Genomic DNA, 202,829 nt, shown 5'->3' on the forward strand with positions numbered 1-202,829 from the left:
TATTTTGTTGGTGTATTCTGTCACTCGACTCGACACGGGCCGAGGTATTTACGAAGGCAAACAATTGTAGAGCCCACACACAAGCACAGTATGTGTGAATACATGGCACACACACATTTACGTAACCTGGTAACGAAGCTCAAAACAAACTCAAAACGGTTTCGGAAAATAAGAATTGATACAAAATTTTGTCGTGTCTGTTTACATTTGCAATTCTCAGCTTGCTTTCGCTTCCCGACATGAGTCATACATGCCGAACGGCCCAGCTCCCCACCCGAATGGCCTGGCTTCGGACCTGAATGTCTCAGCCTCACAGAGGCGAAGCGCCTGGTAGCTGGAACACAAAACTTAGCTGCGCCCCTTTCGTTGTATGAACTGGCACATCTATATACTGTATGGTTAGTGGTGGTACGGATCAACAGATCAACAAAAAAAAAAGGTTTATACTGGAAAAGTATCCGAAGTATTTGCTTGTTTTTTTGGTGTATTTCGATCCACCTCGAAAATTATACAAAAAACCAAATGAAATATATAATAATGAAGAAAAATAGAGTCTAGTTAATGCAGTATTATATGAATGACAATAATATGGATATTTTAATTTATTATTTTTATTAATTTCATTAATATACAACAAATATAGTTTTCAAAACATTTTTTCTTCATGGTGTCCGGCACGTGAGGCGTCGCCATCTGCTGCTGCTGATAGTCAGACACATTGCCTTGCCAATAAAATATTGGGGAGCCCAGGATATGGCTGGGGAAGAGCGGCCCCAGCCGAAGAAGCGCATTTTGTTAACTTTAAACAAAACCAAGCAGCGGTCTGAGCAGTGTAACCGTTCGGAATGCAGTGCACACCTCTGGTCACACCACTGTCCGCTCGAAGAATATATGACATTTGTTTGCTGTCAAACTGTTTTTGGATCAGTTTATTCCATATCTTCGCCCTCTCCCACTTGAATGCCGCCTTCACTTTTGTTCATTTGGATACCTTGGAGTTGTTGTCGCTGTAAGTGCTCTGGCGTCGCAGCAGGTACGGACGCGAGGAGGAAGAAAAACTCTTCATTGGACGCTGGCCGAGATGATGGGAGACGGCGTAGATCATGTACATATATACTTGTATATATGTACGTATATCTGTATCCGCATCTCTGTCTGTTTGTATATACTTCTTTCCCATTGCTTTCACTAGGCGTATACATAAGGACGAGCATATTTTTGAGTCCGTGCCACTCGGTCGAACAGAAATGAGAAATGTTTCTTGTACGTTTCGGAAAAGTTGGAAAATATGTGAGATTTGATATATTTGTGAACATAAAACACTTATTTGCAATACTAGTTAACAAAATAATAGCTTCATTGGCTTATTTAAAATGTAGTGTTCTTAAAATATAGTAATATGTATTAGAGTTGGGTTGCTCATGAGTGAGTGAACAAAAATGAGCTGTTCACTTCACTGAGTGAACTGAACATGTTCACTCAATTTTTGTTCAGTTGTTCACTTGTTCAGTTGTTCACTCAGTTGTTCACTTGTTCAATTGTTCACTCAGTTGTTCACTTGTTCAGTTGCTCACTCAGTTGTTCAGTTGTTCCCTGTTGACTCACTTGTTCAGTTGTTCCCTGTTCAAGATTACTCTGCGATACACAAGACAAAATTACTTTTAGCCATATGACATTAGACTTAGACAATTTTGCTGCGTAGAGAGGGATATCACTAGAGACAAAATGCAACATTATTGTTCGTAGCAGTCTCTAGAAACGTCTAATGGCTTTTAGTAGAACAACTAAGGCACTACTTGACACACAATGATGTTTTCCAGCAGAACACAGACACCAAGCCAGCATAATTGTATCCGCAAAGTAAAATTTTCGATAAATTCTGCCGCAGCGCTTCTCCCAGCTCAACTGGACAGCCAGCTTGACGCATATAGTTCTCTCGCTCTGACTGAAGGCATTTCCCATAAGGCCATCTTTATTTTTTCAGCTAGTCAGTTAGCAAGTCTAATGTCATATGGCTATTTGCAGATGTTACACTTGGCCTTTTGGTCGTCCAAATGCTCAAAATTATCCCAAATCGAACTTAAACTGCGTTTTAGATACAAATTCTGTTCACTTAACGGCTAAATTTTGTATTTTTATTTTTTATTAAATATTCCTACCGTATTGAAATACATGAATAAACTTTTTTTTTGCCTTTTCTTTTTCTTAATAAAATATTCTTACTTTTATGTATTGTTATCCGATATTCTTTAATATTTGGGTGGGGGGGTTTTGCTAAACATACTTATTCATACATATCTACATCTATTTGTATGTATTTCGAATGAACCACAAAAATAAACTGGGGAAAATTAACAAATGTTTGAAAAACAAAGCATTGAACTGAGTGAACCACTGAACAACTGAACAAATGAACAACTGAACAAGTGAACAACTGAGTGAACAACTGAACAAGTGAACAACTGAGTGAGCAAGTGAACAACTGAGTGAACAAATGAGCAACTGAGCAAAGTGAGCGAGTTGTTCACTCACTTAAAAGTGAACACTCTTTACCCAACTCTAACATGTATGTATATGTAAGGTTTATTGTTCGATTTCATTACATTTGCATTCGTTGTACAAAATATTCGTTTCGCTGGAAAAAAGTAAAATTAGATTGTATGTGAGTGGATGAAAGGTAAATACTTACAATATATCTTTACTCAAAAAGCAATAATAGCAAATCATATTATTGCAGTTGGAGCATGATTTGCTGCATTCAATGCATACGTTTTCCTTTCGGCAGTCCTTGCTTTGGCATGTTTCACCGTTGCAGCAAATTGACTTGGTTGCTATCGCGTCTTTTTCTGCTTCTGTAGTGGGAGTTTTTTGTTTGGTTTTTGTGGGCGTCTTTGTTTTCCTTCTATTTTTATCATACTGGGCTCTGAGGTATGCTTCGTAAAATGTAGGGGTTTTCCTTTTTTTTTTTATGTCCAAGTGCTCCTTAATTCTCCAGGGAATAGTTTAATAAGATCGTCTAGCAGTTTCTCTGCTTGTATTTTTGTTAATATTATTAATATAATATAATATAATTAATATAATTATTAATTATGTTTGCATAATATTTCGTTATTGACTTTCTTATATTTTTACGATCTAAGTCTGTAAGTGGCGTATTGTCTTTCCGTTTGTTTAGTATTTTCGTTTGTGAGTTCTTTAAGAGTATGCCCATAGCTGTCACAACAACCGAAGTATGTGCCACTGGGGAAACACTCGCGGTTTTGTTAAATTTATTGGTTTTGCGTCCCAATTTTCGTCCAATTCCGACTCCGATTCAAAATACAGGCGTCTACCCAGTAGCGTTGATGTTCGTGGCTCCGCAGGAGGTGGCGGTGACGATCGTGCCTGCGCCGGTTCCTGTGATGACTGTGGTGACGGAGGTGGCGATGGCGTGGATGGCCGGCATTGTGGTGATGTTGATTGTTTTCTGTTTTTTGCGTCAGAGACGCTACCGAATGCCCGTACCATGCTGGGCTCTGACATTATATACAAAGAGATAAGCAAAGTACTGAAGAGGATCGAAGACATGGACATGGAAAAATATTTGTTGGCAATTATTTGCGATGGCTGCATGGCCAACCACTTAGCCGCATGCCTTGTCAGCCTGAAGTATCCTGTCCTGTGGGACATAACCCACCTGACAAGATTATTCTCTGAAAACAAGATTTCGCCATTCACAGATCGAATTCTTAAACAATTGTACGACTCAACCTTCACGGTTGAAAACTGGAAGGACATATTCAGTAACTTGCCAAGCTTGGACACAGTTCCTATGAAGTTTCAAACGCACTACCCGTCAGAACTGACGAATCTGCAAAAATTGGTGGAAAGATACTTTTCATGTCCTCGTGAAACTGGAATGGCATTGCAATTAAACAAGACTAACTGTAACCATTTAGAGACAACTGGTTCAGTTATAAAAATACTTGCAAGGAATATTATAAATTTCGCATTTCACATGGGAGAACAAACTGAATTTCAAGAGGATGCCCTCCCTTATACAACCCGGCTTGGGGAGCTCTGGCACTGCTTGGAGAGCACTAGCATTGAAGAGAAAGAGCATAACATAACATAACATAACCATAAAATAACATAACATAACCATAATATAACCATAAAATAACATTAGTCGAATTCGAAGTCGAAACGCGAAAGCAATAAAAGTAAAATACATAATGATGCATATATCGATACACAGCCAACACGCTATCGATAGGCTGGACAGCTGTTGGTTATTGTTGCCGTTTCCATATTTCTCTGCGTCAATTTTTTGTTTGTTTGCCTTGCAGCCCTTATACCCCCCTGACAAAGTGGGGTATACAAAAACGCGCGACGTGGACGTGTTGGAGCAGCAGCTCTGCCGCTGGCGGCAGAACGCGGCATTTACGTTAGCGCTCTAAATTGTCTGCTTCTTCATTTTGGCCAGGTGGATTGTTGTTGGCTTAGCTGCTGTTGGTGCTGCTGTTCTCGAGTCAAAGGCAAACAAAAGAGCCACAAACACAGCCTCAGCGACAGCCACAGCCACAGATAGGGGTACAGATACAGATACAGACACAGCCAGAGATACTGATACAGATACAGCAGCAAAGATATTGGTGATCTGGCAGTGCCCGGCCGCTGTTAGTCGCTGGTCCGCTGCTCCGCTGGTATTACCTGCCGCCGACCTCTCACCTCTCACCGATGAGCTTCACCAGCAGCGAGAACAGCAGTAAGATGAACGGACGCTCCATACGCATCAATCGGGTGCCGGCCACCATTTGCGCCATCCTGCTGACCATTGTGCTGGTCTACTTTCTCAACTTCCACCAGGAGGAGCGGCCGGCCATATATGGCAAGCTGCGCAGCGACAATCCCAACCGGGTGAACCTGCGCAAGATGCTGATCGCCGCCATCCAGGCCTCGCAGCGCGGCGGTCTCGAGGTGCTCGATGTGGCCCGCTCCCGGCAGCTGAAAGAGCGCAGCAAGGGCCAGACGGACGAGGGCGTCAACGATCCGTTTACCGATGCCGACGGTCGTTCGCACTGCGTCATGAAGCAGGGCCTCCAGCGCATATTTCCACGTGTCCGCATATTCTCCGAGGAGGACAAGGAGCACTGCAAGGAGTCGCACAGCTACGATCTGGATCCCACCGTACTGCACGAGACCGCCCAGGTGCCGGACGTGCTTGTCAATGCCCAGGATGTCACTGTCTGGGTGGATCCTTTGGATGCCACCAAGGAGTTTACAGGTAAATTAGCTGGAATCTCTTGCCCTTAATTTGCCCTAATAAACGGAATCATCTCTCCGGTCTGCAGAGGAGCTGTACGAGTATGTCACCACCATGGTGTGCGTGGCCGTGGCCGGTCGTCCGGTGATTGGGGTTATCCACAGCCCCTTCAATGGCCAGACGGCATGGGCCTGGGTGGGTAACTCCATGTCCGAGTATCTCGCAGGACTCCATCCGCCGCATACCCAGGAGAATGAGTCGCCCATCATCACCGTTTCGCGCTCGCACACCGCCGGGGCCAAGGATCTGGCCCGCGGCATCTTCGGGGAGCAGGTCAATCTGCTGACGGCCGCCGGGGCCGGGTACAAGGTGCTCCAGGTGGTGGCCAACAATGCCACCGCCTATCTGCACACCTCCAAGATCAAGAAGTGGGATATCTGTGCAGGGGATGCCATACTGCACGCCCTGGGCGGCACCATGACCACTCTCAACGACCAACAGATCCACTACGGGCCGAACGAGTCGCCGGTGAACACGGAGGGGCTGCTGGCCACTCTGGAGAAGCACGACGAGTACATGGACCAGCTGGCCAAGTATCGCACTGCGCACAACGGCCAGCTAACGTAGTAGTTGTAGTTTCTATGGAAGGTGCCCCCTCCCCACACTCGTGGGCTCCCACTCTGCCATGTGCTACTGCTCCATGTGATCCTGCACTACTCAAGGTACTCCTACTTTCATTTCTCAAGGGTCGAAGCCGAAGCCGAAGCCATCGACCATCGATCGATCTGTTCATTGTTTAGGCAGCTCAACAGCACACGAGAATAGTTCTAAGTTCTAAAATAAAAACCAGTTTTTTTTTTCCCCCGTAATTCTCGCCAAATTATTTGTTGTTGTCTGTCTGGTGGGGCTGGGTCGTGAACCCCGACCAAAACCGCTCCACAAAAAGTTGTTTTCAATTGCGAGCACTTTGGGGCGATTTTTCGAATTGGGCGCGCACACGGCTGCCTTCGATTGCGATAGCAGCTGCCTGCAATCGATTGCACTTAAAGTTCGCTCTGGTAGCTTTTTGTTGTTGTTTTTTGTGCGCTATTGCTTGTTCTTTTGCGCATCATCATCTATCGTCTGGTCTGGCCTGGTCTGCAGATTTTGTGTGTGTGCCTGTGTGTGTGTGTGGGTGTTTTTTTTGTGCGGACGCCGGCTGGATAAGTCGATGGAATCTGTGGAGGAGAGAAATGAATAGCAGCGTCACAGGCTGCAAGCGCATCCACAGCATCGAGGTCGAGCAACTACAGGACGCTGCGGAGGTGCAGCACAGTTTTCTGCTGATAAAGGGTCGGCTGCAGCCCAAGTGTGCCGCGGCCAAGCAACTGAAAGCGACCCTCGAGCTGCGCGACGAGTCGCTTGAACAGCTGACTCAGTTATCCAGCGCTGGTGAGTTCAAGCTTCTCTTCGACCTGCACCGCAAAGAAGAGGAGGAGGAGGAGGAGGAGGAGCCTGCAGCGACCCCTAGAGCCTGTCTCCTGCAGCTGCGCTCTTGCAGCGGCTCAAGGCTGATTCGATTCACCTACAAGCCCCGCAGCAGCCCCTTTCGCGTGCAGCCCCTCTACATAGTGGGCCAGGACGAAAAGGAGGAGCAGGAGCAGCAGCAGCAGCAGCAGAAAAAGGAAATTTCACAACACGCATCCCGCTGCTCGCTCATCGATCTCAATCTGCGACTGGTGCAGTGCATTTACGCGCACAAGTTGCACGCGGCGGGCTTTGCCAATCGCACCTTCACCCTCAACGGACCCTGCCGCCTCTTCCGCAGCCAGTTGACCACCGCAGAGACCCTCGCCAAGAGCGAGGACGAGCTGTGGCAGCACTTTGCCGGCGAGATCCTCGCCTGTGAGCAGTGGGGCCAGCAGCTGCACCTCAAGTTCGTCGCGTTCGTGGCCTGCACACGGTACGACGGCGCCGCTGTAGCGGCCAGCGGGGACCTCTCCTACGCCAACATCCGACGTCACCTGCGCGGTCACGCCGCATTGGGTGGCGGTGGATTGGCCCTGTTCGGGAGCGCCCACTTCTATTCGTGGCCGCGAACATTCGCGGAGATCGGCGACTGTGTGCGCAGTGCGGAGCGGGTGGACGTCGCGCGACTGCCGGACGAAAGCAACTACCGACGCACCTACGGTGGCGTCTACGCCAGCACCCTGGGCGCCGTCTGCCACGAGCTGGGCCACTGCTTTGATCTGGGCCACACTCTGGACGGTGTGATGGGCCAGGGCTTCGACTACCTCAACCGCGTACTCACCGTTGACCAGGCCACCGAGCATCTGCCGCAGCGAATAGTCGACCAGTCGTCCTCAGCAGCAGCAGCAGCAGCAGCAGGGACTCACACCCACACCCACACCCACACTCACACCCGCAGCCGCATCACCCAGCTCAAGCTAAGGCAGCCGAGCAGCCAGTTGCTGGACAATTACCACGGCCAGCGGCGCAACGATAGCTTCTACTTTGCCCGCAACTGTGCCGTGATCCTGGCCCACCACCGCTGGCTGAGACCGAACCCTACCGAACCCCCTACCACTGAGGCGGCGGCGGCGGCCATCCACCTGTCCAGGGCCAGCCGCGAAATCGTATCCGCCACGCCGCTGCGGCTCGTCGAGCTGCGCTGCAACCTCAACAGCCTGGTGGCCCATTACGAGGAGTTGAGCGCCGCCGACCAGCAGCGGCAGGAGCACCGCTTCCAGCTACCCGCCGCCCTGTGGCACCTCCTGGCCGAGCAGCAGACGCACTACGTCTTCGTGCTGACCACGTCCGGAGACACCAAGAGATTGGCCTGCGACAACGCCGACGCCCACTAGGTGAGTACTCCCCAGTATCCCAGTATCCCAGTACGAGCATTCAGTGACCACCAGTTGAACGGAGTCTGGTTGGGGCTGCAGAATAGAGCGATGGGCAGGGCAGAAATAGGAAGAAAGGAGAAAATTTGCCAGGAGGGAAGCCAATAATATGGGAACCACACCGCTGGCGGCTGCCATTTAAGGACAGCCAACGCGGGTATCCCTGTGCCCTTCTGGGCGAAGGAGCCATATGGGCACCATATGTAATGTATTTCACAAGGGGAGGCCGCGCGTCAAATTATGAATTAATTTTTAATCCTCTTCTGCTATTAAATGTAATTATAATAAGGACCGCAGAACTGCAGGATAGCAGCGCCCAAACTGCCTTTGCAGCCAGGGTTCTAAATATAAAAAAATATATTCACCGATGCAATTACATGCATAAATCAGTGGGGTGGGTGGGGGGTACAGCCGGAGAGAAAGAGAGAGAGTGCGAAAAGTATCTACGAAGGCTGCAAAGGGCCGCCTGCTGCACGGGCAGAGGAACTTCCGATTGGAAGGCAAAGTCTCTGCCGAGTTATGGGCTACTACCCAGTACCCAGTAGATCTCGAATGATCAATGGCTGCTGCAGAAGCCCTATCCAAACGGATCTTATGCGTAGATTCGTAGACCCACCACATGATGTCCTATAATCTGTATAGTTGCCATGGAAAAGCGTCTCTGCTTGTCCCGATCGAACGACAGCCCACGCAGCCCAGCACATTGAAAGAGTCACAGTGGGGCGGAGGCCCAAAATACCAATGGCTTGAATCTGTTGGGATCCAGCTGCAGTTGTTCTCTAGCTCAGGCCATTGACAGCCCATGGAGAAGGGGCCTTAGAAGCCAACAGACGACACACATCGAAGAACAACTGTCAGAAGAAGTTGCGCGAAATAACTTAAATACTTAAACTTAAATATTTATATTTAATCTGATAATTGGAGGAAGTGCGTGATGGGTTCGGGGATTAAGTGGACATTGCACGTCCGCATGGGAACCACAGCAATGCCACCAGGTGGTGCCATTGCGGGGCAGGACTAATAGACTTTCCTTATGCCCAACTGATCGCATCTCTTGATGCCGGACCAGGCAGGGATTAGGTCGCCCGATCACCGGCAGATCCTGTGCATAGGTCAGACATGTAGCGCGTATCGAGAGCGAGGAGTGAGGCAGGGTTGAGGGGGGTAATTGGGACTTGAGGTGGGAATTTAACCAACAATTGCCTCTCCACAGAATGTCTGAGTCGCAGCGCAAAGTACGCCGCGCCGAGGAGGCCCAGGAGGCACAGGCCATCGACGCCGGAGACGAGGACGTCCGCATGAGGACCCATGCCGGGCATGGGGACGACATGCCGAATGCCGCAGACCGCGGCAGAGCCGCTGGTCACAACGCCGGACATCCGAGACACCCCATTCCGGGACTGGCGGACCCGCTGCCGAGTGCGGAGCATCTCTGGGCCGCCCTGGCCATTCCCGAGCCAGACGAGGCACTGGGCGACTGTGTGCCGCCACCGCCAGCAGAAAAGGAAGCCAGCAGCGAGAACAAGCCGGCACGCAAGGCGCCGCGCTTCCCGATGCTGCTGCCCTGGGACGAGCAGAGCTGGTCGACGGGCTCCAATCCGGACAACGAGGCGGAGGAGCTGACGCCACCCCGGCCCCCCACACCGATGCCGTGGGAGGAGGAGAGCGTGTCGACCGACCCAAATCTGGAGCACAACTGGGCCTTCGTCGAGGACCTGGCGGATCTCGAGGAGCTCGAGGAGCCCGCCGAGCCCACAGGCTCCTTGGCCCTGACACCGGAGTCCCAGCCGCCGACTCCGCCGGCCGCTGCCAGATCCCCCGACGATCACATAATGCAGGATATCGACACACCCAGCGTCACCCCCTGCCCGTCGCCGGAGCCAGAGAGTCCCCTGGACGCGACGGCTTGGGACGAGAGCGAGACGAGCAGCGGGGGAGGCTCCAGCCACGAGCACACGCAGTCCATTTCCATCGGGCCCAGGTCAGTGGTGGCCAAGGCCGGAAGCGCAACCGGAACCGGCAGCTATCCGGACCAAGGGGAGCGGCCGAGCACCTCCGCCGCTGTGCGGCAGTGGCTGCGATACCAGAGCGAGACGAGCAGCTCCGCCTCCACCCCAGAGCGCGCGTTGGCCCTTGCCATCGCCATTCCCATCCCCATCCCGACAGCGTACCCTGCCCTGGACGAGGGTCCGAGCACTTCCGCCGCGGCGCGGGCGTGGCTGCAGCAGCAGCGCGGCACCAGCCCCAGCACACGCTACATTCCGCACGTCACCTACCACATGCCCAGCCTCTCGCCCACCCAGGAGGACCCCATGCAGCCACTGGTCGTCATGGTGGACCCAGAGGAGACGGGCACCCTGTCGCGGCCACTGGCCTCGCCACTGGCGGGATGGGAGGAGGCGCCTGACCATTGGCGGGTGCGCAACGACAACCGCCACCTGCCCCATCGACTGATCCAGCACGTGGAGGGGCAGGAGCGAGAGGGCCGCAACTCGCACAGGAGCTTCCTGTACAGCGCGTCGGGCATCCTGTTCCGGGTGCGCTTCAACAAGCGAAATGAGGTGACCATTACTCTGCGTTCCCCCAAATAGGGAGACGATGTGAGACGGGCACAAGAACATCACCTCACAGGCTCTCCCACCAGGGGAGCATGCAACAGGCATTTTCGGCCACCCCTGCGACGGCAGCAGAGGGACAAAACAATCCAAAAGCAAAAGCAAAAGCGAAACCAAAACCAAAGGTCGAATGAAGCCATCGCCGCAGCGAGAGAAGAGCTCATCCATCGGGGCATAAGAGGTTGGAAGTGTGGATAGTGGAAATGGAAGTTGCGAGTGGAAGTGGAAGTGGACTGTGAGTGAAAGCGGAAGTGAAAGCGGAAGTGCAAGTGGAATTATAACATGAAACACAGGGGGAATATGCCCCCAAAGGAGATTTTCATAGGCAGAAGAACCTTCGGGACAAGGACAATCTCACCCAGCAGGCCTGGCAGCAACACTCGCGTGTGGATGAGGATTGTCAGGTGAGCAGGCCAAGGGCCAGGAGACACCTACACGTACACTACCACTACCACACATTGAGCGTATTTTGTTCGTTGGGCAATCGTCGTTACACCCTCGACACTCCCTCTATACAGATAAAACTCTCGATATGGCGTTGCCCCCTGCCCAGACACAATTCAAAATCCACACAAACATACAAAAACACAGACAACAGACAACAGAAACCAATGAATATTCAAATCAGCAACGCCCTGTCCCTTGCCCGCAGCTAGATCCTGGCACCCATGCGTACCCCTGGTCTGGTTCTATGATCAGGCATTAAGGCATTAGGCAGCCTCCATCTCCATAATTCTCTGTAAAGTGATGTCGCTACTGTTGGCAACTATTGTCAGTAGGATCAGGTACAATGGGCTCCTGTACTCCGTACACCTTAGGGGAGCAAATCGAACCGTAATGCAGGCAAAAAATCTGAAATTTGCCACTTGCAATGCCACTTGTTGAAGCCGCGGGGCATCCCTCAGCCAAATAAGGCTAAGATATCCCTTTGAAGGATCCTTTGCGGCTGCCATTTCAGATATATTACGTAGACATATGTGCTGCGAGGGCTGCCTTGGCTATATTTATTATGACCAGGAAAAGGTCGACTCTGCCCTTTAAAATTTTGTCATATTTTGGCCAAATCACGCTTTAAACATTTCCTTTTGCGGTCGCATTTTATTTCATTTAACGATTTCGTTGGCGAAAAATTAAAAAAAAAATTCGTGTCATAATTTTCTGCGATTTTTGACGTGGATTTTCAGGACAAGAATGCTTCGACCAATTTGGTCCAACTTGCGGTGATGAGGCAGCATGCATTGCCACTGCGAAAGACTGGCAAAACGAATTCAGTCGTGCACGTGCTTCGCTGCAGAGCGAGTCCTGTGGCGGTCATCCTGCAACGGTTGTTGTACCGGAGAAAAGTAGATGCTGTGCGGGATTTTATCATATGACATACCATGAAATGGAGACATCTTTGGGGATCAAAGGGACAAAGATTCATTTCATGTTGAATCCCAAGTTGGCCGTCATGACGAATTTTTCTCGTGAGATACAGCTTCATTTGACATTGGCCCCATAAAAAGGGACAAGCTCTAGGCTCCAAAAAAACTGTGCAAAATATTCACTTCAGCATATGGGACCATCTTTTAAAGAAATTAAAAATCAACATGTTTTTTTAGTGGCAGATACGAAGAGCTTCTATAACTATGTTTCCGAGGGTCCAAGGGTGCAGTTGGTCCCTCATTCAATCCCGAATTTACTGTTTAACTATCGCCCGTGGAACTTCCTTGAACCTGAAATTCGAAGACTTCCATAAATGACGCAGAAAATCTGTCACAACAAGTGGCGAAATTTGGCCTGCATATCTAATCCGATAATTGGAAAAAGTGCTTGGCATTACGTCCCCACATGGGAACCACACCCGCTGCCAATCAAAACAAATGCAATGCCAAGTGCACTTGCAGAGGGGGGCAATTTCGCTCGCACTTGGCATGAGAGTGGGGCACAGCACGGAGAGAAAAAGAGAGCAGCCAGGACCGCTGGTTATATTCTAATGCTAATTCCTGCACTTCGCTTATACCCTTTCCACCTAGGGACCTATTCGATTCGAACTTTAAAATATTTTTATTGGTACTGTTTTTTATTTCGCTATAGAGAACAGAGAAGATAGATAGATAGCGAAGATTCTCGCTCTTCTCACACCAACACCAGCCGTTATATCTCCCTGCTGCAAATCGATTTGATACTTCTGGCTTGAAGTATCCGATCTCACCCAGAATCTGCAATCTGGTAGATATGATATGATCATGCTTTATAATTCTGAGTTTTCTATTTTTCGTTTCTTCAACATTGTGAATTGATGCCACAGATTTTTGCGCTTTGTGGGGCCGCCCCGTAAATTGAATTCCGTGTAATATCACAGGAGTCGGCACACAAAATTTGGTTGCTCTAGTTTTTATTGTCTTGGAATGGACAGACATGCATAGCTATATGGACTCGGCTATTGATGCTGATCAAGAATATATTTGCATAGGATACTTTAGGTGGTCAAACACGCTTCCTTCTGGCTGTTACCCAAACTTCGAGTGCCGGGTATAAAACCCAATGATGGACCGCGACTTATCAAGAATTTACGTGCTATTTACTTTACCATTTAGCGGGTAGACATGGTTATTTTTGAATTGAATTTTCGTTTTAATTTTTGCCCATACTAAATGTAAACATAATCAAGTATTTGAATAAAATGCCAAAATTTGACCAAATTGTTGTGTTTATTGCTTTCTTCTCACCATCCATCTCCTGCTTGATTAATTTTTATTTATAATTTGCTTATGAATTTATTTTAATTTTTTATTTAGTAATTGATTAATTTTAAAATGTATTAAAATTTTTATTTATTTATTAATTCATTTAAATTTTTATATTTTTTGCTTTAATTAATTTTATTTGTTTTAATATTTCTAGCTTTCTGTAAAAACCAAAATATGTCTTTTATTTTTGAAAGTAGAGCTATCTGGATTTTTTTTTTGTTCAATTTGTTACAAGAAAAATAAACTTTTTGATTACAAAGTTCCCTTCAGTTTCTTCCAATGCTTCCCAAGCCGCTTTGCTTTCTATAAATGCTCCAAAACTGTATTCAACGCACTGCTTTAAAACTGCTTTGCTGATGGTAACACACGCACCAAACACACATACACAGCTGGTGACTTTGAGGCAGGTTTTCTGTGCTTGTGCTTGTGCTTCGGGTGCTTTGGGTGCCTTCGGCTGATCGCCGTCGTCAGTTGAGCCCGAGGTTACTCTCTGGGCCGACGGACGCCCGTCTGACTGGTTGTATTGCGCAAGGTGCTGGTGTGAGGAAGGTGAGGCACTTCCAGAAACCGCTCACTTGTTGGGTTGTCACCTATTTTGATACAGTTGCGCGGTTAAGCGCGCGTGACACAGAAATTTGCAACTCGAAGAGCGGCAGAGAGTGTGGCACCTTCTGTAGAAGTAAACAGGCAAGCCTGGGTCATGGCCGCATCTTAAAAAAGGGTTGCGGCGTCTAACTGAGAGCCCACTCTCCCACAGCGTCACTAGAACTGGCACTGCCAGCGTCTTCATATAAGTCTTAGCCTACGCGGCAAACTTGTATTCTATTCGTTCGCACTATCGACGACGCAGCAGAGCAGCGGACACCAGCAGCGCACAGCGCAGCGGGAACCGAACGGCAGCACCGAACGGGGTTCAATAGTGAAAACTGAACTGATTCGTCAGAGCAGAGTTGAAATATTCGTAGTTGGAGGCAGATAGAGCGCAGGGCAGGTGCGCTGCTAGCTGATAAGATAACCAATTGATGTCCAGAAAGCAAACACTGCTTGAGCATTGATTCATTATTTTCATGTTCACTTTCAATTTCCATTTCATTTGCCGTGCAGACGCAGACCCAGACGGAGCAAACTCAACTCAACTCAACCCAAAACCAAGAACTAAAGAAGTCTAGGACCATGAACCCATCATCGGCACGCATACAATTCAAGGCGCTGAAGGGATTTCCGGGCAATGCCGCCGATAAGATCGAAACTCGAGCGTTCCTCGACGCCGCCCTAGAGATAGTGACAGTTATAGGTGATAGTAACAGACGCACTCCACTCAATTACGCGCACAGCATTTAACCAGTTTTTTTTACGATAATTATTTTTCCGTTTCTTTTCGTTACTTCTTTGGTTTTTTGCTGGCAGAAAGCTTTGGCAAACTTTTTACGCCCGTGATTAACGACATGAATGGAAATATAAATGTAAGAGAAACACAAGACCAAGACCCACCCACTTTTGGCTGCAAGTACCATATCCATATCCATATCCATACCATATTTATTTTGTGTATCTTTTATCCAGAAATTAAGCAAAGTCTACGGGGAGAATGTGCTCAAGCATCACTATCTGGAGGATATGATCATCCTCAATATGCAGAGTGAGAACGTGGCCCCCAATGCCCTGCTCTGGCTGAAGCGCGGCCTCCTGCTGATCTGCATCTTCTTCGAGAACATCTACAACGACGCCCAGAAGCAGGAGGCACTCAAGCAGCATCTGCAGAATGCGTACGAGCGCACCCTGAAGCCCTACCACGGCTTTCTCGTGCAGAGTACCATTAGGGTAAGCGGGAGAGGAGGTGGCGGTGGGGGAGAACTCTATGACGCACCATCTAATATTACAATGCTAATCCAATGCTCTCCTTCCAGATCATATACGCCTGGGTGCCCACACGCAGCCAGCTTCTCGGCCAGGGCGAGCATCAGGAGGAGAACCTCGTTGTGATGTCCGACTATTTGCCCACCATGCGGGCCCAGATGAACAAGATCGATGCCCTGCTTAAGGCTCACAATCTAGACGAAGTCCCCCGCTAGGTGCCTGCTTTCGGTGCCCCATTTGGATGGATGGATGGATGCCTGAATTCTTGCTTGCCGCTCAGACGCGCACTCACTCTTCACAGCATATCAGTCAATAGTCAATAGCGTAGTAGATGCATCTAGCTTGTAGCTAAAAGTAGCTTATCTTTATTTTATTTTATTTTATTTTACTTAATTTTATTAGAGAGGGTCGTTGCTGCCAGCAACACAATAAACCTCAGAGCTTTAGTCCACGCGAGCCGCCCTCCGATTCTCATTTCGAAGGGCAGGGCTATGATGCGTCCTGAAATCCGCCAGCTGCTGATTTGTCTCATCCAGTTCGTTCCTTATATTGTTTCCCAGGATCGCAATCACCTCCAGGCCGATCAGAAAGAGCACCGCATACGAGATATAGTGCGGCCAGAGGCGGGCGTTCGTTGCCAAGGATAGCCGGAGGTAGACCATGGACGGGAACAGGACACACGGCGTCACTGTCAACAGCAGCCACATTGAGGCATTCTCTGGGCGCAGATTCACCGCAAAGGCGCCATAAAGGCGCACTGCCTCGGAGCCCACGGCCAGCACATAGGCCAACAGGAGGGCCGCGGTATCGAAGCTCCATAGCTCGTCCATCTGGAAGAGAAGTCCGAACAGTGGGATGCGGTTGCATGATGGATCCTCGCCACAACTTACGTGTACGACTATGTGGAACAAATAGTTGAGGGCCCACAATGCGGACACATAGACATTCGTCTCCAGCAGTATCTGGAGCACCAGACAGGACCGCAGCTCAGTCGCCTGGAACATGTTTCGCCTCTGGAACAAGCAGCAAACTATCTACGATATATTCAGGCTCGGGCCTTGTCAACTGTCAAATGTGCTTTGAGCTCCGTTCTTCGACTTTATGGAGCTTTATAGAGCTGCTACTCCGTCCGAGTGCCGGGTAGAACGTTATTTTCGTGCGTGCACTTTGCGTTTGTTGTCGTTTTGTAGAGTTGCCAGGGCTACCAGGGCTCTGGCCAGAAGCCGCCTGCTGCAGCACTCTGCTGAGTCATCGACAAGAGTATGGCTCAAAGCGGGCGAAGAAACTCCACAAGAAATTAATCTGGTTCCCAAGCCACGTCGGCAAACTGAAAGACAAGGCAGCCAAAGGACGTGGCCAAAATTTCCACATATGCACCTACACGCCCAACAACGACTGCAACGATACTCGTATTACAACAGCCCCGAAGGGACACCTCCACAATAACAACAACAACATCAAAAAACACTTAACTACTAGACTAAGCATTAGCCAGCCAGAAAGCGTCATAATCGTCCGGATCACGCCATTACTGACGCATCGCATGGCCGCTATGCTGCCACGCTTCGACATCGACCACAAACACAACCAGCCCATTTCCGCTGGGCCATTGGCAAACAAATCCACAATGCTACTGATCTCAAACCCATCCTCATCATCAGACCTACATCCAAAATCTCTAATCGAATTTGTACACAGATCCCAGCTGATACAGAACATAAGGTATTGCTCTTAAGCCACATGCAGATAGGTTATACTTAGTCTTATGCTGTAAGTGTAAGTCATTGCTGTCGTAAGTCATAATAAATAAATTATTTGTTCCTAGCCAAACTGTCTCGTATCCATTTTGGGACCCAAAACACTCCTCAATCAAAGAAACACTCCCCAAGGAGCTGTCCATCATTTGTAAACTTGTAATCAGTGGGGAAGCTTAAGAACTTAGGAGTTTCAACAATTTCGGTTTCGGTTTCAATTTCAATTCAGTTTTAGTTTTAAAAGGAATAAAATTCCTCGAGGGCAGAGATTCAATCCATTCTCATGACAGTCGGATATCCGGCGATTAAGGGGAAGAAGATTCTATGAAGATTCCATTCCATTAGTAGGGTACACTTGTGTTAATAGCCGACTCCAACGCGGTCACTGCAGAGAGCGAGAGAGAGAGAGAGAGAGATGGGGAGGAAATAAGTAAGTAGAAGAACCATTCAAACCATCGTTCGTTCGTTAATTTACTTACGGAAATTATGATCATGCTTGTAGACCAAATTGTTGAGAATCTCGGCCAGTGTCTGATGGCAACGTATGTAGGTCATCTCAATCTCCGTCACTTGGTTGAGGGCCAAGTACTGCAGGCCCTTGGCGATGCCTTCGTCATCGTCGTTGGCATCGCTGGACACATCCAGGGCGAGTGGATGGGAGTCGGCCAGGTAGCTGGAGCAACTGGTCCATTCCATGTCCAGAACGAATATCAAATGGAAGAGCTGCTCGAGGGCAATGCGAAAAGCAGCCGTCTCCTCGGTGAGCAGGCAGTGGCTGGACAGCAGCAGCATATACTGCTCATGCAGAGAGCTCAGCTCCCGGATGTTGTGGCACTTGTCGATCTGCGGCTCGAACTGGTGGCCCACGACCTGCATAATGTGCGTGTGCAGACTGTTGATCAGATACATGAGCCAGAAACGCAGAATCTCCAGTCGGCGAACGATCAGGCCGACCATGTCCAGCGGCTCGTACATGTCCCTGCGCGGACGCCGAATGAAGACCATATTCTCCAGCTTCCAGGCGGCCCACTTCACTTTCAGCATCAGGCGCCACACCGAATTGTACGTCTGCAGGTTCGACGGCGTCACGATCCTCTGCACGTGCTCAAACGAATCGAACACCATCTCGATGGCCTCCACAGCCTCGTACACCTTGGTGGAGGTGGAGCGCACCTGCGATATGATCCTGACCGAGGCGCGACCAGCCATCTGCGCATATTGGGGCGCGAGCAGGTCGTACAGCTCCATGTTCATCACCGAGACTTGAGCCCAGCTCAGACCCGCCTCGATATCGCGAAAGAGCTTCGTGTAATATGGACGCAGCAGATGGTCGGCCTCCAGCAGCAGCACGTGGCGCAGGAATCGCACACTCTCGCCCAGCTGCAGGTCAACGTTTATGGTCTTGATCGCAAACTTATTGGCCAGCGACTGGCGGCGCAGCAGTATCTCCCTGAGGGCCTCTGAAAGCACGTCCTTTACCCGCATTCGCGTGGCGCCCTCCAGTCGTTCCAGCACTGCCCCCGCCTGAGCCGGTGGCTGCCGTCGCTGCTGCCCCTGCTGCTTATCTCGTTCCTGCTGCTTCTTCCTGACCGACTGGGTGAGCACTGCCAGCAGATCCGGATTCTCAATGTCCCCGACGCTGCTGAGAAGCTTCTGCTCAAAGGCATGCTGCTCCGACTGCTCTTCCCCTGTGTGTTCCCGACTGCTCCCCATCTGTGTGTCCCCATCTGTGCCTGGGGACTGCTGCGTCGCCCCGCCGTAAACGCGCAGCTGCACGAAGAGTTGGGAGTGGAGCTCGTCGTAGAGGGAGCGGGAACGGATCTCGTTGGTGGTGGCCAGCATGTCGCCCAGCAGATTGACGCTTGCCAGCAGCTCCTGTGTCTCACTGGACGTGAGGGAATGCTCGAGGAGCAGCAGGTAGAAGGGACAGCTTTGCAGTTTCTTAAAAATCTGGCGGTTCTCTTCGCTTTCATCCTCCGCTAGCCGCCGCTGGCGGACAAGCACCCTCGCGTCCCACTCCGCGCCCGCATCCTCGCACTCAGGTATCCTACATAAACACAAGTATGGAGTATGGATATAGGAAATAGTCTCGAAAGAACTTTTGCCTCACCATCGCTCCACAATGAACTGGGCCTGCCGGTCCTCCAGCTTGGCCCGGCGCCACCAGCCATCGAAGATGTTGCAGTAGGTGTTTAGCGAGACCAGCAGCAGGGCGATGGCCAGCTTCTGGTGCGGCACATGCAGCCGCGTCTGCTGGTAGAGCTGCGACAGGAGATGGGCGCACATCAGGTGCGGCGGCCCCGACGGCAGGACGGCCTTGCTGCACATTAGGCGGAGCAGCTGGAGCATCCGAAAGTGCTTGTTCATGTGCCGGATGAAGTGGATGAGCGAGACGGGCTCCTCGCTGAGCACGCGTTCCTCGTAGGCAAGCAGCGCCTCCTTGATCGGGCGCACCAGATCGCGCAGGCCATTGGCAAAGCACTCCAGAGTGCCGATAATGTTCTGCCCGTTGTGGCGCAGTGTCAGCTTGTCTATGGTCTGACGCAGCTGCTTCATATCCTCCATGGCAGGCACCAGGTGCGTGTCCAGCGTTTCTTTCAGGCCCTCCTACATGCAAATAGAAAGAGAGAGGCGATTGAGGAAAAGAGAGGGATCTTCCGATGGAAGAGGGATGCAATGCGATGCGATGCCCTTACCGCTGTCACACTGCAGATGCTGGTATTCTGGCGCACGCTGATGCGTCGCTCCTCATCCACCACAAAGAAGCAACAGCTGACGGGACTGATAAACATGAAGAGGATCTCCCGCAGCAGACAGCGCTCCGTGCTGGTGTTGGGCAGCGGATACTGTACGAGGCCCAAGGACTGCTTGTTGAGGAACTGCACATAGGTGATGGCAAAGTTGGACAGGGGATCGCTGTCAGGGGGCTTGGTGTGGATTGCGATGTCTTGGCGCCACCAATGGGCGTGGATCTGCTGCGGCAGCAGATTCTCGTCGCATACGCACTGGGTGTGCTGCGTGAAATGCTTGGGCAGCTGGAGCGGCGGCAGGGGGACAATATTGCTGCTCCTGATCTCCTTAAGTGGAGATAACAGAGTGATTTCGACAGGTTCATTTATGTGGAAGGATGGCACAGAATTTCCGGTTCTCGCAGACTTTGGCAGGTAGGATTTTTCAACACAGGGCTTAATATTGTCCATGGCGTTCTTATAGACAGTGGCCATATCCTTCGGCTTCAGCGTGGTCTTTGCCTCCTCTGGCGAAACGGAGCCACTAATCTCTTGGTCATCGCTCTCCTCGGACGGTTCCTGAACAGCAAGAGCTACTTCAAGTGGATTTATCATGGGATACAGTGGCTGCATCTTACCTCCTCAGTGTCCGAGCTGTCGACAGGCGTTGGATTCTCCAGAAAATCCTCGCTGAGCAGGCTCACCCAGTCGGTGTCCGCCTCAGAGATGTTGGGTGCGACGGCCTTGGAGGTGGAGGCCGCCTCAACAGCGGCCAGTGCCGAGAGGCGGCACTGATCCATCTGCTGGCGGTTCCGGCGCACATTTTGTATCGGCGCGTTGGTCATGCTAAGCATAAAGTCGAGCAGAGACCACTGTACGTCCGTCTGGGGGTGATCCTGCCAGACGGGATCTTCGACCAGTTTTGTGCTCAGCTCCTTAATGGCTTGCCCAAAGGGTGCCATGTTTTCCTCCTGGAAACGCTTCACCACAGCGTTGAGCGTCTGCGTCACTTCATGACTACTCGTGAGTAGGAAGTTAGTGTGGCGTATATGTTTCCTGGCCATCTGCTCCAGATTTCGCTGCTGCCTTGGAGTGACCTGCCAATGGGAAATAAGCTATTGTTATTGGCCACTTTGGGCAGGCGATGACGACGCTTCAGACTTACGTTGGGGCCTGTCACGCTCTTGATCAGTTTCTGCAGATGATCGGCAATGAGTGCATGGCGCGCATCTGCGGACATATGTGCCGTTGTCATCCTGTCGCACATTTTGTCTCCGAAATCGAAAAAACAGAAAAAAGTGGAAGTTGGAAGAGAAGAGAACCAGCTGGTTCTTTTTTCCCCCTCAAGCCGTTATCGATTGCAGCATGTGCGCACGTTCATTGAATATAATGCTTAATTGCTTGTATTTTTCCTGCACGTATATAATTGATTGTATATTTGCAGTTGGCCAGTTCTGTTTATTAAATAAACATCTATTTCTCTCAGAATTTAGCGGCTCTGTTTGAAAACAGCTGGCTGCAAAGATTCAACTATCGATACCTCTTATAACGATTATTGCAACAGTCAAATAATATTATTCTGTTTTTTCTTATTTTAAATAGAATTTCAGTGCAGTGCAAATGAAAAAGATGGCAAATCTCATGCCTTTAATTAATGCTGAATGCAGATGCTCCACACCTCCTATGTGAAAAGGTTTATTATTTATTTATACTGACCTATGGATAGATTGCTAGATAGATTGGAAGGATCAGTGTGACCATACAGACAGCTACATACTAGAGCTGTCAAACGATTGATAGTTGAGCCATCGATAGTTTTTAATGTTTTGAAAAAAAAACAAACAAAAAACGCGTCGGTTATCACCTCGAGGCTCGAGGGAGTCCATAATTCTATGATTCGCTTTGGTGTCGCCCAGCGCCTCACGCACCTGCATACCAGCAATACAATTAATACCCAAATATACCATGCCACTATCAAAATATACCGTAAATATACTGACGGACACGACAAGACGTTGAACATCCCCGATTTTGATATTCCATTTAATATTACTAGCTAGTTGGCCATCTCAGCCCTAAACAAATAATTTTATTCAATTCCTTAATAAATTTTGTTTAGGATTGGCTAATGACGATTTATCGTAAGCTGGACGGTTGCATGGTGTGTTAGATAAACGTCTTGCAACTGTCAATTAATTCCAAACATACAAGAAGACCGCGCTGGATTTGAATGACTTCATTTTACTTTTATTGAATTTGCATAAAACTGACGCATCTCCTGTGTGTGGGGACAATGGAGGATGCGCTCTTTACAATGCATATGCACTGTATAATTTACATACAAAGGGATTAAACGTATTAATTGTAAACGTTATAATAGGCAATAATCGTACATACATATGTATATAATAGCAATAGTTGTTTTGTGTGTTTAGCATTCCGTATTACTGCTGGCTTTTGTGTAGTTAATTAATTAAGTACCACAGCGTAAAGTAGGATAAACAAAAATCTTACTTTTCTTTCATTCCTTCTGGTTGCTCTTTTGTTGTTGTTGTTTTTGGTGTATGTTTTGCTCGGTGGCGCCACTAGCTGGCCTAAGGGATGGGATCGGGGTATTGGGCTTGGTGTAAACCAGCTACGCGTAATACAGGTGAGAGATATCCATTAACACATTCACATACATTTACATTTAGATTCAATTGGTTTGCAGGTGGCAGGTGGCTCCTGCACCACCCGCCTCCACACTGCTAGCTCAACACACATTTAGTTAACGTTTTTGTTTTGTTTTTGTTTAATGCTACATCTATGGGATCCGTGGACTAAGTTGTGCTATTTAACTGATTAACTAGAGAAAACACTAACCCAGAATAAGTTCGCATCGATATTGGTTTTGGGGTGTGTGTGTGTGTTATGCGCTGAAGGACTGATCGGATTAGGATTAGGATAAGGATTAGGCTTTTCGGAAGGATGGTTGGGGTCATACGCAACGTCTGCCTCTCCTGGGACGCCGATTCCAAACTTCTTGCTCTTGCTACCTCTCTCTCTCTCTCTGTCTTCGTATATCTAACGTATTTACATGGCAACCGCGACAGGCGACGCACCTAGTAGAAGAATAGCAACCGTTCCTGGGCCGAGGCCGAGAGGAGGCGCCACGACCGCTTGATGGCCACATACTGGATGAGGGCGCGTATGCTAATCAGAAAGCCAAAGGCGCAGATCAACCACCACAGCCAGGAGTTCTCGTGGGAGGCCAGATCCGTCGAGTGCTTTACAATCAACGTCCATTTGGCCAGCGACAGGCCGAAGCCGGAGAGGGCGCCATACCGGGCGGCGATTGTGTGACAGAAACAGGTGAGCATCAGGAAGCCGATCCAGTTGAACAGAAAGGCCACAATGAAGGCCGTAATGAACATGATGTCCGTGCCCAGCCAGTTGTCGGTGGTCGAGAGACTGTTCTCCGGATCACTGGCATCGATGGCGATGAACGTCAACGCCGGCTGGGCGGCACGCACTGCAGCCGCACCATCACGCAGCGGATTGGGCGGCAGCAGTGGATTAGGCGGTGGCGACAACTGTTGGTTCGAGGGTAGCGTCAGAAAGGCAGGCGGCAGCTCTCCATTTAGCGACTTCTCCATCTGAACCTCCTCGTATGTGGGCAACTGTCCCACCAACTCGCCGCCCTGCAGCTGCATCTGGGCACCCATCTCATGCCCGCTGACATGCGTGGTCAGCGACAGTGAATGCATCTGAGTCGGCAGCGTGCCGTGTGGTCCCACATTAGCCTCGTATGGCGGCGGTGCACTGAAATCGGCCTTGGGTGGTCCCAGCTGATCATCGTCGGAATTTTGATTGTTGTGCGGCATGACTGGAAGATGCAACAGAAATATGGATGGCTGGGATTAGTATGGTGATTCAATTAGTGATAGCTGCATGCCTTTTAACTCTCCCATTTATAATTTACTTAACAATTAAGAAATAACAACGTTTTTGTTTAGTTAAAAGTTAGGCTCTTTCGTTTCGTTTCGCTTTGTTCTCGCTTTTATTAACGTTAATAGTTTACGCGTGTGGCGGGCGTTAAATCAAGTTAAATTAAAAATAAAAATTAGACATTCAGAAAAATAAATGTTAAATGTTGCATTAATTGCAGTGCCTAGGGCGGTGATTGGAGACCAGCGCCTGGTAGTGGGCCTCCTCCAGCGAGAGGATCCGGCATGGTGCGAACGGAAGTCAGGCTGATCACAACGGCTTGCGGCCATCCACCTCGTCCATGCCATCGTTCTGACAGCCAGGTGGCATCGTTCAGGCAGTACCAGGCCGCATATGTGTGCGGGCACTTGAAGGTGGGAAAGGTGATGTTCGGCCGCGGCGTCGTTATGGCCACATTATCCGGTGGCAGTGTTGGCACGGCTCCAGATTCACCTCCGGGTCCCTCTGTGCTGGGCGGCGCCTCCGGACGGTGCCTGGGCATGGGACGCGAGGAGCAGGCGGCACAAAGCGCCAAGCAGCAGGCGCTGATTAGAGCATAGGCAAGCAGCAAGCCAGGGGCTCTCATCTTTACGGGGGATTCGGAATCGGATTCGCTCTTATATCTAACGCATTTCTGGTTTACTTGGCTGGAGTGTGTGTATTATCCGCCCGTGGTCCCTGCCAAGTAGATATCCATGGCCGCCTTATTCAGGTGAAGCAACGGGCGTCGCCTGGGTATCGGCTGGATGTGTGGCGACCGCGTCCCATTCACAGCATTCAAGCTCAGGTTCGAGTTGGGATCATCGTCAACGCTCAAATATATGATTTGCGATGACTGTGTGACAGGCTGTGCCGCTGGCGGTGGTTTGGAGCGCTTCCGTTTTTCCGCCGACGCCGCGCTAGTTGTGGGCATGGCATCCTTGCTAAGAGTTGCTGGGTGTGTGCCATGTGGTCCGCGAGCGATACCCGTTCAAGCTGCGCACGTGTAAGGATTGACGCAGTTCTGGATTTATGGTCACACTTGTGAGCATAAATCCAGAACTGCGCCCTATATGCCACTCTGTAAGGATTGCTACGACCAACTCCCGTGACCATCCTGGCAACTCTTAGCGAGGATGACATGCCTACAACTAACGCCGCGGCGGCGGAAAAACGGAAGCGCTCCAGGAGACATGCTGCACTTAAAGTTGAAAACGGAAATGCAAAACATATCCCGTAGAGCTGTCAAACGATTGATAGTTGAGCCATCGATAGTTTTGAATGTTTTGAAAAAAAAAATCGATACTATCGTAATAGTATCGGGCTCAAATAATTATTAAAAAACCATTGAAATCTTTTAGAGCTTGTCCATTGTAAAAATTAGATGCCACCTGTCGATTTGTTTACAAATTTGTCTTCGTATTTTAGAGCAGCCAATCCAAACATATCAGAAGCGCAACAACTGTAGCTCGATATTATCATGATAGTCGCAAAACCGTCGATAGTATCGGATAGCTACTCGATGGTTCGACAGCTCTACTACATACCATTGTTTGGATTAGGGCTTGGCTTTGAATTCACGAGAAGATTATGTCCACAAAAGAAGCCGTGCATCCCACTTATGTGATACTTGGCTCTGGTGGCCACACGGCCGAGATGTGCAAGATCACCAAGGCCCTCCTCCTCCAGAGTGACGAGTACCAACCAATTCGATTCATTGTTGCCAACAATGATGAGAACTCGGATCGTCAACTGCATGCCGCTCTGGGGCAATCCGGCACTGATAACTTCCTGCGGGTGCCACGGAGTCGCAGCGTAGGCCAAAGCTGGCTGAGCAGCGTATTCACCATCTTTTACGCCCTGCTTTGGAGCTGCTGGCTCATCTGGCGGGACCGCCCCCAGCTGGTGCTCTGCAACGGTCCTGGCACATGTGTGCCCTACTGCTATGCTGCCTACATGTGGCGCCTACTTGGCCGCCTGCCCGCCAACAGCCGCATCGTGTTCGTGGAAAGCTTCTGCCGGGTGGAGACGCTCTCGATGAGCGGGCGTCTCCTGCTGCCATTTGTGGACATGTTCGTAGTGCATTGGCCGGGCCTGGCAAAGCGCTACGAGGACCGGCCCAACCTGCGCTACTTTGGACGACTCTTTTAACCACTTTTAATGCTTGTGATGATTTATTTAACGTAGGTAGAAAAAAAAAAAAAAAAAAGGATGGGTACAAACAAAATGAGAGGGCTTAACATTCAATGTATGTATACAAATGTAAATATTATATGTGTTTGTCGAATATTTGGAATAATAATAGGTAACAATATATTCTAGCGGCGGCGCTTCTCGGCGCAGAGGCTGCGATGGGCCTCCATTTGGTGGCCGAGCAACTCCTGGCCGCACTTGGGGCACGAAACGGTCTTTTTGAATAGACTGCGCTGACGCATCTGGCGCGGTGTTAGTTCCTCATCGCTGGTAACGTTATGGGCCGAATCGCTGGATGTGCTCAGGTTGAGCGGGGCTATCTCAGCATCGGTGTAGCCAGCGTTGCGCAACAATTGCTTTGAGGAGACTCGTTTTGTACCTGTCGATGGCTTGCCGCGAGGCTTAGGCTGCTTCGGCTTGAAGGAGGGCGGCTCCACTGTGTTGGTGATGAAGCACCCTTCGAAATGATTCGACAATTGCGAGCGTTTAATTCTTCCAAAGCAGATGGGGCAGGCCACAATATCGTTGTTTAAATTGTTCTTGACCCGCGATCCAGTCGGCACGACATCGTTCTGCAGCTGGAACTCTGCCAGCAGGGTATCCACCCCGAACAAGTCGTCTATGACGGACTGGTCGGCCAACTCGGTGGCCGCCACCAGACTGCTATCAAGGTTGTCTGTCTGCTGCTCGTCATCGTATTCATCGTCAATGAGCACGATTTCATCATCGTCAAAGTTCCGCGACTCGTCGGACATCACCTCCTCCTTGATCTTGCGCGTCCTCTCCTGGCTGCTTATGCCACTTGCAAATAAAGTTGAGTTGCTGACCTTTGCGTGTTCATTGCCATCCGCTTCGTCATCGCTGCTCAGGATCAGGACTGTGGGCGTAATATCCTCCGCCACCATCACGTCTTCATCATAGGACTCCCAGGACAGCATAGGACTATCATCCACGTAGCTATGGGGACGCTTTCCAGTGGTATTCTCGGTTTCGGTCTCGCTCTCCTTCTCCTTAGGATTTTTCATAGTTGACTCATTATTAAAGCGCTTCTGCCAAATGTTGCGCACAAAGGCTGAATCGCTGGTCGAGGATCCTCCCGCAGTTGGAGGCGCAGCCGTCTCCCCCGACAGAGTGTTGCCTTCGCCAGTCAAGAAGTTTTCTTTGAAAATTGCGGTATTGTTCTTCTTCTCGTCCCCGCTGTTGTTGAGATCCGCCATGCCCCAGATATTGGACTTGGTCGGCAGCTTGCTGCTGGCGGGCATTGAAAACGGATTGTGACTCTGTCCCGGGTATGAAGTGGGCGGAACTGAGCCGACCAAGTTGGACACGTTTGACTCGATTGCCTGCCTCTTGGCGGGCGGATTGACGATATAGTTGCGTATATCCCCACTGAGAGACGGATCCTTTTTGGCAGTGGGCTTGCGCATTGGTTTCTCAGCTTTAGACTTCACCGGCTTGGATTTTTCTGGCTCGCTAACCTTGTGAAAGGTTCCGCCGCATTCGATTGTGTGCTTCTCCCACCACTGATCATTGGGCCCTGGGGCGCGGTTCGAGGTGCGCTTAACCCAGCCACGGAACGGATGGCGGTTCTGGCAAATGCCCGAGCAGCGCCACACGTGAGTTTTATACATCTCCACCTCATCGTGGAAGGTGTGATAGACAGAGATGTTGGTGCCGGCCACCTGGTTGATGGTGTTCATGAACCGCTTGAAGTTCGGGCCATGGCCGCCGTTGCCCTCGCGTATGTTCATCATGTAGCAATAGGCATGGATCATTTCATGCTGCACAGAACAAGAGACAAGAATGGTTGCAAAAGCTGCTTGTTCGTGGTGAGGCGGGGCGACTCACCAACAGAGTTTCTACGAGGTCCTTGCGCGGACGCAGCTTGAGCAGCGGCTCGCTTAGCCGTATTGTAATCTCCTTGGTGTATCTGTTGCTGCGAAGATAGCAGATCCCAGCGCACGAGAACATGCGCTTGCTCCACTCCAGCACGACGCCGCCCAAGCGCTTCTTGAAGAATTTCTCGTCGAAGCGCACGAACATAGAGAAGATGTTGGGTGTGGGATCCAGAATTTCCCAGTCGGAATGTACCAGATTGCTGGTCTGATTCAGGTAGTCCTCCTCGTGATTCACGGCGCTTGCAAGGCGCTTTGGCGAGCTCTCGACCAACGCATTCTAAAGGTGTTTGAAGTGTTGTTTCTATATTGCAATCAGTTGAATGAGTACGACCAACCCTTACCGTCTGTTTTGATGGATAAACAAACTGAATGCTGCCGTCCAGGTCGTCGGTCGGTTCGGAGCTCTCGCCCTGTTCCTCGGCCTGTAGCTTAAGAGCCAAGATATAGTCGTCATCTTGCGATGCCGCCGATTTGGCTGGCTGCGAGTCCTAAAAACATATGCACAAATGGGAATATTCAGCAAGTTCTGGTAAATTTTAACTTCGTGCCGCAACTTACCAGACGACTCTTGTGTTGTATGCCGTCTTCTCCGTTCAGTTCATAGCTTAGACGGAGGGCTAACAAATAGTCGCTTTCTTCGGACATCGTACACACTTTTGCAGCAGTGTAGCTGCCCAATTATATCTAAATATTACGCAGTTCTTCAAAAATAATTTTGGGGCCTAAGAATTGGCGCTTCACGACGGCAGTGTGCCCGTTTCGCGAAACCAAGAAAACGTGAAAGCGCTTTGTGCAGCTAGTACATAGTATGCACTAAAAATCCATAAATAAAAGAAAAATCAGGAAAATAGCGATTGTCAATGCAAATTGTACAATTTCTCTTGTTCTAATATTCAAACACATAAAGTTATTCAACGGAACGAATAGGAAATGCTTTTTTCTTTGCTCTCTGCACAGCCATTACTGAAATTACCATTGCCATTCCTCAAAATTTGACTTTCATGTGCTATTTTATACTAATGTACATATGTATTCACTTTTAACCGAGAAATTTAATGGCCGAGATCAATGTGGAAAATTACGAGTGATGGTTGATAAATATTTAAGTTAAACTGAGGCCTCGAACTTGCTAATTCACCGATGCCGATGTCAGTGCTAAAACTAACTCAGACTGCTCAACACTGGCCCTTTTATTCAATTTTTTTCCGGTACATAAAATGGCGTCGCGACAAAAGAACGCAGGAGAGAGATAAAGAGAAATAGAAAAAAAACGAACTTGCCAAAAAGGGAAGAACCGATTATGCGAACGGCAGACAGAGTGGCTCACGCCTGCGTCTTTTCTGGGGGATAATATTTTTTAATTCAATGTTTACAGCTACATAGTACATATATAGATATAGCCAGATACTATTTACATATATACATAGTTCTAATTCGGTTAACTCACTGATATTAGTCTTCTTTGACTTCCGCTTTTTTCAAATTTTATCCTGTATTTTTTTTGATCAATTTAATATAAAATACAACTGTTATACATTAAATTGTCTCACAATTAATGTGTCTCAGCTGTTGTTGTGCAAAAAAGGATTATGATTGTGATGTATTGAAGAGATTCAGTTTGATTCCAACGCGTATCAGTCACGGTAAACTGACATTTTCAAGTGCACAAATGTGAGTGCATATGTGTGTGAGAGTGTGCTCAAAATGGAGTACACTTAACATAACCAAACTTTTACCGAATTCGTGCTACAAAAACCTTAAATGTTTGTAAAATCCGAAAAAACTGCTAAACTCTCCAGCGACAAAATCGAATGCAGATAAATTTGTAATTGCTTTCCATTTCGCCGCTGGAGATTTAAAAAGGAAACATCATTTATGAATTATATGGATGTTTTGATATATATATATATATATGTATATATTTCTTTGTGTATGTGCGGTATGTATATATTTATATGGTATATGGCGTGCCTTACCTATAGATTTACCAAAGTCGCCAAATCCCAATGCTCGTTCAGCGGTGTAAAAAAATAAATATAGATGCGAGCAGCATACAAACTTCGATTCAGACTTTAATTTTTTGTAGAGAAACAGAAAATCAAGGGTTTCTGCCTTTTTTTTGGGAGTAAGAACAACTCTGGGCCTTCAATCAGGCAACAACTCGTCCGCGTCCCACTTTCGGCGTTGCGTGCCGTACCATCTGTTTTCTGCCTCCTCCTAGCCACCACACACACACACCGACATCTGCGGTGATCTCCAGCAGCAATGAAGTTTATAGCGAAACGAAAGCGCCAGCAGCCACAGAGGGCCTCAGACGGCTGCCGGAGTGCCAGAGTGCAAGCAGGAGGCGGCCAGAGTGGGCCAGAATGGGTGCCGGCAATGGCCAGCACCCGCCATCTGACCTCCAGGATCGACTCTCAGTGATGGTAACTGGTTCATTACCCGCAGCAAGACGACTTCATTTCATTAGCCGCGTCTTACCTTTTTTGTTTTCTCGGTTGCGGATCTATAGAGGCAGATCAAATCACGGACAGGGTTAAGGCGGCTCCCATCCTGTAAGGCATTAAGTGCTTCAACGCAGGTCCTATTGCCCACAGCCAACCGCCCGGGTACTGGACAATCCTCTACAACATCCGCCAGTGCACCAGGACTACACAGACTCCTTCCATGGGCCAAAATTCACAGCTGCTGGCTGCTGCCGGAACAGGGACAGGCTTAGTCGCAGGGGAGCAGCAGCCTATGGAAAGCCCACAGTCCATTTGTAGTCGCGACACGGACACTGCACAACCACGGGCAGCGCTATCCCAGCCTCAATCTTGTGCGTCCAAAGCTCTACCTGGGACAGCAACATCATGAACTCCTTCCAGCAATCGAGGGGACCGCTGCAGGGGCGCCATGCCGATGAATCCGAAATGTAAGTGCATACATACATGTATGTATGTATGTATGTATGTATGTTTGTATGTATATGTAACATGACAAAGCCAGTCTGGGGAATCGACTGACCCATCAGTAGCATAAACAAATAGTCAAGCTGATAAACAAAAGACCCCAAGACGGAACGGAATGGACCCTCGGCGATGAGCCAGCCACCCACCTTCCATTCATCTGAAGCCCGGCAATTTCGCTGATTTCGCTGAATGGGCGGCAACTGTGGGTGTTTTGGGGGGTGGGTTTTGGGAGGGTGGAGGGGACGACGCACTTGTCTCGGGTCTCGGGTAATGAAATTCGATCCATAAACAGTCCGGCGAGTCAAACAGTCTGCCATTGTTATTATTATTCTTTACCCTACCTCGATATCATCATTTGATTGCAGTTAGTTAGCTTGAAAAAGTTTGCGATCGCAGCCTTGGCCTTAGATAAGTGTTTCCCGATCCCGATCCCGTTCTCGGTTTTGCCTCTGTTCTGTTCTGTTCTGTTCCGTTCTGCTCTGTTCTGTTGTGCTCTGTCCGAATCGAAGAAGGTCTTTCTCTAGCCGAGCCGAGCCGCGAGGCGAGTCTCTTTGTTTGGCTGTTTTCCAGCAGTGTTGGCAAGCCGCGCTCAAAAGAGCTTCGAGCGTTCGAATCTTCGAATCCACTGCTCAGACTCGGACTACAGACAAGGAACAGACAGTGGAGTGCAGTGCCGTGCCGTGCCACTGCAGTCTTCCATTGTTCAAGGATCGAGAGCGGAGTTCTGTTGTTAAAGCAGCCACAGCCAGAGATCTTTGGACAGGTGACAACCCTGGGTGGCAAGCCGAGCAGAGCAGAGCACAAAAGCTACTGGGCAGAAATATATGTAATTGATTTGAGCCTTTTCCCCCTTTACTTGTTGCAGGAGAATGACGCAGCCTCGGCCATGGCTCGTCGTGTAACACATCCAGATTGGCCGCGGGAGAACAGCAGCAGCCAGAACAGACCCATTGTGGTGCAGCGGTGGCAGAGTGGCTCCGGGGCCAGCAGTGGGCAGCGCATACGCATATCCATCGGGGAGGAGAACGCCCTCTACTACTACAACCGCATCAAGCCCCTGACCTTGAACAACTTCTTCAACTTCGAGGAGCTGGACTGCAAAGCTGCCGGTGGCAAGGCGAAACCCCCGTCCAAGACAAGGCCAGACAAGACACCAGGCATCAGTAGGTCCGTGCCACCACCGTGCCCCATCGCTGGTCCCAATAGGCACGCCAATCAGAGGCCACACCCAGGCAATCGCATTCACGGGCCCCATCCACATACTCTGCCATCCAGCAGCGTCTCGCTGCCGCTGATCTTCGGTCTGCTGATAGATGGCTATACATGGGGCGGTGGAGGCGGAGGAGCAGTCAAGATATGGCGGAATAAAGTGCAGTCCAAGTTGGACCAGGACCAGGACCAGGACCAAGAAGCCAACGACCAACGAAGTGAACTGACACTGAAGCCGGTTGGCTTCGAGACGCAGAGTGCTCGGCGCAGGATTGCCATGGCAGCGCGTCAGAATCCAACCATGGACCAAAGCCAGAGCGTGTATTTCATCATAAATATATCGTTGGGTGGCACGGAGAACGGCCCAAGCAACCGACTAGAGAAGGGACAGGAAAACGGTCCAGTCTGGCGCGGAAATTACCACCACCACCAGCAGCAGCAGCAGCAGCAGCAGGGAATAAACAGAGACGCCAGACATCCCACACATCCCACGTACTGTGGCAGCCAGCAGCAGCGGGGTCGTGCCAAGCCCTGGGACATGAGTTCGCCATTGGGAAGGCCCAACGCCAACGGACAGGTGCCCATCTATCAGGTGGAGCGAGAGCGCCACTACCATCACCATCCGCAGGATCAAGCGAACCAGCACTTTGCCAGTCGGTACCATGGCCGTGGCCCACCCAACAGTGGCTTCGAGCCACGTCCATACAACTACAACACGAGCACTGGCGATCAGTGGCGGCCCATCCACCGCCAGCAGCATCCGCATCCACCATCTGAACACGTCCAGCATCAGCCCATGCAGCACCCACAGTTCGGACAGTTCGGACAGGAGACTCAGCAGCTGGAGACCCTGATGGAGGAGATGGATGAGGCGCATGTGAATCCGGACGAGAGGCAGCAGGCAAAGCTGATGGAGCTGCTCGAGTTGATCAGGCAGAAGGAGCAAATGCTACTGCAGCTGCAGCAGCGGGCTGTCTTCGATCCGGTCGTCAGTGGCTGCTGCAGCAACTGGAACTGGCTGGAGAACAGCAGACAGATCGAGATGATTACCAGCCTCGAATACTTTCCGGTGGGGGCCTCGCGGGAGCTGCTGCTCGGGGCCACCCTGTACGCCCTGTTTGACGAGCATTTCTACAATCTGCCCGAGGGCTGGTGCTACAGGGGCACGCTGGAGCCGCCCGTGCAAATGACAATGCCCTACCATCCAGTGTACAACACGTATCACCATCAGCCGCCTTGGCAGAGCTGGCAGTGGCACTGGCACTGGCACCAATGGCCACCGCAGCAGCAGCAGCAGCAGCAGCAGCAGCAGCAACACAATGGGTGGCAGCAGCAGCGTCAGCAGCAGTGGTATTGGCAGCACTTTTATTGGCAGCAAGAGCGACAAAATCAATGGCAGCAGCAGCAGCAGCAGCTGCAGGAGCAGCAACACCACCAGGGACACCAGCAATACCAGGAACACCAGATGCAGGATCAGGGACAGTGGCGTAGGCAGTGCATCCAGAGATCGAGGTCGAGATGGAACCACCACCCACCGCCGTATACAAATAACCAAACTTCAGATGCTATAATGACGTTCGATGCGTTCCCGCACGGGCAGAAAGATTTAATAATGCGATGCAGGCAAGAAGAAGCCACCGCCAGCGCCAACTGGAAGCCGCCAGCGCAGGTGAACTTTCAACAATAAAATGAATTGGTGGTTCACTTTTGTTTATTAAGCTGCTCTTTTCGATTCTCGATTCAGTACAAGACCCTAGCAGAGACACTCGCAAGTATGGAAGAACCTTTCAGTGAACCGACAGAGGAAATTCTGAATCTGAGCAGACAAAATTTTCCACCGTTGCCAAAACCGCAGAATCGTTGATAGATATAACAGACCGAATTCTATTACACATGATCTACGCGAGATACAATAAATAATTCAATATTATTCGAGTTTCAAATTAGTGCCGCCAAAAAGGGTAGTGCCAGTGCTGTAAAAGGAGCTGGACTTGTCGTTTGTGCACACTTCTCACTGTTCAGTGACGATAGCCCCACTGATATTAAATACTTTCCGCTATATTTTGATATCGAAATTGATTCGAGGGTATTTTTACGGTATATCGGTACGTTTAAGCGGGAGAGCAATGCTAGCCATTACTTCTAGTGCCAATGTCAATTTTAGTATTTAAACGAATATCAAAATGTCATGTCGGTCAGTATATTTACGGTATATTTTGATATTGACAAGCTTAATTTCGCTATATTTCTGAGGGTCAGGCGGTATATTTGATCGACAAATCCGCGGTCACACTGGTTGGGCCTCAAGCGATTCAATAAATTTTTGGATCCCAATTTCGGCGCTTAAACGTTTCCAGAAGGCCAAATAATGGAGGCTCTGGTCAACTATAGCAGCGAAGATGATCAAGACGAAGCTGGCTATCAAATACGGGTAAATATGTCAATATACAATTACTGGAAGAAGCTGAAAAAATGCACTAAAATCGAACGCCAGGGCTCATTTTGTGTACACATTTTACCAGAGGCGTGCGTTGTACATCCATTTGTACCAGGTGCATGGTGTGTGTGTGTGTGTGTGTGTGTGAAAAACCGATATCCAAAATGAACTAAAAAAGAAAAAAGAAGAAAACCAGAAATAGTACATATAACTAGAAGAACTTCCGTACTATAAATATTTGTTCCATTCCCAAGAGTCCCCACATCCGCATCCAAACCCACATTCAAACCCAAAACCGAAACTCCAACCGTACTGTCCACCTCTCTACTTATGTAGTTGTATCCTAGTGCTTTAGTAAAATAATACGAATTTGCTGTGTTTCTGAATAGTTGAAAAATTCCCCTAGGCACCACCACCACAACCAACGAGATCAGCTGCTTTGGCAGTGGCAGTCACCGCTGCCACCGTTGCTTCTGCAAAAGCCGCTGCAACCGCCGTAAAGCATCAGCATAAGGCCAAAAAGAACAACAACGAAGGCAGCAGCAGCAGCAGCAACAACAACAGCAAGAAGCAGCAACGCCAGCGCCAGCGCCGACGCTCTAGCAGCAGCAGTAGTAGTAGCAGCAGCAGCAGCGGTAGCGGCAGCAGCAGCAGTGGCAGCAGTAGCAGCGGCAGCAGCAGCGGTAGCAGCAGCGGTAGCAGCAGCAGTAGCAGCAGCAGCGCCAGTGAAAAGTCCAAGAGACGGAAAAGTACACCGCAACTGGCGCCGCAGCCAGCGTCCACGGTGGCCCCCGGCGGGAAGCAACCTCACAGGAGCATCACTCGCACGCGCACTCGCACTCGCAGCTCGTAGTCGCAGTCGCCAGTCGAACAACAGCAGAACCATTGATAAGGTAATAATGACGTTTCCATAAATCGATTTCTAGACAAATGTTCATTATTGAAATATGTGTGTGTAGCTGCATAAGTGCATGGGGGTGGCAACGGATGGCCAATGCTCGGAAAATAGATTTCCATATGTCCTCCGCCTGTATAGCCATCGATCTGAACGATCTACCGCATTCTCACATTCGCTCCCAATCCTCTGAGGGTGTCCGCCCTGCCGCTGGCACTGTCTTGAACGTTTCCAAATGAATAGCCCAGCAAGCAAGGCATTCTTCGGTGGACCGAAGGCTTTGGATAGACCCTTGCATAAATATTTGGATATCGATGCGGTTCCCATGGCACCTACATGACATAGTTTTCCGATACAATACAGCCAGCCAGTCGTTGAGCAGCGATATTTCGCATGGCTATGCCAGATGTCAGTTGTCGAACCCGATTAGGCATTAGAATTAGGGTACACCCCTCTGTGCTCTGTGCTCGCTCTCTGCAAGGGGGGGGGCATTGGCATCCGTATACGATAGGGTCGTCCGTCTGTATTTGGTGCACCGTACAGTGGACACCGTGGCGGACCGAGTGGTGTGTGTGGCTGGACAGCTTAGATAAGTCTACTACAACTTTTAATGCCACTTAATATTTAAATGACTAAAATCTACCATTTTATTATTATCATTATTGTTGTTATTGTGTAAACGAAACCGAAACAAAACCGAAACCAAACCGAAACCAAACCCAAAAAACACAGACAGAAACAGAAGCAAAAACAAAAACATAAACAAGAAAAGAAAAGAAAAATTATCTCAAAACTTGACCTACGACGTCTGACCCAGACGATTGATTGGTTCGATTGATTGATCGATCGATTGCATCGATGACGCGACGATGACAGCTCCGTTCAGTTTCATAGATATTAGAGTTGTGGTGTGGCCTGTGGCCTTTGGCCGGTGTCCTGTGTCCTGTGGCCTGTGTCCTGTGGCTGCGGGGTGTGTGACGCGTCCGAGGTTTCCAAGAGTTTCCAATCAATCGAACTCCTGGATCGCACCCAACACAAAACCCACACGCACACACCCGCATCCGCATCCGCACGCGAACACAGACGCACACGAACACGAACAAACATACCCTCATATCCACCCCCACCACCACCACCACCACCACCACCCACCCACTGAACCGAACCGAATGAGGTGTCGGAAAAGAGATTGAGAGAAAGATAGAGAGAGAGAGAGAGATCGACCGGCACGAATGTGAGTATAACCCAAAACCAAAGTGATCAAAAAGCAAATAGAATAATTAATTCTCTTAGCCAGTCAGTCGCCAATCGCCAATCGCCAATCGCCAGAGAAGCCCTGAGTCAGAGCATTCTGTCCTGGTGCGAGCCCAGAGGCCCAGAGGACGCACCGCCAATTGATCCGATCCGATCCCCCTAGCTTAGATTTAATTTCCCGCCTTTGGATCGTTCATTTAATGTGTGTACCATTTCATTGGTGGGTTGCCTCCTCTTCTTGTTGCAGGAGCCCCAACAGCGCCAGCGCCAGGAGCGGGCAAAGGAAAAAGAGAAGGAGAAAGAAAAGGAGAAAGAGAAAGAAAAGGAGAAAGAGAAAGAAAAGGAGCGCGACCGAGATCGCAACAGGGAGAAGGAAAAGCGCGACCTCGACCGCAGCCGCGACAAGGAACGTGACAGGGACAGGGATCACAGCAAGGTGAGTGCTTCCCCTTGCCGTCTTAATCGCAGATATTCTCATGATTGTATGTATGTTACGTTTCCATTCTAGAGCCACCATCGCACCAAAGAGATTAAGCAGAGCCACAGGGATAAGGATAAGGACAAGGATCGGGAGCGAGAACGTGAGCGTGAGCGAGATCGGGACAAGGACAAGGACAAGGACCGCGATCGCCATGGTAATCGCGATCGCGAACGTGAAAGAGGAGACCACCGCCGTGAAAATATCAGCGGACGGCATCAGCACCACAGCAAGGATCAGCGCCACAGCGAGAACTCACGCTCACACATCTCATCCACATCCGCGTCTGCCAACGCAGCCGCGCACAAATCTCAGCGTCGCTCCTATGACGAGCGCAGTCGACGGCGCCGCGGCTCGCGTTCCAGATCCCGCACGCCGACAGGCACATCGCCCACTCGCCGCCGCCATCATCAGCCATCAGGAACTGCTGGGACAGGCAAAGGGAAAGGCATAAGGCACTCAGCATCATCGTCACGCAAGTACCGGGCACGCGACTCGAGGAGCCGCTCCGGGTCGCCGCTGGAGCATGAGAAGAAGCCAAGCGGCGAGAAGCTGCTGTCCCGTGCTGGCAATCAAGGGGCAGCGAGTGCAGGCAGTGCCTCTGGAACTGGACTGATGCTCCCCAAGCCGCTTTCCGGGCCGCCCTCAGCAGCCGCTTTGGCAGCTATGAAAGCTATGGCCGCCATTCAGGGCGGAACAGGAGGCGGGGGACTGCTGCCCACGCCCAACTACTCAACAAATACTATACCCTCACTGATGTCCCTGGCCGTGCCGCCAGTGACCAACGCCCCCATCAGGCCATTGGGTATGCCCCCAATATTGACCATGCCGCCCATCCAGGCGATGTCGCCCGCGAAGCCCATCCAGCTGCCCAGCTACTACAATCCGGGCATCATCAATGCCAATCGGTACGCGGAGCAGCAGCAGAAGCGCAAGTTGCTGTGGGGCTCCAAGAAGAGCGATCCTCCGGCCAACAAGTGGGGCAACGCGCACTTCTCCCAGGACTCGGACGGAAAGGTGGCTTCCAAGTTTATGCGTCTGATGGGCATCAAGAATGCCGCCGGCGGTGCCGGCATAAGCAGTGCAGATGACGGAGCGGACGGGCGGGAACACATCGACCCGGGAGATGCCAGCAATGGCAGCTCTGTGGGAGCAGCTGGCGAGGATGCTGGTACTGGCGAAGCGACAGTAGCGGCGGCGGCGGCCGCTGCTGCAGGGGGCCCAGGAGCAGGGGTGCCCGCCGATGTGGAACAGCGCCAGCGCATGTTTTCCAACATGGAGCAGCAGTACGAGATGGCGCGTGCGGCCACACACACTATGCGAGGCGTCGGCCTGGGCTTTGGCTCCCAGCCGCGCACCTTCTAGAGAATCCTGAAGTAGGATCGGAGCAAGATACAGGAGGAGGAGTACGAGGAGGAGCACAACTTGGCTGTAAATACGATGCCACACTCATTAGTCACTTGAAGCTGTTTACTTTCACTTTTTTTTTGTGTTGAGACAAACTTTACATATAAATAAACGTTGCCACAGAAGAATGTTCCAAAACCAAATGTGTATTCAATTGTTTTATGATTTTGTTTGTTTTAAACGAAATATGCAGCCCGCCACAAGGATTTCGTAGCAGCCAGAATCTGAACTGATGTTTGTCGGCAGACTATCGCAGCATCGCCAACTATCGATAGCAGCGCCCATTCATCGCAATGAAACAATAACAAAATCAGCTGCAAAACGTTTGCCACGCAAAAAAATAGGAAATAATAAATTGATTGTTGAAAGCACGTCCGTCCAGGAAGAACTTTGGCCAGAGAGAGTTAGCTAAGTTCGCACAAGGTAGAGGAGCAATCAGACAGCAGACATGTCCTGGCTGAACAACAGCCTCAACTCCATCAAGGGCCAGCTGACGAATCTGGCCCAGGAAGTGCTGGCCGACACGGCCGGGCCAGGCGACGAGGACTACCGCGGCGCGGAGACCGATACAAAGACGGCCCTGGACCTGCTGGCGGAGTCCCAACAGCAAAAGGAACAGCTGGACCAGCTCTGCGGGGATAAGGATCGCGAGGTAGGGCCTGGAAGTGCGATGGGCACTTGTGCGACTTCCTGCCACTTCTCATGCTCACGTTTCTCACTCTCTCTCTCTCGTTTGTCCCTGCTCAGATTGCTGCCCTTCGAAAGCAAATCACAAAACTAAATAACCAACAAATTGGCGACGGAGTCACCACGCCATCATCATCATTAGCAGCTGGAGCAGGAGCCGGAGCCGGAGCGGTAGGAGCTGCCACAACAGCCGCAGAGCCTCTGGTGAGTGCCAATGATGTTGGATTGAAGAGGGCAGGCGATTGGGCGAGTGGGCATTCGAGACAAAATACCTGCAGCTGTTCCCCATTTGTCCGTTTCCATGAAACATTGCACTCTAGTGTTTGCTCAACTTTATCGCCTCTGCGATAAGCCTCCGCCTCGCTATCCTTTGAGAGCCGCACGCACACGAGTATTCCTGAATTAATATTTAAATTGTGATAAAGTTTGGCAGGAGCAGCCTGTCCCATGTCCCATGTCCACTGTCGACTGCCAGAGCGGAGTGCTCTTTTATCACCTTGCTTACCTGATTCCACACAAAGTAGAGCCGATAAGCAGCGCTCTCTCCCTCTGTTTGTGTGCTCCCCTCCTCTTCCACATCATCAATCCTGACCGGGTGGGTGCCATCTTTTCCGTGGAAAACGAAATTATGAAATTTCTATTTGATTTCACATAGTTTTTTATTTGCTCGCCTCTGTCATAAATCCATACGAGGCCAAACGAGTCATAGATTTCCCTTTTCTCTCCCGGTTTTCGTCCATATGTTGGGCCCCAGCCACACGCTTCGCCGCTGCCATCGCTGCTCCCTATCTAAGCATATCCCTATCGACTGGCCCGTCCTCCCACTGCCTGCCGCCTGCTTGTTTAATTTACCGAATTATTTCTGATTATAAAAGTCTCTGACAACGACACCAAGTTCTGATGTCGCGTTTGGGGTCCCTCTTGTCGCAGCTGTACCTGACTAGGGTTGACACACTGCCCAAGGCTGCACGGGAACTGCAGACTAAAGCGCTAATACATTTGTTTGTTAGCTCATAATTAGGTTCATAAACCAAACTGTGGTTGCAGAATAGATACATATGTAGCCTTGGGGTGGTTAGATATTTGTTCTGCTGTTAGGAGCTGCCTTTTGTCGCAGCTGTATCTGGCCAGGGTTGACACAACCATACTGTAGCCAGAAAACTGCAGACTAAGTGCTCATAAATATATTATTGTTATTATTATTTTGAAACATAAGAGAACGAAATTAGTTTGGGCATTTGAAGGACACATTTTTGTAAAGCAGATATATCTTGTGCAGGATATTCATCGAGCGACGCACATAAAGTTATCATCCTGATTAATTTATTTGGGTAGCATTTGTGTTCTCGTAGGAAGAAACGATCTTTTTTTATTGAATATGCATGTAAATTCCCTCACCTAGTATTAACTTTTATCTTAATGGTAAATTAGCCAAGAAAGATTATTAACGAGAAGGAACGTACTCAGCTGTATATATACAGCTGTGATCATTGAAATAGTAGTGCCGCGTCTCACTACTTTCAGGACTGTTTTTGAGACACTTCCAGCATTCCAAGTTTAACATGTAATACCTTTTTGAATAGACAGGAATGTAAACAATAAAAAACGAGAAGGAACGTGTGAGTCGCTTCTGTGGACGCGACTCTACTTATACCCGTACTCAGTCAGTATATACATTTTTGAGCTTATAATTTGTTTTTTTTTTTATACCCGTACTCAAAAAAGAGTTAAGGGGTATATTAGATTTGTGGTAAAAGTGGATGTGTGCAACGCAGAGAAGGAAAAGTTTCCGACCCCATAAAGTATATATATTCTTGATCAGCATCAATAGCCGAGTCGATATAGCCATGTCCGTCTGTCCGTCCGTCCGTCCGTCTGTCCGTCTGTCCGTCTGTCCGTCTGTCCGTCTTGATGAGCGCCTGGATCTCAGAGACTATCAAAGCTAGAGCAACCAAATTTTGTTTCCAGACTCATGTGATATCACACTGCTACAAGTGTATTTCAAAATTTCGCCCCGCCCCCTTCCGCCCCCACAAAGAACGAAAATCTGTGGCAGGCACAGTTTTAAAGATACGATAAAACTAAAAACGCAGTATCGTAGAGAATGACCATATCTACCAGACTGCCGAATCTGAATCAGATCGGATTATAATTATAGCCAGAATGAAGAAATTAATTTTCGTTGCTTCCCCTGCCCCCCTCCCGCAAACGACAACGCAAGTCATTTTCCTTCTCGCTCGCACACTCTGCCGCGTTCAGTGCGCGAGCAACCCCTAGCGGGGGAGATGTAGAATATGAATGGTACATCTAGAATCTACATGTTAGATGTAAAATATACATTGTATATGTAGAATAAGCAGATGTAGCAAAAAAATGTAAAATGTACAATTTTTTTTTTTCTAAAATACAAAAAATCTAAGCTCAATAATGTTATACTGACTACGAAGGTGTATAGAAATATCGTGTCCCCAGAAACGACTCACACGTTCCTTCTCGTTTAGGTTCTACATGTGTCTTGAGGTTTTATATCTAGTTTTCAATCCATTTTATTATCATTACGGCCTTACACCGACCTGGCATGGGTCAATAAGGTCCAGAGAACGGTTCAATATGTTTTGAGTCAATACTCCTCTGACCACTTTCTAAAACTTTGCTCTGGTTGACGGATTTGAAGTTGCTACAATTTATTTGACATTCTCCCATAATTATACCCGTACTCAAAAAAAATGTATTATGGTAAAAGTGGATGTGTGTAACGCAGGAGGAAACGTCGACCCCATAAAGTATATATATTCTTGATCAGCATCAATAGCCGAGTCGATATAGCCATGTCTGTCTGTCCGTCTGTCTGTCTGTCTGTCTGTCTGTCTGTCTGCCGTCTTGTTGAGCCCCTGATCTCAAAGACTGTAAGGTTAGGGCAACCAAATTTGGTTTCCGCACTCAGTGATATCACACTGCTCAAGTGTATTCAAAAGCCCCGCCCCCTTCCGCCCACACAAAGGACGAAAATGTGGCAGGCACATTTTAAAGATACGCTAAAATTAAAAACGCAGTATCGTTGAGAATGACCATATCTACCAGACTGCCAATTTAAACGGATCGGATCATAATTATAGCCAGAATGAAGAAATTAATTTTCAGTCGCTTCCCCTGCCCCCTCCTGACAACGACAACGCAAGTCATTTCCTCTCGCTCGCACACTCTGTCGCGTTCAGTGCGCGAGCAACCCCCCCTAGAGATATGTAGAATCTAAATGGTAAATATAACACTTGTTAGATATAGAATATACATAATATATGTAAGATGTAGATAACAGATGTAGCAAAAAAATGTAAGGTGTAAAATTTTTTTTTAATTCTAAAATTCTAAAAAATTATATGCTCAAAAATATATATATTGACTGAGTACGGGTATAAGTAGAGTCGCGTCCCCAGAAGCGACTCGCACGTTCCTTCTCGTTTTGGTTTGGTTTCCAGACTCATGTGATATTACAATGCTACAAGCCCCCACCGCCTCCACAAAGAACGAAAATCTGTGTCAGACACATTTTTAAAGATACGATAAAACTGAAACGCAGTATCGTAGGGAACGACTATATCTACCAGACTGCTGAATCTGAATTAGATCATAATTAATTTTCAGTTGCTTCCCCCGCAAACTTCAGCCAGAGACACGCTGCTCATTCTCTTTCTCGCTCGCACACTCTGCCTCGTTATGTACGCGAGCACCCTCTAGCTGAGGAGATGTAGAATATACATTGTAGATGTAAATACCAGACGTAGCAAAAAAATGTAAATTGTAAAATTTTTTTTTTTAATTCTCAAAAATGTATATACTGACTGAGTACGGGTATAAGTAGAGTCGCGACTCACACGTTCCTTCTCGTTTAATTTTTGTTAAACGTTTACAGCAGATTTGATGGGTATTTTTTAAGTCATGTAAAACATGAAGATGGAATGCAAATGCAATAGGATTTCTTTAGGGTTCTAGTGCTTACATATTAAGCTTTCCAGAAATGTATTACATGTTATATTTGGAATACTGGAAATGTCCAAAAACACTCTTGAAAGTGGTAAGGTGCGGCACTACTATTTCAATGACCACAGCTGTAAATATGTGAGCTTATGATATACATATGTACATACATGTAGAACGAGAAGGAACATATGAGTCGCTCTGGGGACGCGACTCTACTTATACCCGTACTCAGTCAGTATATACATTTTTTAAATAATAATTATTAAAAAAAAAAATTTACATTTTACATTTTGTCATGTATCACATACATCTACAATGTATATTCCACATCTAACAAGTAGATTGTACATGTACCATTTATATTCTACATCTCCTCCGCTGGGGTCGTCGCGCACTGAACGCGGCAGATGTCGAGCAAGGAGAATCGTAGCGTCAGAGCGCTGAAGAAGGAGAGGGAACCAACGGAAAATTAATTTCTTCTGGCTATATTATGATCCGATCTAGTTCAGATCGGCAGTCTGGTAGATATGGCGTTCTCTGGTACTGCTTTATTTATCGTATCTTTAAAATGCAGGGGCGGAAGAGGGCGAAATTTTGAATGCGCTTATAGCAGTGTGATATCACATGAGTCTGGAAACCAAATTTGGTTTCTCTAGCTCTTATAGTCTCTCAGATCTAGGCGCTCATAAGACGGACAGACGGACAGACGGACAGACGGACGGACGGACAGACAGACGGACATGGCTATGGCTCGGCTATTGATCTGATCAAGAATATATATACTTTATGGGGTCGGAAACGTTTCCTTCTCTGCGTTGCACACATCCACTTTTACCACAAATCTAATATACCCCTTAACTCTTTTTTGAGTACGGGTATAAAAATAAAATATTTTACATTTTAAATTTTTTTGCTACATCTGTCATCTACACCTACAATGTATATTATACATCTACAACGTAGATTTTACATCTTCTCCGCAAAGGTCGCGCACAGCACAGGGCAGAGTGTGTGCGAGCGAGAAAGTAGCGTGAGTAGCGTGGTCGCTAGCTGGAGGAGGTGGGGGAAGCAACTGAAAATTAATTTCTTCATTCTGGATATAATAATGATCCGATCTGATCCAGATTCGGCATCCTGGTAGATATGGTTATTCTCTACGATACTGCGCTTTTATTTTTCCCGTATCTCAAAATTGGATGCCACAGATTTTCGTCCTTTGTGAACGCGGAAGGGGGCGTGGCAAAATTTTGAAACAGACTTGACTCAGTGTGATATCACATGAGTCTGGAAACCAAATTTGGTTTTCTAGCTTTTATAGTCTCTGAGAACTAGGCGTCAAACAAGACGGACGGATAGACAGACAGACATAGACTCGGCTATTGATGCTGATCTAGAATATACATACATATATACTTTATGGGGTCGGAACGTTGTGTCGTTGTCTCTCCTTTAAACTCATCCATTTTTACCGCAAATGGGTTGTCCATGTATTACATAATCACGTTTTCGATGTCTTTTGACCTCCTCCCCCCTCATTCAAGGAACCCCATGATGATTGATTAATGATTACGTAATCATTTTATGTATTTAATTTTCAAATCTCTAGAGATCCGATCCGGATTTTTCAGTTGAATTAACAAATCTCGAGAGTCAAAATCTCTATAGATTTCTGATGCACCGTTGTATGTTTTCGATTTGGTTATTGCTTGTTTCTATTGCGCCGTTGGTGTTCGCTTTTATTATTCATTGATCCAGCTGGTGATAAATGAAGCTGTGAAAGCTCAAAAAGATTACAATTCTTTATATTTTTATGGAATTATTTCGTTCAATAAATATTTTTGTTCCATTATCGTATGTACACTTGTTGCGTCTAAGCCCATAAAAACATAGCAAGCGAAAGTATTGTATGTTTAAAGAAACGCGAAATTGGCAACAATTAAGTTGAAATTCGTTTTTGTAGCTGAAGCAACATAACCTTAAAGGGTTGTACCGGTTTTTTCCCATTCTAAGCTGAGTAATCTAAAATAACTTTCTCCTCTAAAATTTGATTATTTGACATACGATACTTTCGCGAAAATGCGTCGATATGGCCATTTCTGTGAAAGCGAACAAAACAGTCGTACGTATTGCAAGTGGTAGAAAGGTAAAAAAAAAACTGATTTTCAAAATTGTTTTACCTTCATGATAAAACTTTTGACTAGCCCTATAGCTGGTGCTAAGATCGAATTTGAGCAATTCGTTTTTAATATTTTTTGCAAAAAACTAATCCACTCGCACGGGACAATTACACTAGTCAACACGATTTTTCCTCAAGGAACAAAACGAACTTTTTCTTAAAGATTTGGGGCTTAGAAATGGTTTGATGATATTTTTTTTTGTTTTTATGGCAGAACTTTTTTTTAAAGAATTTTTGAAAACTGGTATTTTTTTTAAAGATTTTTTCAGGGGAGCGCGATCAGGTACCAAATGTACTACCCTTGTTCGTTTGCTTTATTCCAATTGGCAGTTGGGCCCGCCACCTTCAAAAAGGTATTTTTTGTTCATTTTCCATATTTTAGGTTTGGTTAACGAATTTTAGCTCCAAAGTCTCTCCATAGATTTTAATGAGCGATACCTTAAACGACGCCAAATTAACGCACCTATACACGAAAAAATTTTTTTTCCTGAGTTTTTAAAGTCAAAATTTCGTAAAAAATACCCCACAAAAATCATCATTTTTGCATTTCAATGCTTTATATTTCCCAGACGGTAAGCTGTAATCACAAAGTGTTTGGCATCAACTTCTAGCTGTTTTAATTATCCTTTCAAAATAGCAAACCAATCTTTACCACCAGACGTACCAGAGGTAAAATGAGTTGGAAAAAACAAGCGCTTCCTCTGAAAAAATCTTTAAAAAAAAATACCAGATTTCAAAAATTCTTCAAAAAAAAGTTCTGCCATAGAAAAAAAACCATAATTCTTGAAAAAATTAGGTTGGAAAAAAAAAATTGGGCCACAAAAGCAGAAGTGGACACGGCAATTTGAAAGGTTAAATTTTATGCAAGTACTAGCAAGCCCTCAGCGGCTTCGCTCGCAGATAATTTTGAAAGGAGATGTGTAAATAAAATCAAATAAAGCTGTTGCAGCCGACAATGCAGCAACAATGCAAATATACCATTTTTCTCGAATATTTTTAGATAGTTGAAAGTTTAGATAACGAAAAAAAGACCCTTTTGAAATTGAAATCATATGTATGTTAATTGGGTACATTAGTTGTCGTTTTATAAATTTAGACTAAAATATCGCAACAGAATTAATTATATGAAAATGTTTTTTTTGTAGACATTTAATTTTTTGGTCTCGGTGGACCTATTTAGAAGAAATGCCCATATGTATTGTATGTACATATGTCCATAATGGTCGTTTCCACTATATGTACTTCAATACCAGTATAGTATGAATATGTCGTAATAGTCTTAAAATACTGCATACTGGGCATTTCAATGGAAAGTCAATAAAAATAGATTTCCACATAAATTCTGATCCGATATATTAACATAGGGGTAGATTAGATTTGTGGTCAAAGTGGATGTGTGTAACGCAGTGAAGGAAACGTTTCCGACCCCATAAAGTATATATATTCTAGATCAGCATAAATAGCAGAGTCTATGTCTGTCTGTCTGTCTGTTAGTTAGTTCTCAGGCACAATAAGAGCTAGAGCAATCAAATTTTGTTTCCAGACTCATGTGATATCACACTGCTACAAGTGTATTTCACTATTTCGGCCGGCCCCTTCTGAGTACGGGTATAAAAGTAAAGTCGCAGCCACCGAACCGACTCACAACGTTCCCCCTCGTTCTTTATAGTATTGATGGTGTATAAATTTAAGCACTTTGCCTATAATTTCATTTACTTTGATGTGAGAACCTATTTAAATTAATTATTATTATCTCCTATTAGTAACATGATTAAGGATCAAATTTCTTCCAAAAAGTCTCTCTCACATATCCCAGAAAACTGGGCCAATATTTTGACTTGTTTTTACTTTTTTTTTGCCCAAATCGGAAATATAAATTTTTCGTTTCTGTGGACAAAGAGACTAATCCGAATAAGAGTGGAAAAGGGAACTGAAATATCATTACCCCGATCGCTGCGCGTACCAAGGAAGGGTCGAACGAAAATTTAAATGGAATTTTTTTCCAATGCAACCGTCTTGGTATTTTATTGACTTATGGTTCTTTGGTTGTGTTTGGTTGCAGGCAATGATCATAATAATACTTAACTGCGATTAAAGCGCGAAGGACAGCAACCCACTCACTTGGGTGTGCCTCTGCCCCTGTCCCTGGCGCTCATAAAGATATCACTATTAATTATTATTAATATTCTTAAAAATATAATACTGCAGGCTGAGCTGAATCAGGGATGGCTTTCAAGAGTTTTCTTTGGTTGCATACAGCATTTAGTCCCGCACTCCTAGAGTATATTGAATTCGTGTGGATGGATCTGCATACATGTGTATGTCTGTATCGTCGAGATATCAGAAGCTCCCAATAACAGCTGGTGGTGCAGTGTTTTTATTTATTGTCCCCCTCTGCCGTCCCCATGTTATGACATCGAAAACTATGAGATCGGCGATTTTAAAGAAATGGAACACCGAAGTAAACAATTATTCATTTTCCTTTGCATTTGTTATTGTCATTGCCATTGCCATTGCCATTGGCATTGGCATCAATGCAAGCGAAGCGTTTATCGGCTTAGTAGAATTTTCGACTATTCAGGAGTTGTTGTTCTTGTACAGATCCGTCTTAGATCCGTCCCCTCGTTGAGAGGCGGCAAGTGGCGATTTCTGGAGAGGAGCGGAGACGCATGTTTTACGCAGTGCCTGCCGCTTTATCAATCTCCACGTCATTGCCGCCGCTGCCACAATCAGAAGCACATCAGAGCAGAAGAAACAAAGGCTGGATAGAGTCTGAGTCTGCGTCTGCGTCCCCCCCGGCTGCCATGAGTTTTTCCAGCGACGAGGTAAACTTTCTGGTTTACCGATACCTGCAGGAGTCGGGCTTCCTGCACTCCTCCTACGTCTTTGGCATTGAGTCGCACATCTCGCGGACCAACATCAATGGGAACCTGGTGCCGCCGGCCGCCCTGCTCTCCATCCTGCAGAAGGGTCTCCTCTACACAGAGGTGGAGTGGAGCGTCGGCGAGGACGGAGAGGTGGGGCGTCTCATTGAAGGCCTCTCCCTGATTGATGCTGTGATGCCGGAGGCCAAGGGGCCCAAGCCGGCGGCGAAAACGGACGAGGACGCAGCCGCAGCCGCAGAAGAAGCCGCGCAGCCATCCAGCAGCACCTCGGAGTCCACCAAGGAGGGGGCCTCCAGTGGGAGTGCTGCATCCACTAGCGGCTCCAGAGGCAACAAAAATCCAAAAGCCATCGAGACGAGCAGCGACGACGCCGTCCCATCCACATCCAAAAAAGCCGCCGCTGTCGCCACTTTCTTTCCAATAAAACCGGAAAAATCAGCCCCAGCCCCAGTCCCAGCCTCAGCTTCGCCTGCAGCTCCAGCCCAGAGTACAGCTCCGAGTGGGACCGGCGCCCCTGAGTCCCTCGACCAAATGGAGATTGATGGGAGCATTGAGATCCCGGAGTCCGAGGCGTGCGCTCTGCGCGGCCACGAGGGCGAGGTGTTCATCTGCGCCTGGAATCCGCATCGGGACCTGCTGGCCAGTGGCTCGGGCGATAGCACTACCCGCCTCTGGGACATGTCCGGATCAACGGCCAGCTCCCATCAGCAGCTGGTGCTGAAGCACTGCATCCAGAAGGACGGGGAAGAGGTGCGGAGCAACAAGGACGTCACGTCCCTGGACTGGAATGGTGAGGGCTCGCTGTTGGCCACTGGTAGCTATGATGGATATGCGCGCATCTGGAACACAGACGGCCGCCTGACCTTGACGCTGTGCCAGCACAAGGGGCCGATCTTTGCCCTCAAGTGGAACAAGTATGGCAACTACATTGTCTCCGCCGGCGTGGACAAGACGACGATCATCTGGGATGCCAGCACGGGGAAGTGCACGCAACAGTTCGCCTTTCATAGTGCCCCGGCCCTGGACGTGGACTGGCAGACGAGTGAGGCCTTCGCCTCGTGCAGCACAGATCAGAGAATATTCGTGTGTCGGCTGGGCGAGGCAGAGCCGATCAAAACGTTCCGTGGCCACACCAACGAGGTGAACGCCATCAAGTGGTGCCCGCAGGGGCAGCTGCTGGCCTCCTGCTCGGACGACTTGACTCTGAAGATCTGGAGCATGAATCGGGATCGGTGCTGCCAGGACCTGTTGGCCCATTCCAAGGAGATCTACACGATCAAGTGGTCACCCACAGGGCCGAGCACGAACAATCCGAACATGAACCTGGTGCTCGCCTCGGCCTCCTTCGACTCGACGGTTCGCCTGTGGGACGTGGAGCGTGGCAGCTGCATCTACACGCTCACCAAGCACACGGAGCCCGTCTACTCGGTGGCCTTCAGTCCCGACGGCAAGCACCTTGCCTCGGGCAGCTTCGACAAGTGCGTGCACATCTGGAGCACCCAGACTGGACAGCTGGTGCACACCTACAAGGGCACCGGCGGCATCTTCGAGGTCTGCTGGAACTCCAGCGGCAACAAGGTGGGCGCCAGTGCCTCCGACGGCGGTGTCTTTGTCCTAGATCTGCGCAAGCTCTGATCCCTTGCCTATGCAACATTTATATTACCTAAACGAGGGGCACATACACTGAGAAGCCCCAGATAAACGCCATATTTGTGAACTATTTTTTTTTTTTGGAAAAAAAACCATTTGAATTATGATATTCGGTTTTTACATTTCCATTAATTTTTATTACATTTCTATTAAAATACGATTTATGAGAAAATATATTTAATGTTCACGGGATATTTCATTGCATCGGTCATCGGTTGAGTGCCTCGAAATTTCATCTTTAATCATCAGAGTTTAAAGATCATAAAAAAATAACCAAACAAAACAAAAATAATAACAACAGATTACTATTATCCATGCTCGTAGATTAGCCATTAAATTTCTAGTTGATCGGTTCAGTGGCTGCTGAAATAATTTGGTCAGCAGTTTTCAAACACACAAATTTTATTCGAGCTGGATAGTTTTGATATTCTTTCGATGCTTTGCTTCAAGTGGTTTAATTCTGCCCCTTTTGGTTGCCGAAAAAGTAGTGTCCACGTGTTTCCCTCTACTTAATATGAACGAATATATAAAAGATTCATCCAAGGACCCGGCATCTCGCTATGGAGTCATTAGATTAAATGGAATTCATAGCATGAGTAGAACCTACTCAAAGCCCAGACTTTTGATCAACCCTCGTATTCTTTGTGGTTCATCTTACAGAAAAATAATCCATTAATGATTGGAAAGTATTCCATGAAATTAATCTCAAATTAAGTCCCATCCCAGAATTGTGCTATTCCTGCTCCCCCTCGTTGATCGTTCCATATCGATAAAGGGGCGGAGTTAAATCATTCCATGTATTCCTGTTGCACGCCCGTAGATTACACAGTGCTACAAAATCAAACATTTTGAATGTACTTTTCAAAGATCCTGACGTGGGTTATGGATCTGGTTGAGTAGTGCAGAACCCCTCCTGGAAGCACTTTAGTGCAATTTATTGCTGACAAGCTTAATCGGAACAGGCTCCCTTCTCTTGGGCGGATCGTTGCTCAGTCGTATCCTTCGGGGACCATCAATGCTTTCCGATGTTTTCAAACCCTTTTCTTTTTTTGTTTGTCTTTTTTTTGTGGGTTATCTGCCTGGTTATCTGTGGCTATCATTGGATCGATAGCTGGTACCCACCATATTGTTTTGCATAATTGCGCCAGGCGGCCGGCGATAAGCGTGCCCCCTTCATCACCATCGCTAGAACCATCAGCGTCTCCACCTCCCAGCCATTATCATCCCCATTAGTCGGGCATTTGGGACATCTGCATGGAACCATGCCCGGTACGTGGCCCTTATCTTATCCGGGCTGGGCTGGCCAGGATCGAAAGGGTTCAGATGCCAGGGTTGGGGTGGATGGCCTGGGCCTATATAAGCCCGGGCCACCTGCTGGCTGCCATTCATTCGGTTCCGGGAATCGATCCACGTACCCCCAAAGTGTAGCCCGCATAAAGTGGTAATTTTTATACCTTCACAGCCCCAGTTCCAGCCCCAGTGCGTTCTGTTCCACTTTTGGCCCAAAACCCAAAAAGACAACGGCTGTAAGAAACGTAAAAGAAAAAAACGCAATTTGCATTTGAAAATCGTGTGAAATTTTCCAAAAGAAGGTCGACAACTTTTTTGTACATTTTCCTTATTTTTTCTTCAGTTCGGTTTTTGTTTGTTTTTTTTTTTTAATTTTTTTTTATCTAATTCTATTTCGTGCCGGAAGTTGCGACGACTGCATTTTTTTTTTCGAGTGCCTTTTTTCGTGTGTACTCGTACACTTTCGGTATTTATTTTGGGTGAGTTGAATCAAAAGTTCTCTAAATTCCTACATGCAACAGCTGCCCCGGCGGCACAGTAAAATTAGTTTAATTGTTCAATTTTAAACGCAACGATTAGACGAGCCCGAGCAGATAAAACCAAAACTAAAACTAAAACTAAAACCCTCGACACGAGGCAGCGAGCACGCACCTGGCGATGATAATGAGGCTCCACGGCCCCCAATGCGGGCTGCAATCCGAGGCAAGGGCTCGAGTATGAGCCCCCACTTAGGGGGAGAGCGCATATATTATTTATTCGGTAATTTTAGAATATTTCAAATCAAAGAAATTGGCAGCAATCTATTGAGTATTTCATAATTAAATTGCCAATTAAATTAGCTGACAAATAATTAATTTTCTGATCGGATCTTGAATCTTTATTCTATTCTACAAAAAAATGGTGAAGCAGGTACCTATGGTCTCTATTAACGATCTCCATATTGAGCACTGATCGAATATCAAATCGATTTAATCGATAACAGAAACCATTTAGGTTATTCCATTATTGTAATTCTTTAAAGCATATGTACATATTACTTCTAAACCATATTCCAAGTGCTTACTATACAAACATAGGATTAGACCCTTTTTAATGAATTAATTTAGTTTTTGTCCTTCTACCAATCGATTTCTTGACGATTTAATCGATATACTTACACCAGGGAGGAACTGCAGATCGAATACTCTGCTCTCCATGTGTTCAAAAGTCCACATCATATTTATCCGACATCCAACTCCCTGGACATACATATGTACATACATACATACACGTGCATATGTATGCACTTCATCTTGCATAGATTTCATTAGAGCGGAAATGCTGATGGGTCGCTTGGCTGGTTGGGGTCAGTGGGGTGGTGGGGTGATGGGGAAAGGGCTGCTGCTGCTGCTGGGGGTGGATGGGTGGGTGGTTGGACTAGGTACTCCGGTTATAGTATATTTTTGTTTCTTTTTGTTGTTGTTTTTTTTTCGGACACGTCAACAGTCAACAGTCAAAACCGAAACCGAAACCAAAACCAAAACCAAATCGAGTTCCATTTGATAAACGCGGTTTGTTACGCTTGGTCAAACTGTGTCAAATGTGTCCCAGCAGCTGCACTTGTTCCGCTCCCTCTGGTCCTCTGCCCCTTCAACTGCCACGACCTCCTCCTTGTTCCCCCTGTTCATAATTAGCGGGGAGAACTGGGCTGGAATGGACTGGAGTGGGAGTCGGAGGCATCTGGGTAAGGTAAATTTTGCCCATTGGCTATGCCCGTCAGCCATATGAGGCGGGCTGGTCGTTGACGTCAACCCGGCATTAGACTGGAGAAACTTGCAGAACAGAAATTATTTTATCCCTCCTAAGAGTGTCCCCAGGAAGACTATATTGTTGGCTGCAAGGCCAGGCTTTTCATTGGCATCATCCAACTGTGCCACATATCATTCAGAGCTAAACCAAAACCCATTGCCATATTGCGATGGGTTCGAACTTCGAACAGCTTCTGGGCAGTGTGGGAGGTGGAAGGAACGGCCGAAGAATGGTTTTAAATCGAATGATCTGTATGAATTAATAAACAAATGGTTTTGTTAGTCATCCGATCGTGAAACCCCCAATCCATAGCCAGATGCCGTCGGATGAGGGCGTTATTATAGTTGCTTGCTTATCGAATTAATTGGGTTTCGGATGTCACCCCTTCATTGAGTTTGGACACTTGTTACCTACTCATCATTATTTTATGTAGGATTTGTTCTTGCAGTCTGCAAAGGAGCGAGCTTATCGACGGCATGTTTGTTGTTCTACTTTTGTTTTCATTGCATGTCTCCGGCAGTCATCGTATTACTTTTCTTGGTTTTCTATTCATTCACCATTTGTTTATGCTTTGCCTAATTTTCAAGAATTGTCCCCCTCACTCATACGTATCTGAATCATGTCATATCTGAATCAGACTTCATTTCCTTTCCCCTGGTATTCTTTTCATTCGGATTTGGCTGCCCCAGATGCCCATGGATACGTATGTGTATGTGTATGTATATGCATACTCGTATATTTATTATTAATGTAGGTACATTTGTGTACTTAATAATCGCTGTAACAATTGTCGAGACCTCCACTTATGGTCAGCAAAATCATTCAGCTATGATGATGACGATGATGATAATGCACTCATCAAATGTTTCTGGTGGCTTCTGGCCATCAGGCTCGCTGCTCGCTGCTCACCTGAGCACGGCACGAATGAAAATGACAATTTGTTGTTGCTTTTGCTGTGGCTGCTGCTGTGACTGCTGCTGCTGTTGTTGTTGCCACCCACGCCACCCATCGCCCCACTGGGCGGGATTCCCACCAAACAACTGACCCACGGCCAATGAGAAGTCAAACGTTGCATGTCGCTAAGTGCAGCTAGAGTTGCCTCCGACTCTGCTGCTGTCAGAGGAGACCTGCAATTAAAGTACCCACTACGGGAAGATCAGCAGAGTATATTGCGCTGGTTTGGGCGTATGTAACAAGTGGAAGTGGAGACCTCTCAAGTATGTAGAATTCAGACATATTGAGAGAGAATCTTTGGATCCGATAAATGCCTGTCTGTTCTTGCGGATGGTGCGAATAGATCTCATCCGTTTTTGGATCTTTTAATATACATTTATCCCAGTACCAGGTATCTGGTTGCAGCAACACCACGATCGAGTGCTGCTTTGCGCTTGTTATATGTATTTTTGTGACTGTGGCTGCCTCTGATGACTGACATTGTACGGCTGCCGTACGTTTCTATAAACAATCAGCGAAGCGAGCGGACAATTTTTACTAACTGCCACTGGCTCCAGCAACAGCAGCAGCAACAGAAACAGAAACAGCATGGAAAAAGGAAAATGCCAAATGAAAAGCTGCAACAACAATGAGCGAAAGAACGTGGACAGGTCTGAAAACGAATCTTGGCCAAAATCAATTTGCTACCCTGTGAACGGGGACAGGGATAGAGATACAGCGACAAGTACAGAGTGAGAGAGCGAGAGAGAGAGAGAACTAACTAGTCACACACATAACTCACGCACAGATGGCGCTACAGATGTTCTCTCCACCTGCTGCACTTCCACATCCCCACACATCCCCACATCTCCACATCTCCACATTCATTTCCGTTTCCATTTAGATTCGCGTGTTTCTAACGAGCTGCGCTCACTTTAAGGCCTAAATGCGGCACGGGAGGGGAATGGGCTGCGGCTGCGGCTGAGGCTGAGGCTGAATTGGGCTGTTGGCTTACTGGTTGGGTGGTTGTGGCTGTGTCTGTGGCTGTGTCTGTGGCTGTATCTGTGGCTCCACAACCTATTCTCTATTCATTTGGGCGCTGCCTGGGATGCAGCTGCTGTCGAAACAGCTTCTGTCTCTGCAGCTTGTCTCTCTCTCTCTCTCCCCTTCTCTCTGTCTCTCGCTGAGTTGCTCAATTTGCCTCGCGTTTAACCTTCGTGTGTAATTGCATATGTTTGGGCCACCTCCACCTGAGAGTTTCTCGCACTGTAGGTGCTGACATAGCTGACCTGGCAGAGGCGGTCGCTTTGCAGGGGGATTCCGAAGAACTTCAAAGAAGAAAGAACAGGGGAGCATTGCAAAGGCAACTGTAAAACGATTTTCATAGAATGGGAATATATAATGAGTAATAATAATAAAAACTCACAAATTGGAGCAATAAATTAGAAATAAATCCAATCAAAGAGTCATGGAATCAATTAATTATTGAATATAATAGAACGTGGGATGGGTATGGAAAAAACGAAGTTGCAAATATTACAAAAATTCATATATATATATAAATTAGGGAATAATGTGGGGATATTTATGGTAGAACTTTGCTGCCTGATCGCAAGTATCACAAAAATGTTAGCCATTGAAACATGCTTCTGAATGGGTTGTAAAAAACCGGGACAGGGCGTTCAATTCTTAAGTTCTGTTTAATTGTGAATTAAACAACGTCTAAATTGCTTACTTTCCTTTTAAGTAATTTTCTCAGCTTTATCTTGTATGACTGATGAGTGAACTGTAGATGGTGGCAATGAAAATTGAATTTGGATAAATATCCATGAAATGTCAGCAAGTCCTTGGAATTTCGCTGTGTTTTCGCTGTGCAAAAACAAAAGACACAAAAGAAGCAGGAATATGTGAAATACAAACGGAATGGAATTTCTGGCATACTAGTATTATCTCTGTTTTTTTTTTTTTTTTGCTGTTTATTCAAGCGTATTCACGTAATTTTTTAACTGCATTCCAAACCCCTCCAACCAGCCGCCTGTGAATTGTGTTTAAGGTGTCCATTGAGCAGAATCAAAATTGTCACGCAATCTGCTTTGGAAGATTCGAATTTGTCGCTGGTTTTTGTTTTGTTTTTTGTTTTTGTTGTTGTTGTTGTTGTTGCATGCATTCTTTTGGTTGATTTACATCGAAGGTTGGCGGATCTGCTATACGAGTACGTCTCGGGTGTTTCAATTGCAGTTCTAACTCTTTGTCTAACACTTTTTCATGCCGTTTTGTCTCTTTGTGTTTGCTTCACATAGCCTTCCTCTCGGCCACGTTTGGAAACAGCTTATGGCTCTGGGTCGACTGTCTGTCTGTCTGTCTGTCCGTTCGTTCGTCTAGGCAATTACGCAGTGCCACCTCCTACACCCTCCTGCAACGATCGCCTCCCTGCAAATTTTCTCCTGCTGCCCGGCCGACTGGCAACAAATGCTAATAAGCATTAAATTATGAAAAGATTTTGTTCGTTTGCAGGCCAGTCAGGCCATAAATGACGAAATTTAAGCGCCCATATATTTATAGCCCAGACTTTTTGCACTGGAAAACTAAGTGCTAACTGCCCGGGGGAGGCCAGGGGCCAGGGCGCACAGCGCAGAGCGCAGGGCAGCGCTGCCGAAGGGGGGTATGGGGTGTTGGGGGAAGGTGCTGCGTTTTGGCCATTTTTATTGGCAAGTCGCGCAGTTGCATAAACATGGCCAACGAGGCGGCAGCCGACGACAGCAAATGGAAAAATGTTCGCCTGCTCTCTGCTTTTTCGAGTATGTAGCTGTTGTAACACTGACTGTACCATATGCTGATGATGATCTTTCAAGCTTAACAAAACAAACCGCAAAAATAAATATCAATTTTGCATTTTGCAAAACATTCTTCGCATCCATTGGATATTTCCATCACTGTTTTATTACTTTTGATATTCATTTCCCCATTAAAAGCAGAGCCAACAGCAGAGCCATGTCCATCTGGCTGTCCTGCCGGCTATCTACGAGCATCTGGCTTATTTTCACAGAATAAAGTCTGTGTTCTGCGCGATATTGGGGCCGTGTGCTTACCCTCTGCCAGGGTATCTAAAGGTTCGGCCCTGAAAGCAGTGCGCCCTTCCACATAGCTTTTTGTTTCTGCGGTGGCAGCAAATGAAACTAAAAACTAAAAACGAAAAACTCAAAAAACGAACAAAAAAGTGGAACGCCCAAATGGCTCACCGTCCATAAAATCGTCAAACAAATTGAGCGAAGCGAACGTCAACGCACGCAGCGCTTTTCCAGCTTTTCCACACTGCCCTCTGTACCCGTACCCTCGGCCCCACCAATCCACTGAGATTTTCCAATTAGTTATTAACTGAATTGTTGAGCGCGGAGGGTTAGCAGAATGGAGGTTAAACGATGGCCATTCGATGGATAAAATCGTTCAGTAAATACTGGTAGAGATAGAGAAACGGAGATATTACATACGGAATATACATATATAAAATAAATGCTCCATAAATATATTTGATCTGATTGAAGGAGTTGGGGAGTAAATATCCTATCCATAATGTATCTTAATTCTTACCTCTCCTCCACATCTGTCTACCATTCTGGGGAATCGATCGATTTGATTATTTAAAGTTTCATCAATTTTCTTGACAACAGTTCAGATTGGCTTCGGTTAGAAAAGCGATGCAGTTGACCAGGCAGCGGCGAGTGAATGAATTTTGTGGCGAGAGATAAATAAAAATCGAAGTTCCACTTTTTTCACCCCGTATTTTGGGAGATTGTTTGCCATGGCTTCAATGTGAAATGGGATTTGTTTGAATTGTCTTGTGGTGAAGCATTTTCCCCTGGTTCGTGTTTATTTTTTCATTTAGTTATTGTTGAATGTATTTCAGTTGACCCAAAATGGGAACCAACCCATGGGATAGATGTGACTGGAAGAGATAAAGAAAGATAATGTGTATGTTTAGGAGCAGGCTACTAGGAAAATATTGAATACAATTAAAGTTCGAAGGAAGTCGAAGATTTAAAGGGAAAGGAATGTTTCGAGGTTGACGTTGATGTTGAAGATATAAAGAGATAGATCCATATGATATGTACACATGGACAAAAGCAATAGAGCAATATCTAAATCTGGAATTAAATCTTTAAAGGATACAATAAGGATCATAGCTTAATAGCTTTACTTTGGGTCCCTTAACAGACGATTGCATATATCTTAAGCTGCATTCTCACATACATATGGATGTACCTATTCGGGCCCGGCATCCGTACACGTATCCGCATCTGACTCCGTGAGAGAGTGCAGAGAATCTGTGTGAATGTGGAACGCTGTGGAGCGACCGAATTGAAGCGCGTTATTTGAATTCGATTTCTTCTCTGAATTTTAACAGCAACGTGTTAAATGAATGCCAACACAAAACGGGAGAGACTTAGACGCAGACTCAGACCCCTCAGACCCAGACCGAGTCCAAAATCGTCGGCAGTTTGGTCTTCATCTCTAGCGACAACCACCGCCAGGTACCTACATACCTAACACGATCTTCGCTCTCCAAGTGCTATGTACCCAGGCACTGAACCAATACCCCTCGTACCTACATACATACATATGTATGTATGTATCGGCACCTCCATGTCCAAGTCCATGTCCATCTATATCTGTATCTGTATCTCTACCTCTATTCTGTTTGTGTATTCCGCTGCGACTTCTCTTCTTGGTGGCTTTGATCTGCTCCACATCAAGTTGATCTGGCGACGTCGGGCGAGGTTTGCCATTGATCAACGTGCATCCACATCCACATCCGCATTTGTATCTGGTATCTGGTATCTGTATCTCACTTCTCTTCACCTTCATCTCCAATTCCATCTCCGTTTCTATCTCTTTCGCTTTCTTTAACTTATGCACGTATCCCAATGTGTTTTTGGGGCAGCGCAGCCTGTCCCACATATTGATCAAACGTGTGCAAATACAATGTGCGATACAATTTAAATATTTATTATCTTTGCAGTTCGTTAGCATCTTGTACATACATTTGTATGTACATATGCTTCAGGCAGGGGAGCGTACACACTTTTTTCAGTGGGTGCAAGAGGGGGTTTAACCTAGATTCTAATCGAGTGATCTTGCTATAAGAATCGACAGAGTTTCATTGATAGTTACACTAAGCAAATCGGAGTTTAGGTGGCCTAAAGTTTAAATTTGTATGGGTAACGGAGATACGGTGATATATGTCTCGTAATCGGTTTACTTTTGAGGCACACCAAAGGCATGCGCATTTCTGTTAATATAATATAATAAAAAACTCAGGGTTCTCAGGGCTAGAATTTTATATTCATCCACTGCAGTTTTAAGTTGGCTCTTTTTCGATTTACTTCAAGCAATAATGAGAAGTAATGCTAATAAGGCACTTTTGGAACTTCGGTAAAACTTAAGATATAATATATTCCTGAATCCCCTATAAATATTATAAATTTCTATTGTTGTTCGACTTCTATGCTCTATGGGAAATAATGTTGGGGGTCACAAACCCCCTCTAACCCCTCCTCTAGGCTAAGCCTCTGACTGGTTTGGTGTTTTCGGTGGCCTCAATATTGGGATTGGGACTTACTTCTCGTCAAAGGTTTTCATCGAAGGGTTTTCCATTGACATTTTCTCCCCCGAAAAATAAAGAGAAATAAGAGGCAAAAGGAGAAGAAGGAATCAGTAGCCAAAAGATAAAGCACAAAGAGGAAGAGGAATAACTGATTATACAATCGATTTGAACAATTGGCGCCGCCGCGACCATGTCCCTGGCGGGGGGAGTTGTTCAGAAGAAGGGGTCCGTGGTTGGGGCAGTACTTAACGCATGTTAACGCTGACGCCGATTCCATTTGCACGCCTGATTGTTATGGATATGGAGCAAGGAAACTAAAGGTAGAGCTAGCAGCAGAGACAGACAGCGACAGCGACAGAGAGAGAGAGAGAGAGAGAGGCAGTGTTAGTGGTGGAGCCAGTGGCACACGGGGGTGTCAGGTATAGGGGTAGCGAGAGGAAGGCAGCACCAGCAACGATTCGATGTGCATTCGCAACAGAACGAAATGCATTAGAAAAACGTTTGTTCCTACATACCCTTGTCGGGGGTCAGAGTATAATGATTGTGACTAGGCGTGTGTAACACACAGAAGATACATGCATACATATGTACGTATGGCAAATCTGATAATATTCTCTGTACAGTTCCACTAGAATGTTGCATGCGAAGTTTTAAAAAGTGCAATAAAATATTCAAAAAATCGTATGACATCTTCTGGTTGTAGTTGGATCTAGAACCCAAACATCTTGTACTTTTTCAACAAATATTTGAAAAACTATTCCGGAAGATTCTATTACCCTGTTAATGATGAAATTTGATTATATTTCTATGCCATACTGGTTTTTTTCTTTCTGATTTCCTCGTAAAAACAATCCCTTATCGTGCCGAAGGTGTCCGTCCGCTTATGGGAATGTTGTACAGCTATACTTAGACGAATAAACCCCTTAAAGAACTGGGGAATTTGGTTGAACATGCCAGTCATATGAAAAATTGTATGCAAAATGGTACGATGAGTCGTATTAAATTATGTACATATGTACATTCATACATATGTACATACATATGTATATATAGCTGCCAAAGGAAAGATACATAGATCTGGAAGGGTATCCATGCAGAGCTTTGCCCTCGAATATCTTCTTTCTCCCTTGTTTTGTTTTGTTACTGTTACAGTTGCTGTTGCCGCTGTAGTTGTTCTTGTTGTTGTTGTTGTTGGAATTGCTGATAAAAGAAAAGCCCCAAAACTAATTAACGCCTGCAACGTGTTTTCCTGACTCTGCATGTGTATGTGTGTGTGTTGGGTGTGTGTGTGTGTGTGCGGGCCAACTGTTGATTGTGTAAACCAAAAAGGTGCGAAAGGGATGGCCATAGTGTGCATGTATGTATGCCTATGTCTACCTTCATGGAACTGGCTGTATTTTTATCTGCTAATTAAACACAGACGCTCGATTGCGACAACAGCGGTAACAACTACAGCAACAATCAGCGGCCGGCCGGCCGCCCGCTTAAAGCCAACGCGACGTGGCCATATGGAATACACACACATAAGCACACAACACACACATACATAAATGAGCAACGTAACTACACATGTATGCAAGAATGTACAAACATAGATACGCGTATTCCATTACATAGTGCTGACGGGGCAGAAGCAAAGCCAAGCCATGCACCCGTACACCTCCTAACTACATGACGATGTAGTTGGCCATGTCGATCTACGTGTAAGTTTGAGGCGAGGATAACTAACTCCTGCCGGACCCTTTACATCATCTTCGTCTTCTGCTCACACACAGAAACACCTACCGCGTAGTGTATGTTTGTGTTTTGCTCTTAAAAGTAGCCATCTGTACGCTCTCTCTCTCTCTCTCTCTCTATTACTCTTATTTAAAATTAAATTTACATGCAGTGCTGCGTCAACAGCACCAGGGTGTACCAAATAGAGGTACGGTACACCCTTTTATTTGGGTACTTCCGCTTCCTGCCATTATTTGGTGTTACGCGTTCCTAACTTTAAGCATCTACGCAAAGAGCAAACCATATGCACATTGGCACCGCCGAGTGGCAGTGGAGGCCGGTCCCTCGAACTGACTTACCTTTTATTGAATATACCTTGGGCAAACGCAGTCGTCCCCACTGCCGCCGCTGCGGAGAGCACATACAGCTCGCCGCTGAGAACAAACAAAGTGAGCAAAATGAGCAAATAAAGCGAACGTTGTCGTCTGCATCATTACACACACAACACACAAACACACACACACACAACACACAAACACACAAACACACACACACATGCATAGAAAACATTAACAGTTCTGAAAAAAATAAATAAGGGGAAAAAATGAAAGAAAATAAATAAAAGCAACAACAAACGTCGCTTAATTTCAAGTTAAATAGCCGACGCGCATTATTTGAGTTTTGAAATGGAGAGCAAGTCGAAGTTGGTTACACTACCGACATGCACATGTGTGTGCTTAGGGTATGTACATACCAACATACATACATACACACTAAATGGCGTGGCTATGATGGATGTCTTTCCATTTACCTAATCTCACTCAACCTCTACCTCGTTGAGCAGGGGAAAACGATCCTCTCGCACATTGCATCACCTATGTAGGTGAGCTCTCCGTCTTGTCTTCGACACTCGAACTTATTTCATCCCACTCCCCAAAACGATAGCCTGTACTCGGCGCTTGTACAACGACGACAGGAGTCGCCGCCGGCTTCGGGAGCAGCGAGCGATCTTCACCTGCTCTCCTCCTGCTCTCTCCTGCACAACCAAACTTGCTGATTACGCCGCCTCTGCCTCTGCCGCGGCTGCTGCTATGCTATCTCTGTCTCACGCCGGCAACAGCTTCGGCTCTGCGCTTCAGTATCGGTATCGGGCTCGGTTTCGGTGCTAACTTCGGCTATGTGGGTTCTCAGCATTCTGCTATTTTCACCCAACGCCCATTGCACGTTGAGTTCATTCCTCGATCGGTCGCGCAACGGGAAAGTCGTCTCTGGTCAGTCCACCCCTTCTGCTCCCACTGGAAGAGATAGATAAAAAAAAACAAAAAAACAAAAAAAAAAAGAACACTTTCTCATTCCTGTTAACGTTTATTTTTTGGTTAAACTTTTATTTTTTGTGACTGCCTTTGTTTTAATTGCTTACAATTACAACCGCGCGTTGTCGTACATAAAACGCGCAATCATCGCCGTCTTCAAGTGAAAATTAACCGATCTCCATTTTAATTTTACCTTGCCATATTTTTTGCCAATTTTTTTTGCTTGTGAGAATAACTGCAAACTGGAAAAAAAAGAGTTATCGAATGACTAGCGCGGGGAAAAAACGAAGGCAAAAATTCTGCCGAGTTGCCAGCCCGAAATTGGAAACGAAAAACGAAAATCGCTGCACATGCTGACAAGTAACTGTAAGTGGAAGGGATGGGCACGGATGGCATCTGCATTAAAGTGCAGACTGTAGACTTTTCTAAGCATTTTAAAGTGCTTAAAATGTGCTCATAATTTACACAAACATGTGTAATGAGTTTTACCCTCAGATCTATCGAAAATCATATTGATTGAATAAGTAATTAATCCAGAAAAAGATGCGATTGTTGTTGTAAGTCTGTTGTACTCAAATTAAAACGTACAAATCGTATGTATTTTGCTTAGTTCGCACACTAAATATATCGGTATAGTTCGAAGAGCGTTCTAAGTTTTGTATTTTTTTTTTTATTTTGTGGCTGTGCCCGTTGCTGCTGCTGTTGCTGTGGACGACTGTGTTTTGGCCCGCCGCCTTGACTTTCGACTTTTGTCTCGACTTGACATCTTCTCTTATTAACTATGTAATTTTCCCTTTTGTTTTATTGCACTGCATACACTAACTTATTATTACTTTTATTATTACTCATTTGTTGGCCCGGCAACAGTATGGGCCAGGGCAGAGGGAGGGACTCGGCTCGGCTCGGCCTCAGACACGGACTCGGAGAGAAGTGCTGTTCATGTCGAATTCGAGCGCTTTGCTAAATTGCAAAAAAAGCGAGATGAGCACGTTTGTTTTATGATGTATGTCGTTGGGGTGATACCCTTCCCTAAAGCTCTGGGCCCTAAGCAGTCGTGCATCTTTTTTTTTTATACCCGATACTCAAAGAGTATAGGGATACAAAATATTAGTCTTGTGTTAGATGTGAGTAACACTTAAAAGGAATCGTTTTTGACCCCATAACGAATCTTGATCAGCATTAATAGCTGGGTGTTCCGTCTGTCCGTCCAGAGAGGCGCCTAGTTCTCAGAGACTATTAGAGCAAGAGAAACAAAATTGTGTATGCAGATCTCCAGATCGGATCGGATCAATATGATAGCCAGAAGGAACAAATCATCCTTTTGCAGGGCTGATGTTGCTGCGAGAAGAGGGAAACAGATTAAATATTCTAATATTTGAATCAAAAAGGACAATAGATGGAGGGACTAAATTAAAATAAGAACAAAACAATTGGTCTTGGTTTCTTTCTTTCTCTCCCTGTTTTTCCCCTCTCTTCCCCATGAAAAGTACGAGCATAATTGAGAGATATATAAATCATAAGCTCACCACGCTTGTTGTGTATGGGTTATAAGAGTAGAGCTGCGAGTCTTGCCGCTCTTTTTGGGTTCGATTTGATTTCATTCGATTCGGAATTCCTTAGATAAGGATATGGGAACTTTCCACAGGTCGCGTTTCGTATCAATCCCTAATTGACTTACTTGTTATCGCCTTTGGCTTTCCGCTATCAAACCATTGGTCACTTTCCAATATACGAGTATTCCCAGCAGACTTCCTGCAGGGAGCGGGTTTCCACAGAGAAATGTTCCAAGGTTCTTATTTCACTCTCCTGCTCGACATTATACATACATATGTACATATGTATTTTTTCTCCGTTCCAAGGGCACTCGGGGTTCCGTGTGGGGAGCCACCAGCTTGGCTTCACATTCCCATCGTTGGCTTGGATCCACTCTGCGAGCCTCGTCTCCGATTAGCTTTCAACAAAATTCTCGGTATCGCTGACCCTCTGTTTGAATTTCGTCTGAGAATAAAGTAAACCAAATACCCCAGAAAGAACGATGGCGACACAAACCCCAATACAATCCATTTCAACCCAACCCAACCCAACCCAAGCCCAGCACATTCTGATAGATTCAGTTACGGCTCAGAATCAGCGTGCTGCTCCCCTGGGTCCCATTACCACATCCTCCCATAGACCAAGCTCACATCCATACCCTGTACGTAACAGGGTATTGTTCCGTCGGAAAATGTAGGGGGGGTGGGGGATTCAACAACATCCATCCAAGACCGAGCCGAGAACAGAGAGGAGCTCTCTCTCAGGAGGTAACAAGCGTTCAATGTTTATTTATAAACAAAAAAAATATGAAATCCCAAAGCCGTTGCCATCCCAGGGATTGAGGGAGCTGCGATCGAGGGGTGCTCGAGCACCACCACCCTATGGATATACTCGTAATTGGTATGTGTCTGTGTGTGTGTGTGTGTGGTATGAGGAGCAGACCGATTAGATAAGAAGTCACTCGGCTCGGAACACAGAGTGGAGAGGCGGTCGTGACTAAAGCGATCTCAATTCAATATTGATCGAGTAAGCCGCAATGTTTGTTTATACATAAGTATTTCCTGATAAGGGCCCCCAGGTCTTTCCCCCGCGCCATATGCTGCTAAGAGTCTGACTCTGATTTCTATGTACTATGTATATGTATGTACATATGTCGTGTATTACCCGAAAATACCCCATTCTGTTGTACATATTTTGTGCGCTATGGGCTATGAGTTGTGGGTCTCATCTTGGAAACTATTTGTTTTCCCCACTTCCGGTTTATAGGCGCCTCCTCCAACCCATGCTATCTCCTCCATGCAACAGCAACCTGTTGAGCCGAAACTCCACCTCTTACCCACTCAGCATTATCATTTTATCTTATCGTCTTTTGGCTTTTTGGGCCTGGTCTTGGTTTGGTTTATGGTATATGGTTGCCATTGGGCATGGACTGTTGTACATATCTCCCCATCCCACGAGCCCATACATCCCCTCTATACAGCCGAAAGACACACACTATAGCACAGAGCTATCATATCGAACCCGTTTGTGGGGGCGGAAGGTTGATCGATTGTTTGGCCCAGCCTGGGCCTAGAGCGTGAGGGAGAGAGAGAGATCGCTGGCCTAAAAACTGGAGTGCGGAGTCCGTTGCCGGGCAGCATGAATAATTTCACTAATATACGTATTTCTTTTATGAGACACAAGTGTTTTCACGCAAATAGCTACATATGTACATACGTATGAGCCGTTCTCCGATAGCCCAGTTTGTACAAGTGTCTTTTTTCGATTATACCCTAACCCCAGCAGAGGGTATAATTACACAGTCGTCGTGAGGAGACCGTCGACTGTACAAACTGTAGACCGTAGACTAAACAAATGTCTGGTGGAAAAACAAACCAAACCAATTCGAAGTCGAAGTCTGTCTCTCTCTCTCTGGCTCTCCGATTTCAACGCTTTCCTTGTTTGAGTTTCAGATGTGTTACTGGTAAACTTGTAATGGGAGTTGGGACTTGGGACTTGGGCGTGAATAGAATCCAATTATTGTGTGAGCAGTGCTCCTCCCCGACTGTTCCCTGAACAAATTAAAGATAACCAACCAGAAAGAGAGTTTAGCGGCTCTTCTCTGTCAAGTTTTAGCTTGGGGAAATATGTGAAATAGGAACAGCAAGGAAATAATTACTAAAATATGAAGAAAACTTATAGATGGTATAGATGATTCCTCCCTGATTCGATTCCTCGCCAGCCATCCTTATCATTCATTCTCAAGAAACTGAAATTCATATTTATCTCTCTCCTGTGACCAGGCACGCCCCTAGATACAAGTATGAATCATCGGCATATGTATATGTATATGCATATGCATATGTATGTATCGCTTTGGCTACACACAGACACAGTTTGAGTCAATTTTAATTAACCATTTGCCATTTTTCAAATATTTATTTCGTGGCCCGTTTCCCGTTGGTGGTTTTTGTTTTGCTGTTTTATTTTTTTCCACGTTTTTTTACGGCCTCTACAGCCATTTTGTTGGCTGTTAGCCCGCTTAGCGGTCTCGTCATGGGTTTTATGGGGATTTCGTTGCGGGGACCTTATCGCAGGGGCTGTCAGCAGCGGCAGCAGCAGAGGCAGCAACGTCAGCGGGCTGTGCTCTGTCGCCGCCATCTTTGCTCAACTCATCCATAAACTCATTAACGCGCGAATGTCTCACGCGCTGCCATCGCCCCACCTGCTTTGCCCCGCCCTTAGCCATTAGCGTCTGCCAATTGACCTGGTTTGCTGATGAGCTAGCCAAGCTCCAGTAGGGTGGGCGGGGGCAGGCCCAGGCCCAGGCGCAGGCAGGATGTGGGGGCCACCTATCGGGCGACGCATGCGCAACAGTATGGCTTGGGTTCGGACTTCGACTGCATCCTCCTCTTAAGTATTCCCCATGTTCCAAGCATTCCACATATATTCCACATCCATTCCAATCGTTCCAGTCAGTAGGCGCGGGTACAGTTGTGCTGCAATTAACTAAGGTATTTTTATTTATGATAATACTTGCTGAAAACTGTTGCATTCCAATTGTTAACGTGGAAAACGCGGACAAAGACCGGGGCTTAGAGTTTCCAAGGGAAAATCGATGCTTTGGGTTGGGCTAGGTGTGTAAATATCTGAAGCAAAGAACATTGAAGATTGTTCCATTCCATTCTGTTTCTAAGGGCTAATACTAGTCCCGTTTCTCATCCGTCCTTTTTCATTGATTTAATCAACAGAAACAACCGCAGCGGAAGACCGCTGAGGATCAGAATGTGGAGGACAGCTGGGAGTGCTGGGACGATGGCGGCGACGGATCCGATGGACAGGGAGACGCCGCAGCAGCCGGAACAGCTGGAGCCGCCTCGGGATCTGGACTCGTGGACATAGCCCTGGGAAACAGCGATGTGTACCGCCTGAACAATCGCATCGCGGAGCTGGAGCAGCTCAACGGACAGTTGAACGCCTCGCTGGAGGAGCTGGACGCCCAGCACGAGCTGGCCATGCGGGATGTGCTGGGGCGCAAGGATCAGCTGCAGGTGCAGGTGGGCGAGCTGAGGCAGCTGCAGGCGGACCGCATGGTCGAGCACGAGATGGCCATTGCCCGGCAGCAGAAGCAGCTGGAGGAGCACAGCAGGGCGGAGAGCGCCCTGGCTGCGGTCAGGGAGGAGTTGCAGCAGCAACTGGAGCAGCAGGCGTTGGAGCTGAAGCGCGGCGTGCTGGAGCTGGCCGAGATGCAGGAGCTGCTGGAAAAGCGGGGTGCGGACAACAATGAGCTCATCGATCGCGTTCGCCTGGCCGATGCGGAGCGGGAGAAGCTGCTCAAGGAGCTGGACGACCTCAAGCTGGCCAAGGAGAAGAAGACCTCCGAGTCGTCCTCTAACAGCTCCTCCACCTCCACCAAGCACAGTGAGGACGAGTTCATTGTGGTGCGACAGGCGGATGCCGCTTCCGGCTCTGGCTCCGATCCAGACCCCGATCCGGACCCCACGCAGCCGCCGTCAAAGGAGAAGCTGCGCGACAAGCTTGTGGCCCTCGAGTCGCGCATCGCGGAGCTCAGTCTGGCCAACAGTCAGCTGCAGGACGCCCAGCTGGAAAAGGAGCTCTCTGCCAGCCTGCTGATCGATCAGCTGGCCGAGTTGGAGACCCGCCTCCGCATCAGCGAAGGCGAGAAGGAGCATCTGCAGCTGGAGCTGCAATTCAAGCTACAACAGCTCACCATGCAGAACCAGGAGCTGAAGCTGAACGCCGAGGCGGAGCAGGAGACGCACTCGCACGACTTCGAGCAGCAGCTGGACGCCCTGCGCGCCGACAATCGGCGGCTGCGCCAGGAGCTGGACGCCAGCATAGCACAGGCCAAGTTCCGTCAGGCCATTGCCGAGGAGAAACAGGAGATAACCGACCTGGACGACGCCGAGGACGACCTGGAAAAGCTTCGTTCCCTACTGCAGGCCCAGATCGAGGACCGCCTGTCCACGGCCGCTCCCCAGCACAGCCTGGAGCGGGCTTACCGGGTCCTGAGTGAGCGCTGGCAGCGCCTCGACGCTGCCGAGCAGCGACTTGGGGAGCTGCAGGACCAGCAGCGGATCAGCGAGCACGAGAAGAAGACCCTGGAGGCAGACATATCGCAGTACATCCTGCAGTGCGACGAGCTGATGAAGAACAACGAGCTCCTGCTCAACGAACTGGCCAAGTTCAAGCGCAACAAGCTGGAGACCATCGAGGAGCACCACGAGGAGACCATCGTCCAGCTGGAGGGCCAGCTGGAGGAGACTAGGCAGCGCCTTGAAACGGCGCACGAAGCCCAGAAGCGGCTCCAATCGAAGCTGGATGCGGAGGCGTCCCAGGCGGAGAAAAAGAAGGCCAATGAAAAGGATCGAGGCCAGAAGGAGCAGCAGCTGAAGGAGTGCCAGACCAGGCTTGCGCAGAAGGATTCGCAGCTGGAAGGGGATGAAGAGCTGCACGCTGTCCAGGAGCAGCACAAGTCGCAGCTGGCTACGCTTGAAGATCAGATCCAGGCCAAGGATGCGCAGCTGGCGAAACAAAGCGAGCATTTGAAGCAGCTCCAAGAGCAGATCCAGGCCAAGGACGAGCAGCTGAGCAAGATCCAGCAGCTGGGAGAGAAGGAGAATGAGCAGATCATTGATCTGGAGAGGCTCACGGAACAGATCCAGGCCAAGGACGAGCAGCTGGAGAAGCAGGCCGCTGATCTTGAGCAGCTCAAAAAACAGCTGAGCACTGTCCAGCTGAGCGAGGATAAGTGGAAGCATCTGCTCCAGCAGACCAACGACAGCCACGCCCAGGAGAAGGGAGACCTGATCCAGGCGCTCCAGCAGAAGCACGCGGAGAACACCCAGTACTATGGGGAGATCCAGCGGCTGCAGCTCGTCGAGCAGCAGGTCGGTGAGCTGGTGCGCGAGCGCGAGAAGCTGCAGGACCAGGTGAGGAGAGTGCAGGAGCTCAAGGAGAAGTGCGACATGCGCATCACGAATCTGTTGACGGAGCAGAGCAGCCAGGCCCAGGCGGCGCAGGAGGCCCACGAGCAGCAGGCGAGCGTCCAACGCGATTTGGAGCGGCTCCGGGCCCATCTGCTCGAGGTGGAAGAGCTGCATACCCAGGAGACGGTGGAGCTGCAACGCGAGCTAGACGAGTCACGCACCAAGCAGACAGTTCTGCAACAGGAAGTGTCCAAGTCGAGTACAGCCTACACTTCAGCCAGGTAAGGTTACGTTGGAAAAGGGATTGGGACTTGGTTTGGTCTGGTTTGGTTTGGGATCGGGGTCACCTTGGGATGACATTTGGAATGCTAATTGCAATATGTTATGGTACATAGTACGACACGATAAGCGACACGAAGCGTGACAGAGTCCGCAGATGGCACCGCAAACACCTCACTAATTGCATTCACCATGCCACACCATCCACCTATGTATTTCCACCTGTTTCCAACTGTTTTCCAACTGTTTCCACCGCTTCACATTAGGGCGTACAAATTGCCGACGACTATAGCTTCCGCTATTGATTGTACACGCTGTTGCAATCAATTTGAGTCGCTGCCACCTTATATAAAACGCCCTTATGCCAGGGGAACAGACCTCAAGCTAATGCCGAACGTGGCATCAAGTGGAGATGAAGCGGAGTTATCGGTCGTTTCCACTAGTCGCTTCAGTGTTCACTGTTTCCATTCGAACAGTGAGAGCTACAGAGGAGAGCCAGAGTTGCAAAAATATGATCCGTGGCCATAAGCCAGTGGAAACACAGTAGAAAGAGATGGACGTGAGAGGATGATACGAGGTTGCCCTGCATAAGCAAAGGTTATTATGGGATGGGTAGAGATTAATTGTGCGAAGGATTGGGAGATAAGAGGCGACCTCGTCTCACCATTAACCCACCCGCAACTCACTTCTTTCGACCTCTTTAATCCACACAGCATTAGGGCGAATCAACAGGCGGAGACGCTGCAGGTGCAGCATGCCCTGCTTCAGCAGCAACGGGACGAACTGCTCGCCAAATTGGGGCAGTGCGAGGATCGCGAGATGAAGCAACAGGCGGCACTGACCAATCTGCAGTGTGCCCTGGAGCAGTTCCAGAATGGTAAGTACACTTGGCCTCGGCCCCCACCCAGGAGCATAGCATAACCCGCTAGCCATCGCAGACAAGGAGCACGACATTGAGATGGCCACCCAGCGCATCCGCCGCGAGATGCAGGCCCACCTGGACAGGCAGGATCAGCTGCAGACGGAGATGGAGGCCATGCAGCAGCAGCTGGCGGAGGCCAATCAGGGATTACGGGCGGCGGCGCGCCTCTCCGACCAGTTGGAGGCGGGACAGCAGACGATCGCCGTGCTCAGGGATGAAGGTGAGTGAGCTGGCGGGCCCTCCAGGCTGCCGAGGTACAGATCTTGACTAACCCACCAGCCACAAAAGGAACCCACATGTACCTAACCGTAGTCCCAACCCTAACCCATGGTGTCGCCCCAAACCCCCTAAACATTACGAGCCGCCCCACTCCGCCCCTCGATCACGCATCCCAAACTGCACTGCAAGAAAATACCGCTAAATGTTGACTGCCTATCGAGTGAATGAATAAGAGCATGTGAAAGAAAATAAGAGAGAGAGAATGCCAGGGAGAGATAAAGAGAGTGTGTGGGAGAGAGAGAGATGCCAGAGAAAGCGACGTCACTATTCACCTCACGATTCTCAAAGGTAAATATCAGCTGGTAATTCTGGGAGCTAAGCAAGATATGAAACACTCGGAATTTCAGTTGGTATCGACTTTTTTGAATTGCATTTTATCACCAAAGCGCAAAGAAAACACACAAACCAAAGGAAAGAAAAGAAAAGAAAAAAAGAACCAAAAAAATATCACAATTAAAAACAAAAACAAAAAAAATCGCTAATTCGCACCTACGGCACGTGGCAAAAACTGTATTGGCTGTAACTTCAAGTTGCTCACCTCAGCATCAGGTAAACTACAACATTTTGCTTTCTCCCTGCGTCTACAACTATACAACTATGCACCCCAAAAAACCCCCCCCAAAATGCACACCTAACATACTCACTCTCCCCTCGCCTTACTTTCCCCATTCCCCAACCGCGCACCACATCAGACCACATACACACACATATACAGACTGCGTTCCGTCTGTTTGTCTTTATAATGCATTACTCCCCACCCCCCTAGTTGCCAAAAAAAAACAAAAAAACCCTGCAAAATAAACACTCCAAACTGGTGCTGGTATCACAGTATCACACCACCTCCAGCAATCACACAATCCAATTCAATTCAATCCTAATTTAAGGCGCCTAGAAAGTATGTAGTAATATTCGTAAAGCCTCAATATTCAGTTGCTTCATTTGTGATTATTAGCTTTGATTCTTGTTGTATTGTTGTTGTTGTTGGGAAGTACGGTGTCGTGTAAAGAAAGAAATTGAGAATGCCAGAAAAATAAAAAATAAATATATTTAACGTACTATTTAGTATATTTTGGTATTTGTTCAGAATTATTTTGATTTTTGGTATTAAAATTTCTTTCTTCCGTACACGTACACGAAGCCTTCTCCGGTAGCCGTAACACCACACAGCTCTTCCTTGCTTTCCTTGCTGTGCCCCCTTATTTCCTACCCTGTACCGAGACTTTTCTCGAATTTTGTGTTTTTATTTCGATTTGTATACTTTGTTGCTTACTGACTTTTATGATTTAATGCATTTTTAATTTTTGTTTATTTGAATTGCTTTTGATATAATTTGATTGTGATGTGATTGTGATTATGATTATGATTGTGTTGTACCAAATACTCGTATGACTGCATACGACCGTTGGAACACAAGAGAAAAGAACAAGAGGAGAACAGAAAAGAAAAGATAACCGTAAAAACCGTAATCAGTTCGTAAATCGTATTATCCGTAACTCGTAAACCGTAACCCGTATCCGTTCCACAAAAAAAAAAAATAACAAAAGAAAAAAGAAAAAAAAAGAGCCGCTGAAGCTTTCAAAAGCCAACTGTATCTGCAGCATTGAATAATCTCAATTTGTAAATGTGAGCGATTTGAGGCATTTGACACACTCACTTTGCAATTGGAGATTGCTCGAGACTGCGGCATATGCCACATTATGTACACCACACACCTATACAGCCTACAATAAATAGCCTATAGTCTATAGCATTTAGCATATAGCATATACCCCTTTTGCATGTCTATATATATTTGTATATACATATATTTATAAGATTACGAGTATATATGGATAGAAGTACTACTGCTTCACTTACCTTCCTACCTATTGCTCTCTGTTTTCGCCCGCCTAGCTGAATTTTGATTTGTTTCCGTTGTCGTATCGTATTCTCGTTTAATCGTTTTATATCGTATTCTCGTATTCGTTTTGATTTCGTTATCGTTTATTGATTTGCATTTTGCGTTTTGCATTGGAGAGTAGTTCGGCCAGTCAGCCAGCCCCCACCCCCAATGTCCAGGGAACGTACTATGTACCTTTACGAGTAGCAATCAACCCATCAATACAGCCAGCTAGCCAGCCAGCCATACAGACAGCACCAAAGCCACTCGCAGTCGCCATTTTCGCTAACCATTCGCGACGCGTTCCCAGGATCCAGCAGCGTCTGTACGGTTGAGTATTACATCAGGTACTGGTGTGCTTTAAATCCAACAACCAGTACTTATGTTATACTACGCCGTGCACTGATCGCACTAACCGCATGCCAAGCCCACGCCAAAGCCAAAGTCCAAAACCCAGCTCCAAACCCAGGCGCGCGCGCTTTATCAACGGATTTGTAGCCCAAAGATTGAATAATTAACCGAAAACCATATCCACGTAATTATAGAACCGCACTAATATGCCCGACTGTTCGTATATTTTGCTAGTGGAGAGCCTAAAGGAGGCGAACGACCAGCTGGAGCAGAGGCTAAACAGCAGCGAGAGCAGCCAGACGGACAAGATCGACAAGAGCCTGATCAAGAGCCTGCTGATCGGCTATGTTGTGAGCGGCCATGCTGGAGACAAGCAGCAGGTGCTGCGCCTGATATCTTCCGTGCTGGACTTCACCGCTCAGGAGTCGGACAAGGTGGGTCTAAATAAGCAGCAGAGCAGCTGGCTGGGAGCCATACTCGGCGGAGGACCAGCGTCGGGGAGCTCAGGTGTGTACACATGGTGGAATATCTTTGAAGGATCCATATCCATATCTTATTTAATTCTTTCTTTTGCAGCCCCTGGTCGCGGGAATGAGAATCTAGTGCAGGCATTTGTGCAGTTCCTCGAGCAGGAGTCGCAGCCACAGACAGCGGCCCAGATGAGACCGACCCTCCTTAGTATGACTGGTCAGGTGGACACGGGGCCATCGCCGCCGCACCCGCATCCGCAACCAACGCAGGCGGCAGCAGAGTATTCTGCCGCAGCAGTGCCTGCGGGTCAGGATATCGGATCAGCGCCGCCACCTTCTCCTCCAGCATCAGGAATGGGAGCGGGTGCAACACATTCGCTGACAATAAGCTCCAATGAATTTGCACCCTCACGCAACTCCAGCTCGATATTAAAGGATATTCTCAGCGACTCTTGATTCTTGTAGAAAGCCAGACTATATGGCTTACCCTGCGCCTTTGTTTTTGAATAATTTTAACATATTTTTTTTCTATATATTTAAATTGTATGCGTGAAATCTGTAACCCAAACAAATACCCATGTTTATATCGACATACATATATCTCCGTATATGTTTTTACATAAATACCTATAAACAAATATATATAGGAAAAATATATTTATAGTTATCAGTCCCCCCCCAATTGTGCAATGTCTGTGTATATGTGCACCATTAGCAATTTGTAAATATGTAATATCCAACATGTATATTCCTTGGCAGCGTAGGGCATGCCGATGCCTCCCGCCTGCCATGGACACGCCTTCACAGGGGCCTTGCTAACAATCCTAGCCTAGCCGCCAATCAATAAACGAATCAACAACTAAAAAATGAGCTTTATTGAAGATTTTACTGAAGGGAATATGTTTTTTGGCTTATTCAATGGGTCTGTATACTAGCGCACTTACGTATGGGGGCGCTGATGTCCCATACAAATTTCGCATAAGTGAACAGCCACATTTGAATGGCACTAGGTGTGAGGCTGAAAATAAACCACACTGGAAAATTTATTTTCTTTATTCTGGCTTCAACAATGGCCTAATCATCATAGTTTCCTCAACCTGGTAACTGATAACACTACTCGAAAAAATATTATCAAATTTGAATTTGAAAGCTTAATATCTTCGGGACGTTAAGCTGCAGCTACAAAGTGTCTGGTCGGATTTGTAGCTGCATTTGTCAGCTTTTCAGAACTGCAAAGTTCTATGAAACCAGATATAGATATTTAAGTTATGTGAAAAATAGAAGCACTACCTCTGAAAAAAAACATGAAAAAAATAAGATTAAAAAAAATTAAAGACGAGAAGGAACGTGTGAATCGCTTCTGGGGACGCGACTCTACTTATACCCGTACTCAGTCAGTATATACATTTTTGAGCTTATGATTTTTTAGAATTTTAGAATTGAATAAAAAAATTTTACATATTAAATTTTTTTTGCTACATCTGTTATCTACATATAGATCTACAATGTATATTTTACATCTAACATGTATATTATACATGTACCATTTAGATTCTACATCTCCTCCGCTAGTGGGCGCTCGCATACATAACGAGGCAGAGTGAGCGATTGAGAAAGAGAATGAGTAGCGGGTCTTTTGCTGAAGGAGGCGGGGGAAGAAACTGAAAATTAATTTCTTCATTCTATGGCTATAAATTTGATCCGATCTGATTCAGATTCGGCAATCTGGTAGATATGGTCATTCTCTACGATTCTGCGCTTTAACTTTTATTGTATCTCTAAAATTGTAGCTTGCCACATATTTTCGTCCTTTGTTGTGGCGGAAGGGGGCGGGGCGAAATTTGGAAATACACTTGTTGCATTGTGATATCACATGAGTCTGAAAACCCTAGCTCTTATAGTCTCTGAGATCTTGGCGCTCATCGAGACGGATAGACAGACATGGCTACATCGACTCGGCTATTGATGCTGATCAAGAATATATATACTTTATGGGGTCGGAAACGTTTCCTTCTCTGCGTTGCACACATCCATTTTTACCACAAACACAATATACCCCTTAACTCTTTTCTGAGTACGGGTATAAAAAGCCATCTGGAGGTTGACGTGGCATCACTGCTGCAGACGGAACAAATTTTTCATTCCATTCTTAAAGCCTAGTATGTACTCAGACGCGCTAAATTTTCCGTCGACCGAATCAGGGATGATAATTGTATGGAAACGATAATAAGACATGCCGAGACCGCTACCCAGTTCGGAAAAAAGACAAGCCGATAGACACTAGAAAAGCAACCGATGGTAATTATTCTATCTTTCGTCGTCCAAACACAAACACACACACATTAAAAATGGAATGAAAACAAGTGCAAGCCAGCTACAAAAGTTTAATAATGAACACAAATTAAATTTAATTTATTCAGTCGAATGAATACAGATTATATGAATATTAGTATTTATGGATGTTATACCCGGTACTCGTTTTTTTAATTTATAAGGAGATAAGAAGCATGTTGATTACATTTCTGTCTCACAGGATCGGATCTATCTAATATTGCGGTGTGCATTGTCGTCCTCCAGCTCCACGGCACCCACAAACAAGAAATTTCTGCTTGCTTAAATACATTTGTTATTTTATAGCCTTTTTACACAGACATGAGTTACCCATCGATAGTAAACTCAATAACTCAGAAGTGGCGTCTACACTGGAACAAACTCGAGATAGCACGTTCTGCGTGTTTTTGACAAAATTTTATACATAAACCAAATTATTAATATAAGGCCTGTCTCCGGCACCGCGGAAAATTCCTTCCAATTCATGCACTATGACGATGATGTAATTGTGTTTCTATTCTATTCTACATAAATCATAAGCTCACTAATTTATATACCGACTGAGTACGGGTATGAAAGTAGAGTCGCGTCCGAAGAAGCGACTCACACGTTCCTTCTCGTTTTATATGAGTTGGACAGGAATTTTTCGATTCGGCGGGGCTGGATGCTATGCTTTAAGTTGAAAATTTGTTTATTGTGAAAATATGTGTTGAACTCTTATTCAGTTATTAATTTAACAAGCCCCATTGTGCTGCGCTGTACATACATATGTATGTATAGTTGTATGTCCTTGACCCGCGGAAAATAAAACGAAGTATATTTTAAGTACACGCAATATAATATTGCTGCCTTTTACTAATTTTTATTTTTGATTTCTACACATCACACTTAGTAGGTTTGCCTATAACATTTCGATAAACTCTTTGAAATCTTTTGCTAAAACACACATGGGATTAGGATGCGGCTCGCAGCCAACGCTCCATACACATAAATATACATAAACATATACATATACATAGATACTCATATATGGCTATGGCTGGGTGTATCGTATCCTCCAACAACATTTAAACACTTCAACGAATCGTAAATTGGATCTAAACGATCTGTGGGGGAAAACTAATGCCGCGCTTTCGCTGTCCACGCACATTTAAATATCATTTTCATAATTCGTTTTTGCTTTCTTCGCTTTTGTTTTATAAAAAATATACAATTATAAATATAAATATGTGTATATCATGTATGTATGTACACTTAGACTTTTCAAAAAGACAAGGAAAAAAGTACACTCTTCATTTGTTTTTAGATTTCGATTTCTTTTGATTTTTGTTTTTATGTTTTTGTTTTTGTTTTGTTCAATAAATTAGTAGAAAATACTTGTTTGTTTATATAAAAATACAATAGGGTCCATAGGTTTCATATGAATATACTCCAAAATTGTTCGTAGTATATTTTTTCACTGCTTCCATTTTTTTTTGGTTTTCGTAGCGGAAATTGAGTTGCCTTAAGTTTACAGTTAGCAAGTGTGGCAAAAGTTCATTGCACAAAAAGATGTTTATATAAAAAGAATGATACAAAAGACTTATAAAACGATTGTGTCTGTGTGTGTCTGTGTGTGTGTGTGTGTGGGATAGAGATAGAGAGGTGAAAGCTTTTGGTGGGTGTGCGAGTGCGTGTGTGTGTGTGTGTGTTTACGTGAGTGTCATGGGCAAGCAGTCGAGCAGCCAAGCAGTGCCATTCAGTGCTGCTGCTTCCACTTGCCGTAGCATACTTTTGTGCTGCAGTTGCGCATGGGCTAATTAATCGCGAGACACATTCAAATAACTTGTGAGTAACTACGCATAAATACATATGCTTAAACACACACACAAATATATTTATATATATATCCATTTATGATCAACATGAACAACAACAAGTACATACAGGTAATATCCATTTGTTTGTTTCAAAAAAAAAATGTCATATATATATGTACTTATACATAAGTGTGTACTCCCTACGTAGTACTAGTAGATACATTTATAATAAACATCGAATTTACACATAGTCTGTATGCACACACAGTCCACAACTATTTTGCTAACACGAGTATCGCTCTTCTTCGAAAACATTTAAAGCCACGGATTTCTATTAGTTTAGCTTAGATTAGAGCTGCTCCATCCCTTAAGCAAGCGGTAATTATGCTAGGCGATACGATAAAACAAAAAAAAATAATAAAATAAAATAAAGAACTTACAGACAGGAGGAGGGAAAGAGCATTTACATATGTACATAGTTTGGGGCTGCAGATGTATGATCTGCTTTTGCTTAGGACTAAACAACTTGCTAATACAATTAAATATAATATTATATGGGCGCATCGATGCATATCCGAAGATATCCATCCCATCCCCCTACATCTTCCATCTGACCATCTGACCATCCTCCATCGCTTGAAACATACCCCCAACTCCAGCCTGATCAGCTTGATGCATGATCCCTGACTGCACAATAACAATAATCAATCAATCAATCAATATCAACTTTTAAGGACCGTTTAACCTTATCCGATCCCATCGATTCTATCTATTCAACATACTCGTATTCATATTCATATTCATATTCTTTTAGTTACATACATATCACAAAATCATGGTTTGTCCTTCTTTATCCGGAAACCCCCAACCCGCAGTTCGAAAACCCCCCTGCCCACCCCGCGCTCTTCTATTTGGAAAACCGAACTCCAACACCAACCCTTTCAGCCATTTGTCTGACGTTAGCACCCTTGGACTAAGCTCCTTCTTGGCATGCAGCTGCTCATTCCACACCACACCACACCACTCCTGCTTCTGCTTCTGCTCCTGCTGCTGCTGCTTCCTTGGCCTTGTAGATTCATTAAATGCAATTTTGAAACCATTTTTCAAGTGCTTGCTGCCAAGAGTCGTCCGCGCTCGTCACTGTCTACGGTTCCACTGTCGGGGAGGATGGCGGGCTCGTTAACGTTAGCGTTACCGTGGCCGTTGTCGTCGTCGTGAAGTAGTTGCCGCCATTTGGCTGTATTGACTCCTGCGACTTGAAGAGCGTTGTGGTCTCGCTCGACTGAAACTCCTCCTCCTCATCATCATCATCATCAACCTCAACCTCCTTCTTATCCTGCTCACGCTCATGCTCCTGCTCCTGCTCCCGCTCGCCCCCATTGTCCTTTAGCTGCTGCTGCAGCTGCTGCTTATCCTCATCATCCAGCTGTGCTTGCTGCCTCGCTGGCAGAGCCTCGTCTGGAAGCTGGCTCTTGCGGCGATCCGTGTAGAGAAAGACCTCCATGTGGTCCTTGCCCTTGACATAAACGCTGCCGCGGGGCTCGAAGTCGTAGCGAGCGGTGAGGAACGGCAGACAGTCCTTGCCCACCTGGATGCGGTTCGGCAGACCCGTGGAGTCCATGCGCGAGGCCACGTTGACGGCGTCGCCCCAGATGTCGTAGTACAGCTTGCTGGTGCCTATCACTCCCGCCGTCACATCGCCAATGTTCATGCCGATGCGCAGGATGAGGTTGAACTCGAGCAGATCCTTGTTGAAGGCGTCCACCACCTCCTGCATGGCAATGGAGAACTCCATGAGTGTGTGGATGTGCTCATCGCCGGAGCCTCGGTGCGAGGGATCCAGCCCGCTGGCTGCCATGAATGTGGACCCAATGGTCTTGATCTTCTCGACGGCCCGGAACTCGGGACGGGACAGCAGCTCGTCGAAGTCCCCGATCAGCTCGTTGAGGACGCGCAGGAACTCCTTGCCGCCCAGATAGCTCTCGTCGTACATCTCGTTGAAGTTGACGATGGAGGCGAAGATGATGGCGATGTTGTGGTGGTTCTCCGAGTACTTGGCCGTGTTCTTCAGGTGCTCGGCCACGTGCTTGGGAATGATGTTGTGCAGCAGCATGTCCGCCTGGTTCTTCATGTTCTGGACGCGCACCTTGTCCTGGTTGGCCACCGCGTTCCCGTAGAAGGTCAGCCGATAGCCGATCTCGAATTCGCGATTGAGGAACCACACGAGCACCAGGATGAGCAGCAGGTCCAGGTAGATCTCCACGTGGTAGTCGTGGAACCACTTGATCTCCTCAAAGATGTACGAGGAGCCGGAGCCAGAGCTGCCTGCCTCCTCCTGAGACTGCACCTCCTCCTCCGAGTCGGCCTGGTCGCTGCGGCTCGAGTAGACCATCAGCTGCGACACGGCGATCCCGATGAAGCACAGGGCGGCCATGAAGGCCAGGATGTTGCGCACCCAGCAGTTGAGCTGCGTGAAGTTGCAGAAGTGCACAATGCACACGAAGATGAGGAAGCCGTAGTGGTACTCGAAGGCCTCCAGCTGCTCCAGGTCCAGCAGCAGGAAGTTGGCGATGATCAGCAGCACGGGCATGGCCATCAGCACGGCCAGGCATATGTGCCACGGATACCAGCTGGAGATGGCCTCGAAGATGCGGTCCGCACACGACCGGAACTGGGGCCCCCTCCTGCTGCCGCCCCTCCTCAGGCCCGCCTCAACATCTCCACGTCCACGTCCATCTCCATCCCTATCCCCGTCGATATCCTCGCTGGTGGTCGACTTGGAGCGTAGACGGAAGCGGCTGCTGCTGCTGGCCCTGCCGGTGCCATGCCGGCGACACATCTGCCGCGTGAACAGGAAGAGGGCGAAGACCTGGATGGCCGTGAAGCAGGAGAAGAGCGTCACCCAGAGCCGGAAGCTGGGCGTGACCGTGTTCTGGGTCATCAGGAAGAGGGACACCGAGATGCAGAGGTAGACGGCGATGCCCACGAAGATGTCGATGTAGGTGTTGTAGCGGGGCGTGGCCAGTGTGGGGGGTCCCTCGGTCTCGTTCTCGGCCCCGAACCGGTGCGCCTTGGAGCGGAAGTCGCGCTCCAGCTGGCGCGACTTGAAGTACAGGCTGAAGCCGCGCAGCGGCGGCTTCACCAGGTAGCTCCGCTGCGACCTGGCGTTGTCCCGCACGCAGCGGATCAGCTGGAGGTCCGACTGCTTGCGCAGCTGCTGCAGGCAGGCGGCCAGCGGGTCGCCCATCATCTGGGAGGAGCACGGCTGCATCAGCAGCGGCAGCGCCGGCGGGGGCGGCTGCGGCACCACCATGGGCATCGGGATGCCCAGCGGCAGGGGGAGGGGCATGGGCAGGGGCAGGCCCTGCATGTCATTCAAATTCGAGATGCTCGAGGTGGAGCTGGTGAAGTAGCCGGAGACGCGGTGCTGGCTGATGGCCGACTGGTTGAGGGCGTAGATCTGCTGCTGGATGGAGGAGCGGCGCGAGTTGCTCTTGATGCCCGAATCCTTGCGCGAGGTGGCCGACGGACAGATGCTCGAGTTGCGCGAGTGGCCGCCCCCGGCCAGCGGGGCGGGCAGGCAGCAGGGACTGGGCTGGACGTTGCCACTGGTGCTGGAGGTGCTGGGTTCGATGGTGGCCCCCACCCCAGTCCCAGTCCCAGTCCCAGCCCCAGCCGTACCGACGACCGGTGGCCTGCCTGTGGCCAGGGTGGAGGCCCGTGGCCGGGGCAGGGGCGACTGCTCCATGGGGAGCACAGTGCCGCCGCTGGTGGACTGGCGGCCGCACTGGCTCCGATAGCTGCCGGAGCGGCCGAAGGGCGAGATGTCGCTGCGCGACTGGCTGATGTAGGAGCGCACATCGATGATGTCGTCGTACATGGAGTACTGTCCGGGCGAGCAGCAGCCCGCTCCCCCCGCGCTGGAGCCTGCCATGGCCGAGAGTCCTTCTGGGGAGCGGAGCACGCTGCTGGCCAGGGCCGTGGAGGTGGCCGCGTGGTGCAGCATGGGCCGGGACGCGGACGGTATGTCCAGGGTCTGGTGGCCCAGCCGGCTGCCGCTGTAGGTGGCCTCCACCAGGACGGGCAGCTGCTGATAGACGCAGCCGGTTCCGGTTCCGGTTCCGTTCCCGTTCTGTGCAGCGACATCCATGAAGGCCAGGGTCTCCTCGGGCGGATGGCCATGGGCTAGGGCATGGGGATGATGGAGGTGCTGCAGGTACTGGGGATCCTCCTTCTCTGGCTGAGTTTGGCTGCCGCTGCCGCTGCAGCTGCCGCGACTGGCCAGCTCCTCGAAGCGCTTGAGGAAGCGCGGCACCTTCCACACCATCAGCCGGCTCTTGGCCGGTGGCGGTGGCGGGGGCGGCGGTGGCGGAGGTGGGGGAGTGGGCGAGGACGGCTGATCGTCGGAGTCGAGGCTGCCCGGCAGCGACTTGGTGGTGATGATGATCTTCGGCCGCTCCCGCACCACAATGACTGGCGGTATGCCGCTGGCCGCCGGGTGCATGATGCCGATGCCCCGCTCGATGTCCCGCTCCCGGCTGTGGCTCTGCGACTTCTTGCGCAGCTTCATGCTCAGCGAGGTGAGCCGCGGGCGGATGGACAGCACGGGCGAGGGGTTCAGCGAGTTGGAGAGCTGCCCCACCGGCGAGGCGGGCGGCACTTGCGGCTGCACCGCCGAGATGTTGGTCGCGCTCTGCGACAGGGAGCCGGCATGGCCACCGGGCAGCAGCAGGGAGCTGCCCCCAATGGCATTGGCCGGCATGCTGGGACTCAAGCTGTTCGTTCTGGAGAAGTCGCTTCGGCGCCCCACCACGAAGTAGGTGCGGTGACCTAGGGCGAAAAGGGAAAGGCAGTTAGCAGGGGATCTGAGGATCTGAGGACACCCAAGCACTGAGCACTCACCGAAGACCTCCTCGCCCTCCTCCAGGTAGTAGTTGTCGCCCAGAAAGCTCGACGTCTCCTGCGAGATGTGAACCTGCTCCGGCTTGCCCGAGGACTCCATTCTGAAAGCAAACAATGACCCGTTCTGTGAATACGAGGGACGAAGAACAGGAACAGGAACAACGAATCGCCTCTGCCATTTAAGAGGCTTAGAACTTTTCCATCTTTGTTTGTTGTCACTTAACGAAAACAAATTTTCCTTGGGGGACTAAGACAAGAATGCTTCGACTTGGTTTGATCCTCGAGTGCAGAACGTGTAGTTATCAAAAGCGGAAAAAAGTGGATGCTGTGCGGGATTGGCTAGTGCAATATCGCGTTCAGGAGAGAGAGAGACATCTTTGGACATTAAGCGCAGCAAACAATACTCTTAATATTTAGTGAGCAGTTAGAAGAATTTATCTCGAGTCATACAGGCTCATTCTGAGCCTCGAAAGTTGGTTAAAAGTAAGTAGCAATTAAGAAGTAAGTTAAGCAACAATAAAACCATTTTGAATGTCTTTTGGCTGGTCCCCCACCACGCATTAAGCCACGCAATTAATAAAGGCATCCCATGCTCGAGTGAATGATTATAATAGATACGAGTATATTGTAGGTATATGGCTATAATGGAGCTTAACTCCCGGCTATGTAGCATGTACTCACTTGTTGGCCAGGCTGACGTCGTTGCTCCACACGTCGAACTTGACGCGGCGCGTGCCAACGATGCCGCAGAGAACGGTGCCGGTGTGGACGCCGACCCGCATCTTGACGCCCTCGTGGCGCTGGGCGTCGAAGCAGCGCATGGCATCGATCATGCCGAGACCCATCTCCACGCAGCAGATGGCGTGGTCGGCACGGGGCTCGGGGCAGCCGGAGACGCAGTAGTAGCAGTCGCCCAGGGTGGAGATCTTCTCGCAGCCGCTCAGGGAGCAGAGGTCGTCGAAGCGCTCGAACAGGTCGTTGAGGATCTCGACCAGCTGCTCGGCCGTCTTGGTGGAGGACATGCGAGTGAAGCCGACGATGTCCGCGAACAGGATGCTCACGTTCTCCATGCTGTGCATGTGGAAGGGCCGGAACAGGGACTTCACGTCGTTGGAGGCCCGCGGCCGCATGTAGTGCGACTCGGGGGGCATGCCGCCGGAGTCCAGGCCGGCGCTGCCGCCCTCGTTGAGCAGCATGTCCGCCACCTTGGGCGGCATCACCGAGTGTATCATCTTCTCCTTGAGCTGCTTCTCCATCTCCAGCTGGCGGCGCACGAGCAGATTCTGTCCGACCTTCATGAAGGTGCCCCGCATCCGGACCAGGTTCATCACGAGCACGTGCACGCCCACCAGGTGCACGCTCAGATGGGCCATGATCCGCAGTATGAGTATCTTGTGGCTGGGGTCGCTGCTGTCCACCGCTCCGGCCCCCCCGTGTATGGCACTGCACCCGATGACCATGTGGGAGACGAGCTCGAAGGCGATCGAGTAGAAGATGGCAATGACCGCCCCCACCCACAGCGGCATGGGCAGGGCCGTGTAGATCAGCAGCACGATCTCCAGGCAGATGGCGAAGTGGCCCAGCGGACTGAAGGCCCGGCCCGTGTACGTGAGGAAGGCCAGCGAGGCGCCGCACAGCAGCATCGCGGTGACCGCCGAGGTCAGCGTCCGGTGCTCCCTGTAGAGGTCCCAGTGGGTGAAGCACAGCGCCATGATCGTGATCAGGGACAGCATCGAGAACGAGCTGGAGATGGGCCGCCAGAAGTCCTCCGATCCGCCGTCCACCACGAAGTACAGACACCACGCCAGCGAGCAGAGCAGGATGTACGAGAGGGTGAACCTGCAACGGGGAGAGAGAGCGTAAGAGATCAAGATCAGTAGCTGGCACTCGCCCCTCTCATGGAGGAGTACAGTCAGCCCCCTAGCAAGGGGATGCCGCGGCAAGGGAACACTCGAACAGGGCTGGAGTAGGAGATCGCACAATTTAATGTACGGGCCTTTAAGCTCCGACCTGGCCCAGCGTGCCCATTCCCCTCCACAACCCGTTCATAATCCCATTCCCATTTCCATTTGCATTTGCATTCCCATTTGCCCCCCTAACTTTCCCTTTTGAGCTTCCCTCATTCATCCCAATCATGGCAAAGTTCAGCGAAATGAGAGAGCTAACTGAGAGCGGGGAGTAGGGGCAGCCAGGAGCGGCTTGTGTAGCCCATTTTCCACCTGTCACCATGGAAGCCTCGGCAAGCACTTTGCCAACTGCATTCATTACACAGCTTGTTCCACTCGAGAGAGCAGATGTCAGCCCGGAACAGAGCAGAACAGAGCAGAATAGAGCAGAATAGAGCAGATGGAGCTGCCATTCATCAGATTAGGAATACGAGCAAAACGGCTTGTGGGGCGGGCCACAATCTCTTCTCATTGTTCGGGTCAGGTTTGCCAGCCTAACGAGGGCTGCTCCTCCTACGCCAGGCCAGCGCTATGGAGCAACAGGCTCACGGATTATTCTCCATCAGAGCTACGGAATGGAGAACACGTACACCAGCTCACAGCCCAAGAGCAGCTCGGGACTGAAAATAGCTCAAGAGTCGCGAGGATAAGGGTAATTTCCAGCATAAAGGATTATCTTGGGGTTCAAAGAATGCCAGAAATAAATGGGAACTTCTGAGCGGAATTTCGGAGTGGAAGAAATCCCAGGAAAGCATCCATGGAAGAAGCAGGAAGTGGCAAGAGCTTTGGGAATTAAATGAACTCAAGGAGCGGGAATAAATATCCAGTGGGAAGTATCTCCTCTCAGCTCTGGGATCGGAGGAGACACGCACCAAAAAGGTGCAGAGGTGAACCTCCAAAAAATTGAATCGCAATCCGGTAACTGACATGGAACTAGCCCCATCGGAGCTCCAACCTCAATCGATTGATCCGTTGCCCCGTTGCTCTGCTCCTCTGCCCCTCCGCTCCTCTGTTTCTCTGTTGCTTGAATGTTTTCTCGCCTCACGCGAAACTGCTGCAATTGGCCGCCAAATGGCCCGAAATGGCATTGACCTGCAACGACTGCGACCTCCTGTAGCCCCACTGCTCCTCCTCCGCCCTGGGGCCCAATCATCCAAAGCGAGAAGGAGCCAAATGCTGCCCGCCCCCCCCCCTAGTTCCCACACCCTTTGACCTGTGCGGGGCACACGCCAAGCGAGCATTTATGGCGGCAATTTCGCCATCCTGCGCAGTTCTCCAACTAATTTGCCCTCGTTTGCGGCCTCCTCGTCCGCCTCTGGCATCTGCCCTTTCTGTCGCGCCGCTGATTGCATGCACGTGCAGCACAGTTGGTCTAGTACGAGTAGTAGGTGCCGGTGCCGGTGGCGGTGACTCCTGTACATACGTATTCACATTCATACATGCGAGTATGTCGGTTCGTATGTGACTATTGCCCCTTGGCAGGGAGTCCAGCCAAGCCACACGAGAGTGTCGGCGGGAGGGAAGCTATCCAGGGGAAGCCCCACAACGCCACAACCCCAAAACCCCTCAAGCAAGCATCCGAAAGGGTCGCTGAACTGCACCCAAATCTGAGTGTGAATCCTTTAAATCGCGAATCCCTTTAAATGTAGGCCCCACAGGCCACAGCTTCCCCTCGCAACTGGCTCCCAAGAATGGCATTTGGATGAAGGGAATCCAGTGTCTATAGCCCCCGCTCATTGCAGGGGGAAATGTGTGAAGCTGTGCCACTGATGACGTGTGCATTCTAGTCCGAGATGTTAATGTGAATGTGAATGTCATAAAAGAGTTACCCCAACATCGAACGCAAGCTAGTTACTTTCGTGCTCTTTCCTGGCATAGATTCGAGAGGGAAGGGAAACTGATTTTGTTTCTTGTAGCCACAAAATTGCAGCCTTAAATGAATCCCAAAGTGGGCAGATTTAATGCGTACAGCCAGGGCAACAAGGCCTTCAAGCTTCACACTGCTGGTATGAGTTCCATGGAGTTGCCAATGCGTTTGGCCATTTTTGGATATTTATTGGAGGGCAGTGTTGATGCAGTGGGCCATAATAAATGGGACGTAGCAAAGCTATTCAATGGCTGCAGACAGCGCCGGAAACTTCCTTGCAGCCGTTGCTCCCAGGGCGCCCCCAAATGACGCAGACCCTTGACGCCAATGCCCGTGGACGCTGCTGGTGATTGCTTTTCCGGGCCAAAGAATCCGATAGGAAAACCCACAGTGACTGCTGCCAGAGTGCTGTGCCGAGACTGCAGACGGAAGATCGGTGCCGATAGTCCAACAAATATTTGCATAGATTTGTTTTAATTGTTTTAATTATCATAACGTGTCCCAGGTAATATCCTGTAAAATGATTTCTGGTAACACTTAATATTGCAATTGTCCAATATCTAATTACTGTTTCCTCCTCCGCCCCATAGCAGCTTTAAGGCCGTTGTTAGCTGATCAATTTAAATTTAAATATTACGCAGCGAATTGCCCACCGATGCCACTCTCTGTCTCACTGGATTCTAGTGCACAAGCGAATGCTTCAAAAGAGAAACAAAATTAAATGTGCTAGACATGCGGAGGCATTTTTGCTCCTAAGCCAGTATCGAGCGTCGGTCCCTAGAAACCAAAAGCAATCTTTGTATCACTGTTACAGCAAGCGATTACGGATTGGCTTAGATTCATTTTCTTCACCTGTCTGAAGACAGAACCTGCTTCGAAACCATTCGGAGGTACACAAAAAAGGGGAATAAGTGTTTCAAATAGCCAGACGACTATCGAAGTGATTCCTTTGAGTGACGGGGCTTGCAGTGCCCCGTTTTGGCCAGTGCCGTCCCTGGTCTCCAGCCCCAAGCTACTTGGCTTTGAAAGGTCTACCATCGAAGGGCTGACCTTTGAACATATACCAATGGCTTTGCGTTGGGGGTAGGAGGGGGTACATTGCAATACAAACTGCCAGCATTGATGGCTCTTCATTGGCAACGCAGCAGAGATGCCGTTCCGTGGTGCTGGCCCCGATGTACCCAGAGCTGTCATTTGGAAGCGGCAAGAGGACAGCTCAATTCGGATTGGGCCATGTGTGGCAGTTCGATTTGCATTGTTGAACAGGCGTCACGGCCAACTCCAAGCCCAAGCCCAAGCCAAAGCCAAAGCCAAAGCAACACTCACCTGTATCGCATGCGAACGTGGGGAAAGACACTGGCCTGGTACTGCTCCTCGAGGACGGGGGAGTCGAACTTGGGATCCAGCCAGGACTTGGCGGCGGCCCGCTCGAAGGCCACCGGCAGCATGACGCTGCAGCACGAGTGCCGGCGCCCGGTCTGGCTCAGATACGTCTGGATGTGGGGGGCCAGAGCGATCTGTATGTCATCGGTGGAGTTGGCCCGGCTATCGTTGACTAGAACGCCCGGGGGCATCGCCCGTAAGTTCACCGACTGACGGCGTGACTGCAACAAAGAGAGAGAGAGAGAGAGAGAGACACAATGAGAGAGAGGTTAAGCTATAGAAGATGTCATCCCACGCCCAGGCCCTGGCCCAGGCCAGGGGTAATGCTGATTGGTTTGCTCCCCCTCCCCACCCATCAAAGCGCCATTTGATGGCTGCTTGTAAAAATGTTTTCGCTTTGCGATTTGTTTGATTATCACCAAATTTGTGAGCGGGCCCAAGTCACGCGACACCAGCTCTGATTTCTGATTTCTGCTGGTGCTTCGATTCGCCTGCTCTGGCGGCCTCTAATTCCTGCCAATCTTATCTCAGTAAACAGTCACCAGCAACCAGCAACCAGCTACCAAAGTGCAGCCGCAGTCGAGAGCCGAGGCGGGCAGAGTGATGTCAATTGCTTGGCTTTAATCAAATTACGCATACGACCCGCTGGCAGTACCAAAACCAAAACCAAAACACTAAACACCAAACACGCACACGGGCACAAGAAAGAGTTGCTAAGTTAATAATGAAAAACATTCCAGATACGAAACGATTTGCCCGTCGTTCATTAAGAAGCTGCTAAAAAATCAGTCCAAAAATAGACACCCCAAAAAGTGGCTAAGATCGAAGCAGGGAGTACCCTAACGCCCTGAGCTGCAACGGGAAATAGTTGATGGCCAGAAAAGCTTCTCAAACATATATTTTTCGATGAAGTAAATCTCCTCCCATAGCAGCAAAAATTTCCTTTCGTTTGGGCAAGAGGAATTGAATTTTAGCTAATGGAAAAGGTTTTTCCACTGTGGCTTCTGCCTTCGGTTGGAGTTCAAACTCATTTCCCAAATGGGTTGGAAGGCCCTCCCTCCCTCCCTCGGCCTGTGGTCAACTGCTCTTAATAATTACTCAGTGAGGGGGTGGGGGTAGGTCTGATTCGGGGAATGCCGGGTGCTGGGCACCTACCAAAAATCAATCCGCAAAGGTTCCGTGAGTGTGGGGCAAACATTTCATATATTTATGGGCACGGCGATTACAGCAACTGGGGGGGGGGGGCCAACGGCAAGGCAACGCCAATGAAAACAATGAACTTCACTTAAAGTTTGAGCATTTTTTGGGCTGGAATTTGCAATTGAAACAGGGACACACACACAGCAGACACAGCACACAGCACACAACACGAACTGAATTGCTTTGGCTTTTATTTTTTATTGTTATTTGATTGGGATTTGATTTGATTTATTGTAATTTAAAGCCACAGCAACGACGATAAAAAAAGAGGCAAAAAAAAAAAAAAAAAAACAAAACAAAAAGGGTTCAACGATTCCAACGTTGCCGTTGCCGTCGACGCGACGTTGGGGACTGATTTGAATTTTGTTGGGATTTTCGATTGTCTCTCGATGCCGATCGCCAACAGCTGACAGCAGGGCGAAAGAGAGGGAGCCGCAGCAGCAGAAACAGCAACAGCGAATGCAAAAAACTCGCCAGCTTATCGCCGTCTGATAAGGGGCCAGGTGAGAGTGAGAGAGAGCGAGAGAAAGAGAGGCAGCCAGCGAGAGAGCAGCGATAAAGATCGTCCAGGTCTGGAGTCGATCGGCCGGCCTATCACTTGAGATCGATCAGTCGCACGCTGTATTGATGGTCAAGTGGCCAAGGACTTTTCGACCAGCCTCAATGGCCCAAACGAACAACAAATCTACGACTCTCTCTCTCTCTCTCTCTCCCTATCTATGGGAGGTGGGTGTGCGAAATTTGTGAGTAAATTTTAATACAATATAAATAGCGCTGGCCTGGCCTGGCCTGGCCCGTTTATTCCGGCAGTCGGGCCGTAAGATAAGATAAGAGGCGCCCCCAGACACTTGCCCAGGCACAAATATCTTCGCCTTGGTCTTGCGCTGGCATACGAAATGCGAGTGCTACGAGTACGAGCAGAGGCCAGCGCCTTGAACTCTTTGCGGGAGTGCACACTCCCCCCCACTCGCACTCGCCCACGCACTCGCCCACGCACTCATACTCGTAACCGATTGCTCGTCCACTCATTTGAGGACTCGACAGAGTTCTGTCTGTGGCAAAGTCAGGCTTTCCGATTTTCTTTGATGGGATTAACGTGCTGCCTAATCTGGCAATTAAATGGCAGTCGTAATAAGCTCGCCCACATTTGGGCTGTCGCTTATTTCTCATTCAAAGCTCTATTTATATGCACACTCGGGCGAGCGCTTGCATAATGCATTTGCCCGGCTGCCTGGGACAGGAAATTGGAATTTAGCCGTTCTGCCGCTTCCTTGGGGCTCGCCTGCCTGCAAATCAAATGCCAAATATTTGTTTAATTAAACTCTCGCCAGTCACATCGATTCGGCAAAGGCAGACACAGCGACAGCGACAGCGACAGGGACAGCAGACAGCTGGAAGGCGGCAAAGTGTTAAGAAGTTTTTGAATATTAATTAGCAGCAAAGGCAGCAGCACCAGAAAACAGAGACAACCGAGAGCCGTTTCTTATCGGCAAACTGATAGCTTTTGGGCCGTAATATCGGAGGGTGGGAGGGCAGCGGGGGAGAGGACTTGCACTGACAGTGGCAGTGGCAGTGGCGAAGAGATCTCACGGGATCTCATCGGTTTCGGGTGTTTCCATACAATTTTCTCTAATCTCTAAATAAAGAACGGACTGCGGGAAGGGTTCCGCGAGCAGAGGAGCGAAGGGGGAATTTCCGGGAGCGAGTGCAGATCGATCAAAGCTGATAACGAGAACAGAAATTAGCTAACTGCGGAATGCAAATCAACGAGATAAATGCAGCGAGTAAAAGAATAACGAGAAGAAATTTAAAACTTAATTTTCCACAAGCGAATGATAGTTTTCAGGGTGTAGAAAGGTAGAATAAATTCGCAACTTAAGTTAAAACTTGCCACCAAATACAAGCCTCGAAGTGGAGCTAGTGGTGCTTCCAAGCCGAATGTCTACTGATCATGCAGCCGCTTCTAGACACTTAGGGATACTTATTATGGCTTCCAATGATTCTGCAGGCTGCTGTCCCATCCCGGCCAGGCGGGTGTAACTGACTCGGAGTCTTCAGCGACTTAAGACTGCTACTATGTAGAAGTCTCTAACTCCATGGGAGCCAATAAGGTGGGAGAACTTCTTGTACCAGAAGGTATTACATATGTACCTTCGTACAGTCCCACATATGCGATTGTTATTGTGCATGTGGCTGCAAGCGGAGTGGGAAACACCCCCAACCTCACACGGAGAGCAACAGAGCAGCAGAGAGGCGAATCTCCCTCGTGTCACAGTCAGAAGGAGGCTGAGCTCGGCCTGGCCAGTATTACAATTGGCCGCGCGCCATGTCCTGCGGCTCCCGTTCCGTTCCGTTCCGTTCCGTATCGTTCGGTTCGGTTCGGTGCGGTCCACATCTGACGAGTGTCCAGCCCTGTCCGTTCTGGGCCACCAAATATGATTAACTGACAAAATTGTGACGGAGGAGGAGGAGCAGGAGGAGCAGATGGATGTGGTGGAGAATACCCGAGAGAAATGCGAGCGAACTTTGGCTGCGGTGCGGCTGTCGATGTTGTTGAAGTGACTGCGCTTGTTGTCCTCGCTCCGAGGGCCACTCACATGTCCACGCTCACGGACCACGCACCACGGACCACGGACCCGTAGCCCTAGCCGTGCCCAGACACGGCCACAGTGGTGAGTGATGTGATGGTACTCCAGAAGTGGCGATGGGAATGGGAATGGGAATGGGAGTGGGGACGGGGACGGGTCCTGCGTGTCCCGTCGCATCTGTCATTGTGTGTGCGTGCATTGCAATGACGCCAAAGTGTAAATAAGCACTTAAATTTTTAATGAATATACATAGAGCTGAAACCGCATGGTCAGTGGTGCAGGAGGGAAGCGGTTAACCCTTGGATGGGCGTCGGCCCTGTGGCAGTGTGGCAGGATGAGCGGCAGAGTGCCAGAGTGAGAGTGCCAGTGTCGCCGAAATGCAACGCATTAAAGCTGCCTGTCTGTGACTAACTGAGAATGGTGGTGGCCAGTGTAAAGGGTCTGCGGGAGAGAGACTTAATTTAACTCCAGTAAAAGGGCATTTGATTTTGGCCATTAATTCGGCCAGACAGACGCCCACTGAAACATGCATGAGCAGGCTGGCAGGCAGGCAGGCAGGCGGGCTGGATCCTCTTTGCTCTCATTCCAAATGCACAAAAATGGCAAATAACAATAAATGCTGCAAAGGCGATTGCGATTGTTACACACAAAAAGCAGCCTAAGCCTACGAAGAGAGAGGGCGAGGGGAGCAGGGAGGCAGAGGAAGCGAACAAGGAGAAAAAGCTCGTACAAAATGCGACTGCGACAGCGACTGCGAATACGAATTTTTAATGCATAAAACGAAATATAATCAAGTCGAATACAAGTACATACTCGTATGCACGTGTGTGTACGTAAGTACGGGTATACACGCACAGAACAGGCTGCGACTGCGACTGGCACGCACACAATTACACAGCTCCTCTCGCATGTAAGCCGGAAATCAGTGGGTGTGGGTTTGGGTTTGGGTTTGGGGGTGGGTGGCAAAGGGAAAGGAAAAGGAAAAGGGAAGGCCACTGTCGCTGCTTGCATGCCAAATGAAAAGCATCATAATCATCGCATCCCCCGCACCACCACACCCCCATACCCCCACATACAACAGCCCACCCACCTTTGGCCCTTCGGCCCTTCAAGTCAAAAAACAGCAATAACAACGCATAATTAAATTTATGAATTGCCCCACAGATCAATGCGAATGCGAATCAAAATAAAGGAACAACCAAAAGGTCTGACGTCTCTTGGGGGTTACGACAAATCCATTCTCAGTGGAGATTCAAGCTTGGAAAACGACGTGAACATACATATTCATATTCATATTCATATATATATACATGTAAATGTATTGCCATATATGTATATCTGATCAGTCGGAAAAGCCACAGATATAGAAGTTCGCTGAAGAAGGGAGGGCTAGCGAACGAGATTCGCATTCTTCGGCCAACCCATCCTTACCCGACTCGACGATCCTGCGAATTATAATACAGGCAACTTCTCTCCGAGCAGAGCAAGGCAGACAAAAAAAAAACACTCAGAAAGAAAACTTATATCACACCCACATAACGAAGCAGAAGCAGGGACTGAAACAGCGACAGACAATTGCACGTGTGGGTGTGGTGTGTGCGGAATAAGCCCACGGAAAGTCAAGCGAAAAGCAATTTAAAAGCAAAAGGACATTGACGCTCAGTGCCAAGGACAATTGGCAGCAGCAGGGAGCAAAAGTGAAGCAAAGCTGATCAGAGCCTCCGTCCCACCGCACACCATCCCATGCCAACCCATCCCATTCCATCCACATCATCTTTCGTCGAGTCGAAGACCCACATAAGTCCCAATGGTATGGGCCAGCGACATCCCAGCAATGACATTGGCAATGAGATTTTAAAATATGTAACTTTTGAGTGTGTCCCACTTATAATTCGAAAAGAAAGAGGAATTAAGGGGAAACTCCGACCCAGAAGCCTGCACAGAGATGGGATGAGATAAGCCAAGGAGTTTCAGCTCGAAGCTCATCATTCATTTGCATTTTCAAAGGATTTAGCGACAGCATTTGCAGGATCATTGCACCAAAGAAGCATCCAATTTGCATCGATGCTTTAAAACCCAAATGCGGATTGGTTTTCGGGCAGGTTTGGCTCCCGAAAAGTATGCCATGGAAAGTGTTTGCATCGTAATTGCAGCCAATGAAGCGCAACGCGCAAAATGGAGATGGATGCAGGGATGAACATGAGATTATGGCACTTCCGTCTGACGTCAAGAGCACTTCCGCCGCTCACGCGTGACTGCCCCCGCAGGCATTTCGTGGCATGTGTGTCATGTTTCCCCCACGCCCCACTCGCTGTCTTTTACTACCTCGTCATCGCCCGCCTCCCGCCTCCCACCACCCACCACCCGCCTCACGTTCCCTTTACGCCTTCACTGATTTCACTCGCATTTCACTCCCCCATCGGTCCCCATCTGTCCCCATGCCCACCATTTCCTTATCCATATTTCCCATCACGTTGTCATCAATTTATTCCGCTGCCTTTGCCAGCTGCCGTTGGTCGCATCCCTTTGCGTTTTACAGTTAATGCACTTTCGGATATGCGGTTAAAAGTCGTGTTAGCCAGAACCCATTTTCGGGTTACCACTTGCAGTCCGTGTCCCTTTCCCACTCCTCCCCGCCGCCATGCACCGCACCACGTTGCACTCTCGTCTTTTTCTTTTTGTCTTGTGTTTTTGTTGCGCCAAGCACTTAAAATACCCTCTAGATATAATATTTGCCCAGCAAGGGTCGATCCGCACGCACTTCCGCTTGGCCACGCGAGGGCTCAATTAGTCAGCTGCAAAATCGAGACGGAAATATTTTAATATTCGGTTATTTCATCCACATTTAACGAGTACCCGTTCTGGATTACTACCGACTGTGGGGCTGGAATCTCGCCAGAACCCTGTCTTACAGGGCATTCCTGTGGCTCACTTTGTCGTTCGAAGGAGCAGTGTAAGTCCCAGCAGATCCCCTGAAAGGTCTGTCACCTGCTTCTCGCACTTTCCCACTTTTATTTGAGCATGAATGGTGGCTGCGCTTTGCAGGGTATTCGCCGCACGCCGTGTCCCCGTACTTCAGTCAACTCTTTCGCGCCTTAATCAACTTAGTATTACATTTTTTTAACACCTTTTTGCCATTATTCAGAGTGCATTTCAAGCGGGAAAAATTGAGTTTTTGACACGCAGCATTCAATTAGTATCGACGAAAAACCTTACCTTACCTTACCTTACCTTACCCAAGAGGCCCAAGGATGGCCCCTAAATGCGCAGAGAGGGGACTCGCACATACATATGCATATGGCAATGGAAATAGAATTGGAAATGGGAAATGGGAACGGGATGTGGATGTGGAAGTGGAAATGGAACTGGAACTGGAAGTGTGTGCGTGCATTTGATATTTGCCATGTAATGCGCTCGAATTTCCTTGCTTTGATTGAAATAGAACATTGCATGACATGCAGAGTAATAGTCGGAGTCGTTGTTGGGGTCGGCGTCGGGGTCGGTACTGGGGACAAGGCTAACAAGGGAAAGTACGGAATTTTGATACGGGAAATGGGAGCGGGAGTGGGAGTGGGAAAACCCTTCGACAGTTACACGCAAATGCATTCATGTGGATCCCCAGCAACTGACAGTCAGTGTCAGGCAGTGCCTCGGAGTCGAGGCTGGGCTCGAATTTCCATAAACAATATCCGAATTACGAGTGGAACAAGAGCGGAATTCTGCCCCGTTCCTCCATCCAATCCCATTCGCATTCGCCCCACTGTATCCGTAGTTGTAGCCGTACCCGCAGCCCTGCGCCAATATTAAGCATACGACACGCTGTGCGTCAGTCAGCAGGGATCGAGTCAGAGTCAGCGGCAGAGGCTGCGGCTGCGGCTGTTGACGGCTCTGCGACGGGATGCTCGGGTGGCTTGGGTCTCGACTGGTATGGTCTGGTCTTGACTGGTCTGCTCTGCTCTCGCCTGAATGACGTCTGACAAGGCGTCTGACAATAGTGGCGACAGCGCTGGCAGCCTTATCAGCGCCATGGCCAAAAAATTAAGACAAGGCTGAGCCCAGACCACAGTAGGGTGGGGCTGCTCTTAGATAAGCGATAAGATCTTGCCCTGGAGCCGGCTGCTGTGGCAGCTCCAACCCACTCCAACCCACACCACACCACACCACAGACAGACATCCGCACAGACACATCAGCGACAAATGCTGAGACAATGCCTGATAATGAAATTACAGAGCTCGTCAAAGCTTGCCAAATATTTGAATTGCTCGGATTGCAGCAATTACTTTGAGGCCGCAGATGGCGAGGAGCGAAGAGGCGAGAAGAGAAGAGAAGCAGAGTGCCAGAGAGATACACACATATATGCACACACTCTTAATCATACGAGTAAATAGGGTCGTTTCCAGGGTCATACTCTGCATTAGAACGCAAAGCGAATGATGCCTCAATCAATAAATGAATGATGAATGAATTTACAAAGATTTCGAGCCATTCCCATTCCATTCCATTCCCTGCTTTTGCAGCGAGTGAGCCCTTTCCCCCATCTCCCATGACAAGTGCGGGCTAAACTGAGAGAGAGAGAGATGCGTGCTCTGCTCGGCCCGTTCTACCACAACAACTTGGCAGGAGGTGTCATCGTCAAGCGGTTGGCCAGATGTAAGGCAAACTCCCTAAAAAATTCCCCGACAAATGTGCCTCTGCCTAAGCCTAGGCTGGGTATAGAAAAATCTTCAAGTAATTCCTAGCTAAGATGAAGAGAAGCTGACAGAAGATATGCCAGCGATATGCCACACGTATTCACTTAGATCTATTCGATATGACTATAATTAGCTCGTTACTCCTATTGGATGAAAGGCGGTAGCTTTATCCTGATATTGGAATACCCATACCCATTTCGATGATTTTTATAATGAACAGCAGAGCAGAGTCGATCGAGTTGGCACAATTTGGCTGTGGCAGGGCAGCCTCGGTTCTCTTTTGGCTTTCATCGAGATGAAAGTACTCTTCCGATGATTTCTACTTGGATTCCGCTAATGCCACGCTCACAGCTGTTCCAGTGATCCGATTGGTAGATAATATCGAAGTTTACAACTTTTTTGCAATTAATTTCAAGGATTATGGATGGTTGGAACAGCCTGGCGAATGCTGGGAGATGCGGGCTGCGGGATGCAGGTGCCAGTGCGTGCAATCGTTACTATCTGATTTGCGATATAATTAATGTGCCAACATCTGTCAGTGTCTGGCCCGCTGCGTGCTCATGCCATTCACAAATGCATTCGCACTCACTCAGCGCCAACTGGCAACTGGCCAACTGGCAACTGCCACAGATCTGAATGTCTGTGTGGCATAAACCTATAGACGGACTGATTTTCCAGTTAATTTCGAATTGAATGCACTCAGTCTGCCCGGCCAGCGCAATCGGAGCAGCGAATCGGGGCGCATTCATTGACTTTCTGATGCTGATTGGCCGTTTTTCAATTTTCAGCTCCGATTGGCAAGGCGCAATAAAATTTTGACCTTGCCACCGCACTGACACCTCACGCTCCGCGCTCCGCGCTCCACCCTCCACGCTCCACGCTCCACACCCATCTTCATTGCAAGTTCCCCCCCTCCAAAAAACTGTTGGACAAACATCAACAAATTTATGACACTGTCGAGCAAACACACGAAAAAAAAACACGCAGAGGGGGAGAGCACCAGTTTTATATTTTTCCTTTCCCTACTCGCATTTCGGGGCAACGAATGTGGAAAATTTATCTGCTTGGGAGTAACACACCACACCCCACACCCCCGTGCCACCCACCGCCTTACTGCCCAGCCCCCCTAGGTGCCGCTGCCCCTGGCACTGCTCCTCCACGACACTCCTCCTCGTTTAAACACTTTGAATGACTTTATCGCGTTTTTATCGCTGCCGCATTTACCTGAACCGCTCGCCCAGTTCCCAGCAACCAGCACCCAGCCCCCCGAACTCGGCTCTTGCCATTATTATTTGACGATAACTGCTCTCCGGCCCGACAGATTTATGTGGCATCCTCCAGCTTCCAGATTCCAGCCCAGTCGGTCTCCAACATCGCTCCTTTATGTTGCTGGAGCCCTAAATGCTGCTTAAATTCTATTAAATCGCTTCCTCCATCGAAATGGCTTGACAATTGGGTGGGGGGGTTACGATGGGGGATAGGGGGTTGGCTCGACTGTTCTCGTGAAAAGTTTATCACGTTGCGACTACGTGCCCCATGCCCAGCCAGGCCCTGACTCCAGTCCGGATGTGGATGTGGATGGGGATGTGGATCCGGATGCGCAGCGAAAGAATGCACAAGTTCCCGTGGCTCTCTAATGAGGCAGCTCTCGTCGGGCTGGGATGAGGATGGGATGCTCGAGCTGCGTCAACAGTCGGCGGGGGAAATTGCGTGAGACACACTTTAATTGATTGCCCAGAGGTTCAGGTTCGGGTTTGGGATCGGGTTCGGGTGCGGGTACGGACCGAGGCATGCCACGTGGTCTGTGCTGCACACTGGTGCTACACTTATTCGCTGTGAATCTGCTCTAATGCTGGGCAGTACCTTGTACCTTTCTGCGCCCTGCCTCTCGACTGCTCGCTTTCAGGAGTTTCTCAACACTGCACCCAACACTGTTTCCTTTACTATTTCTGGCACTGCCTTCTCCGCTCTTTCCAACACTGTTCTCTTTGCCGTTCCCTGCCCTGCACCTGCTTGGAGGACCCACACTGGACAGATTGCAGTCTCTCCTTTATCATCTGAGCCATTCACAGAGCGGATTCAATTCCCAGCTCTAATTAAACTCGTTATCTGCTCGAAGGGAGTGGCGTCCAGTCTGTGCACTGCCCGAACTAATCTCGACACACGACGATTCGCTTGCCCCACACAACACACCTCCGCGCCCAAGCTGGGGCTCCCTGTGCCAATGTTTCCTGTGCTTTTGCCGCATGGAATTGCCATTGAGCAGCTGGTTACGTACATATGTGCTCAGTCGCTCCGCTCAGAGACATTAAATCCCCCGCAAGATGCAACTAATTCCAATTGAATTCGATACAGGACTCGCAACACGAAAAGGGAAGTCAGGGGCAGACGAAGGGTCAGCCATATTAAAGGAGCGCAGGGATCTGGCTGCGATAATATTGTATCTGGTATTTGGCTCCATCGAAGCGCTGGGAGCGAACAAACAAGCTAATTTTCTATTGAATAACAAACAGCAAACAGGAGCCAAAGGAGCCAAAGGGGCATAAAAAATGCCGCAAGGCGTAAGGGCAGAGTGAACCCAGCGATACCCTCGATACGGAGAACCATTCTGGAACGCCAGGCCGAGCCCGAGCATCAGGAATACATTCGGCTCGGCGCTGTCCCTCAATCAAGGGGCAGCACACAAAGAAGCCCCATAAAAAGGAAAGCCGCAGTGGTCGGCAGGAAGATGTTGTGGAGTTGAGGATGAGCCTGCCCCGTACTGGGCAGTGGGCAATGGGGAGTGGGGAGTGGCTGGGCAGCAGGATGGAGAGTGGCAGAGGACAAACCGCAAAAGGCAAATTGAAAATAATGTTAGCCAGGGATCGCAGCAGCAGCAGGAGGAGGAGCCGTCCTCCGTAGGCCACTCGAAATTGTTGCTAATTTAATTGGATTTATTTGCTGCGTGCTGGAAACTTATGATAGGGCAGGTCCGGCCGTACGCCAGTCTGGCCAGTCGCTAGGATATGCAGAAGTTTATCTTCTGGCAAATCGTTAAAGGCCTCCCACCAGATTGGGGCTCAGAAATAACCTCCCCAGAGGGGGGTACGCGGCATGAGGCAGTACTTCAACACTTTGGAAATTTAGCTTTTTGGCAGCCAAACGGCCCTTTAAATATGTGAAGGTTTTTAGTCCGTTTGTCGGCTCTGGAGGGAGCAATCACCGATGTAACGTTGCAGCTTTCGCTCTCCTCGAACGCCAATGGTCTGTCTGTCTGTCTGTCTCTATGGCTATCCAGCAACGCCTTGTCCAAGAGGCTCAAGGGAGCTCCATGGGAGTGCGGATCCGCTGCTGCGCTGCGGGCCATGCACAGTTCGCATTCCTCGAGTGGGACGCACATTGCAAATGACATGCGACAAGTCCCAGTACCAGTACCAGTACCAGTACCCGTCCCGGAGTGCCCGGAGACGGGAAATAGCTGCTGCCAAGTGTCAGGTGCTGCAGGACATTTTTTTGGGCCAGCCTCCGCAGCCTGCGCATCCACCCACGCTGATGAGATGCCTGACAATGCGAATGCTGACGCAATGTTCGCCCTCCAGCAACTCTGGGTTTATTTTTATCGCATTGCTGATTATAAAATTCTTCTGGCCCACGAATGTCCCACGTAATCATCGAGTTCTCCGCTCGTTGAGCTGCGGCGAAGGACAAAGGGCCCCGGGCCCGCACAAAAGTCACACAATGCCGGGCATGGCAGGCAATCTGTCAAAGGTGTCAAAGCAACTGGAACTGGAGTCAAATGAGGCAGTAATAATTGTGTTGCCATTGTGACAGCGATGGCTGAATGAAGCGATTACCCGGCGGGAAGCGGCTGCCTGCTGACTGCTGACGGCTGCCTGCTGCCAAGTGGCAGTTGCAGGACATTACCTGAGCCTCCGGTACGCCGCCTTCGCATCCGCCCACTCTGATGAGATGCCTGGATGCCATGTGGAGGCGGCTCGTTATTTTCCCTTTGCCATTCGTTACCTTTTTTGCATGCGACTAAGTGCTCAAAAGTAGCTTAGGGGAAAGCCGGGATGTGGGCCTCCACCTGGAGTGGAATGGAGTGGGGGCCACAGGGCGTATGCGCATTTATTTTCCATATGTGCAAGCTTAAACGCTGCGCTGCTCTTTCTGCGCTCTCCTGCTTGCCGTGGCGCGGCAGCCACTTGTCGCGGAAGTTTATAGCTCATTATGCGGCTTAATTGTCGCCACCCTCGCGCGACCTTTTGCTGTGGTACTGAGCACCAGGAGCAGGAGCAGCACCAGAAGCAGGAGCAGCACCAGGACCAGGATAAGGACATGGATTGGGACCGGGAACATAAACAGAAACAGGACTTGGACCTGGGAAACTTTTAATTGGAAAACTTTCTGCATACGCACAGATAAACGCGGCTCGATGCGGCAGCCCCAGCCCTAGCCCAAGCACTTGACAGTCCTTCCCATTCCCATTCCCTCACACAGATACACACACACACACACACACACGAATTAACACAGGCATATGCAAATGTATGTAAATGAGCGGTGGCAGTGGAGAGGAGAGGAGAGGAGAGTGGAGGAGTACATACAGTGACAAGGAGCTTAGTCCCAAGCTTAGACAGTGACTGTGCGACATTCCCATAAATGTTTTATGTTAATTTCGACGGTTGAAGCAGGAGTGCAGGAAGGATTACGTACGAGTGTGTGTGTGTGTGTGTGCTCTCTTCTTGGTATTACACATACACATACATATCGGATCGAATCGGATCGGAGGTTTACATTGTCAACGAAAAGTCTTAAAGATAAGGATAAAACAGTTTGATGCCATGCCAGGGAATCTGATCAGGGACTGATCTGGATTTCATCATGGAATTCAGGCCAACTTTCGCCTCACTTCTGGGCTCTACATATACGTATATGTATAGCCCCGTCAGCTGACTCTGGTCATGCATCAAGAGTCACTTCAATAGGCAACAGCTGACTCGCTGACCATCTCTGCAGATCGTGACCAAAGCCCCCCTATTTAGAGCCTCAACAGAAACTGTTTCTCACATGGCCCTGGGAACAGTTGGAAGTTCTCTTAATGAACTGAATACTCGCATAAGTTGTTTGTTGTTCCAAGCAATCGGTTGGAAAAACAGTCTGTAGTGTGTAGTCCTTTCTTTCTGATAGCTAGAGGACAGCAGAAACTACGTGCCATGACAGCTGGAACTATGAATGGCTTTTGGGTATTTCATTGCCTGGAACAAGCGCAGCCTTAAAGGGAAGATAAACCCACGACTGGCGAAGCATTTTGATCTGTTCTCCCTAAGCCAGTGCCAGGGCAAGTGTCCCTTGTTCTGTCCCATTTTGATAGCTGGATAGCTGGCGTGGAATGCGAATCGATCCGAATTGATGCAATGGAAACCTACTGACGAGGGACAGCTCCAATTCCCAGGCCTAGAAGCAGAGCTTCCCCACAGCATACTTACTCGTACTTTGCGAGTGTGTCAGGGAATGTCAGTGCCTGCCTTCGCTCCCGCAGAACCCACATTCTTGGTCTTCATTAGGTGTAGGTGTAGGTGTAGGTGTAGGAGATTCCTCCTTCTCGTTCCTTCCCCCAGAATGCTATTCGCTGTAGCGGAGCTCTGGAGCTAGAGCTGTGGCATAGTTTGTGATTACCGTGTTTTTTCGTGGCATACTTCCAGGCGAGGCTCCCCTTCCTGTCTGCCTGTGTGCCTGTGTGCCTGTGTGCCTGTCTCTCTGTCTACCTGTCTGTGTACATAGTTCACGTGGAGTGTCACTTGTTTGCCAGTTCAGTTCAGTTCAGTTCAGTGTGCCCAGTCCTGTGCCCAGGACTGGCTCTGGAGCGGGCTGTGGGCCATTTTGTTTGCCTGTCGCAACTTTGTTGCCGTGTCGATTTCAGACTACGACATTGCGACACTTCCTTCTTGCTCTTGCTCTTTCTCTTTCTCTTTCTATGCCTCTGTCATTGCCTTTGTCTCTGTTCCCCTTTCTATTCCTACCTACCCAGATATTTTCCATTGTTATTGACTATTTATTTTTCATTTAGTTTATTGCGGATCAAGGTTCCTGGCCAGCACAATTTGTTTGTCTTTGTGGCAGGGATGGCAGGGCAGCAATGGGGACATAGACATGGACATGGACAGGGGCTGGTGCAGGGGCAGGGACAAGCACAAGCATACAAAAAATCGTTTCAATTCTCTGCACTAATGATTCGAGGCAGTGCCCGGGCAGTGCCGCACCTGGCGCCGCCTTCATTAAAAACGCATCAATCAAAGGGAAATCAATGCCCGGACAACAACAGATTCAAGCTGTCAAAGACAACGAACCCGCGACGACGACGACGACTACGTCGATGATTATGATGATGAAAGTGAGGAATGAGGAATGATGAATGGGGAATGGGGAATCGGGAATGGGGTAAGAGTAGGGATATGGTTCTGGGTTGGAGCGCATCTCATTGTCAGTGTCACAGCGGTGCTGAATTGATGGCCTAATTGCCAGACATCATTCCCATTGCGTCTCATCCTTCCCTCCTTCCCATCTGCTCATCATCATCAGCGCCAGGCTTTATCCCAGCTCAGACTCATTAAACGTTAAAGTTAATCGCTTTGGAGTCCCAGCATTAAAAAGCTTCTAATTCGAGTCCGCAACTGAAGTGAAAGTGGGTTGCATGCTCCATTTCTGAGTGGCCTAATTAGCTCTTCAAATGTTCATCAATTTATATAATTGTTGCCCTACGAATGCTTTTCTGCGAATGCTGAATGTGTGTCCCGTAGATTTTGGCTGAATTTCCCTCCATTTCTTGCACCATGGAAACAAATTCGATGTAAATTTGGATTTGGGTTTTTTTTTATCAGAATATCCGAACAGAAACGTGCAGAAGGGGATGATTGTTTATTTAATAACTTGCTACTGATATAAACAAATATTCGGAACTAGCTAAATAAATGAGTTGTATGTTTAAAAGAGTGTTTCCGTAGAGAACTTACATATTTACATACATTTGAATTTATTATTTTGGATCGAAAGCAACAACTCATCGAACAATTGGACAATAAAACAAATTAATACTAACAATAATTTCACATGTCTTCACTTTCGTTTTCAGTGAGTAAATGATTTGGTTGATCGTAAATATATTAGAGGTAGTTCGTAAACATTTTTAAAATCTCTACTAAGCCGCAACTACGGGAAGTATTGGGAACTAAAAACAGAAAATAAATTGAAAAATTCGGAACCAAACAAAAGGTTACTTTTAAGCGAAGAAAGGGGATCTTAGCCCATGGTGCGTGCAATCAATAGTTTGTCATTCTGTGATAATATCAATCATACGCCATGTATGCTGGCATGGCGTATGACAAACTATTGATTGCACCATGGGTCAAAATCCCCATTCCTTCCTAACAGTTTAATAATTTTATGTTTTATGCTAAGTTATTTCATGTTCTCTTTTAGTTTATTCACTCTCCGTGGAAGCATCGCGGCTCAATTGAACTGATGCCAGCGCTCAGAGGCTTTCGCCCGTCATCCTCTCCAAAGATCAGGCATACGCTGCCAGGTAAGGAGAAGGGTAAGCCGCCGCACAATAACATCAAGTTTTGCATTTGCAAATTTGGTACCCCGTCACCATCCCCATCCCCATCCCCAACCCAAACACCAACCCTTCCTGTCGTCTGCGCCAAATGCAAATTTGTTCCCTAATAACATGCCAGCGCAATCTGAAAGAGAGGAGGCGCCACCACAGGCTTAGTAGGGGCAAGCTCTTGGGTTGGGTTCTGTTTTTTGGTTCTGGTTCGGATCGACTTGGCTTGGACTTGGGCATGGTCGACCCACTTAAAGGCGCTCGCTGTGGGGCGGTGTCGAGGCTGTCGCTTCGTTTGCTGCATAAATCATGCGCCAAAAGCACAAAGTCCTGCCAGGATGCGAGGACACCTGAGCAGGGAGCAACAGTGGTGAGGCACGGGTGGGCACGGGGCAGCGCTGCTGAGCACTGGGGTGCTGTAGTGGCTCGAATGAATTTGTAAACAGGTGCAAATTAGGTCAATACTCGTGTCTGTTTCTGTGTCAGTGTCTGTGCCTGTGTCTGCCCCCGTGGCCATGTCGGTGTGTGCCTCTGCCTGTGCCTGTGCCTGCGCCTCTGCTGTTGCTGTTGCTGTGTTTGTTTATGGCGACAGCTGCTTGGATGTGTCGTTATATCCGCCTGTTGCTGACGATTCTCCACGAGCATTCGCCCCATATGTGTGCTGGCTGTGCCGCCTGTGCCGCCTGTGCCTCGCATACATAAACATGAGAAGACAGCGGCGACACCAACGACGACGTCACTGACCCAAAATTCAAATGGCTATGCGGGCCGGCAGGAGAGGGAACGCAACTGAGAAAGTTCGCTGCAGTTCGCTACATTCGATGGTGCCCTGTGACCCTGGGGGTCGAGCCAAAGGCTGAGTTCCGAGTCAGAGATTTCACGAGAAATCCTTTGAAAGTAGACCAACGAATTGTGCCAAAGCCTCCTGCAGTGCAGCAGCTACGAGCAATCAAAAGGGGAAGCAGGAGAAAGAGTCTTGGAGTTGGAGAGAATACTTAGAGAGCCTTCTGCACTCTCTGAGTGTTCTCAAGCATTAATTTTTTACCAATACGTTAGATATATGTACACAGATACACATGATACGGGTATGTTGCGCATAATTGCTTCCCACTTTGGCATAGCTTATACACATACCTGATCTGGGCTCTTCTACTGACAGCCTGTGGCAGAGTCTCTGCCAAGCAGTTTCAAAATTGTGAGACCTCATATCAAATAAAGCTACGCGGACGGACTTGTTCAGATGACTTTGATCATTTTATTTGATCTAATTTATTGACACTGAAATGGTTCCATTTGCGCGTTGTCCAAGCCCATTTAGGAATGTGGCGACACGTATCAAACAGTATAGTGATTGGTCGGAGCTAGAAGAAGACCATTACCTGCCGAGAGAGAGAGTCTGGCAGAGACTGAGGCTGGCTCTCTCTGGCTATAATAATGATCCAACTCTGTACCCGTCTAGCTCTGTCTCTTATGGTCTCTCTGATATATTATTACAATTAATGGAGTCGAATGAGCACTCCTCTCCTGTGACTGTCACATACACTTACGCGAATTCAATGCAGCAAAATATCTGGTTGGGAGAATCCTTTTTATACTTCAAATAATTACTCCCAACTAGTCATACATCCGAAAGGCTAAGCAGAGTTCTCTGCCTCAGGGGAATGATCTTTCTGGCCGTTTCCAGGTCATGGTCCAGGTCGAGCATCGCCCTGTCGAGTTTATTGTTCTTTCTGGCCTGCGAGACACAAAGGGAGGACAGGGACGCGGGCAGGAGACCGCTGAGCTAACGTTCTACTGACAATGGCAGGCGTCACTCCCCCTCCGCCAAATGTCTCCCCCCACTAACAGCTCCTTGTCTTTCATCCTGCCCCACTACACTAGTATGGGTAGGTCTGTGTGCTGTGTGCTGTGTGTGAGTGTGTGTGCGTGTGTGGTCTTGTTTTTTGCTTTTAATGTGTTTGATGCTCTTAAGTCTTTTGATAAAATAAACTGAAAATCGATTTTAATTCAATAAAAATGGAAATGCTCCCCGCACACCACCTAAGGAGACGCTCACTTCTCCAGGTCCCGCCTCGAGCACACCAAGCACGGCGTCATCCCTTATCCGTGCTGTGCTGCCCTTGGCAGAGGCTGTTTGGACTTTTACCAGTCATCTCCGACTTCAGCGCCAAGTCTCCACTCTCAAGACTCTCCTCTGCTGCACAGACCACTGCGGGTATTTTGTTGGCTTTGTGGTTTTTTTTTTGGGGCTAAACTGATTTGTTTTTGGGGAAATTGTTTTGCAAAACTTTACCCACGGTGTACCCAACCTGAATATCGTGTAATATCTATGATGGGTGGGTGCATAGTACACAATTCCCATAAGCGAACGGACTCACTCGGCAGCAATGAGACGGAAATGAGACCATTCGCCACAATTACTTTGAGATTTGTTGCAACCCCATCAGGGAACTGATTTCACAGACTTCTGATCTTTCCATTGGTACGAGTATTATAGCTTAGAGTTCCTCCAGTAAATGGTCCACATATTCATTTCAGTTGTACAATATTTGAACTCCAATTGGGGAATCAGCAGGAAGTCAGGTGGGAATGCATTGCTGGTATGGATGGTCCATTTTTACTTAATTTAAGGCTTCAGAGGAACGAACGATTTCCGAGGGTATCCGATGCTTCGGTCCCGGAGCATCCTTCGCGCCCCTCTTATCCCTTAATCCCTAATTGCTGCAACTTACCTCAGACATTTTGCGTTGCTTTTCGTTAAGTTCAGCAAAAATTCTTCAACTTTTTGAAGCTGTTTCTTGTTGCGGTTGCAGTTGCAGTTGCTGTTGCTTTTGAATGCAGTTATTGCGGGTGTCGGTGTGGGTGTGTGTGCCCTAGCCTTGGCCATGGGCTAATGTGGCTGTTGCGGCTGTTTTTCTGGCTGGCTGCTGTTGCAACATCCTCCGATTGACGCCCCTCGCCCACATGGCGTATGAGTGGCAAGCTGCAGACTTGAATCGAGTTCGTTGTGGCTGTTGCTGTGGCTGCTGTTGCTGCTGCTGCTCTTCCTGTTGCATCATGAGTGCTGCATGCAACAAGTGGCAGGCCATACGAGTATCTACAGCTAGCAGCGATTGACGCGCTGCTCAGGCCTCATGGATGATGACCCATTGCTGAAAGAGAGAGAGAGAGAGAGAGAGAGAGTGTTAATCAATCAGTTGATAAATCAGTCAATCAAACAAACAATCAATTGGAGACCTGTTCTGCCACAACTCATTGCTGGCGGAGGCAGGGGACACTGGTCGACCTTACGGACGAGTTCAAGAATTTCTCGGGGGGACAGACTTCAACTCTTCAATACCCTTCCCGCTGGTCATACACACATCGAGTAAAAGTTGGCAATCCATTTATATTTATTAAAATTTATATTAAGAGATGAAAGGCAAAGCCATTCGGAGCTTAAAGTGGGTCTGAAGATAGACCAACAATAGGATCGAAATGCTGTTTATAATTGTTGCAACATGACGTACATATGTACCGTATGTGCCTATGTACATATGCATGTGCACATAATACGAGTGGAGAGTACAGGCTACCCGTTAAATATCCAGTTCAGAGATGTATATTTTCTATAATCGCGCCATGTGCTAGGGTATCTTCAGCTTCGGTCTCATCTTCTGTACTTTATCTTGTTTTGTGTCTTGATATTTGTTGGCGGCTGTTTGTCTGGCGGAGATAAACAGAAAGAGGGCAGGCAAATTGAGTAGGAATGGGAGGGAGATAGAGAGAGAGGAGACGAGATGAGATGAGAGATGAAGCCAGAGAGAAACATGGCAGCCAGAGAGCCAGGGAGCCAGACTTTGTTGATTAAACAATTCAAGTTGAGCCGCTTGGCTTTGATTGAATTTGTCGCTGCTTTTAATTAGCATCTTTTCACACTTCTCCATCCCCAACATCCCCTCCCCCCACCACACACCCCTTACCAACACTCGCCATTAAGCTCCATAAAGTATTTAGCCAACATATCAAGTTGTTGTGTCAGTTTTCATCTCTCTCCACAAAACTTATTCTCCAAGCTTTTCCACAAAAGTTTCACAACGAGTTAATTCAGTTGCAGAGGAGTACGAAAAAAGCGGACATAATGGGTTGAGAGGGGAAACAGAACAAGGGAGGTGTACAAGCTGGCTATCATTCCAGCATCTGACTTATCAGTATGAAGATTTATCCTTAAATTGAATATTTAATTTTAATTTTTTATACCCGCAAGGGTTACATTCGATGTTTGGTCAGAGTGTAACGCACAGAATGATTCCACAGATTCCGATCCCATAAAGTATGTATAAACATATGTTCTTGGTCAGCATCAATAGCCGATGCCGATGCCGATACCGAAGCTGATACCACAATAACAATATGCCCCTTAACTCTTCTTGAGTACGGGTATAAAATACTGAATCACTTTTGGTGACTTCAGTTTGATTGCCCATCAAATGCGGATTATCCATGCAACAAATTCATTCAATGAATTACCCTTCCAGCTAACATATCGCTCAGATTGGGATCCCTGCGACCATTTGCTTTACTCAAACCCAATGAAATTTGTGTCGAATGAAAAGTTCATCATTGAAAACAAGGGCTAATTTGGGGATGGATAGGATAAGTAAAATTCAAAATGTTGCTTGTGATAAGCTTCTAAAAAACTATGTTAGCGAATAAAAAAAAGGAAGGCCTAAATAGTACGAGGCACCAATGGAGCGCCAGGTTCGCTGTGCCTCCATTTAAGCCCTCCTCCTTTTCGCCCCTAGTAGTGGGGGACCACAAAAAAGAAGGCGAAAAGAACAAACGGAGATGATAATCATTCCACACATAATGCACACTAATAGCTTCCATGATAATGACGATGTGTGCCAGAGTGGGACTTGTTCTGGATGCTTCCGCTCCAGAGAATGAAGTGGGGAGTGGGACGACCAGGCAATGGGCATTGCATGGAATGGGGAGCCAATTCCAGTAACGAGATAAACGATACTGAAACGATTCCGGAACTAGCTTGGCATTGAACCAATATACATAGTTTCCCCTTGAGTGGGTCACGGAACTAGTTCCGTAAGGCAATAATGTGATCAGCTGATATGCTAAATACGAGTAAGATTTAATTGGTTGCAAATTAAACAACGGAATATGAGTAGATAATACAGAAACTAATTCGACAAAGTAAATTAACGAGGCTTAGACACAGCTTTTGAAACGTAACTAATCCACAACCAAATTCTGAATATCTACAGACAGAGTTGGCAAACTTCCATGGGCTGCGAAAGTAATTTAACTGAATGGATGGAACGCAAAAGCTATCCAGAAATGATCTATTTGCAGCAGCACTAATTCATGCAAAACTGTGGGGAAAAACTATTAAAAACTATTTAAACATATTTAACGCAATTAGGAGTGGTTCGCCATTAATTTATCCCATTCAACTCCACGAACTGCTAATTCCGAGCACAATTTCAACGCACAATTCGGAGGGAAAACTCACCTTTGATGTCGAAACTTTTTTATGCTCTGCTCTGGAATTTTCGCGTGAAATTTGTATTATTTGTTTGCCCCTTTTTTGTTGTATGAATTACTGCAGTGCGAGAATCCACAGCAAAAAAGAAAACCACCAGCAGAGGAACATTGAAAATTAAGCACACAGAAAAACATATGTTTGTGGTCTCGGGCGGGGGTTCCAGGTGAAATTTCAGATGTTGCCCCTGGCACAGGGACAGGGACAGACGAGAGAACATACATGTGTATGTATGTATGTGCGATAATTAAGCGAATGTATGTTGAATGCAGGCACAAGTCCAGCGGGCAACAGGCAGGCAACAGCGGACAACAGCGGACAACAGCGTATTATTAATAAGTGGGGAATGTGAACAATTCCAGGAATTGTTTGCACTCTGACCAGCTCCAAACTCTTCGAATATCACCAATGTGCATCGCCGCCCCACCCCCACCCACTCTGCACACCCTCCGATTGTTACTTTGTGTTTTTTTTTGCGCCAAGTTTGCCGAAATTTAAGACCGGCTAAAAGCGAACTCTGTGCCGAACAAGAGTGTCTACACGAACACGTCGACAGACGGACAAATAAAATGTCCAACGGCAAGGAGAGCCAGACCAGCTAGATCTCTGAACCCGAGCCGAAAGTGTAGTCAAATTGCTGGCTTCCTTGGAAGAGAAGAACAGAACTCGCAAAGCAATTGCATATTTATGCTTCGATTAAAGGGCTATTTAAATTGGAAGATCGACTCTCCCCTCTCTAATGCCATAAAAGGGCACTGCAACCGAACAGAGAAAAATGCGAATTTGATACGAATAACTGGACCAGTAGCCGAGGCAGCAACCTAGACACTCGGAACATCTGGGGCAACTATTAGGCTAGGAGCAAAGTAAAGTCACACAGCCGGGACTTGGCTTTGTTCAGTGCAGGAATTGCGATGGCAGATGTGTATAAATTTCTCCGAGTGATAAGAGAACTCGTCGAAAGAATAACTGAACTATTTTATTATGAGTGAATATTTATGAATTACCAAACGAGTGGGGAGATCTCTGTTGTTTGATTCAGCTAGATTAATGCCAGGGGAATATAGGACGTTCAAGAATTCGTATTCTGAAGCCGATTGGATACGCTTTCCACCCATTCAAATTTATCTTCGACCTCTGAAGATTAACCAAATATAAAATTAAAATACTGTCTATACTCTACGAAATACTCTTCAGCGCCACTACCAGCACACGCAACAAGATTAGTTCTGCCTTCCGCGCCAACGCCCAATCTTCTGGACGAGGATGATGTGCTGCTGATCCGCACTGCGACGATTTAGCAGGCTTCACGCATGGGATGGGCCTTGCCCCTATTGCTCAGTGGGAGCTTCCTGGTCCTTCCTTGTGTCCGTTAGACGAACCCTGCGCTCTAATCCGGTTCGTATGTTGGAAGACGAGTCTCTCTTGGATCAGATTGGGGTTTCGGTGGCCTCTAAGTCGAATAACCTATTTCTGCGCGTCGTAAATTCCACCTAATAGTGGGTATAAAATCTACAATATTGCGAACATTTATAGCAATCTTCGAGACGGTCAGCAGCTCTGCCTTGTTGGCGACTTTAATCTGGGTTCGCTGGTACGGTCCGCCAATCCGCAATCGTCGGCTATGATGCCGAGCAATGTGCATTTTCATTCGTTTGGATATCGATTGTCCTATTACATGTTGCGAACTGCCTATTGCAGAATGCGACATGCATTTTATGCCATTGGTATTTATGACAAAATTCCATTGTTATTTGCCCGGGGCGGAACGATTTGCCAATTACTTCTTGCCTGATATAAGTCTGAATGCCATTAGGGCTGACATGTCGACGCTTCTTATAGAATTTTCCTAAATACAATTCGTCAGATTATTGTTAATTATGCTTCCAAAAGAGTGCATGGCTCCTATAGGCTACCGTGGTATACGAAGGGTCTAGTGTGATGCAAGAATCTACGCAGCAAGTTTTAAAAACATTTTGGTAAGACCATGTTGACCCTGGTGACCCTGGTGACCCTGTTGACTGGGTGAGGAATGTGCAGCACAAGCGTGAGTTTACCTTTCTGAGTAAATTTGTGTGTAATCAGTACATTGCTGAAGTTGAGAGGGGACTTATAATCAATTTCAGGTCGTTTTGGCGCTTCCAAGGTTCCGAAGGTTCTGCTATGAACTTCGGTGGCTTGACTGCAAAAACTGATAGTGGCTATAGCCAAATTGTTTGCTTCTTTTTAGATAACCGAGGTACTCAAAATTCAAGGGTCTTAAGGGCCGGCTATATTCGAGATTGTGGTGGGTGGCGATTTTGACAATATGGACCCCCGAGGGGTTTCTTGAAACTGTGATGTTGCTTTTGCCCCCCCCCGCTTAATTGCCCCCTAATGTTCCTAGTTCATCCCAGTTCAGGGACCCATGCACGAGGCTGTGTCTGTACTCATTTCTTGTACGCTCGTGCCTTGAGTACGCTTCAGTTGTTGGAGCCATACCAGGGGGATCGATCAAATTTCCCGTATCGAGATACTGCAAAGGAAGTTTCTGAAGTTTGCACCTCAACCCTTGCCCATTTCTGTCCCTTTGCACCTCTCCTCTCTCGAGGATCGTAGGATCACCCCGGTTCAGATCTTTCTGTAGTACCTGTTAGTGGGAAACATCGATTTCCCTGACCTGTTAAGTAGGATTGGCTTCAGTGCGCCTGCCAGGAGCCTTAGGAACCAGGACCCGTTGTGGTCGATTGCCACTGGACCACCTATGGCAATAATGGCTCATCTGTGGGGCTCTTCGTCAACACAATCACTGCCAACTGAATTGCTTTTGGATTCGACTTTTGCCAGGGCAAAGGAGCGGTAGCTTACACATTTGTTCCTATTTCATGTATAATATTGTAATTATTATACCCGTACTCAAAAAAGAGTTAAGTGGTATATTGTATTTGTAGTAAAAGTGGATGCCCAGTCGATAGAGCCATGCCTGTCTGTCCGTCCGTCCGTCGGTCTGTCCGTCTTGATGAGCGCCTAGATCTCAGAGACTATAAGAGCTAAAACAACAAAATTTTGTTTCCAGACTCATAGAATATCTAACTGCTTCAAGTGCATTTAAAAATTTCGCCTTCCGCCTCCACAAAGGACGAAAATCTGTGGCAGGCACATTTTTAAAGATACGATAAAACTAAGCGCAGTATCGTAGAGAATGACCATTTCTACCACATTGCCGAATCTGAATCAGATCAGATCATAATTATAGTCAGAATGAAGAAATTTTCAGTTGCCTTCCCCACCTCCTACAGCAAGAGACCCGCTACTCATTCTCGCACACTCTGTCTCGTTATGCACGCGAGCGCCCTCTAGCGGAGGAGATGTAGAATTTACATTGTAGATGTAGATGTAGCAAAAATATGTAATTTTTTTTTAAATTTAAAATTCTAAAAAATCATAAGCTCAAAAATGTATATAAGTATGTACTGACTGAGTATAAGTAGAGTCGCGTCCCCAGAAGCGATTCACACCTTCCTTCTCGTTGTTTCTTATTTTTGTTAATATTTAAGATAGAAATAAGTTAGTTTAGGCAGTTAAGGATTATTGTTAGCTCCGCTTGCGAATAATAAATAAATAAATAAATATTAAATATGACTTTGTATGTGTCTATGTACATACATATGTATGTCTGTATAATACGAGTGGAGAGTATAGGTCAAAATCTAGTTCATATATGTATATCTCCTAGGGTATCTTTAGCCTCGGTCTCATCTTCTGTACTTTTGCTTGTTTTGTGTCTTGATATTTGTTGGCGGCTGTTTGTCTGGCGGAGATAAACAGAAGGAGAGGCAGGAAAATTGAGTAGGAATGGGAGGGAGATAGAGAGAGAGGAGACGAGATGAGATGAGAGATGAAGCCAGAGAGAAACATGGCAGCCAGAGAGCCAGGGAGCCAGACTTTGTTGATTAAACAATTCAAGTTGAGCCGCTTGGCTTTGATTGAATTTGTCGCTGCTTTTAATTAGCATCTTTTCACACTTCTCCATCCCCAACATCCCCTCCCCCCACCACACACCCCTTACCAACACTCGCCATTAAGCTCCATAAAGTATTTAGCCAACATATCAAGTTGTTGTGTCAGTTTTCATCTCTCTCCACAAAACTTATTCTCCAAGCTTTTCCACAAAAGTTTCACAACGAGTTAATTCAGTTGCAGAGGAGTAGGAAAAAAGCGGACATAATGGGTTGAGAGGGGAAACAGAACAAGGGAGGTGTACAAGCTGGCTATCATTCCAGCATCTGACTTATCAGTATGAAGATTTATCCTTTAATTGCATATTTAATTTTAATTTTTTATACCCGCAAGAGTTACATTCGATGTTTGGTCAGAATGTAACGCACAGAATGATTCCACAGATTCCGATCCCATAAAGTATGTATATACATATGTTCTTGGTCAGCATCAATAGCCGATGCCGATGCCGATACCGAAGCTGATACCACAATAACAATATGCCCCTTAACTCTTCTTGAGTACGGGTATAAAATACTGAATCACTTTTGGTGACTTCAGTTTGATTGCCCATCAAATGCGGATTATCCATGCAACAAATTCATTCAATGAATTACCCTTCCAGCTAACATATCGTTCAGATTGGGATCCCTGTGACAATTTTCTTTACTCAAACCCAATGAAATTTGTGTCGAATGAAAAGTTCATCATTGAAAACAAGGGCTAATTTGGGGATGGATAGGATAAGTAAAAGGCAAAATGTTGCTTGTGATAAGCTTCTAAAAAACTATGTTAGCGAATAAAAAAAAAAGGAAGGCCTAAATAGTATGAGGCACCAATGGAGCGCCAGGTTCGCTGCCCTCCTCCTTTTCGCCCCACAAAAAAGAAGGCGAAAAGAACAAACGGAGATGATAATCATTCCACACATAATGCACACTAATAGCTTCCATGATAATGACGATGTGTGCCAGAGTGGGACTTGTTCTGGATGCTTCCGCTCCAGAGAATGAAGTGGGGAGTGGGACGACCAGGCAATGGGCATTGCATGGAATGGGGAGCCAATTCCAGTAACGAGATAAACGATACTGAAACGATTCCGGAACTAGCTTGGCATTGAACCAATATACATAGTTTCCCCTTGAGTGGGTCACGGAACTAGTTCCGTAAGGCAATAATGTGATCAGCTGATATGCTAAATACGAGTAAGATTTAATTGGTTGCAAATTAAACAACGAAATATGAGCAGATAATACAGAAACTAATTCGAAACTAATTAATACAGAAACAAAGTAAATTAACGAGGCTTAGACACTGCTTTCGAAACGTAACTAATCCACAACCAAATTCTGAATAATCTACAGACAGAGTTGGCAAACTTCCATGGGCTGCGAAAGTAATTTAACTGAATGGATGGAACGCAAAAGCTATCCAGAAATGATCTATTTGCAGCAGCACTAATTCATGCAAAACTGTGGGGAAAAACTATTAAAAACTATTTAAACATATTTAACGCAATTAGGAGTGGTTCGCCATTAATTTATCCCATTGAGCTCCACGAACTGCTAATTCCGAGCACAATTTCAACGCACAATTCGGAGGGAAAACTCACCTTTGATGTCGAAACTTTTTTATGCTCTGCTCTGGAATTTTCGCGTGAAATTTGTATTATTTGTTTGCCCCTTTTTTGTTGTATGAATTACTGCAGTGCGAGAATCCACAGCAAAAAAGAAAACCACCAGCAGAGGAACATTGAAAATTAAGCACACAGAAAAACATATGTTTGTGGTCTCGGGCGGGGGTTCCAGGTGAAATTTCAGATGTTGCCCCTGGGACAGGGACAGGGACAGACGAGAGAACATACATGTGTATGTATGTATGTGCGATAATTAAGCGAATGTATGTTGAATGCAGGCACAAGTCCAGCGGACAACAGCGGACAACAGCGGACAACAGCGGACAACAGCGGACAACAGCGTATTATTAATAAGTGGGGAATGTGAACAATTCCAGGAATTGTTTGCACTCTGACCAGCTCCAAACTCTTCGAATATCACCAATGTGCATCGCCGCCCCACCCCCACCCACTCTGCACACCCTCCGATTGTTACTTTGTGTTTTTTTTTGCGCCAAGTTTGCCGAAATTTAAGACCGGCTAAAAGCGAACTCTGTGCCGAACAAGAGTGTCTACACGAACACGTCGACAGACGGACAAATAAAATGTCCAACGGCAAGGAGAGCCAGACCAGCTAGATCTCTGAACCCGAGCCGAAAGTGAAGTCAAATTGCTGGCTTCCTTGGAAGAGAAGAACAGAACTCGCAAAGCAATTGCATATTTATGCTTCGATTAAAGGGCTATTTAAATTGGAAGATCGACTCTCCCCTCTCTAATGCCATGAAAGGGCACTGCAACCGAACAGAGAAAAATGCGAATTTGATACGAATAACTGGACCAGTCGAGTCCAGTCTTGATTACAGGGCAGAGCAAAGCTAGGAGCAAAGTAAAGTCACACAGCCGGGACTTGGCTTTGTTCAGTGCAGGAATTGCGATGGCAGATGTTTACGTATTTCTCCGAGTGATAAGAGAACTCGTCGAAAGAATAACTGAATTATTTTATATTGAATGAATATTTATGAATTTCCAAACGTGTGGGGAGTGGAGTGGTGCAGTTAGCTAGAGTTAAACTTGTCACGAGAATAGGTGCGTATCAATGAACCGAATGGATGCGCTTTCCATCAGCCAATTCTGTGATGTATGCGGGATCGGATTACTTGCACAGTTCCGATCCACTTCCGATCCAAGAGTGATTCGTCTTTACAGCCCATTCAAATTGATCAAATTGACCTCCCTTAATTCTGGGAAAAGATTCCTATCTCATGTTCGATTCCGACGGAACTTTGTATGGTAAAATGGCAAGTGGAAAGCATCTTCTTCAGCGGCTGCTCTGATGGGATCTGCTGCTGCCACTCCCCGGACCAGCCCTTGGCCTTTGATGCGCTCCATCAGCTTCGCTTTACTGGGCTTTGGCCTTGCCTCTGTGTGGCTTTTCATTGAGAGGTGTTGGTGTTGTCGTCTTTATAGCCAGAAGTGGGCGGGACGGGGCGTCGCAGTGAGGGCATTAACAAGTGCAACACTTCCTTCCTGTCCACCACTTGCACAATTTAGCTGTATCATTGCTCAAGCAACTCATCGACCCACAGCACAGACCAGCACAGACGCAGACCCATCTCGAGTCTCGAGTCGACTCTTTTTGCAGGTCCCCTGCCACTGGCAGCACCACAGCAGCAGCAGCAGCAGCCACATTATCATAATTATTTATCGTAAATCTTTCGCAGGCAAAAGAGAGATTTACTTCCTGCTTTTTGTGGCGGCGGGGCAGCAGCTGCGAATGGAAGCTCGCAAACCGAAGATGCTGCTGCTGCTGCTGCTGCTGCTGCGATCGCCTGCCAGTGACGATTCCCATCTCAGATTACAGCACTTGCTGTGCCGCTCTGCTGTTTCTCTGTTTTGCTGTTTTTCTGCTTTGCTGCACGCACTTGGGGGGCTTCGGCATTGTGCCCCTCGAAACCCCCTTCCCCCGAAACACACACCCGATCACCTGATCAGAGCATGCCAGAGCCAATGTCAAAGCCCGAGATCCCCCCACGCGATTATGCGATGTGTCTGCGCCCTGTCTGAGACGTAAATACCCCGATACATATACGTGTGTGTGTGTGTGTGTGTGTATGTGTGCTGTGTATATCGGTGGGTTATTGAATCTAAGAGACTCCTCTAATGGCTATAAATATTCGAAATTTACAAGTTGGAGCTGCTAAAATGGCTCTTCATTCTTGTTGCTGTTGCACCCACGCCGCTCACTGCAACGCTCACCCCTCCGCACCCCTTCTCTGTGGACAGCTCAGCTCCGTCGCCTTACTTTCCATGACACATCAATAAACAGCAAGCAGCAACAACAGCAGCAAGTAGAACTCAATTCCACACTGTTGATACAATATTTATAGGGGGATTATGTCATTGGACAAAGCGCAATTGTTTGCTCATTTACAGCACTCCGATATCAGCATTTGAATGAACCGCAACTCAACTCAACTCAATTCAACGCAACTGAATGGCAGCTGCAACTGGAACGGCTACGGGAAGTGCAACTGCCATGGGCCAAGAGCCAAGAGCCAAGTGCCAAGTGCAGCCATTGAATGCCAGCGGAAGCAGCTACAGATACAGCTACAGATACTTGCGGACTCTTGGTACCCAGTTTCTAGCTGGGATTCCCCCAAAGAAAAATTCCCCTGCATAAAACATTGCTGGCATTCCAGTATCTGCATATGTATGTGCATATATATGCACTGCTGATGACTGCAATCGCAATTAATTGTGTGCATATCGATTACGACAGATAAATGCGATGTCTGTAAGACGGTTTAGTGGAGTTCGAAGAGCGGAAACTATTGCTTTATGCGCAGACATATCCGTACTGGAGAGGAAACTCCACTCGAACGGATATTCTTAATGTGAAAAGTTTCAGCATCCCTTACTGCGAGCTATCGACAGCTTAAGGGCTGCCCTGGGCCTCCCTTAGTCTTCCTTCCTTCTCCTGCAACAGATCTGTGTCTCATTCGACTGGTAATTGTTCTGAGTGTGGTGTTGCATCTGTACAGTGTACACCACACCGCATGTGTGGCCACACAGTTTGATTGCGCAATGTGTGGCTTTTGGGGGTTTTGCGGCTCGTGCTCTATGATTATGCACAAATTGCTCATTAATTTGATACGTATGATGCGAGAACATACATACATATATATGTATGTGTGCTTATGCGGGTGGCATTAGTTTCAGGCAACGTCATCAACATCATATGAATCCAATATGCATAAATTCAGTGAGCGAGCGAGCGAGCGAGCGAGCGAGAGACAGAGCGATTGCCAGTGTCTGTGTCTGTGTCTGTGTCTGTCTGTGCACACAATGAGTAGTCGACTTTGCCACTGAACTGATTTAGATGGCGATTACTACATTATTATCGTGGCTGCACACAGCTTACAGTCCTAAGTCAGCAACAGACACAGAAACAGCAGCAGCAGCAGCAGCAACAGCAATCATGATGAGACAATAAAACAATTTATAAATATTTAAAATAACTTACACCCGTTTCTTTGTCTCTCCATCTTAGTATTGTACGTACATACATACATACATATCTACTATACAATATGTATGAGTCGGATGTCAGAAATCATTCGCAGTGTGTTCATATGCTCTAGAAAATATTTGACATGGGAAGAAGGCTTTGCAAGGAGAAGGCTTGACAGTCGTTCACTCGAGTGCAACATCTCGTCATTTGCGTGGCTCTCAGTGAAGAAAACACTGCCACTGGATGATAAAACAAATGGAGAACTGGCAAATATTAATCCAAGCCTGGCACATATAACTTTGCCTGCGTTCATCTGGGGACACTGGGCTACATTTTTTGGCATAGCTCGAGTATGTAAATATGTGGGTGCAACACCAATGTGCGAAGAACTTTTCAATGCCGAACAGCTTCTGAATTCAGCAATCACAGTAATCAACTTACAAAACTTTTTAAATGCTTTAATGGTTCTTTGGCCTAAATATGGCCTAGAAATATTTAGTTTAAAAGTTCAAAAAAAGTCAAAAACCAATATATATTATTAATAATAAAATTATATGGAAAAAATAAAATAATAAAAATAATTATTATCAATAATGATTCTCCTAAAAACATACAAAAAAGTATTATTGTGTGCTTTTTTAAATATAGCTTTTAATGATTACGGTCCCTGATTATTATTATTATTGTATTATTTTACTATTATATTATTTCTCGTTTAAACGGGCTAGACTCTCCCATAGCATTTTATGGCTGGAAATGGCTTATCGATGCTCATCTCTTGGAAGCTGCTTAGGCCGCTTGTCTTTCGAGTATTTTAACAATATGATTTGTTTACTGGTTTCCTGGTTATGTTCTCCTGATTCAGCATTACTTCAATGCGTTGTTCTCTCTTTTTTTCCTCTAAATGTTGAGCAGAAAGACTTTATGTTCTTTTCGTTCTACAGCATACAGAGTCGGGCATCGATCAGGGACTGCGTCAATTTGGTTTTCGCATTCTCTGGCCCGTACTTTGGTCGCGAACACCTGTTTGTGAGGCCAGGCACGGGATGCCAAAAAATAAATCCCAAAGCAATGGGTGAAATGGCAGCAGTTGGGGCGGGGTTCAAGGGCGGGGCGTGCCTCCAGAGGTACGGAATACTCGTACATGTGTTCCACTAATAATTCGATAAACACAATTTACCTTTTTCTTGTTTACAAATTTAAAATTTAAAAATCTTAAAAAAAGTGTTTGATGTCAAGGTTTTTTTCTTTTGGCAGCTACATAGTGTAATCCCCTTGCTAATTCCGTACTAATTCAAGCATATATGATAGCAGACAGAACTGGAGCTAATGCCACTCCACGCCTTCCTCCCTTTCAACAACACAGCCCAGTTTGGGGGAATTATAAATTGGGGATGGACCAGTCCAAACTGCAGTCGGAATAATGAAAAGTGCAAACAGCAAAAGGCCAACTACGGCGGGACTAAACTTGCGGATGTATGAAAACTGTTTTGATTCAAATCTTTTGGATTATGTAGACACATATTATGTGAAGAAGTGTGCAGTTTGGTTGGGCTGATAGAGGGAAAAGTTATTGTCTTGCAACCGTTTATATATTGCAGAAATAATTCGCTGTGCTTGAGAAAACCCGGACACACTTTTGGTCGAAACTATTTTGCTGTTTGCTAGAGTATTTAATATTAATATTGCATATCCACTCAGCTGCACTGCACCTCGAGCCCCTTTGGGCGTATCGGTCAATACGTACCTCTCTCCCTCTCTCCCTCTCTCTCTCTGTATAATTATACAGAAAGAGAATTATTATGGAAGAAAACTGTGCAAACAAATGGAAATAGAAATGGAAATGAAAATGGAATTTATAAGTCGCTAGTTAAACAAACGTGAGATATTCCAGTTCGAGTTCGAGTTCGATTTGTAACTGCAGCAGTCCGAAGCGGAGAGGAGACTGTACCTGGCGAATTTTGTATCTAACAAATACAAAATACCTGAAATACAAATACTAAATACAAAATACCTGAGTGCCATATATTGAGATCGCTGGCAGTGGCCCCTGTGGATATGAATTTCCGGATAAACGGGAAGGGAAACATTTTTATGGGGCCTACCCTCAGGTTTCGATTCGATTTGTTTGGCTAATCGACGCGATGATTGCTTTATTCGCATCGGAAAAATTCCCATCAGCCCCTCAACCGAGTCCGAATCATCATCGAGAATCGAGAATCAGTCCATAACGATAATCAGAGTCATAAAACTTTTTATTAGTGCTAATCATTCACCCCATACTGACACGAGCATCAGTTCAATAAATATGATGATCGGACGAGATGAGACGGAACCGAGGGGAAAGACAGCTGAGAGCTGAATGCAGGGGAATGGAATTATAACGCTGAAGATTGAACTGTAGTTTAGGGAGAGGGAATCCTATATACATATGTACATATGTATTCCAAATGAAGAAATAAATGTGGCAAAGATACTTAAGGAAAAATTAAAGTTAGAAGATTTGTTTCTCGCCACCCAACACTCTCCTGGACAATGCCATGTTGGGCTGTCCTTCCCTCGAGGGGACCTTCCCTTTTCCTTGGCCCGTGCCTGACCCCGTGACGTCCTTGACCCCGACGGGGGCCACAGGCCACAGGCCACAGTCCTTTTGTGTAATGGATGGGCGGATTGGGGGAGTGGAAATCGTTTTGGATGGATGGTCGCAGGGGCATTAGACAGCCTGTTGTTGTTCATGTTGTTGCCACATTAAATGAAAATTGAATTGAAAAATTCATTTTTAAACATTTGCTTACATGACTTTGCAGGGCCAAAAGCAGGAGAGGTGGCGCTTAGGGGCTGTATTGGCGGGTATTGGCGGGTGTTGGCGGGTGTTGGCGGGTGTTGGCGGGTGTTGGCGGGTGTTGGCGGGTGGCGGTTGGCGCTCATGAACTCTAGGCCCAAAGTCGAAAAGTTGAAAGACAAATAAACGGCGGCAAAGTGCAAATAGGCAAAAAACAGCAGCAGCGGCAACAACAATAAAAACAAAAGCAACAAAAACCAACACAAACAAAAGAGAGCCAGATGGTTAGGAGGGGGTGGAAGTGGTGAAAATAAAGCAGAACGAAATCGGCACGAGGGGAATGCCGAACTGAAGATACTCTTCGAATGAAGATGATTCACCCTGCAACCAAAACGGAATGGCATTCCAGTCTATAAGGTTACTCGACATGGCTACATGGCCATTGGCTATGCAGATTTCGTCAAATCGGAGAAGGCTTAAGCAAGCAATTCTTGGGATATTCTGATTAAAGCAGAAGGAAAGTTAAATTCTAGTTTACGGACAAATTAAATAATCTCTGGAATACAAGATAAGTGCAATATATCCACATAGTCCCAGAAATATTCCACTACGATTATAAAACATATTCCATTCTATCGGAACCATTTCCACCCAACCAAAAATTGTTTAGATCAGGAAAGGAATGTACACACGTGAACATCAATTACAGAACGTCTTGGAACGAGTACTTGTATATTTGGATATTCAGGTTTCTTTCAAGAATATTCAATCAGCAGTCGACAGTCGACACACGAGTACGTTCCCTGTTCGTTGGGGTTTGTCTATCGCAGAAGATTTTTAGCTAGAACTTTGCTTTTGGCGACATTGACGAGGCGCTAAAGAACATCGCAAACTCTGACAAGTTCTCTCATGTTGTTGTATTCCAGATACAGATTCAGATTCGGATTCTGTTTTTTTTTGGGTCTGGTTTAATTTTCTGCCAATCTGCCAATTAGTGTTGTTGTAGCCCCCCAGCATTTAACAATACCGATTTATATAAACGAATATATACATATGTATGTATCCTTCTGCCTCCCCCTCTCTCTGTGTAGTTTATTTTTTATTCGCCTTTTGTTTATTTACATTTCGAGTGCGAATTATTCTCTAGTTTTTTTTATATTTTTTCTCTCTTTTTTGTTGCTATGCGTTGCTGTTGTTTGTGGGTGATTTGTTGGTGTGATTGGCATTGAATTTGGGACTCTGCTGAGGCTGAAGGTTAACAGCGGGGCTGAAGGGGTGTAGGGGGAGGGCTGCTGGTCAGTGACAGCTGCTCCAAACTGTCTGCCACAGACCGTGGCAAGCCAAGGGCAACAGAAGCCGCCCAGTTGCAGCTTTCAATGATGCTTGGAGCCTCATCAGATGCAGACAGCAACAGGAGACAGGAGATGGTGGGAGAAGAGCACCGTATGGGGGGGCGGAGGGGAGCAGAGTCACTTGTAAACTGATATCCTCTGGCTGCTGTCGTCGAAGATGCTGAGGGCTACGCTCTTTGGGGGAGCAGGAGAATCCGAAAGACAACTTCGCTTTTAATTTTCGCTTTACGAATAACCCCAAAGATGCAGAGGGTGCAATGACTCTAGCGATAAGTCGGAGCACCCGAGATTAGATTACTATATTTTACAGTGTAGCTGCCATTTGATCGATCGGTTTAAAAATCAATTTGACTCCCAAGAGAATTCCCCCGAACGATTGAAGCTAAAGTTGTATGTGGTACAACCAGAGAAAAAAGCCCTGAAATTGTATTATTTATACTTCTATTTAAAAATGTAAACCAATATCCGAGAGTGGAAGTTTGTTTCTCCTTTTTCGATTTTTTCTTATAAATATTTGATTTAAATATATTTCATATTTAAATAGAAATATTTCCTGTGAACTAAATATAATTTACTGATTCTAAGGTGTTAGTTAGTTATGTTTAATTATACTTGATTGTATTTTTTGAGCAAATATTTAATGTAAATATGGGTATGTTTCCTATTAATCTGCCATTTTTCGCTGTGCTTAGATACATAGCTTGCGCAAAAGGAATCCACATCGGAAGGAACACTTTATCCCATAGCTGCCAAAGGAACAATCGTTTGCTTCTTTATTTAGTTTTGTGGCTATTTTTAGTTGGATTTAAACATGAAATGAATGAGAATTTGCATCTTCTTGGTGTATATTTGCACATTTCCACATAAGTATCTTTTTTTATTTGGAGGAAGGGTCTAAGTGTTCGCATGCCTCGCTCTGTTTGCTCTCAACGTTAGCGCCTCGAATTCAATTTCAATGCGGATTCTCATCAGAGATTTATATTTCGGTCTAAAGGAGCTGCTGCTGCTGCTGGAGCTGGAGCTGAAGCTAGAGCTGGGGCTGGGGCCTCCCCCTGACCCACAAAACTGCTCGCTTTTGCTTATTTGTAATTGATACTTGATCTGTTGGAGCGTATAAAAGCCACTTTAGGCGTTGGCATTACGTCACCTTGAGTCAGCGTCACAGCCAGCAGGCGTCACAGCCAGCCACAGAGACAGATACAGCGTCAGATACAGATATAGAGTCCAAGTCCGAGTCGCAATCCGAGAACGAACGGGCACAAGCTGGAGGCAGAATCAACGCACTCAAACTGCTCTCCTAATCAGCATTCGGAGAGATCTTTTAAATCTTTAGATCTCTCTGACGTATACACCGAATGACCGTGTCTCCCTGTGGTTCTTTGTCCGCTGTAATCCTTCCATTATCGATTTGTCTGTACAAAACAGTAGCTTATCCTGTGCATAGGTATAGCTACAAATGAGTATCTGAGACTAGTACGAGCCTTAGGAATCCACCACTCCAGCATTCCCGCATCGGAAATACCTCGTTCTGGCAGTGGAAAACTTCTGGTCTTAATCGCTTTGCTGGGCATACAAATTTAATTAAAAAAAACTTCAAGCCAAGCCAAGTCCAAGTTCAAATCTCAATCAAGCCAAATGGCGACAGCCAATTCCTCTGTTGGTCAGCCCCGTGAGAGCCGTAATCCGTAAGCCGAGAGCGGGAGATCTGTGATCTGTGATCTGTGATCTGAGATCGCCACCAGCAGCCACAATCGGGTTGACTTTGCATCGAGAGTGGAACAGCTGTTTTGGTTTTCAGTTTAAATCTGCCACTGCCACTGGCTCTGGCTCTGGCATTGCGCTCTTCACGCTTCGGAAATCTGCTCGAGAGATTTTTAACGACAAAAGTCTGAAAACTGAAACTGGTCTGGCTGCCCCCGTCCCTGCCACTGTCCCCTCACCCAACACCCAACCCTGTCCCATGTGTGTGCTGCGAGCTGAATGTTGAATGTTGAAAAGAAAACATCGTACATTCTACGCGAACAATTTAAAAATTGTATACAAAAGTTCAACTGTGGCTTACAATATTTTATTTATTTGATGAATTTCTGTTGCTGTTTTGCTCTCGCTTCTGCTTCTGCTGCCTCTACTGTTGCTGTTGCTGTTGCTGTTGGAGTTGTTTAATTAATCAGTTTAATTTTAATTTTCCATAAATAAAGGCAGCAAATTGTTGGCCATTGTTCTGCTGCTGCTGCTGCTACTGGCCCACAAGCTGAATGTCAGAATGGAATCTGCAGTCTGGAATGGCCGACCAGCGAGAGACCGGAGACCCTTCAAAAGAAACAGAACAGAGCCGAAACAAGTGCGGGGAAAACCTCCGAAAGTGGGTGGCATAATGGGGCACACCAACTGCTGACTTGCCTTGCCTTGCCTTGTCCCATTGTTGTCGGTGTTCTCGTCGTACCCTTAAAAAGAGTTCCAGAGCATAATGCCCCGCCGCAAAGCGCTGGGGTCCACGTCTGGGATCGTTGGTGGATCCATTGTAATGTCGCTTTGATATACACACATATATCCCTCCCCCCATAATAATTATGTATAATTTATAAAATGGCTGTCCAGGGTATTCCGTGCTTCGACCTCCAGAGGTAGCCGTTGGCTGCCGCTGGTCACCCAGGCAGAGGCCAGCAGGAGCTGCAAGAAATGTCCTGCGGTAATAAAGTGAAAAACGAAACTCGAGGCGAGATGTGGCACAGGGCCGGGGCCGGGGCCCCCACTCTCTTGTGGTCAGAAGCCGAAGAAAGGGAATAAAAACGACTGCTGCATGGAAATGCATTTGAATGAAGCAACCACGAGCCGGGGGCTCAGCCAAGACCCATTGAAAGTTCACTCAGGGGGGACGGGACGGGGGGGACTAAAGCTTTGCTTCGATACTAGCTTCTACTAGTTTCTCGAAGAACAGCAGCAGGCAAAAATCAGCTTCCTATCTATACTAAAGAAAAGAATCTATCGTTAAGATATCCTTGTATCAGGGTAAAGATAGAATTTTTAATTGCGAATCATATCTTCCTTTTTGGTACCAATATTCTGAATAGTGTTTATTTTTGTTTCGAAATGTTCGGATGATTATTTCCTTATTCCTGGAGCGGGGGCGGAACCCTCTTGGGAAGCAAACAATTGAATCAAATGGGAACGACTGTCTTCCCATCACTGGGCTAAATATACAGTATTTTATGTACATTTTGTAGCACCCTTTTCCTTGTTGCCTTTGACTGTGGCTGCATTGCATCATTCTGAACAGTTTCCACTCGTCTATATTGCTTCTGTGAACCCTCCACGCCCTTGCACGCCCCGTCCTCGCCCCTGCTCGACCCTCCGCTGTCAAAGCGTCGAGCGTTCTGTTTGGTATTGAAATTCTAGACAAGATTGCGCTCAACTGCACCCGCCGCATTCTCCGGGGAATGCGCTTGGAGCTGTGTGCAAGTATCTCACAGATACATCGGTGGAATGCAATGCGCCAGCCACTGGGTAAGCGGTGCTATAGGGTCGGGTCGGGGCGGGGCGGGACGGAAGGGGAGTCGCAGTCAGTCTTTGCCCGTTATCACCGCAAACAGAGGAAGCAATTTGGCTATAACGCAGTGCCCAGTGCTCCTCCTCTACCCCATTCCTCCGTTCCGTCCGCTAACGAAGCCAAAAAAATAGCAGGACGGAATAGGAAGCAGAGCTGTTTGGCTATTAACCCACTGAAGGCCAAGAGCATCTGGCAGATACAATTTCGATATCGATGAAGAAGCTGCATACTAGATCCCCACCCCAAGCCCCTCAGTCGGGGCTTACTAACGCCTTCGACTAGTTTATGCGGTGGGCTGGGTCGGGGCTGGGTCGGAGGCGGGCGCTGAGGTTGCGGCTGTAGTTGGACTTGGGAATGGTAGTTAACGACTGCAAAATGGCGTGCAAATGTAGGTCGGAGGGTTCGACTGTTTGTTACTCTACAGCGGAAGTCGAAGGATGTCGCAGGAGTCGCTAAGCATGTGTCTGATGATGTTCAGCACAAAACAGGGAGCTCTTGAACTAATTGAGAAACCTATTTTTCCCACGTGCAATGCAGAGTGTCACAAGCCTGGCCCCCTGCCGCAAGACTCCAAGTGGAAATGCCGTTTAATAGATATCATTGGCGGGTGGCTGGGTGACTGTGTCGTGGGGCCAGAGCCCGAGGCAGGTTAGGGAATTGTTTATGGGTTGGCGTTGGCTTTTGCAAATCTTTCGTGCACCTTTTCCACAGAAACTGCAGGAGTGGGAGCGAGAACGATCTTCAACAACAACAACAACAACAAAAACAAAGAAAGAGAGGGAGAAACACGCGAAGGGCCGGCCTGCCCAAGGAATAAATGTCATGAGGTGAGGCATAGCCTACTATCGTGAGGACTCTTTTTCGCTGTTAAATGTAATCGAACCTATGGTCAGTGACCAAGATGAGGCCGTACTTTCGGACAGCCCTACCTTATGGCTAGTATACCTTGGGACTACCTGCCTGCTGCCGGAGATCATTCACTGCTGTTCTCTCCCTTTCTGGCGCTCTCTCTCTTTCTCACTGTGTCGCTGGCCCTTGCTGTCTGTCCCTCTCTCGCGCGCTCCTTTGCCGGCGCCGTTCAAGAAGATCACTCTTGCAGTTTTCTGTATCTCGACGTCGCTGCTGTGCTCCGTTTCTTCGCTTTGCATTTGTGTTGGTAGTGATTTGTAATGGTATTTCGTATTTTGTATTTTGTAGAATGCAGAACGAATGCGAGATCTGCGAGTAGAACGTAGAACTTACCTTTGAGTACGAGTACATTGTATCTTGTATCTCTCTGCCGTATGTACTATGTATCTCTGCCACTGCCAAGCCAGTCACCAATCAAAGCACAACAAAAAAAAAAGGTCACACAACAAAAAATAATAACAGAACACGCACACACACAGACGCACACGCACAACAGTTTAATTCTTACAATACAATTACAACAACAACAACAACAACATAGCAACAACACAAAAAGAGAGTTAAAACTATTATAGTGTTATTTTTTAAACACGTTTTCCCATGGCAGAAGGTTTGTCGTCGACCACTGGTCGATGAGCGGGAGGGGGGAATTGCAAAGATTTAAACACAACACTCACACACAGACACACACACGCACACACGTACACGTTGCACTAGTTGCTGCTGCGCTGCCGCTGCCGCCGCCGAAATCAAAAGTCAACGTCAACGTACTATTATTGTTGCTAGCGGTTCTTATCGCGCGCTGCTGCACGCTCCGTTCGGAGTGGATTTTTTGTTGTTCTGGCTGTTGCTGCTGCTGCTGTTTTGTCTGCAGTTTTTGGATTTTCGTAGATTTTTCCGGTCGCTCGCCCGAAACGTCCGCCACCCGCGACTTTACCGTTCGAAACCAGAAAACCGTTTGACGTTTGAAAACGCTGCACATAGGGATGTTGCATGGATATACATATCAAATATTTTGATATATTTCTTTTGCCGATAATATACTTGCAGGTGATAATTCGTTTTGCCGAGAATATCAGTATGGATATTTTTGTGGGTAATCAACGTAATTTTCTGAATTCAGAAAAAAATTCAACATGTTGTTTCATTCAGTTGGTTGCAGTTCAAATGGGGCGGCAAGGCCGTTTCAAATACGCCCGCCTTCCAATGTTGCTGGTCCTTAAATATGTTGCCCGGCCACATGTGGCTTGACAAGCTATGTTTCTGAGAAGAGAAAGGTATGGACCACCAGAAACACACTGTGACGCACTCAATCCTAAGCTCACCCTTTTTCACAAAATGCTTTTATTTTTGTAAGAATTTATAAAAATCATGGCAACAAAATGGGAATCTAAGGTGAGGTGCGGTTCCATACCTTTCCAAGGCCCAGTGGCTCGCTCGAGTCGAATTTCGAGCCCGCTCAGCCAGTTCGATCAAACCAAAGAGCGCATTTTTACGCTCTCAGACTCAGGATTGCGTGTCGAGTATGAGCAAATGTTGCTGGAAAGTCCGGACTCATGCTCTGCAAACATCTTTGGGCCCTGTACAAGATTTAGGTGGAGGCAAGGCCGTTTCAAATACACCCACTGCAAATGCTTTTTGTAAACTTACTGCGCAACATACTGTCATTGTTGAGAAAGTTTACAACGTTATAGCTCTCGCAAGACTCAGTTTTTCGTTTAAAGTATGAGTTGGTTAAAATCGCCTCGACACGCTCCCTGGGCGAACAAAACACAACATGTTCGATGGGCGAATGCAAATGCATTTGTTCGGGTCGGTCGTGGTTCGGCTGGATGGTTGCAACCTGCTGATTCCCCCGATCGAACCAATTCCAAATCGGAGTGTAGGAATTGTATATGGATGTTTTCGAAAGATGTACACATGTAGGAACTTAAAGAGATTTGATAGAAGAGAAGTCTTAATGATGAGATCAATCGGAATGGAAAAATAAATAGAGACATTGATTCGGAATAAAAAAGGAATATACATATAGTAGGACTAGGAATATTTCAAACGTGGATAGGCCAGAAATATACACGGACCCACCCGTAGCCAACTGCAACGGTGGCTGTCCGCCCACTATAGCTTTTCCCGTCTACCCACTTAAACCACTCAAAGTCGCCCGTCTCCTGCACCTCCTGCATACACTCGTAATAACAGTTGAAACCGCCAAACTGACAGTTTGAATATGTCAAAAGAGTGCATGAACATTCCAAATGTAATTCAATTTACTTTCTGCGGTGGGGCTAATGAATGGATACTTTTGAATCGAGACTGACACTAAAACTGAATCTCATTAGCGAACTGTCCGAATATGGATCATGAGAGAATGGGAACATCGGAATGGTATGGGGACCAGTGGCAGAATAGGCCGATGTAGCATTCATCGGAACAGAATAGCATTGGATATCGGTGGAGAATCTTTTTTTAGGCCCTGTCAATGCACGAGGACGTGCTACTCCATCGACCATCCCTCGGGGATGAGCCTTTTCTCCGGTTTCCTCCTCATTAGTGAACAGAGCCAATAAAAACCGCAAAATGAACAATTCGAATAATTAAGAGCCAAACAGAATGTCAAAACAATACAAGTTAATTATTTTTCGAAATTTAACTCAATTTCCGTTCGGTGGTTGGGAACGGCAATGGGCTGGAATGGGCTGGGTTGGGCTGGACTGTCGCTGTCGCTGTCGCTGTCCATTCGCGTTGTTACGAAACTGACACCGAAACCGAACCGAATCTCATCAGCGGACTTTCCGGAATCAACAGCCAGCGCCTGTATGTGACCTCTGACGCTGATTGGGATTATGGTTATGATACTCGTGCCACTAGGGACTGAGAAGCGTCCCAAATTAAAATCCGCTCCTAATTAGCGAGCCTTTCACCAGTTGTCCGGATCGGGGCACAACATCGGGCAAAACAAACCAACAAATTCTAATTGAATTCTGACGAGTAACGAGGAATGGCCGAATGGTGCCACATAAATAAATATGTATGCATGAATGTGCATACCCTTGGCTAGGGCATTACCTGAGGCTTATTACCTCGGGACCATACATAAGATAGATTACATAAAAAAAGTACTGAATATATAAATATGTATGTACATACATATATCTACCTATCTGCTAGTTAATTAAAATATATTAATCGGTGACCTTTGATCTGTAAGTAAGAACAAAATAGGAAAGAATAAAACCTCCAAAATATGAATCTAAGCCACCGAATGGACCATATTCCAGCCGGTCAGCCTGCCTGGCTGCAGGGCCGAGCTGCAGAGCTGTTGATCCCCCAGCTGTCCATCCATCAAGGTTTCCCCCCAGCCCCCCAGCCTGGTGTCTTATAAATCTCCGAAGCTGTCGAATTAAGCGCCCGCTAGCCTGCTGGCCCGGACCCGCTCTCTGGAGCCGGAGCCGGGGCCGGCCCAGGGCCGATCCAACATATTGCTAGCCATAATTCCTGGAAACTTTGCCATCCTGTCAATTAGAAGCCGTCAACAGTTGCAGTTGGCCCGGGGACTGTCCCTGTTCCTCCCCCCCACCCCACTATCCGGGTGCACACGGGCACGGCTCAGACTGCTCTTCCGTGATTTTCCCTCAACTTCCTGTCGCTGGGCGAACTCATTTCGCAGTAAATTAAAAAAAATTGTTAGCTGTGGCAGTTGCAGGGCGGCTCTGTATGTGTCTGTGTATGTGTCTGTGTCTATGGGTATGTCTGTGGAGCAGGCAGACTCCTCTGTGCCAGAGCTGCGGTCGAATCGAAGGGCATTTGGAGGCCGACATTCGACTGGGCACAGCACCCGCCACTCCGTGGCTCCATCTGCAATCCAATCCCTTCGGCATAAATAATTTAGAGAAAACGAAAGGCCCGGCATCTGAAATACGAGTTGAGGACTCGAAAGGGACTCTCCGGACATTTTTGCCGTGTCCTTGGGCACAGCCTCCTGCCTCCGGCCCACCTCTGGCAAATGAGAAATGCAGTCAACTTAATCAAAGGTCCGCCCAATCCACAATCCTGCTGCTGTGCCACAAGGCAGGACCCGAGCTCCTCCAGCCCTCCCTCTGCCTGCCTGCCCATCTCTAAGAGTGTCCCGTGGAGCTTCAACAGGTTCGGCATCCGTTTTCACTTTCAGGCCCAGCAGCAGAAGCACCTGGAAAGCGGGTGGCCACCACCACCAGCGAAGCGGGGAGCCGGGGCAGGGAGGACACGTGTTGCATCTTGCATTACAGCTGCAACGGCTGTGGCAGCGGCGATGACTAATTGGTGCTTGTTAGCTGGACGCCGAACACTGGTGGAACCAAAGCGTGTAATTGCGGAAAATTGGGAGCCAAAGCCAGCCGCCCCTGCCGCTCAGGACACGCTGTGGCATCGTCCTTGAACAATGGAATTTGATTTCTGCCTCTGTGAAAATTAACGCCCAGCGCACAGAATGTGGGGGCGGACCCATCCGCTGGATCATTTCTGCCCATCCCCCACTCTGGCCTTGCCCCAAAATCTCTCATTTCATTTCAAGCCGAAGAGGGTAGGCAGCCAGTTCTCTTGCAGGAAAGGCTTGCCGCTTGCTCTGGCTTGCTCCTTGGTGTCTTGCTGTATAACCCTGATTAAAGGGAGGACATAACCATAGAGCAGACTGGAGACAAAGTTATCTCCCGATGCCATGCAGCGTCCAAGGAGGCTGGACAGGATTGACAGAGGTAACATCTGCTTTAAAATCACCATCTTCTGGTTACAACGGGTGGCGGGGCTGGCTGCGACACCTTGGTACACCCCATTTGATATTTTATGGCCTGTGCAGCCAGCAGCTGCGCTGCTCCGCTCCCAAGAAATGAACCCAGAGCACTCTGCGAGTGTCAGCGGTGCAAGCTGCTCGACTCCAGCTGCTCCTCTCATAGTAATTGCATTTATTTTATGCCCTACCACCCACCACCCACCTCTCGCTACGCGTCCTGTTGACATGCATTTTGTTACGTTTGCCCCAGCACTTGCAGCTGGATCTGCTTTCTGAACAGAATGTATTCTAATTAGGGAGCCAAAGCCAGCTCTCCTGCCATGACAGCCAACGAATGGTCTTGTCCCAGCCACTGTGCCACTCACGGTTGCTGGGGCAGTGGCTGAGCCAGTGCCAGTGCCAGTGGCAGTGGTAGCTTCCCTTCCCCATCAATTGGCATCATGCTGCTTATTTATTTACGACGCAGTTGCGCTCTCTACTGCCACACTGACACACTGCCATCCTGCAGGTGCGTATGGATGGGAGGCTCCAGTCTCCAGTTCTGCAGTCCTTTGAGTGTTCGAGTATGATTTTCTCTGCCAGTTTCTGTCCATGGCTGTCCTCTTATCCCTATGTTTGCCCTCTGCTGTCCGTTATTATCCTCTTTTGTTATTCTTCTAGCCATCTACTCGCACTCTCACTCGCACTCCAACTGTAAATTTCCCGTCTTTGCTTTGCTTTGCTTTGCTTTGCTTTGCCCTGTCCTCTCCTTTTCGTTCCTCTTCCCTTCTATGCACTGTAGTCTGTCTGTGTTGACTTTAGTCCCAACTGCAACTCTGCTGCTGTCCGCTGCCAACATTGTCTCTCTGTAGGTCTCGATCTGTAGGTTTCCTCTGCTCTTTATGTCCTGCACATAACTTTGGCTTTCTGGAGCTCCGAAATGTGCGCTCCAAAACGTACCGGCACCAGTGCAGCCACAGATGGATGGTTTGAGCGGTGTGCTGGATGGGTAGTTGGTTCGGTGACGACGAGTCCTTGAGGTGCTCGAGCACATGTTGAATTTTTATGACAGCATTGGGCTCCCACATAAACCCACACGAGCGGGGGTCTCCTTCGAGTAGAACTCCAGTCTCCAGTTCCTCTCAGAAGTTTCCCTTCTCTTCCCCGGAGAATAATGAATTTGCCCAATAAATATAACATATTGCGCAAAAAGCTCACACAAGCGAACACATGCGAGCATGTAGGTAGTAGAGACCGTGGATATTCTGCCGTTCGGCCGACGTGGCGTATGCGTATTCTCCTCCCTTGCAGCATGCGGCGAAAAGTATGCAATGAATTTTGAAATTCTTGGCTCTGCCACTCCAAACGCTTTGGCGCCCTGTAATTAGGGGTGCGAGTGGGCGTAGTGGCGGGATCCAAATGAGCTCGTATGCAAAAATCGCACGCACTCTCTCTTTCTGTCCCTCTGACTCTGTCGCTGGGTGAGTTGGAAGTGGGTGAGGGGAGGGCAATGGGCATAGCGGCATAGCGGCAGTAAGTTACCTGTGAGCTCTAGACGCATTTTGTTGTTGAAAACTTTCTCTAACGAGCTATTCCTTCGAATAACTAAACCCAATCGGAAGTAGTTTCCTAAGCTGCTGCTGCTGCTGCACGATGCCAAACCCAATTATATAAATTTGTTGTAATTTGTCGTAATTTGTTGGTTGGATAACAAGTTTCTGCTTACTACGTACATACATCTCCATAGTTATGAAGGTGGAAGGTGGAAAGTGGAAAGAGTTCGCTTTAATTTCAATTCAAAGTATGCAAACTCTTTGCGACAAAAGTTTCCCCGTATTAGCGGGAACGTTGTGAGTGGGCGCAAAAGCCGCGCCTCTACTTTTATACCTGCTACTCAGTCAGTATGTGAGTCATATGTGAGTAATCTTATGATTTATGCAGCCTTCCTTGGCATCGGAGGCGATGAATGCCGCATGCTTTTTCACTCTCCCTTTCTGGTTGTATTTTGTTCTCGCTGTGCGCAAGAGGGACGGTGCTGAGAGACAGGCAAGACTGCTAGTTGGATTCTAATGTTAATTCTTGTACTCCGGCCAAAGAACTAAAGCACTGTCTGTGTCTCTCTCTCTCCCTTCCCACACCAATTGCAGCCGTCATATGTCGCTCCCCTCCGCCCCACTCTGCACGCGGAAGACTGTGTGAGACAGACGGAGAGAGGGTGAGAGGGAGAGAGAATGAGCAAGCGCTTTAAAGGTTTTGGTTGGTTTAGTAATGGCAAATTAGCAAATAGTTAGTTGATAGTTAATATTAATCCGATCAGATAATAAGAAACCAGATACGGTCAGCGGTAGATATGCATGGTCACTCTCTATTATTCTATTTTTTAGGATTTCCCGTTTTTTTTTCATAGTTGTGGATGCCACAGATTCTTGCTGTGAGAGCGGTAGAGCGCTGAAATTTGAAATGCAATTGAAACAGTGTTGAAACAGGATTCTGGATACAACAGTTGGGGCTCGACTCGGCTATTGATGCCGATCGAGAATATAATTTTAAGGGTACCTACTCTATGGGGTCGAAACACACACAAAACTACATAATACATGTGTAAGTCCTCCTCCAAGCTCTTTGAGTGATGGGTATTAAAAGGGGATTCCCTGTATCACTCCCCAATTAAATTCCACTCGGTTTGATCGTTCTCCATGCATCAACACAAATGTGCACCATGTCGCTGGCATGTCTCTCGTTCTCTCTTCCCAAGCGAAGTTGTTGAACTGCACCACTGCTAGCCATTTTCCAGCAATTACGTCTAATTTGTCGTTTATCGAATACAAATGTCATTCGTTTTCATCGTCACTCATTTATTCGAGCAATTTGCCCGGCATTATTTGCCAATTTGCTGTCCACTCCCCCCAAAAGGGTTCGTATTCGATTTACTCGAATACCTCTGTTGTTGCACCTCTGAATAATTTGTACAGTCAATTGAGCCATGGGGCTGCGACTCTGCGCACCTTCACTCTCTTGTTTTAAACACAAATCAAAGTTCTGCCAAGGAGCGAGTCGAGCAAAAGCTGGTAAAATATTAACCCCATTCTGCACAGAACAAATATTCCCCCAAAAGGTTTTTATTGCTACAAGTTATACATTTATCTCGAAGGGGATATTCAGTAGTGTCCGCATCCGCATCATATTACATTTGCATTACTCGTAAGTCTGTGCCATTTCGTCGTTTCCCTTGAGTGGACTCTTTGCATAGTTCCCGAATTACGCCCAATCCGTGCCGCCACTCCATCATTGAATATGTGAAGGGCCAGGCAGGGGCAGAGGCCCCTCAAGAGGAATCTCCTTGAACAGCCACAATCCTTGGAATACATATATTTGAATGAAGCTCAGGCCAGAGGGAATCATCTCGAGTCTATCTTTACACACACACACACACACACACACACACACACACACACATATAATTACACACACACACCAAAAGATATGTATCTGAATGAGTTGCCAATGATTTCATTGCTTTGCTTTGCTTTGCTTTGCTCTCCCCTGTCGGAGAGAGCCAAAAATCACTTAAAGTTCTGGACCCAAATGGCCAAAAGCCAAGGGCAGGCCAAGGAACACATTAAGGTCAAGGCTGTACGGCACCCCGTCCCCCTAGCCACAGCTCTCATGCTCATGCTCATGCGTGTGCGTGGCCGAAAGGCAAAACGTTTCTTTAATTTCCTGCCTCGAAATTAATGCCAATAATTTGTTTCGCCTTGTCCGAGCCCCAAGACCCACTCCCACTCCCAACCCAGAACAAGAACCAGGCCAGAGATTGTCGCTTCCACCGGCTGATTGCCGGCCCCGTCCTGATGCCCAATATCCTGGCTCCTGCTATGATGTATTGCGGGTTTGTTTTGGGCCACCTGCTGTCTGAGTTCTGCCCTTCGCCGAGCAGTGAAAACAATTAACCTGCGCCCTTCATTAGCATGAAAAATTCAGCGACAATCGGCCCCGAAAATAAACGCAATTCCAACTCCTTCCACCGCCTACTCAATGACAGAGCAATCGAATAGGTCCGGGCACGTAGCCTCAAGGAGGGACAGGTCTGGGACGACTGCCCTTACGGGTGAGTATGTGTGCTGGGCTCGCCCTTAATAGAACAAGCGATGGACATGCCGCTCGACATTTAATATGGACACCCCAGTGTTATTCCTGCTCCTGCACAAACGGGCACAAAAGTGAATTTTTGGGTAAACAAATTGGAGAACGAATGGGAAATGCTCTCCAGCGAAGAGAAAAACCTTTTGGACTCAGCGATAGCTACTCAATAATGCAAAAACATTTCTTATGTGTGTTTACTTTTCAATAGTTCCCCCTTGTATGTTTATCCCATCATCAATGAGTTCTCAAAGTGTCCGCCAAATTAAATGACTTTAATTTACATTTACATTTACCAAAAAAATATCTGAAAACGGTCTCTAGATATGATATAACTTCCATACAATAAAAAAAGCTGACTATTAAATTTTTATTTTCGATTACTACATAAATAATATTCCCCCTTTCTAAAGTTTACGAAGCTCAATGGAAGTTAAAAGAAAACAATGAAAAACTGACTGCAGTGAGAAGGGATTCATGAATTCAAATATCTATTCTCTGTAAGTCTATATCTCTATTTTCCATGGCCATTTGTACGGGTATAATGTTTGTGGTTTTTCCATCAGTCGGAGATTTAACGAACATCAAACATTGAAGGCAATCCATGGGATGGATACGTGTGGGGGCGATAGGGCGGACTGGGATTGGGCCTGAAAGCAAATTAATTTTGAAATCCAATTGGAACGTAGCACACGTACACGTAAAAAATCGACACAGGCGCACACACACCTACACATAGATACACAAACAAAGGGTGGTGGGGGGGGGAAAGCGAAACAAAGCGAAAGGGTAGATAAAAACTGTAACAAATCCAAGAGCAGTCCGCAAAACTTTCGCTGGCTTCGAAAGGGAAGCAGGGCGGCGCAGGGCGGCGCAGGGCATTGCCGCATGCTGCAAGTTCAAGGCCAGCAGCGGCCAGCGCCCGGAGCCGTGGGGCGGCCAGACGGAAACTGCTGCGCCCCACGCAATTGTTATTGTGGCAACCGCAATGGCAAATACTAACAACAGCATCGCATCCAAAGCAATTTTCACAAATGCTGCGAAGAGAGAGAGAGAGGTTGGCAGAGGGAGAGGGAGAGGGAGTGATAGTGGTGGGGTTGTGGACAGCGGGAGATTGAGACAGCAGGCAGCGGGAAGTCGACTGCTCGTCTGGCCATGGGCTGGCTCTCAACTATGTGGAGTTCCATTCCCTGCTGAAGTAGGAGACTGCAAAATGATCCCCCGGCATAGATTACTAAATTGGATAGATAACATAAGAAATTGGGTTGCTGATTTAAAATAAATATTTGGATATTTGAACAAGCAGTGCGAAAAGTGGCAGATGCGAAAACTCAAGCCAAAACTTGTTGCCAACTGACTAATCAAAGGTCTTAAACTTCGGGAAAACTAGTTAGTGGCAGTTAGTGAGTCTCCCGCCACGCCCGCACTTGACTGTGCACCAAGGATGTTAATTTTACTTCAAAGTTCTTTGGATAAACTACATATATTTATTAGCTATCTGGTGCAAGAATTTTGGGCTGAAAAATAGTAATGAAGATTGAAAATCATCAATCTTTAGCTATAGAAGGAGTTTATTTTGCAGAAGACAACGTAGATGTACACCATTCATGGGGGGAATACATTAAGTATTATTCTGCATGCAAACAAAAAATAATACAAAATATCTAGCGCACTACTCCACTCGTGTTTGGTTCTGATATAAAACCAATGGAATATATATCATATGCTGTATGTGCAGGAGTAGTAGATCCGCAAGGGTATTTCGCCCTTGGGACTGCGAGGTACTCCAATGAAGAGGGCCCTGTGGGAAGAGGAGGGACAGCCGCGATAATGAAACACAAACTCTCGACTCAAAAGCCCAAAAACTGAAACTGACAATCAAGTGAAATGCGGCACGAGCCGGTGGGGGCGGGGTCCGAGCAGAACAGCAGCAAATTGCTAGTGTGTGCGGAGTGTTGTGTGTCCCTCGAAGTTGGGCTAATAAATGTGAATGGGAACGGGAATGTGAATGTGTATGGATGCGGCTCCGACAATGGGAGACAATGGCCAAGGAATGGACAAGCCAGTGACAGTGGACAGGCTGGAGCGGGCAAGGACGTGGCCAATCAAATTTCCTCTAAAGCAACACATAACCCATAAAGAGCCAAGTGTTTGATGTCCTTTGTCCTGTGTGGGCCTTGTCTGACCCGAGCAAAGGTGGAGAGCAAGTAGCCAACGGGCTCCGGGCAGAAAGTTTCCCAAAAGCGAATATCATTCACGTTTATGTCGGTTCAGCTGGGCAGAGTAAATTATACCAAAATTAAATTTAAAATTAAATAAATTAGATAAAGTTCTTCAGAGTTCTTTAAATTAACACGAAACTCCATGAAGACTGCTCATCAGGATACACTCTCACGATCTCTGACCGTATAAACCGTAAATTGTGCCATGGAAACAGCAATGGGGCACGTACATATGTGCATATGTGCAAGCTATGTACATGTTTATGTACTATGTCCAGTGCCTGGAGTCAAACGAGGCTGCGTCGCTAAGTACTTTATCACAGCTGACCCTGAGGTGCCCACCGACACTGCCACACTCCTTAGAGTATACCAAACACACACACACACACACAAACACACACACTCCCGCTGGCAGGGAAACATGCAAACAGCAGCAGAGCGACAGATGGAGAGAAAAAGGGAGTCTGGGAACATCTCTCCCAAACCAAACCAAACCAAACCCCCTCGGTGTGTGTGCCTCCTGGTCAGTGTCTGTTGCTTGTCATTTGCTGCTTCATATTTCTTCATTGCCATAATGGAGCCTGGATACAGAGGGCAGGCAAATGCCACAATGAAAGCACCAAAGTGGCCCAACGGGAAAGCAGAGGGAACACGTAAAGGGAACACGTAAAGGGAACACGTAAAGGGAACACGTAAAGTATTCGCAGCAGAGAAACAACTTATTTGGTGACCCCCCCACTCGTACTCGTACTCGTACCGCCACATCAACATGGCTCTTTAGCACTCCTTCCATATGGCCTACTGGCAGACAATGCCCGAGACCAGTGGAGTATCCGTTTGGGGGAACGAAAAACAAAACAAAACCCGTAAGAACTTTGCCAGCTCAAAGGGCACAGGGGCTGTATACTCGTATTAGTTTTAGATTTATATTTATTTTACTTAGACTAAGATAAATTAATAAATAATAATATTAATGGGTGCCTACAGCCGGAGGCCTTTCGAACTAGAGTATGTGCATTTTGTGTGCAGAATTATCTGATGTTCATAAAAGATTACCTCATCTAGCGGATTTCCATGTCTGGCTGCACCAGACAGGCCTCTTAGCGTATCCACAGCGAGGGCGCTGCAATGAGAGTCGCCCTTGAAAAGAACCCATAAAAAAGCTCAATAGCAGAAGAACTTTATTCCGTCATTGTTAATGTTAGTGGAGAACAAGTTGGCATCCCAGAAGTCAGCTAAGTTGACCCTTGAGAATTGCTTGGGAGATACAATAAAACATTGCGCATAGCAAGTGGGCGGAAGAATGCCAGCTGCTTGGGCACATCATTGCCTGGAAGGGAAGAGCAGCAGATAATCAGAACAATAGATCCAGCCAGGAAAATAGGTCATCTCCAGCCCACTTCCGCGCAGCCTATCCCATCTCCCATATATCTCATCAGCCGAGAAGGCAGCACCTTTCCTTAGAGTCCTGGCAGCGAGGCAATTACAAATGGGAGGAAGGTTTATCAGGGCTTAAATACGCTCCACTGTCGCCTCTTATCTCTGGACTTGTGGCGGGCCACCGGGGTGGGGGTAGGCCATTCGGGCAAGGAAGTGGACAGAATCCAGTTAAGGGACTGTGGATTGCTGGCGCTGTGTTGTGGTGGACTTGTGGCCGAAGACGGATCCGAGGGCAGTCCTTAAGTACATTAAAATTAAATTAGAGAGCGTTGAAGACGGGCCAGGAGTATGGGGAAGCTACGAGCTAACCATATGGAAACCGAAACCCACTGCGGTGACGATGGAGGGGGGGGGGGGGCGGCTGTGGGTGAAGCCCACAATGGTCCTGTGGCCTGTGGTGCCATCTGTGGTCGTGGCAGAAGGCAAGTCCAAGCAAGGACACAAGTATCTGTGTCTCTGTGTGTGTGTGTGTGTGTGCTTATCCCTTTATGCGTGTGTTTATCTGAGTTAATTGCAATTTGCTACATCGGACCCAGAAATGAGTAAGTTAGTGGGCGATGAATGAGGACAAATAGGGAGCACTCGTGCTCTGCATTGTTGACTCTGGACGACAACAACTGAGGGGCGAGTTGCCACTAAAAGTTGCACAAGCTGCAGCTCTTGGGGGGGTTGGGGGGCCGAGGAGTGCAAAGGAAATCAAATTATATCACGGACCATTTGGTCCCAGGGAAAAGGAAGCAGAGAAAGAAAGTAAAATTGTCCCTCAGCATGGAAACGACCAGAAGGCAGCCGATAAATTGGATTATCAGACAAACGATATATATATCCAGTATATCCAGTATATATGTGTATATATATATATATGCCGGCGATTGCCTGCGGTTTAGTCTAAATTAATTTTCAAGTGCCTCCGACTGTGGCTGGAAATCTGAAGCCAAAAGACAAAAACGCCAACGAAAATCAAGCCAAAGCTTGGGGGAGAATTTGCAGAAGGCATCTCCCAGGGGTGAGGCAGAGGAAGGGCGGAGCTGAGGGGGTAACCGAGGGAAAATCTGATGCTGGGAAAACAAAGTGAGGAACTGAGTGGAATAGCAAGGCGACAGAAGCTCCGGGAGAGCAGCTGACAATTCAATTTTCCAAGCATCGTCCGCCTCAAGTGGACTAAACGGGGACAGGGACAGGGACAGGACACTGACCCGAGGATAAGACAACAACAAACCAAATGTAAGTGATACGGGAATCGGGATTCAAGAGCTTCGCCCAACAATGCTCCATTAGGCCAGGCAGAGGACCAACGATTAGAAATCACCTTCAACAATTCCACAAGCATTCGCTCAAGGACTTGCCACCTTCCCTGGGGCAAGAGGTAAGCCACAAAAGTGTTTAACTGGAGACTTATTGCCCCCACAGAAGGAACTGGTGCAGGTGGAAGCGACACCTCAAATCTTTAGAGTCTGCCGTCTCTGTCGCCGTCTCCATCTCCAGCTGCCATCGACACCAAGAGCCGCAAATTATCCGGTTCCCTCCTTTGTGTAACGAAACGAGAGGCAGGTTGCCCATTGAATTGTGTGCGTAAGCCAGAACAGAAGTGACATCCCTCTGTGCCATCATTGTCATTGTCATTGTCCCCCATTGTCCCCACTGTGCACTACCCACTGAGATGCAATTACCCATAACAATCGACAGCTGAACAACGCCTGTCCTTGATACTTGATAGGGGCACCCAGAACCAGAACCAGCACCATCACCAGCACCAGCTTGAGCCTGAGCTCCTCCCCCACCGGTTCCTGTTCCTTTTCCTGCCCTTCATCATTCACACCTTGGGCCCCCACGTTTAATGCCAAAAAGAAAAGGATTGCCAGCATAAAGTATGTTGACTTAAGCGATATCTATCGATGCTTACTACCATGCGACTCTGTAGTTCTCTTAGCTGTCATGACTCTTCGTAATTTTCTTCTTCAATAAAACACTAAAAATATAATCATTCTGCTGTCACTTTTCTCTGGATCAAGTAACAAAGCAAAAATTAATTTATCTGTGCTCATTCCATTCCCGGCAGTCAAAGTGTGAACATTGTGAGAAAAATAAAATCGAATTCCTAACAAAATTGTTAACTTCAAACTGAACATTGAATATCGTAGGCAAACAAAAACAAAATGTAATTCCTAACAAAATTGTTGGCTTGTCAAGTGGAAAAATAATTTTGTTTTCCTCAATTAATTATCCAGCTTTGTCGCAAAATGTCGGACGAGCCCATGGAAGAACTGCCAGGGGTACCAGCGAAAAGCAGAATAGTCAAATATACGGATGTCCTGAGCCAAAGCGAGCTGGAAGAACTCATAAAGCCAGTGGATGACTCTGACTCTGACGGTGATGATGGGGATGGGGATGACGAAGGGATCTCCAGTTCCCAGCACGAGCGCAACTGCAAAGAGTGGGAGAAGTTGTCAGCATACATCAAAATTCCACACCACTATATCGAACTGATAATGGAATCGAATGGTGTGGAGCTGCCAGCAAACTCCCAGAAATTGGAGTTTTCAATCCGCTCGATTCCGCCCGAGACCGTGCCCATCATGAATGAGGCGCTGGTCTGCGAGGCTGCTTTCCGCCAGGGAACGAAACACTCCACAGAATGGACCCTGGAAACGGATGTGCAGCAACTGGAAGCAGAGCTGAAGAAAGCTCGTGTCACACCATTGACGGATCATCTGTCCAGGTTGACTAAAAGCGGCCGCTACCCGCGCCTTGGAGGAAATCACGACAGTCAGTCGAAGACACTGCTCTCACCGCAAGTTCCAGCGAAAGAATCTCAGAAGAGTCTGCGTCAACGTCGCATAAAAGAGGCCTGCAAGAAGGAAGCACTTCGCCAGTGGCAGCAACTGCAATCGATGCAGAAATAACAAGTCGAATTGGTTCGATTCCAGCTGCTACCTAACTCAAATGTAACCAAAACAAACCAAAAGGTGCCGCAGAGGGGCCCAAGAAATATATTCCAACTGAGTTGGAGATCCACAAGCTGACACGAACAGAAGAGACCCGATCGAATACACATATCGTACACCCCTAAAACACATTAGCCCACACTAGAAAATAATATTGAATATCTGATTCGCCTGCTCCTGTTCCTGCTCCTGCGCCTGTACCTGTACTCGTGTGAAGAGCTGTAAGCCTGCGTGGAGTCAGCAGTGGACAACTAGTCTGATGCGCCTCTAGGATGCTGCACCCCCTTGTTTCTTCATGCAGCTTCGATTATCATGGCTGGAAGACAGCCAATTGGCATGTCTCTGAAATAATAGAGTAGCATTTTGTCTTACATTATATACAAATATATTTCTCGGATCTGTAAACAATGGGAAAACAATGGCGAAAATTCACAAAATTAGTTTAGAGCCGAGAACTAAGCAACTGATATGGAAATTTAGCGAAAAGAAAACTGAACAAATCGTCTGGGAATCGATGGGCATTCGTTTTTGTTGAAAGTAGTTTGGTACTTTGGGTGGAATCACGGGAAGCCTTTTCAACCGAGTCAGACACATGGCCTGTACATACATTCAGCAGAAACTGTGAATAAGTTATGACAGAGTGGCGCCTTCTGGGCGATTATTCATGACTGCCACATTAGCAGGTGTGCCCAAAGTGCAGCAGCAGCTTCCTCTGGCAGGAGCCCATCTGCATTCGGTTGCTGGCCCCAGCTCGTTTGTTCAATTTCACACCCAATTAAATTGATAAGGCCAAGGACACGTGTGCTAGCCGAAGCGGACTCGGAGAAGAGTTCAACGCGTTGCGGATGATAATGTTGACACTAATGAGGAGGATGCTGATGGTGATGCTGATGATGATGATGAAGCTGGGGGTCATATAAGGACGATGACGCCGACTGGCAGCCGCCGTCTCTGGGTCCGTTAACAATTTCTGACGTCTTGATTTATAAATTCTCTCCCTCCTCCCCCCTCTCCATTCATTCTCCACACCTTCAGTTTCCTCTCCCCCAACCCCCCACCACTCTTCCTATTCGTTTCTTTCTTTCTCGCTGTTCGTTGGTAGCTCCTTTGCTTCTTTTGTTTATTTTCTTTCTTTTTTCACTTTTTCTTTGCACAAAGTGAATTTTACGTTTGATCCCAAGCTGGGCGCAGGGGGCAGGGAGCAACAGAGTGGGTGTTGGTGTTGGTGTGCGAGAACTGCCAAAATTTCTAAATCACGCCCCGAGAACAGCAGAGAGAAAGAGCGAAAGTGGGGCAGCAGCACTCTGCAGCTGAGAACAAGACTCTCGTTCGCGGAGAGTTCAAGCAACGCAGCTGCTCCTGCTGCTGCTGCTCCTGCTGCTGCTCCTGCTTACGTCTCTTATGGTTCGATGCCATAAAATGTTATTATACACTTGAGTGTGGGTGTGTGTGTGTGTGTGTGTTTGGGTGTTTGGGGGTGTGTGTGTGTGTATCTGGGTGGGGGGTGGTAACCTGTGAACCGATGGACCTGTGCGAGCCAGTGCATAGTAAAAACTGTTTGACTTTCATGAAACATACTGAATAAATTCATCAAATGCAAGCAGCTTAAAAATTTAAAATCGCAAGAATTTTGTTATGGAATCGGTTATTTGAATAATCAAAAGGGAAAAGGAAAAGGAACTGGAACTGGAACTGAAAATAGAAAGGAGAACAAATATTTCTAAATCAAAACGAGAATTTCCATTTCCCGAGGGCAGCTTTTCAGCTGTTTCCTGATTCCTGCAGACGGATTTCTAATCAATTTTAACCAGGGACCGAAATCATAATAAGCTATAATTTAAAAATCACACAATAATACATTTTTTTTATTGATAAGAATTATTGTTATAAATTATTATTAATGATTATCCATAACAATTATGTTTGAGCGAAATAAAACTCAAAGTTAAATAATGAAAATATCATGGGGAACTGAGGAAGAACTGATACATATCATTACTAATTAAGTCAAAAGGAACGCACTAAACATTTTTTTAGGCAAATTTTAAAAATTTTGTTGGATTTGCATAGTTTATTCTTAGAGCAGTCTATTGGTCTATTTAATTCTTCTGTGCGGCTACTTTAAGTGGATGATGTTTTCGAGAAAAAAATAAAAAATAATCATCATTTACGGTCCCTGTTTTTAACATCTCTTAAACACTCGAAAGTTCAGCTTCTGTTAACTGTTGAAAGCTAATAGCAATCTAAAGATTTATTCAAAGAAATTCAAAGAGTTATCGAAACGGATTTATATTTGCTTTATATTCGCTTGGGATTGCGTGGGCAACAGACTGTTCGCTGCTTCACTGTAAGGAGGTGTAACGGCAGGAGTGTACAATCGTACGAATGCACGGTAGGTGATGAATTCTGTTGTGATAAAACTATTTTGTAAAGAATTTGTACAGATTATGGCAAGTTTGTTCCTAAATCTACCTGTAAATTTACATTAATGAGTTCTTTTGTTTATTAAAATATAAATTATAATTATAATTATATAATTATAGAATAAATATAAATATTAAATTTCTAGTAATTTTGGTTAAAAAACACTTCAGAACTATTATATGTATTTGACTTAAAAACTACATATTTCATTGAAATTAAAGACTCACACATAAATACAATACAAGTTTTATATAATCTTAGAAATTGTTTTTAAAATCTATTTTTAGCCTTTTTAACCATTTTCACCAGTAAATAAAACAAACAATCACTTTCCTATGAAATATTATTGGAAATGTTGACTTGGAAACGTCAACCTGTAACGGAAACCTGAAATCCAATGTTAATTTAATTTATACGAGTACCATGGGAAGGATATCGCTTAAGTATATCGCTTATGCCATAGTCCTAAAGTGCACTAATAAATTAAGAATTAATAAATACGTGAAGCGGTAAATTTAGAATCCAGGCCAATGGCATTTGGTTCACTGGAACTAGTTCTCTAATCGTCCGCCATTGTTCAGCGGACTCAATTCTGGACACTCAATCATGCCACAACACAGCCCACAAGCTAGGCAGAAGCGTCGAGTGCTTTGATTGAGCGTTACGCTTTAATTGCTCCATCATCGTTGTGGCATCGTCCCGGGCTGTGGCATCGCCTGGTGTACGGGGGCTGGACTGGGGTGCAGAGGGAATGCAGCTGGTGTGGGGTATGTGGGGATCTGTCATATGGTCCTGGGGGGGTCCATTGTTTGTGAATCGACGTGTGCACGCTGGCGACCATTGAACTTTGACGTGATGTCGTGCTGCCATGCTGCCGTGCTGCCGTCTGATGGGGGCATGGATGGCAACGACTATTTATGTGACCATGAGTGTGACGCGTGGAGGACGCACATGCCCGTAATTTGTTGAATGCAATTACTACTTACGGGACGTGGCGGGACGGGGCGGGACGGGACAGCCTTGCCATTGGCATTTGTAGTTGCTGCATTTATGCAGCAGAGGGAGAAACACCCAGGGGAGACGACATTTAAATTTGCATCGCTTAAAGTCGATCGTTTCTAGACTGAGGAGCTGCTCGTATCACTCGATGGTTGGGCCACAGTTGATTGCTCTACTTAGCTGAACTTGAATGAACGGGGGGCGCCCCGTTTTCCTGGCGCCCAACACGCCACATAATTAATTACCGCCATGTGGCAGGCAGTGCCTGTGGGAACCAGGCCGTAATAAAATCCAATGCAAGTGCCACTGCCACTCACAGGTGTGTGTGTGGAGAGGTGGTGCCAGTCGGCACGAGGTCGCTGCACCCACTCCAGTGTCACAGTGTCAGCGTATGAGGGGAGGATCCGCCAATATTCACCCATTCGGGTGTCACGGATGCGGACTACTAAAGCCAATCATGTGCTCGAAACCAAGGAGCAGGAGGAGCCTGTGGAGAAACATCGAAGCAGGGATTGAATGCCTGTACATATGTAGGTACATGTGACACCAGAGATACTACGGAGATCCTAACCAGCCATGCACTAGCCCATTAATTTATTCAGCTGACAGCAGTCGCAGATCGCCATGAAGCTGGCCACTGGGAACAGCAACTCTGCCATCAGACGTAGCATGAGGGCAGCTCAGATAAATGTGGCTATAACAGGATTGTGTGTACTTATCTGCGAGTATAAAGGAGTATCATCTGGCCACCAGAGTAACCACTGAACTACTACTACTACGATACGATACGAAAGGGCCACCGAGTGCATCGAAGTACATACAAACAGGCAAGCCAGGACTTATTACTTATGGGGAACATAATCTGTGGGAGAGACAACGAACGAATCCACCCTCCCACAATCATTTACCTGCATTTATTCTCCACTAATTAAGCTCCTCTTTTCATGGTCTGTGGAGGCTCTTCGTACTACACACACAAACTTCCAGGCAAGCTTCACTCCAGCAAGATCAGGCAGCGGGCGCCTGCTGCTACACCTCCCAGCAGCCCAGCAGCCCAGCAACCCACCAACCACCCTGGGGAATTGGAAAATCCACCCCTTGGCAGTTGGTTGTCCTGGTGAAACCAGACCAGAGCAACCGAACCAAACCAAAGCGAACCAAACGGAACCGAACCGAAGCGAAGCCTGAGCCAGAGCCAGAGCCGGGGGGTCAGAGCCAGGAGGTGGAGTATGGTTGCCTGGCAACCGTGTTGCATGAATGGCCTGGCCTGGCCCAAACAAAGGCGTCCACGCAGGCGACGCAATGAGGAAGAAGCAGCAGCGGCCGAGGGAAAACCACAACAAATGACACTGAGGAAAATGCAAATTGAATCGAAGGCAGCAGCAACAGCAGCAGCAGCAGCGCGTACACAGGTCAAGTCGTGGTCAACGTCAACCGTTGCCAGCATATAGCCCTAGGAATGTCCTTCAAGGATGTGCGCGGTGAGTCCGAAAAGGGGAATCCAGTCCCCCTTGTCTCCGGCAGCCAGCCAACCAACCAGCAACCAATGCCGTTCCCTCCTTCATTTGTGTAGATCTCGGGGAGCAGCTGAAGCTGCTGGGCTTTCCACGGGTATTTCCGCTGCAGTCGCTGGCCAACCAGCACGGCAGCCTGGCCAGCTTCCACATCGTGTCGGAGCTGCTGCAGTGGCTGGCGGGGCTCATGGAGCCCGGCACCGTGCTCTCCGGCGGCGTGGAGACGGAGGAGCAGCGGGTGCTGCTCGTGCGCTCTGCCACGGAGTTCTTTGTGACCAAGTCGGCCATCCGGCTGAATCCCCGCAAGCTGTACGCCGCCGCCGCGGTCACCGCCAGCGAGCTGCAGAAAATCACGCGCCTGCTGATTGCCCCCAGCCAGACGGAGGCGGAGCGCGAGGAGGAGGAGCGCGACCAGTTCCGCAGCCTCAACCAGGTGGACATCGGGGACAAGATGGAGGAGCTGCGCCGGGCCCGCGAGCTCTCCGCGGACCTCACCCAGCGCGGCGCCGCCCTCTACGACCTGCTGTCCAAGGAGCTGCTGCACAAGGAGTCGCGCCAGACGCAGGCCCAGCGGCCCATGGAGCTGCTCGGGGTGGAGCGAACCCTCAAGAACGCCATCCAGGCCAGCCAGCTGAAGCTGCAGTCCAGCCGCGCCCAGCTGGAGGCGGCCCGCGTCGAGCTGAACGCTCTCAACTCGAAGCTGCAGCGGAAGCGGGCCGAGCTGGAGCGGACCAAGCAGCGGCTGGAGGCGCTGCAGAAGATCCGGCCCGCCCACATGGCCGAGTTCGAGGAGTGCGAGAAGGAGCTGCAGCTGCTCTTCCAGCGCTACTTCCTCCGGCTGCACGTCCGCGACGCCCTGCGCTCCCAGCTGGAGGCGCGCACCAAGCGGACCACGCCCATCGCCTCGCCCATACTGCAGAAGACCGCAGAGAACTCGATGCCCTTCATACCGGAGGGCCTCATCGAGGACGACGACGACGAGGACGAGGACGACGATCTCGACGGCGATGACGATGAGGATGTGGGCGGTGGCATCGGTGGCATCGGAGGCGGGGTGGGCGGCGTCGGCTCCGGCGTGGAGATGGTGGTGAATGGAAGAAGCTTATTTGGCCTGGACGCCGAGATACCGGACATACGCGACGAGGACCAGCTGATGCGGCAGGAAAAGCGTCCCGGAACGGCCACCTCCCGCCTGAGACCCACCACGGGACGCAGTCGCAAGGGCACTGGAGGTGGGGCAGCAGGAGGACGAGAAGGACGAGGAGGACGAGCAGGAGGTGGAGCCAGGGCCGCTCACAACGGACGCAATGTGCCCGGGAACAGCATGCTCAACTCGCGGGACGACGACAGCAGCTTCGGCAGCTCTGACAGCGAGCTGGACATGGGCGAGATAATGGGCATGACTGGCATGGGCGCTGGCACGGGCGCCGGGGCCGGTGCCGGTGCCGGTGCCGGGGCCATCAGCATGGCCATGGGCGCTGCCGACGATGACTGTGAGTGCAGGCTGCCGGCTGCAGGACAATCCCATCCAAGTGTTAATTAATTCGTTTGCTCTACCCCTCTTCCGCAGTTGATCTGAACTCGATCGATGACATCAGCATTTCGAAGCTGACGGGCGAACTGCCGCTGCGTCCGAAGACGGCCAACAAGGCGGAGCACCACAGCGACGAGGATTTTTAGAGCCAAGCACTCGGCTATTTTTCTACCATTTGCACACCGGAAACCCTGGAAACTGCATCAATAATACATCCAAAATCGAATTCCCATTTCCAGAGTCAATAAATCCGAGCACCGAGTGTCCTCTGGTTTATATATGTATATATAACTTTATTTATCGCTTTACATACACGTGTACATACATATGTACATGTGGATAGGTACATATATAAAGATTAAGTGCTTAGAGCTAGTACGGGAGAGGGGAAAGGTTAAGGAAATTCCAAGTGAAAACCTTTTAGCGGTGGGGCAGGCTCCTAGGCCTGACCACCAGACAGACTACACATATATGTACAGAGAGGGGGGGTGGTGGTGGTGGTGCTCCTCCTCACATCACCACATCGCGACAGACAATCTTCGTTTTGGAGGAGGCACGCTGGCCCCCGTACAGATCCGAGGACGCTGACGAGGAGTAATCGATGTGACTGCCGGCCTGTGACTGCTCCTGGCGGGCCAGGAAGCTGTCGGCTATGGCCCGGTCCAGGCCCGTGTACTGAAAGTTGGGGGCTCCGTCGAGGACGTCCGCCTCGGACTTGCGGCGCTGGCGGCGATTGGCGTCCGATTTGCCTGCCCGGCGGCGCCTGCGCTGACCATTCAGCTCGGCCGACTTGGTGCTCTTGTGGGTGCGGTAGGTGCCGCTGAGGCTGGCCGGATGGGCGTAGATCAGGGAGCCGGGTCCAGGTCGCATGTAGGGCAGCGTCATCCCCTGTAATGCGGCGCCAGTGGAGGCACTGGGAGCAGCAGCCCCGCTCCGGTGCCAGGCGGGGGTGGGGGCAGGCGTGTGGGCGGCGGCGGTGGCAGCTGAAAGGAGTGGGGGCGAACAAGGAACAGTTAGCCAGAAGGCACACTTTGATTCATTGAAGGAGCAACTTACTCCACTTCCAGCGGTGGAGGGAATGAGCATTATGGAACGGGAGGGAGGCGTCAGCTTGCGCACCGAAGGTGGCGGCAGGCTGCCCATCTGCGTGGCGTACATCCACATGGCCGCCAGCTTCTCGGTGTTGGCCTGCAGGGAGATACATATCATGAATAAGCATGCGAAACGGTCTGGAAAGACAGCAAAAATAAAGCTCTACTCTACGCCCACCTTTTCACTGCCGTTGAGGGACATGGCCTTGATGTACTGGTCCACCTTCTGTTGATCCAGGGCTATGCCCGAGGCCTTTGACTTAATGATGACGTCGCGTAGCTCGCTGTGCTCCGATCTGCAATACAAGAGAAAATAAGTTCAAATTATTAAGTTCAAGTTCAGTCACGAACTATGCAGCACTAGTGCCGTGATGTTAGCCAACACCGTTCGAGGGCTGGTATTTTCGCCACTGCCCGACAACGGTCACACTGACGTTCTAATCGATTTATTTTACTGGCAAAAACGAAAATAGAAAACTAACTTGGAGTTGTCAACGACTATACGAGCCGTTCCACTGCATGTAGGTAGTGCCGTGTAGCGGGTCCCGCGTCCACTGCAGCCCCCCATCGCGCTGACACACTAATCTAATTCGCAGCTGTGTGAAAACCCAACAAAAACAACGCAAGCTCGCCACGTCAGTGGGAGTGAGCGAGAACGCAACTGAACCACAGACCAGCGGCAGAGACAAGCAGGAGAAGTAGAACACGGAGAGGAAAGCCTGTAAGCTAACCAGCAGAACACACAAAGGGCAGCCGCTTCCACCCACCCTCTGTCCAACCACCGTCTGGGCCAGCCACCATCATGTTCAGCAACTTCAAGGAGCGCTTCATGACGGCATTGGCGCCCGATCTGCCACCGCTGCCGAGCAGCGAGCGCAGCGACCACCACCATCGGCGGTTCGGGAGCCAACAGATGCCGGACAAGTTCCCGTACGCCCGGCCCCCGTTCCTGCAGCTGCTCACCGCGGACGAGCTGCGCGCCTCGGCTGACCACAATGTGCGGCCCATTATCGTGCCGCGGGACATTAATCTGCTGCCGTGGGGCACTGGGTACGCGGAGTGCGTCAACTCGGGCAAGTCCGAGTGGAACGAGGACCAGGGCGCCTTCTGCCGGTGAGTCACGACAATCGAAAGGCTTTGTTTGTGTGCGTGAGTCATCAACCCAACTCCCATTGCTCCCATTTGCAGGCAAGTTCTGTCCGATCCGGAGCACAAGCATCCCGATCTGCCATACACGTACTTTGGCATCTTCGACGGCCATGCCGGGTACGGGGCCGCCCTGGCCGCCTCCCATCAATTCCATCACATACTGCACGAGACGCTGGTGGACTGCATCGAGCTGCTGCTGCCGCGGGACACGGATAGCGTTGAGAACGGGCGGCTAAATCCGAAATTCCCGCACCCCATTTACTTTCAGCGGCGCGTGACCAAGGACGAGCTGATCATCGGCGCCTTGGAGAGCGCCTTCTTCAGCATGGACTCACTGATAGCCCAGGACAGCAATCGGTATCGCGACGCGGGTGGCTGCACCGCCTGCGTTTCGCTCTTTATCGACGGAAAGATGTACGTGGCCAATGCTGGCGACAGTCGGGCTGTGCTCTGCCAGCGGCGGGCCAATCCGCCGGCCGAGCCGAAGGACGATTCTGTGATCGAGCCGGATCCGCTGGAGGCGAGCTGCTATCCAGTGCCCTTCTCGGCGGACCACACGCCGGAGACGGAGCGCGAGCGGCTGCTCAATGTGGCGCGGCTGAAGCCGCACCTGATGGCCAATCAGTACGTGGCCATGGAGTACGCAAAGCGGCCACACATCGAGGACATGGGCCAGCGCATCCTCTGTCGCCAGGGCACCATGAAAGGCTGGACCTACAAGACGCTCACTCGCGACGATCTCCGCATGCCCGTGGTCAACGGGGAGGGCAAGAGGAGCCGGCTCCTGGGCACCCTGGGGGTGTCCCGCGGCTTTGGCGACCACGAGCTGCTGGCCATCAACACGGGCATCCAGATCAAGCCATTCCTCACCCCCCATCCAGATGTGCGTCAGCGGGATCTCACCCAGGTGGTCAGCATCCCGGACGAGCACAATCAGGACGGCGACTACGGTGTGCTTGTGATGGCCACCGACGGCCTCTGGGACGTGTCCGAGAACGAGGCCGTCTCCCGCACCGTCTTCCAAACGCTCTCCAAATACCCGACCGAGAAGCATCGCTACACCATGGTCGCCCAGGAGCTGGTGGCCCGGGCCCGCGGCAAGATAAACGACTCCGGCCACTGGCGGCTCGCAGACAGCAAGGCGGCTGCCACCGTCGACGATATCTCGGTGATTGTCGTACCCGTCTATCAGTATTACAAGGAGCACATCGAGTGGACGCAGAACTACACACGCGACCTGGAAAAGCGGCGTCGCAAAGCCCAGGCCAACATGGCCCAAGAGGCCCAGGAGGTCAATGTGCTTAATGGGGGGGTCATTGCTGAGGAAGCCCACGTCGAGGAGGAGGAGGAGGACGGCGAAGTGGTGGTCCTCGAGGCCAAGGCCCAGATACAGTCAGAGTCGATGCCGTTGCCGTTGAAACTGCCGCATGCCGAGGCTGAGGAAGTTCTGGTGGTCGAGATAGGTGAATCGCCTGAACAGTCCCAGAGGAGTTCACACTCCACGGGTACGGGCACGGGCACGGGCACGACGGGTGAGCCATTAACCCAGATTTCATTCCCTTTTGATCCTTGCCCATAATAGTATTTATGTCTCTGTCTCTCTGCAGATAAAGAAGCTTTTGCTACGGCACCCGACTCGCAGAAGGAGAGAGCAATATTAACGCAGGAGAAGCAGCAGCAGGCACAGTCTTCGCAACAGCAACAGCAACGCAGTCGCAAGAGCAACAAGGGCAAGCATTAAGGAGCATGCACACAGGATACATATATAATGCATCATACACATGCACACACACACACACACACCCCACACACACACAGCAATATTTCAAATGGAGACGAAACTGAAGCAGAGACAGATGCAGCGGCAGTGGCAGTGGCAGTTGGCAGTTGGCAGATTACTACTAGTATATTTTTTTACACTCCATAAAAAGGCATATTCAGAACATTCAAGTTTATACATAATTTGCGTATGTACACAAGATTGGACAGGATGGAGGGCGGATAACTTCGTTGCATTGTACAATAATTTGCTGTAACTGAATCTATTTATGTTTGTTCAAAACGACAAAAAAAACACAACCCAGAACGGTGGAAAATAATGCAATTAAATTAAATCAAAAGTCAATGAATCCAATTGAAAGCAGAAAAACAAACAAAACAGAAATTTGTTAGTATTATAAGCTGCGTAATAACAATAAAATAAAATATATATATATATACTATATCTATAAAAACCCAGTCTAAATTTAATAAAAATAAAACTATTGTTAAAAAGAGAGGGTGATGTGCACAGGGTTTGGGGGATAGAGATTCTGAACTCAAGTATATGTGAATGAGGAGGTCAGACCGACTGACCACTTCACTTCATGGGTAAATAAATGTTCTAGAAAACAACGTTTAGTGTGGATTAAGTAAAGCACATGATATGATATTGCAGATATGGAATGATTCAAAGTTCCGGTGAGCTAAAGCAAATAATCCACTGGAACCCACATATGTACGAGTACGAGGACGAGTATGTACGCCCCTTGAGCGTCCCCCGCGACACAAATCACTCAACCCTAATCTCAATTGATAACAAAATAGCAGCGATAAGATGTATGTATGTACATACGTATGCCGCATTAAATTCCCAATCGTGGCTGTTGCTTGTGCTGTGGGGAATGATATTAATGATTCACTCAGTCTTTTTGGTGCCAGATCAAAACAATTCAGAACTTTGAATTTTTTATTAGTTTTTAGTTGTTTTTTTTTTTGTCGTTTTTGTTTTTTAATGAATCAACTTTACAATAATTTAGAATCGTTCGATTTCGATATCGATTACAATAAAAGTTTTTTGCTCACTTAATGTTTGTCAATAATTTTGTTGGGTTTTCTTTTCACATGTATGTATGTATGTATGTAGTTCTGGAAGCTGTAAAAATCTACTAAGAAAATATATGTATGTAGCATCCATATATATATATATATGTATATGTATATATATGTGTGTGTGTGTATATATGTTTGTTTGTTTGTATATGTATTTTGTATGCATGGCTTTAGGTGTGCTTAAGTTTTCGTATTAGAACTTTTGTCGATGTCCAGGTCGAGCTAAAGGTCAGCGGGGAGATCTAATTGTGATTGTTCCAGGGTTCAGGGGTTCAGGGGAGTGGAGTTGTTCCAGTTCCAGAGTCGAGGATGAGTCCGAGAACGTCTCTCATAGCACGTATCTATGTAGGTCTCCTCTGAGAGTTGCTGTCCCATTTAGTTTTCTTTCCCTCTGGGGTTCGTTCTCGATCCTGTCTCTATCTCTGTCTTTGACGCTGTCTCTGTCTCTTTCTATGTGGGCTGTCATCTGTCCTTGTCTAATTTGTGTGTGTGCACAGCATTTTATAACAAACCGTTAGTAATTTATGATTCTCATCATCATTATCATTATCGTAATCAAAAACATTTTATTCTCAGCATGTCCAGCCGTATAGCTTTATATCTATTCCGACTTTTATCATTCGCTTCTCCAGTAATCCCTATATGTAGCTATGAACTATATTCATCTGGATCTGCATCCTCCTTCTCCTAGTTCCTGTATACCAACCCCCCTCCCGTACTCCAGCTAGCTAATTTCCATCCCAAGCATTCATTATCATTCCCCTCGTATGGCGGGTCACTGATCGTATCCATCGTATCCATCGTATCCATGGATGGCTTTTGCTCTAACAATTTTCAAGTTTTAACTAATATTTTCTATGGTGATGTACATACATACAATACATTTATGTACATATGTATGCAATTATTGTTTTTTGTTAGCAGTAAGTTCAGTGGTGGCACAGCGCATAAAATCTTATTAAGACAAATACACACACACACACACATGCACACATGCGGACATACACACACACATGCATATAGCTAATTTAATCCACATAGTCCAGGAAAATCGAATTCGAAATTCTCATTATACCTCGGTACATAATACATACATACATATATGTACATATGTATGTATGTATGTATGTATTATGGTTTGCCCCTGATCATATGGGATTTCTTTATCTATTATACATATGTCTGTATGTACGCTTGTATGCATATACGTGTGCGTATATCACTATGTGTATATAGTTAGGACTGAAAGAGACTGTCCCCAGTTGGAGCCATGTATCTGGTCTATATATGTGTGTACGTATGTATTTATATCTTTTAATTGTAATTTATCATTATTGTTTATATCTTAAGGTTTTTCCATTTTCACACTGCTGGCCAGCTGTTCTCCTTGGCCAAGATTGAAGTTGAATTGCTAACAAAGTCGCAAAGAAAAGTGGCTCATAAGATCACAATTGTTTTGTTGTATTGGCGGAGTACGAGTATATCTGCTTTCTGTTGGATACTTTATATACAGATACAGACAGAGTATTAATGCCATGTGCAAAAAGCGCCCCATTCCTTTAATGGTTTTTATTTGATTTGGCCTGAGGCCTGCTTCCTCTAATCTGAACCAGATCTAAGAAGATCTTCATATGCTTTCCCTCGCTTGGGTACAGTGCGTCACAGGCAGGACACTAAAATCGCAGGAAGACAACACCTGAAGCTGTGAAGCAGTGAAGCTGTGAAAACAGTCTCTACAGAGACTGTAGACTGCGTTTCAGAAATGCAAGGCAGTTGAAAGTCGGAAGGATAGCAATCCCATCTGAGGAGTGCTACTTGTATATAACTATATGTATAGCCAGCCTATAGGTAATCTCGCACAATAAATGACAGCTACATATATGTATATGTATATTTTATATGTAATGCATATTGGATTCTTGAACTGACCCCTGATCCTGAGAAGCCCTGATCAAGCAGAATTAGCTAGCGTATGGCGGCGTATTCTGATCTCTTGAATAATGCATGCCGATCACAATCATAATTATCATTCACTTACGAAATGGTTTCTATTCAGCCTAGCATTCGCTATGTACATTCAGCAAACAAATGACAAAACAGCTACTCAATTGGTTATTATATGGATGTGATGCTGATCAATGTCAGTGGTGGAACAAAGTAATATCCCCCCCAACCACAGATATTAACCACTCACGAAGCAATCGAATACAATTACTTATGGAATAGATTCAGCCACAGAGAGTCGCCAAAGATTGTCGGACCGACTTAGCTGAAGGCAGTCGAGTCTGCTCTCCACTGATCTCTGCTATCTCCTATCCCCACAGCTAATGGATCTAAACTGACGGCCTTGGGGCCTGGAAACGCACTGGCATGTGGTTGGATATATAGTATGTACAATGTACAATGTACATATACCATGTATAATCTCGCTTATATGCTGTATGTATATGTTGTAAGTAGTTCTAGGTCTTTGTGCGAAATTGACATTCCAAGTATAATTATTTTGGGCAACACTTTCTCTTGTTGCTCCCTTTGTGGTGAAGGCTTGCTTGGCTTTACAACGATTTTTACCACATATTTAATGGTTTCTTGTTTTGTTTTGCTTTTGTGGCTCTCTTGGCGACAAATATTAATGTTACTATTAATAATAATTAATAATATGTAGCAAAAAGGTTTGGGGTGTCCAGCCTTTTCTTTTGCGTTTCACAAATGTTTCTCTTGATTATTTAGTTATTTTTTTGTTTGTTTTTGTTTTTGTTTTTGTTTTCGTTTTAATTAATTATTTAAACAACAATAACATGGTGATGTTGGAAAATTTAGCTACGATTAATTTAGTTAAAAATATTTATGCGCTTCTTGGGCGTCTGTCTGTCTGTGGTGTGTGGCGATGTGTTCGGGGAAGGAAGGAGGGAGGTACGGAGGGAGGTAGCAATGCTGGAGTCAGGCAGGAACTAGGCCTATAGTTCCGATCCACTCTAATCCACCTCCTTCGATCCACACCACATCACACACCACACACCACACACCACGCAGGCGTACATTTCGATTTACAGGGATTCTTTATATAAATATACATATTCATATACATATATGTATGTATATGTATATATCTGTTTAGTTATTTATGTAGATACACTTTGAGAAGCCGTTGGCACAGCAGTTGACACACCTTCTTCCGACTCTTCCGTTCATGATTCTTTGCTTTCGCTTCCTTTCCTTTCCTTTCCTCTCCTTTCCTTTCCTTGCACTTCCTTTTCTTTGTTTCGGTTTCTTTATATATGTATGTATGTGTGTAGGTATATTAAATAAATAATTAACACTTTTAGTCAAATACTTTCGAGTTTCTGCCCGTCCGTCCCCCGGCCACGCCTGTCTTGGCTCCCAATCTAGACCAGCCGCAGCTTGGCACTGCGACAGCGCTGACGGGGATTTATAGCATGCCCGCGGGCATGGCCATGCCCATTCCCATTCCCAATCCCATTCTCATTCAAATTCCCATTCCCAATCAAATTCCCATTTCCATTTCCATTGCCGTTCTCGTTCCCATTCCCATTCCCATTCTCGTTGATGTGGCGGCAACGCCACTTGCCCAGGCGACGGGGAAATGCACAGCAATGGATCAAAATACTATATATGGTGAAGACTAAACGAATTAGCTGCCTCTTGGCCTGTCGTCGTGGGCACCACGATGCGGCCCAGGATTAGGAATGCAGATTGGCCCGGTCCTTGGCCCGCCTTTTGGCCAGCATCGACAGCTCCACGGGTCCCACGTTGGCCGCCTGCGGAATGGCAATCGCCCGGAATGTGGCGTCCACGGCACCGCGCAGTGCTATCGAGATGTGGTTCTGCTGCTGTTGCTGTGCCCCCAGCGACAGCTGTGGCAGCGCCGCGGTGTACTCCGTCAGCTCGACACTCCCGGCAAACTGATCCCGCACCCAGCTGTGCTCCAGGATCTGCGCCACAGTCGGCCGGTTCTCGGGCACTATGTGCAGCATCTGGCGGAGCAGCTCCTTCACCGGAGCGCTGATCAGTGCCCAGCGGCTGCTGCTGAAGTCAATGTGGCCGGAGCCGATCCGCTTGAGGATCACTTCCGGCGAGTCGTTGGGCGTGCTGGCGAAGGGCGTTCGCCCCGAGAGCATGATGTAGAGCAGCACTCCCAGCGACCAGATGTCGCACGCCAGGTCGTACCCCTGCCGCTTCAGCACCTCGGGGGCCACAAAGTTGGCCGTGTAGCACGGCGTCATCAGGAGACCGTTGTCCGCCCGCAGCTGCTTGGCGAAGCCTAAGGTGAACGAGCAACGAAACAAAAGTCTCAGTCTTTGTCTTTGTCTTTGTCTTAGTTTTAGTTTTGGTTTTGGTTTTGGTCCGGCGAGCAGCATCCCTACAGATGGCTCACCTCACTCACCTAGGTCGCAGAGCTTGAGCGTCTCCGGGGTCTGGCGCATGCTGGCGTAGATCATGTTCGAGGGCTTGAGGTCGCGATGGACGACCCCGTGCTCGTGGAGATAGGCCACCGACGAGGCGATGGTCCGCAGCACGGCGCTGGCCTCGCTCTCGCACATCTGGCCCACGGCCAGGATGCGGTCGAGCAGCTCCCCGCCCTTGAGCAGCTCCATTACCAGATAGGCGGAGCTCGCGTCCTCGTACACCGAGTAGAGTGTGACGATGTTCGGGTGGTTGCCGTATCGCAGCATGATCTCCACCTCCTCCCAGCAGTCGGCGGAGGTGGAGGAGGCCGAGGCAGCCGCCACCGCCGCCTTCTCGATGATCTTCACCGCGTAGTGCTTCTTGGAGGCGCGGTGCTCGCACAGGCGGCACACGGAGAAGGTGCCGCGCCCCAGCTCCTGCAGCAGGTTGTACTCCGCATGGAAGTTCCCGGGCAGCACGCCCGGCAGGCTGCGCGGCGCTGCTCCCGTGGTCATGGTGGTGGTCAGGGAGGAGCAGGAGGTGGCACTCGTCAGCGTTCCCCCCGACCCCATCGCCGTGGCGGTGCCCGTGCCCGTGCCTATGCCTATGCCCATGCCCATGCCCATGCCCAAGCCTGTGGCCGTGTGCAGGGGACTGGCGCTGCTCGAACAGCTGTGGGAGGTGGGCGTTCCGTGTGGCTCCAGCAGTACGGGCGCCACGAAGCTGAATCCCCGGAAGATCTCGTGGGCCGAGGCCGAGATGGGGCCGCCGGGGGAGTCGCGGGGGGACTTTGACGTGTACTCCACATCGAAGTAGAAGGCGTCGTCCCGGCTGACGGCGGGAATAAAGGGCGGACGCACCTGCTTCCTCTCCAGCCGCACCCAATCGATTGTCGCAAAGAAGCAATGGGCCTTGATGTCCAGGATGCCCTGCGAGCCGGCGCCCAGCCGGTTCTGGGGATTGCGCTTGAAGAGGGCCCTCAGCAGGGACTGCGCCTCCGGGGATAGGTTCTCGGGCATCCCGAGCTTCGAGCGCAGGATCTGGTTCATGGTCTCCTGCCGCGTTTGGCCGTGGAAGGGCAGATTGCCCGTCAGCATCTCGTACATGAGGACGCCAAAGGACCACCAGTCGGCGGCAAAGTCGTGCCCCTTCCGATTGACGATCTCCGGGGCCATGTACTCCACGGTGCCGCAGAAGCTGTACGTCTTGGAGCCGTCGAGGGGCTGCTTGGAGAGCCCGAAGTCGGTGAGGGCAATGTGGCCGTGCTCGTCCAGCAGGATGTTCTCGGGCTTGAGGTCGCGGTAGATGATGCCCAGCGTGTGCAGGTGGTTCATGGCCAGGGCCAGCTCGGCCAGATAGAACTTGACGTCCTCCTCGGTGAACATGACCTCCTTGGATAGCCGCGTGAAGAGGTCGCCGCCGCGCAGAAAGTCCAGGATCAGGTAGAGCTTGCCGGGCGTCTGGAAGGCGTAGTGCAGCCGCACAATGAACGCGTGCCCCACATCGGCCAGGATCTTGCGCTCGTTGGTGCTGCGCACGCGATCCTTGACCTTCAGCGTGGCCTTCTTCAGCACCTTCATCGCGTACAGGGTGCCCGCATCCTTGCCAATGATCTTGCGCACGAGGAACACCTTGCCGAAGCTACCCTCGCCCAGCACGCGCAGCAGCTCGAACTGCGAGGGATCCGCCTTGTCGTGCCCCTCCTTGACCACCTCGCGCAGCTCGAACTCGTTCTCGCACTCCCCGCTGCCCGGTGCCCCCCCATACGAGTGCTCCGAGTCGCTCAGCTCCATTTGCTCCGGCGGAGGGCATAGCGTTCGATCCGCACTCGATGTGGAGTCCCCTGTTGCCGCTTCTTCTGTCCCTCTCGTCGCTGTGGCTGTGGCTGCTACTCCTGCTTTAGCTTCGTTTACTGCTGCTCCCCGGCCTCCGCCGCCTTTTGCTCCTGGGGTTGGGGTTGTGGGTGAGATGTGATGCTGTTCGAGGGCCGCTTGGAGCGCCGACTGCTGCACCTGTTGCAGCTGCTGGCGTCGCTGCGATGACGTCACCGTTGTCACGGGCCCGCTCTCCTCGTCGGTGGGCGTGTGCTCCATGGGAGTGACCGCCAGACTGCTGCACCCGGATGAGGTGATCTGCATGCGCTGGCGGAGCTGCAGCCCCATCCCTGCCACGCCGCTGCTGCCGTTCCCGCTGCCATTACCGCTGGGGCTGCCAGCATGTGACGCATTGTCCAGTGGGGGGGCTGCTGCCGCTGCTACATTGTTGTTGGGCTGCAGCTGCTGCTGCTGCAACTGCTGCTGTCGAAGATCCTTGTTGGAGTCAGCCAGTGGCATGACGGTCGCTCTCGCTGCCCTACTGGCGTTCGATTCCGCAGACACGTTCGCTGGCGTCTTGAGGCTTTTTTCTCCGACTTTCGCTTTTCCCTTTCGGCCAACAGCAATACTGTCAATGTATTTTCTTTCTTGTATCGTTTAATTATTTCTTTTCGTTGCTTTATGTTTTTTGTTTTTTTTTTTATTACTTCCGTTGCGTTTGCGACTGTTCGAGTGGGAGCAGCATTAGGCGGACACTCACACACGCGCACACACACACACACACACAAGCACAGAGAGGGAGTGAGAGAGGTAGATGAAGAAAAAGGGTGGGAGAGAGAAATAGCGAGAGGTGGAGGTGTAGGAAGCGTAGGCGCGAGCTCTGCCCACTGCTCGCGTCTCTGCTGACTTCTCTGCTGGTGCTGTTGCTTTTTTCGTTTTTTTTTTTTGCTTTTCTCCACGCAATTTCACTGGGAATCCTCTGGATTTTGTTGGTTTTTCTTGGCGCCTGTTGTTTGCTCTTTCATGTGGCTGCCCTTGTGGTGTTTTGGTTCTTATCACTAGATTAAACTATTATTTACACATTAATTTTAATATCAGTGTGACCGTGACGATAACGATAAAAAATACCCGTTGTGGTGCTTTGGTTCTTATCACAGAGGTGGTGTCAAACCATCGAGGGCACTATCGATAGTATCGATATTTTACTGCTAGCCTCTACTATCGACGGTTTTGCGACCATCATGATAGTATCGAGCTGCGCTTTTGATATATTTGGATTGGCTGCTATAAAATACGAAGACAAATTTGTAAGCAAATCGACAGGTGGCATCTAATTTTTACAATGGACAAGTTCCTAAAGGTTTCAATGGTATTTTAATAATTACTTGAGCCCGATACTATTACGATAGTATCGATTGTATCGATCGCTCGCCAGCGCCATCCATTGCTGAATGTAAGCTGAGACAAAAGTCCGATAGATGGCGCCTTTGCCAGCCACCCACCGATAAGTTTAAGCTATCGATTGGTTGCCGCGCAATTTCGAATACAAATCTTAATGCAAAATAAAACTCGACTTACTTGGTGCAAATCTGCAGCGCACAGCGATAGACTGACACAATGCTGACCACAAAGTGCAAAAACAAGGTGAATATCAAGCCACAGGCAGCGGAAACTTCACTGTTGGCATTCATCAGGTCAAACTGTGGAGGAAATTCATATGATTCATATTCCGTTTCGTACAAAATGGACAGAGTGGGACTGTCGCACTCACCTGCTCTCCCTTCTGCTCGGCCATGCGGTTGAGGTCCCGAGAGAGGCCCACGCCCGAAATGGCCAGCGCCAGCGTGCTGCTGGCAATGCAGACCAGGCTGAGGGCCAGGAAGGCCGTCTGCGTCTTGCGCATGCTGACCACGCCCAGGGATCCGGTGACGGCCGCGATCAGGCCCGTCCAGATGCCGCAGCCGGCCATCGACAAGGCCGCCTCGCGCACGATCAGCAGCGAGCCGAGCGCCACCAGGGAGATGGCCAAGACGAGCTGCAGTGTTCCGAGCACGATCTGGAGCGGGAATGCCGAGCAGCACTCGTTGCTTGCCCGTCGCTTGCGGCGTGCCTTTGCCGATAGAGTGGAGCTGGCCCCATCGCCGCTGCCTCCATCGCTGCCGCCGGACCCCCCCTTGTACTTGATGAACTCCGGAGGGCAGCGCTGCTTCTTGCTGATCCGCGAGTCGATGGTGTTGTTGGCCGCGCTCTTCGCGCTCAGAGTTCCCGCCTGAGCCGGATGGCGCGTGGCCATGGCCTCCTCCAGCTGTTGCTTGAACTCCTGGTGCGAGATGAGCTTCGGCTTCTTAGCCTCGTCCAGGATCTGGCTGTTGGTCCTGGCCTTGGCTGCGTCTAGGTCCATGGCAGCGGCGAGCAGGGAGGCCCCCGTCAGCTTCAACGGCGGCGGCTTCTCGTCGTAGACGGGACTCGAATAGATGTGACTCTGGGCATCCTGACGTGCCTGCTCCTGCTCCTGCAGCTGCATCTCCTCCTCCTCCTGCTGCTGCTGCTGCTGCTGCTGCTGGTCTCGCTGAAGGATCCCAATCTGTGAGTTGGTCAGGCTGCCGCCTGGCCCCATGTTGGTGGTGTTGGTGCTCTGTTCGATGGTGCTGGTTGCCACCTGCAAGAGCTCCTCCCGGTTCAGGCTGCGGTCCACAATGGTGTCCATGCTGCCTGTGGTGGAGTCGTGCGAGTCTATGGTGCGTGCCGGCGAGGCCGAGTGACGGCCATTGAAATCCCCGCCGGGGCCTGCTTGGTGGCTGCTTGTCTCTGTCATATCTGCTCTCGGTTTCTGCTCGCTAATGATGGTGATGCCGATGATGGTGTCACTGGTTCATTGACAAGCTGCGTGGATGAGGGGAGACAGAGGGGAGAACTAGGGTTATGCACTGACAAAAATCATGCGTTTACCTAAGATATAGAATATGGTTTGTGGAAAGAGAGAACAAGATGTAACAGACAGCTTGAAATTCGACGAGCAAAAGGATCTACGGAGTGCAGGATTATATTTAAAAAGCTGAATATGTCCCGCGGGAATGTAGGCTGTAGCCTCGAATGTGAATATTAACCGAAAAAAAAAACTGAAAATTCATCCGGTGAAGATAAAAAAAAAAATGATGTCTTAATAAAAGATTTTCACATTAAATTGAATTTAATTTAAAGAATGCCACAATATAATTGACTCCCACTTTTATTGACTAAATAAATAAATTACTAAATAAATTAAGTAAATAATAAATACAAACTATAGAGAGACGGGCTGGGAGTGGGAAAAATACACATTTACATGGCTGTTGAGTTTAAGTCTGGCATAGACAAGGCGTCAGCCTTCGTAGTCCATGGATAGTACAATTCAACAGAACCGCCTTAATGCGGCAGAGCCTGGCTATTAGGTAAGTGATATACCCTTGGCAGGGGGGGTCCCATATCGTTGCCGTTTTAGCATTCAAAATCATACATACATATGTACATATATGTATACCTCAGTAAAATTGATATATGTATGTGCAACGTGTTTTTTTAAGAGTTTTAGATAACCTTGTGGGTTCGATTCTTATAACTAATTTTATTATATGGTTAGGTGATATACAAATTTGAGAAACTTTAAACATTTTAAATATTTATTTTCTTTATAAAGAAAAAGGCTTGGGTTTTTTTTTTTTTTTTTTTTTTCCCCCCCCCCCCCCCCCCCCCCCGGTGTTTGGTTTGGGGGGGGGGGGGGGGTTTTTTTTTTTTTTTTTCTCTCCTTCTTTTTTTTTTTTCCCCCCCCCCTTTTTCCCCCCCTTCGCGGGCCGGGGGGGGGGGGGGGGCCCTTTTTTTTTCCCCCCCCCCCCCCCCCCCCCCCCCCCCCCCCCCCCCTTTTTCCTTTTTCTCTCTTTTTTCCCCTCCCCCTTAATAACATAAAAAATTTGTTCAACGAAAGTTGATATTTGTGCAAAAATTAATTCATGACAAAAATTTAGATTTGAAATATTGTTTGCTGCTTAGACAATTTGTATTATTTTTTAATAGGATATGTTTCCTTTACTGAGGTATGCACATATGAATTTAGTCTTTGAAATAATTGGTACCCGTACCCCAATGTATGACTCTGTGGCTCTTCAAAATCCAGTTGGGTATTTATTTATATGATACGAGTATATGTCAAATATATTTGAAGTGTTTCCGCCTCTGTCCATTCATGGCTCAAGATATGCTTGCCCATTGCCGCTGGCCAGAGCAGGTTCGCTGCCAAAGTCTTTTGTTTTTGGCTTGAATACTTTTGGAAAGGCGCTCGCTTACTTATCGGATCGGATCGGATCAGATCGGACCGATTGCTTGCGCCACTAATTGATCCCTTGATTGATCTACATCGAGCAACAATTTCGTCGCTTAATTGCCGCACAAATGGTTCTAGCTACACAGATAAGTACCCCCACTTTTGGGTAAGCCAATCCCCATTTGTCAACCCGTTCGCATTGCGAGTGCTGTGCCCCGCTGCCTTGACATTTGCCCGCCTCTGGCTGGCTGTCATTGTTCTGAGCAGACCGCAGCCGAGCCGAGCCGAGTCGTGTCGGACCGGACTGGACCGGTTCGCACTTGGCTGGCAATTAAGAAAAAAGATACCCGAAACAGATACCAAAAGCCCAAACAGAAATCGAAAGCCAAATCAAAACAAAACAAAACAAAACAGGCCCAAAAGCATAAGCAGGCACTAACGCGCTCTCCTAACCACTTGACGGGTGGGTTCGTGCTCGTTTCGCGGCTTTTTCGGGTACCGGCACCGATACCTAATGGAGGCAAGTCACTTGCATGGCATTTGATATGGCAAATTGATAGTGGCAAGTGGCAGCATATAAATACATACATAAATACATAGACACATACATACCTACTTATGTACATTTATATATTTTAGATTTTTTAGATGGAAGTTCAAGCAAGTAAGAATTAAATTCGATTCCAATAAATCAATTACACTGTGAGAAAAATTAAAAGGTTTAAATGCACGAGCAGAAATTATTTTGTGGTCCTAGCTGAGTAACATTTATGAAAGTATTCGGAACTCCCAAAATCTTTATTTTACTTTGCGCACTTTCATAATTTCCGCTTAGAAAAAACGATGGTCTGAGTTATAAAGCGCGAAAGATTGTATGAGCTTTCATATGATATTTGATCCGTTTCAATACTAATACAATGGCTATAGCGGATGACATATCGCGCCAAAGTTGAAGTTTTCTACCACTTTCAATGTTTCTTCAGCTTTGCCATTTTTAAAGACATTTTTCCTATATTTTTATTTCTTTTGGGAAACTAATTTCCAACGAATTATGCTACTAAAGATGGGTTCCGTTTACCTCTACTGAAAATGTTTATTTGTGCTTTAACGTCAGTTTCACGTTTAGGTGATCAGCGATAAGTGATAACCAAACTGGGATGGGATACCGGAAGGGCTACTTACACCGAAGATCATCCATATCCGATCACCAGAAGATTTTTCAATAATTTTTTGTGCATTTCTGTTTCCATAAGCGTACATAAAAGTATTTATACGTACATATGTATATATATAATATTCACTGGATACTTGCTTACAAAATAAAATGTGGACCTTTAAATATTAATAATGTTAATATTAAATATTAAGTTAATATTAAATATTAAATATTCAAGTGAAATGGATTTAATTATTCAAAAGAATCTGGTAGCCGTCTTAGCTCAATCTGAACTACGTGAACATAGCATAAGAGTGGAAGTGGAATTTTATATGGATTTCCATGCACTGCAACATTTGGGAGCAACCTTTAAATAAAACCTTTGGCACTTGCAACCGAAACGAAGAAAGTTATTGGTTATAGAAATAACCGAACAAAACCACACAATCTCAAATGCATACTTTGTACATATGTATATGTATGTACCTGTATCTTCCGTGGGGAATGCACTTCATCACGCGCCTTCGGTTGGTATTTGCTTGGTATTTAATGGGATCTTGAAGCCTGCAAAACCGAACTGGGTCACAGACAATCGAGTGTTTTGCATAGACCAAAACCAAATGGAAATCATGCCATAAAGCCATACAGCCAGACAGCCACAAAGCTTTTTCTGGTGTTTGGGCCCCAGCACTGGAAAGTTGGTATTTAGTAGTTTTACGTTTTACGTTTCTTGGTGGCTGGCTGTTGATATTACCCCTTAGTGGCCGCATAAAGCTTTCCACTGTCCCCTGTCCGGCTGCTCATTTGTGGCACTTTTCATTTTCATTTGAATTTTGAGTGTTGCTGTTGTCTGTTGTCGCCTTGGCGGCAATTAGGCATAATTGGCCATACACACAGACAGCCACTCGCGCTTCAATTAGCATAGGAAAAGCGGTTGGCTGGTGTGACTGTCGCCGATTTAGGGATCAGCCACCAGTCGCCCGGTCCCACTGTCTGCGAGCCAACGATTCCCACACTCTTGTGGCCTGCCCAGCCAGCTGCCGTTTCACTCAAAAGCCGCCCAAGCGCTTAAGCCACAAAACCGCAACAAAAAACCCCAACAAATATCGACACTCGCTCGAACTTGTGCTTAAATAACAGAGACACTGAAAGCCTCGGGTACTCGTACGTCGAGAGAGAAATCGAGCAAGCAAATTGCTCCTTGCCGAAGCACTGGCCGTTGTTCCTTGCTACTCGATGTATTGTTCGAGTGTAACGTTCTTTCCTCTTCAGCTGTTTACTCTCCAAAATTATTGGAAATTCCATTAATTATTTGTTTGTGTAAATCCGAATCGAATCGCAATGTGGATTCAAGTTCAGAGTCAGATTCAACAGTGAAAATGCAACAAGCGCGAATTGAAGTCAAAACAGTCGTGCACAATGGCTGATCGGTGATCGGTGATCGGTGATCGGTGAAATGCTCGATCAGCTCCAAAGGCCCAAAGAACATGACTGAGATATTCGAGCAGATGGGAATCGACAGAGCGGATGTAAGTACATTTGGCGAAGGAATTCAAATGCTTTTTGGTTGCTTGTTGCAATGTTGCTTCAGTTGCTTCTGTTTCTCCACTTCGCAGCCCGAAACACTTCCCCATCGTTAGATAATTGGTCACACTCTGGATGAAATGGTGGACACTCGATTCATCAAGATTGTTAATGGCCGCTTTTGCCCCCCGTCCATCATTCCCCAGGACGAACGTGTCTGCCCAAGCCATTGCTAAAGCTGCTCTCAAGCTTGCAGCTAAGTCAGATATTCAATATTATTTTCTAGTGTGGGCTAATGTGTTTTAGGGGGTGTACGATATGTGTATTCGATCGGGTCTCTTCTGTTCGTGTCAGCTTGTGGGGATCTCCAACTCAGTTGGAATATATTTCTTGGGCCCCTCTGCGGCACCTTTTGGTTTGTTTTGGTTACATTTGAGTTAGGAATCGAACCAATTCGACTTGTTATTTCTTCATCGATTGCAGTTGCTGCCACTGGCGAAGTGCTTCCTTCTTGCAAGCCTCTTTTATGCGACGTTGACGCAGACTCTTCTGAGATTCTTTCGCTGGAACTTGCGGTGAGAGCAGTGTCTTCGACTGACTGTCGTGATTTCCTCCAAGGCGCGGGTAGCGGCCGCTTTTAGTCAACCTGGACAGATGATCCGTCAATGGTGTGACACGAGCTTTCTTCAGCTCTGCCTCCAGTTGCTGCACATCCGTTTCCAGGGTCCATTCTGTGGAGTGTTTCGTTCCCTGGCGGAAAGCAGCCTCGCAGACCAGCGCCTCATTCATGATGGGCACGGTCTCGGGCGGAATCGAGCGGATTGAAAACTCCAATTTCTGGGAGTTTGCTGGCAGCTCCACACCATTCGATTCCATTATCAGTTCGATATAGTGGTGTGGAATTTTGATGTATGCTGACAACTTCTCCCACTCTTTGCAGTTGCGCTCGTGCTGGGAACTGGAGATCCCATCGTCATCCCCATCATCACCGTCAGAGTCAGAGTCATCCACTGGCTTTATGAGTTCTTCCAGCTCGCTTTGGCTCAGGACATCAGTATATTTGACTATTCTGCTTTTTCGCTGGTACCCCTGGCAGTTCTTCCATGGGCTCGTCCGACATTTTGCGACAAAGCTGGATAATTAATTGAGGAAAAAAAAATTATTTTTTCACTTGACAAGCCAACAATGGTGTTGGGAATTACATTTTGTTTTTGTTTGCCTGCGATATTCAATGTTCAGTTTGAAGTTAACAATTTTGTTAAGAATTCGATTTTATTTCTTCTCACAATGTTCACACTTTGACTGCCGGGAATGGAATGAGCACAGATAAATTAATTTTTGCTTTGTTACTTGATCCAGAGAAAAGTGACAGCAGAATGATTATATTTTTGGTGTTTTATTGAAGAAGAAAATTACGAAGAGTAATGACAGCTAAGAGAACTACAGAGTCGCATGGTAGTAAGCATCGATAGATATCGCTTAAGTCAACATACTTTATGCTGGCAATCCTTTTTCTTTTTGCATTAAATGTGGTGGCTAATACCCTCTGGCGGAAAATTTGTTTACTTTTATAATTTAAATGAATATTAATATTAATAATATTTCAATGGTTGTGAATGCGATCCAGCACCAAAATATATTCTTGTGCAAGCTAATCATGTTGCTGGACATGAATGATGATAATGAGGCCAACATGGAAGGGGAGAATTTATTGGAATGGATATCTGTTTTGGAAACACTGAAGCGTGGTCATTTGTGACTGCTTCTACTAAATCCAATCCATGTTTTAAATACAAATATATATTCTATGTTTGTTAAGAAGCGGTTTGGGAAATTTTGGGAGAAAGATTTTAAGTTTTATATAGCCGTATACTTTGGGCTCTTTTTCTGAGTACAAAATAGACGGAAGGCTGTCAGCCCGATAGCGTGTGCAATATCCGGCATGAGTTTTGCAGAGCATTCATAAACGAGAGGATCCCAGAGGATAGTCCACAAGCCGAGTTTTGTGGCTGAGACAATTCCGACATATCGGATAAAGGTGTGAGTGATGAAATGGCAGACGGAACAGGAACCGGAAGGCTGCCAATTTTCCAGTAGCTGAATGTGGAGGAGTGAAAAGTGATCCCACCATGAAAAGCAGCGAACAGATCAAATCAGATCAGTCGGTGAAATTTCCGCCGTTGTTTTTTCCATTGGTTTCATTGGCGATCCAGTTAGACGAAAAAGATCATTCTATTTTTCACTCTTCGCTTCAAATTTGTTAATCATCAAATTGGAAGTTTTTCGGGCCTAATTAAATGGCTTGAACTTGCTGAGGTATTCCAAAGTGCAGCTGGCGGCTAGCCTGCTACTTCCTCTTCCTTTTTCTTGGATCTCTTCAAACGGAAAAGCGAAATATGACAATGCATCCATCCATCGGCAACTGCAACCGCAACTCCAACTCCAACCGCAAGTACGCGTAGAAGCGAGGCAGCTTGCACGTTGCAAGTGTGGCTGGGAGAGAGTATTCGCACTGGTGCGGAGATTCCATCACACAAGAGATGGAGAGCGCCGTTCAGCCATTGGGAGGGGAAGTACAGGTCCGAGTGTCAGGGGGTTTGACAGCAACTGTGGTCAGCATACTCTTCCCTCGCTTCCCACTCTTCCCACTCTTTCTCTTTGTCTATCTTTCTGTCTATCTAAACAGTGGCCCAACACTTTCACTTGGCTCCCTGTCTCACCTGATTCGTGTTTTCGGTCGCAAGTTGAGCGACGAGCCCGACAACAGCCTTTGCCCAACTATTTTTTAATTTTTTAATTTGTTAATTGATGCTCCGCCAAAGATATAGATATAGACATGGATATAGGATTTCCTCATATTATCATCGATTTGGTTGGGGCTCTGGCGCCTCTCTGCCTTTTCCAGCGGAACCAAAGCCAAAACCAAAACCAAAGCCCAGACCCAAACTTAAATTACACTTTTTCGAAATGTTTTACGGCTGTCGGTGGCATGCGCCATGGAGGGACGTGGACGTGGCATTGGGCAATCCGCGATCCCAGCAATTTGATTTGCTAATTATTTGCCGACTGCATTCGCGTTTGGGTTTGGGTTTGGGTTTGGGTTTGGGTTTCGTATTTCATTAGCTGACCACGCCCCCTTCCCCAACACTTAGCGGGAAATTTGTAAATTATAAATTTTGATCAAAGTTATGACAGCTTTTCAGCCAAATGGGGAATGGAATCGAAACGAATCGAATCGAATGGAATCGAATGGAATGTGTGTTGGCTTAAATTATGCATTGAGGCAGGCAGACGGGCGGACAGGCAGACAGGCAGACAGTTTTGTGAGCCAGCTGCGACGACAGCCGCGCGCATTGGCGGCTCTTTGGAAATTAAATCTTATTTCCAGGGGTTCCAAAATGGATACAAGTTGCACAACAGCACCAGTATTTTGGGGCTCCACTTGCTTGGCTCCCAGTGGCAAGTTCCAAGGAGCAGAATTCCCTAAAGGAACGAGCATTCGCGGGGGGATTCTATTCACTCATTCTCTCTACTTTATTCTCACTCAATTGGAATGCTTTCGCTTCCAATCGGACAATAAAGCGAACATGAAATGAAACTGAATTGAAGTAATTATTTAGCATTACCCCCTCCCCTTTTATAGAACTCTTGACAGAGCCCAAACGAGTTGCATAATGTGGCAGCTGCCAGCAGCAACAGCAACAGGCAGCAGGTGGTCTCTCTCGGCTTGGCACTTGTTATTTTGGGGCAAACGGAGACAAACAAATGTTTGTGGCATGTGAAAACTCCCACAACATTGACTGGGTGACTAACTGGCTAACTGACTAACTGACTGATTGACTGCCCTGCCTGACTGCCTGCCTGACTCTGATGGCTATAGACGAGTAGCCCGGACAAAGACACGAGATCAGGTGGAGTGCAGTGGAGTGGAGATGCAGTTTCTTGGGATGATCATGATGATGACAACGACGATGACGATGATGGTGGTGGTGGTGTTGCTTGACTGCCAGCGTTTCCTGCTGCCCCCACGCAATATGTTTTTTTTGCTGTTTGTTTCTGCTGTTCCTGCTGATATTACATACATATAAAGTATGATTGGATGTGGTGCATGTTGGCGTCGCGCCGTCATCTGAAGCTCAGGTAATTAAAGCCCCGCCTGCCGTGACAGCCGAAGCAAATTAAAATATCAAAAGAGCACGTGCAACAGCAACAAATAACTGTGAAATGTGACACTGCAACAAACTTGCAACACTTGAGTTGCTATTGTATAGCGGCTAATGTTGCATCATCCTCACCATCATCACCATCATCATCATGTGCCAGCAGGCGGCAGGCAGCAAAACACTCTTCAGAACCAACAAAAGGGAAATACCTACAGAGAGAGGTGGGTGCTGCCCCCCCCGGGGTATGCCACGGGTGGGACCAATTCACTTGACAACTGCTTCAGTAAATTGCGCTCCATTTGCCAATAGGAGCAAGAACAAACAGCAAACAGCAACCAGCAAAAAGAACTCCTATGGCTAGAACTGTTTCGCCTGTCAAGGGGTATATATGCGGCTGGGAAATAGCAATTTCTTTAGCCGTTTCAGACCGTGTTGCATCGAAAGATACCAAACTCCATCGATGGTTGTTTCGCAGTACGCTTTATCGTTGCAGAATTCTGCAGAAATGTTCAGTCTTATCTATTGGGTATCAGTTGGTCGGGCTCATCCGAGCTCTTGCTTGCAACTGGAATTTATGCAGTATCTCAATGCAGTATCTCTTCGTTGGAGAGACGAGTAGAGGGCGGTCTTGTCCGGGCTGGGCACCCCGACCTGAGTTGAAGTTAATTTTATGCAGGCATTTGAACAGACAAATGAATTGGAATGAGAATAATTATTGTACGATCGGGGGTCTGGGGTATGGAATCTGAGCTCTGAGGTTGGGGTCTGGGGTCTGGGGTCTGCTCTGATCATGATGATGGTTGCAAGTTGAAGTTAAAGTCAAGACGGGGGCTAACACACACACACCACACTCTGAGCTGAGCTGCATTCGGAATGCAGACAAAAGTTGAAATGTCAAAGTCTGTTTGGAGTTTGTTTGGAGTCTGTTTGGAGTCTGTTTGGAGGCTATGTCCACATCTATCACGACCACAAACACGTCTCGTCGCCCTGTGGCCCAGTGACAATTTTTGCATTGTCTGCCTTGTGCGCGGGCTGGTGGGGGGCTTCATTTTCTTTTCTTCTCATGTTTTGGTGTTGGCCAACAATGGGTTAAGAGCAGCCTTCAAAAATGTGACCAGCCAGCCAGCCCAATGCAATAGTTTCGGCTTTTTTCCCCTCGATTTCTGTTTGCTTTGCTGTGGAATTTAGTGCCTGGCTGTTAATTTTTGGGCCTGGCTCCCCGGCTCCTCTCTCTCTCTCTCGTTCGACTTTTTTTAACTTTGTGTTTATTTTGGGGATTTCTCGTCAATGACAATCACCTGTGCTGTGGACCTCGCCGCTATTATTATTTTTGTTGATTAAAACGTAAGCGAAAAATATTCCACAGATCATCAGAAGTTTGTCTTTTAATTGCTGCGCAGCCGTAGCCTCGCGGATGGGTTAAGCTTTCAACAATATTTAATTTGGAATTCCATGGACTAGGTATTTCACCTATTGATCACTGATCGATTGACAGCCCAAAACGGATCCATGGAGCAGCTGCTAATGATGATCGTACCAGTATAGCGAGTCTCCTCACGTCATCCCCCAACTGACGAGACCAAGGCCAAGCGAATGCTGCTCCTCTTGCCCCTTAAGTTAAGGCGAATCATGATCATGGATCGATCTCTTGGCCTCCTCCACTGCTGTCCAATGATCCTCCTTCCCAGCAGTCATTTAAGATGGGCAGAAAGCGTTGATAACACAATATAAATCGTATACATTTGATTACAGGGAGAAAACTGATCGATCGTAAGTCCTTTGGAGATCCATCCTGGTATCCAACTTGCATGAAAATCGAATCGTTCTTAGCTGAACCTCTAGCAGAGGTTGAGAAGGTGTCTTCAAAGTGCAGATCATCTACTGTAAACTGTCATTCAACTACAAATACGCTGTGATGATCTCCAAGTACAATTCATGCACACTTCTAGTTAGCTGAAGATCTAATTTGCAGCATATAATTCTTGTCAAATCAATACCGCTCCAAATAATAATAATAATCTTATTGTATAAATTTATCGCATTGGAATAACAACTCGCTTAACATTCGGAGCCCCGTGGCCGCCCCTCCCCGGGTGTCTGATCTGGTTGAACAACAATCATTGCACGCATTCACATTCGATTCGCATTACCCGATCTCCTCTCCCCCTGTCCACCCTGTCGTTCGGCAAGCCGCGTTCCTCGATCTCTGTGGGTACAATTAAGGCGGGCAAGGCAAGGCAAGGCAAGGTCGTCGCCGTCGCTGTTGTCGTTGAAATTAACATTTGAAATGACTTCATACGAAAATAATTGCACGCTGCCAAAGACAAACGAACGCAAAACGCAAGGAGAGCAGACTGGGGAGAGAGAGCTGGAGATCGATGGAGTGTGGAGGGGAATGCAATGGATTGCAGTTGATTGGAGTGGCACGGTGTGGTCCGGTGTGATCCGGTGTGTTGTGCTGCTGAAGTGGATTACGCACTTTGAAAACGAGTGCAACGCACGCGGCATGCAGCTGCTGGTGGCAGCCACTACCACTCGTACCCACAGTTAACTGGCCAATTTATGCCTTGGCTTATGAAATAGGCGGGCACAAGTCTCTGGCGCACTCAAAACGAAACCAAACAAATCGCAAAACAAGAAACCGAAACTTTTGATACCCTCTCAAGCCAGGATAATCTATTGATTCGATCTGAGCGAATCCGAGTTTACTCTGAAACAATTTAAGACCAAGTTCTAAGGGAGTTGCATGCACATATGTGCGTAGATATTGTTACAAAAACATTCCTGCACATGGGCATACATTTGAGGGCAAATTGGCTGCTTGAGTTGTCCAAGCATACCCTCCTATGGTCAGGGTATACGAAAATTGATGCTGGCCTAAGCCCAAGCACTTGCCCCATTCCGAGGAAATAAATTTTGAAGCTGTAGCTGGAGCTGGAGTTGGGCATATCATTAGATGGAAGTCGCGTTGGTTCGTATTGCGATTGGGATTGGGATTGCTGCGGCTGGTGGCGGGGCGGGGCGAAAGCGTCTACGTCTGCGTTTTGTTCCCCCTTTCACTTTCAATTAGCCAGTGGGCAGCAGCAGTTTCCCACTCTGTCCCTCGTCTTGTGTGTCTGTGTGTGTTTATCTTTTTTGGCCTGCTTGCAATTTTCTTGTTTTCGTTTCGCATTGATTATTATTTATAATATGCGCGCTTCAAGGAAAAACTTTCGCTGCATGCAACACATTTGGTGCGGCTGTGGCTGTGGCTGCGACTGTGGCTGCACTTCCTGCAATTATCGCATAAATACGAGTACTCCAAATATTGCAGTACGCGTGTGGCGTGCGTGTGCCCAGCAGTCGTGTGGGGGACTGGCGACTGGCGACTGCCGACTTATGCAACCCAACGATGGAATCCAAATTCCAAAATCCAAAAATGTATGCAACTCAATTATGAAAAATGTATGTGTAAATTCAAATCGAAAATGGGTGTCAAATGGGGTTGAGGAAATCGCTATGCTGTAAAAAAAAACCGCCGAAAGGCCAAATCAAATATTTCCTAGTAACTGATTGAGGTTTCGTTCAAGAAACTTTTGTTTTTAGCAAAGTTAACTCGGATAATTGATCATATTATACATATGGAAGGATTACAATCTTAAATATGTAGGATAGCCTTAACAAAGGTTACGTGGCAGGCAAGGAAAGGCCAATACATATGTACATATGTATGTGTACAGTTGTTAACTGTGATTTTAAAGAAAGAAAACATTTTCTATGTGCTTAGCAAGTTCTTTGGTACAAAATATGGATAAAGTTCTTGGTAAACTTCTTCTGGAACTTCTTTGATTTCCCTTCGAATAGCCGCACTTGGGACAGGGCATCGTTTTTGGCAGAACTACGCGACAGTGGGCCAAATAGCCCATTAAGTGCTTCAGGTCTGAGGGCAAAGTCGTAAAAAAAGGCCACAAAATGCACACACGTATGCACATACGTACGTAGATATGTATGTATGTATGTATGTACGTTTGTTGTTAGCATACTTGTGAATTGTTCATAGGTAAATACTTTCCATTTTTGTCCATTTGTTTGCAAGCAAAGCCCCACACAAAGTTATCTACAATGTATCTGAGTATCTCTGTATCCATGTATCCATGTATCCATGTTTTGTGTGTTATTGCACGAGTATTTCGTGGCGGTTCAAACAAAAATGAATAGTAAAAGAAGCAATTGGCAAGACTTTTACAAAACAAAGTTCACTCGCTTAAAGATTTAAGATTTACGTTGCTGTATGGCTGCTGGTTTTTCTTGGCCCAAATTCGATTTAAATTGTGGTGCTGTGGCGGCCGAGCCAGGTAAATGGCGATGCTTGGGGGCTTACTGTGGAAAGGGATGGACATAAGGGATGCCAGGAGCTCTCATTGGCCAGTTTGCTATTTTTCTTTATCATTGAATATTTGCATAGGATTGAGCTTAGCGCAGGAACAGGCCAGAGAGAGCTAAAGTTTGGCACCGAGATCAAATATATTAGTTAAAAGCTCCTTGGCACAACTGTTTTTGTTTTTGTTTTTAATTTTGCCATTTGTATGTAGATTGATATGCTCCAATAGTCTGTTGATTGCTGATAAATCAGCTGAAGGGAATTTTTGAGAGACTGCAGGACAGGGCAGGTAGGAGGTAAAAGCTTCATGCCCAGCCCTTGGATAATTTTAAGAGTCAGTGATGAAGATTAAGAGTTTTAATATAAAATATTTAATATGTAATTCTAAATTTAAGGACTGTGAGATCTGGCAAATCAGTTTGAAATCCTCTTTGGGAGATTACAGTAAGTAATAGATCAACAAATACAGTACTCAAACCATTGCTTAAACCATTGCTGTGTAAGGGGATGCAGGATGCAGGACTCAAACATCATCCACCAGCTAAGCGCCGGTTGATTTGAGATTGGAGGCAGGCAGAGCTCTGCCTTGCACGTGCTTTAAAATATGACTTTTTCAATTTATGATTATTGTTTTCCTCTCTTTTCGCACTCCTCCTCTTTCTTCTTATATTTTTTGTTTCATCTTTTGCAAACTTACGCTAATTGAAGCGGCGTCTCTGGCCTTTGTTTTATTTTATTGTCTATTTATCAACGATTTTCTCCTGCTGCTGCTGGTGCTGGTGCTGGTGCTGTTGCTGGTGTTTGCCGGCAGCCTGCTGCGTGCAATTAACATTCAACAAATTCCATTTCACTCTAAAACACAAACAAACGCACACATAAAAAAAGAGTCGCACACACACACACACACGTGCCACAGAAACACACACCTCACACAGGTGCACGATATTGGTGAATTGGATGCTGCGACGAGACGATCAATGAACGACGAAGTGCGAAAGAGCAAAAAAAAAATTGTATATGTATATCGGTGGATAGCCGAAAAGTAAAACGAGAGACGAGAAACACACGGAGACGGAGACGAAACGAAACGATTCACATCCACTCACAGTACCGTTAGCCGTTTTGTAGGAGAGCTCTCTGCTTGCGTTGCGGCCGCTTGGCGCTTTCGTTGCTGACTGAGCAAGCGCGGCTTCGACTTCGACTTGGACTTGGACTACCGTTCGGTGCGCCGAGGCCGACAGCGCTGCCGCTGCCACTGCCAAAGCGAAGCTTTACCTTATGCCAGGCCAGGCCAGCATTGGGCTTTGGCATGCCACAGTTGTTGTTGTTGTTGTTGCTGTGACTTCTGCTGCTGCTTTACAACCTGTTCGCGTAAATCTGCGTTTAAAGAAGTGGCGACAACAAACGGTAATGAGCTTGCACCAGCCGCCGCACTGCACTGCAGCTTTCGAATTGAACTTTTTGTGCGCTGCCGTTGCTGCCGTTGCTGCCGCTGCTGCAGTCGGCATCTTCAATCTGGCATCGCCTTCAATTTCAATCTGCTCTTCAGCTGCAGCCGACAGCGCTGCTGACGTCATGGAGGCATTCGATGATAAGCGCGAATAATTGAGAGTTAGAGAGTGGAGAGTGGGTAATGGAGAGTGAAGAAAGACAAAGCGAAAGAGAGAGTGAGAGTGAGGGGAAATCAAGAATCTCAAACCTTTTTCATATTATTGCAAATCGGCAATCATATTTACACTGAAAGAATCAGCTAAATATAAGACAGGCCCCATAGTTATTTAATATTTATTTAACCTAAAGGTGATAATATATTTTTGTTAATTACTCTCAAGCACAGCCATAGGGTAGCCATAGGGTAGCCATAGGGTTAATGGTTAATAGCCTAGATATCTGCAATTTACGCTGATCTGAAACACGATTTAAATAGAGTTCTTTCAGATCGCTATGGTTGAATGATGTTGGTTCGATGCCGGTTGATGATTCTGTGCACACAAACTTGTTCTCCCCTCCCCCACCCAACTGTCAGATGCTGGCTGGCATGCATTGTGGATGTACTCGTACATCAATATGTACATACATACATACATCATACATATGTATGTATGTAGTTTCTTTGGCTGTTGCAATGTTTGTTAACTTATGTTAATTGAAATCACATAAAACAGAACTCAATGCCTTCGCCTTGGGCTGTTCGTTCGCTTCGGATTGGAAAAATGCGTTTTGTGTTTTTGCGTGTTTTTTTGACGCTTAAGTAAGTGCCAGACGTGACCAGAGAATCTTTTATTTTCCATGCATTTCAGTTGTCGGTCTTCTGATAGTTGTATTTTATTTTTCTCGTCTCACTTTTGGCCTAATGGACTGCTTATGTAAGAGGCGGTAAGTACGGGTACACGAGTATTTCTGGGATTATAAATACATATATACATACATACAATATACGATATATACATATGTACATATATGTAAATGAATGAGGCGCTTAACGGTTTCACTGCAAATGCTCAACGGCAGCACCAGCCCACAGCAAACGGCCACAAAAAGCTCCGCAAAGAAAAGGCCACAAAAAGATAATACCAAATTATAGGCCATATAAAATAAAATGAACGCAGAAGCAGCGCCACCACCTGCACCACCAGCAGCAGCCAGCAGCAAGCAGCAACAATTGGGTGTGCAATTAAAAGTTTTTGAGCACTTTTGGGGCGCGTACCAGGCAGCAGCTTATGGTAACCATCCATCCCAGCCACAGACCATTTGGCAGTAAAGAGTCTTAAATAGAGCGTTCAGTTGGTGTTTTGTGAAAGCAACAGCAACAAGAGCAGCAGCAGCAGCAACAGCAGCAGAAAAATTACAGTCATAGGCAAGAACACTCGCAGCCACATTTGTGCCCGGAACAAGCAAAGGAACCAACCAGGGCCAATATCGTTTGAGCAAATTAATAAATGAATGCCTGATAAATACTTGCACTGTTTTGCTATGGTTTCTGCTGTTACTGTATTCGGCTATACCCAGCGCCTGTCGAAGCTAACTGTACTGAGAGCCGATGGTTTGAAGGCGCCTGCTCCCCACATCTGAAGCCTCTTAGTTTTCCTTAGCTTCCAGGAACTTCCAGTAGGCAGTGGCCGACACTGTCTTTAAGAAACTAAAAGATTTGAACTGAAGAAGAATTACACAAGTGGTGCATATAAGTATGTACAGATGTTCGTATAATCTTATGGATTTACTTACTTTTATTTCTTCGAATTACCAACTGGTCTACTATGCTCTTCGGGGTCGAAGGATTGTTGAGGCGCGAAGGCTTGTTGGAGGTTATGCACCTTGAACGCATATTGTGCGATTCGATTTTGTCTATCAAGAAAAATATTTACTGCGATTTTCAGGAATTTGTTTCAAGTGTCAAAATGAATGAGAACTAAGAACTAAATATTTTATTTCCAAATCAAAGACTACAAAGGTATCGCTGTTCGCTAATGGGACGAACTTATTTGTTGGTTGCACTTTCAATTTTGCTCGTAATTGTCCTGAGAGACGGAAAACATACAGACAAAGAGATTCCACATTTCCACTTTATGATCTATTTGATAAGAATTTGAAATTAGTTGATCTGTGTCCAGTTTACCGCTAGTGTTTTTATTTCGCTGTATCTGTCTTTATCTCTCTCTCTCTCTACTCACACCAACACCAGCCACACAGCGCACCCTTCATGGGGATGATTGTGAGAGCGGGAGAGAGAAAGGGTAATCATAGGCATGGAAGGTTTAGCGAATTGATTGGTTATTTCTTTCTATAATAAGGATCTGATCTAATCCAGATTCAGGTATCTGATAAATATGGTCAACTTTTATGATTCGATTTCTGTTTTCGCGTATCTTGGAAATTGTTGAGGTCCCAGACTTACACCCGGACATGGTCCGACATGGGATCCGAACGCTTCCTTCTGGGTGTTACACACATCCTCTTGCAGCACAAAAATAAAATTATATCGGTCATTTAAAGAATATCAGGTAAGAAATGTCAATGGAGATGGAGTAGCAGGGACAGCAGAAGGGCACACAATTATCGCTCTCCACCTCTCTCTCTCTCTCTCTCTCTGTCTCTCTCTTTCTCTTTCTGTGCCCCAAACAACCAAACAAAATCTGCGCGAAAGTGCAATTCAGAAAATAATTTACGCAAGATCCAAAAACAAAAGAAACACAAAGCAACAAAAATATTTAAAAAAAAATTGCTGAAAATACTCCTGGCTGCTCGGGCAGTTCATGACTGGTTTTTCACTTGTCTGGCTGTCTTTTCCTTTTTTGTTTGCCCCCCTCTCACTGTGGCACTTGCTTTATGTAAGTTGCAACCTGCTGCTGTGGCTGCTGCTGCCGCTGCTGACGCTGCTGCTGCAACTGCGACAAGTTTGCGTCTTAAGTCTTTCGTTTCGTTTCGTTTCGTTTCGTGTTCGTTTTCATTTTCGTTTGGCGGCGCGCTCATAAATCGCTGAGCACATTGCGAAAGGCAAAAAGCAAAAGGCATGATAAGCAGGATGGATATGGGATACGTATGGATTGCAAATGGATATAAGTGTGCATAAATATGTGGACAGTATACGTGCATACATATGTACATATATGTATGTATGTATGGATATATGGATGGGTAATAAGTGGGAAAATATCAGCGATTGAGCTTTAGAAGGGCAAGTGGATAGGAGAATGAGGTATCTCTTGGATATTAGTTGAAATTAGAAATAGACATCAGGATTGTTTTGATCAGATTGAAGGCGATACTTTAAATTGATTGATTACTTTCAGAAATGCGGAAACTACTTACAAAATATGTAAGAATTTCAATGTAATAGGACTAGAAGAGAGATCCCATAGTGGAGAGCTGCAATATGATATTGATTAAAGGAATGAGAGTGGAGTTAAAGTTACGTTACTTTGAATATTTCAGGAAACGGAACATGAGAACTAAGCCAAAAACTTAGCTGAAGATTGAAAATTATTTGAAGTGAAGGCAACGCCAGGATTTATAGAAAATGAGCTTGTGACTCGGGTTTTTGTAATCTGTTGCAATCCCTGCTTATAACCAACAATCCCAGTCCCACATAGAGTATAAGGTCGTTCTAGTTATAGACGACATTTTGCACCGTTTATCGCTATGTTTGCGGAGCCACATATGTACATACACATACCCACTGTTAATAGTATGCCTAAGCAATTTACCCCACTCTGTCCTCCAGTGGCCGCAACTGCCACGGACAGACGTGGGGCCGAGAAACAAGTTCAATCTGCGGATTCAATTGAGTTTGAGTTGATCAGGCCGAGCCCAAAAATTGTGTTCGAAACTCAAGTCGGGCCACACACGCAAACTGCCACAGATAGAGAGGGGGAGAAGAGAGAGAGACAACCCACACACAGATAGAGTCAATGATCTTTCGGAGCTATTTGACGGGGGGGCCCGCCCCCTGCCCCTGCCACTGCCACTGCCCCGGCAAAAGAGCCAAAGAAACTTGAACATTTTGCCGGCTGCTTTCACTCTCCATTGGATGGAATACGGAATTCTTTCATAAATTTCTTGGCCACGCAGCTGGAGAGGGAAAAGAGAGTTAAACAATTTCGAAAACGTCGCCAGTTAACGACTTTTTTCCTCCTCGAATCTTTGTGCAGCGTTTCTTTCGTTCTCTCTCGCACTCTCTTCAGCTGTGTTTCTCTGGTCATGCGGGGCGTATGAGTAATTTGCAATGTCCGTCTTGATCTCTACTGCCGCTCCTACATATGTACGAGTATATCAGCCAATCTCCAATCTGCGTAATTAGCCAAACAATAGTCTGCCCCGGCGCAGTTGCCATAAGATTAATGAGCATCCATTCGAACAGGATGGGGAGTTGACGTTCCATCTCGCCATCTCTCCCTCTCGAAAAATACCTGCACATAAATCTCTATATATCCATAGTTATGGCTGTGAACAACGCCCTCTGGTTTTCGAAAAATGAAAACCATTTACCTGCGACCACATCAACGACAGCGGCCATCATCAGCCAGCACAGCAGCACCCATCGACGCATCGGGGGCCCAGACCAGACGACAGCCGCAGAGAAGAGGAAGAAAGAAAGAAGAAACAAAACATTTCTGACTCGAGCCCAAGTGAAAAAGAAAGTGAAGTTGTCGAGCCACCCCGGATCGGATCGGATCTGATCGGATCGGATCTCATCGGATCGGTCTCTCTGCCAAAAGCTGACTCTTTCTTTCAACAGTGGCGTTGCTGGTGTTTATTCTGCCAGCAGCCAACAAAAAAATCACAAAAGAGATGTTTAAGCATTTTCTATTATGCAAATATTTCGGCAGCTGACTCCATGAATATTAACTGCCAAAAAAGAAATGCTAAGCCAAATAACAAAAAACAAAAATGAAATTGAAAATAAAATCACTTAGCAAACAAGTTTGTGAAATTCTGAAAGACGGCGGTGGGGGTCTTGATAGATACAAATATTATCGTATCAAAGACCCAACCAGCTTTTATGCAACTTTAGATCAAGCATTATTATTATTATTATTATTATTATTTTGTGTGGATAAGCGCGCTGTAGATGCCGATTAAAACTTTGAAAGCGGGCAAAGTGGACAATTTTTAAGAAATATTTTGTGTGTTTATTGCTAATTCGATTTATGAGGAACTGATCTGCCCATCCAGGCCCAAGTATATTCAAAAGAAATACACAATATTATATTGAGAATGTGTGACATTAGAGGACATTATTCTGCCAGGATATTTTGCTCCGATTATTACTCCAGTAAACCTAAAATATGTGGAGGTCACCATCATTAAACATATAAGATTTTGAATTACTATGGTTGGTCAGGCATTAGGGAGAGAAAAACAACGAATGCTACTGCGTACACAGTGGCTTGGTTTGATAGACATTGCAGTATCCTTATGCGCCTTGCATTTCGTTAATAGTCAAGTTAATAGTTGACTGACAAAAATACAAGCGCACTGACAAACTCATAGGAAACACTCGTGCATTTGAGTCTGCTTCAATTTTTGTCGTCTGTTCGTTTGCCTTTTGAATAAACTTCGAGAACTTTATTCAGTTTATCTTATTCTCTCGGAAATCAAAATACAAATATTTGAGAAAATGCCGAATAATAGAGAAATTTGTCCAATTTGCTTGAAGCGGATGCGTAATAAGGTGACCACGTCTTGCAACCATTCGTTTTGCAGGACCTGCTTGCGCCAAGCCATCAAATACAGCTTGTACAATGGTTGTCCGATTTGCCGCACTCTAATAGCTTATTACACTGTAAGTAAAGAGTTCTATAGCAAAGCTACACGCAGATCCTCACCATTCTAACCATCTAACCATCCAATATCAGCGCAGATATATGGGGTTCCATGTTGTATTCCTACACTAAGTACATGCATATAGACACACTGACACCAATTAGTAACAAGTACACTTGGCAAAAGACTCGCAACAAATTCGCAAAAAATTCGCAACACTTCTGCGGCTACTTTAGTTGACAGCCGCACCCAACCCACGAACCGCGGTCATCAGGCTCCTCGTGGGTCTCCGACTCGCTAACGAAGAGAAGTGCTCAAGGAACAGGAAGCAGGCAATAAAATATCTTCAACATTTCAATATACTATGCGTTCAAGCTCAGATTGCGTCTCAGCTATGCTGTTTATTTTTTAATTGAAAACCTTGTTAATAAAAAGTGTTTTTTTAATCACCATTCAGACTGTCTTCACTCTCCTCAAGGTACTGCAAACTGTTCCACTGTAGCTTTTGTAAATGGCAGAGGAAATTTTAAAATAGAATTGGCATCCTTTGTCAGAGCTCATCAAACCAACGAACGACTCTTTCTTGGAATCTTGAAATATTGGAATCTCAGTAGAAGTGTGATCCACTTCATGATTCGACCAAAGAAGCATTTTCTATACAGATTTCACACTATTTTAATCAGAGAATCGTTCTTTTTATACCATTGAACTACATAAATATTAGTTGGAGATCCAGTACCTCTTGGCACTGTGACTTTGACCGAAATATTCTTAGAGATCGGTTGATAAAGCTTTTTTAGCACAAGCCTACGTAGAAGTTATATTTATACATATGTATGTATGTATGCATGAGTTTTCTTTACAAGGAAAACGGTTCCAAACGGTTCTTGTGCTAGAAGCGATTGATGCTGTGCGTGAGTTGATATTGGGGTATTTTCTTTTGACATACCGTGAAATTAATGCATCATTGGACATATGTACATATGGGTAATATTACATGACAATCGCCCAACTAGAGAGGCTCGTGGAAATCGGTACGAAGAAGTGATACATTGAGCACAGGCACGGTGCTCGCCCAAAACAATAACAGGACGAATAAGGCTCATGAATTGGTGGAAAGAAATACGGTATGTTCCATTCAGTTTTTTTCCAACGCGACACCTCAAACAACAAACATTTTATTAGCCAGACGTTTTCAAAGAATTAACAAAAACCAATAGATGAAAGTGGATTGTCCTCCACCAAAGACAATATAATAATAATATGTGACTCCACCACATCTTCCTTCACCCACAGCCCACATAAAATATCGAATTAATGACTGATTAATTCAACATTACAGCCCCAACTTGACACCTATTGACTTCTTTTTGGTTGTTTCTGACCTTCGAAAATATAAAGTCCGATGTAAAGTTTTCGATGATGTTTGAGCTGTGTTTTTTAGGTACCATCTTCTGAGGGAGTACTTCAAATATTTGGCATCGACTGGCAGACCCTTTAACCATTCCGAAAATTCCCATGGCGGCAGCAGCTTTTGGAATTTAAATTTTCTTAAACTACGAGTGTTTCTATTTTCGTTGGCTGCGCATTCGATTAGCCAAGGCATTTGAATAAATTGGCAAAAGCAAAAAAGCGAAAAAGCGAAATAAGGGTCACACTCTCGCCTCTTTAGAACTTTCCCCGGAGGCGAAACTTTTGCGGTTATGGCCAGCCAGCCGCACCTGCACCCGCATCAGCACGCGCTGCCGACGCGCCAACGCTCCACTGCCCCCGCACCCAACCAAATGCCAAACAGCGCACAGCTAATGGCTGGCTGTTTATGCAAAACAGCCACAGTCAAAATAATAGGTACGCGTACAAAGCCATTCCTTAGTTTTACTTATAAATATGCATGTGCATACATACATACATATGTATTTACTTAATACTATTTATACCCGTACTCAAAAAAGAGTTAAGGGGTATATTAGATTTGTGGTAAAAGTGGATGTGTGTAACGCAGAGAAGGAAAATTTTCCGACCCCATAAAGTATATATATTCTTGATCAGCATCAATAGCCGAGTCGATATAGCCATGTCTGTCTGTCCGTCTGTCCGTCTGTCTGTCTGTCTGTCTGTCTGTCCGTCTTGTTGAGCGCCTAGATCTCAGAGACTATACGAGATAGGGCAACTAAATTTGGTTTCCACACTCATGTGATATCACACTGCTACAAGTGTATTTCAAAATTTCGCCCCGCCCCCTTCCGCCCACACAAAGGACGAAAATCTGTGGCAGGCACATTTTTTAAGATACGCTAAAATTAAAAACGCAGTATCGTAGAGAATGACCATATCTACCAGACTGCCGAATCTGAATCAGATCGGATCATAATTATAGCCAGAATGAAGAAATTAATTTTCAGTTGTTTTCCCCTTCCCCCTCCTGCAACTCAGTTTCCTACTCGCTCGCACACTCTGCCGCGTTCAGTGCGCGAGCAACCCCTAGCGGAGGAGATGTAGAATCTAAATGGTAAATGTTTAATCTACATGTTAGATGTAGAATATACATAGTATATGTAGATAACAGATGTAGCAAAAAAAATGTAAAAATATAAAATTTTTTTTTTTTAATTCTAAAATTCTAAAAAATTATATGCTTAAAAATGCATATACTGACTGAGTACGGGTATAAGTAGAGTCGCGTCCCCAGAAGCGACTCGCACGTTCCTTCTCGTTTTGTTATCATATTCTTAACATTTTTGCACACCTTTTGGCAACAAACTAAGTACATACGTTATTTCGAATTACTAACGCAAAAATCACTCTAGGCATGGGTCGTATTTCTATTTGGGATCATTTTTCAAGGTACATATGTGTGTAAATATGTTGAAGTGCCTATTGCTATGACCACGAGTGTGAGTGATGGCCACACTTTTGCTCTTGTTACAGTTTGAACAGACCCCATCTGCCCCTCTCTCTCTTTCTCACTTACCCTTCTTTACATGCTTCACCTGCATACTTCCTAAGCTGTGGCACGTGTGCAAAATTTGTGCTTTGTGTTTTCTTTCTGCTCATGACACCCCTTAGATATATTTAGGTAAATACAAACCCCTTAGATATATTTAGGTAAATACAATGTACATGCATATATCAATAATTTTAAATGCATTCATCCGATTTGTAATTTCCAAACAGAGGAAACAACTTCTGGAATTCACACTCACCACCGGCCCTCACACCTCATTACAGCGATACTACTAAAATCGTTCAAGTCACTTCTTTTGGCCCTTAGCTTTCATCAAAAACTTATTTATCTTTGTTAGAAGCTCCATCTCTTATGGTAATACCTGTTCCACAATCTCCCTTTTACATGTAGACTTCAGAGTCTTGCTCCGAGATCTCAGATCTCTCAATCATCTAGCATTCAAAGCGTTGCGGGCCATTACTCAGGCGAACAGAGGGGACAGAGGTGGAGAAAGAGAATGAGCGAGAAACAAGCGCTGCAGTCGCATTTGGCTTTTCCAGTTCCACTCCCATTCCCTCCTACACCATCCCACAGTCTGTGGAGCCCCATGGCCATCAGTGGGTGCTGTGCGTCTTGGAACGTGTCTGGCATACGCAATTTAGAATTTGCAATGGCAATCGAATGTGGATCGAGACTGACAAGTGAAAACGGTTGCCCTGGCTCGAGTGGGGCTCGAGGGGCGGCCAGAGAGACGCATTCTGGCGGTGTCGTCGGTCATTGGCAGCTAATCGGGTGTCTTGGCCGGCACTTTCACTTGCCCGACGGCGTCATTAGCATGGCATCATCATCATCAGCATTGCTAACATCATCAGGCATCTGTCCACTTGCTGATGTTTGGCTGGTTGTGGTTTCGAGTTGAGTAATCCCAAGTTTAAATCAGCGATGACCCAACTCGAACTTCAACTAGGTTGTGGTTCAACAGACAATTTCCGCCCTAATTTTCCCTGTTTGATCCAAATCAATCCCTCTTTTTTATGGGAGCAGAGTGGCCCGAGACTATTAGAAGATGATATAGTCGAGCAACTGAACCATATATCGACAAGCAACTGTACGCAGGAGAGGTCTTTCCCTAAACATCCTAAAAAACTTGTATATGGGCGTCCGGGTACGTCTATGTGAAAATGAATTTGGAAAAGGTTTCTCTGTGGTCTTTGGTTTCAGTGGTTATAAGGTGGTGGGGGTGGTCTTTTTGGATGGTGGTTGTTGTGGCTTGGCTTATGGGTTGTGGGTGTGTACTATGTAGTATAAAAACAAATGGTGGTGTTTTGAAAAATGGGTTGGGCCGGGGCCGGCGCGCCCATATGCTCAAAAGAGCCATCGTTGAAGAATGGAGCCAAATAACGGTAGAGGATATCAAGAAATTGGTCGAAGAATTGATAATTTACACTCTGTTACTGGATATGCAGGAGGAGAATAGATCGTTGAAGGATGAAGATCTAGAATTGAAAAAAAATCAAGATAACATTAAGCTGTCGATTACCAAATTGAAAGAGGAGGTTATATCTGACAAACTGGAAAATAAAAAGCTCCACAGCACCACAGGACAACTTAATGTCACCGATGATTTGCCTTACTTTCAAAAATTTCCCTCCCCCGTTGTTAACGATATTGGAAATTTCAATGAGGAGCTACAGAACGACGACAATAAACGAAGTCAATTTGTAAGTTATATATACATACATATCCCATGTGTATAAAATTAATACCCAAGCGTTAGTGCCATCTCATACAAAAAAGACATCTTATGTTTAACAGAGATATATCGATACCCAAATCGGGCTGCCACAGCTGTTAAGATGAATTTACTTTTTCTTTTTGCCCTGACCAATTTTTTCAGATCTAATAAAAAGGGCACAAGCTCAATTGGCCTGGTAATGGTGTCAAATTCATGTCAATGCATCAATAAGTTATTAATTTTTTTCCTTTTGTTTGTTTAGCTGTATAAAAATTTGTATGAAATTTGTTGCCGTTTTGAACACGGAAAGTCTTGCGTTTTACGAGTACGGGAGCGCCTGACTTTTCGTTTTGAAAAGTCGATTTTTTTTGTGAAAGTGAAAACTGGAGCTTGACTGAATGTGCGCGACAAAACTGTGAAAAAGTATGGAAAACAGTGATGAAATATTCCAAAAAAAAACCGTTCCTTAAGTCACAGAAGTACAGCGAGAGACAAAAACCTCGGCTGCGTGAGCTTTCCAGAAATTTGTTTTCTGCAAGCTGTTCAAAGGTTTTCATAATGAATGCTGAGACTATTTCACAGTAGAGGGTCATGAATGGACTCCGAAATTTTACTTTAAGCTAATAACCTAATAGCTGTAAGCGCGCAAAATAACTTAAAATAAGTATCATGCGAATGAAATTGCCCGACTTAGCGTCTGCTCAATGCGCCAGAACAACTCTGGAGTTTCTTGACCACTTGATCATTAAGTTTATGCCTAAGCTGCATGGGGGTGGTAGCGCTCTATGGGAGAGGTTGCATACATTTCAGCTTTTGTCAGTGTACATCTGACGGTTTAGTTACGTTTTCAGCCGATGTGGCAACGCTTTAACCCGGACTTTTGTGATGGATTCCGATCGAGTGATAGAACTGTTTGAAATTAATGAAAACTCAGAGCCGGTGACCGTCGCTCGACGCCGACTGAGTTTGGCACGTGCCACGAGCCGAATTGCTTCTGCCACACCATCCCCAGAGCCAGGTAGCGACACCCAGCCGGAAGACGACGACCTCTCGCTAGGGCTATCCGGCCCCGAGGCGCTGCCCACCTTAGCGAATATCCAGGAGGAGCGGGATTGGGTGGAGGCACCAGAGGGGTGGCGCGTGGAAACCCCCGGTCGTCGATTCCCGGTCACCCTACGGGAGAGTGCCCGCCAGCGGGCGCTGATAGTGGGACCCCGGACCCGGGAGATTGAGACACATGACGGCCAGTCTTTCCGCGTGTCCCCCTCGCCTACCATACTTCCTCCCGGGGACGCCAGCTAAGTGAGACAGTACGCGGATGCCTCCGTCTTCTCGAACCCTTTGCCCATATCGACCACGCGGTCTTCCACCACTACCCATTACCCAGGGCCAGCGCCGCCCCACGTCACACCCTGCCCAGGCGCACCTCGCCCCCCTAACATGCCTCCCCGACCCCGTCTCTATGGTCTTTAATACAAATTTTTGCTGTATTGAAGGCCGGGCCCTGGACAGACTGAGAGACTGTACCTTGGCTGGGAAACTTCCTTACATTAGGATTCCGGGCCTTGAGCAGTCATGAGTCGCGAGTTTGAGGAGTATGTAAGCATACAATTTATAGAAAACGAGAAGGAACGTGTCAGCCGCTTCTGAGGACGCGACTCTACTTAAACCCGTACTCAGTCAGTATTTACATTTTTGAGCATATGATTTTTTAGAATTTTAGAATTTTATATTTTACATTTTTTTGTTATACTTATGTTTACATATGTTATCTACATCTACTATGTATATTCTACATCTAACATGTAGATTCTACATGTACCATTTAGATTCTACATCTCCTCCGCTAGGGGTTGCTCGCGCACTGAACGCGGCAGAGTGTGCGAGCGAAAAAGAGAATGAATAGCGGATCTCTGGCAGGGGGAGTCAGAGGAAGCAACAGAAAATTTCTTCATTCTGGCTATAATTATAATCCGATTTGATTCAGATTCAACAATCTGGTAGATATGGGCATTCACTATGATACTGCGTTTTTAGTTTTATCGTTTCTTTAAAAATGTGCCTGTCACCGATTTTCGTTTTGTATGGGCGGAGGGGGTCGGGGCGAAATTTTGAAATACACTTGTAGCAGTGTGATATCGCATGAGTCTGGAAACCAAATTTGGTTTGCCCTAGCTTTAATAGTCTCTGAGATCCAGCCGACAAACAAGACGGACAGACAGACATGGCTCTATCGACTCGGCTATGCTTGATGCTGATCAAGAATATATACACTTTATGGGGTCGGAAACGCTTCCTTCTCTGCGTTACACACATCTACTTTTACCACAAATCTAATATACCCCTTAACTATTTTTGAGTACGGGTATAAAAAAACGACATAATTTTCATTCATCTTCCACGCAGACTTTCTTTTATTTCTGGAGTTCGTTAAACTCGACTTTTAACGACCTACCATGGAGAGCACATCAGACGGGTGAGCAGTAACCGATGCAGGCTCTGACCCCGGTGGTATTTTGTGATTACGTTGAGTCACCCTTTGTCTTATTTGCATCGAAATACGCTCGACCTTTGACCGTAATTATAATCATATTTCGTTCGAGGATAATTCGCATTTACTTTGTATATTTTCCAGTTTTATTGCCAGAGCTTTTGGAATATACGATTTTTCCCCGGAAGTTAAAGTGTGTCAAGGACTGTTTTATCAGATTTGTAGCTTTGCCTTCGCAACACCTGCAACTACTTCCTTTTACAGTTGATGGGCGACGATGCCCAGCAAGGCGCGAGGGGTATTTCTTGCATTCTCCCTTAGGCTAGAATTTGCCTCTGCTTTCGGCTTCGTCAATGCCTCGAGCCGCGTCGAGTCGAGCGACAGAATACGCCAACAAAATATGAAGTCTGACGACGGGAGTAGGTCCAGGGCCGGATTAGCAGTTTCCGAGGGCCCCCCTAGGGCTAACAGAAAAATTTGAAAAACTCCAAATCAGTGATGGGCACGAAAACTAACGGAAAGAGCCAGACAGAAAAAACAAAAAAAAACAACCCCCGTAGCGACGCGTCGCAGTCATGAGTCAGTCAGAATGGGTGAGAAGTGAATACACTTGTTGTTGCTCTGTTTTCAGTGTGTATAGCCCATTTATGAGGTGTTGATTTTTGAGATCTTAGAATAAAAAAAATTTTGACGCCAAATTTTGTGGCATTTTTTTGTAAAAATTTACGGTCGCTACGCGAGCGACGACCGTCTAAGCCGACTTGCTGGCGCTTCCCGAAAAACATTTTGGAAAGACCAGCTGAAAGGCCACGGCGTGCCCATCTCTGCTCCAATAGTGGATAACAAATATATTAGCCACTGAAACCGGCAAATTAATTAAACAAACATTAAATTTATAAGTTTTTATTTCAAGCGAAACGAGAAGGAACGGGTAGTCGCGAGAGCAAGAAGGAAATTGAGTTTCGTTTTCGTTGGCTGGAAGGGGGAGGGGACGCAACTGAAAATTAATTTCTTCATTCTGGCTATAATTATGATCCGATCTGATTCAGATTCGGCAATCTGGTAGATATTTGCAACTGTGCCTGCCACAGATTTTCGTCCTTTGTGTGGGCGGAAGGGGGCGGGGCGAAATTTTGAAATACACTTGTAGCAGTGTGATATCACATGAGTCTGGAAACCAAATTTGGTTTCTCTAGCTCTTATAGTCTCTGAGATCCAGGCGGTCATCAAGACGGACAGACGGACATGGCTATATAGACTCGGCTATTGATGCTGATCAAGAATATATATACTTTATGGGGTCGGAAACGTTTCCTTCTCTGCGTTGCACACATCCACTTTTACCACAAATCTAATATACCCCTTAACTCTTTTTTGAGTACGGGTATAAAAAGAAGGAATTGGAGTGAAAAAATGGAGAGGCCCAGATTGATGGTTGCCCAGGGCCCGGTTGAAGGTTGATGCGGCCCTTTGTAGGTCGATTTTGGTTTTACCTTTTAAATTTTAAGTTGTTTGTGTGTATTTACAGTGGGGACTCAGCCGAAAAGAGGAGGCAAAATTAAAAAATATTTTATGAGCGCTTTGAATAAAAAAAGACCTAGTAGAACATTATCCAGAGCTTTAGCGAATCTAATTTTCAAGATAATTTTAGTTTAGGAGATATGAGCAGAGATAACATCCTTTATTTTTATATACAGTATTTATTTCCCCTACCCACTGTGCCCAATCCTCATTTATGTTGCGGCAGGTCAGCTCAGGTCGCTACATCAGCCCATCAAAACATTCAAGCGGAAAAAAATTGTAGAGCCCACACACAAACATAGTATGTGTGAATACATGGCACACACACATTTACGTAACCTGGAAACGAAACTCAAAACAAACTCAAAACGGTTTCGGAAAATAAGAATTGATACAAAATTTTATCGTGTCTGTTTACACACATACATTTGCAATTCTCAGCTTGCTTTCGCTTCCCGACATGAGTCATACATGCCGAATGGCCTGGCTCCCGACCCGAATGTCTCAGCCTCACAGAGCCGAAGCGCCTGGGAGCCGGGACAGAACACTCAGCTGCGCCCCTTTCGTTGTATGAACTGGCACATCTATATACTGTATGGTTAGTGGCAGTACTCAGATCAAAAAACAAAAAGGTCGGTATATACTGGAAAAGTATCAAAAGTATCAGCTTGTTTTTTTGGTATGTTTTGACCCGCCTTGAAAAAGATATCAATTTTATATATTTTGCCAGCAAACACGAAGCAAACATTGCAATAAGAGCACAAAGAAATAAATTAAATATTTTAATAATGAAGACAAATAGAATCTAGTTAATGCAGCATTATATGAATGAAAATTATATGGATATTATAATTTATTATTTTTATTAATTTTCATAAATATAAAACAAATATTGTTTTCAAAACAGTTTGTCTTCACGGTGTCCGTCACGGGAGGCGTTGCAATTCAATGCTGCTGATAGTCAGACACATTATCTTGTCAATAAAATATTGGGAAGCCCAGGATATGGCTGGGGAAGAGCGGCCCCAGCTGAAGAAGTGCATTTTATTAACTTTCAACAAAACCAAGCAGCGGTCTGAGCAGTGTAACCGTTCGGAATGCAGTCCCCACCTCTGGTCACACCAATGGTCGCTCGAAAAATATATGACATCTGTTTGATAGCAAACAGTTTTTCGATATGAGTACTACAGAGTAGTACAGATTAGCCACAGCCACAGGTTCAGGCTCAGGCTCAGTCGTGACTTCCAATTCTGTGTGGACACTTCTATTGTGTGCCAATCCAACCAATCCTTCGAGTCGGGAAGGTGACAGAGGAGCAGGCTGAGCTTTCCCAAATGGAGGTATAACCGCATTCGCTGTATCGTTCTCCGAATCTTCACGACCTATGTCGGCGGTCAGATAGTGATGGGAAAATAAAGGGGAATCCTGGTTCAGTGGGATCTGTTAAAGTTAATGGAAAACAATTTGTATTAAGAAAAAAGAACAACAAATTCAACAAAGCTTTATCGAGCAGATATTATCTTTCAAATTTGTCATTTTAGTCATTTTAGATGTCCATGTGGACGGACTACCGCTGTTTAAAAGTTCAAACACCAGTGTTCAGGCAGCAGCCTGAACAGGGCAGCAGCGTTGTTCACCGCTCTCCGCTACTTGTCTGTAGCCGCTCCCGTGGACAGCTCTGTTAGCGCTCTCCAACAGCGCGCTCTCCCGATCCACACGGCTCCCGAGCGGGTGTACATATAGGCTAGCATAAGTTACGCTTTGGACTACCGCAGAAGTTAGTCTCCTTCTACCCCTCAAACATGAGAGTTATTACCCACAAGAGGTGTACCAGAAAAAGTGATGATGTGTCTTACCTTTCCCAATTGATTATGATATCATAGGGGACCGCGGAGCTGAACGAGATCTGATGGCTGGATGTGGCACTAAAAAATAGCATTCAAAGATAAACAAAAAAAAATTAGAAACTGAAAGATCCCAAGACTTGTTTGATTGTTTCTTACCCGGTAGTTGGAATGCTTTTACCTCCTCCCAACAACTTTGTCAGCTGGGCATCAGATAGATGATCACTGAAAATATCCGTGAATACTCGAGCTACCGGGAACGCATAAAAGTGCTTATACGCCATCAGCATCCGATCTCCTTGCTGGGTGCCTTCGGGCGCGTTTAGTTCCCTATGGTAAAGCAGCTTCCGCATCTTCCGCGAATCCACGCTCTTTTTGAACGTGTTAAAAGAGACGGGAAAGATGAACTTTCCCTTTCTGTCAATGGTCAAAACAATTAGCCATTAGGGAATTGTGGCATACATTGGGGTTGGGTTGTACGGTACTCAGAGCTTTCGCTCTCTGCTCTCCCGCTCTCTGTACAGATGTTGGTGGTTGTGGTTCGTGTTTCCACTCTGTGCTGATGTTGGTGGTTGAGGTTCATGTCTCAACTCTGGAGCTTTTATCAGTTCTATCAGTGATGCCCGAGCGATCACTGTGCTTTTCCCTCCCATCTAAGTCACGACCGAGCAAGTACTTAAAATAATTTTGATTAATGCTATGAGCTTGCTTAACTACTAACAAATGCCGTCACTTAACCTAATAATGAACATAAAACATAATAATAACAAAATAATAGTAAATAATAATAAGAGATCCTTCATGGTGAAAAAAATGTTTTTAAGCAAATTATGTGTACAAAGAAATCGAAACTTTCAGTCCTTGTATGTAAATCCAACTAAATCTTGCGTGTTCATTAAATTCTATATATTTGGGGAAGACCCGTTTCATGGGCTTTGCCTCCAGGCACTGTAACGCATTGTTCCTACATCCTATGCCCCGGAACAGCATTATCATTCAGGCGCCTTCTTTTAAAGACTTGGCCTTTTTTTTGGAGCTGACTTCCACTCCGAAGCTTTAAAAAGGCTTTCGCAAATTTTGGAGTTCTCTCCCAGGCTGCAGCGTAGAGATTTCTCCCACAATTCTCTTCTCACAACACATTTTGGTGCCTTTATCAATTTTACACCGAGCACGTGCTTGCGGCAATATGTCATTTTTTTTCACAAGGGTTAAGGTTTCCGCAAAAAGTTTGTCCGTACCCAACCTTTCACTACAACAAGCGAGCGCGCACTGAACGTTAAGGTCCTCAAACCCGAACGATTCGGCAGCCGACGAGACCACCTTATATAATTGCATCATGGGGCAGCGGGCTCGTGGTCAGAGACGAAGCATAGTCGAAAAGAAAATTGAAACCTCGCGCGCTGCCTCTGTCAATGGGGCGCACCGATAAGCCTCGCCATAGAACAGCTTTTTGGTCGCTCATGCAGCATCTTGGTATTGTATAGTCTTTGGTATAGCCTTAATTATTTTTCTTTTTGTTTGTTTGTTCGCGCTGATTGTATTTATTAAACACAACTTCTATCATCTTAAATTTTCTCTTCGCTTCTTTCGGCAACACATTCTCCCCTTTTTTTTTTAGCAGCTTTACCCAATGTTTGCTTGCTCGGCTTCTTATGCATTTGCAATTTCTGCCTTCTTCTCTCGCCACTGTCTTTTTCTCAATCGCTCTCCTCCTTTTCTTTGCAATCATTAAATGATTCCCCTTAGCCAACGCATTCCAATTTTTTCTTGCAGTCGATATTCGTTCCCTGTTTTTAGCTCTGTACTTTTCAAATTTTGTTTTATCTTCCTTCAGCTTTTCTCTCCACCGTTTGCAGCTCTTTCTCGCACGGGACAAAACATTGTATACAGTATGTCAACTAATTGTTTGCAAAGTAAAAAAATTTAACACAATTTCAACTTCAACATAATATACCATGGGAAAGCAACTTGTTTTCATGTTCAGTCCTTTACAATATGTTTCGTATATTTATTCTTAAATAAAATAACAAACAACAGTAACAAAATCATAACAAATTAATGGAAACAAAAAAAAAACAGAATATATTGTCTATATTGTCTGTCTATTAATTGTTTGCAAAATGCAAGCATTATTCTAAAAAATCGAAATCTTTGTAACAGCAAGATATATTTGGCTAATATTTTGTATGCCCGCCATAAGCATCCATTATTGCCCTGGGGCGACGCGACATCGATGATATTAAAGCATTCATGTCGAAATACTCAGGTATTTTTACCCACTCCTCATTTATGAACTTTATTAACTCAGTTTTGGAAGTAGGACGACGTTTAGCCACTTTTTTCTTCAGCAATGCCCACAAATTTTCTATTGGGTTGAGGTCCGGACTCCGTGCTGGCGTGTTAATGACTTTACTGCAATTGTAAAGCACCCAGGTGCGACATAGAAACGATCTGTGCTTCTTGGTACAGGATGTATTTAAGCTTGCTGCTGTTTCCAGGATCAACGAAGCCAAACTTTTGCGCACTTCTGGTCAATTCATTTTTTTAAAAAGGTCCAAATAGAACTCCTTGGTCACTATATCATTCAAAATGCGCAGCTCTCCAACGCCTTTAGATGATATGCATCCGCACACCATCACCGAGAGCTTGCCGAACTTGACGGTTGGCACAATGTTTTTGGCCTGTAGGTCTGTATTTGGCTTTCGCCAAACTTTGCCCTCATTATAATATAGCATTATCTTGCTCTCGTCACAAAATATCACGTCATTCCAGTACTTCGGCGAATTGTTAACAAAAAAAAAAGCGAAACTCAAGCGCTTTTCGATATAAGCTAAAAAACATAGACTGTTTAATATTTAAAATCAACAGAAAGCGTGCTGAAATGGATACAAAGGGAATTCAGGAGGCTATGTGCAAGGTACTTCAACAAATATAAGGAAAGCTGATAGCTTTAAACATGAAAAGTCTAAAGCTGGCAGCACTGGTCTCCAGCACCGCTGAAAATTCCTGCCCGGAATTCGCTTGTTATTCCCTGAGGGTGTCGAACATAACTAAAACAGGGTTGATGAATCAGCTGTAATAAAACTTAAAGAGGAATAAAATTAACTTTGATGACGAAGTGATTGTTGTTTGTGTCGGCAAATATTGTTGCAAAAAAAAGTTATATTTTTATATAAATAGGTTCCTCAACAATTAAAAATTAATTAAAAAAATACTACATTTGGTCCAAGAGTTTTAACACATAGTTTGTTCTTTTTTGTTCATCGTTCTTTTTTTTCTTAGTTCAATTTTGAGCTCTGATTTATATTTGTAAGCGTATGTGTAAAAATGTACTCAAATTTGTGGATGGTTTAACTTCGAAAATGTATTTTAGTTTGTACTTGGTAATTGATATCGTTAAACTGTTAACTAAATTTTGTATGTGCAAAGATGACGTCGGTGCTTGTTGTCCATTATAGTGTAAAAAACTATAAAATACACACCTCGCCGTGCCCACCAGATCAAAGGGTCCTGCTTTCTATTCAGGTACTCCTCCGCTAGGTATTTATCTACTTCTATTATGGCATCATCCGCGTTGTTGCTTTGCTTTTTACCTTGGTTGAACTGCTTGTCATATTCGTCCCAAATGCAACTTTTTGTTGGCGAAGTTTTGTCGGTTTCAATTTTGGATGTCAGATCATCAGCAATATTTTCAACCAATCTTGTTTGAGAGATTTTACCTTTTCTAGCTGCAACTACTTTTTCAAAGCATTCCTCGGATTTAAACACCCGTTTTTTTAATCTTGGGTCTAGTATGGTGCTTTCCGCCAGAACAAAATGTGAAAAAGTGGTGCCATATCAGCTCAAAAATAGCGAACAAAACGAACCAAGAAAAAACAAACAGAGCTGCCATACCGGCTTGAAGAAAACGAACAAGAAAGAACGATTAATAGCCTTTTTACACTGGACGCGTCTGCTATCGATATCGGAATAGACGCAATGAAGCAGAAAAGGCGTTTACATTGGAAGACGCGCGTCTTGAATTTTGTTTTGGGTGCTTGATGACAAGGAAAGTAAACAAATTTTGAGAAATCAACAGAATTATGCAAGACGACAAGAAAATGGACGAAAGAGAATTGATTCTTATATTTTTTTATTATTTTCAGACATTTCTTTGTAAAGCTTGTGGGAGTTCTTCTTAAAATTATGAAAACCATCGAAGTTCGTCTCCAGCAGTGTCATAATGGCATCAGGGGATCACAAAAATGTCGTATGATAATAATACAATCAGTTTCAAGTATTTTATTTCATGATTTTATGTATATTTTCACCTTTTTGCACAACCATTCATTTTAGCGCCAAAATTTGATTTTTTAACTGCAAGTTTTTGTTGTTCTTAGAGGTGATAGTTGCGCTGATAGGCAGAAAAGTGCAAAAATGTGCAGTTAAGCGCAAAAGCAATCGAATATATCGAATAGACGCACATGAATCAGAGACCGACGCAACTTTTTGCCACCACTAGGGCCCTATGCTTAACCTATGTAAAAAAAACTGCGTCTTCGCCAAGACGCAAAGAAGCATGACGCAGTCCCAATGTAAACAGCCTATAAGATTAACTCATTCAGTTCGTTCATTTCAGTGAATCGTTCTTTTTTGTTCGTTCGTTCATGACTACCCAACACTAGCATTCACATAATGTGTTTCAGTTGTGAAATTTTTAGGAAAACGCTCTGTATATTGAAAGATGGAAATCTTTCATGCAAGGTGATAAACGATTCAGATCACCGCATGGGCCATGAATCATGTGTTTGGTAACTATATCGAACAGTAGCTGATCAGTAAGCGGATCTGGAATTTCCGCTGAAATTACACTATCTATTTCCTCAGGGCGTATTTTGTCAACTAAACAAATTAAAATATGTCCATGAGGTAATCCTCGTTTTTGTCAGTCAACTGAATATATCCAGTATTTTGTTTGACCGAATACGTGTAATTTTGTAATGAAATTTATAAAAGACTTACATTTTTGTATAAATACGTGCTGTGTCATGTCATGGCGATGCATTGAGTTTTGGCCTGTAAATAGTAAAGAAGTTATCTCCTGACACTTTGGATTACATGTAAACGTCATAAATAAACACGGTCGTCCTGATGATTGGCATTGGCATCAAAGAGCCTACTTTGTGGTACAATTGTCCTTTAATTTTAAATGTGAAATTGGATTGTTGACCATTTTCCGCACTATTGTTGACTATTTCTTTTGCTACGAATAATGTCATTTGGAAGCATGAATTGTATTTTCGAATTGACTTCAGGAAGATGTTTAAATCTGGACCCGTGCCTTTGAGGAAGCTGTTCAATGGTTCCAGTGGTGTTCCCGCCGCCTTCAAAAGGGCCTAGGTTTGGTACGAGTTTTAGCTCCAAAGTCTCCCCATAGATTTTAATGAGCGATACCTTAAACTTGCCAATTAACGCACCTAAGACAAATGGGGATATTTTTTTTTCGACTTTTCCTGAGTATAAAGTCAAACTTTCTGATCCGCAAAAATCATCATTTTTGCATTTCAATCATATTTCCCAACGGTAAGCTGAAATACGATTTGGGCTCAACTTCTAGCTGAAACCTTCAAAATAGCAAAGTGTTGAACCAGACGTAAGATATTAAAGTTATGTTGAAAAAAGCATCGCTACCGGTCTACTTCAAAAATTCAATCTGATAGACCGTAATTCAAATTTAACCCTATCAGAGTCGGTTTGGATCCTTGAGGAAAAAAAAGTTCGGTTTTCCAGAGTGTTATCTTTGCTCATTTCGTACCTCTTGTGAATGAGATTCACGCAAGTGCAATATGACCTCACGCACATTTTCGTTATCTTCTTCGACTTGTTCGAGATTTTTATATATATAGATAATGGTATAAAGTAAAATATATCCATTTTTACTTCAAAGTCAATATCAGACTGATCAAAAAAGTAGGTTCACTTCAAGTATAGTTATGAAAAAAATGTGCTAAGTGATTATTTTTATTTTTTTTGCTTGATTAGTATGTACTACTTAATATCTAGTATATCTAGTATTGTCACCTTTATAATTCTTGTTGGCATACTTTAAATAAGCGTCTGGAATGTTTCAATAGTTGTCTCATACCACAATTTTTGGTCGCCCTACCATAATTTTTGCCTATTTTTAAATGTAAACTTAGCTAAATTCTTTTTTAAATCTCCTCACAAGTTTTTGATTGGATTTAACTCGGGAGATAGTCTAGGCCCCTACAAAACTTTAATTTTTTGGTCCTCAAAAATGTTGGTAAAAAGTCTTGATGTGTGCATTGGGTCGTTACATTACTGAAATACCCAATATTTTCTTCAGCATAACGTAGCATAGCACTCTTCAATATGAATTAGTATTCCTCAGCGTTCATTCAGTTCGTTGCTTGAAAAAGTTGACCTACGCTGAACCAGGAGATGCAGACACATATCATTATATTGTCACCTCCATGTTTGACAATGTTTTGGTGAAACGTGGATCAAATTCCTTTCCTTTAGGGCGTCGTACATTCCTTAGAATATCATTCCCAAATAAATTTATTTTAGTTTCGTCGCTCCATAAAATTTTCCTTCGCTTTTTCTCTGCCCGCGCATCCTGCCCAGTCTTTGTGATGTTTAGCAAAAGTTAGCATCATGGTTATATTTATTTGGCGCATAAGTGGAACCTTTCTTGTTATTCTCCCTGGAAGTTTGACTTGTTCTAGCCGTCTACAGATCGTTTGGGAAAAATCAGTTTTTATACCCGTACTCCAAAAGAGTTAAGGGGTAAATTTTTGCTAAAAGAAGATGTGTGCAACGCAGAGAAGGAATCGTTTTCGACCCCATAAAGTATATATATTCCTGATCAGCATCAATAGCCGAGTCGATATAGCCATGTCCGTCTGTCCGTCTTGATTAGCGCCTAGATCTCAGAGACTATAAGAGCTAGGGCAACCAAATTTTGTTTCCAGACTCATGTAATATCACACTGCTACCAGTGTATTTCAAAATTTCGCTTCGCCCCCTTCCGCCAACACAAAGAACGAAAATCTGTGGCAGGCACAATTTTAAAGATATGATAAAACTAAAAGCGCAGTATCGTAGAGAATGACCATATCTACCAGATTTCCAAATCTGAATGGGATTATAATTAAAGCCAGAATGAGGAAATTAATTTCCAGTTGCTTCCCCCACCTCCTCCAGCAAGAGACCACGCTACTCATTCTCTTTCTCGCTCGCACACACTCTGCCCTGTGCAATGCGCGACCATTGCGGAGAAGATGTAGAATCTACATTGTGTATGTATAATCTACATTTTAGATGTGTAATCGACATTGTATATGTAGATAACAGATGTAGTAAAAAATGTAAAATATTTTAAAATTCTACATAAATCATAAGCTCATAAGCTTTATATACTGACTGACTACGGATATAAAAGAAGAGTCGCGTCCCCAGAAGCGACTCACACGTTCCTTTTCGTTTTTACATTCCGCTCGAGATGGGTAAATATCATCAATTTTTCGGAAAGCCTAGTAGTCAGTACTAGTACTAGTTTCATTTTCATATAGAACACAAGAAGAAAATATGAAGAAGGCAATGAGTTCCTGCAGAAATGCTGCATGAGCTGCAATGCTCAGGAAATTACCGGTGAATCAGAAAATTTTCGCAATGAAGGGTATAGAAAAACTCCTTGTTCAAGGACAATAATTCCAGCAAACTCACAATGCTGTTGTTTAATGTGTTTGTACATAACTCAGAAAAAAATTAAATAAGACTGTAAAATTAAAATGGATATGCAAGGCAAGGATATACGGGTTCGATGCAGAAGCTGTACTCGGAAGAACCAGAAAGCTCCTTTGATCAATATGAAAACTTGTTATACTTTCTGACAGGCAAACAAATATAAATTGTGGACAGAAAATAGACATTTACCGCTTAGTTTTATTTGCTTGGCCCAACAACAACAACAAGTACAATTAAGATAAAGTATTCGATAACGTGTTCGATTACGCGCCCGATAAATACTTAGCTTAAAGTTTAGTAAGGGTGCGAATGCTGAGAGTTGAGAGCTAACGGTTCCTCCTAGACGATGTCGAGGGTTGCTCGGTATCATCGCGATTACTGTGATCGCCTGCATCGGCCCCAGCATCGGCCCCAGCATCGGTATCAGCACCGACATCGGCAGCGACATCGGTATGGGTATCGAGCTCGGTGTCGCTGCAATCGAAGGAAATATTGGCGGGAGCGTTGGCCGGCAGCAGCAGGAACTCGTTGAACAGAAAGTCTGCGTCCATGGACTGAGTCTTGGGGTGATAGCCCCGGACAATGCCCCGTTTGGGCGGTTCTATAAATCGCTCCTTCACGATCAACGCCCCCGGGCGAGGAGATGGTGATGGTGATGGCGAGGGGGAAGCCGAGGCTGAGTGGCAGGCGGACAGAGTACTGGGCAGTCGCCCAAAGTGCCCTGTTCCGCCTCCCCGAAGCCGATCCCGGTCTGCTCCAGCTCCAGCTCCTGCTGCAGCTCCTTGTCCTTTCTGATGCTGGGGTGATCCACTGGTGCTCTTTAGGTTGATGCAACTCTGAGTGTGGGAAACGTTGTCATAGTCGCCCGTGGCCTGCATGGGCACGCGCTTCAGGGTGTTGCTCTCGAAGGGGAAGTTCGAGTTGGATGTGGACTGGGTGAGGTTCTCAAACTTGCGCAGCCGGGCATCCTGGCGCAGCTGCTGGGCGGCAGCCGGTAGATTTATGGAGGCGCGCAGTGCCGCCCCGTCCTTGTCCGGCTGTCCTGTACCCTCGAAGACACTGATCTGCTTCTGGATGCGCGGCGAGACGGAATCGTGAGACCGGCGCACGAGAGGACGAGTGTGCTCCGGTGACGGCTGCTGGACGTGGACGGGCAGGGAGAAACCGAAGCGGGGATCATCACTGGCCACATCGGGCGGAGCTTCGTCGTGGCTGGGGCAGCAGTGGCAAATTGCCAGATTGGGCTCCCCATCTGCTGGGAGCGATGGAGTCGTGGCTGCCGAAAGGGTGGCATCCTCTTCATCCTCGAAGCCCTGAGGGGAAT

General features: G+C 46.8%; 19 protein-coding genes and 1 long non-coding RNA gene across 28 annotated transcripts; 12 read left to right on the top strand and 8 right to left on the bottom strand.

Annotated features, from left to right (window-relative positions):
• Positions 1 to 4,262: 4,262 nt before the first annotated feature.
• On the top strand, positions 4,263 to 6,114 carry LOC111070390 (putative inositol monophosphatase 3). The gene is made up of 2 exons (XM_022360890.2): positions 4,263 to 5,266; positions 5,334 to 6,114. The coding sequence occupies exons 1-2, from the start codon at positions 4,720 to 4,722 to the stop codon at positions 5,870 to 5,872; spliced, it is 1,086 nt and encodes a 361-aa protein (XP_022216582.1). The 5' UTR covers positions 4,263 to 4,719; the 3' UTR covers positions 5,873 to 6,114.
• Positions 6,115 to 6,378: 264 nt separating this feature from the next.
• Positions 6,379 to 9,425, top strand: LOC111070431. The gene is made up of 2 exons (XM_022360954.2): positions 6,379 to 8,088; positions 9,341 to 9,425. Exon 1 carries the CDS (start codon positions 6,478 to 6,480, stop codon positions 8,086 to 8,088), a length of 1,611 nt encoding a protein of 536 aa, XP_022216646.2. The 5' UTR covers positions 6,379 to 6,477; the 3' UTR covers positions 9,341 to 9,425.
• Positions 7,999 to 15,782, top strand: LOC111070433 (pleckstrin homology domain-containing family A member 8). 5 transcript variants are annotated; one of them, XM_022360959.2, is made up of 5 exons: positions 7,999 to 8,088; positions 14,579 to 14,768; positions 14,882 to 14,937; positions 15,038 to 15,295; positions 15,382 to 15,782. In XM_022360959.2, the coding sequence occupies exons 2-5, from the start codon at positions 14,648 to 14,650 to the stop codon at positions 15,544 to 15,546; spliced, it is 600 nt and encodes a 199-aa protein (XP_022216651.1). In that variant the 5' UTR covers positions 7,999 to 8,088; positions 14,579 to 14,647; the 3' UTR covers positions 15,547 to 15,782. The 5 variants fall into 5 exon arrangements, with proteins under 5 accessions (XP_022216651.1, XP_022216648.1, XP_022216652.1 ...); XM_022360956.2 differs by lacking the exon at positions 7,999 to 8,088 and adding an exon at positions 10,718 to 11,146; XM_022360961.2 differs by lacking the exon at positions 7,999 to 8,088 and adding an exon at positions 13,888 to 14,023.
• Positions 15,713 to 16,494, bottom strand: LOC111070435. Its single transcript, XM_022360963.2, has 2 exons — positions 16,222 to 16,494; positions 15,713 to 16,161 (listed from the first exon to the last, which is right to left on the bottom strand). Exons 1-2 carry the CDS (start codon positions 16,333 to 16,335, stop codon positions 15,775 to 15,777), a joined length of 501 nt encoding a protein of 166 aa, XP_022216655.2. The 5' UTR covers positions 16,336 to 16,494; the 3' UTR covers positions 15,713 to 15,774.
• A 742-nt stretch (positions 16,495 to 17,236) lies between these two features.
• On the bottom strand, positions 17,237 to 21,314 carry LOC111070426. Its single transcript, XM_022360947.2, has 6 exons — positions 20,980 to 21,314; positions 20,453 to 20,911; positions 19,782 to 20,393; positions 19,196 to 19,692; positions 17,565 to 19,132; positions 17,237 to 17,470 (listed from the first exon to the last, which is right to left on the bottom strand). The coding sequence occupies exons 1-6, from the start codon at positions 21,079 to 21,081 to the stop codon at positions 17,427 to 17,429; spliced, it is 3,282 nt and encodes a 1,093-aa protein (XP_022216639.2). The 5' UTR covers positions 21,082 to 21,314; the 3' UTR covers positions 17,237 to 17,426.
• Positions 21,315 to 22,045: 731 nt separating this feature from the next.
• LOC111070432 (NEDD4 family-interacting protein 1-like) lies at positions 22,046 to 23,724 on the bottom strand. Its single transcript, XM_022360955.2, has one exon. The coding sequence runs from the start codon at positions 23,675 to 23,677 to the stop codon at positions 22,916 to 22,918; it is 762 nt and encodes a 253-aa protein (XP_022216647.2). The 5' UTR covers positions 23,678 to 23,724; the 3' UTR covers positions 22,046 to 22,915.
• Positions 23,725 to 25,275: 1,551 nt separating this feature from the next.
• LOC111070434 (UDP-N-acetylglucosamine transferase subunit ALG14 homolog) lies at positions 25,276 to 25,962 on the top strand. Its single transcript, XM_022360962.2, has one exon. It carries the CDS (start codon positions 25,350 to 25,352, stop codon positions 25,908 to 25,910), a length of 561 nt encoding a protein of 186 aa, XP_022216654.2. The 5' UTR covers positions 25,276 to 25,349; the 3' UTR covers positions 25,911 to 25,962.
• On the bottom strand, positions 25,958 to 29,915 carry LOC111070427 (DNA-dependent metalloprotease SPRTN). 2 transcript variants are annotated; one of them, XM_022360950.2, is made up of 5 exons: positions 29,827 to 29,915; positions 28,409 to 28,663; positions 28,192 to 28,338; positions 27,801 to 28,127; positions 25,958 to 27,733 (listed from the first exon to the last, which is right to left on the bottom strand). In XM_022360950.2, exons 2-5 carry the CDS (start codon positions 28,493 to 28,495, stop codon positions 26,078 to 26,080), a joined length of 2,217 nt encoding a protein of 738 aa, XP_022216642.2. In that variant the 5' UTR covers positions 28,496 to 28,663; positions 29,827 to 29,915; the 3' UTR covers positions 25,958 to 26,077. The 2 variants fall into 2 exon arrangements, with proteins under 2 accessions (XP_022216642.2, XP_022216640.2); XM_022360948.2 differs by lacking the exon at positions 29,827 to 29,915 and adding an exon at positions 28,824 to 28,997.
• A 3,394-nt stretch (positions 29,916 to 33,309) lies between these two features.
• On the top strand, positions 33,310 to 33,898 carry LOC111070428. The gene is made up of 2 exons (XM_022360952.2): positions 33,310 to 33,679; positions 33,755 to 33,898. The coding sequence occupies exons 1-2, from the start codon at positions 33,476 to 33,478 to the stop codon at positions 33,872 to 33,874; spliced, it is 324 nt and encodes a 107-aa protein (XP_022216644.2). The 5' UTR covers positions 33,310 to 33,475; the 3' UTR covers positions 33,875 to 33,898.
• A 379-nt stretch (positions 33,899 to 34,277) lies between these two features.
• Positions 34,278 to 35,029, top strand: LOC121405469. 2 transcript variants are annotated; one of them, XM_041596168.1, is made up of 2 exons: positions 34,278 to 34,441; positions 34,837 to 35,029. In XM_041596168.1, exons 1-2 carry the CDS (start codon positions 34,379 to 34,381, stop codon positions 34,945 to 34,947), a joined length of 174 nt encoding a protein of 57 aa, XP_041452102.1. In that variant the 5' UTR covers positions 34,278 to 34,378; the 3' UTR covers positions 34,948 to 35,029. The 2 variants fall into 2 exon arrangements, 1 of the variants encoding a protein (XP_041452102.1); XR_005968587.1 differs by having other exon boundaries at positions 34,353 to 34,441; positions 34,854 to 34,942.
• A 1,182-nt stretch (positions 35,030 to 36,211) lies between these two features.
• Positions 36,212 to 38,439, top strand: LOC111070429 (arginine/serine-rich coiled-coil protein 2). Its single transcript, XM_041596100.1, has 3 exons — positions 36,212 to 36,312; positions 36,963 to 37,032; positions 37,105 to 38,439. The coding sequence occupies exons 1-3, from the start codon at positions 36,212 to 36,214 to the stop codon at positions 38,437 to 38,439; spliced, it is 1,506 nt and encodes a 501-aa protein (XP_041452034.1).
• A 350-nt stretch (positions 38,440 to 38,789) lies between these two features.
• On the top strand, positions 38,790 to 74,504 carry LOC111070425 (thyroid receptor-interacting protein 11). Its single transcript, XM_022360946.2, has 7 exons — positions 38,790 to 39,133; positions 39,229 to 39,372; positions 67,263 to 69,742; positions 70,454 to 70,617; positions 70,679 to 70,882; positions 73,406 to 73,678; positions 73,748 to 74,504. The coding sequence occupies exons 1-7, from the start codon at positions 38,930 to 38,932 to the stop codon at positions 74,095 to 74,097; spliced, it is 3,819 nt and encodes a 1,272-aa protein (XP_022216638.2). The 5' UTR covers positions 38,790 to 38,929; the 3' UTR covers positions 74,098 to 74,504.
• LOC121405468 (F-box-like/WD repeat-containing protein TBL1XR1) lies at positions 47,932 to 49,916 on the top strand. The gene has a single exon (XM_041596167.1). The coding sequence runs from the start codon at positions 47,992 to 47,994 to the stop codon at positions 49,840 to 49,842; it is 1,851 nt and encodes a 616-aa protein (XP_041452101.1). The 5' UTR covers positions 47,932 to 47,991; the 3' UTR covers positions 49,843 to 49,916.
• On the bottom strand, positions 56,754 to 57,312 carry LOC111082010. Its single transcript, XR_002608695.2, has 2 exons — positions 57,108 to 57,312; positions 56,754 to 57,051 (listed from the first exon to the last, which is right to left on the bottom strand). It is a non-coding gene; the product is annotated as an uncharacterized LOC111082010 (long non-coding RNA).
• A 4,058-nt stretch (positions 74,505 to 78,562) lies between the features above and the next one.
• LOC111070424 (adenylate cyclase type 9) lies at positions 78,563 to 127,627 on the bottom strand. Of its 2 annotated transcripts, XM_022360943.2 has the most exons (6): positions 127,498 to 127,627; positions 106,667 to 107,086; positions 87,813 to 88,090; positions 83,355 to 84,512; positions 82,674 to 82,774; positions 78,563 to 82,601 (listed from the first exon to the last, which is right to left on the bottom strand). In XM_022360943.2, exons 2-6 carry the CDS (start codon positions 106,673 to 106,675, stop codon positions 78,916 to 78,918), a joined length of 5,232 nt encoding a protein of 1,743 aa, XP_022216635.2. In that variant the 5' UTR covers positions 106,676 to 107,086; positions 127,498 to 127,627; the 3' UTR covers positions 78,563 to 78,915. The 2 variants fall into 2 exon arrangements, with proteins under 2 accessions (XP_022216635.2, XP_022216636.2); XM_022360944.2 differs by lacking the exons at positions 106,667 to 107,086; positions 127,498 to 127,627 and adding an exon at positions 89,025 to 89,294.
• A 14,034-nt stretch (positions 127,628 to 141,661) lies between these two features.
• Positions 141,662 to 142,613, top strand: LOC111070413. Its single transcript, XM_022360929.2, has 2 exons — positions 141,662 to 141,868; positions 141,939 to 142,613. The coding sequence occupies exon 2, from the start codon at positions 141,951 to 141,953 to the stop codon at positions 142,611 to 142,613; it is 663 nt and encodes a 220-aa protein (XP_022216621.2). The 5' UTR covers positions 141,662 to 141,868; positions 141,939 to 141,950.
• A 4,743-nt stretch (positions 142,614 to 147,356) lies between these two features.
• LOC111070448 (clusterin-associated protein 1) lies at positions 147,357 to 149,394 on the top strand. The gene is made up of 3 exons (XM_022360988.2): positions 147,357 to 147,559; positions 147,652 to 149,085; positions 149,163 to 149,394. The coding sequence occupies exons 1-3, from the start codon at positions 147,538 to 147,540 to the stop codon at positions 149,270 to 149,272; spliced, it is 1,566 nt and encodes a 521-aa protein (XP_022216680.1). The 5' UTR covers positions 147,357 to 147,537; the 3' UTR covers positions 149,273 to 149,394.
• A 6-nt stretch (positions 149,395 to 149,400) lies between these two features.
• Positions 149,401 to 177,120, bottom strand: LOC111070447. Its single transcript, XM_041596169.1, is given in 7 exon segments — positions 149,401 to 150,016; positions 150,019 to 150,109; positions 150,183 to 150,314; positions 150,396 to 150,513; positions 162,037 to 162,158; positions 162,230 to 163,341; positions 176,656 to 177,120. Coding segments are annotated over 6 exon segments (1,887 nt in total). The 5' UTR covers positions 163,274 to 163,341; positions 176,656 to 177,120; the 3' UTR covers positions 149,401 to 149,636.
• LOC111070446 (protein phosphatase 1H) lies at positions 150,630 to 153,577 on the top strand. Of its 2 annotated transcripts, none has more exons than XM_022360982.2 (4): positions 150,630 to 150,738; positions 150,814 to 151,330; positions 151,406 to 152,898; positions 152,974 to 153,577. In XM_022360982.2, the coding sequence occupies exons 2-4, from the start codon at positions 151,020 to 151,022 to the stop codon at positions 153,105 to 153,107; spliced, it is 1,938 nt and encodes a 645-aa protein (XP_022216674.2). In that variant the 5' UTR covers positions 150,630 to 150,738; positions 150,814 to 151,019; the 3' UTR covers positions 153,108 to 153,577. The 2 variants fall into 2 exon arrangements, with proteins under 2 accessions (XP_022216674.2, XP_022216675.2); XM_022360983.2 differs by having other exon boundaries at positions 150,638 to 150,742.
• On the bottom strand, positions 157,782 to 161,593 carry LOC111070445 (ribosomal protein S6 kinase 2 beta). Its single transcript, XM_022360981.2, has 2 exons — positions 158,643 to 161,593; positions 157,782 to 158,519 (listed from the first exon to the last, which is right to left on the bottom strand). The coding sequence occupies exons 1-2, from the start codon at positions 160,975 to 160,977 to the stop codon at positions 157,939 to 157,941; spliced, it is 2,916 nt and encodes a 971-aa protein (XP_022216673.2). The 5' UTR covers positions 160,978 to 161,593; the 3' UTR covers positions 157,782 to 157,938.
• Positions 177,121 to 202,829: the final 25,709 nt, after the last annotated feature.

The sequence above is a fragment of the Drosophila obscura genome, unplaced genomic scaffold, assembly GCF_018151105.1.
Source record: "Drosophila obscura isolate BZ-5 IFL unplaced genomic scaffold, ASM1815110v1 contig_96, whole genome shotgun sequence".
In the NCBI taxonomy this organism is placed as follows: domain Eukaryota; kingdom Metazoa; phylum Arthropoda; class Insecta; order Diptera; family Drosophilidae; genus Drosophila; species Drosophila obscura.

Coding starts and splice junctions, on each gene's coding strand:
- LOC111070390 (XM_022360890.2), top strand. CDS start 4,720: ATGAGCTTCACCAGCAGCGAGAACAGCAGTAAGATGAACGGACGCTCC. Junction 5,267..5,333: donor TGCCACCAAGGAGTTTACAG/GTAAATTAGCTG, acceptor TCCGGTCTGCAG/AGGAGCTGTACGAGTATGTC.
- LOC111070431 (XM_022360954.2), top strand. CDS start 6,478: ATGAATAGCAGCGTCACAGGCTGCAAGCGCATCCACAGCATCGAGGTC.
- LOC111070433 (XM_022360959.2), top strand. CDS start 14,648: ATGAACCCATCATCGGCACGCATACAATTCAAGGCGCTGAAGGGATTT. Junction 14,769..14,881: donor AGAGATAGTGACAGTTATAG/GTGATAGTAACA, acceptor TTTTGCTGGCAG/AAAGCTTTGGCAAACTTTTT. Junction 15,296..15,381: donor TCGTGCAGAGTACCATTAGG/GTAAGCGGGAGA, acceptor CTCTCCTTCCAG/ATCATATACGCCTGGGTGCC.
- LOC111070435 (XM_022360963.2), bottom strand. CDS start 16,335: ATGTTCCAGGCGACTGAGCTGCGGTCCTGTCTGGTGCTCCAGATACTG. Junction 16,162..16,221: donor TGTTCCACATAGTCGTACAC/GTAAGTTGTGGC, acceptor CTTCTCTTCCAG/ATGGACGAGCTATGGAGCTT.
- LOC111070426 (XM_022360947.2), bottom strand. CDS start 21,081: ATGTGCGACAGGATGACAACGGCACATATGTCCGCAGATGCGCGCCAT. Junction 19,693..19,781: donor GCATCTGCAGTGTGACAGCG/GTAAGGGCATCG, acceptor ATTTGCATGTAG/GAGGGCCTGAAAGAAACGCT. Junction 17,471..17,564: donor CAAGCATGATCATAATTTCC/GTAAGTAAATTA, acceptor CGCTCTCTGCAG/TGACCGCGTTGGAGTCGGCT.
- LOC111070432 (XM_022360955.2), bottom strand. CDS start 23,677: ATGCCGCACAACAATCAAAATTCCGACGATGATCAGCTGGGACCACCC.
- LOC111070434 (XM_022360962.2), top strand. CDS start 25,350: ATGTCCACAAAAGAAGCCGTGCATCCCACTTATGTGATACTTGGCTCT.
- LOC111070427 (XM_022360950.2), bottom strand. CDS start 28,495: ATGTCCGAAGAAAGCGACTATTTGTTAGCCCTCCGTCTAAGCTATGAA. Junction 28,339..28,408: donor TACAACACAAGAGTCGTCTG/GTAAGTTGCGGC, acceptor ATATGTTTTTAG/GACTCGCAGCCAGCCAAATC. Junction 28,128..28,191: donor TTTATCCATCAAAACAGACG/GTAAGGGTTGGT, acceptor AAACACCTTTAG/AATGCGTTGGTCGAGAGCTC.
- LOC111070428 (XM_022360952.2), top strand. CDS start 33,476: ATGCAGGATCAGGGACAGTGGCGTAGGCAGTGCATCCAGAGATCGAGG. Junction 33,680..33,754: donor ACTGGAAGCCGCCAGCGCAG/GTGAACTTTCAA, acceptor TTCTCGATTCAG/TACAAGACCCTAGCAGAGAC.
- LOC121405469 (XM_041596168.1), top strand. CDS start 34,379: ATGGAGGCTCTGGTCAACTATAGCAGCGAAGATGATCAAGACGAAGCT. Junction 34,442..34,836: donor AAGCTGGCTATCAAATACGG/GTAAATATGTCA, acceptor GTTTCTGAATAG/TTGAAAAATTCCCCTAGGCA.
- LOC111070429 (XM_041596100.1), top strand. CDS start 36,212: ATGACAGCTCCGTTCAGTTTCATAGATATTAGAGTTGTGGTGTGGCCT. Junction 36,313..36,962: donor CTGTGTCCTGTGGCTGCGGG/GTGTGTGACGCG, acceptor AGATCGCAACAG/GGAGAAGGAAAAGCGCGACC. Junction 37,033..37,104: donor GGGACAGGGATCACAGCAAG/GTGAGTGCTTCC, acceptor TTTCCATTCTAG/AGCCACCATCGCACCAAAGA.
- LOC111070425 (XM_022360946.2), top strand. CDS start 38,930: ATGTCCTGGCTGAACAACAGCCTCAACTCCATCAAGGGCCAGCTGACG. Junction 69,743..70,453: donor ACAGCCTACACTTCAGCCAG/GTAAGGTTACGT, acceptor TAATCCACACAG/CATTAGGGCGAATCAACAGG. Junction 70,883..73,405: donor CGCCGTGCTCAGGGATGAAG/GTGAGTGAGCTG, acceptor ATATTTTGCTAG/TGGAGAGCCTAAAGGAGGCG.
- LOC121405468 (XM_041596167.1), top strand. CDS start 47,992: ATGTTTTACGCAGTGCCTGCCGCTTTATCAATCTCCACGTCATTGCCG.
- LOC111070424 (XM_022360943.2), bottom strand. Junction 84,513..87,812: donor CACGTTCGCATGCGATACAG/GTGAGTGTTGCT, acceptor TCCCCGTTGCAG/GTTCACCCTCTCGTACATCC. Junction 82,602..82,673: donor GGAGGGCGAGGAGGTCTTCG/GTGAGTGCTCAG, acceptor TTTTCGCCCTAG/GTCACCGCACCTACTTCGTG.
- LOC111070413 (XM_022360929.2), top strand. CDS start 141,951: ATGTCGGACGAGCCCATGGAAGAACTGCCAGGGGTACCAGCGAAAAGC.
- LOC111070448 (XM_022360988.2), top strand. CDS start 147,538: ATGTCCTTCAAGGATGTGCGCG. Junction 147,560..147,651: donor GTCCTTCAAGGATGTGCGCG/GTGAGTCCGAAA, acceptor TCATTTGTGTAG/ATCTCGGGGAGCAGCTGAAG. Junction 149,086..149,162: donor GGGCGCTGCCGACGATGACT/GTGAGTGCAGGC, acceptor CCTCTTCCGCAG/TTGATCTGAACTCGATCGAT.
- LOC111070446 (XM_022360982.2), top strand. CDS start 151,020: ATGTTCAGCAACTTCAAGGAGCGCTTCATGACGGCATTGGCGCCCGAT. Junction 151,331..151,405: donor GACCAGGGCGCCTTCTGCCG/GTGAGTCACGAC, acceptor TCCCATTTGCAG/GCAAGTTCTGTCCGATCCGG. Junction 152,899..152,973: donor CACGGGCACGGGCACGACGG/GTGAGCCATTAA, acceptor GTCTCTCTGCAG/ATAAAGAAGCTTTTGCTACG.
- LOC111070445 (XM_022360981.2), bottom strand. CDS start 160,977: ATGCCACTGGCTGACTCCAACAAGGATCTTCGACAGCAGCAGTTGCAG. Junction 158,520..158,642: donor GCTCAAGCTCTGCGACCTAG/GTGAGTGAGGTG, acceptor CGTTCACCTTAG/GCTTCGCCAAGCAGCTGCGG.